Here is a 237,804-nt window from a genome sequence, read left to right as displayed (position 1 = left end):
TTCCCCTACTTGTGCTCTCTCTGTCTGAAATAAATAAATCTTTAAAATAAAATAAAAACAAAATTAAAAAATAAAATAGTGGTTACCCACCCCCTATATTCTCTCCATTCTACTCCCTTTCATTTTCTACCTCCTGGTGTGATTATCTACTGATTTCTCATCTAGTCATTGTCTATCTCTGCCCTCCACCCCACCACCAACTGCTCTATCCCTAGCAAGAGGACAGCGCTCTACCTCATATCTGGGGTCACTCTCCTCTCTGCTCTCTGTGCTTCTGCCACTTTGACCTTTTGCTGGCTCCGCAAATGCTCTACAAGAGAATGGACAAGGAATGTGCTGAAAAAGAAGAACAAACAAACAAACAGGATGTGGAAGAGGGGAAGAGAGAGGGAACTGGAGTTTTCTTCCAGACAGTGAAGGAGCATGCCATCCAAAAGCAGAGGCAACAGGCAGGAATCAGGGCAGCACTGGTGCATCTGGGTCACAGAGATAATCAGTTATGAGACATACTGTTTTGAAAGAGTTCTTAGTAGCTCAAGAAATGCTTCTAATTAAATGACAAGTTAAAAAAAAACTGAGATGCAAATCTCTGTCTTTAGTTCTATCTCTACTACATTTAAAAATGCAATGAGTAATATTCTGTTGTGTGTATATATATTGCTCAACCATCAAAAAGAATGAAATCCTGACACTTGCAATGAGGCGGATGGAGCCAAAGTTTATTATGCTAAGCGAAGTCAGCCAGAAAAGACAAATACCACATAATTTCACTCATATGAAAAAACAATTTCACTCATATGTGGACTTTATGAAATAAAACAGATGAACATAGGGGGGAAAAGAGAGGCAAACCATAAAAGAGCCTCTTATCTATAGAGAACAAACTGAGTGATGCTGGAGGTAGGTGGCTGGGGGATGGGCTAAATGGGTAATGGGTACTAAGGAGGCACCTGCTATGATGAGCACTGGGTGTTGTATGTAAGTGATGAATCACTAAATTCTACTACTGAAACTAATATTACACTCTATGTTAACTAACTAGAATTTAAATAAAAACTTAAAAATATAGATATTTGTTTAAAGAAAAGTGTAATGAAAGCAAAGGCTGAAAGACAATATGTCAATACATAGACAATAGGATACAGGTATTTTTATATCTTTTTCTCTGATTTTATTTTATTCAATTGTCTGAAAGAAGTATTACTTCAAAAAATCAAGAAAAATATGTATTGATAAATAAAAATTAAAAACAAAAAAAATACTAGGCACAGAAGTTGAATTGAAGGAGCTCCTTTCACCCATATATGGGACAATTAAAGCATCAAAATAAACAACAATATGGGGCACCTGGGTGGATCATTCAGTTAAACAACTGGCTCTTGACTTCATCTCAGGTCATGATCTCAGGGTCGGGGGGAGGAGCGGGGATTAAGCCTGGTATCGGGCTCTGCCACACTCAGTGTGGAGTCTGCTTGAGATTTTCTGTCCCTCTCCTTCTGTCCATCCTTCCACTCACTCATGTGCCCACTCTCTCTACATAAATAACATACATACATACATACATACATACATTAAAACAGTAACAGATGAGAATCTACAGAATAAAATAGGAATCCAGAAATCCATACTGATATAAATAAGCAAAAGGAAAATTTCTGCTTCACAGCAAAATACAAGCTAATAAATATATGAGGAATGATGATGGAATTAGAAAGTCGTCATTTGGAAACCATTGAGAGTAATAACTAATTCAATCAAGAATCATCAATGGTTGCTAACACAAGGAAGTTTGGTGGGAATAAATAATTGCCCAGTATTAATTAACGTATTCTCTCCCCCCCCCCAAAAAAACCAGAAAAACAGAACCTTTATCGTATTAGACACTACCTAAGCCAAGAAATGAAAGTCTACTGATACATGCACAGAAAAGAACACCATCATTTCAGTAACATTCCTGCAAAAAATGTACAACCAGAATCTAATCATGAGACAACACAAATTGAGGGACATTCTATAAAATAACTTGTATTCATTAAACTTGTATTCATTAAGAATGACAAAGTTGTGAAGAAAAGGAGAGATGGAAGAACTGCCAAGATTAAAATTACAATTGTAAGTCTGAACCTATGTGAAAATAAGAAGTTAATACTGGAACTTGAAAAACAGCTGGGTTGGACTTCCAGTTTCCAGTTCACATGCTAGGAGCTTGGAAGTCACCACTCCATCCTAATAAGTAAAAAGCTGAACAGACTGAAAAATCAACAACTCTTCTTGGATCCCTAAAGGAGGTAGGGGCAAACCACTGCCCTCAAGATTGACAGATGGCAAATCCAAAGACTCCAGAACAGACATACTCAGGAGGAAAAACCACCATGGAACCAGTGCCAGAGAAGGAAAAGCTCAGTTGTAACTAACAAATTGCTGGAGGCTCAGTGTGGACAATCTGAGAGTTAAAAACTTCAGGGAGACCCAGTCATGAGGATGGAGCACATTTTTGTTACCTCCAGGAGATTGACCAGTTTTTCACAGAATGATCAGATAAAAATCCCCTCATGCTTCCAGGAACCGTACTGAAACACTCCAGGGCACTCTGTTCCTAACAAGACTGAGATGTACTATGGAACACTTGCCCTCCTTATTACCACCACTTTACTAAAGGCCTATTTACAGCAGTTCCCTTACCCAATACATCATGTCCAGCTCTCAAGAAAAACTTACAAGACAAACCATAAGGGGAAAAAATGTAATTTGAAGGGACAGAGTGAGCATAAGAACCAGACATGGCACGAATGCTGGAAATATCAGACTGGAAATTTGAAAGAACTAGGATTAATGTGCTAAGGGCTCTAACAGATAAAGGAGACAGCATGCAAGAACAGATGGGCAATGCAAACAGAGATGGAAATCCTGAGAAAAAAACAAAAAGCCCTGAAAGATATTAAAAAAAAAAAAACCTGTAACAAAAACGAAGGATACATTTGATGGGCTTACTAGTAGACTGGACATGGAAAGAATCACTGAGGAAAATATTATTGAGTTTGAGGTATCTCAACAGAAACTTTCAAAATTAAAAAGCAAAGACAACAAAGGCTGAACATCACCAGGCAGAAAATCACTAAGGATGGAATGGAATTCAACAACTCCATCAATCAACTGAATATAACTGACATCTGCACTTTCATCCAGTAACAGCAGAACACACATCTTTCCCAAGACGGCATGCTGGGCCATAAAATACCTTAACAAACTCAAAAAACAAAAAGTCATACAAAGTCTGAGCCAGCCCACAATTGAATTAAACTAGAAATCTAACGGAAAGATAACTGGAAAATCCCAAAATATATGGAGATTAAACAACTCACTTCTAGGGGCGCTTGGGTGGCTCCGTCATTAACGTCTGCCTTCAGCTCAGGTCATGATCCCAGGTTACTCAGATTGAGCCTGCATTGGGCTCCCTGCTCAGTGGGGATCCTACTTCTCCCTCTGCTGCTCCCCCCTGTTTCTGTTCCCTCTCACTGTCTCTCTGTCAAATATTTTAAAATCTTTAAAAAAAAAAGAAAACAGGGGCACCTGGGTGGCTCAGTGTGTTAAAGCCTCTGCCTTCGGCTGGGGTCATGATCCCAGGGTCCTGGGATAGAGCCCCGCATGGGGCTCTCTGCTCATCAGGGAGCCTGCTTCCTCCTCTCTCTCTGCCTGCCTCTCTGCCTCCTTGTGATTTCTGTCTGTCAAATAATTAAATAAATCTTTAAAACAAACAAACAAACAAAAACTCACTTCTAAATAATACATAGGTCAAAGAAGAAATCTCAAGAGAAATCTGTAAATATTTTTAACTAAGTGAAAATGAAACAAGATTTACCAAAATTTGTGGGATGCAACACAGCAGGGCCTAAAAGGAAATTTATGGCACTGAATATATATATATATATATTTTTAAAGCTCTAAAATCAATAATCTAAGTTACTATTTTAGGAAACTTGAAAAATGGAAAACTAAACCCAGAAGAAAAGAAATAACAAGAATTAGAGCAAAAAGTGAAGACAGAGAGTCAATAAAGAAAAATCATTAAAATCAAAAGCTGGTTCTTTGAAAAGATCAATAGAATTGGTAAGCCTACACTCAGGCTGAGAAAAAAGAAAAAGGACACAAATTATCAATATCAGAATGAAAGAGGGGACATCACTATAGATCCTCACAAAGTCTCCATAATGGACACTGAAAGGATAATAAAGGGGTGCTGGTGGCTCAGTGGGTTAAGCGTCTGCCTTTGGCTCAGGTCATGATTCCAGGGTCCTAGAATCGAGCGAAGCCTGCTTCTCTCTCTCCCTCTGCATGCCACTCTCCCTGCTTGTTCTTGCTCTGTCAATTAAATAAATAAAATTTTTTATAAAACAAATAAATAAGAAAAGATAATGAAAATATACTATGAACAACTTTATGTCCATAAATTTGATAATTTAGATGAAGTGGAGCAATTCCTTGAAAGATAAAATCTCTGAAATTCACACAAGAAGAATTATGAATAGGCCTGTCTCTATTAAAGAAATTGAAAAAAAATAATTAATAACCTTCTAAAAAATAATAATTAATGACCTCCCAAAACAGAAAGCACCAGGCTCAGATGCATTCACTGGTGAATTCTATCAAATATTTAAGGAAAAAATTACCCCAATTCTCTATAATCTCTTGCAGAGGATAGAAGCAGAGGAACACTTCCTACTTTATTCTATGAGACAAGAGTTACCCCAATACCAAAACCAGATAAAGACATTACAGGAAAAGGAAACTACTGATCAATTATCTCTCATGAACACAGAAAGCAAAAATCCTCAACAAAATATTAACAAATCCAATCCAACAATGTATAAAAAGTATTACACAACATGACCAAGATCAGTGGGATTTATCCCAAATATGAAAGCCTGGTTCAACATGCAAAAATCAATTAATGTATTCCATCAGAACAACAAGGTAAAAATGAAAAATCACAGTTGTATCAAAGATGCAAAAAAAAATTGACAAAATCTAACACGATAAAAACTATCAGTAAACTAAGAATAGAGAGGCAACTCCCTCAATCTGGTAAAGAATACCTACAAAAAACCTACAGCTAACGTCATTCCTTTTTTAAAAGATTTTATTTATTTATTTATTTTGAAAGAGGAGGCAAGAGCAAACCTGTGCAAGTGCAGGGGTGGGAGAGGTGGGGCAGAGGGAGAGAAGAGGGAGAAAAGCAGACTTCCCACTAAGCAGTGAGCAGAGAGCCCGACGCGGGGACTCAATCCCAGGACCCTGAGATCATAACCTGAGCTGAAGGCAGAAGCTTAAACCACCGAGCCACCCATGAACCCCTCTAATGTCATTCTTAATGGTGAGAAACTAGGAACTTTCCCACTAAGAGCAGGAAGAAGCCACGGATGTCTGCTCTCACCACTCCTTTTCAACATGATTCTGCAAGTCCTAGCTAATGCAGTAAAACAAGAAAATGAAATAAAAGGCATATATATTTGGAAAGAAAAAGTGAAACTGTCTTTATTCACAGATGTTATGATCATCTGTGTAGAGAAATCAAAAGAACTGATATGTCTTGATACGGAAAGCAAACTTCTTGAAACTAAAATCCTGCTCTGTGAAAAATTCTATCAAAAGAATGAGAAGATAAGTCCCATACTAAGAAAATATTTGGAAAAGATACATCTGATAAAGGAGTGTTATCCAAAATGTGTAAAGAACTCTTAAAACTCAGCAGTAAGAAAACAACCTGATTAAAAATGGGCCAAAGATCTTAATAGATACCTCACCAAAGAAAATATTCAGATAGCAGTATGAAAAGATGCTCCACACAACATATGTCAGGGAAATATGCAAACTCAAACGAGATAGCACTATACACCTATTAGAATTACCAAACTCAAAACACTAATAACACCAAACACTGACAAAGATGTGAAGCAAAAGGAACTCGCATTCATTGCTGGTGGAAATGCAAAATGGTATAGCTACTCTGGAAGACAGTCTGGCAGTCTCTTACAAAACTAAACATATTCTTACCATATGGTCCAGAAATTGTGCTCCTTGGTATTTATCCTAGAAAGCTAAAACTAATGCCCACTCAAAAGCCTGCACATGAATATATAGAAGCTTTATACATAATTGCCAAAACCTGGAAGCAACCAAGATATCCTTCAGCATGTTGGATAAATATACCAAGTGGAATAATATTCCGCACTACAGAGAAGTGAGCTATCAAGCCTAAAGATAAGTAGAGGAACCTTAAATGTATATTACTAAGTGAAATAAGCCCAACCCATAAATGCTAAATATTGTGTGGTTCCAAATATATGACATTCTGGAAAATGAAAAAATACAGAGACAGTAAAAAGTTTAGTAATTTCTGGGGGTTTCTGAGGGAAGGATGAACAGGTGGAGCCCAGAGGATTTTTAAGGCAGTGAAAAGCTCTGTATGATACTATTACAGTAGATACATGTCACTGTGCATTTGTTTGAACACAGAATGAACAACACAAGCATGAACTCTAATGTAAATGATGGACTTTGAGTGATTATAATGTGCCAATGTAGCTCCATCAACTGTAACAAAAGTACCACTCTGATGGGGGGAGGTTCCTAATGGGGGAGAAACCTCCATGTGTAGGCACAGGGAGTGTTTCAGAACTTTCTGTGCCTGCCTCTCAGTTTTGCTGTGAAACTAATACTGCCCTTAAAAAATAAAGTCTTACATATGGAAAAAAAAAACTACTGGCAAGCTCCCTGCCAATCCTACCATTTACCATCAAAATGAAGTGCCTTCTAGGAGACCTGGTTACATGAACACCAATGTCCACACTTACCCACCATCTCCCCATTCCCCCCCCCCCCGGAAAAACAAGTAAATGATTTCAAAATATTGGGGGTGCCTGGGTGGCTGAGTCAGTTAGGTGTCTGCCTTCACCTCAGGTCATAATCCTAGGGTCCTGGGATGGAGCCCAGAGTCAGGCAGGGATCTGCTTCTGCCTCTGCCCCTCCCCCTGCTCATGTTCTCTTTCTCTCAAATAAATAAAATCTTTTTTTAAAATGGGGATATCTGCATCATTTCTAAAAACAGTTTCCATCTTCATGTCAAAAATGGAGAAAATTCTGCTACATATGCAATAGATAGAACCAAACTGTAGTCACTAAGGAATTAATTCACATCTATCCTTCCTGAAGTTGCTCAATGTTTTAAGAAGTAAGTTATAATTTTCCAGGCAGCTTGTGGGAGAAATAAAACAGAGCCTTTCTGCTCCAGGTAGCCAACAGCTTCCAGAAGCTGTTTCCTAGAGGGTGCAAAGATACGTGAGCCACTGCAAAGAAAAAGTGAAAGAGATAGTAAGTCTCTCCCTGAGACAAACTGTGCTGCTACAGCATTAGGAGATTAATTTGAACCACATTAATTTGAACCATAGTGTTCAGAGATGAAGAAAAAATTAGGTAAAGAAACCAATCTCTGGCACAGTATTTTTAGTTAAAAGGAAAAAAATTGGGAAACATTATAGAGATGAAGAGTTAAGTCTAGTCATGGTCCCACTCCCCCCTCCTCTCCATCAGGCACCTAAATTACTCAACAGTAATATAAATCTAGTTAGCAAGTCTTCAAGTTTGAGATCTGTAAAGAGCTAATTCTACACCAAGAATCAGATGATCAACAGCAATACAAAAAGAAATGTAATGCCACACCAATTTTAGACCAGAAGCAAAGTAGAACTAATCTGTCTTATCCAAAGACAAAAAGAAAGAAACATTTGGATCTTAATGTACATGCACTCTTCCTAAAAAAAAATCACAAAGTCAACTAAGATATCAAGCAAAATAATAATTAGGACATAAATGGCCTGGTGATAAGCACAGAAAAATACTAATAGAAATCATTTAGGGAATGTCTACTAAACTTTCTAGCAACAAATATAGTATTTTTAAAACCCTGAGTAGGGTTTTAAAGCTACAGCTTCCACCACAACCATGGCAGATGTGAGGGAGTTGCTCAGGCCCTGCATCGACGCCAGCACTCCAGCTCAGTTCATCAACTGGCCCACTGGAGTTTGGGAAAGATTCATCCACTGGGAAAAATAGAAACGCTGACTTGATAGAGCCCCAGGATGAAGAAATCTCTTGAATCACGGAATTAGCTGGAAGACTAACAGCCAAAGCAACTATCATGTGTGTGTCTTATATCCAGTTTAAAAAGAACATAACCAGGGGCACCTGGGTGGCTCAGTAGGTTAAAGCCTCTGTTTTGGCTCAGGTCATGGTCCCAGGGTCCTGGGATTGAGCCCCACATCCTGCTCTCTACTCGGCAGGGAGTCTGCTTCCTCCTCTTTCTCTCTGCCTGCCTCTCTGCCTACTTGTGATCTCTGTCTGTCAAATAAATAAATAAAATCTTTAAAAAAAAAAAAAGATAACCAGCCATCCTTTTGATCTTGAACTTTATAGTGAAACTGTGAAAATTACCCATGAGTTCCCTAAGCTTCTTCCTCTGGGGGTGGTACAATATGACTGATTTTGGTTTTGAATGAGCTATGTTGAAAATTATTTAAAAAGGACCCTGATTTTTGAGGGCGAGAGTTCTATAGTTTCTAATATTTAATTTGATCTTTTTTTAAGATGTTATTTATTTGACAGGGAGAGAGACAGTGGGAGAGGGAACACAAGCAGGGGGAGTAGGAGAGGGAGAAGTAGGCCACCCGCCAAGCAGGAAGCCCAACACAGGGCTCCATCCCAGGATCCTAGGATCATGACCTGAGCCGAAGACAGACTCTTAACAACTGAGCCACACAGGTACTCCTAATTTGCTTTTTTACAATTTCATTTACCTAATTTTAGATATTCCAGTCAACAACTTTTGATGGAACTGATGTACTGATAGTTCTCATGTAAGTTCTCTTATAAAGAATCCTTTCCCCTCTCTCTCTGCCTGCCTCTCTGCCTACTTGTGATCTCTATTTGTCGAATAAAAAAACATAAAAAATAAAAAGAATCCTTTCCCCCATATATGGTCAGACTAGATACAAGAACAAACCAAACTCTGAGTTTGGCTTTGTTTTATTAATAAAAATTAAATGGTACATACTATTGGTCATAGTCATTGCCTACTGGTCATTGCCATTAGTCAATGCCTATTCGTTTAGGCATATAATCAAGTTCGAACTTGGAATTTCAGAGCCATAAGGTCAGGTATTAAACCTACCAAATAAAACCTTGGGTCAATTATTAAAGATTTACTAGCTATCTCACAGTATGCCATATTAATTACTTTTTTGACACTCCCTACAAGAAACGATTTTGATAAAGGCCGCCTGGGTGGCTAAGTCAGTTGAGTGTCCTACTCTTGATCTCAATTCACATCCTGATCTCACAGTCATGAGTTCGAGCCCTGTTTTGGGCTCTGTGCTGGGTGCGGAGCCTACTTTAAAAATACATATATTCTGATGAATTAAAAGAGCAAACAGAGCCCAACATCTTCTGTAATTTAAGAAGTATCTCATTTGGGGGATTTTAAAACTAAGCATTTATTAACAGTAAACAAGGGATACATGATCATTAAAAGTTACTGGAATCATTAATTCTTTTCTCCCTTTGACAGTTATTTTCCTTACTGTGGAATTTCTGTTTACCCCAAAGTAATCTGGGGATTGATAGGGAGGTGGCAAGTGTAGACAGAGGGTGTTACAAAATAACTGTGATGAACTGTATAGCCAGTTAGGTTTTATGGCTTGACTCATTATCTTCAGTGAGGAGATCAACTAATTCTAAATACACTTAGATTGTAAATTATACCAAAATAATTTATTTTAAATTAATATGACCTTAAATTTCAACTTTCATCATCCCCAAATACTCTGAAAACTACTCAAGGGATATTGGCATAACCACTTATTGTAAAGGTTTTTATTTTAGGAGGTGACAACAATTCCTATTGAAGTCAGTTAAACTGAAATTCAACTGAAATTTAGGAGGGACATCAGCTAGCACCAATAACATACTATTACTATTGTCTTAAATGCCAAAGAAGGGATCAGTCCTCAGTTACACTGCAAACTCAATGTGATTAAATATTAAAAGTGCCTGCTTGAAACCTTCCACTGAGCTACCACGTTTAGTAAATTAGACCAAATGAATAGATTATCTTGCTTTCTGTTGAATGAATACTTTCTGTTAATGATTTATAGTGCCATATGTCTAGTCCCAACTCACTTCTCAGCTGCACAACATCTGTACCTGGATGTCCCACCAGTACTTCAATTTGAAAAAATGCAGTTTGAACTAGTGTAGCTCCCCTGCCATATGTTCCCTGATTTTTTGGTAATAATCTTACTGAGATACAGATCATATACTCAATCTACCTATTTCAACTATACAATCCAAGGGCCTTTATTATATTCACAGAGTTGGTCAACCACCATCACAATTCCAGAACATCTTTATCACCCCAAAAAAGAAATTCTGCACCATCTGCTCATCATGGCTTATTAGCTCCAGGACCACTGCTTACCCTCAAGCCCTAAGCAACCACTACTACTAATCTACTTTCTGCCTCTACAGATATGCCTATTCTGTACATTTCATACAAATGGAATCATGGTAATATGTGGTCTTTTGTGATTAGCTTTTTTCACTTAGCATATTTTCAAAATTCATTGATACTATAGGGTGTATCAATAGTTCATCCCTTTTTGTGTCCAAATAATATTCCACTAAGCCAAATGTTGTTCATCCATTCATCATCAGTCGGTAGACTGTTAGGTGGTCTCCACTGTTTGACTATAATGAATAATGTTATTATGAACATTCATGTATGTTTTTCTGTATGTATGTTTTCATTTCTATTGGGTATGTACCTAGAAATGGAATTGCAGTGTCAAATGATAAAAATGTTTAATTTGGGGTGCCTGGGTGGCATAGTGTGTTAAGCCTCTGCCTTTGGCTCGGGTCATGATCTCAGGGTCCTAGAATCAAGCCCCGCATCAGGCTCTCTGTTCAGCAGGGAGCCTGCTTCCCTCCCTCTCTCTGTCTACGTGTGATCTCTGTCAAATAATGTGCCCTGTTTCTTTTAAGGCTGCCATAAATAAATAAAATTTAAATAAAATCTTTAAAAAAAAATTTTAAAGGGTGCCTTGGTGGCTCAGTGGGTTAAAGCCTCTGCCTTCAGCTCAGGTCATGATCTCAGGGTCCTGGGATAGAGCCCTGTATCTGGCTCTCTGCTCAGCAGGGAACCTGCCTCCCCCTCTCTCTTTGCCTGCCTCTCTGCCTACTCGTGATTTCTGTCAAATAAATGAAATCTTTAAAAAAATTTTTTTAAGTTTAATTTTTTGAGGAACTGCTAAGCTGTTTTTCAAAGTGACTGCACCATTTCTAACCTCACCAGTAGTATATGAGTATTCTAATTTCTCCATATCCTCAGTAACACTTACTATCTGAATTTTTTATTAGAGTCATCATCATGGGTGTAAAGTAGTATTTCACTATGGCTTTCACGTGCCCTGTTTCTTTTAAGGCTACCATAAGCAACCCATTTGCCCAGAAATGCTTGAATGCATCCTTCCATTGCCAGTTCCATGCATCACTGCCATTGCCACTGTAAGTTCAGATGACTATCATCTCTCACCTGAACTACTACAAAAGCCATAGTAAGTAACTGGACCTCCCTGTTTCCAGTCTCTTCCCTTGACTCAGTCCAAACAGTTGCATTAAACATCAGTTGTAATCATTATACTGTAAAGCTGGAAAACCTGTGATATATATAAAAAGGGGGAAACTTCCTGCAAAGCATACAGTAGGGAAACAAGGAAAACACTCCCTAACTGATCAGTGTTAAGATCACCAGTGATGTCGTGTGGATATCATGAGTCTTTTTTTAATGGTTTATTTATTTATTTTCAGGGCCCCTGAGTGGCTCGGTTAAGTGTCTGCCTTCAGCTTGGGTAGTGATCTCAGGGTCCTAGGATAGAGCCCCGAGTCAGGGCTCTCTACTCAGTGTGGAGTCTGCATCTCCCTCTCCCTCAGCCTCTCCTCCTGCCCCCACTCTTGTGCTTGCTGGCTCTCTCTCTCAAATGAATAAATAATTTTTTTTTAATTTTTGAAGATCTATTTAGTGGGGTGCCTGGGCTGCTTGGTTGGTTAAGCATCCAACTCTTGATTTCGGCTCAGGTCAGGGGATTGAGTCCCACAATAGGCTCTGCACTCGGTGCAGAGTCTACTTGTCCCTCTCCCTCTGCCCCCCCCGACTTGTTCGTGCTCTCTCTCCCCCAAACAAATAAATATAAAAATAATAAATATTTATTTGGGAGAGAGAGGATAGGAGAGGGGGCAGAGGAAGAGAGAGAATCACGGTCTAATGTGATGTGATAAGAAGGGCACTTACTTCACTTTGGTGGTATTTTTCCAATACCCTTAACTCCAGTCTAATTATGACAAAACATCAGACAAACCCAAATTAAGGGACTCTGCCAATTATCTGATCAGTGCCCATCAAAACTTTGAAAGTCGAGGAAAACAAGGAAACTCTAAGAAACTCACAGAGCAGAAGAGACTAAGGAGATTTAACAACTAAATATGATGTAAGATCATTGATCGGCTCCTAGAACAGAAAGAAGGTATCAATGAAAGAACTGGCAAAGATAAAGAGAAAAATCTTGAGAGCAGAATAGAAAAAGAACAGATTACATACTGGGGAACAAGACCAAATACTGCATACTTGTCAACAGAAATTACAAAGACCAATGAACTTTGGGGAGGGTATGTGATATGGTGAATTCTGTAAAGTGTGTAAGCCTGATGATTCACAGACCTGTGTCCCTGGGCAAATAATACATTATATGTTAATAAAAATAATTAATTAAAAGAAAAGAAATTACAAGGGCACCTGGGTGGTTCAGTGGGTTAAAGCCTCTGTCTTTGGCTCAGGTCATGACCCCAGGGTCCTGGAATGGAGCCCTGCATCAAGCCCTGAAGCATCAAGCCCCCAATCGAATCGAGCTCTCTGCTCAGCAGGGACCCTGCTTCCCCCTCTTCTCTGCCTGCCTCTCTGCCTACTTCTGATCTCTCTCTCTGTCAAAAAATAAATAAAATCTTTAAAAAAAAAAAAAAGAAAAGAAAAGAAATTACAAAGGCCAAAAGAGAGATGAATAACTTCTTTAAAGAAAACAGAAATTCTATAATCAACAAAAATATCTTTCAAGAAAACAGGATGACGGGGCACCTGGATAGGTCAGTGGTTTAAAGCCTCTGCCTTCAGTTCAGGTCATGATCTCAGGGTCCTGGGATCAAGCCCCGAATCAGGCTCTCTGCTCAGCAGGGAGCCTGCTTCCTCCTCTCTCTCTCCGCCTGCCTCTCTGCCTGCTTGTGATCTCTGTCTGTCAAATAAATAATAAAACCTTTAAAAAAAAAAAAAGAAAGAAAAAAAAAAAGAAAACAGGATGAAATAAAAACTTAAGCCAATAAAGAAAAATGAAGAGAATTCATCACCAACAGACCTACCTTACAAAAAAAATGAAGAAAGAAGTTCTTGAGACTGAGGGAAATGACATCAGAGGGAAACTTGGATCTTTAGGAACAAAGAGTCAGAAATGGTATATATGTAGGTAAATATAAAAAACTATATTGTAAAAAAAAACTAGTCTTAATTTCTCTAAAACATGAATATTAAAACAAAAGTTATAAGTTGTAGGTTTTACACTAAACTTTAGAGGTAAGACATATTAAAAGCAGCAGGTGGCATAAATACTGGACTTACATGGTTGTAAAATGTCTACATTTGTATGTGAACTGATGAAATATTAATACCAAATAAACTATAAAAAGTCAATAACATGGGGGCACCTGGGTGGCTCAGTGGGTTAAAGCCTCTGCCTTCAGCTCAGGTCATGATCCCAGGGTCCTGGAATCGAGTCCCGCATCGGGTTCTCTGCTCAGCAGGGAGCCTGCTTCCTCCTCTCTCTCTGCCTCTCTGCCTACTTGTGATCTCTATCTGTCAAATGAATAAATAAAATCTTTTTTTAAAAAGTTAATAATATAAATTGTAATCCTTAGAAAAACTGCTAAATCTTGAAAAGAGTTATATCTACCAAGACAATAAATTAAAATGGATACTAAAAATTACTCAAGCTATCTAAAAAAAGATGAGTGAACTGGAACCAAAAAAATTAGCAGAAAACAAAACAAAAACTGGAGACCCAAATCCAATCATAACAATAATTACATGAAATGTTTTCAATTTAAGCATTCCAGTTAAAAGGCAAAGATTGTCAGCATGAATAAGAGAGACCCAATTATAAGCCTCTGGAGAGATGCACCTTAATTTTACACAGATAAATGAAATTAACTTAATAGGAAAAGATTTATCTTGCAAATTAAGCATAAGAAGGCTGTAGTGGCCTTATTAATGTAATATAAAATGGGCTTTGAGATAAGTATTACCAGATATAGAGAAGGATATTCACTAATGATAAAAAAAAAAGGTCCATTCATTATGAAGTCAATATTTACAAATGTATACAAACATAACATAACAAATCTCAGAATACATGAAGTAGGGGCGCCTGGGTGGCTCAGTGGGTTAATCCTCTGCCTTCGCCTCAGGTCATGATCTCAGGGTCCTAGGATCAAGCCCCCCATCAGGTTCTCTGCTCAACAGAGAGCCTGCTTCCCCCTATCTCCCTGCCTCTCTGCCTACTTGTGATCTCTGTCTGTCAAATAAATAAATAAAATCTTAAAAAAAAAAAAAAGTCAACCAAGTGGAGGAGGCTGGAGACATTTCTGTAAGAGTTGGCAGCCCACCTAAGCCCAAACGCCCACTGCTACGATACTCGGGCCACAGCTGAAATGTAACATACCTCAGAAATAACAAGGAGCAGGGGCGTCTGGGTGGCTCAGTTGTTCAGTGCCTGCTTTCGGCTCAGGTCGTGGTCTCGGGGTCCTGGGATCGAGCCCCGCATCGGGCTCTCTGCCCAGTGGGGAGCCTGCTTCCCCCTCTCCAGCTCCCCCTGCTTGTGTTCCCACTCTCGCTCTCTCTCTATCATAAATAAATTTAAAAAAAAAAGAAAAGAAAAGAAATAACAAGGAGCACTTGACTCTCCTCATCCCATGTTGACACCCAATCCCAATCTTCCTTCGTCCAGCTGCAGGGGAGGAAGGAAAATCTCATCCATGAAAAACTACAGCCACCTTTCTAGAACACACTCTGGAAGGGTCTTCCTTCAAACAAGTTTTCTGGCAAATGAGTAATAAATCAGACCCTTCCGTGAAAGCAGTGAGTTTTGGCAAACAGAGACACCGTGAACTGACCCCCACCCCCGCCCGCTGTGCCCCCTACTCAGCCCCAAGGACTGAGCAGACCCTCCGTCCCGGCTGAGCAGCGCTGGTGAGCCCCACACGTGACCCTGCATCACCGTTCCCAGCAAACACTCCCTCAGGCCCATGCCCTCTGGGAAGGGGGCCCTCGGTATACCTCCTTCCCTGGAACTACAACTTCCAGGAAGGAAACGAGGGAGCCGGGGTCAGGTTCAAGGAGCAGGGGAGAATTGTGCCTAATAGGCCGAGGGAAGATGGCTTCTGCCCGGGTTTCCACTGCCGGGACGCTTGACCAGCTGGGCCTCCTCAAGGGTGGAAACCCACAGCCAAGACCCCAAGGAAGATTCAGACAGTGGAGGGGCCGAAACCTGTACGCTGGGTCCTGGGGGAGAAAAAAAGCGGGGGTGGGTGGGGAGGCCTCTCGGGCCTCTTGGAGCCCTCGGCTCGGCAGATCCCAAGACGTCCAAGAACCCCAGCTCGGGAGCAACGCCCAGCATACCCCGTACCTGTGAATTTCCAGGCCTCCCTGGGCTGTCCCCCTCTTCCCAGCCTGGAGGCCCCGTGCTCTTATGTGTGTTCAGTTAGGATAAAAATGAACGTGAAGAAGCCTCAACTGAGAAACTTACCGAACCCTTCAAGCCTCGTCAAGTCAGCTCACAACTCGCTCGGCCTCAGGTGTAACCTTTCCCGCCTTTCCTCTGCGCATGCGCCACAGCCCTGGGCGCGCCCTCTACTGATCAAGCCGGGGATTCTGCCCCTCTGCTCCAGCACAACCTTCGACACTGTGCATGCGCGCTTTCCCCACTCAGTTTCCGGTGTGAGCGGCCTGGCCAGCCCACCTCCGACAGTTACCTGTTTAGACCTTGAGCCGAACACCCTTCCACCTAAGCGCGCTTCTGAGGTCAGGCTTTTAGCCTCATCCCTGGTCTGGAGCATGCACTTTGCTTCCATTGCCCTGGGTGAGGTGGAGATGAGGGGTGAGGTGGGAAGCTTGTTCTTCCCAGTTATTTTTCTTGTTATCAAACTTTTGGTATGTATTTAAGCTTCCCCTGCTACTACCCAGACCCCAAATATGTGTCCAAGAAGACAGACATGGACTTTGCCTACAGAGAGCTCAGAACCCCACTGGGATTGCAGATGTGTAATATTAATAAAGGGTAACCCCACTAAAATTGAGTCTGGAGGCCAGAAAGGGGAGCTCTCAAACCCTACTACCCCAGTCAATTGTAGACCCAACAGGAAGAAACATAACTTTCAGGTGGATACTACTTGACTACCCCTCCAAGAGAAGGAAAGAAAGAAAGGTTTTCTCCTACCCAGCAACACTCCAGCCAAAGAGAGACTGTCACAACTCAGCCAATGAAAAGTTACTACACTTCAAACTCCCACGTGGCTCCAATGGAGATCTGTGTTGACAAAAGACCCCCAACTCCTACCCCTCTTCTATAAAAAAGTAGTTTGGGGTGCCTGGGTGGCTCAGTGGGTTAAGCCTCTGCCTTCGGCTCAGGTCATGATCTCAGGGTCCTGGGATCGAGCCCCTCATCGGGCTCTCTGCTCCGCAAGGGAGCCTGCTTCTCCCTCTCTCTCTGCCTGCCTCTCTGCCTACTTGTGATCTCTGTCTGTCAAATAAATAAATAAAATCTTTAAAAAAAAAAAAAAGAAAAAATACTTGATGATCAGAAGTAGGATCCAGAGAAGACAACCCACCTCACCCCCAACAACTCCAAAGCTGGTGAGCAAACACATGCCAGTACCCACAGAGCCAGTTGAGTTCACTGCTTTCTTGAGGACCCTGGAGTTTGAGGGTAAGTTTTTCTCCTGGATTTCAAGCTCCACTCTCTGTGTTTTCAGCTCTCTAGGCATTACTTAGGGTCTGTTTTAAGACTTTGTTCTCTCTAAGACTATTTATTTGGACATTGTTCCAACTCTGGTTTGGAACTAGGCTTCTTCTTGTTGCAACTGTCTTGTCTAGGAATTTTTCTCTTTGCTCTAAATAGAAACCTCTAAGAAATGGGATTCCCAGTCATCCAAACACTTTGAGGCCGCTCTGCCCCTTCTGGGACCCTGGTCCGTATTTTGGCACACTTCTAACTAAATGGAATGACTTGACCAAAAGTGTTTCAGAACTACAATAGCAATGATGGGGAACTTCCAATCTCTCCAAAGTTGTTTTAGTCAAAATTAAATTAGAAAACTACAGCTCAAAAACACAAACAAAAACCCCAAAACAAACAAAAACCTGAATGCCTATTATAATAGGTACTTTGAGGCTTACAAATGTTTTCAGGATACTAAATATGCCTCTTTGCAAAATATGATTTCTAAATTAACTGAGACAAATGTTTTTGTTATTTTTTGTTTTTGTTTTTTTAAAGATTTTATTTATTTATTTGACAGAGAGAAATCACAAGTAGATGGAGAGGCAGGCGTGGGGGGGGGGAGCAGGCTCCCTGCTGAGCAGAGAGCCCGATGCGGGACTTGATCCCAGGACCCTGAGATCATGACCTGAGCCGAAGGCAGCGGCTTAACCCACTGAGCCACCCAGGCGCCCCTTGTTTTTGTTTTTTAAGATTTTATTTATTTATTTGACAGACGGAGATCACAAGTAGGCAGAGAGGCAGGTAGAGAGAGAGAGGAGGAAGCAGGCTCCCCACTGAGCAGAAGGCCCGATGCAGGGCTTGATCCCAGGACTCTGAGATCATGACCCAAGCCAAAGGCAGAGGCCCAACCCACTGAGCCACCCAGGCACCCCCATAAATTAACTGAGACAAATGAACAATTGAAAGAAGAATGTCTTCTCAGGCCTCTTTTTCCTCCTCCCTGCCCCCAACCTCTTTTTATCTCAAGACACTCAGAAACCTCTCATGCCTTTTTCCTCTGCACAGTCCCCACCTCCTCTATATCCACTGTTCCCTGGTTCTAATTCTTGCACTGAACTTCCCTTTTCCTGAAACTCTCTCCATCTCCCTCCTCTCCTGAATATATGAAAACCTGCCCCTTTTATTTTTTTATTATTCTTTGGGGCAGGAAACATCTTAAGAGAGAAGGAAAGAATCCCAACCAGGCTCTGAGCTGGGTTCGTAAGCAGGATGCAGGACTTGATCTCACAATCCAGAGATCATGACCTGAGCTGAAATCAAGAGTCAGACACTTAACCAACTGAGCCACCTAGGTGCCCCAAACCTGCCCCTTTTAAAGTTAAGTCCTCCGAGGAGCCAAATAAACTCCAAATTTCTTATGTTCCCTAGACCAAGGCCAAATTGTGAGCCATAGTCAAAGAGTTTCCTAAGATATGGTGCACCTGGGTGGCTCAGTCATTGTCTGCCTTGGGCTCAGGTGGTGGTCCCAGGGTCCTGGGATCAAGCCCCACATCAGGCTCCCCACTTGGCCAGGAAGCCTGCTTCTCCCTCTCCCATTCCCCCCATTTGTGTTCCCTCTCTCACTGTCTCTCTCTCTGTGTCAAATTTTTAAAAAATCTTTTTTAAAAAGTTTCCTAAAATAACTTGTGGCTGCATAATTTTAATCTGCCTCCTCCTTTGCCTGGCATTCTCTTTTCTCTGTGTCTTCTGTGTGTCCCTTACAATATTGGACACTCATTAAATTTAGGGCTCCCTCAGATAATGCAGTTTGATTTCATCTCCAGATCCTTCATTACATGTGAAAAGCCTTTTTTTCCCAAATAAGGTCACATTCACAGATTCTAGGACATGAACATATTTTTTTAATTCCAATAATTTAACATACAATGTTATATCAGTTTCAGGTGTACAATATATTCAACAATTATATACATTCAACAATTGTATACATTACTCAGTGTTCATCATAAGCATACTCTTAAACCCCCTCACCTATTTCACTCATCCCCCCACCCACCTACCCTCTGGTAACCATCAGTTTGTTCTCTATAGTTAAGAATCTGTTTTTAGGGTTGTCTCTTTTCCTCTTTGTTTGCTTTGTTCCTTAAATTCCACATATGAGACTTATTTCACTATGCTCTAGATCCTTCCATGTTGTTGTAAATGATAATATTTCATCATTTTTATTGGCTGCATAATATTCCCTTATATATCACATCTTTATCCATCATCTATTGATGGACACTTGGGTTCTTTCCATAATTTGGCTATTATAAATAATGCTGCATAAACATAGTGGTACATATCTCTTTGAATTAGTGTTTTAGTACTCTTTGGGTAAATACCTAGTAGTGGAATTACTGGATCATATGGTTTTTTGTTTGTTTTTTTTTTTTTTTTTTTTTGAGGAACATCCATACTTCTTTCCACAGTGGCTGCAACAGTCTGCATTCCCACCAACAGTACCTGAGAGTTCCTTTTTCTCCACATTCTCATCAACACTTGTTTCTTATGTTTTCAATTTTAGCCACTCTTACAGGTGTGAAGTGATATGACATTGTGGTCTTGATTTGCATTTTCCTGATGATTAGTGATGTTGGGCATCTTTTTCATATGTCTGTGGCCACCATCTGTCTGTCTTTTTTGGAGAAATATCTTTTCATGTCTTCTGCCCATTTTCAGTTGGGTTATTTTTTTGGGTGGGGTGTTGAGTTGTGTAAGTTCTTTATATATTTTGGATACTAAGCCTTTATTGGATATGTCATTTGCAAATATCTCTTCCCATTCAGTAGGTTGTCTTTTGGTTTTGTCAATTGTTTCCTTTGCTGTGCAGAAGCTTTTCATTTTGATGTAGTACCAAAGTTTATTTTTGCATATGGTATGAGAAAGCAGTCCAGTTTTTCCAACACCATTTATCTTTTTCCCCACTGAATATTCTTGCCTCCTTTGTCAAAGATTAATTGACAATATAATCATGGGTTTATTTCTGAGCTCTCTATTCTTTTTTTTTTTTAAGATTTATTTATTTATTTTAAGGGGTTTTTTGTGGGTTTTTTTGTTTGTTTGTTTTTGGACAGAGAGAGAGACAATGAGAAAGGGAACACAAACATGGGGAGTGGGAGAGGGAAAAGCAGGCTTTCCTCTGAGCAGGGAGCCCAATACAGGGCTCGATCCCAGGACTCTGGTATCATGACCTGAGCTGAAGGCCAATGCTTAACAACTGAGCCATCCAGGGACCATTTATTTATTTATTTGAGAGCGAGTGAGCATGAGGGAGGGGAGGAGCTGAGGGGGAGGAAGAGAATCCCAAGAAGACCTGCTGAGTACATAGCCCAGTGCAGGGCTCAGTCTCACAACCTTGAGATCATGTCCTGAGCCTACATCTAGAGTTGGATGCTTAACCGACTGAGCCACCCAGGCACCCCATGGGCTCTCTCTTCTGTTCCATTGGTCCATGTGTCTATTTTTGTGCCAGTACCATACCGTTTTGATTACTACAGCTTTGTGATGTATCTTGAAGTCTGAGATTTTTATACTTCTTTTTAAAGACTGCTTTAGCATGGACATAACTTTTGAGAGGGGAGGGGCAGGGTATCACCATTCAACCCACTACAATCAGTACAGAAGTAATGGTATTTATTTGTGTGGAAAATGATGAGAGCCTAGATTAGGATGGTGGCTAAGAGACAAGTGGATGGATCTGAAATGTGTGTTAGTAGTAGAACATAGAGGACTTAAATTTGGCTTAGAAGGGGAGCTGAGGGGTAAGGGATGAGGGACCAGTGTCCTGAGTGAGATTTGGACTTAGAGTTATAGAAACTGAGTCTAGGTTTCAAAAGACCCTTTCAGGCCATGTGGGGAATGGATGGAGGGGTGAGACTAAGACCAGGGAGGAGCATGAGGTTTGGGTCCAGGAGGGAGAGCACAAATCCTAAGCCAGCCCAACTCAATCATACAGAGAAAAGTGGAGAAAGTAGAGAAGCAAGAGGCAGAAAGGATTAGATTAGGGAATGATGTGCTGTATGGGAAAGAAGGAGAGAGAGAATGAGGGCAGCCACCCAGGGGTTGGCCCACCAAGGAAGGAAGAATCTGTGAACTTGAAGACAGATCTCTTGATATTTTCCAGTCAGAGGAGAAAAAAAAATAAGAAGGATACAAAAAAATACATACACACACACACACACATAGAGAGAGAGAGAGAATGAAATATTATTTAGCCATGAAAAAGAAGGAAATCCTCCCATTTGCAACATGGTTGAGACTGGAGGGCATTGTGCTAAGTGAAATTAGCCAGATACAGAAAGAGAAATACTGCACAGGATCATTTAAATGTAGAATCTCGGGGCGCCTGGGTGGCTCAGTGGGTTAAAGCCTCTGCCTTCAGCTCAGGTCATGATCTCAGGGTCCTGGGATCGAGCCCCACATCGGGCTCTCTGCCCAGCGGGGAGCCTGCTTCCTCCTCTCTCTCTCTCTCCCTGCCTTCTGTTTGCTTGTGATCTCTGTCTGTCAAATAAATAAATAAAATTTTTTAAAATTTTTTTAAATGTAGAATCTCAGGGGCACCTGGGTGGCTTAGTGGGTTAAGCTGCTGCCTTCGGCTCAGGTCATGATCTCAGGGTCCTGGGATCAAGTCCCACGTTGGCTCTCTGCTCAGCAGGGAGCCTGCTTCCCTCTCTCTCTCTCTCTGCCTGCCTCTCCGTCTACTTGTGATCTCTCTCTGTCAAATAAATAAATAAATACTTTTTAAAAAAAAGAATATAAATTTTAAATGTAGAATCTCAAAAACAAAAATTTTAAAAGCCAAGTTCATAGACTCAGTAGAATGGTGCCTGTCCAGGGATAGGGCATGGGGGAAATGGGGAGATGTGGGTCAAAGGGCACAGACTTTCAGTTAAAAGAAGAATACATTCTTAGGATCTAATGTGCAGCATGGTGACTATAGTTAATAATTCAGTATTGCACACTAGAAAGTTGCTGAGGATATCTGTTAAGGGTTCTCACCACCAAAAGAAGAAAAAAGTTAACTCTGTGCAATGATGAATGTGTTATCTTGAGCTTGGTAATCATTCCACAGTGTATATGTTATCAGATCTCCCTGTTGGGCACCTGGGTGGCTCAAGTAGTTAAGTGTCTCCCTTCAGTTCAGGTTATGATCCCAGGGTCCTGGGATCGAGCCCCACATCAGGGTCCCTTGCTCAGTGGGGAGCCTCCTTCTCCCTCTGCCTGCCACTCCCCCTGCTTGTGCTCTCTCTCTCTGATAAATAAATAAAATACTTTTAAAAAATCATCATGTTGTGGGCACCTGGGTGGCTCAGTGGGTTGGACCTCTGCCTTCGGCTCAGGCCATGATCTCAGGTTCCTGGGATGGAGCCCCACATCGGGCTCGCTGGTTGGCAGGGAGCCTGCTTACCCTTCTCCCTCTGCCTGCTTCTCTGCCTACTTGTGATCTCTCTCTGTCAAATAAGTAAATAAAATCTTAAAAGAAGAAAATCATCATGTTGTACACTTGAAATATGTACAATTAAAATCATCAATTATTCCTCAGTAATGGAAAAATAGAACGTCCAGTGCCAAACATCAGAAAACTATTAATATGAATTGATTTTTATGACATTAATAAGAAAATAAATTGCATTTGGAGCTTTTTTTTTTTAAGATTTTATTTATTTACTTGACAGACAGAGATCACGGGCAGGCAGAGGCAGGCAAAGAGAGAGGCAGAGAGAGGGAAAGGGAAACAGGCTCCCCGCTGAGCAGAGAGCAGAGAGCCCACTGAGCCACCCAGGCGCCCCTGGAGCTTTTTTTAAAAGATTTTATTTATTTGACAGAGAGAGAGACAGCCAGAGAGGGAACCCAGGCAAGAGGAGTGGGAGAGGGAAAAGCAGGCTTCCCACTGAGCAGGGAGCCCAATTCCAGACTTGATCCCGGAACCCCCAGATCACGACCCAAGCAAGCCAAAGGCAGACACTTAACAACTGAGTCACCCAGGCACCTCTGCATTTGAAGTCTTAAAAAAAAAGTGGAGGAGTAGCCTGGGTGGCTCAAGTCATGATCTCAGGGTCCTGGGATGGAGCAGGGAGCCTGCTTCCCTTTCTCTCTCTCTACATGCCTCTCTGACTACTTGTGATCTCTGTCAAATAAATAAATAAATAATTTTTTTTTAATAAAATCTTAAAAAAAAAAAAGTAGATGAGATCTCTCAGCAAGAGAGGGTGCTGAGTCTCTAAGAGGCACTGGTTTTCCAAGGCCTGGGTGGATGTCAGGATGACAGGAACATCCCCAAACATGGAAATCTGGCTTGACAAGAGTAGGCCATGGGGCAACAGGGGGCACTTTCAGAGGCTTCGGGGTGTGCGGCTCAGGTCTGGAGACAAGCAAGCAGGGGCAGACATAGATCTAACTGTCAAGGTCCCGGGTTCAATCCTAACTCCTCCCCAGCCTCCCCCTCTTGGGGCCCCAGTGCAGATGCAGGAAGTACTGCTAGAGGCTCAGCTTCCTCTCTGGGTGTTTAGGCACTGCCCAGCCACCACTCCCCCCTTACTCCCAGGGACCTTCCCACTGGGGGCACTGCAGCACTTTCACTTCCCCCAGGTGCCCAAGCCCTGCCCTAGCATGCGGGAGCACTGCGCTCTACACTTGTTGCCAAGAACAGGATGCAGACTCTGAGAGGGGGCCCATGACAAGGTGGGGGCACATAAGCAGAGAAAGGACTGGCCTGCAGAGAGAAGGGGCCAGAGAGAGGGAGGAGATAGATGCGGGGGGGCGGGTGCGGTTTGCGGGGAAGGGAGGGCAGGGAGGGACAGAGACCTAGACAGAAGGGAACAAAGACCCAGAAAAGGGAGGACGAGAGGCTGAGGGCTGGGAAGGGGTGGGGTGGGGGGGACAGAGAGAGATGCAGAGACGGCAGAGCTTAGCAGGCAGTGAGGTCAGAGTGTCTGTGAGGTCGGCTGCTGTCTAGGGCTGGCCTGGGGTCCTGGTGCCCAGAGTAGGTGGATGCAAGGAGCTCAGGGGTCCCCCAGCCTGAACCATGGAGACCTGGGAGGGAGTACCCAGCGTGTCCTTGGTGCCCAAAAATTCCAAGGCCCCTCCAGCACAGGTGTGTGTCCCAGTGGGGCAGGTGAGGGAGGCAGGGGGGGCGCAGAAACAGACCAGAAAGCCACCTCGCCTGTAGAGGGAGGGGGTGGGGCTCCACTGCTGGCGGGGGGTGGGGGGGGTGGGGGAGTGGGGGGGGTTGCCGCGGAGAGACTTCCTCTTTCTCTGTGTTCTTCCTTTCTCCCTCTCTGTCTCTCACAGCTTCTGTCTTTCTGCTCGTCTCCTCCGGGCCCAACACCTCTTCTCTTCTGTCCCTCCCACGGGCTGCTGACCCCTCTTAGGTGAAGATGTCGGCCCAGGACAGCTGCCTCAGCCTCATCAAATACCTCCTCTTCGTTTTCAACCTCTTCTTCTTCGTGAGTTGCCACATGGCTGCCCAACCCAGCCCCAGCCCCTGCCCCAGCCCCCTGACCTGATATACCTTCCCCAGTCCCCCTCGCCTTTGCCCACCGCCATATTCCCATCTCCTCTTGCCAGGTCCTAGGCAGCCTTATTTTCTGCTTTGGCATCTGGATACTCATTGACAAGACCAGCTTCGTGTCCTTTGTAGGTGAGGGGGCCAGGGCCATCGGGGAGGGCCTCCTGGAGCAAGCATGACCTGGTCTGCTCCCAGGTGACGTCCTAGGGGGTCTCCCTTGTCCCAGGTTCTGTTTCACAGCCTGCCACTGCTCTTAGCCCCTGCAGTCTTCCTCTGGCAAATGAATTGTGCATATGAATGATAATAAAAAATGGTAATAGCCATTTCTCAGGCACTTCCTAGGCGGTAGAGCTCATGCAGATGACTATCAGACCCTCCCACAAACCTTCCCCTCTCTTGAAGTTCAGAGAGGGGATGTCATTTGCTGGATGTTACACAGCAAAGAAGTAGAAAAGCAGAGAGAACACTAATAATAATAGGAGAGTCGTAATAGAATAATAGTCACGATCCTAATGGTTCAGATTTAATAAGTGTTTGCCCTGTATTGAGGACAGTGTTGAACGCGTGCCTCCCATGTGTCTCTTAAAATAACCCTAAGGAATAGAGATCTTTTCCTGGCCCTCAGGGAGGTTTTAGTGATCCAATGTCACAGATCAAGTGATGGGACTGAAACTGCTGGGGGTGAAGAGGCGCAGGTGGAGGAAAGAGACTGAGAGCAAGAGGAAGAAACGGCCTCCAGAGAGAAAGGGGACAGAGATCCAGAGCAGAAACAAAGAGCAGGGGGGTGGGGGGTGCAGAGACTCAGAAGGGACAGAGTCCCAGAGAGAAGAAGACAAAGAATCCCAGAAGGAGAGGAATAGAGACTCAACATGTGGCAGGGACAGACACCCAGAGAGTTCCCCAGAATACTGCTCCCCAGTTGAATGGCTGTGTGGGTGGGAAATGGGGCTTCCTGGAGCTGTGCGCCTGAGCACCATGTCACCGCCTCTCACCTCCCCCAGGCTTGTCCTTCGTGCCCCTGCAGATCTGGTCCAAGGCCCTGGCCATCTCAGGAATTCTCACCATGGGCCTTGCTCTCCTGGGCTGTGTGGGGTCCCTGAAGGAGCTCCGCTGCCTCCTGGGCCTGGTGAGTCCCCTGTCCACATCCCCCCTCAAACAGAGCCCTGGCAGCCTCTGTATCCTGGTGGGGGGGGCGCTCAGTCTGACCTCTCCACTCTGCCCACCAGTATTTTGGGATACTTCTGCTCCTGTTTGCCACGCAGATCACCCTGGGAATCCTCATCTCCACTCAGCGGATGCGGGTGAGCTTGGCTTCCCCTCCCACACTCCCCCCAAATGTATGGGGGTGGTGGAAAAAGAGAGAAACAAAAGCAGACACAACTGACAAGGACAAAGGGAAATAACAGTGACAGGCAGAGGAAGACAGAGAGAGACAGGGACACAGAGAAGACGCACAGGAAGATAGAGACAAGGAGATTCAAAGCAAGATCACGACGACGCGGATGGAGGAAAACAGACATAGCAAGACAGACAGAGATCCAAGGGGAAACAAACAGAAAAAAAAAAAAAATGGGGGGAAAAACGGGTGCCTCCCAGAGAGACAGAGACCTAATGAGAGACCGTGGGAGATAGCGGGGGAACAGAAGGACGGTAGAAACGGGCAGATTTTGAGGAACAGAGACCTAGCTAGCCATTCAGTGAGAAATCGAGAGCGCCTTCAAACCGCGCGGGGACCCCTTGGGACTGAGAAAGCCCGGGAGTAGCTGGACTGGGTAGGGGCAAACCCGGGTGGAAAGCCAGCCTCACAATCCAGCCTCACTCTCCGCCTCGTAGCTGGAGCGGAGGGTGAAGGAAATCGTGCTGGAGACCATCCAGAACTACCGCTCGCGTCCGGAGGAGTCGGCGGCGGAGGAGAGTTGGGACTACGTGCAGTTCCAGGTGCGTGAGGTCCCCGCTTGCCCAGATGCTTATCCCTCCTTCTAGCTCTGGGATTCTGACGTAGCTCTGCCCCCTGCCCCAACGAAGCGGGTGTGGGGTAGGGTTACCTTCTGGTAACCCTACCGCACCCCCAATGTCACCCCGCCCCCAGAAGTGGCCATTTCCCTCCAGCTCCCAGACCCTGGAGAGGCTCCGTTTTCTGCCCCGACAAGACTTCGCCCTCAGACCCAAGGCCCTAGCGTGACCCAACTCCCTGATCTTTAGTGACTCTGGCCCCAGGGGACCCGGCCCACGTGAGACTCCATTCCCTGGTTATTCACGTGGCCCTGCCTTCCCATCAAAATGTCCCCTACCTAGGCTGAATTGCACTGCCCACCAGTCTTCTGCAGCTCCTCCCACAGCCCCAGGTGGCCCGTGATTCGTCTCTCCCAACCCCATGTTCCCCTAATGCCCCCAAGCCTAGCCCGCCATCCCCCCCGCCGTGCCCACTATCTAGCCCTCTGCTCCCCAACACGACCTCATACACATCATCCAGTCCCCTGAAACCCCAAATCATCTTGAATCCCTCCAGTCCCTGTCCCTTTGACTCCCGTCCCTCTTCGCAGCTGCGCTGCTGCGGCTGGAACTCTCCTCGGGACTGGTTCAGTATCCCCAGCCTCATCAGCAACGAGTCGGAGGTGCATCGCGTGCCCTGCTCCTGCTATAATTCATCGGCGACCAATGACTCCGCAGTCTTCGATAAGCTCTCCTTCCCCCAGTTCAGCCGGCCCGGACCCCTGGCGCGGCCCCGGCACAGTACTGACCTTTGCGTGGTTCCTGCAAACAGCAATATCTACAGCGAGGTGGGGAGGGCTTGGAGCCCGCTAAAAAGGGGAGCGCCCTCTGCGGGGGTAGGGCTGCGGTCTGGGCTTGCTTCCCCCGGGAGACGGAGCCGCTGGACTAGGGAAGGGTCTGAAGGGTGGGGCTATGAGAAAGGGGCACATCAGGAGGGGTGGGGGGCCCTAGGAGGGACCCGGGTTGTAGGTGCGGGGCCTAAAAGAAAAGGCGAGGAGGGTGGGACCAGGCGAGTTGGAGACTAGAGAACCCTACTAACTAGGATGAGAGGCGTCGCTTGAAAGAGGGGTGAAGGCTAGGCTAAGGAGAACAGTGGGCACGGGCTTGAGGGCGAATCCCAGAAAGACCCTACTTTTAACTTTATCCCACATTCCCAGGGCTGCGCGCGGAGCCTCCAAAAATGGTTGCACAACAACCTCATCTCCATAGTGGGCATTTGTCTAGGTGTCGGTCTGCTTGAGGTAATTTGGTCCAGCCCCCACTCGCAATTGGCCCTACAATCCCTAGATGGCCCTACCCCAAACACCTGGGAAAGGGGCAAGCCTAGAGCATCAGCCCATTCATATTCTCCTGCCTCTCCGCCTGCACGCGGGAGACCTACCCCTTGCAAGCCCCGATTGGCTGCACGCAGGAAGTAGGCGTTCCCTCCCGCCCTTGCGAAGCTCTCATTGGCCCTCCTTAGCGATCCTGCCCCCTGCTCGTGGCCGCAATATCCCTCCCCTTTCCCTGCAGGTGAGTGTGGCGGGGCTGAGCCTGCTACTCTTGCGCAGGGCGCTCCGCGGGGAACGCCAGCGGCAGGTGCTGGGTGCCTGTGGTTCGAGCCCCGGGCCTGGACCTAGTGCTGATGGCGGCGGCGGGCGCTGTGGTGTACTGAGCAGCAGCGGGCGTAGCGGCGGTCTGTGGGGTGGCTGGGGCATGGCGGATGCCTGTCCCAACTGGGGGGACAAGTCCCCACAGGGCAAGCTGCCCGTGGCCCTGGGGCCCTGGCCGCTTTGGGATCAAGACGAGGAACAACCTGAGACCGGGAGCGCGGGCGAGGAGGTGGAGGTCGAGGTGGAATTAGCAGCCGAGGCAGTGAGAAAGACAAATGAGCCTCCAGAATAAAGTACCCTGGGCTAGCTCCGGATCTCACTCCTTCCCAAACTTTGAACCTGCGCTAGACGCAGCTGAATACTCCCTACCCCACCCTGTTCCCTTTCTTTCCATCCTCCCCACCCCCCGCATCTTTGGTAGTCTACCCCAAGCCCCCAAATTCCCATCCCTGACCCACCTTTCTCAACCTGGCTGAGCTCCCCCTCTAACCTCACCTTTCTCCGCCCCTCCCGAATCTCCACACTTAATTTTCTTCCCCTGGCACTACCCCCTTTTTCTCCCTCGGAACACCCACCATCCCTACCCCAGTACCCCTCGCCGGACCCTGTGGACCTCTCTGACCAGGTCTCCTTTCTCTATAGCTCAGCTTCATGACGCTCTCGATATTCCTGTGCAGAAACCTGGACCAAGTCTACGACCGGCTCGCTCGGTACCGCTAGGCCCCAGTCTCTTCCCAAAGCCCTGCCCCGTCCCCTTCAAGTGCCCTAGGGGCTTCCCTGTGGTCTGTAAATATTTGTTCAATCCCCAGTTTGCCCCAACCGCTGAATCCTCCACCTCCTCATTTCCCTGGGGGACTCAGATGTCTGCCTGCCCAGCTGCTGTCACCTCTCCCGCGGGACCTGGGGCTTCCGGCCACCAGCTTCCTGTCCCCAAAGATACCTCATTTCCTTGCCTCATCTTTTGGCTTACCACCTCCCACAGGATTATTTTCACCCAAACCCCAAATAAATCCCCTGCGCTTTGGTAAAATAGTTTTATCCTCTGTCAAAACACAAACCAACACACTTTGCGGGCGAGGGGAGGCAACACAGTATATAGCCTACATCTTGTTGAGAAGAGAGGATGAGATTTAAAAGCCTCACCCCACTGTTTGTCCAGCTGAGAAAAAGTCACGACCCTAATACCCACTTATAAATATCTCTTGTTATATTAAAAAAAAAATATTTTCAGGGCCCACCTGGCTCTGCTCCTGCACAAAGGGTTAACCTTCAATATTTGATCTCAAGGTCACAGGGTTAGGTTTGGTAAAGAGAGGCAGATTGGGAAAGGGGAGGGGGGTGCTGAAAAAACAGAGGGACAAACCAACATACTTTCTAAGACCATCCAAAAACATCCAGAACCAAGCTGCGGGAGGGCGCCTGTTAGAGACTGAGAAACCAGTGCTGTACTTCGGGGCTGTCTCACTTCTGTCCCCAGTCCCTGATGATCTGGAGCCATCTGTCCTTTTCAGACACCACCGTGAGGTCCCAATATCAGGATCCATCTTTTCAACTCACCCCCCAGCTTGTAAGGTCCTCTCTAACACAGAGCAGCCCCCTCCCCAAATGAGCATGAAGTAAGCTGGAGGTCTTTCCTGGGAGGAGGGTAATCTGGGGGGTGAGTCATTTTTGGGTCCCCTTTTAGTCTCTGACCAGGCGGTAAATGTGATGCTGGGCCCCCCGCTCACTGGTGGACACCTCAAAGACATAGGCGGTGCAGAGCAGCAGCTCCTGGGTGTCTCTGTTTGTCACCACCTGCCAAGGAGGCCAAGAGAAAGGGTTTGTGCACAAAAGGGAGAGCAGAGACTACTGTGCCCTTCCCGGGGTACCACAGGATACCTAGGAAAGAGGTCCCCACCATATCACATTCCCTAGGTCAAGGGGATGCATGACATGTCCAATTCCCCATCTGAGCGTCGGCAGTGAGGGGCCTCCCATTGGATGGCATAGCAAAGTTAACCAAAGTAGGGGTGCGTGCGTGACTCAGCTAAGCGTGCAACTCCTTGTTTCGGCTCTGGTAATGATCTCATGTTCTGAGATCGAGCCCCACATTGGGCTCTGTGCTCAGGGTGGAGTCTACTTCATATTCTCTCTCCCTTCTCCCTTCAACTCTCTCAAAATCTCCAAAGTTAACCAGAGTTCAGGGGGATCCCACCATATCATGTCCCCTGGGCTAAGGTTAGGTTCCCTGTGAAACGGGGGCTTGTCCCTTAAACCAAGAATCCACCGTGGGATGCCCTCTAAGTCCGTTTCCCCAGTGAGGGGGAATCCCCCTAAATGAGAGTGCTGTGGAATCCCCACCACATCAGTTTCCTGGGTAAAGGGGTCCCCTAAACAAAGGCTCAACTGTAGGCTCCCCCTGTGTCACGCCCCCGCCCCCATGCAAGGGTCCCTGGGCCAAGGGCCATTGTAGGCACTCCCCACCCCATTGCTTGCCCTGCTCGGCCCAGCCCCAGTGCCTCACCTGGAGGATGGTGAAGTTCTCCAGGACGCTGTTCATCATATAGCGCTCAGGCAGCTGTCGCAGCTTGTGCAAGAAATTCACCAGGTACTCACACATGGGTGAACGCAGCAGGCGGTACACAAACCTCCCGTCCTCCAGCTGGGCACGCTCCGTCTGAACCAGGGTGGGGGGCGCAGAGTGGGCAGGGCAGTGACCCAGAGACACAGGGCTTGCCCCAGGCACTCTGTGCCTCTCCAATGCCATGCCCACTCCCCACTACCGTCATCCCCACCATCACTCCAACTGTGGTATGGCAGAGATGGGACCTGGACCCATGGGTCCTCGATTTGGGATCCCTGAGCCTGCAAACGAGGGACCCCTCCAGCCTCTCAAAACTGTGCTCTGACCCTTTTGAGACCTCTGGACTGCTCTGACCCCCAGGCCCTAAGATACCCTCACACCCTCCAAAGACCCTCCCCTCCACTAGGTCTCCAAACTGTACTTGACCTCTGAGTTCAAGACCCCTCAGGCCCTCAGCGATCCCTCAGTGCGACCCCCGAACCTCCTTGCCCTACAGATTCCTCTATACCCATAAGACCCTTTTGAATCTTAGTGACTATAAATCTCCGTACCACACATCATCTCTGAACCCTGAAAATAACCCCTACATGTGACTTGGGGACACAATATCAGCTCTAAGCCCATGCATAAATGAAAACCCCAAAGATGATAGGACAACTCCCCACCCCAAGTGCAGGAGCTATTGTGGCTCTGATCCCTTCAGTCTGTACCCCAAAAGTGGCATGTGCCTGGGCGCTCACCTGCCCAGAGCTCCACCCCTCCAGCCTCACCTCCACCTTCTCCACCACTTGCTTGCCAAAGGAGCAGACCTTGGAGGAACAGGTGAGGGTCATGTGCTCCAGGCTCTCGTACTGGCTGCTCACTCCATAGAAGCCTCCACTGCTGCCGCCGGTCCCTACCTCCTCGCCACTCGGGCCCCAGTTCAGGTCCGCCTGGGGGGTGGGGAGGCACAGGTAGATTCCTTATAAATGATGGGGACTCTTCTCAAGTGGGAATTCTGCTCCATGGCCTGGTTTCCCCCACAGCCCTGCAGCTGCCTACCCCTCCTCTGCATTCAAAGCCCGGTGTATCCATGGGCCTGTTTCTGGAAAACACCCACCCTTCAATTGGTACTAGAGAAGCCTGGCTCCCTGAAATGGTCCTGACCCTCTCTCTCCAGTAATAGTCCTCCCAACAGAGGAGACCAAGAATTCAATTTTCTTCTCCTGAAGCCCCCAACTCGGGAGTTCAGCCCCTTCCAAGGCCCTGGTTATTAAGGAGGCAGGTTACTCACTAGTAACCTTCCCCTCCCCACCCCTTCATGACCCTGGTTGTTAAGGCAAGTGGCTACTCCCTAGCAAAGGGGCCTGGAGGCCCAAGTCCTATCCATCCCATCCTGGGGGTAAAACTGCTTGTTGTTCCCTGTTCCAAAGGGGGCTTACGCTCTGAGCATCCCCTTCCATGGGAGACCACGTGACTTGCAGGCACTTTGTTTCGGCAGCAGAACTCACCCAGAACTTGACCAGGAAGAAGGCATGAGGAGGCCCACGATCATACAACTCCCGCAGGCCACCCTTTTTCTCAGGGAATTTGTCATAGATCTGCCGGACGTCCACACTCTCGAGGGGGGGTGCTCCAGGGCTGGGGCAGTGCTGGCTGATGTGCACGAACAGGTGCCTCTGGTACTGAGAAGGGTGGGCCATGGGTGAGGAGTGGGAGATGGGCTGCACCCTGGGTGCTCACTGCCCCCAGCTCCCACGAGCAGATTCACACTGTCCACCCAGACACTGGGCCTGACTCCCAAGCACTGTCGCCCTTCCCTTCTGTCCCACGGCACCTTAGTCCCCAAGTCCTGTCCCCTGCTTTCCATCCCCACAGCCCCATCCTCTCCACTCTCTCCCCAGCCTCCACCCTGGCCTCCCAGGCTCCAATCTCCACTCTTCCGGTCATCCCTCACAGATCCCCACAGCTGACCGTGGACCTCCCCTGCTCACAATCTCCCTGTGGCTCCCCAGAGCACCTAGGACAAACCCCACACTCCTTCAACCTGGCCCTACACTGAATAGGTGGTCCCAAATGTTCAATCAATGGATGGGTAGATAGATGGATGGAATCCACTTAGCCCACAAGACCCCCGACCTGTCCCCATTCTTATCACTTTCTGTCCAGATTCTAAAATCCTCATACTTTCCCCATCTTCTTTTGCATTACAAATCTTCCCTCCATCCTCCAAGGCCCAAGTCTATGCAAATCTGCCTCTTCCTGGAAGCCTCACTTGATCACAATCAGATGAGACTTCTCATTTCTATAGTTGCCCATCACCCTCAGGACAAAGCCTAGATCCCTCAACTTGGCAATGCCAGCTCCTCCAGAACTGGCACCTGCCCACCTATCTGCAGCTGCACCAGCTCCCATACGTTATTGGACTATGTGTTTCCCTGAATACTTCATGCTGCTTTCATCTCTGTACCTGCAATATAAAGTTCAGCACATGGCAAACTCCTACATAACCCTCAAAGCCCAACTCAAATGTTGTCATTTCAGGGAAGCCTTGACTAACTTCCCAGGCAGAATGACTCCTCTGGGGAATGCTTGGGTGGCTCAGTTTAAGGTTAAGCGTCTGCCTTGGGCTCAGGTCATGATCCCAAGGTCCTGGGATGAGTCCCACAATGGACTCCTTGCCTGCTTCTCCCTTTGCCCACACTCCTGCTTATGCTCTGAAAATAAATAAACAGAAATTTAAAAACAAAAAAAAGTCTCCTCTCTACACCCACAAAAACTTGAGCTTCCCCTATCCCAGCACATACTCATTGTTCAATGGACATCTATTGGGAGACCTACTGTGTGCAAACACTATTTTGGGCCGTAGGGCTAGAAGACAAAGTCCCTAACATCATGGGGATGGGGTTCTCCTGGAGTCTACTCGCAAAGATAGGTAATTTTAATAAAAATCAACCCACAGATAATATAAATTTCAGAGTGATGAACGCTATGAAAAAAAATTCCCAATAAAGAATAGTAAAGCAGGGGCGCCTGGGTGACTCAGTGGGTTAAAGCCTCTGCCTTCGGCTCAGATCATGATCCCAGGGTCCTGGCATCAAGCCCCGCATTGGACTCTCTGCTCAGCAGGGAGCCTGCTTCCTCCTCTCTCTCTCTCTGCCTACTTCTGATCTCTCTCTGTCAAATAAATAAATAAAATCTTTAAAAAAAAAAAAGAATAGTAAAGAAGTAGAGCATGATGGCAGTGGGTATTTTCCATAAAACAGTCTGGGAAAGCCAATCTGAGAAGATAAGCAGAGGCCTGAATGAATGGAGAGAGACAGTGGCGGTATCTGTGAACACATATTCAAGGTGGCAAGAACAGCAGATGCAAAGGCCTTGATGTGTGTTTGAGAAAAAGCATGGAGTGTTTGAGAAAAAGCATGGAGGCCAGTGTGACCAGAGGAGAGTGGGCAAGGATATAAGGGCAGGAGGTGAGGACAGAGCAGGAATAGGAATCAGATCATGCAGAGCCTTGTGGGCAACTGAAAGGACTTTACCTTTGCTCCAAGTGAAATGAGAGGGTTTCAACTTGGGTTTTTTAGGACCACCATACACAGCAATTGGTGTTTATGTGGCTGTGGCAGAGCCTGCTAAGTGTTCACAAACTCCCCATTCCTTTTCCCACAGTTAAACTACACTTCCCAGACTCCTTTGCAGTGAGGTGTGGCCATATGACTAAATTCTGGCCAATGGGATGTGAGCAGAACCTGATAGTTGCCACTTACAACCCAGACCCATAAAAAGTCTGCAGGATTTTTTGGTCTCTCCCTTCCACCATCTGCTGGCCAGATGCAGGGAATCCAGCAGCAGATTCTGAAGCCCTAGAAAACGTCAGAACCACAAAACGGAAGGAGCCCGAATTCTCTGAATCACTGCATGGAAGGCTCCTACTTGAACACCTACACGGAAATGTTACATGAGTGAGAAACTGGTGTTACATTCATTTCCTGAAAGTTAAGGTTATTTCTGCGAACAGTCAACCCACCATGACTAATATGCTATCTAGCTCTATCCTAGCCCAGGAAACGCTCAAGTCTAGAAACAGGATCTACTCTTCCAGGTTCCCAGTCTCCACCACAATGCCTGGCACACGGCAGGCCCTCAAAAACGTTTACTGAATGAACAAGCAATGACCTGGCAAGTTTCTCTGACCTTCCCAACCGTGACCCCACGACCATCCAGTTCCTTCACGCTAGCAGTTCTCAAAGTGTGGTCCCCAGGCCAGCAGCATCAACATCGCCTGGGAGCACGTTAGAAACGCAAATTCTCAAGCCCCACGCCGACCTATCGAATCAGAATTTGAAGGTAGGGCCCAGCAATCTATGTTTCAACAAGCCCTCCATGCTATTCTGAGACATGCTAAAGTTTGAGAACCAATGCTTTACCCTTTCCCTTGCTATCACCCTCTGTATTCCAACCTCCAGCCCCTGCCCTCCCCGGCCAGTGATGATTCTAAAATTGCACTCACAGAATCAACTGCATCAGGAGGTTCCACAAAGGCTGAGAACTCCACCAGCTGCAACCGGGCAGTGCCCAGGGCCCGAGCCTGCCACGCTGGGGGTGATGGGGCAGGTGGGGGCAGGGCAGGGGGTGACAGGGCTTGGGGGGGCTCGTACCCTAGAAAGAGAGAAAAAAAAAGGACAAAAATCCTTAATGTGTATTGAATACATAGAGCACTCTTCTCTCTTGCCTGCCTCCGCTTAGAAGCTAAAAAAGCTAAATACTCACTTTCCCAGCCTCCCTTGCAACTAGAGATGGCCATGTGACACAGTCCTGGCCAATGAGACGTTAGGGGAAATCTGCTGAGGGGCTTCTGAGAAGGAGTTTCTTCCTGAATGAAAAAGACAGAACTTTGGGAGGAGAAAGCTTTTGGCCCTGGTCAAGTCCTGCTTGAGACATGATGCCTGGAATCACAACAGCCATCTTGGGACGTTAAGAAAGAGACCAAGGGACCTATACAAATGCCAGTCCCAATATCGCTGAGCTGCTGAGACAGCGTAAGAGCACCCCGCGTCCAGACTCTTTGTTATATGAAATTATTAAGGCCTTTATTAATTAAGGCACTATTACTTTGGGCATTCTGTTACTTGTAGCCAAAAGCACTGCGATTTGATGAAATCTGTGGAACCCTCAAGTTCTCTTTCACCAGTGTGTGTTCTTAGGACTACATCAGCCCCTGGATCCAGCCATGCCTGAAGCCGTCCAGCCACTCCTGAAATAGCAGTTACCTAAACCAGTAAATTCCTTTTTTTTTTTTTAAGTCATTGAGCTTGATTTGAGTTTCTGCACTTGCATCTGAAAGAATCTTGACAAATACACCTTCCCCATGTCTTCCAGGCTAGCACGCGGCAGAACACAAATCCAGTGTGTCTGAATTCAGAGGCCATGATCTTAACCACTACAAATTCTATCACTCATCTTTCCATACCCCCTGCAAGATTTGCCTCAGATCTGGACCTCTGTAGAAATGCGTGCCCTGATCAGTGGAAGGTGAAGAAAAAAGCAGTTGGGGTTGGGGAGAGAGGGGAGACAAGGCAGGTATAGAGCAGACTCTTACCTGGGAGGTCAGTAGATGGGGGGGTCAGTGACAAGGAGAACGGTGTCTGTGAGAATGGCTTCACGCTGAGGGAGAAAGGAAGCTGGGGGTCAGCAAGGTAGGAAGATAACTGTACCAGCTAAGGTTTACCAGGGACCATGCCAGATCCTTTGCTAGCACGTAATGTGCAAAAGTTCACAGAATCCTCACACCCTAGGAGGTTAGGTGCAATTATTCCTCTTCCCATTTTGCATAGGAGGAAACTGAGGCACACACCATCACAGAGCTGGGGCACAGAGGAGCCTGGGCTCAAATCCAAGTCAGTCCCTACTACAGAACCTGTGGTCTTGTTGACAGCATTTCAGTGCCTCTCACAAAATGGCAGAAAGAGAAGAGAAACAGGATCTCAGGAGGTGGGGAAAGAACACAAGGGAGAGCCCATGTGGAGAAAGAGGAGGGTAAGGAGAAAATGACCAAGGGTTACGAGATGGGACATCGGTCCAATGTCCAGGGTGGGGAAGCAGTGTAACAGAGTCTACATGTCCAATCTAGACTCTGTCCAATCCAACTTCCTTCAGTGATGGACATGTTCCGTATCTGCACTGTCCAGTACAGTAGCCATTAGCCACCTGTTGCCACCAAACACATGACACATGACTACTGAGCATGAATGTGGCTAGAGTGCCCAATGGACTGAATTTTTAAGTTAATTTTAATCGACTTAAAATTCAGTGACTGCATGAGGCTAGGGACCGTGGTATCTGACAGCCCGGCTCTAGAGGCCAATTAGCCATGGGTAGCTGAGGAGATGATTGAGACTGAAAGGTCGGAGGCCATGGAGACAACACTTGGGGTCGGAGGTCAGGAAGAGGTCAAGAATCAAAAGACAAGGGGCACCTGAGACTCTGGACCTCAGTGTTATGGATTCAAACCCCACATATGGTATAGAGATTACTTAAAAATAAAATCTTGGGGCATCTGGGTGGCTCAGTGGGTTAAGTGCCTGCCTTCAGCTTGGGTCATGATTCCAGGGTTCTGGGATCAAGCCCCACATCAGGCTCCTTGCTCAGCGGGGAGTCTGCTTCTCGTTCTTCCTCTGCCTACTGCTCCCCCTGCTTGTGTTCTCTCTCTGTCAAATAAATAAATAAAATCTTTAAAAAAATACTTAAAAAATAAAATCTTAAGGGACGCTGGGGTGGCTTAATCAGTTAAGCGTCTGACTCTTGATTTTGGCTCCAGTCATCATTTCATGGGTCATAGGATGGAGACCCATGTTGGGCTCCCTGCTCAGCATGGTGTCTGCCTGAGAGTCTCTCTCTCTCAAATAAATAAAAATAAGATAAAGCAAAATGAAATCTTAAAAAAAAAAAAAAAAAAACTAAAAATATTAAAAAAAAAAAAAAAAGAGTCAAAAGACCAGAATCAGAAAAAGACACAAATTCCAGGGACTTTCAGACCCCTCACTCCCAGGGGCCTTGCCCTCGTACTCAGCATCCCCATTCTGAAATCTAAATTCCAGGACCCTACCTACTGACTTAATCTCATATCATCAAGGCTGCTGGCCAAACACCACCTCCTCAGACAGGCCCTTCTTGACCCCTGACTAAAGAGGGCACAAACACCTTGTTTTATTTCCCACATTGATTCTTTTCTTATGAATGCTTATTTGTTTACATGTTTATTGTCGGTCTGCGCACCCACCCCCTTCCTGGACCCTGCTCCAAATATGGAAGATCCATGAAGGCAGGGATCCTGTCTAACTTGTTTAATCCTGTGTTCCAGTGTAAGCAGAGGACCAGGCACTTAATAGGTTCTCAATAAACATTCAACTGACTGGCCAGTGGCTGAATACATTTTCTCATTTCCTGGAACTCACCAAATTTTCCTACCTCAGGGCCTTGGCACATGCTGTGTTGACTGCCTAAAATATTACCAACCCCCATTCTTCACCTGGCCACGTCCTATTCTGCCTTCACCATTACTTCTGCACAGAAATCCCCAGGATTCTCTCCCTTAGCCCAGAACCTGTTGCAGTTCTTCAGAGCACATCACATTCTCTTTCATTTTGTGTTTAGGTGGGTGATGATTTAATTAACCTTCATCTCTCCCTTTTGGCTATCAGCTCCCCTACAGGTGGGACCCCAGTGCCCAGAGCAGTGCTCGCTGACCCACCCCTCCTTCCAGCTTAGCCCCCTCCTTGCAAGCCTCCAATTCCTTCTGCCTAGGGGACTTGTTCTGACCCTTTCCTGAGTCCCAGCACCTCACAGGGGAAATTTCTTCCCTCCCTGGAAGCTGGATCCCACAGCATGTCACTTCACTTGTCACCCCCAACACCACTCCTCACGGTCTTGTGGCCACATGGCCCCCCCAACGCCCCGCCTGGATCCCCTGGCTCCTCTCTGGACTGAAAACTGCCCTTCCCATGAGTCTCTGGGGCCTGTTTCTCTTCTTCCAGGCAACAAACACATTCTGTCACCCTCAGGGCTCTCTCAGGGCTGAAATGGACATTCCCATGTACCTCGGGGACCCATTTCCTTCCTTTTGAATCTGAGAGAAGACACCTGCTCTCCCCTCAGGCCTAAGAACATCCCTACAGGATGAGAACACGCCTTCCCATGAGCCTCTGGGACCACCAAATCTCACTGGAATGCCATTTTCCCCACGGACATCCTCCCGTCCCCGCACATTCACCCAGTCCCACACTAAGCTCCTTTCTTCTCCAAACCTGCTCCTCCCCCAGGTCACCCATCAACAGACTGTCACCAATCCCAGTCACCACCAGACCCTGGGCACTATCCTTGCCTCCCCACTCCTTCTCAGCCCGTGAAACCCCTTCTCTGGACTCTCTATGCCCTGCCCCCCCACCCCCTAGTATCCCAAGTCAAGCCTCGTCCTCCTCTCCAGACCCGCACCCCAGCCTCCTCTCCAGGATTCAAATCCAGATAGCTGGCTACAGAAGCAGGTGAAGAAATGTCTCTCTAGAGGGAATGGGGGAAATGGGGGTGATGAGCCAAAATAGAGAGTACTCACTCTGGAACATTCCAGGGAGGGCCAGAGCCCCCTGACCAAAACTGGAAAAGCTCTGAAGCCTGGAAAAGAGTCAAAGAAAGGGGGGGTGGGGGTCACTCAGTGCCTTGTTGAAACCACAGCCCACCCCCCTCCAGTTCTGAGCCCCACAATCTCTCAGCCACCTGAGGACCAGCAGGGCCCAGTTTGGCCTGCAGGGAAGGTGCTGAGATGAGCTGGGCTGAGGACATGGTGGCCATGGTCTGGAAAGCCTTGTCCTTGGAAACCTGGTCCTAGAGGAGAAGTTGAGGTCCATGTTAATGGGGAATCCCAGTCGACACAGCAGGGTGGGTCAACGCCAGGGAGGGCAAGCATGGGGAGATGCAGAGATGGGGAGTCCAGGCAAAGGATTGGGGGAGGGCGCAAATCTTTCTTCTGTGGCCCCCTGCCCCTCCTGGCCCCCTTAGGCATGTCTGGGGTAAAGCAGCGGGTGGGAGGAGGGGCAGGGGGACTTACCACATTCAAGGCCTGCCCGTGGGGGTGGGGGAGGGTGCCAGAGGAGGAAAGAAAACACGACTTAGGAAGTGAGGCCTGGATTCTCACCTTCCTGCCCTCCCAAACCCTATAGTTTCACCACCCTGGGCTGAAAAATGGGAGGAAGGAGAAGCAAGGATGAATATGGAACAGGAAGTAGAGGGGCCCAAGCCTAGAGGGGAAAAGGAGTTCCTATACCCAGAATAAAGGACAGTATACAGTATAAGGGTTTCTAGGTCCAAAAAAGAGCTGGAAGTGAAGGTTTCTGGATATGTAGGCAACAGGAAGTGAGAACTTCAGACCCAGAGGGATACACAGTGGACACTTCCTAGCCCACACAGGACAGAGATGGGACCATGAGGTCCAGAAAAGACCAGAAGTGAAGGTTTTTTGGATCTGGAGAGAAAGCAGAGGAAGGCTTCTGAGTATTAAAAAAAAGAGGGGGGGACAGGAAGTCATGGTCCCCATATCCAAAAGAAGAGAAGGAAGAGGCAGAGAAGACCCCACACCCTAGTGGGGAAGAAAATGAGGGTCTCGGGCCAAGAGGAAACCAGAAATCCAGCAGATGAAGAAAAAGGATGTGAAAATTGCCAAACAAAATGAAGATTTCTGGACACAGAAATGACAGGCAAGCCACGTGGGGACCAAAATTGGGAAGATGAGCCAGAAAGAGATGAAGAGGAGGTCCTCATTGTACAAGAGGGGAAAGGGAGGACACCAGGAGGAGGAGAGGAAAGGAGAGGGAGAAGGAAGACAGCAGTAGCCAGAGGAGAGGCCCAACACCCTATCCTTCTTGCCTGTCCTGAGCTAAATCTCTGTCCCCTTCTCTCTACAAATCTCTTCCTCTCCCAGGACCTCTATCCACCCAGCTTGCTGGGCCACTAACCACCGGCCCCCGACTGGGATCTCTACTTCTTCATTCTGTCTACATCTCCATGTGACTCTGTACCCATCTCTGGTTCTCTGCTACCCACTCTGGGCCTCTCTGTCCCCCTTTCTCTGGATTTCTGTTGACCTCTCCTCTGGATCTCTGTCCCCTTCTCTCTGGGTCTCTGTATCCCTCTCTCTGTCCCCCACTCTCAGGGTCTCTGCCCGCTCTCTCTGGGTGTGTCTGCCTCACTCCATACCTTGAGCTTGGACTGGATTTCCCTTGATTTCCTTCGAGCCAGAACCTGGATGTGACTAGAGACCTGGGGGTAGTGACAGAGAAGCAGACTCAGGACAGAGCCACTGGCCCCTTGAATTCCCTCTGCCTTCCCACCCTCCAGATGGCCCCCAGAGCTCCCAGAACATGAACGATGACGAACGCACAGAACAAGTTAGCTATCTCAGGCACATGCTAACACAGACGTGTCCACAGAGGCTAGTCTCTTCTAGCCACTTACACAACTGATCTCCCCCAGACCCAGCAAATCCAGGCCTCCTTTCCTTTCCTCATCTTCTCTCTTTGGATCTTTCAGTCTCTCTACCTTAGTCCCTGTTGCTAACACAGCTGCTAAGAGATCCAGACCGAAACAGGCACAGCAGAGCAAACTCACAGAGGTGCCAACAAGACAGACAAAAAAACATGAACCAGATCCTCCTTGAACCTGAACCTGCCCATCACAGGATGCTCACCCACCCTCACCCCAAGAAGACAAGCCCACCCCAGAGAGAGGCCCACAAGTCAGTCCTGACACCTGTTTGCGAGTTCGGGTCTTCCCTGTTCTCAGCTTGATGTAACGGGCAATCAGCTCATTCCGACCTGAAGAGTCAAAGACGGGACAGAGTTAGACTTTCATGGGACCTCTCAACACACACCACACCAGGGAAGGAGAAGTAACAGTTGCCAGAGGTCTGCAAGCAAGCCAGCCTACAGATCATCCCAGCTCTGTGGGAGATTTCCTGCCGCAGGCTTTGGAGCCGGGCTGCCAGGTTCAAATCCCAGCTCAAGCAAACCACTTTACCCTTCTGTGCCTCAGTTTCCTCATCTGTGCCAACAGCGATGCCAGCTGCTACCTGAGTCTTAATCAGCGGGGGCCAGGGAAAAAGAGAGGGGCTGACTCACCATACATCTTGCCTTCATCAGACAGGATGATTTTCCGACGGCCACATGGTGGGTAGATGGCCAGGGCCTCCTGGAAGCTCTGCTCTATGTCCGGACTCCACACTCCTTCTGCATCCGGGCCCCCATCACCCCCAGCCCCCTCGCTGCCGCCGGTGCCCTCCTCACTTCCTTCCTCACTTCCTGTCCAGCCACTGCCATCGTCCAGGGGGGCCCCAGCCCGGGGTTCCCCCATCTGGGCCTGGAGGAACACAGAGCTCAGCAAGGTGCCTCCCCCCACCCCGCCCTCGCCCCCCCCAAACCACAGAGAGATGCAGGGCAGTGAGGGCTCCAATTGCTGGGTCTGAGGGAGGAGAGGGTGAGGGGGCCTGGATTTCTGGGTCTGAGGGAAGCAGGAGGCTGAGGGCCGGGACTCCTAAATCCTGCAGAAGGGGGCTCGATTAGGGTTAGGGACAGCTGAGGGCGAGAGTGTCCTCTGTGTTTCCAGGGGAGCCTGGGGTGTGGTGAAGTCCTGAAGACCCCCAAGTAATGCCTGGGGCGCATGGCACATGAGGGCCGAAGCTTCGGGTATGGATTACTGGTTTGAAAGAAGACAGGAGTCGGGGCCTAGTTGCAGGGAAAGGAGCTGTGGATGAGATCTTCTCAGTCCCACCCCAAGAACAGGTGCTAGGATGTGAACAGCAGCTGCCAGAAAAGAAGGAGGAGGGGCCCCAGCCCTAGTAAGACTGAGGGGGAGGGGGCGTCCAGAGAGAGAGGGACAGAGACCCAGAGATCACGAGACAGACTTCCAGAGATGGGGAGACAGAGATCCAGTATCGGGGGACAGACACCCAGAGAGTGGAGGCAGAGAGACCCAGAGAAAGAGGGGGACAGAGGGCCAGAGAGAAGGGGACAGAGAGCCAGTGAGAGGAGGGACAGAGACTCAGGGCAAAAACTCAAGCCCAGACCAGGAAAGACCCACAGAACCACAAACTGGGGGGCAAGGGCGCCCTGCCATCAGGAGAGCCAGAACAAAGGGCCCAGGCGTCCCCTCCCCCAGTTTCGCACAACCCCCATCTGGGGAGGGGCTGGCCGGCAAGGGCGCCTCCCCTCTGGCCCTCGGCCCCGCCCCTTCCCTCCCCTCCCCCTGCGCCGTGGGCTCGGATCCAACTCAAGTTCCCAGTGACTTTCCGGAGGCCAGGAACAGGGGAAAACTTTTTCCAATACAGTCAGATCCCGCCTCCCGGGCGGCTCCACGTCTTCCACAGCTTTCCCAGGACCCCAGAGTCCAGGCTCCCATCCCCCTCCTCTCTCGGACCCTGGAGCCCAGGCCGAGACAGACAAAGACCCCAGGCCGAGTCCAGTGGCGCTGAGGCGTTCAGGACCCCCGTAGGCCCAAATCCCAGCCCAGCTCTCCCCCATGTGGCCAGACAAAGGGACGGAGGAGCCGGGTAAGAAAGATCCCTACTAATTTCCCGCCCCAGGCCCCAAACTTCCGAAGAGACAAGACTGAAGATCCAGAAAGCACTGTAGCCCGGCCCTATGCCACCCCGGAGGCCTCCTTTCTCCATTAGGAGGATCAGGCGTCCACAAATGACACACAGAAACCAACTCGGTCAGAAACACGCACGGGGTCCTTTCTCACTTCATACCCACACCGCCGCATACACTCGCACCCACCGGACACAGCCGCCCAAGTCCCCAGCCCTCACCCACTCCCGAGCGCACAATCCCAAACTCAGACCCAGCAAGAGACACCCCAACTCCGGCGAAAGTTCCAACACCTCACTAAGACTCGGTCCCAAGCGCCAACTCGGGCCCGCGGGCAAAAAGAGGGCGCCAAGCAATTCACAGACCCTCCCGCAAACACCTCAACTCATAACTCGTAGCTTCCCACCCCAACTCACACACCCCAAAGCTGGATCCCCGACTCCCGCCGGCGCCTTCCTACCTCCCGGCCTGGGGCTGGGGAGCCGCGGGCGGGCGGGGCTCTGCGAGGAGAAAGTTGCCCGGGAGCTTTGTTTGGGAAAAGTGGGAGGGACCGGAGGGGGGGGCGGGCCCGGGCGCCGGACACAGGGAAGGGGGATCCGAGGGTGACAGTTTGGAGGAGGATTTTTGCTTGGCAAAGGTGGAGTCTAGCTTAGGCTTGGTAGGAACTTCGGGATTCGGATGCTTGCGTCTCTGGAGTGGAGAGAGATGGGGGATCCGGACTCCCAGATTCCAGGGAGGAGGTTGATGGGGGCCAAGAAACGTGGGTCTGAAGGAGCAGGAGTCTGGGAGCCTGGACTTTTGACTGCTCTCTAGTGTGTTTGTATGTTGGGGATGTGAGAATGATAAGAACACAAAAGATCTTTTCTGTTCAGCCTCAAATATAGTTTTGAGGATTAAGGTATGTGAGGGTGGGCTTCCCGTGACTTTGCCAGAGTTGAGAGGCAGGCGAGAGGACCGGGAGTTTATTGGAGCGCCACGGGAGTGCAGATTCTTGCAAACAAACACACGCGTCAGTGGACTGGGGTGGCAGCTGTCCCAAACCAGGAGAGACCGTCGAAGCCCGAGCGGAGAGGAGCTAGGGCCCCGACTCCTGGGTCCCTTAAAGAGGAGGTGTTGGATGTTTAAACTCAGAGAAATAGAGGGGCCTGGGGTCCGGACTCTGGGACCCTAAGGCGAAGGGAGCCTAGATTCCGGGCTCCTTGGAAGGTGGAACACAGGGCTAAATTTAAGTTTCCAGGGAGGGTGGGCTTTTTAGTGGAACGGAAGAGGGCTCCCGTTCAGCGTCCCGACATGGCACTCTGTTGAATGCAGAAATCGTTTCAAATCCCAAAAATTCAGAGGAAAATACAAATCGAGGGTAGATGAACCACAGTGTTCAGACTTGGGTACTGGGAGCCGAAGAATGGAACTGAGGGGTCTGGCTGCGAGACCTGGGGCACAGAGGACTGGCCCACGTGTGGGGGCACGGCTCTAAATCAAAGGGCATTGCCATCTGAACTGGAGTGGGGCACAAGGGCCAAGATCCGAGAATACAGGCCACACTAAGTCTTCAGGCCCGGGTCACCCGGCAGGGGCATGGTCTGACGGTGGGTGTGGTTAACGGTTGGGGCGTGGTCATAGGGCGTGACCACCCAATAGAGGACCTGGCTCTTGAGTGAGGTCAGCAGATGGGGCGTGGTCAGATAATTGGGGCGAGGCTAAGGCTCGCGGAGCTCACCCAACGCTCCAGGTATCCCGCCTGGGCTCGAGGCCAGAACTGTTTGGATTTAACAGTCCGTGGACCGACGGCCGGAGTCTGAGTCCGGTGACCGGACTGTAGTCTAACATAAGGCGGGACCCAGGAGAAGGGGCGGGGCGTGGGAGAAGGTGAGGAATGAGATCTGGGTATGAATGTGGGCGAAGAAGAGGAATGAGATCCGTTTGTGAGGCAGCACCCTGAGGAGCGAGCCTGGGTGGAGGGGCGGGGCCTGACGCGATGGAGGCGGTAGGGGACAGAAGGACGGAAGAGGGGCTGTGGGCGGGGTGTGAGGAATTGCTGGGGCCAAGGATGATGGGAAAGCAATGCTTGTCTTGGGTGGGGGCGTGACCATTTAGGGGCGGGGACTCTGACCCCCTACCGCTGCCACAGCCTCCCGGCCCGCCCCGCAATGTGGCAACCTCTAGTCCTGCTGCTGCTGGTCCCTTCTGCCCTGGTGCCCCCCTCCACTGCAGCCCCGATCCGCGATGCTGATGCCCAGGAGAGCTCCTCAGGTTTTCTAGGCCTTCAGAGCCTAATCCAAGGCTTCACCCGGCTGTTCCTGAAAGTGAGCAATGGCAAGGGTTGGGGGTAAGAAGAGGTAAAGAGGAGAGGGACGGGGGCAGATGGGGACTGAGGGATGGAAGGGGTCCGGAGAGACCGAATGGAAGACGGGTTGAGTCCAGGCGGGAAGAGAAGGAGTCAAAGGGACCAAGAGAGATCAATAGAGAGTGACAGGAAGACCGAGGGATAGGAAAAGAGGGAGGAAATCAAACAGAGAGGGAGATGGGACAGAGACAAAGACTGATGGAGAGAGAGACTCAGAAGGGGATGGGGCCACAGAGACAGTGGGCTGAGGGCGGGGAGGAGGGAGCAAAAATAGGAAGGTAATGAGACAGAGCCCAGGACAGGTGGGTGATGGGGCAGAAGGTGACCTAGTTAGGCGCTAAGGGTCAGAGGACAGAGAGAGAAGGAGCTGGGTGGTGTGTGGGGCAAGGTCTCAAGGACATCCTGGTAGGGCTGCAGCTTTACTGGGGAGTCTTGAGGCCCAGCAGATCAATGGTCCCTCCTCTGGCCCAAGGATGACTTGTTGCGGGGCATGGACAGCTTCTTCTCTGCCCCCATGGACTTCCGGGGCCTCCCCAGGAACTACCACCAAGAAGAGAACCAGGAGCACCGGCTGGGGAACAACACGCTCTCTAGCCACCTCCAGATTGACAAGGTGCCTGCGCCAGGAAGTCCCTCCTGGAGTCTCCCCACAATCCCTCATGCTGCAGTATCAGTGGGGAGGAGGGCAGAGGCAGGAAGCGGTTTTGCTCTCACTCTCTCCTCCTGTTCTCACAGGTGACAGACAACAAGACAGGAGAGGTGCTGATCTCTGAGCAGGTGGTGGCATCCATCGAGCCAGGAGAGGGGAGTTTGGAGGGTGACTGGAAGGTTAGGACATGCCCCTTACAAAAACGTCCAAGCCCAAACATTTTCTGCAGTCTAGGAGAAGATGACACTCCCATTCCAACTGCTCAGCATCTTCTCTCCCTGAGCCTCAGTTTTATCATCTGTCAAAGGGACCAACGAGCTCTCAGAAATGAGGTTTACAACCTCAGTATATTTTCCACTCACTTTGTAAACCCCAGAGAGTTCTGTAAACCAAGAAGTGCCTTTAATTCTGCATGCCGGGTAATCTTCACCCTTGTAAACCCCAAAGTGTGTTTTTATCTCAAAGTACTCTGCAAACCTCCAAGATTTTTTAATCTGTCCCAAAGGGCTAGGCAGATCTCTCTCTCATAAACTTCAAAATGTGATCTTTCATTCCAGAGTGTTTGATGAACCCCAAATGCTTTGCGTTGCTCACCTTTATAAACTTCTTAAGGGAGATTCTAGCCACAAAGTGCTTATTTTCTTATCCTAAAACGTTTTAAGAACCCCCAAGCACTTGGCAAACCCAAGTTTGCCAAACTACACTACCCCCCAGGTCTATATTTTTAAATTTCCGAATCAACAGAAGAGTTGAAAAAAGACATAATGCAGTAAACCTGTATTCCCTTTTCCATAGAGCAAGATTTCTTAACCTTGGCACCATTGGCATTTGGGGCTGGATATTCTTTGGTTGTAGGGGCTGTCCTATGCCCAGCAGGATGTTTATAAGCAACACTACCTCTACCCACCAGATGGAAGTCGCGCCCCCTCCCCCACCAGTTGTGACAACCAAAACCATCTCCAGACTTCCGTTGAGAACGACCGGCCTAGATACACCATTTGTGAACATTTTACCACATTTACTTTTTCTTTACTTTTTCACTTTTGAACTCTGTGACAGTAAATTACGGACATCACGACACTCCACCCTTAAATCCTTCAGTGGGTATCTCCAAAGAATAATGCATTCTCCCACATGACCACGGTACCATTTTTTTTAAAAGATTGTATTTATTTATTTGACAGACAGAGGTCACAAGTAGGCAGAGAGGCAGGCAGAGAGAGAGGAAGGGAAGCAGGCTCCCTGCTGAGGAGAGAGCCCGATGCAGGATCTCAGGACCCTGGGATCATGACCTGAGCTAAAGGCAGAGGCTTTAACCCACTGAGCCACCCAGGTGCCCCACCATGGTACCATTTTTTTTTTTAAGATTTTATTTATTTGACAGAGAAATCACAAGTAGATGGAGAGGCAGGTAGAGAGAGAGGAAGGGAAGCAGGCTCCCTGCTGAGCAGATAGCCGGATGCGGGACTCGATCCCAGGACCCTGAGATCATGACCTGAGCCAAAGGCAGCGGCTCAACCCACTGAGCCACCCAGGCGCCCCATGGTACCATTTTTAAACCCGAGAAATTTAACATTGAAAATCACACCATTATCTCTATCAGTTTGCTAGGGCTGCCTAGCAAACTAATAGAGAACAAAGTAGAACAGTAGAATAGATTGGGCGGCTGAAACAACAGAAATGCTTCTTCCCAGTTCTGGAGGCATTCAAGGTATTAAAGGTCAAGGTGTCACGAGGGTTCCTTCTTTCTGAGGCTGTGACGAAGAATCCGTTCCACGCCTCTCCCCTAGCCTCTGGTGGTCTGCAGAAAATCTTTGACATTCCTTGAAATGCAGAAGCGTTCCCCACACCCCCAACCCTGCCTTCATCTTTCATGGCCTTGTCTCCTCTATGTCCAAATTTTGGACATGTGCACCTCTATGTCCAAATTTTGCCCTTGACATAAGGATACTGGTTGCATTAGATTTGGCTCATCCTAATGACCTTGTCCTAACGAAGTCTGCAGTGACCCTGTTTCCAAGTAAGATCACGTTCTAAGGTACTGGGAATTAGGAGTTCACCATACGAATGAGGGTGGGGGCGTGGAGACAAAATTCAGCTCGTAACAATCTTCTACAGGACTCAGAAAAATGCTGCCTCTCATTCAGTAGTTCTGGATGTATAATTTGCTAATTTTTATATTCTAACAAGCTCTCAAATGTTGCTAATGCTGCTGGCCCACAGCCAACACTTTTGAGTAGCAAGGACCAAACAGACATTCAGTCCATACTCAAATGTCCCAAAAGAAGGACCAAAAGCTGTCCCTAAGAGCTGATTTGGTTTTTGATCCAGGATTTGACTGAGGATCCCATGTTGCAACTGTAGTCATGCATTAGGAAAGCCAGGAGCTTTTAATCCCAAAGTGATTTGCACATTTCCAATTGCTTTCTAAACCTCAGAGTATGTTTAATCCTAAAATGCTTTGAAACCTCAGAAATGTGCTTTCAATCCCAGAGTATTCTATAAATCTCAGTATTTTTTATTCTAATACACTTGTAAGCCCCGTGCTTTGTAAACCACAAAATGAGCTTTAAACTCCAAAACTGCCCTGTCAGCGGCAAATTGGGCAGAGTATGCCAGTGAGGAGGTAGCATCTTGGGATTGTCATTTGGAGTTTGAGACCTCTCTGTCCCTCCTCCCCAGGTACCCAAGATAGAGGAGAAGGAGGCCTTGGTGCCACTCCCAAAAGCCGTCGACAGCTTCCACCCAGAACCCCATCCCCGAGTGGCATTCTGGATCATGAAGCTGCCAAGGCGGAGGTCCCACCAGGATGTTCAGGAGGGCACCCACTGGCTCAGCGAGAAGCGACACCGCTTGCAGGCCATCCGGGACGGGCTCCGAGAGGGGACCCACGAGGACAGCCTCGAAGAGGGGACCCAGGGCTCCTCCCACTCAAGGCTGCCTGCCCGGAAGACCCACTTCCTGTACATCCTCAGGCCCTCCCAGCAGCTATAGGGGTGGGATCAAGGGAACACCCGCATGTACCCTCCACCAGACCCCACCCCAAGCACCATATAGAAATAAAGTTCTTACATCTAGCAGCACTTTCTCCTTTCAGGATCTGTCCCCAGGCCTCAGCTGACTGGGTCATGGCAAGTCCCCCCTTCAATCCCAGCCTTAAGAATAACATCTGATTGTGCTACTGGCTCTTGCCAAGGTCTCCAGGTTCAGTTTTCTCACTCAGACATCTGCCTGCTCATTGACCAACTTTTGTCACCTCCAGCCCCACCCATCCCCTCAGTTGCTGACCTCATCACCTCCAGTCCTATCTGTCCTCCTGTTCCCAATGTCTGTATTTGTTTCCTATCCCTGCCCCAACGAGTGATCACAAACCAGCAGAGAATGCGTATGTATTCTCCTGGCAGATCTACAAGTCAGAAATCCAGAATGCCTCAGCTGGTCCTCTGCACAGGGTCTCCAAGGTCAAAATCAAGGGGTTGGCCTGCTGGGTTCTTAGCTGAAAGATGCAGGAAGAATCTGCCTTTTTTTTTTTTTTTTTTTGTCAGTGAAAAAGCATAACCAGGGGGAGACACAGGCTTCCCCCTGAGCAAGGATGCTGATGTGGGACTTGATCCCAGCACTCTGGGATCAATGCCCTGAATCCAAGGTGGGCGCATAACCAACTGAGCCCCCAGGGCATCTCTGCACACTCTTATTTTTATCTTTTCATTCCCTGACTTTTTTTTCTTAAAAGATTTTATTTATTTGACAGACAGAGATCTCAAGTAGGCAGAGAGGCAGGCAGAGAGAGGGGGGAAGCAGGCTCCCCCCGAGCAGAGAGTCCGATTCGGGGCTCAATCCCAGGACCCTGGAATCACAATGTGAGCCAAAGACAGAAGTTTAACCCAGTGAGCCACCCAGGTGCCCCAACATTCCCTTTACAAGCTGACTCCATCTTCAACTTGCTGTTTGTCTCTCCCTTTGTCCCTCTGTCTGTCCATGCCCAACTCCTGACACACCAACTTTGTCAGCCAGGCCTGATGCCTCAGCCAAACCTGGAAGTTCACAGACCCTGTCTTGGGTGCCCTGTCCACTTTGTCCCCATGCCCACTTTGTCCCCATGCCCACCATGTCTCCTGTTCCCTCTGAGACAAGACCTCTCATGAAGTAGATACATCAGGGGATGCCTGGGTGGCTCAGTCGGTTAAGCATCTGCCTTTGGCTCAGGTCATGATCCCAGCATCTTGGGATCGAGTCCCACTTCGGGCTCCTTGCTCCTCGGGGAGCCTGCTTCTCCCTCTGCCTCTGCCTGCCACTCTGCCTGCCTGTATTCTCTCTGTCACTCTGACAAAAATCTTTAAAAAAAAAAAAAAAAAAAGAAGAAGACACATCAGGATCCTCTTGGTGCTGAGTCCTCTGAGGGATATAGACATGACATGAGTTTTCTCCCTTGAAGCCCAGGCTCAGGGTCAGATCACCCCACCGACAGACCCAATGCACTCAAGAACTTAGAAATGCATGGGCATAAATAAAAGTGAACTTTCTTTTGAAAATTTAGGTTTGGGGATGCCTGGGTGGCTCAGTTGGTTAAGCATCTGCCTTCAGCTCAGGTCATGATCCCAGGGTCCTGGGATTGAGGCCTGTGTCAGGCTCCCTGCTCAACGGGAAGCCTGCTTCTCCCCCTCCCATCTCCCCTGCTTGTGCTCCCTCTCTCACTGTCTCTCTCTCTCTGTTAAATAAAATCTTTTTTAAAAAAATCAATTATACCCCTAAACATTTAGAACAAGAAAGTCCAAATGAAATTTTTAAAAATATGATTCATGTTGGCATAAAAAAAATAAAATACCTAGAAATAAGCCTAACAAAAGATTTGCCAGGTCTCCCAACAGAAGACTATGAAACATTACTGAAACTGATTAAAGAAGATCTAAATAAATAATTCAAAGCAACAATACTCATAATCACCAGGGGGCAGGAACAACCCAATGCCCACCAAGCGAAATGGTAAAATTGTGGCATATTCATCACTGGAATATTATATAGCAGTGAAAAGAATAGCCCACTGCTATTCGATGAATCTCATAAATATAATGTTCAGCAAAAGAAACCATAACCCAGGGCACCTAGGTGGCTCAGTGGGTTAAGCCGCTGCCTTCAGCTCAGGTCATGATCTCGGGACCCCGGGATCGAGTCCCGCATCGGGCTCTCTGCTCAGCAGGGAGCCTGTTTCCTCCTCTTTCTCTCTCTCTGCCTGCCTCTCTGCCTACTTGTGATCTCTGTCAGTCAAATAAATAAATAAAATCTTTAAAAAAAAAAAAAAAAAACCATAATCCAAAGTGGTTACCTTTGGAAGGTAATGCTTAGGGGAAAATGTGACTAAGGTTTCTGGGTTGTGGACAGTGCTCTCTTGTTTTATGTGGGTGGTTCCATTAATGTACTGCACTATACAAATTTTTTTTTAATATTTATCTATTTAAGAGAAGGAGAAAGCACACATGCAGTGAGAAGGACAGAGGGAGAAGGAGAAACAGACTCCCTGCTGAGCATGGAGCCTATCGTAGGGCTCATCCCAGGACCCTGAGATCATGACATGAGCAGAAGTCAGATGCTTAACCGACTGAGCCACCCAAGCGCCCTACTCTATACAGATTTAATTGAGCTATAACTTAAGATTTAGCACTTTATGTATGTTACAACTATAATTTTTTTAAAGATTTTATTTATTTATTTGACAGAGAGAGATCACAAGTAGGCAGAGAGAGAGAGAGGAGGAAGCAGTCTCCCTGCTGAGCAGAGAGCCCGATGCGGGGATCCCAGGACCCTTGAGATCATGACCCGAGCCGAAGGCATCGGCTTAACCCACTGAGCCACCCAGGCGCCCCTATAATTTTTTTTTTATTTTTAGGTCTTACAAAATTATCCACACAAAAAAGGAAGAAAGGGAGGGAAAGGGGAAGGGATAAATACTGAAGAAATAAACACAATGAACCTATACTAATAAAGTCAAGGAGTCCACCACTAGATAGCCTGTGCTTAAAGAACACTTGGCAAACATTCTTATTGAACTCTCAAGACCCCTTTAGATGGGTACTATTTGTTCCCATTTTAGAGAAGCTGAGGTTCAGAGAGGTGAGGTCACTTGCCAAAGTCATACAGCAATGGCACTGGTTTTGTCTGATTCTATATCTCACACTTTCAACCACTGATCACATCACCTGTCAAACAGGTTCTTTCCCAGGCCTTATGACAAGTCACCATCTAATAGCCATAATAATAACAATTAGCAAATGATTACCACCTTAAGTCCTCAAGGTAACCTAAGAAGCAATTACTAGCTCCATTTCTGGGAAGAAACCGGAGGCTCAGACTAGGTAAGCCATTGTGCCAAGGAAGAGATGGAACCAAAATTCAAACCCAAAAACGTTTGCCTCCAGGCCAGGCCCATAGCCTTGTCATAAAGTCTGTACTGCCCAGGAGTTAAGCAGTTTGGATTCCATCCATTGGTTCACTCATTCATTCAACTTTTTTTTTTTTTTTTTTTTTTTTTTTTGAGCACTCACACTGAGCCAGACATGTTCTAGCCCCAAAGCAGCTTCTTACTGCATATAGCTCACATTCCAGTGGGGGTGTTGGTACACAGATATACAATATATCACGTTGTGAGACACCCCATCAGGACCACTAAGAAACAGTAAGTGTGGTTAGTGAGATGGGGGCCTAATGCAGTGTGGCAGGGGAAGGTCTCTCTGAGGAAGTGAAAACTGAATGAATGATGGTGGCGTGAACGGGAAGATGCAGGACTCCTTTTCTGTGTCTCCGCTAGCAGAAAGGTGTAGATGGGACATCTTGTGCCCCAAATCCTTAGTTTATTTTTATTTATTTATTTATTTATTTTAGATTTTATTTATTTGACAGAGATCACAAGTAGGCGGGGGGGGGGGGTAAATAGGCTCCCTGCTGAGCAGGGAGCCCAATGAGGGGCTCCCATGAGGGTCTCCCATAAGGGTCTCCGATACCAGGACCCTGATATCATGACCTGAGCAGAAGGCAGAGACTTTAACCCACTGAGCCACCCAGGCGCCCCCCAAATCCCTATTCTTGGGAATCGATTTTGGATTAATTCTCTCCTCTAGCCTGGAAAACTGGGAATATTTTACCCCCACACTCTCTTATAAGGAATGATTGAAACGGTTTGAGAAAGAATCCTTCCAGGACCAGAGCCACAGAGCGCGTAAGAGTAATAGAGCAAGAGAGTAGGACATCATTGTGACGGTGAGCTGGCACAGAACAAACTGCAGAAAGGGCATGACTTAGTAGCTAATAAGAAGTGGGAGGATGGACAAGGGTCCCTCAATCCAAATCTCCCTTGCTGGGGCCCACTGCACCCAAGCTTGAGGCGGGAGAGAAGACCCCAGCACACCGGACGCGGACACCCCTAGCTTCCCCCACCAGCACAGATTTCCTCCAGCGTTGGCGCGCTCGGCCAATACGCATGCGCCCACTCCACTAGGCGAGGTGCGCGACCTCGTTGCCCTACGCATGCGCAGCCTCGTGGTGGCAGGTAACCGACCAGACTAGAGCGAGCCTTCCCCCGGGTCGCGCCTGCGTCGCGGGGAGGAGCCCAGGTGGGGCGGGGTTTAGAGGCCGTGCGCGCTCTTGGTTCCGCCCCACGCTCTCTCGCGTTTTCCCGGCGGGGACGGCGCACGTGCGTCTTCTTTCCTTGCAACTGCCGTTGGTCAGTCGTGGTTCCCCGCGGTGTCCCGGGACTGGGACGCGAACCCAGGTACGCCCTGGCTGTGGCGAGGTTCCCCAGAGAAACCCTTTCAGAGCCCCCATCCTGGGGGAGCGTCCCCAATATCAAGGCCTTCCAAATCTTGGTAAAATTTTCCTGAAATCCTGACCAGATACCCTCAGAAATACTGAAAAGGACTCAGCAAAAAGTCCGTAGATGACCCCTGAAATCTTGTCAGAACCTTGTCAGACTTCTCCCTCAGAGCCTACCAGACTACCCCCCCAAATCCTGTTACGCTCCCTTCTCTCCCCCGAAGTCCTCTCAGAGGGCCCCAGAAATCTCGTCAAACCCACCAAAACTCCTGTCATAGTCCCTTCCTGGATCCTCTCAAGAGTCCTCTGAAATCCAGCCAGACACCCCAGAAATCCAAAAACACCCCAGAAATCCAGAAACCTGGTCAGAGACCCTTTAAGATCCAGGCCCCCTTAAAACCTCCCTCTAGCCCCCTCCTGCTCCAACCTGCCTGTCAAAGACCCTCCCTCACTCCCTCACCAGGAGTTTACCCTCCCGTCCCTGTCCAGGGCTCCCAGTGCCAGACCCTCCCTCACTGGTGCCCCACAGCCATCACCCATTGTCCAAACCCTGGACCCGTCTCCCTTTAAAGGCCACTTTTTCTAGGACATTCTAAAAGCTGCCAAGAAGTGTGGACCCAGCAGGTGCCAGGGAGATCAGAGTCGGGGGAGGACTTGGTGAGGGAAGGGGTGACGAGCAGGTGGGGTGAGGACAGACAGGCCCCAGGCGATCCTGTGTTGACCATGTGCCACAGGGTGCCCAGTTAATTGTCCAGTGTAATTATTAATAACACCCTTCTCACCCTTAAAAGTGCCCTGGACTTGGGACAATGAGTCATAGTGGACAACCAGTCAACCTGGTTATGAGGGGAGCAGGACAGGTCATTGTCAGGGCACAGAGGAAGAAGTCCCTAACTGGTCCATGGGCTCAGGGAAGCGGCCACAGGTGAGGGTGGTGTGTGTGATGTGATTTGGGCCTGGGAAGACCGTGGAAAGATGCAGAGTTCCTATGGCTGTGATGAGTGTGAGGGACCTGGAGGTCAGCCAATGGGGAGCATAGTGACAAAATGAGTCAAGGAATTGCAGGGAGCACTTTGTCCCACACCAGCCAGAGGGGCTGGGACTTAGTCCCGAGGGCCCCAGGGATCCATGGCAGGAGTTGGAGTAGGAGAAAGATGGGGTCAAACTCACAAAAGAGGGCAACAGTTCCAAATACAGGCTGATAGGGCAGAATGTCTGTCACCCAGGGTGGTGTGGGAGCCCAGGGACAGTAGCTCATTCAGAAACATTTTCCCAGAGGAGAGGACGTGTGAGCCAAGACTGGAAGGGCTAAAAGGAGGATCCCAGGCAGAGACCTAGAGGTGGGAACAGCCAGGCCAGTTTGGGAGAGAGCATGTAGTTCAGAGCTCCTGGAACTGCAAGAGTGATTTCGGGCACAGAGGCAGGCAGGGCCAGGCCATCCACGGCCTTCGATGCCGGATCCAGGGTCTAGGCTCAGTCCCTGGGGTGCTGGGGAGCCAAGGGAGAACACTCTGGGACCCAGCACGGATGGACTGGAGGGGAGATCCTTGAGACTGGGAGGTGAGGGAGGAGGGATGGGATGAGGGTCCAGGGGGAGAGGATGGGGCCTGGCCCAGAACTGTAGGAAACGAGAGGAGGGGATGGGTAGAGTCATAGGGCAGGAAGGACAAGGTTGGGGACTTGACGGGCTGTGGGGAGAAAGGGTGGAAGGGGGGAAGCAAGGAAGCAATGACCCCCATTCACTAGCCCCCCTCTTTGATCTCTGCTGCCCGCTCCTCGGCCCCCCATTTTCCCAGCCCACACCTCCAGTCCATAAAACAGGTCTGAGCGGGAGCTGCTCTGGTCGCAGTAGGGGTGGGCAAACAGGTTCTGAGAACCCAGAGCGGCCTGGGGCACAGGTGGGGCAGGGTGGCTGGTCTGAGGAGGCCATTCCCTTTTGTCCTTCCAGGAGCTCTCAGAGTCGGTGAGCCTTTGTCAGCCCCTCCCGGTGATGGAGGCAGGCTGTTAGCCTCTCCAGCAGCTGCAGAACAACCAGGGTGGCCCATGGATGTGCCAGAGAGTCGCGCGGGTGGCCCCACTGCAAAAAGTAGGTGGCTTGGCCCTCTGTTTGCCCCGTGGGAGAATGAGGAGGGAGCAGTGGGGGAGCAGGTGCCAGCTTGTGCTTCGGGGACCTGGGAGAGGTGGCTTGGATGTCTGAGCCTCCACCTTGGCACAAGGTGGGAGTCGGGGAGCGAGCTGTCATTGAGGGACCTGCTGTTTGGACACTGTGAATCTCACTGGCTCTGGGGCAGCTAGAGCAGAAACCTCTGCTCAGAACACCCTTCCCTGACAACCTGCCAGCTCGGTCCTCACTTCATTCAGATCTCTGCTTCCTTCGAAATGCTTACTTTCACATTCTCTCCCCTCTCCTGCCTCTCTTCATAGCACGGACATCTGTTTGTCTGTTTCATCTCCGTCTCTCGCACTAGAACTTGAGTTCCATGAGGTGGGGTCTGTTTTATTCACTCTGGTATTCCTGGTCCCTAGAGCAGCTCTGTCCAACATGCCAGCCGTAAATGTAATTTTAAATTTTGTTAGTAATTACATTTAGGGTTTTTTTTTATTTTAAAAAATTACATGTTTATTTGAGAGAGGAAAAGAGTGGAGGGGTTGGGGCAGAGGGAGAGAGACCCGCAAACAGACTCCCCACTGAGTGCAGAGCACAACACGGGGCTTGATCCCAGGACCCTGAGATCATGACGGGAGCTGAAATCAAGACCTGGCCGCCCAACCAACTGAGCCACCCAGGCGCCCCGAGTAGCCACATTTAGAAGAAAAAAGAAACAGGCAAAACAATAGATTTTTATTTAAAGAAAAAGAAACAGGCAAAACAATAGATTTTTATTTAACTTACTCTATCCAAAATGGTATCCTTTCAGCATGTAATTAATATAAGAATGTATTGGAGATAGTCTTTTGATTTTCATACCAGGGCTTTAAGACCTGGTGTGTAGTTTACAGTAAAAGAGCATCTCAATTCACACACACCACAATTCAAATACTCAAGAACCGCTTGTGGCAAGTGGCTGCCCTAAAACAATATCCTAACTGGTAGGTGCTCAGTTATAATCCCTGATTATTTGGATGGATGCAAACCAAAGCCGCGTGAAAACCAGCTTCAAGAGGAAGCGGCAGGGAGACAAGACACTGGGTGGCCTTCTCTGAAATTCACCTGCTAGGTGGGAGAGCTCATTGTGATGGGGGAGGAGGCTCCCACCCTAGGGCAGAGGCAGGGCCGCTTTTTCGAGGCTCCCAGTGTCCAGCAGTAGAGCCTGCATCTTTTCTCAAGACCACAGGCCTGGACTCTGGCCTCAGGAGGCTTTCCAGAGGGGAAGGCAGGAGGGCAGACACCTGGTTGTCAGGACCCAAGGGCAGGTGGATAGAGTGACTAACATGGCAACTTCGTGGGCACCAGCAGAGGGCGTGCGGCCACCGCTCCCGTGGGTGCGGACTGAGCCAGCTCTGGGTGGCTCCTGAAGGAAAAGGAAGGACATACCGGGGAAAGATGAAGACAGAGGAGGGCTGGGGGTGGGAGGGAGAGAAGCGGAGGGAGTGGCGGAAGGAGACAGAGGCTTGGGAAGGGAGAGTCACCAAGATATGGGAAGAGAACCTGGAGATGGAGAAATGAGGAGGAAGAAAATAGAGAGGCAGGGATCTGGAAAGAGAGGTATGGGGAGCAAGATGGAGAGGAGGAGTCAGAGAGAAAACTAGAGAAGGGCAGAGACATACAGAGAGAGGGACAGACACTGAGAATGGAAATGAAGGAAAGAGAATAGGAGAAGCAGTGACATGTTCCTGAGGGGCCCCAGGAAGGGACCGTAGACCCATGTAAAGCCCGTGCACCAGACAGTCCAGGGCTGACTCTGGCTCCGCTCTCCCTGGCTGAGCAGCCCTGGGGAGTGAGCTTACTGGGCTCCCGGTCCTCCTGGGTAACATGGGGAGCACAGCAAGAAGAGATAAAGCCCCAGGAGGGACCCTGGTGTCCCCTAACTGGGTCCCCTCCCCCCTTCCCTAAGAGCATGGGTTCAAACGTTCAGACCTGAGGGGCTGAATTTTAGCTCTCTACAAAGAACCCCAGAGAGCAGAAGGAATTAGAGGGCCTATGGGCTCCTGCATGGTTCAGTTGGTAGACTGTGTGACTCTTGATCTTAGGGTCGTGAGTTCAAGTCCCACATTGGGCACGGAGCCTATATTTAAAATAAAAAAAAAAGCATTCATATGTTGAACAGGTGACCTGGGGCAAGTTCCTGACTTCTCTGTGCCTTGAGTCTCCTCATCTGTAACGTGTGGCTAATAATAGCAGCTACTATGGTTCATAGAAAAGCCCCAGAAGAGGAAGGATATCTACTAACTGCTAGATAAATATTCAGCTCTGTGACTGAGCCTCCACCACCTGCCAGGCCTTACGCCCAGGGCCTTTCTAGATTTTATCTCAGTTGTCCCCTAGGAGGGAGGGAACACCCCCATTTTCCAGAGGAAGAAACTGGCTCAGAGAGTCTATGCTCCTTGCTCAGGCCTCCCCTTGGGTCTGTCAGACCCTGCAACCTGTGCCGGGCCTGCTGTTATACCCAGTTGTTCAAGGGCAGGGCAGGGAGTCTAGAAGGTCACTTCCAGTCCCAGCGACTCCTGGGATCTCCTGTATCTTGGAGCATTTATTGAGTGCTTACTATATACAGACGCTGTGGATACAGCAATAAACCAACTGCTGTGGGGTTCATGTTAATGTCAGGAGGGCCGTTCCCATATACAAACCCAGCCCTCCCAGCCCTGGTAAGGTAGGAAAGGATCACTACCTGCCCATTTTACCAGTGGGGAAACTGAGGCTCCTGTGGCTGGGCTAGATCACCCACCCCCTCTCATCTCAGGCCCCTGGCTGTGGGCGCCAATGATGCTAGCCTGGCCTGGGGATTCAGGTAGGAGAGACCTGCCTCCCCTCCCCCGCCCCATGTAGGCGGGGAGACGGGAGATGTGGCTGGCAGAATCGATCCAGGCTGCCCGCGCCTTATTGGATTGTTCCTGGCTCCTGAGCCCCTCTTCACCCTCAGCTCCTCCCAGAATCCTCTCTTCTTTGCCTTCCTCTGCTCCTAGCCCCCCGCAGAGCAGAGCCGGGCGACAGGGGAAGAGAAGAGGAAAGGGTGATCTCAGAGCCTTTGTCCTCTGGGCTCCTGAGTGGCTTGGACACAAAGGATTAGACAGCAGGGGGGACTTCCTGGCATGAAAAATGGGGCTCACATCCTCAGGGCGAGGAAGCCACTCAGAGACCCTTAAGTTGCTGTCCCTGTGCGCCCGAAGCTTCCTGCTATTCCCCATCAGCCCCAACTCCCAAGTAACTCAGAATAAATTCCCTCCCCTCTGCAGGAGCAGGGGGCCTAGGGTCACTCTTTCTTGGCCCTCTTTTCACGGGTGGGCTGACCCTCTTGTCTCCCCAGTGTACCTCTGGGACCAGTTGGAGGAGGGGAGCCTCGGGACGCTGCTGAGCTTGGAGGAGCAAATACTCAACTCTACGTTCGAAGCTTGTGACACCCAGAAGACAGGTTGGGGGGGGCAGGATGGGGGCCAGGCAGCAGGGGCCTGGGAGACACGAGGAGTAATAAGAAACAGAGGGGGCTGCTGGGAACTGGGGAACCGTAGAAAAGGGGCTCTTCTTGGGGTGCCTGCAGGGTGAGGTGGGTGATTGTGGGAAGCTTCGGTAAGGAAGTAGATAGTGATGGAGGCCGTTCAGGGTGAGGACATTAATGGAAGAGTGTATGGCCTGGGGAGAGGGAGGGAGAGCAGCCACTGTGGGCCTGATGGGGTACAGCAGGTCCTCGTGCTCCACCCTATGAGTGACGATGGCCGGGCTCCATTTCCAGGTGAAAAGGTTGACTCAGAGGAGGGGAAGGACTTGCCCAAACTGTCTGGATTAAGCTGTGGTACAGTGGTGCCACCAGCCCAGCCACTGGTGTCCTACTTTCAAGCCATCACCTGCCTCTGCCCCAGACTCCCTCAAGGCATGTTCTGTCCCCAGGCCTTGTGGCTGTGACCCACGTACTAGCGTACCTGGAGGCTGTGACAGGACAGGACCCCCAGGATGCACGCCTCCAAACACTGGCCTGCAACCTGGACCCCAATGGGGAAGGCCCTCAGGCCACTGTGGACTTGGACACCTTTCTGACCGTCATGAGGGACTGGATCGCTGCCTGTCAGTTGGATGGGTGGGTCTTTGCACCTCTAACCCTCCCCCGGAAAGTCCTTCCTAAGATCTAACCTCACACCTGCCTACTGCAGCCAGCATCCTTTGGGCACAGGGACCCACTGTGTTTGAAGGAGGATGAGAGAAAAGTGAAGAGATAGGGTTGGGGGATGGGGTGGAGGGTCTGAAGACAAATTTCCTAGGATGGGGAGGCAGAAGTAAAAAGGAAAGGGAAGATGTGGGGGAGTTGGGGGGCTGATAAAGGCCCTTCCCCATCCCTTCTCCAAACCCAGTCCTTGCCCCTCCTGCTTTTCCATCTGGCTCAGGGCTCTTGCCATCTGGCCTTACCTTCCTCCCCACCGCAGTGCTGCCAGCACTCCTGCTCTCACCTGACCTGGCCCCTCCTCCCGTCATCAGCAATCCCCCTGCATGGCTGGTTGGGATTGGGGGTGGCTGCAGGGGGCTCTAAGCCTCATCCCTTTGATACAGGGGATTAGAGCTGGAAGAGGAGACAGCCTTCAAGGGGGCCCTGACCTCCCAGCAACCGCCATCTGGTGAGACTACTATATATAGAACGAAGCAGGCAGGCCCAGGGTCAGACAGTGGGAGGGACTTCCCACCTGGGGATGGGAGCCAGGGACATTGGGTGGGACCCCTGGAACATTTGCTCTCTCCTGGAGCTGTGAGTTTGGCTTTCTAGGCACCTCGATGGCTCCCTCCCCACCTTCCCTGAGCTTTGGGGTTTTTTTTTTCTTCAGGGGCTGGTTCCAAGTCCTCTTCCTAACTGCAGCCCTATCATAGAGGCCTGCAAGGCCCTGCCTACTTCTTGTCAGCATCACTGGGCTCCTGCCTACTCTCTAGTCTCTGCTCCCTCTGGCCTCCTGGCTCAGCCTGGAATGCACCAGGTGCCTGCCCACCACGCTCTTCAGAACCCTAAACCTCCCACACCTGGGGAAGCCAGAGAATGCCCCGGGCCGTGGTCCCTGGCTGTCCGGGCTCGCTCACAAACCCGCATTCCTCTCCTGGAGAAATCTGACCATCTGATTCAGTTCCCTGTCCTGCTGTTTGGTTAGTTGATCCTTTCCCCCATTTTATCCCCAGGACCTCACACATACGAGGTGCTCCATAAAAAAGTGTTCCTGTTGTACCTTACAAAAACAAAACAAAAGCAAAATAATAATAATCACAGCTTTCTTGATGTTCCCTTGGACCTCTTTCAGCAAGGTCAAGGGACAAGGGAAACACCCCTCTGGGTCAGGGAAGGGACAGGACGAGGAGGCTGGAGGCCAGGAGGTTGGGGATGAGGTTGTGGTATGGGTCCAGGAGGAGAGGGAGAAGCCTGAGCTAGGACTGGCAGAGACAGCAAGGAGCGTGGAGAAGATTCAGGGAGGAAGATGAGGGTCTGGAATCGGGGGGGCTGTGGAGATGAGGAGGAACAAGGGAGCCAGGACAGCCCAGTGACCAGGTGAGTGGGTGGGAAGGAAATCGGGGAGGGGAACAGGTTTGGGGGTAGCTAAGGTGCTGCTGCCCAGTGCTGTGATGAATTCAGGGCTTCAAGAGAGTTCCAACCTGAGCTCAGGGTATCAGTGAGCAAGAGGCCTTTCAGACAATGGATATAATCATAGCCCCAGGAGCAGATGAGATGACCCAGGGCAAATGCGAGGGAGAGGCTAATGGAGGCCAAGCCCAAGTCCTGGGGCTCCCCGACACCCAAGGTCACCGAGGAGCCCACCACCCTCTGTCTGTCTCCCTCCAGGATGCCCAGAAGCGGAAGAGCCAGCCAACCTAGAGAGCTTTGGAGGCGAAGACCCCAGAGCTGAGCTGTACCTATGCCCCCCCACACCTCCCCACAGCCCATGTCCTCCAGCCTCCCTGCCATAGGGCTCTAGTGGGGTCCTTCAGAGGGAGTGAGGGACGGGTTGTGGGGGCGGCTGTGCTGCTAGGCCTGGGAGAGCAGGGCAGTCTCTCTCCTGTTCCTCATTCTCCAGAAGAGCCTCGTTTCCCCCCCCACCGCCACCCCCACCTGGGAAGGGAAGTGGGTGGGAGCTGTGACCGGTGACCAGCCCCTCCCTGACCCCAGGCCCACCACCGCTGACCTGCTGAGCAGCCTGGAGGACCTGGAGCTCAGCAACCGCAGGCTGGCCGGGGAGAACTCCAAGCTCCAGCGCAGCCTGGAGACCGCCGAGGAGGGGTCCACGCGCCTCGGAGAGGAGATCACGACCCTGCGCAAGCAGCTTCGCAGGTGGGCTCTCCACGTGCTCTCCCTGCACCTTCTGCCCTGTCTTCCACCCTGCACTGTCCCATCCGCTCTCTTCCTCTTTCTCTTTTGTGTTTCCCTGGCTCTTGTCTCTCAGCCTCTTGGGTTCAGACTCCCCTCTCTACTCTTCTCTGTGTCTCCATATCTGCAACCTATGCCTGCCCTGTGGTCTTTCTCGTATCTGTCACATTCCCTTTATTTTAATCTCCTGCTCTTTCCAGGTTTCTGTCCCACCCCCTTGAGTTTTTTAGGGAGAAACGGGGTCTCTGTGTCCTGTACTAGGTTCTTTCCCCGCTTTTCCCTCTGGGTTTCCGTGCCCCACCCCCCTACCCCCCAGGTCCCTGTCAGGATTTCTCTGTTGCTTCTGACTCCCTGAGTGGCTCTGTCTCTCTGGTCTCTGTTTCCCTCGCGTGCGGCCCCCCTCAGCACCCAGCAGGCCCTGCAGTGTGCCAAGGCCGTGGACGAGGAGCTGGAGGACCTGAAGACGCTGGCCAAGGGCCTGGAGGATCAGAATCGCAGCCTCCTGGCCCAGGCCCGGCAGACGGTGGGTTCCAGGCAAGGGGTACAAAGGTGTCATCTTCCTTCCCCCTTTCTTAGAGTCCGAGCAACAGAGCCTGACAGTCGAATGGGAACGGGTAGAGGTTACCCCAGCTTCCTCCCTGACTCCAGGTCCTGCTTTCCCCAGACTCAGGATCCAGATCTATTTGCCACCCCTCTCATGACAGAGGGGACAACAGGAGCCATCAGGGCTGTCAGACCCATCCTCCCAGCCTTGCTCCTCCTTGACCCAGACCCAGGATGGGTTCCCAGGTGTGGGAGAAGGGAGAAGGCTAGGAGGCCCAAATAGAAGCCTTTGTCCTCTGGGGTCTTTCAGGAAAAGGAACAGCAGCATCTGGTGGCCGAGATGGAGACTCTGCAGGAGGAGGTGAGCTGAGGCCCAGTGCCCACCTCTACACCTAGCCCAGTCCCAGGGATCTCCCGCCCTACCCCTGCTGCCCCAGACACCTCCAGCGGCCTGCACCCAAATACCCTGACAGTCTGTAGAGGGAGATTCCAGAATCCCAGTAATGTACAAGTGTCTCTGAAAGTCACAGCGCTGCGTGCCCTGGTTGGTAAGACTGTGGGGCATGGGACAGACTGCCTGGGCTTGTGCTGGGTTTGCTTACGTAAGCATGGGTCGGTCCATCTCTCTGTACTTGTAGCAGTGGCCAAAATAATCTCCCTCGTTGGGTGGTGAGGGATTTAAACACGGAGATGCTTGTAGTCTTAGGCACGAGGCAGGACCCATGGGCAGTGCTCGCTGGAAGTTTACCCCTGTTGCTCATATGTTAGCATTTTTTATGGTAGAAAGAACACAGGCTTTGAAGTCAGCCCTGAGTTCACATCCCATCTCTGCCATCTTTAGGCATGTGACTCCCCCTTCCCGAGCCTTTGTTTTATTCTCTGAGAAGGGGAGGAGACTATCTGTTCGGCAGGATTGTCTTAGAAACAAATGACAGTGCTCAGCCAGGGGACTAGCGCAGTGTCCGCAATGGCCCAGTTCAACCACGTGTCTCAGTTCAACCACGTGTCTGATTCGAGCCCTGTTCTTCTGACACAGAGGACATGATCTTAGTACATCTGGACCCACCTAGTCCTTTTTAGGTGGAAACTGAAACTCATCTGTCGATGAAATTCATCACCACCCCTCTGCGAGGTGCCATCTAAGTGGCTGAAGACCCACACGGCATCTCAGTGCTCCAGGAGGCTGCCGTCCTCCCTCAACGTCTGTTCTCTCTGCTGGTCACAAGATTGACGCTCATCATCCCATCTGGTCCTCAGCCTTAGTCACCACCACACGCTGGCGTCCCCTGGGAGGCTGGCATTGCCCTGGTCTCTGGACATCCAGTTCTCACTGCATCTGCTGCCGGTGGCCCTCTGGAGCCACCAAGACACAAGGGCCTCTGGGGTACTCCCTCAGCCCCTCCCACACCCTTCCAGGGCCATAGAAGAGGCTTAGCTGATTTCCTGAGACTTTGTGGCCACAAGGGGGCTTGTTGGGCCTCTCTGCCTCCAGTCCTCACAGAGCCATCTCCATTCTGTTACACAGGCCTTGCTGGTTCTGAGACTGAGCTGAGAAATGCTCCCTCTTGGATTCCCAGACATCCCAGCAGAAGTGTGGTTCAACTGCAACCTTCCTCTCCATCCCTCGCAGCTAACCTGGGGCTTGGGGCTGGCGCAGGGCCTGTTTTCCCTCTACTCTCTTCTTTGACCCTCCTCCACCCCTCCCCTGCCCTAAGGATCTCTGCCCAGTCCAGACAATGATACTGATTCTGCCCGATCCCCCCAAATCTCTTTGTCCTACATCTGTATTATGGCTTTTACTATTTTTTTTTAAGATTTTATTTGATAGTGAAAGAGAGCACAAGCAGGGGGATTGGCAGGCAGAGGTAGAGGGAGAGGGAGAAGCAGGCTCTCCGCAGAGCAAGGAGCCCAGTGTGGGACTAGATCCCAGAACCCCAGGACCGTGACCCAAGCCAAAGGCAGATGCCCAACAAACTGAGGCACCCAGGCATCCCTGGGTTTTACATTTAAATCCAAAATTTTCCACTATTGTTCTCTGGCTCTTCCATGAAAATTCCGTCCACTGGGATGATGGGAATCTCACCATGGGATGGCTGCCACAGTGCGAGGCATGGGGTTCAGGCAGGATGTGACTGTTTTCTTCCAGAACATCTCTCTTTAAGAACAAGGAGATGGGACATCTGGGTGGCTCAGTTGGTTAAGCTGTTGCCTTTTGCTCAGGTCATAACCCCACCCAGGGGCCTGGGATCAAGTCTCACATTGGGTTCCTTGCTCAGCAGGGAGCCTGCCTCTCTCTCTGCCTCTGCCTGCCGCTTTCCCTGCTTGTGTTCTCTTTCTGACAAATAAATAAATAAATCTTAAAGAAAAAGAAAGAACAAGAAGAAATTTTCCCTAAAGCCCCAGAGCAGAACCTCCCTCGTATATCTTATTGGCCAAAGTGACATTATATGATTATAGCCAAACCGCTCCCTGGTATGGGCACTCCAATCCTGGATGGGCCAAAACACTTTCAGCTCCAAGGAAGAGAACACTGAGGAAATGGTGGCTTCAATCCGAAGGACACTCACTTCCTTAACAAGAGACTTTGAAGTTCTCCATGTTGGTTTGGTGACTCGGGCTTGTTCATTGGCCTATGGCCTCATGATCTCAGATGGCTGCAACAGCTCCACCCTCGTGGTCTTATTCAAAGCAGGACAAAGAGGGGCAAGCGGGCCCAGCTAATGCTCCTCCCATGGCTCTCCTTTCGTCAGAGGGAAAAGCACCCCTACTATACCCACCATCCCAGCATACCTCTCTTCCATCACGCTGGCAGGAATTGGATCACATGACATCCCCAGCTGCAAGGGATGTTGGGAGAATATTTGACCTTTCTCTGCCTCTGGAGTGGGAGATGAGCAAGTGAGAGAGGGGGCGAGAATGGCTGCTGGATTAGCTAACCAGTCAGTTCTCCTGAATCTGCCGAGATCTCCCGAATCTTCCTCTTATTCACCCCTCCAGAGTGGGGCTAGGACCCACTTGCCCACCTGGAGAGTGCACCCCCAACGAAAGCGGAAGGACTCGGAAGGGTGAATTGCAGCCAGCAATCTCTGCCTCCTCCCAGTGCAGAAGGCCTGCTGCCAGGTCAAGTGCCTTGAGCAGCGACTGGTACATCCTAGGCGCTCGATAAACCGGAGCTATTCTTGGTTGCCTCCCTCCCTACCTTTCCCCTGCCCACAGCAGCCTACAGAGCATCTATAGATCGAGTTCTCAAGTTACAGGAGAATAATGCTGGTGTAAGGGACACTCGGGATACTCGGCTTTCCTACAGAGAATCTTCAGAGCAGGGCTCGGGTTACTGCAGAAGAAGGCAGGAGAGGCTGAGTAACCAGGTTCCCTGCTGGGCAGCCCAGAATCCAGCCTCCAAATCCCCACCAGGTGGACAGATGTTGACACAGCATTCCTGGCCTGTCCTTCCTCTGCCCTTCACCTGGCAGCCCAGGCCTGAGGAGACCAAGGAGGAGGGATGGCTGATGGAAGACTTGGAGCCCAGCCAGCCAGCTGGAGAGAGGGCGGAACTGGCCCTGGTGTCCCCAGGGGCCTGGGGAGGAGGGGCGTGGCAAGGGAACTCCAACTGCCTCCCAGCCCTGAAATGCTTTTGCCCATGGCTGCTACACATCGAAGTCAGCACAAGTTGCTAAGTTTTTGGTGCCTGGAAACTCTCAACTGGATTGGGGGCCATTTTATTTTCAGATCCCATTTCACAGCTGGCATGGGCTGCCCCTTTCCTGGCCCCCTTGTTTTCTCTGATAATTCTCCCCCTGGAGGACTCAGGGTGGCCCAGCCCTGCCACTTCTGAAAGCCCCTCATCCAGGCTGCACAGGGCCCAGGCCCTAGGCCTCATCAGAGTTTGCCTCCTGAGTTATCATCTGCTTAGGCACCAGTCCCCACCTCTAGCGATGAGCTCCCTGAGGCCAGAGATGAAGCTGTGCCCCATTCTCACCCGGGGCTGCATCTCCCCCCAGAGAGAGTCAGATTTGGTGAGTCCACTCTCTCACCAGGTGACCTTGGCCAAGTTTCTTAGCCTCTCCGCTTATCAATTTCCTCTGTAAAAACAGAAGGTGAAGCCAATGAAAACATTAACACCCAGACATGACATTCTTCCCAAACGGCACAACGTGACCAGCAGCACCTGGGAAATCTTCCTCCCCCCAAAAATTGAACAGGAGCCTGGACAGGGTCCTGGATCTACCCACCAGTTTCAAGGAAATGAAGAGGTTGGACAAATATGATGAACGTCCTATGGAGGGAATGAGAACTCCGGAAGCGAAATCTGAATGCACAAATTATACAGGACAAATAACTTGATTTATTCCCCAAAAGACGTGCCCCCAAAAGTACCTGGATTAGGACAGGTGGGCGACCATTGTCAGAGGAAAAGAAATGAGACATTTCAACCAAAAGCCACAGTCAACCTTGTTTGGATCCTCCTACGAACAAGCTAAATGTGACAAGACCTTTGCGAGACAATCAAAATGGAAAAAAAGAAAAGCAAAGAAAAATCCACAAGTTTGATAAAAGATTATAGAAATTATTATATAGGAATTATATAGGAAAGATTAAGGAATTATTACTTTTGTTAAGCGTGATCATGGTGATGTGAGTTTGGTAAAGTAAACAATTACTTAAATAGGAAGCTAAAATGCCAGAGTTGTTCTAGGCAGAAATCACAGGCTACCTGGCGTTTGGTTTAGAGTCATGTTAAACAACAACAACAACAAAAACTTGGAGAATAGGGAAGAAACTAGGAAAATATATAAATAATTATTGAAGCTAGCTGGTGGGCAGTGGGAGTCCATTATACTGGTATTTTTACTCACATGTGTGTGAAAATATTTAGAATGTGAAGTTTTGAAAGTATCTTTAAAATATATATTTTGTATTTTCTGAACATTTTTGTGTGTGCCAGGCACTGTTCTAAATGCTCTGTGCTTATTAACATACAGTAGTGTGTGTTTGCAATTAATTATCTCCTGTACAGCCTGGGGGCGCGGGGCTCAACCTTTCTGTGCCCCACTTGCCTTTATCTGCACGATGGGAGAGGAGACAGGAGGTAACACGGGCAGGGTGCTCAGACGTGCTCGCAGATACTGTTATGAGCTCCGTGAAGTGGGTCCTGTCTCCTCAGACCAGCACCCGTGACACACAGAGAAATCCCGGCTGAGAACTCATAGGGGGCGTGGAGGGATTCAATGGACCCAAATACAGAACGTGCTCAGCACTAGGCTCGTTGTTGCCGGTCAGGTGATCAGGAAATGTCAGCTGCGGGCGCTAACATTGCTGTTGGCCTAACTGGTCCTTCCTTCTTCCAGAACGGGAAGCTGCTGGCGGAGCGGGATGGAGTCAAAAGGAGGAGTGAGGAGCTGGCCACGGAGAAGGAGGTTTTGAAGGTGCCACCCCTTCCTTCATTGAGCCATCAGGCTCCCAGGGCTCCAGGCAGCTCGGCTGAAATCCCTCTCTGGGTGGCTGATGTCCAGAGACATCACGGGAGGTTGAGGAGTGGGGCTCGGGAGAGCTGGGTGGACTGGGGAGGGCAGCACCCGCTGAGGCCAGTCCTGGGAGGCCGGACAGATGGACGGACTCCTTCCTCGGCAGCGGCAGCTCTATGAGTGTGAACGCCTCATTTGCCAACGAGATGCCGTCCTCTCAGAGGTGAGGGGCCCGGGGGTGGCAAGGGGACATTTGCCTTCCATGTGCTCCTGCCCTAAGGTGTGGGAGTCCTGCCTGGGTCTTATCCCTGGATAAGCAGCCCAGAGAGGTCAGAGGGTTCCCCTGGCCTGGCAAGCCTGTCCCTGCAGGGCCTAGAAACCTGATGCTCTCCCTCAGGCCATAGCTCCTCCCCCAAGCTCACCCTGCCCATCTCCCCTACCCCTGCCTCTGCGTCTTGGCGGAGCTGGGCCTCCTCTTACTGGGCTTTGGGCTTCCTCAGCGCACTCGCCATGCAGAGAGTCTGGCCAAGACGTTGGAGGAGTACAGAACGACCACCCAGGTAGCCTGCTGCCTTCTCGCCCTCGGCCCGCTGCCTGGCCCTGCTCTTCTGCTATCTCTGCATTCGCTGCCTCTTTCTGCCCCTGTCTTGTGGAGTGTGTGTGTGTCTGGCCTTTTCACTTGTCTTCTGTTCCTTTCTCTCTCTCTCTCTCTGTCTCTCACCCTGTGTATCTCCACCTCCGGTCCGTTTTCATTCTCTGTGGGGGTCTTGTCAATGCATTTCCCCTGCCCATCTCTCTGTGTGTCTGCCTTTCCTTGATTTAGTCTGTCTGTCTCCAGGGGTGACTCTGCCCTCCATTGGTCCCTGATCATTAGGTGTCTCCTGCCCCTCGCATGTCTTTGCCTCTCTGTTGAGTCTGTGTCCGTCCATGTTTCTTGTTCTTAGTTTCCCAGGCTGCTGGCTTATGTTCTCTGCTCCTGCTGCTCTCTGTCTCTCTTTGGCTCCCTAAGTTTCTGTCACTGCTTTCTTCCCCTTGTCCCTTGGTAATATATGTCTGGAGGAGCCCAAAGAAGTCAGGGGAGTGGAATTGACTGTAAGAGGAGCCCAAGGCCAGGAGATAGAGAAGAATGGAAAGACAGGGGTCCCCCACTCCCTCCTTTGCAGGAACTGAGGCTGGAAATCTCACATCTGGAGGAGCAGCTGAGTCAGACCCATGAGGGGCCGGATGAGTGAGTGGAACATCAGGAACATCAGTAAAGGAGGCAGGAGGGGAGCCCAAAGGCAGGGAGCCCCCAACCTCCAGCCACAGGGTGGGCAGAGCAGCCACCCTAGAGTGGGTGGACTGACCCGTAGGGGCAGGCGCAGAGAGAGCCATCCCTTCTTGACCATGTGGCCAGGCTACTGGAAGGGGCCCAGGCAAGAAGAGTGGGCTGGACCAGGCTGCTGCCCCCGTCACTGGGCGTGGAGATCGAGGCCATTCGGCAGGTAGGCCTGGCTCCTCGGGAACATCCCAACCCACTGCCGGCCACAGCTATGACGCAGCCCTAATTCTCACCCACCTCATCTCCCCCGAGGACCATCTCAGTACTTTACCTCATTCCTACCCCAATCCTTGGTCCTGCTGCCAAACCCTTCCCAGATCTTGCCTCCACCTGCTCCCCAGCCCAGCCTCACCCCCGCCACACAGCCCCCAACCTGGCTTCTCCTACCCCTGCCTCAGCACGTGTCCATCCCCATCTCTGACCCATTTTCTGCCTTCACCTGGCCCTCCTGACTTCAGAAACAGCTTCTCCTCTCCCAGAAACAAGAAGTGGCAGCCGCTGCTCTCTCCAGCCCTCTGTGTGGAGTGTGGCAGTGGGAGGAGGTCATCACTGAGACAGATGAGGAAGTGGAGTTTCTGCCTGAAGCCCCAGCTGGTACACTGGTGAGCATGGGTTGGGGGCGGGGGTGGTCCGAAACCGCCAGAGTCCAGGAGCTGGGAGAGGGCCCTGGGACTCCCATGTGCCATGAGCTTGCTGCCCATTCCATGGGCAAACATTGACCGAGGGCCTTCTGGACACAGGTCCGAGCCAGGCAGGACACCATCCCTGCCCTCTAGGGACTGGCCCTCCAGGGGAGTAGACAAGAGCAAACAAAGCGAATGCAAACTGCACAGTGGTAGTTTTGTCGTTGAGAAAGCAGTCAGGAAGCCCTGCGTTTACAATGGTCCTGCGGGGGGAAGTCACAAAGTGAATCATTCCTCCGGACACCATAAAGATACATTAAGCTTTTACTTTGGGGATAGAAGGCACCATAAGAACAGCTTAGAAAGCCCATGTGGAAATCTTGAACTCAGCCATGGCAGTTGTTTTATGACTTCTGTAATTACCTGAGCAGTATTTCCACATCCTTCAAAACAACCAAGACAACTCATCTTCAGTGTCCACAACAGAAAAGTGAGGTTTTAATCTTTTAGTGCCAGAAGCCTCTCTGTCTGTCTAGTTTGGTTTTTTTTTAAAGGAAATATTGTTAACAGTTCTGTAACTGCATTGTCTTAAAAATAAGACTGCTTCAGAATTATACTGTTCACCGTTCTTAAAGGAGAAACTTATTTCTTTGCTCACCTTCTCCCTGGGTTGAGAGAAGCTTTTGCATTTCCCTTCAATGCCTGTGCTGTTTGGTTTCTTTTTTTAAGATTTGTTTATTTATTGGAGAGAACGAGAGAGCTCGTGTGAGCACAAGTTGGGGGAGAAGCAGAGGGAGAGGGAGAAACAGTCTCAAGCAGGCTCCACCCTGAGCACGGAGCCAACAGGGGGCTTCATCTCACCACCCTGAGATCATAACCTGAGGAGAAACCAAGAGTCAGATGCTTAGCAGCTTAACCAACTGAGCCACCCAGGCGCCCCTGATTTTTCATTTACCTCCCCCAGTATCTCTGCAAGGTAGGCATTCTCACTCCTCATCCTGTTACCCATGGGAAACTGAGGCTCAGAGAGGTCACACGTTCCCAGTCACATAGCCTATGGGTGGCAGAGTCACATCCTTCTGAAGAAGTGTGAGTCAGAGTGAATTCCTCTGGGAGCGCTCGACACCCCATCCAAAGGAGCACTGAACCAGGCCTCAGGGTGCTACCAGCTCTGGGTCCTAGAACTAAGGTGTAAAGCTTCTCGGGGCCTGGTGGGGAGATCGTGCGAATGGGCCATCCCCATGCAGGGTGATGGGTGTGCAGAGGTGGGGGCCAGGCCCTGAGGGAGCCCAGCAAAGGGAAGACCTGGGTCAGGTGGGAGACTGGGAGAGGTGTCACTTGGGAAACCGACACTTGAGTTTATTTCGGAGAAGAGAGAGAAGTTGAGCGGTGTCAGGAGAGAGAAGCCTTCCTGGCAGGGGAAAGCACGCACACGATGATGTGGAGCATGAAAGCATACAACACGGTTGGGCAGCAGAGCGAGTGGCCGGTGGCTGGGGAGCCATGGGGCCCGATCACAACAGGAATTACCTATAAATCAAGCAGGGAGATTGTACTTTTCTCCATCGAGTCCCAGGATGACTGAGGGCAGGGAGGGGGTATGGTCAGCTCTCAATATAGAAAGATCCCTGGTGTGGGCGGGGGAGTGGGAAGCCTATATGGAGAGCATGGGGACTGACTAGAGGCAGGGAGGCCAGGAAGGAGGCTGGGGCAAGAGTCCAGAGGAATAAAGCCTGAGGCAGGCCAGGGCCTTGGGACAGAGGAGGAGGGATGGGCAGAGAGAAGTGGGGTAGGAGAGATGGGTGCTAGGAAGGGAGAAGACAGAGAGACATCAAACTTAACTTGCAGGGACACCTGGGTGGCTTAGTGGGTTGGGCATCTGCATTCAGCTCAGGTCATGATCCCAGCATCCTGCGATTGAGTCCCACATCAGGCTCCCTGCTCAGCGGGGAGTCTGCTTCTCCCTCTTCCCCTCCTCCTGCTTGCGCTCATTCTCTCTCTCTGACAAATAAATAAAATCTTAAAAACAACAACAACAACTTGCCTTGCAGCCTAGTGAGATGGGATCCTGAGGGACAGCCAGGGAGCTACCTGGGGTCAGTGGGTGCACAAGCCTGGAGCTCAGGGATGTATGTAGGAAACAGTGTCAGGTTGGCGACTGAGGCTGCAGGGAAGGAGGAGAAACTAGGACCTGGGTCCTGAGAGAGAACAGCTGGGCGGCGGGGGGCGGAGGGGAGGGCTGCCCCCAGACCAGGAACCTGGGAGGAGAAGGGGATGCAGGAAAGAAATGCCGGGCTTCCTTTCGGTCCACATGAGTAAGAGAAGCTCGTGGGAGTGTGAGAGGTTTGGGGGACCTGGAGTCCTGGGTGCTGAGGAAATAGGAGTCTGGCTTCTACGCCTGAGGGGATGTAGAGCCAGGCCCCCCCCACCCAGGGAGGGAGCCCAAGACGAGGGCAGGTTTTAGCAGCAGGTGGGTAATTCTTGCAGGGGTCACAGCCCAGGAGACTTACCCTCGCCTTTTCCCACAGAGACACTTGCAGGGAGAGATAGAGCACCTTCAGGGAGGAAGGAAGGAGCGATCAATGTGGTAAGAAGCTTGTTCCTTCCAGAGCCATCCCCCTGGCTTGGGGTGACACCACATTCTTGGACATTGTGCAAAGACTGGAAAAGCCCTGGGAGGGCGGGGGAGTTGCACCTCATTCCCTCCTTCATTCATTCATTCCCTCCCCTTGAAGTGATCCTTGGCCTGTGAACCAGGATGAGCCACCCCCAGCCCTGCCTTCAGCATCTCCTGGTCTAGAGGGAGACAGATTCTGACCCAGGCTATTCTGGGAGGACATCTGGCACTTCGAGCCAACTGGGGGAAGGCTTTCTGGGGACATGATGCCTTGAATGGGGCCCCATAGGAGCAGTACTCATATAGGAGACTCTTAGACAAGAAGACAGTTGTCTGGCTGATGGGACAGCTCAGTCACTGGGTCACTGTCACTGAACACACCTCTCCCAAAGCCCCCAAGGAATCCTGGGATGAAGGAAGCCCAGACTGGCCCAGGGAGAACACCCAGGTAGTTAGGAGACAGTCGGCAACTCCGGAATCAGCCTGGGTTCAAATCCCGTGATGGGGTGCTGTAAGCATTACTGTCCAGAGACCCAGCCCTGTGATTGTTAGGAAGCTCAGCGGCAGGCCTCTGGGGAGAGAGAAAGCATGAGATGTCTGGGCCTATCCTCCTCAGGCCTGGCCTTGGGGCCTGTGGTTTCCTGTAATGCCTCCCACTGCACCCCCTTCAAGCTCTCGGCTGTAACAACTAATGAGCCGCCTGCCACTGGCCTCTAATTGGACTTGTCTGAGAAAGCTGAGATTGGGCAGGACCCCCCCCCACCCTGCGTCACTGGGGAAGGGAAGGGAGAAGGGGGTTAGCAGCAGCGGGGGTGGGGGCTGGACATTTGAATTTCCCAGGAGCAGGGCAGTATGACCCACAGACTGGGAAGCTGGAAGCAAAGGAGGAGGTGAAACCCATGACCCCTAAACCTGACCAGGGTGAGGGCTTGGACCTTGAGAGGCGCTGGGCGCTGTGTCCTGAGGGTATCAGGTGGCAGCAGCTGGAGGGCTGGACCCCTGGTCCCCAGTGATGGTGGTAGCCTGTGGTATGGACATCCAGGTCTCCAAGGGGCATCTGGGTTGGGCAGCTTGAGGTCTGAGTCGGGGATGGGCCAGAGAGGTATTTCAGGGGCTCGGGCAGCTGCAACCCTCAGAGGGTTAGAAGCTGAAGGCTTGCCCACCCAAGAGAAATGATTTGTAGGGCAACTTGCTCACACAGTTGGCTTCTGGAATCTCGGTCCTAAAGGAAGTCCCAGTAAGACTGACACTCAATGAAAGTGGCACAACCCCACAGGCACGAAGTGGGGGGCAGGTCTACACCTGCCCTGAGTCTCTGCTCTGAGACTCTGGTGTTTGGGAGAGTAAGAGAGCAGAAGCCTCAGCTCCCAGTTGTAGCATCAGATAGCGGAAGAGAAAATCAAAAGAGCCTCTTACCCTTTTTGGGGGTCACACACTCTTTTGAGAGTTTGTTGACAATTCCCCTGCCAAATATGCACAACAGCTTGCTCATGGGGCTCCAGGACACCCCCAGGCCCATCCGTGATGCCCACTCCCCACTAAGACCCCTGCTTTAAAGGCTCATCCAGCCCCACAGTGGGCGAACGGGAGCCAGGCCGAAGCAAGATGCTTGCAGTGACTCTGTTATCCCCCCCAGGTTGCCCAGAAGAGAGGAAGAGGAGGAAGCAGTGCCCCAGATCATGGTAGGCAGTCCCCAGCACCCCCTCCCAGTCCCCACCCACTCTGGGGTCTTGAGAAGGGTGACACAGTGGCAGCTCTTCCCAGCCCTTACCCATACCCCCTCTTCTCCCCAGCAGACAGAAAAATCATTTGGCCGAGAGATAACAAGGCCCTTGCTATAGCTAATGAGAGCGGACAGCGCCGTGTGGGGAGGCCTTCGGGCCAGTGGGCGGCCAGAATGTTCCCAGGGGACCCCCCAAGCACACACAAAGGGCCGCAACAGCTAAGCCCCAGGCCTCACAGACGTGGCTACACCCCCGGAATGCGAAAATGCACACGCACATGCGCCCACGCACAGGAAGGGGGTGGGCCCGCCCCAGCCAGCCCCAGCCAGCCCCAGCCAGCCCCAGAACTCCCTGGGGCACAGCGCCTGTCACAGCTCCCCCACCTGGCACCACTCACACCAGCTGCTGTGCTCCTCAAAGCCCCAAGGTGTGGTTGCGGGTGCCCATCCCCATTCTCAGGCAGGGGAAGTGAGGGAAGCTCGGGGAGGAGAGGCAGGGAGCCCGGGGTCCTCAGGGTAGGAATATGAGAGCCTGAATGTGTGCCAGGCATCTGGGCCCCTTTGGGGTCCAAACCCTCCAAGATGGTCTCTCTGAGCAGCCTGACCCCAAAGCCTACCTCCCCCTTCCCTCCAAGGAGATGGGACCCACCTCAGTTTCCTCACAGCTGACTTGATGGATGATCTCTCTCCTGAGCTGTAGGCATCAGAGCTGGGAACCCAACCCTGTGGGGTGTCACACTGCACTCCACCCCCTTCCATGTGGTCACTTCTGTCCAGTGGCTTGAACCAAGGGCCTCTCCCAATCCAGGACCTAGTCTCAAGTTTGTTTCCTTTGTCCCTCCAGGCCAATCTCCCCAGCCCTCTGGCGGACCCGCATCGTGGAGATGTTCTGGGAAGCCCTCCTGAGAGGTAACAGGACTCACCTGGACTGGAAGGGGCCTGGAGGCAGAGGAAAAGGTCAGCGTGATTGCCTCGCCCTCCTTTCTGTCCAGCAGCCCCACCGAGCCCCAGCCGCAGCAAGCATTGGTGCCTGTGCCCAGAGAGCTGGTCCCAATCAGGAGCCCCAGATGGGGCCAGCTCTGCCTGCCCTCCCTGCAGCCTGAGCCACTCAGGTGCGCCCCGAGGCATCTCCAGAATGAGGGTGGCCGGCACACGCTGGGGTACTGCCCCCTGTTGAGACAGCCCCAGCAGCCCCCCGCCCTGGGGCCTTCCCTGAGCGCTGGGCTGCCTCCCACCAGGATCACTCGGCCCCCACTGATCCCGGCCCCCGTCCTGGGCCTGCTGCTGCTGCTGCTGCTGTCCGTCCTGCTGCTGGGCCAGTCCCCGCCACCCACCTGGCCCCACCTCCAGCTCTGCTACCTCCAGCCCCCGCCAGTGTGAGCCACTCAGAGCAAGGTCTAGTCAGAGAATTCCCGGGGAATCCTACTGTTATTACCATTGTTGTGCCGTTAGCTGGGAGGGCTCCGGTTCAGGGACGCTAGATACAGTGCTCCAGGATCCACAGCCCTGTGTTGAGTTTTTATGTGAAGTTTTTTGGTTTTGTAACACTGGTAACTACATTTCTGAGCAATAGCAAAACACACCCAACAATGGGTTAAATACTAGGGGTTTATCCTTCTCCTAAAACAAGTCTGGAGGAGGGCAGCTATGAGCCCACAGCTCAGAGTCTCCACAGCCTGGGGAATGAGGGAACGATGATTCTCTGTGATCCTCTCAGCCCTTCCGTCTTGCTCAGGAGCTGGCAGGTGTGGCTTCATACATCACATCTGTTGGAAGAAGGGGACTTGTCCCTTCCTTTCTTTATAAAGAAAAGACGTGGCCTTCCCAGAGCCAGCAGCAGACCTGTGTTCATGTCTCATTGGCCAGAAGTGTTTATGATCCCTCCTAGCTGCAAGAGAGGCTGGGAGACTGAGCTCCTCTCTGCTCTCCTGGCAGAAAGAGGGAAAGAGACACATGGGCCAGGCATACATCACAGATGTCCCCTGCAGGGTAAACAGCCAGCAGGAAGTGGACCCGTGTGCCAGTAGCTTACTCGTCACTTACTGTTCATTCATGTGCCGTGATTAGACCTTAGAAGATAAAGCTGTGGGGGTGTCTGGGTGGCTCAGTCCATTAAGCGTCTGACTTGGGCTCAGGTTATGATCTCAGGGTCCTGGGATGGAGCCCTGCAAGGTCTCCCCACTCAGGAGGGAGTCTCCTTGTCCCTCTCCCCTCACCCACTCATGCTTGTATGCTCTCTCTCTTTCAAATAAAATCTTTCAAAAATTTATTATTTGTTAAAGAAAGGAAGATAAATCTGTAGAAAAATAGGCTCTCCAATGCCGGGCTGAAGAGCCCGGGTTTTCTCCTGAGGATGATGGGAGACTTCAGAGATTTTATTGCTTTTTGTTGTTGTTGTTGTTATTTATGCTTTAATTGAGACACAACTTTTATACAGATAAATGGATATGCTCGCTTCAGTAGTGCATACACTAAAAATGGAACCATACAGATAAATGGACAAATCAAAGTATCAGGTGCATGAGTTTTCACATATGCAAACAACCACAAAACCAAAACCCGGGTCAAGATACGAACAATTTCAGCACCATAAGAGGGTTCCTTGGGAGAGTTTTGAGCAAGGGAGGGTCAGAGTCACCCCTATTTAAAGGCAGATGGTGGGAGCACCTGGGTAGCTCAGTGGGTTGAGTCTCTGCCTCCGGCTCAGGTCATGATCTCATGATCTCAGGGTCCTGGGATTGAGCCCTGCATGGGGCTCTCTGCTCAGCAGGGAGCCTGCTTCCCCCCCCCCCCCCCCCCCCCGCCTGCCTCTCTACCTACATGTGATCTCTTTCTCTCTGTCAAATAAATAAAATAAAATCTTTAAAAAAAATAAAGGCAGATAGTGATAGAGGTAACTGTAGGTTCCATAGGAACCCAGAAAATGCACTTAACCTGTCCTGGAAGGATAGGGATTTTGTCCCTATTAGGTAACATCTGTGTGCAGTCTTTAAATATGAGTAAAGTTTGTTACATTGAGCAGAGACTAAAGGAGGGTGTCATGGGCAGAGATAATAGTGTGTGTGTGTGAGTGTGAAGACCAGGTGGTGGGAAAGCACCTCTGTGGGCCGAGAGCCATAGAAACCACCATGCTGCTGGGATTAAAAGAGGAGGATTTGGGCAAGGAGGATTGGGAAGAGAGCTTCTGAGCCTGCATGGGGGATGAATATGAAAGGAGGGAGAAGGCTGGGGCTTGGTCCAGCTGGGAGAGGATGAGGCCTGAGCTGAGCTGGGCATGTGGCTGGGAAGAAGAGGAAGGGCAGAGAGAGGCAGGGCAGGAAGGACAGAGCCAGAGATTGATGGCTGTGAAGGAGGATGCTGAAGGAAGGGGCAAGGACAGCACATCGATCTGACCCAGTGACTGGTTCCAAAATGGGAACCCATGAGAAGGAGTAGGTTTGGGGGAACACCAAGCTCAAATGAGATGGGGTGAATGTCAGTGTTCTAATAAGTGGCTAGAGCCCTGAGGCTTGAGCCCACAGTCTGGAGATGGGGTTCTGCCTGTTGGGAATTGCTGAAATTTCCTTGGGGAGACGTGAGAAGAGTGGAGTAGGAAGGGCTTCCAGGCACCATTTTATGAAAAGCCTCGAACATAACAGAAGACATCTAGGGAGGAAATATGGGAGGAGTTCAGGCAAAGACCCAGCTAGCAGGCCCTCCAGCCAAAAGCCGTGAAGCTCCTCACGGGGTTGTCGTGAGGCTGGCTCAGAGAGCCAGGAGGAGTGCAAGATTTAGACGGGGGCCTGGCCATGGTAACTGCTCATAACCTTACTCCCATTTCTCCAGGAGAGTAATGGCAAGGTCTAGACTAGAAGTCACACAGATCTGCGTTCCAATTACCCTTTTGTCCTTTACTGGCGCCGGCAACTTGGGGAAATTACTCTTGACTTTCAGAGTCTTACTTATGAAGTTTGGCCAACTCTAGATGGTGTTGAGGAATACAGTTATTACTACATGATTCAGTATTTCTGAGTGAGAAGCAGGCCCACCCCTACAGCCTAAGGGCCAATTAGGGCGCGGTCCGCCTCCAAGTCAGACAACCCACACGACGGCTTGCCACTCACCCGGCGCCAGCCCCGCCCCCTTCCCGCGAGCCCACGCGCCCAGCCCCGCCCTCTTCTCTAGACGAATCAGCGCGCGATCCGCACGAGCCGCGTCCAGGGCGCGCTCTTTGGAGCCCTCTGCGTACCCCTCAGAGTGGGTTGCCATGGTCACCATTGAGCTTTGGGACTGAAGGGCTGACGGGAGCAGCCAGGGAGCGAGACAGAGAGAAAAGGAGACGGATTCTGATTGGCTGCTGCTTCGCTTCACCAGCGCCTCAGCCCTGTGCCTCCGGGAGCCTGACGCCTGGTCCCCTCTGTCCTGTCCTCCCGCCCCAGCGGTCTCCTGGGACGGGCGCAGTCAAAACCCTGAACAAACTTCTGGAGGCTGCTGCTAAAGGTGCAGAAACCCTTTTCTAACAAACGCGTTTTGCTTCGCGGGCGCTGGGTTGAAGTTGTCTCATGGTGTATCGGTTAATCCTCGGATGAGGGAAAAAAGGCTCAGAGGTTAAGCAGCCCTTCCCAATACCACACAGAGAGGTCTGGGGGAACCTGGTCTTGAATTGTAGGTTCATCTCGCCCCAGAAGCAACCCCCGCCCCATCTTTCCACTGCGCCCAGGGCGAAGTCGGGAAGTGAGGAGAGAGCGGAAAAGGTGACATTCGAGGAAAGAGCTGGAAGAGGGAGAGAGGGAAACGACAGAAGAAAGAAAAGATCTGAGGGAATCAGGCAGAGAAAAAAGAAAGCGATTAGGAATGAAAGGAAGAGTTTAAGAGGCAGAAAGAAGAGGACAGAGAGGAGGCAGAGGATTAGGAAGCCGGGAGGGTGAAAAGAGACAGAAGTGCAGAGACTCAGAGAGATGGCGAACCGACACCCAGAGAGGGACAGAGACCTAGAGAAGGGGACTGGGACTCAGGGAAATCAGAGACCTGGTAGGTTGCAGGGAACAAGAGAAGGGGAAAGAAACCCAGAGAAGAGGACGGAGACCCGCAAGTGGGGTGGGAGCAGAGACGCGGGTGGGGAGGGACAGAAGCCCAGAGCGAGAGGAGGGGACAGAGCTGGGGCATGGAGGGAGACCAGAGCAGGGGGCAGACAGAGAATAGGGGTGGAGGGAGGGAAAGATGATTGGGGAAGGGGGAGGTGGGAAGAAAAGAGAGAGGGGACTGAGGAGATGAGGTACACCGGAGTAGCGACGCAAGCCCCGCCCGCGTATCCCGCACGCACACCGCGGGCGCAGGAAGGAGACGCAGACCAGAGCACACTGCAGGATCTTTATTCAAGTGGGGCGGGCGCGGCGCTCAGGGCGCATCCAGCACCAGCAGCTTGTGCATGTACGAGTTCAGCCAGTGGCGGCGCTCGAGGGCGGCCAGCAGCCGCGCGCGCTCCCGGAAGGCCGCGTCGTCCGCCAGGGCCAGGCTCCGCCGCGACAGCTGGGTGGCGGTTCCCGCCCAGGCCCGGCCGGGGGAACGGAGGCTGCGAGGAGACCAAAAGAGTCGGTTACCGCGGGTCCCGGACCCCCGCCCGCCGCCACCTGTACCTCCCGCGGTCTAATTCGAAGCCCTGTCCCCGCACTGTCTGTGGAGTGGCTCGGCGTCTGTCCTCTGTCCCCCTGCCTCCGGCTCGAAGCTCCCCGAGTACAGAGTCGGAGTCGATGCCTGTGTCCACCCCCAGCGCTCAGCGCCCGGCCTGATGCACACTAAGAACCCAGTAAACTTCGCTCAAGGAACAAATCGCTGCTGCTTCGGCTCCTCTCAAATCTCTCAACGCTTTCCTCAGAATCTTCTTGTACCTCTTCTCGCGCTGATTCTCTGTCCACACTCCACCTCTCTCCACCCCTGGTCTTCGTCCTCCTTTCCGTCCTCCTCCTCTCCATCCTCCTCTGCTCTGTGCCCCTTTCTCCTTGGGTCTGGTCCCACCTGTCTGAATCCCCGCCCCTCCCTGGGTGTCCCGGGCGCCGCGTGTACCTGAGAACCCCAGCTGGGGGCAGGGCGACTCCTGAGGCTGTGCGGTCGCCCCAGGGCAAAAGCAGCAGGAGCAGCAACAGCAGCAGCCGCACCCGGGGGCTCCTGGACACCTGGTGGGTCTCCATCACCTGTGGAGAGACAGGAAAGAGCTCAGTGAGGCCCACGTCCTCGCCCAGAACCCCGGATCCCACCACCCACCCACCTCCTGCGCCCGTTTGCAGGGCCCGCTACCGCGCAGTGGGCTCGGACAGCCAGGCAGCAGCCCCCTTATATCGCCTCCACAGCCCCCGCAGCGGGCAGTGACGCAGACCAGGGGGCTGGGGGCGCTGGGTCAACTCCCCCCACCAGGCTCATTAGGAGCCGCCAGCGGTAATGAGGAGCCAGGAGTGGGGGCCCTGCCTCTGCCTTGGCAGCCACCAACTAATTGGGACCAGGAGCTGGGACCTGAGGGGAAGCAGGAGGGGGAGAGACAGACAGACAGAGAAGTGGACACAGGAGGTGTGTCAGAGGGATAAAAATAGAGACCGGCAGAGGGACCATCAGAGCAGAAGCCAGAGACACAGAGAAAGAGACAGGGAAAGCAACAGAGGGACTGATAGGGAGAAGCAGAGACACATAGATGAAGTAACCATAAGAGGGAAGGACAAAGACAGAGTGACAGAGGGGAAGAAAGGGAGCAACAGAGGAGGAAGGAAAGAAGAAGTGGGGGAGGGGAGAGAAAGAGCCAGTTGGAGATGGAGGGAAGGGGCTCCGAGAAAGCCCTGAGATAGAAAGGCAGCCAGCTAGCACAAGGATGCCCAGAGAGAAATCCAGGCAGCAGAGAACCAAAAAAACAGAGTGCGAGATGGAGGGGGAGAAAGGCAGAAGAAGGCAAAATGTAATGGGGGCTGGGGGTGGGGCTGAAGGCAGGTGAAGTGACAGGCAAATCTGCAAAGAGGGGAAAGACAGGCCAGGGCCCCTAGGCTACCCTGTGCGTGAGGCTAAGCCTTCCTGGGGAGGAGTTTGGGGGCTTTGTGAAGGCCCAGTCCCCTCACACTGGCTCTTAAGAGGGTGCTCTCTACACACTGGGGGGAGGTGGACCAAGGTTCAGAAGTCCTAAAGGGCAGTAACAATCTGGGTACATGACTGGCAAGACATGGGACCCTGGACTCTTATTTCCCCAGAGAGGAGAGGCCTGGGAACCCGGATTCCTGAATCTACAGGGAGACAGCTGGAGGCCCAGACTCCTGGGTCTTCAAGTAAGAACCCATGGTTCTAGACTTGGGTTTGCATGTAGGAGATGGCAGATGTCCTGGATCCCTGGTTTCTTTTCTTCTTCTTCTTCTTCTTCTTCTTCTTCTTCTTCTTCTTCTTCTTCTTCCTCTTCCTCTTCCTCTTCTTCTTCTTCTTCTTCATTTTATTTTTAAGATTTTATTTATTTGATAGCACAAGCAAGACTCAGAGCTCAATTCCAGGGCCCTTGGATCCTGACCCGAGCCAAAGGCAGACACTTAACCAACTGAGCTACCCAGGCACCCCTGGATGCCTGGTTTCAAAGAGAAGATAGTTTAGTTGGCCCATATCCCTCCACCAGATAGATGATCCAATCCCAACTCCCTTCCCTGTTCCAGAGATAATGTTCTTTATCTCTGTCCCTTTAAGAACACAAGGCTGTAGCCAGGTTCCCAGGATCCCCAGAGACAGGGTCAGGTGCGTCACCCACGCCCCTGGGACCCTACCTCCTGCTGCCCCTCCCGGAGCCATTCTGCAGCATTCACCGATCTCTGCGTCCAGCTCTGCTCATCTGCTGTTATCTTGGACCTCACTAAGCAGGTAAGAGACCCCAGGCCCCATTGGGGATGGCACCCCCACCCACCCAGGTATCTGGCACCCCCACCTCCACCTGAGCACAAACCTAGGTGTCTGCCCCAGACCAATCCTGGGAGTCTGGGATCTCAGCACCATCCTCAGTAAACAGAGTGACCAGAGTCCTGCCCCATCCAGAACCCTACACCCCTGTCTGCTGAGGGCCAAAGACTCGGAGTTTCCAGTCTCCTTTCTTTTTCTTTTCTTTTCTTTTTTTTTTTTTTTAAGATTTTATTTATTTATCAGAGAGAGAGTGGGCGAGAGAGCAAGCACAGGCAGACAGAATGGCAGGCAGAGGCAGAGGGAGAAGCAGGCTCCCGGCCGAGCAAGGAGCCCGATGCGGGACTCGATCCCAGGACGCTGGGATCATGACCTGAGCCAAAGGCAGCTGCTTAACCAACTGAGCTACCCAGGCGTCCCTCCAGTCTCCTTTCTACCCTGTAATCCAGGTCCCCTAATCTTAATCCCTCAAAATTCTAGGCATCTGAACCTTCAGGGCTCTCCTAAGGACCTAGGAATTTAGACCCACAATGCCCATCCACCCTCTGGAAACTGGGGTGAACCCCCAGCAGTCTTCTCTCCCAGGTCCCAGGAGTCTCCCTCCTCCCTCAGATCCATGCCTGTCGGGCCCGCAGCCCACAGCCATTCCCTTCTGAGCCTCCTCTGGTGTAAACAACTGTGTGGTGAAGGTGTCCGCAGCCATGGGAGAGGAAGGGATCCTATGTCCCCTTGGAGGTCTACACCGTCCGAAATAGAAGTAGAGGAAGTCTGAGGCCGGTGAGGTCTGAGGTCCTTCCCAATTTTTCTGCGACCCCCTCGGGGAAACAGATAAGGAAATTAACTACGACTCCCAAGAAGCCCCGCGCCTCTGTCTCCCTTAGCTACGGCAGATTTGGCCCCATAGCCTTCAGGGAGTTGCAGCTGGGTTCCTCTCCTTTCCTGGGCGCGGAGCTCTGAGGGATATCCGCCCACCTGGGGAACGGGGCGTGGTCTCATCGGTGGGCGTGGCCTCTGGGAGTGGGCCGGGGTTCCCGGCAGGCTTCCAATCTTAACCCTTTTCTTCTCCCTCCCCCGCAGCCATAGGCGTCTCCCAGAACTATGAAATCCCTCAGACCGATCCTCTTCTTCCTCGTCTTCCTCCTCGCCCGGCTGGGTTCCAAGGCCGACCCTTCGGCCTCGCCGCTTACAGGCTTCGACTTCCCTGAGATGGGCCACCCCTCTCAGACCTCCCCTCCTGCTTCTGAGAATGCCACTAGAGACTTGCCTAACCCAGACTCCCCTGCGACTGCTTACCCCGAATCCTCCAAATCACCTCATGCAGTTTCCCCTGAGCCCTCCCGCCTTGACTTCACTGAGACTACCAACCATGACCTCCGAGAAACCCCACACCCAGAGTCTTTTGAGAACCCTAAATTTAACTCACTCAATACCTCAATAGCAGATTCCCTGGAGACTCCCAAAATTAACCACTCCGAAATGACAGATCCAGAACCTTCTGAGACCCCCAAACCTGACGCGACTGACCGTCCACACCCAGAATCCCCTGAGACCCTCAAACCTAATCCCTCCAAAACCTCATATCCAGAATTTCCTGAGACCCCAAGCCCTGACCCTACCCAAACTCCACACCAAGAATCCCCAGAGATTCCCAAACTTAACTCCACCGAAGTCTCACTTGCAGAAGTCCCTGAGACCCCACATCCTGGCCCCACCAAGATTCTTCACCCCAAATCTCCAGAAACCCATAACCCTGACACCACCCAAACCCCAAACTCTGAATTCCTCCAGACCCTCCATCCCAACTCTACTGAGATCCCCCACCAAGAATCCCATGGAACTCACAACCTCGGCCCCACTGAAATGCCCCAAACAGAATCCCCCACACCCCAGTACCAAGATGCCACAGAGAACCCCATGACCTCTGACCCTGAGATCTCCGCCAGTCCTCACCCAGAATCGACTACACCTTTCAAGGTCAAAGCTACTGACCCAAATGAGCTGCCCCTGAGTCCCAAACCAGAAACCCCTGCAGTGACCCAGCCTGAGTCCCTTAAATTGCCCGCCTCAGTTTCTCCTGGGACAGTTGAGCTGAAGGCCTCCCAGAACGCTAGCCTGAAAGGGCATGATGCCCTTCTTCCCTCAGCCCGGATTGCGGGCCCCCCTGCTCCTCTGGGTTCCCCCAGTCAGCCGGCCCCTGCCACTCCGCGGGCCCCCCAGCGGCGTAGCCGAGGTGAGAGAGTCAGCACTATCATCGTGGTGGAACGAGTGGAGGAGACCGGTGAGGGGCCAGGACCTGGACTTCTGCGTCGGCGGGAGGAGGGGGCTGGGCGTTGGGACTCCTGGTCTGAGGGAAGGCGGCCTAGGGAACACCTCCCTCCCTCCCCCACCGCCTCCCACTCCTGAGTGCCAGGCCGGAGGCCACTGAGGGGTCGTCTGGGGATGTGAGGGTGAAGGGAGGCCGGGGCTCCTGGGTCCCTGGACGTAGGGGCTAGGAGTTTAGATTGCTCAATCCTTGAACCCTGGTCCTTCAGGCGTGACTCTGGTGGGGCGCCCCCGGGGTGCGACGGGCGGGGCCCTCTGCCTCTTCCTCGCGGGGACCGGACTGCTGATCGGCATTTTCCTGCTGCTCTGGTGTCTCTACCGCCGGGCGGCTCGACACCGGCCCTTCACACACCACCGGCTTCCAAACGACGGAGATGAACCTGGTGAGCGACCCCTCACAGCGCCCTTCTCCTTGAATGACTGCATGTTTCTTTAACGCGGTTTTGCCTGGCACTTTAGGGCGCCCTGCCAAAACTCAGGTCCCCCAACCAAGGTCAATAGAAGTCCCGACCCTTCCATGATTCTGCCCCCCAATTCTCCGCAATTCCCGGCGACACGTCCAGCGCCGCTCCCAGTCCAGCTGGGAATTGCAACAGGCTGGGATCCCTGGATCCCCACAAGCCCTGCCCCTTCCCCCCTCCCAGAGGAGCCCTGTATACCCCGCCCTCTCCACTGCAGGCCCCGCCCTGCTGCTCCGACGCCACGCACCCCTCTTCGATTCTGGGGGGCATCGCCCTTTAATTTGAAAACCCAAGCCCAGAAAACAATCGGAATCCTCTTTCCCGCCTCCTCCTTGGCCAGCGGCGCAGCAGAGGGGACAGGACCCCTGTCTGCCTAGTGATGCCCTCTCCCCTTTGCTTCCACAGTTATGCATTTGGAAGCCCCGAAGGACCCCTACGACCTTTACTTTTATGCCCCGGATGCTTGGGTCCCTTCACACATCGCCACTAAACAGCCACCGCCCACCCCCCCGCTGCCGCCCAAGCTGCCCCCGCCGCCCCGCGGGAACCGCCCCCAGAGCCTGGAGCCGCTCTCCCCCGCCACGCTCCCCAACAATTTCGTGTGAGCCCCACTCGCGTCCTGCCAGACCCGCGCCACCCCGCACGGAGATAGGACCCAGAGGTCCTTTCCTCCCGGCACGCTTTGCTGCATAGTAGTCCTCTCGGATAGGACGTTCAACACACTGAGATGCTTTCGCTGTGACCGGAGAACACATTCTGAGGCCGAATAAATCAAGTGTTCCTCTGACTAGACCCCTACTCTGGCCTGCTTCCTGGGAGAGGACGGGACTGGGGCCCCGGGACTCTCGGTCTGACTGGATGAGGGAGCTGGGGGCCCAGGCTTCTCTGACCGCCAAGGCCGATGACGGCTGAGTGTGTACACCAAAGCATTTTATTGGGAGTGAGGCAGGGTTTACAGTCACAGAGACGGAGACACAAAGACACAACCCTGCTCCAGGGGAAAACACCCCTCTCTCCCAGCCCCATTCCCTTTCTGGGATTCCATGACTCCTCCTGCATATGGTCCCCAAATTCTAAGCCGAAAGAGGGGAGTCTGAGAAGGGACGGATCCCAGATTTTGAGTCGTTTAGCCCCTGAGGGACACAACAAATGGCCACTGAGAAAACAAGAGTAGTTCGAAACCACCCAGGAGAATAAAGTGCAAGGAATTAAGGGGAAGAGGGGCATCTGGAAACCACCACAGGGAAGTTCAATGATGGTGGCTTCACACCATTGAGTTGATGGTCTTGAGCAGCCACTATTCAGACCTGAAAACATGTCAGAAAAAGTGCGTGGGGGTGGAGAGAGGCATAGTGTTAAAACCGTCATCTTGCTTCCCTAGACATTGTGCTAAGCTAGGGAGAAGGTCTTGGGGAATTTGGTGCTTCAGCAGAACCTGCTGGTGAAGGGAGAGGGTTGCGGGGAGGGGGGAGGGGGCTTGAAACCGCCATTCTCCCTCAGAAACGCTGGTGAGAATCGATCCCTAGAATGGCGGGGATGGGCGGTTGGTTAATCCAACCTGGAAAATGCAAAATGGAATGGGGAGAGGTTTGTAACTTCTAGAGGAAGACCTTGAATGTTTCTGAAAGGCGAGGAAGGCTGAGTAGTCTGGGGGTGGGGGTGGGGGTTAGCCCGAGAGTTGGGGGGGTGGTTAAAGGAAAGGGCCGGGATAGGGTGCCTCAAAACCACAAGAGAGAGTAAAAGATTGAACTGTCCATTCAAATAGAGCCCTGAAAGGAGAGATTTGAAACCACTGAGGCAGAACAAGTGGAGAAGGAAAACCTTTGAAGGGAACTTGGGTATCCTTGAAACTGCCAGTCTGCAGCTTCACTACCCCTGAGAGGCGCGATTGGGAGGGGAAGAGGACTTGACCGCACTGGGGAAGAGGGCAAATGCTTCTTAGGCCTGCAGCAGGACAGAGAGAACTGGGGTTCCTTGACAGTCAGTCAGGCCAGTGATGTGTGGAATGGAGGTCCTGGAAACTGCCATTCAGTGGGAGGCACATGGTCAGTAGTCCCGGACAGGGGGTGGGGGTCTTGGGGGCTGAAATGTGCTGTGTGTGGCCCCATAGGAAGGAGGGGGGGCGGGAGGAGCCCCAGGGGGCTCAGCGTCATCCTCCATTTCGCTTTCGTCGCTGCCAGCCAGCTGGTCATGGCCAACGAAGCCACACTTCTCTTCGCTCATCTCCTCAGGCTCCGCCCATGGCTGCTTCTCCCCGGAAGCGAAGACCCCGTAGAAGATGACACCCCCGTAGTGCACCAGGGAGGCAATTAGGAATACATACTGCCACTCCTCCCGAGTCTGTGGGGGGACAAAGGGGAGGTGAGGTCAGAGGACAGAGAAACAACCCAGTGCACAGAGAGGGAGGCAGGGATCCAGAGGGAAGCAGAGAGACCAGGAGAGGGCAGGGATGGAGGCCAGCGACGGTGAAGCCGGTCAGGGAGGTCCCATACACAAACTGGGAGGGCGAGTGGGTCAGGACTGGCGCACGGACCTTGTGCTTAGTCATGGCACCCACGATGATGGGGCACACCATGCCTGACAACGTGCCCACGCCGTTGGAGATGCCCATGAGGATGCTGGCATAGCGCGGGGCGATGTCCAGGTGGTTCACGTTGAACCCTGGGGAGGCAGCCAGAAGGCGTCACTCCAGATCACTCCCCATTGAACCACACTCGGGAGACTCCCGCCGCCAAGCCGCACCTCCTCCCATCGCAACCTCCCCCGTCCCTCCTGCTCTTTCCAGGCTGCCTTTTGCCAGGCTGGGAGGTCCCCTTCCTGAGCCAGGAAGTTCCCTGCAGAACTGTCCCGAGTCCGCCAAGCTGCGGACTCGCGGTTCTCACCAGAGATGGCGAAGCCGCTGAAGCCCACCGCGAGGACCAGGAAGGAGATGGCCACGCCCTTGGAGTGCGAGTAGCCGACCACCAGCAGCAGCGTGGCTTCCATGCCGAAGCCTAGAGGGCCGGAGGGCCGTGTCCTCTGAGCGTCGGCGGCCTCACACCGCCCTTCCAGCCCCAGGCCGGCCACCTCCCTGCCTGTCCCGTTCAGCCTTCTTTGTGTAGCATTCCGCCTGCGCCCGTCCTAACCAAAACCTCACCTCCCTAACGTCCGCGACCACGCGCCCCAGAGCCACCACGGCCCCGGCTAGGCCCTCCATGGCCCCACTGCCTACCTAGGCCGCGCGCTGAAGACGCAGGGTCCAAACCCCACCCGTGCACCTCCCCACCTTTCTTCGGTTCTCACTGATTGGGCAGCACGCCCCGCAGAACTCTCCAGGTCCCCCATTCATAACCCCTCTAGATAGCCCAGTTCCCGTCCTGCTCCGCCCGTGTAGGCCCCGCCCTGCCAGACCGAACTTGGTCTCCTCCGGGCTCCACCCGATGGTCACACCCGCCTTGTCCTTCCACCTGGTGGGCCTCGAGAGGGCCGCTGGAGATTCTGTTCATCCAAGATGGGCCTCACCCGGTCTACGCCTTCTTGGACACGCCCCTGACCCCACCTCCGACCTCCGAGGGATCCCGCCCCGCCCCGACTGTCCCAGACGGTGCGCAGGGCCCCGTCCCACTCACCTCCACAGTTCATCAACTTGCGCACGTTAGTGGTGGACATGATTCGGCGGCTCCTCAGGAAGTCCGCGATCTGGCCGCCGATGGGCACGATGATGGTCATGACCAAGTGGGGCAACGCTGACACCAAGCCCACCTGCGCCAGAAAGCATACAGAGCGAGGGCTCAGGGGCGGCTGGCCCGCATCTCCACCCGATTCCTGTACCTTTGGCTCCTCCCTGCCCCTCGTTCCAACCTCTTGGGATCCAGGCCCGCTGCTCCATCTCCCCCCGCTGCGCCCCCTGCCTTTCCTTCCTGGGCCAAACCTTGCTGATCTCGAAGCCGAACACCTCTTCGAAGTAGGCGGGCTGGGAGATAAGGAGCAAGTAGAACGTCCAGCTGCGGCAGAAGTTGGCCACGATGATGGCATAGACTGGCATGGACGTGAAGAAGCGCCGCCAAGGTGTGTTAAATTTCTGTGGAGGGTCGGGGAGGTGGAGAGGAGAGGTCGCTAAGATAGAGACCTGGGCTGGGCTATCTCCGTGTCTCTTCAGGTACCCAATCATAGTCCCACAGAGACTCAGGTTTCCCGACCTCACCAAAACCTCCACGGGCGCAGGGGCGCCAACCTGACCATGTCCCTGTGGGGACCTCGGCATCCTAGCTTCACAGTGACACTTCACAGTGACCCTTCATGAAGATCCCTTCATGCAGGTGTCCCGCCTCTGCAGTGCCCCACAGGTGCATAGGTGTCCGGACCCCACGATGACCCTCAGGGACGCGTAAATGTGAGCCCGGGAATCTATTTCCATTCCATTATACCGCCTAATTCTAGCCTCACTCATCCCAAGGTCTGAGTGAATCCTCCACATTCAAGCCCGCTTCTGCTCGCTTAACCACGCCCCACATGGGTTCTGTCCTCAGCACCTGCTAATCCTTTCTTCTCCGCGCTTTAGCTCCGCCTCCTAGGTTCTAGCCCCGCCCACCGCACCTCCCAGTTTGGTCTCCTCTGAGAGTCTAGGGAAACCCACCACGGTCTACACACTGTGGAGGTTCGAAGCCTCCTCTTCTCCTGCCTCCCTGCCTGAATATCTCTCCTTGCCCCATGGCGCCTCCGCCCCCGCAGGCTTGGGCCCTGACCGTGACCGGGTTCATGAGTTTGGCGCTCTCGCCGATGGCGTCCTCGATGTACTTGCGCTCCTCTTCCGAAATGCTGGGGTGCAGAGCCGGGGACTCATAGGAGACGAGCAGCCAGAACAGGTACCAAAAGATCCCGAAGCTGCCTGGGGAGGGTCAGGAGAGGGATGGAAGCGAGGTGACGACCGGCCTCGCTCCACCCCTGTGCCACCCAGACCAAGGCGTTCGGGGCCCCTCACCGTAGACGTAGAACACAGAACTCCATCCTGAGTACTGCACCAGGACCCCAGCGAGAGGCATCGCGACCACCGCCCCAGCATAGGAACCTGAGGGGGAGGACGCAATGTGTAGACCAGGCTCATCTATTCTCAGATCTGGGAATGGGGCCTCCCAGGCCCTGCCTTCCGGGGACAGAGAAGTACAGGCCACAGTCCCTCTTCCCACAGAAGTCCATCCTTCCCGCATGTCCAGATCCCAGCCCCTTCTGCTCACCGCAAAAGGCTGTTGTTGCCAAGCGACTCCGCTCTAAGGGAGGGGCCCATTTGCTCCAGATGCCGTGGCAGGCAGGGTACGTGACCCCCTAGGAAGGAGAAAGCTAAAGTCAACGAGAAGAGGCGGAGTGAGAACAGGCACAGGGCAGTATGGAGCAGGGCTTTACCTCTACCAACCCCTGCAGGATCCTCACGAAGATGACACAGCCATAATGGACTCGGGCAGCAGAGGGGATCAGCATGTTTAGAGTGGATGTAGCGACAATGGCAAAGCCGAAAACCCTGGTGGGAAGAGTCCATAGTACAAGAATGGGGTCCAGCGATCCCACCAAAGCTAGGATTCTATTCTTTCTAACCGCGGAGGGCCAGGCCTTGTGATCCCCCAGAACCTCCGCCCCCACCTTCGTTGCAAATCTTACCTCCCACAACCACAAACCCCGCCTTTCTCTAAGACCCCGCCCCCAACCCAGGCCCCTCCTATCCCCCTCCCGCCCGGAAATGCCAGGCCACACCTTCGAAGTAGTTCCCGCCCACCTTGAGAACCCAGCCATGTACCTGTTGGCTGCGAATTTTTGGCAGATAAATCCTCCGGGAATCTGGGTGACAATGTAGCCCCAGAAAAAGGAGCCGTGTATGAGGCCAACAGTCTCTGGATCCCAGTTAAATTGAGCTTTCTGCGGGCCAAAAGGCATGTCAAACCAGTGGCCCAGGCTCTGACCTTCCACCAATCAGCACAGATAGATTTACTCCCTCAGCCAATCAGCAACAAGGACCCAGAGGGATCCTTGCACTACAGTTAGCAGCCAGGCCTGTCCCTGCCTGGAACCCTCGCTCTGCCTGCTTCCCGGGACCAGGGCCCCTTCTCTGAATGTCTGGGGGCCCGTCAATGGGGTGGGGACTGTGTCTCCACTTACTTCTCTTAACCAACCTACGAACTGTTTGCGGAGTGACTGGGGCGAGGGTGGGGGTCTAGTCAGGGATGAGAAGCAGCTGAAGGTGTGAAGGTGCGAGGTAGACCCGTGCCTAAGTCGGGAATTTTTCCTAAGGTAGGGGCACGGCCTACACCGGAGTTAAAATAGGGAGAAAGTGGGGCGCCTGGCTGGCTCCGTAGAGCATGCAACTCTTGATCTTGGGGTTCCAAGTTCGAGCCTCCGGTTGAGTGTAAAGGTTACATTAAAAAAAAAAAATAGGGAGAAAGTCTGAGATGAGGCGGCCTTCAGGTAAAGGTCAGAGCAGATGAAGCAGGATGTAGCGGAGACAGAACTTCAGAAAAGCCAGGATCAAACTTCAGTGTGGGGCCCGCGATGGGACTGGGATTAGGTTGTGACGCTGGGACAGGCGTGGGTGGCAGGTGGAGCAAAGTTGCTAGGAGCTTTACAAGGGAGCAGGGGCAACATGCAGGAACCCCAATACCGGCGCTGAGTCTGCATTTGTAAATCATGGGCCTGAACTAAATAGGGGCTGGGCTTCATTTAGGTCTGGGGCAAGGCTTAGGAAGGGGAGAGCCCTGAGGCAGAAGGGAGCCAGCCATAGGGGGACGCGCAGATGGGCGGGGCTGCTCAGGCTGGGGTTAGAAGGGGCTTGGCCAGGGCTTCGTCCGGGGGAGCGTGACGTCATCAGAGGGCGTGGGCAGAGCTAGGTGGGCCCGCGTGCCAGGCCACGCCCTTTAACTACCTGCACCACCACGTGGCCTCCGCGGTGGGTCGTGCTGTTGTTGACCATGGAGACGATGGCCACGCCCAGGTTGCAGCGGATACCAAAGCTGATGCAGAAGCCCAGACCGCTCATGATGGCGATAATGTAGCGACGAGGGAGACCGAAACAGGTGCAGTCCACTACAGGCGGGTCCCGGGTCTGCGTCGTCACTGGGCGCCCATCGGCACTCAGCTCTAGCGTCTCTGCACCTTCCTGTCGCTTCTCCAGAAGGCTGAGGGGCAGCAAGAGTCCAACACTCTCGTAAGTCCAGGTGGCCGCTGGCCACCTCCTCCCCACGACACGGGAGTCCAGGGCAAAACCTGCTGCTTTTCAAGATCCTAAAGATCCTAAGCCCGCAGTCCCTCCTTCCCCAGGAGTCCAGGAACTTCTCTAGCTTCCTTTCCCCCCACCCCCGGGATCCAGGAAGCTGGACCCCCTCTCTCCATCCCCTTCAGACCAGAAACTCACGCTGCCAGCCCCCTTCTCCTGCAGACTCAGGTGTGGAGGTCCTCAATCCCCCTTTCCCCCAGTCCCATTATCTCTGGACTCCGGAGTTTTAGACCCCAAACTACACTTGGTAATCCAAGAGTCTGTGCCCCCAGCCCCCACCATGAGGCCCAGAGACTCTTTCCAGCCCCCTCTCCCAGATATGAGTCTATTTGAGGAAGCAAAAGGCGCTAAGGAGATGCTTCAGCAAAGGTGTCAAAAGAACAGATGCTTCTCAGCCACGTCTGCTATATATACCGCCCGCCCTCCTCCCCTGCCCCCAGTGGCGTGCCCTTCCCGGCTTCCAGGCCCCAGGTGTGGGGCTGACTTCCAGCTGATGCCCTTCAGACACCAGAAGCCCATTCCTTGGGGCGGGGGAGAAGTCAGGGTCCCTAGAATCCAGCAGCCCAGCCAGTCATCCCTGGGGAACCTTGAGTTCAGGCTGTCAGCTAGGGGATAGGAAGAGGGGGGGTGGCGGGTGGTGTCCTGGCAAGGGACAGATGGCCCTGGTAGGGGGATTGGCTCAGTCCCCAGCGTGGCTCTCGCCCCCGCCCGTTCTGGAACGGGGATTGAGTCTGTGATGATGGATAGCGTATTTGGAGAGCCACCTCACACCCAGAGAGAGGTTGCCGGGAAAGAGAGGTGCCCTGAGACAGGTGTGCAAAGACCCAAAAGGAGGGCGACAGAGATGGGAGGGGGACAGAGGCAGAAACAAAAGGATCAGAGATACAGATGGAGGGACAGAGACCAGAGAGAAAAGAGGGAACAGAACAGGGACCCTAGGAGGGAAGGGGACAGAAACTCAGAGATGGAGGGGGAACAGAGACCCAAACATAGGTGGGGACAGAAACCCAAAAGAGAGGCTACAGTTGCAGAGACCAGAACGTTGAGAGAAAGATGGAGAGACTGGGAGACCGAGGAGAGACGTGATTTGTGAGATTCGGCCCATCTCTGAGGCGGGTACGCAGCCAGGGGATCGGGCTGGATCCCAGGAAGGGGCTAGAACAGATGGAGGCGAGGGAGACTGGGACGGGGGAGGAAAGAACAGCCAGACGGTCTGGGGGGAGGCGGGTGGAAGAGATGAGAGAACACAGCCACCCTCCCCATCCTAGAACTTAAGGAGGTGGGGGGGAGCTAAGAAACGGGGGTGGTAGAAAGAGCCTCGGGGAGTGGACAGAACCCAGGAGGGTAGAGGAATGAGAGCCAGAGAGAGGGGGAATAAATGCCCCAGAAGGACAGTGCAGGGTGGTGGGCGGTCCCCACCCCGCGGTGGGTGGGGACCGCCCACCACCCCAAGTCAGAACTCAGAACGTGCCAGCCAATGCGATTAGACTTTGACCCAGAACCCTGTGGTTGCTATTTGACCCTGACACTCAGGAGGTGCTCATAGCCCCTGAAATTTGATACTCAGTCTAATACTCCATTGTGTCCGGATCTCTGACCGAGGCTTTCTATTTTTTAAATTTTATTTTATCTATTTATTTGTCAGAGAGAGAAAGAGGGAGAGAGAGGGAATCCAAGCAGGGAGAGCGGCTGGCAGAGAAGCAGGCTCCCCGCCGAGCAAGGAGTCCAATGCGGGACTCAATCCCAGGACCCTGAGATCACAACGGAGCAGAAGACAGACGCTCAACTGACTGAGCCACCCACGCACCCCATGACCAAGGCTTTCTAAATGGGATGTGGTGGGGGCTCCCACACCTAGAAAATGGGAGCAGGGGTAGAATGTGAGGTTACGGAGAGGGAACCTCCAAGTGATACTGATCATCTCAGGATAGGAGAACCAGGGGCTCAGAGATGACATGACCCAAGTGCTTCCCCTCCCCACCAGAGAGAGGGGAGAGCCTGGAGGGAGATCCTCCTCCCTTTTCTGGGAGCCTGGAACTCAGGTCTGAGGACTTGAGGAGGAGGAAGAAGCTGCCCTTAGGAAGCAGTTCACCAAAATGAAGACGATGTCGCAGTCTCCCTCTCTGTGTCTCTGTCTTTGCTTCTCTGGGGTTCTCTGTCTGCTCCCCTGCTGCCCCAAGCCTCTATTCCCTTATATCCCTTGGTACTGTCTTCCCATTGCACAGCTAAGGAAAAACTGAGGTTCAGAAAGCAGAAATAGCATGTCCAAGGTCACACACCAGAGTAGTTATGGGTCCTGATCATCTCCTGGCCCCCGGGATCGCCCCAGTCAAGGCCTGGCTCTCAAGAAAGAGAAACCTTGGTGCCTGTCTCTCCTGTATTCCCCTTCCTCCTGCATCCTTGCCCCAAGTCACTCTGGGTTACTGCCTGTTTCCTGGGCTGAGGGAGTTCCCCACCCACTCTAGGATCACTCATCTCATCTCGAGGAAACTGTAGCCTCCATCCCCAGCTTGGGAGGGGCTGCCCTGGGTTCAAATGATAGCACTTGTACTTATCTGTGGATTTCTCCCCTTGTTGAACTGAGCCTCAGTTTCCCCAGTTTTGTCTAAAGGATTGAATGGAATCAGGGAGTTATGCCCGATATGGGGCAACCCCAGGGTTCAGATGCAGTGATCTTCTCAAACTCCACCTCCTTGGTGAGTGTCCTGGTGGGAGCTCTGAGCTCTGGGGTCTGTGGGTTGGGGGGGGTGGTGCTCAGGAGGCAGCTCAGAGAGGTGAGAGTTAGGCACAGACAGACTGAGAAAAACCCAGACACAGATGAGAAGCAGGGACCGAGGGAGGGGGCCTGCGGAGCACATCCCTCCTGCCACCCCCCCCTTCCAGCCCCCTCCATCAGCACGTCTCTCTCCCTCTCCTGACTTCGCACTGATGTATTTTGAGAAACTCGTGAAAGGAGGCGAGAAAAAGGGTGGGGAGGGGCTGGAAGATTGGGAAAAGAAGGGGTGAGGTTATCTCAGCTCCTCCTCCCCCCACTGCACCATCTTCCTGCCCCCTCCCTTCTGTCCAGCCTTATTCCCATCTCTCCAGTTCCTAGAGGGTGAGAGACCTTTGGGGCTAGGAGGTGACCTGCGGCGAGCAGGACTAGTGTTCGTCTTAGAAAAGGACTTGCACAGCCTAAGGAGATGGACTGAGGGTCAACTAAAGATAGGGTCAGGACTAAGGGGACAGTGTTGGAGGGAACGGCAGCAGGGGCATGGTGCTGATGGGGCCCTCTCCTCCCCGCACTATGGCCAGATATTTTTAGGCTTCTCCGCAGCTGAGTAATTTCTCTGATTTGAAGCCAGGGCTGGGGTTGGGGGTGAGAGGCTGGGGGGAGGTGTCCAGACTGCCCTGGAGACACTCAGGTCACTGGAGTCATCTCCCTGGATGAAAGGAAGTCCTTCCTAGCTCTAGTCTATATCCTTTGGGAAGTCTACGATCGCCCAGGAGCCTCATTTTTGGCCTGCAACTTCTTTCTCCCCCAGAAACCCAGGATACCTTGGCTTCTCCTCCCAGCTTAGCTCTCCTCAAGGACAAGGACCAATGGGCCCCAATCCGCTTTAGCTTCAGATTAAACTCTCTGAGAGATGGAAACTGAGAAGACACATTGAGATGGAAACACCCAAGATGGGTGATTAAAAACCCAAAGCAAGGGGGACAGACACCCAAAAGGAAAGAGTCGGAGACCTAGAGAGAGGGCAGCAGAGACTTGGGGGGGTGGGGGACAGAGACCCAAAAGGGGGCAGAGATTCGAAGAAAGGAGGCAGAGTGAAGATAAGTAAACGGAGAGCAAAAGTGGGGAGGAGGGTCAGAGACCCAAGAGAGGAAAAAAGGATAAAGTCTGGGGTGGGGTGGGGCACGGAAAAATGAACGAGGTGATGGATGAGACTGGACCAAGGAGAGGGGACCACGAAAAAAGGAGGGAGAAAACCGGACAGATGGGTGGAACCCCCACCCACGGGTATCGCCCGTCCATCTGTCTGTCCAGGCCCGGGTGGGAATGTGCGTCCTCCGCGGACCCTCGGGCTCTTTCCCGCCCAGGACCCTCACCACGCTCACCGGTGCAGCCTCCCGAGGGCACGACCCGCTAGCTTCCGAAACTCCTCCTGACGGAACTCCATGGTGGCTGCCCCTGCCGCCGGTCCCCCCGCCGGTCCCCCCGCCGATCCCCCCGCCCGCGGGCCCGGGCAGCCGCGTCCGGGTTCCCGGGGTCCGCCCCGGCCCGGCCGGCCCCGCAGCTCCGCTCGGGGGGAAGGAGGCTGCGTGTGCTGGCTGCCTAGGGGCAGTAGCTGGACTCAGCGTCGGGGGCGGGGCGGGCGGTGGCGATGCCCCGCCCATCCCCGATAGACCACGCCTCTTGAGTTCTAGTCCCGCCCCCTTTCGTAGCCCTCCTGCTCGGTTCTGCCCCTGCCCTTTCATTCCAAGACCACGCCTCTGGGCTCTGAACCCGCTCCTTTGAGTTGCATCGCCCCAGTTCTATCGCTTCCCAGAGTTACTTCCCCGTTCCATCCCCCCAGCTCCTTTTCTTTGCTCTCTTCCCGAGTTCTCTTTGCTCACCTGAGGTTTCCCTCTCCTTTTTAGTTCGCCCTAATTTCGTCCTTGCTTTTCGTCCCCTACGGTTCCATCTTCTGCGTTTTCATCCTCCCAGCCCATCCCTGCGAGTTTCTGTGCCCTCCAGTTCTACATCCCGCCCCCCCGATTTCCATCCCCATCCCTCGCCATCCTCAGTTCTAACTTCCTCATTCAGAGGGTGCTTTTCCCATTCAGGGAATTCTTTCCCCCTGAATTCCGACCCCCATTTCGATCCACCCATTGTCCCCTCCAGTTCTTCCCCCAACCGATTTCTTCCCTCTTGGTTTCCATCCACTGTTTCCATCTTTCCTTTTTTTAATTCTATCCCCTTCCAATTCTATTTCCTCTCGGGGCGCATGCCCCTCCTGATTCTTTCATCTATTTCCTTCCCCTCTGAGTTCCATCTCTCAGTTACACGCCCGTCCCCATTAGCGACCCCCTTAATTCCCAACCAGCTTGGAATCTATCCCACCCTTTGAGTTCCGTGCCTACACCCTCCGAGTTCTCTTCCCGCCCCTTGAGTTCGGTCCCCTCCCCTGAGATCTGTCCCTGCCCTAATTTTTGCCCCCTCCCCCTGGAATCGCTCCGTCGGAGTTCTGTCCCCACCCACTGACTTCTTTCCCCGCCCCCTGAGTTGTGCCCCTCCTGCTGGAGTCTGTCTCCGCCTTCTTACTCCATCTCTGCCAGCCCTGCCCCTTTGGGGTTGAACCCGGACTGTTTCTCCCGCCCAGGTCCTGCCCCTGCTCCTTTCGCCAGACCAGCCCTTCTCCCCGACGCTGAGTCCACCTCCAGATCCAAGCCCCGGGAGGGTGCTCCTTTCCTCACAGCCTCCCTGAGTCGGGCCGCAAATGCATTTGGGATTAAATTTTCATGATGTGGCACAAGCTCTCACGGGGGTAGGGAGGGAGCAGCCGGCGCGGCGGACGGGCGCCACGGACCCGGTGGCCCAGCAGCCACTGCCCGCCACGGCCTCCCGTTTCTCGCCTTGTCCCGCTGGGTCTCTGGGTCTCCGTTTTGCCTATGTTTGCGAAACCCCCGGACTCCCGGGTAGAGGGAGGTTGGGGGCTGGGACCACAGGGTCTGAGGGAGGAGGGGCTGGAGACCCGGACTCCTGGGTCTGAGGAAGAGTAGCCCGCGGAGCCGTCTACTAGCACCACCCTGTGGCAGCAGAATTCCCGACCCGGGTGCGGAGGCGGCGGCCGCGGCTCCGGGCCAGGTGTGAAGGTGGAGCAGATGGTGAAGAGGAGGGAGTAGGAGGGGGGCGCCGGCCGCTGCCAAATCTCGGGCCTTCGCCGGAATCATCACCATGGAGACCAAAGAAGGCTGAAAGGACCCAGCTCCACACTTTTCTGGGACCTGGGAATGAGTTCCTCGGCCGCCCACGGAGGGTCCCCGTGCGAACTACAAGTCCCAGTGGCCACTGGAGCTCACCGTTTGCTTCGGAAGAGCCGCGCTCTCCGAGGGCCGCTGGGAGTTGTAGTTTTCTGAGACACCAGGCCGAGACTGCGAGACGCCCTCTGGTGGACGAAGCGCCGCGTTCGGTACTTCATAGGTCCAAAGACCCCACATTGGAGGTTATCCCCCTACCTTTCCACCTCTTCACCATCTATCTGTTCCTATTTCCCTACCCAGTTCAGTCCTTTCTAACGACACAAATCTCGCTGTTCTTCCAACATTTACCACTGAGGTTCCTCCGCTTACCTATCCTCCTAGGACTCATGGAAGGAGAGAGGTGTCAATCATGCATTAACTCAACATTCTTGAGTTCCTTCTAATTCTAAAGCATTATCACACCACAGGGGCATACATTCAACGAGGTAACCCTGGATGCCAGACACGGCCAGATTCTAACTCAGCCAGAGTAGATCAGAGAAAGCTTGAAGTTTGAAAAGCTTCCCAGAGAAAGCTCAATGAAAGGGATGACTTGGGAGGGGGCGGAGGGAGGGCCCACAGGAGAGGAAACAGTACTTGCAGAGTCAGGAAATGAAACATAGTTTGGTGGGATTGTGAATTGAAGCACCATTCCAGGAACAGGAAGCTTGTCAGGATGAGAGGTAAGAGAGGCTAGAGATGATGGCACACATCAGATGACCAGCGGACTCAGGAAAGGTCCCCTGGGAGGGCAAGACAATTAGACACTTCCTGGGTTTTACTGGAGGAAACAGACTGAGAGTAAGGACGGGAATAAAATGAGGCATAGGGGCATCTGCCTTTGGCTCAGGTCATGATTGTGGGGTCTTGGGACAGAGCCTCACATTGGGTTCCCTGCTCAGCAGGGAGTCCCTCTAGTCCTCCTTCTGCTTGTGCTCTAATAAAAAAGAAAAAAGAAGCGACAAGGGGGCCACACCAAACATGCCTGGGGTGCTAGGCTGAGGGTCTGGGACCTTCTCCTGGGGCACTAGGGAGCCAAGGAGGGGATCTGAAAAAGAGAAGGGAGGGTCAGCTATGGGACCTTGTGGGATAAGAGGGGAGAGACTGGAGACCAGGAGCCCGGGGAGAGGATCTGGAGAGGGAGAGGCTGAGGCCACAGCTGGGGCAGTGACTTCTCTGTGACTCTAGGACCCAGTCCAATGTCCCTCTTCCCTCCCATTCCTCATGTACTCCTAGCCAGACACAGAACAAAGGCAAAAATCTTTTATTTCAATTTCAGAGAAGCCCCCCACCAGCCTCTTCCTCCACTTGGAAGCACAGAAAGAAGAAATCCAATCAAGAAGCCACTGACAGAAGGGGCATCGCCACCATCAGTTGCTGAGGAGAGACAGGAAAAAACAGAATAAGTATTCAGGACAAAGAGTTCTGGCCCCCCAGAGTGCCCCAACTCCCTGCACACTTCCCCCATATCCCCAGGTACCTTTCTTTTCCGATGGAAGGCTGCCTTGCTCTCCTCGGAGTTGATCTGCAGGGGGATATAGGCATCCAGATGGTACAGCTGCTGGGGGCCCCCCATCACCAGGCGGTTCTCCCCAATCTCCAGTGACAGCCCCAGAGCTCCGTCCTGGGAATAGAGAGAAATAAGCTCACCCTTCCCTTCCCAGCAACAGGGCAATAATCACGGGGACCAGGGAGAAAAGGTTCCTGTGTTGGGATACCATATGAAAAGGGTCTTGCCTTCCAGGAAAAAGATGAGAGACCATAATTACAAGTCCCCGTGACTGAGCACTTACAATGACCAGAGCACCCTCAGGATGGCTCCCAAAGTGGGCCTGAAGGACCCACGGCAGGCAGCTATACTCAGGGGGCAGTGCTAACCAGGCTCCCACAGGTCTGGCAACGAGCCCCGCTCAGTCCCCCTCAGAGATCCTAACCCTTCCAGACCTTTCTCTGGTTCTGGTCAAGCGTGCACTCACCAGTCGGGGGAGGTCAATTTCAGCCAAGAGGAGGTCAGGGGCTTCCAGCCAAAGGCTCAGGTGTGGCTTCTCCGGGCTGGGAAAGAACAAAACCCCAAACTGAGGAGCACCTACCAGGTCCTCGCCAGGGCTCATCCTTCCCTTTCTCCCGCCTCTGAGCCCTACTGCCTCAGGGAGCCTTCTGGGTGGGAGTGCTGCTTCTCCCCTCTCTGGGTTCCTAGAGCCCCCAGGACACTGCTTCCTATGGGGAGGGAGAGACGTGACAGAAAGAACCCATCGAAGGCCCACCCTTCCTCGGGTCTCAGGGAGTCAGGGGTGTACGGGTTTCCCAGCTCCTGGATCCGAGGACGCTGCTGGGAGCGGATATTTTGCTGGGAGATGGAGCCCAGGAAAGGCCGATTCTTCAGCATGCGCCACTCTGCGGGTAGGAAGCTCGGGGTCAAAGGTGGTAGGGTTGGGATTCCCGTTGCTTCCTTAGGAGTCATGACAGCAAGAGCCTCAGGGGAAAGGTTCCGCCCCTCGGAGGAAGCCGGGGATCCAGCCACACCCCCAAGCTTGGCTTTAGGAAATAGGCCCACTTTAGCCAACCTGTTTTGCAATCTGTCGCCCAGAGATGCAACTGGCTCCACCCCTTGGCTATCCAGACTCCCGCCCTTCATCTGGTTTCTTGATACGACCCGCCCCTGCCCCGCCCCCAACCTCGGGAAGCCCCGCCTTCTCCTTGTAATCAACAGCCTAGGGACCAAGGAAATCCCTGCCCACACTAGCTCCACCATTCCCAAGGGCTGTCCCCAAGCTGCTGCCGCCCCTCTAGTCCCAGCTGGCCCAGGCCCCGCCCCTCACCTGGATTCAGTTGCAGACTGTATTTGTCCTCAAGGCCCTCCCTGGCGATGGTGACTACAAGCTCTCGCAAGAAATCGCTGTTCTAGGAGTAAGAGAGGGAGACTGCGGAAGGGCTCCGGGTGGAGGGAGAGGCCCCGGCCCAGGCCTCACCCGCAGCCCCGCCCCCAACCTGCATCCTCCGGTAGAAGTCGCTGTTGACGGCTACGTCGTAGGCGGTACAACCCTGGCCTTCTGTGGGGACAAGGCAAAACCAATAAAGGCCAGCAGCCGCAAGAACCAGAGAGACCCGGAGACAATTAGAAAGTAATGGCTCAAGACTCGCACCACCCTCGTCTCTTTCCCTCGTGTCTTTTCCCACCACATCCCAGCGTTGACCTTGCCCCTTCCCTGCACACAGCCCTTGCAAAGCTCCCCAGCCCCAAGACGAAGGTACGTGTCCTTCCGCGTGGCACTGGAGACCCTGTATGGTCTGCTCCTCCCACCTGGAGAGAAGCTCACTTCTCTGTTGGGGACCTGATCCGTTTAAATTTCTTCCAGTCTCTCCTGATGACTGACCGAACCAATCAATCCAATTCAATCACTCTCCAGCTTCTGGACTCCTCTCTCCCCTCTGCCTAGAACCCTCTTCTCTGTCTTGGCCCGATGAACTCCTCCAGTTCCTTGACATCTTAGATCTGACACCTCCTCCTCCAAGAAGGTTTCCCCCCCACCCCCCCACCCCTGCCAGAGCAGCACAAATCATACCATATTGCAATCGCATCTGTCTCTACCACCGTCGCCTAAGACTAGTAGTGTCTCAAGGGCAAGTTCTGGGTTATCAGTCCCTCCTCCCCAGGGCACTGCCCAAAACGTGGTCCAGGAGGCTTCAGGGGAACATATGTGATTTGAAAGACAAGCATATAGAGAAAGAAACTCAACAGAGACAGGTGAGACAAGGCTGAGAGATAGAGACACAGGGAGAAGGGTGAGGAAGGAAACAGGAACAAGAGTGAGAGCTGGTCCGGCCAGCTAATGAGGACACCTGCCCAGCTCCCTCACCATGGGGTAGGGCAGGGAGAAGGGCCAGCCTAGCCAGGCGGGCAGGATCAGGACCACCCCGTGTAGCAAGTAGTGGAGGCCCAGGAGGCTAGGCATATATCACAGAGAAAAGGATAAGGTCAGGAGAGCCAGATTTCTGGGTCCTAAGGGAGGAGGGTCCCAAGCCCTGGATCTTGGATCCTTGGGAAGAAAGGACCCAGGGAGCTAGATCCCTGGGTCCTCCAAGAGCACTGACTTGCATCCAGTTCAGCATGAGGCTCTCCCAGACTCATGGGGATGCGAAACCCAGCTTGGTCTTCCTCCAGCATTTGAAGCAGCTCATCCTCTGTCATGTCGGCCGGAGGAGGGATGGAAGGGGAGTGACAGATGTTGATGAACACCTTCCCTTCGGAGGAGTTGGTCTTTATGCAGAAACCTGGTGGAAGTAGGTTTGTCCTGAGGTGTGTGCCTCTGCATACATCTGGGTTTCCATTCATTCCCTCCTCAGTCTCTGTTGATCTGTCCCCTCTTTGTCCCCTTCTCTTGATCAGTCCTCTGCTTTCTGAATCTGCTCCCCGCCCCACCCATGGGATCTGTAACTCTCTATCTTCATTTATTATTTGAGGGAACACAAGCAGGGGGAGTGGGAGAGGGAGAAGCAGGCTTCCCACTGAGCAGGGAGCCCGATGCGGGGCCCGCTCACAGGACCCCGGAACCATCACCCTAGCAGAAGACAGGTGCCTAACAACTGAGCCACCCAGGCGCCCCCTCTGTAACTCTCTATCTTTGAGTCTCTCTCCCCCTAGTCATGCCTGTCCTCCTCCTCTCTTTAGATCTTAGTCCCTTCCCTGCTCTCTCTGGATCTCTGTCACAACCCCCGCCAAGGCCTGTGTACTCCCATTATTGTGCCTCTCTCCTGCCTCCTATCTCTGTGTCCCATACCCCTAGCCCCTGTCCACTCTCTTTGCAACTCTATCCCCCTCTCTCTGGGTTTCTGCCTTTCTCACCAGGTTGTGGTTGGATCTGTGTAGATTCTGGTCTGTTTGTCTGGGCCTGCTGGAGCTCCTTGGAGGCCTGTGTGAAGGAAAACAACCACCTTCATGCTGGCGTCTGGGCCATCAGACCCTCCTTTGTTCTTCAAAGGTTTGTCGAGAAATTTTATGCATATGAGATGTACACAGAATAGGACATACTATGTCCCGCTCCTCCTTTGAGGACCGCTAAAAACAACCCCAACCCCACTTGCATTTCTTCCAGAGCCTGGAAAACTTGGGAGTTAAGCAACTACAATTCCATGTAGTGCGTTCTGGGAATGTAGTCCCATCCCTGAGCACCCTCGGGTGTGCACATACACGTGTGCGTGAACACGCGCGTACACACACACACACACAAATCCCCCGAATACCCAGGAACCATGGAGTCGGTCAGTCCTCACCTGCAGCAGCAGCTTCTCGAAACGCGCGGTCTCAGCGCCCATCTTCTCTGCCTCGCTTAGCTCCGGCACCAGCAGCTTCGAGTCCGCCATGGCCCTGAAGAAGAGACCTAGGCGTCCTCAGCAACACCGACGTGCGCGGGGCGGGGGCGGGGAGGGACCCTGGCCAGGATCAGAACTCCGTGGCCTGCTGCCCGACACCCACTATTCTGTATGAAATCTAAGAATCTGGGCTTGAGACAATTCCACTCATGCCAGACACGGCTGTCCAATCTGCTGGAGACAACAGTTCTAGATGCTCTCTAAGCCCTATGTGCCGAACGTGTATACGACAGCCACACTCCCAGCCTCTGTAACTAAGAACTTCAGCCGACCAGGCTTCCGTCCCCCTCAAACGCTCAGACACCAATCCCGGAAGCCCACTACGTTCCGGCCAATCATAGTCTAAGGCTGGAGCCACGCCTCTCACTCCAACCAATCAAAACTTTAAACCCTGAACCTAATTTCTGAATGCTACACTTCCTGGGTCGATTAAAGCGGTAACTCTCCTCTTTCCCGACTACATCTGGCCAAGCTTCTGGGTGGGCAGTCCAGACCGGCACACTCAAAACCTTAATTTAAACGTCCATCCTAAAAGACTCCCTTCTGACCTCTAAACTATCGCTTCGTCCCAGAGTCGATTCTCTAGTAAATTTACTTCGGACTAAAAGCTGAACTCCTTGCCCTCAGAATGAACAGGGTGGAAAGGAGATACACAAATACGGCCACGCTTCTAAATCTGGAGCCTTCCTATTTGCAAGACACACATTTTTTGTCCTGTCCCCGTCCCCAACCCCGCCTCGCTGAGGATTGCGCATGCTCCAAACCACTTTGCCAGCTGGAGCGTGTGGGCGGGGCCACTGGGTCTAAGGCGGGGTTACGCTCTATCTCCCGTAGTCCCGCCCCCTGGACTAGAGGGGGCGGTGCCGCCCTTCGACCTCAAGGTTCCTCTGGGTAGAGCGCCCGGCACTTCTTGGTGGAAAGCGGCCCGGGAGGGTGATGGCTGCTACGCGTGCAAGGCCCAGCGCCCGAGAGATCTTCGCCACGCTGGAGTACGGACCGGCGCCTGAGAGCCACGCATGCGCACTGGTGAGGGCCTGCCGTTCGTTGTTGCCCATCCCCCTCCCCAGGCCTCCAGGTCTTGTTTGGCGCGCGGACTCCCGTGATCCACCGCGGCAGGTCCGCCCTTCTCGGTTCCCGTGACTCTGGCTACTCCTTAGGACCCACCCTTGAAGGGCATTCCCTTGAGCCTTTGCGGCTGCTGCCTCTTAACCCTTGAGTCTTTTCTCTTGTTTTGGAGCCGGTCTCGTACCTCCGCTCTGCGGCAGTGTTTCCCCGATGCGTCAGAGCCCCCAAAGGGCCTCCTGTGATTCTTCAGCCTCCCCTTCCCGGACCTCCGTTGAATCCCAGGGACTCGGAATTCCTGTAGGGCACCCCTGATCTTTCAAGGACCCCCAGAATCTCCATGGACTTCCCGTGATTCCTCAGAACATCCTGTGGCTTGCGTGGCTCTCTGAGCCCCACCCCGCCGACCTCCTGTGGGTCCCCCGTAATTTCTCAGGGACCCCATCAATCACTGCGGAGCTCCTAGTATCCTGGGAACCCCAGGATACCTCAGAACTTAACTGTAATCTCTTACAGCCCCTCAGAATACCCTCGTGGGGCTCCCATGATTCTAAAGCGTCCCTTCAAGTCCTCCTGGGATCCCTCGGGGTCCCCCAGAACCTCTTGTGGTTCCTGTGGGTGCCTCGCATATTCTATAATTATCCAGGCTCCTCAGAACTCCTCTCATGGGCTCTCCTCATCCCACAGGGTCTCTAGCACCCCGGAATGCGAAGCTTAGGCTGAGACAGTGGTCCAAGTGGAAGATGAGGCCAGAGCCTGGAGCGGGTTGTGGAAGTGGATAGATAGATAGGAGGGGATGAGGCAGAGATACAGGAGGACCAGTGTCAGGAGTTAAGAGGGCAAGGCAGTGTCTCGGGTTTGGCTGTCTCTGTCGTCGTGTCTCCCCCATCCCTCACCACCACCACCACTAGTGGTGAACCCAGGAGGACTGGGGCTTCGCGGATAGGCCTGAGCTTGGTTATCACATGGTGAGGGTGTGAGGGACCCTGGACAGCCTTGGCCTTGTGAAGGCATCAAATGCTACTTGGGCCCAAGCCTTCAGGTCTGGAGACAGGGACCTGGGAGTCATCAATGTGGAAAGATAGTTGAACTGAGGGAGTGAGGATCTGGATCAGAGGACAGAGCATTCCCACACTTGGAGCTTGGCTAGAGATGGAATATACTGAAATAGCAATAATAGCTAATAGTAATCATAGCAATAATAGTAATCATAGTTTATATTCACTGGGAGCTCTCTGTGCCAGCCTCTGTGCTTAGTGTGATCTAATTTAATCCCCAGAACAGCTGTGAGAGGGGATTATTGTCATTATTTTAGCCATAGCACAGGGAGGCATAAAGGGTATGTAATTTGCCCACTGTTAACACAGTTTAAAAGAGGCGAAGCTGAGATTTGAACCTAAGCCCTAGGATTGCACAGCCCATGGTTCCCCCACCGCCTCCCAAGCAAAAGTCTCAACCTTCCAATGTGTGAGCCAGAGTCAACCAACAAACTGTTTTTTTGGCCCGCATTTTATTTTTGAAAATGTGAATTAGTGGTCAACTCATTCCCTGTAAACATCCAGGAGGAGTCCAGCTTCTTTTGAAAATAAAAACCCAAATTTGGCAATGTTTGGCTCACATTCCCTGACAAAAATCATCTGGATTCAATAGTGACTTTCTCTTTAGACAAGTTATGAGTTCCCTATCTCCACCAGCCCCTCACACTAACATGACTTCCCAGGGCCCTGTGGACATTCTTTTATGGTTTTGTTTTTCTTGGGCGGGGAACGGTGGTTGGTGGGGTGGGGTGGAGATTGCAAACTTCCACAGAATACTTAATACTGCTACTTACCTATCCCTCAGCTTCAGGAATTGCCAGACATGTAGTCCAGTGTTGCATTCTTTTGTTTTCTCTTTTTTCTGGAACGATTTAAATCCCCGATGTCCTGTTAGCTTCCAAGAAATATTTGAATTCTCATTTCTAACAGATAAAGACTAGTTTTGTAACATAATCACCTAGCCATTTTAAGTTTTTTTTTTTTTTTTTTTTTTTTTAAAGAGAGAGAGCAAGAGCACTCCAGCAAGCGTGCAAGCAGGGGGAGGGGCAGCAGAATCTTAAGCAGTCTCCACGCCCAGCACAGAGCCCAAGAAGGGGGCTCAATCTCACAACCCTGAGCCAAAATCAAGAGTCAGACACTTCAGCGACTGAGCTACCCAGGCAACCCCACCTAGCCATTTTTCACACTTCACATTAGCAGTCACTTTTTTTTTTTTCCTTTTAAGATTGTATTTATTTGTCAGAAAAGAGAGAGCACAAGCAGGGGGAGCAGCAGGCTCAACTTCGAGAAAGGAGCCTGAGGTGGGACTTGACCCCGGGACCCTGAGATCATGACCTGAGCCTCCCAGGCATCCCAGCGCTCATTGCTTAATATCATCCAATGCCCAGCTCATGTTCGTGCACCTCCAACTATTTCCAAAATGTGTCTTTCCCTGGGGGTATTTGAGTGGGAAACTTCTGACTCACCCTTTGACTTCAGAGAAAAAGCAGAAGGGCCAGTTGGCAGGGTAAGAGGAAAATCGGGAGAATGTGGCTTTGGGATGCTAAGAAGAAGAGAGCAGTTGTAGAAGGAAAGAGTGGAAAGCAGGTCTGGGATTTCGCCAGGATCTAGGGAAGGCAGGACCAGGGAGAGAAACATGGTGCAGATATGGAAGGCGAGGTGCAGTGAGATTAAGAGGAAATCCTACCTAGCACTGCTCTGAGTGTCTGATGTGCATTGATGCATTTAATTAATCCTTGCCACAGCCCCTTGAAGTAGCAAGGGGCTGTGCTTATCCCCATTTTCCAGATGGCCAAAGTACTATTACACCCCGGCTGACGTTGAACAATAAATACTAGAGCCAAGATTCAGTCTCCTAGCCCCAGAGACTCCACACCACACTGTACCGTTTGTAGTGCCTCTCCGCTCTGCCCTGGGCTCAGGTAGACACATCGCAGCCAAATAAATTGCACCTGGTAAGCCTGTGTCTACAGCGGGGGTCTGAGCTGCCCCTTGAAGTGATGGCCGCTGGGTGCAGGAGCCACCTGGCTTAGCCACCCCGCCTTCCAAATAGAACCCGTTACTGCCTGATAACAGTGCCACGGGCATTGCCTCCAGGGTTGTGACAAGGTTTGTGCCCAATCTCAGGAACGTAGGGTGCTCCAGAAAGCCCCAGTGCTCGGGCCTCCTGTTGGATTTCTATGGAGTGTTCCCAGTTTTCCCAGGCAGGTGTGGTGGATCCTTCAGGAGTCATTGTTGCCTGGTGATGCTGTGGAATTATCTTAGGATTCCTGAGAAACAGGAAGCTCGCCCAGGTCGTTTCTCCATGGAGGAGAAAGGGTTTTATTAAGCCACATTTCAAAGTCAATAGGACAGGGGCGGCTGGGTGGCTCAGTGGCTTAAGCGACTGCCTTCAGCTCAGGTCGATCCCAGGGTCCTGGGATCGAGCCCCAGTTATGGGTCCCTGCTCAACAGAGAGTCTGCTTCTCCCTCTTCCTCTGCTCTTCCCTCCTCTTTCCAGCTTTCACACCTGTGCTGGCTCGCATGCTCTCTCTCTCTGTCCAGTGAATTTTAAAAAAGAAAAATCTTTAAAAAAAAAAAAAAAAGCAAAGTCAGTAGGCCAGCCCTCGTATATCTCTGGTGAGAACATGAAACAGCTTGCTGGGCTCCTCCATAAGTTACTCGTGGAGTTGACCTGTGATCCTCCTGGGTCCACATGCCTAGAAGAAGTAAAGTCAGGTGATGGAACAAAAACTCGTGTGTGCATGTTCCAAGCAGCGCTATTCACAATAACTAGAAGGCAGAGACAGATCGAACCCGCATCCACTGGTGATAAATGGAGAAACAAAATGTGGCTTATCCAGACAATGGAATATTGTATAGGCGTGTAAAAAAAAAAATAAGTTTGTTGTTGTTGTTGTTGTTAAAAAGGGAGAGAAGATGGGGAGAGACTGAGGGAGAGAATCTCAAGCAGGCTCCATGTCCAGCACGAAGCCCAGTGCAGGGCTCGATCTCATGATGCTGAGATCATGACCTGAGCCAAAATCAAGAGTCTGATGCTTAATGGACCAAGCAGCCAGATGCCCCTAAAAACAGGGTGTTGGATGAAAAAAGCCAGGCAAAAAAAGTCACAGATTGTAAGGTTCCTTTTCTGTGAGATATCCAGAGTCGGCAAATCCACAGAAACAGGAAGCAGATCAGTGGTAGCCAGAAGCTAGGGACAGGGGGAGGGAAGAGTGACTGCCCAGTGTGAACAAAGTTTCCTTGCAAGGGGTTGGAAGTATTCTAGAAGGAGATCCTGGTGATGGTGGCATGTCCTAAATGCTGCTGAACTGTATCCTTTACAATTCTTAACATGATGAGTTTTTGGTTATAATGTATCTTATGTTTAGGGATTATTTTCCTTCTACACAGGAAAAGAATGAGCAGGGGGGCAGAGGGGTGCAGGTGTCCTCTCCCAGAGGATTCTAGGCAGGGATGGAGCTCCCCCAGCTGCCTCCAGACCCCATTCCAAACTGTCTTCATCTCCCACAGGCCTGGCTGGACACCCAGGACCGACACTTGGGTCACTATGTAAACGGGAAGTGGTTGAAGCCAGAACACAGGAACTCAGTGCCTTGCCAGGATCCCATCACAGGTATGAGGTGTCCCCCAGCTGCTATGGGAGGGAGAGGCATCTACACCCCCAGCTGGACCGACAACAATGCCCCATTCCCTTTGCTCAGGGCTCTGAGGGCAGGGTATAGCCAGTGGGGGAAAGCCAAGATTTCTGGCTCTTTCTGGTCATGGTCATCCTAATTACTGCTCCAAGCCCGTGTGGATGCTTCTTGAAGTCACTCTCTACTAAGATCCCTTCCTTGATTACTGGAGACAGTCAGAGCAATGACCAACAGAGTCATCACAGAACTGGGGACTAGATTTCCTGCCTTGGGGTGCGCCCGGGCTCTGGAAATCTCAGCCCCCTCCAGCTCTACACGGGCTCCCCCACTCTTCCCATCTGAGATCCCTCCATTCATCTCCCTAGGAGAGAGCTTGGCCAGTTGCCTCCAGGCACAGGCTGAAGATGTGGTGGCAGCTGTGGAGGCAGCAGGGACTGCGTTTGATACCTGGAGCGGACTCCCTGGAGCCTCTCGGGCCCAGCACCTAGTCAGGTGACGCAGCTGAGGCGTGGGTCTCGGGACGTGGGGAAGGACTCCATCCCCCAGCATCTACCTGAGACTGTGGGAACAGAGACTCTCTTTCCCGAGAGCTCTAGCTTGCTGAATTACTTGCATGCTAAGGCTCCTGTGGGCTCCACGCCCTCAAGCCTCTAGCAGCTAAAACATCCCATACACCAGGGCTAATATGAGAAAGCTCTGTTCTCCAGAATAGCCCCAGGGCTCACTGAGCCTCCCATTTTCCCCACCCCAATGCCCATTTTCCATTTTCTCTTATTTGGGGCAACTAGAGACAAAGTTTGCACTTTCTAAGAGAACAATTGCTCAGACTACATTTCCACCCCTGGCAAATGATAGGGATGCCCCCAGGAGATCATAGGGATTATAGTCCAAGTACACAGGGGGTGTTCCAGGACTGTGTGACTGAGGGGCAGAGGGAAATGACTGTCCCCGGCTTTCTCTGCAGGCTGGCCAAAATGATCCAGAAACACCAGAGGCTGCTATGGACCCTGGAGTCCCTGGTTTCTGGGCGAGCCATTCGAGAGGTTCGAGACGGGGATGTCCCACTGGCCCAGCAGCTGCTCCAGTACCATGCCATCCAGGCGTCCACCCAGGAGGAGGTGCTGGCAGGCTGGGAACCCATGGGTGAGAAGCAGGAGTCCTGGCCCCCAGCCCCTTTCTCCCCCATGACCTAGCAGTACCTGCCCCAGTCCCCTTATTTATTCTTACAGGAGTGATTGGTCTCATCTTGCCACCTACATTCTCCTTCCTTGAGATGATGTGGAGGATTTGCCCAGCCCTGGCTGTGGGTAATTAATGGGCTGGATCTGAAGGAGGAGGGGCTGGGGGCCTGGACCCCTGGGTCTGAGGGAGCAGGGGACTGAGGGCCTGGACTGCTGGGTCTGAGGGAGGAGGGCTGGTGGCCCAGACTCCTGGGTCTGAGCTGGGGGCCCAGACTCCAGGGTCTGAGGGAAGAGGGGCTGGAGCCCCAGACTCTAGGGTCTGAGGAAGGAGGCACTGGGGGCCCAGACTCCAGGGTTTTTGAGCTACCCACCTTTTCCAGGTTGTACTGTAGTGGTCCTCGTGCCACCAGCCTCCCCGACACCCCTCCTCCTGGCCCAGCTGGCAGGGGAGCTAGACTCATTCCCAGGAATCCTCAATGTGGTCAGTGGCCCTGCCTCCCTGGGCCCCGTCCTAGCCTCCCAGCCTAGAGTCCAGAAGGTGACCTTCTGTGGAACCGTCGAGGTATCTTCGGTGCTGGGAGGGGGACAGGACGTGGCTGGGAGGCCGGAAGGCCCCTCCCTCAGCTGAATTCGGTGGGGATCCTGCAGGAAGGACGTGCCCTTCGGCGGAGCCTGGCAGGCAGGGGTGCTGAGCTGGGCCTGGCCCTGGGGGCCGAGTCGCTGCTGGTGCTGACGGAGGCGGCAGATGTGGACTCGGCTGTGGAGGGTGTCGTGGATGCGGCCTGGTCCGACCGCAATGCAGTAAGGCCCATGTGCTCAGGTTCCCCTGAGTCCTGGGGGTCATGCCTGTCCATCTCCAGACCTCAGGGGCTCTTGTCTCTCCACCAGTTGTAATTTTCAGTGTTTTGGGTCGCACGTTCTCTCTCTGTGTCAGCACAAGAGGAACACAGGGCTCCTCTTCGCCTCAGATTCCTGGATCTCCCTGTCCCGGCCCTCCTGTTTCTGCAGGGGCTCATGTCTCTTGTTCTTAGAGGTTCTCTGCACTTTTCTGAGTGTGCATGTCCCTAGTTTTCCAACCTTTGTCTTCACTCTGAGTCACCCTCTTCTGTAACTTGCCCCCCTCCCTGACTGTGGCGCCTTGGTGAGTGTCTAGGCTCCCCAGTCACTCCTCCCTGACACTCCTCTGTGGGGGGAGCAAGGCTCGACCCTCTGTGGGGGACTGTCCCCTAAAGGTGGGCCCTGCTTTGCCCTCCCTGACATCCCTTTCCCTCGCAGGGGGGACTCAGGCTCCTCATCCAGGAGTCTGTGTGGGACGAGACGATGAGGCGGCTCCAGGAGCGGATGGCCCGGCTTCGGGGTGGTCGAGGACTGGATGGGGCCGTGGACATGGGGGCTCGAGGGGTGGCTGCACATGACCTGGCCCAGCGCTATGTGCATGAGGCCCAAAGTCAGGGCGCACAGGTGAGCAAGGGGCACAGACTCCAGGATGCCAGGGGAGGAGGGACCTGGAGACCTGACCCCTGGGTCTGAGGGAGGAGGGGCTGGGACGAGGACTCCCAGGTCTAAGGGAAGAGTGGCAAGGGGCAAGGACTCCTGGGTCTGAGGGAGGAGGGGCTAGAGGTCTGGACTCCCAGATCTGAGGGAGGAGGCGCCAGAAGTGAACTTGTTGATCTGCTTCTCTTCAGGTGTTCCAGGCTGGAGATGTGCCTTCAGACAGCCCGTTCTTCCCCCCGACTTTGGTCTCTGACCTACCCCCAGCTTCCCCGTGTACACAGGCAGAGGTGAGCCCTCCAAGGCCCCACCTGCGGCCAGACCTGAGCAGCAAGACTCCGCCTGCCGAGGCCCCCGTGGGGTGACCCCTGGGTCTGGGTCCGAGGGCTGCTTACGGTTGGAAGCTGCTCCCCTAATGGATGTTGGGGAGAGAAGCTGGCCGGGCCCCCTGAGCTCCATCCTCAACCCTTCCAGGTGCCCTGGCCCGTGGTCGTGGCCTCCCCATTCCGCACAGCTAAGGAGGCCCTGGCTGTGGCCAACGGGACGCCCCGAGGAGCCAGTGCCAGTGTGTGGAGCGAGAGACTAGGGCAGGCCCTGGAGCTGGGCTGGGGGTCAGTCGGCACCTGTGGGGGCCACAGGGGGCAGCCTGTTGGGGGGCGCCCAGCTTCTGCTTTTTTTTCTCAGTCTTGAGGTCTCTATCCCCTCTCTCTGGAGTTCTGCCCGCCCCTCCTCCCTGACTCCAGGCCCCCCGCCACCTTCCACTCTTGCTCCCATCCCCCTCTCTCCCCACAGGCTCCAGATGGGCACCGTCTGGATCAATGCCCACGGCCTGCGAAACACTCAGGTGCCCGCAGGCGGCTGCAAGGAGAGTGGGTCTTCCTGGCACGGGGGCCCCGACGTGAGTGCGCCCCTCCTCCGCCCCATCGTCACCCCCTTCAGCCACTGCACGCCCTCTCCTGCATCCTTCTGACACTGCCTCTCCCCCAGGGTCTGTATGAGTATCTGCGGCCCTCAGGAACCCCCGCCCGGCTGTCTTACTTTTCTGAGAATCTGAACTATGACACCTTTGGCCTCTCTGTCCCCTCCACCCTGCCAGCAGGGACTGAAACAGGACCCAGGTGAGCTGTCTCAGGGGCTGCAACTCCCAGAATCCCCCCGGGGTGGGGAAGGGGAGACGGGAGGTTGGGGCTGGCTCCTCGTGGGCTGGAGCCGGGGGTTCATTAGAGCTGTCTTGAGGGGTCCCCGTGTGTGGCTCCACTCTGACTCCCTCTTCTAAGGAGAGTCCCCATTCTGCTGAATGAAGGACTGTGCTCTCCCAGAGGCACAGCGGGGTGGAGCATGGGATCTGAGGAGACGTGACCCCAGGACCCACACCCACGCCTCACCCTCCTCCAGCCCGGCAGCCCCCTATGGGCTCTTCATTGGCGGCCGTTTCCAAGCTCCGGGGTCCCGGAGCTCCAGACCCATCCAGGATTTGCAAGGCAATCTCCATAGCTACGTGGCTGAGGGCGGAGCCAAGGATGTCCGAGGGGCTGTGGAGGCTGCTCACCAGGCTGCCCCTGGGTAAGGAAGTCACGTGGGAGAACCCAGAGGTAATGGGGCGTTAGAAAGAGTGGTTTGAGACCCCCAAGGGCTGCGGGCGTATGGGGTCTGGAACTGGTGGGCTGTGAGGTCCAAGCTCCCAAGGCTGACAGGATACGGGTCATGGCCCTCACTCCCCTCCGCAGGCAGATGAGGCTATGGGGCCTGGAGCCCCATCATCAGGACTGTGGACAGAGGAGGGATATCTGGAAGGATCCAGGACCAGAAAGCTGACCCTAATTTGCACTGTGTCCCCTTCCCCCCAGCTGGGTAGGCCAGTCGCCAGGGACCCAGGCGACCCTGCTGTGGGCCCTCGCAGCTGCCCTGGAGCGCCGGGAGTCTGCCCTCACCTCGAGGCTGGAGAGGCATGGCGTGACGCTCAAGGACGCCCAGGCGGAGGTGAAGCTGAGCGCCAGGCAGCTCCGGGCCTGGGGCGCCCGTGCCCAGGCCCAGGGCCATGTGTTGCAGGTGAGAGGGTCGTGTGAGCCGGCAGACAGCGAGGGCAGCTTGGGGTGGGAGTCAGAGCAAGGATCTGGGAGTGAGCTGGACTTGCGGGAAGACAGCGAGAGAGCACGAGCGGGAGGGCAGAGGGAGGGAGACCCTCAAGCAGGCTCTGCACTGAGCGAGGAGCCCAACAGGAGGCTCGATCTCACGACCCTGAGGTCATGATTTGAGCCGAAACCAAGAGTTGAAAGCCCAACAGAGCCACCCAGGTACCCCTAACTCCTAGGTTTTAATCTGAGAACAGTGAAAACATGTATCCATATGGGATTTATGCCCCAATTTTATAATGACATTATTCCTAATAGCTGAGGACTGGAAACGGTCTCATGCCCAGCCCGTCCATACCGCACGTGACTCTTGATCTCAGGGGGAGTGAGTTTGAGCCACTCTTTGGGCATGGGGTTTATTTTTATTTATTTATTTTTATTTTTATTTCTTTTAAAGATTTTATTTATTTATTTGACAGACAGAGATCACAAATAGGCAGAGAGGCAGGCAGAGAGAGAGGAAGGGAAGCAGGCTCCCCGCTGAGCAGAGAGCCGGATACGGGACTCGATCCCAGGACCCTGGGATCGTGATCTGGGCTGAAGGCAGAGGCCTCAACACACTGAGCCACCCAGGCACCTGGAGTTTATTTTTAAAACAAATAAATAAATATAATAAATAAAACAAAAAGTGGGAGTAATCCAAACGTCCCTTGGGAGGTTAACGAACAAAGCGTGTCTCACCCGTAACAGCGGGACCCTGCTCAGCGTCCTGTGGGTGAATCTCAAAGGGACCCTGAGGAGTGAAAGAAGCCAAATTAGAAACAGTGCAGCCTATATAATTCTGTATCTAGAAAATTCTAGAAAAGACAAACTGTAGTGAGCAGAAGCAGAGGGGTGGTTGAGGAGGGAGAGGGTTCAGGTGGAGTCAGGTGAAAAGGATCACTAAGGGGCACAGGGAGGTTTGGGGGAGTGAAGTCCATTATCTTGATTGTAGTGATGGTTTCAAGCGATTTGAGGGCATCTGGCAGGCTCAGTTGGTAGAGTATAAAACTTGATCTCAGGGTCATGAGCTCAAGCCCCATGTTGGGCATAAAGTTACTCAAAAAAAAAAAAGAAAAGAAAAAATAACAAATTATGACCTTTAAAATGCATGCAGTTTAGTGAATGTCAATTATATTCAATAAAGTTTTAAAAAAATTATACACATGCACATAGAAACAAACCCACGGGCCAGGTTCTGAGCTCTCTGCACACAATTTATTTCATTTCAACAACAAACCTCTGAGGGAAGTACCATTTGGCTCATTTGAAAGATGGGGCACTGAGGCCAGGAGAGGTTAAGTAACTCCCCCGAGATCACACAGCTGGTGAGTGGTAGAGCCCACAGCCTGGCTCCAGTCGGCTCTGCACTTTTACCCAATGAATCATCACAGGCGTTGTTACAGAAAAGGAAAGGTGGGGAGAGGAGGAATGGGGCAGACGATGAGGCTCCTGTGCCCAGCCCTTGACCTCCTGCATGTCCCCGCAGGTGGCAGAGCTGAAAGGCCCGGTGCTCCGGCTGCGGGAGCCACTGGGCGTGCTGGCCATTGTTTGCCCTGACGAGTGGCCCCTGCTTGCCTTCGTGTCCCTGCTGGCTGCTGCCCTGGCCCATGGCAACACTGTGGTCCTGGTGCCCAGCGGGGCCTGTCCCATCCCCGCCCTGGAGGTCTGTCAGGTACAGTTTCCCGATTTCCTGCTGCAGCTCCCAGCAGCCCCTGGGGCAGCAGGTGAATGGGAGGTGCCCCGGTCTTGCACTCACCCCACCCCCTTGGTAACCATGGTAACCCCCACCCCACCCCCATCCAAGCCTACATCCAAGCCTGCATTGCTCATCCACCCCGGGACCGTTCTGTCCAGGCCTCAAGCGTTCGCCACTCATGACCTGCGTCCCGTTCCTTCCAGGAGCCCCAAGGGCTCTCCCCGATGCTCACTCCTCACCCAGTCTATTGCCTCCCGGTCTCTGACTCCCTTCCCGCCCAATCCTCTCTACTGTCCCCTAGGATATGGCCGCCTTATTGCCAGCAGGCCTCGTAAATGTGGTGACTGGCGACCGGGACCACCTGACCCGCTGCCTGGCCTTGCACCAGGATGTCCAGGCCCTGTGGTACTTTGGATCTGCCAAGGTACCCTTTGCTTTGCTGTCTTTTTGCCATCTCGAACCTCACCGACAGCCTCTCCCTTTTCTGGAATCAGGGCATTGCCACCTTAGAGTTCCAGTTACTAGGGAGCACAGACTCCTCGGCAACCGGGTTAGGAGGTCCTGCCTGCCCTTTTAGAGTCCAGGTTGCTAAGTAAGAGAATCTCCTTAGCATAGCAACAAGGGCCCAAAAACTTCATCTCATTGGACGACCCGTTGCTAAGGACCACACCCTAGTAGCAGAACCAGAGGCCCACTGTCCACCCTCCTGATGATAACAGGGGAACTCCTTGTCACCAAGAACCCAGGCCCCATTCCTTTCAATGTGGGCTGTTAATGGGGAGGAAATGCCCTAGCCGCAAAGGTCAGCCTTGTTTCCCTCAGCATCTGGAAGGTCTGTGGACTACAGACCGAGCATTGTTGAAACAGAGCCTAGGTCAAGCCGTCAGGCCCCTCAGTAATAAGACACAGCTGCTTGGCATCCCAGCTGGCAGAAGTCCTGATCCCCCTCTTCTCGTGCCAGGGCTCCCAGTTTGTGGAGTGGGCCTCAGCTGGAAACCTGAAGCCGGTGTGGGTGAACCGGGGCTGCCCTCGCGCCTGGGATCAGGAGGCCCAGGGGGCAGGCCAAGAGCTGGGGCTGCGGGCAGCACGGACCAAGGCCCTGTGGCTGCCCATGGGAGACTGATGCCCGAGTGCCTCCCGCTCCACCTTGGACAGAGGAGAGATGGACTCTGACAGACACCAGAAGCCTGGAACTTTCTTTTATTAGGACTTCCATGTCCTCCAATAAACTCTAACCAACCTTGGCTGTGCTTCTGAGGGGAGGAAGTGGGGGAGTAACAACTTCTGGTCTGTTCGAGGCCATCTGAGTTCAGAGACTCAGCAGCCGAGTGGGCTGGCTCTGGTACAACACAGTGTTTGTCAAACAGATAAAGGGAACTCTGAGAAGCCCTGGACAGGACCCCAGGGCCTCTTGTTTTCCCCCGGGTCTTCGCCATCCTAAGGCTCTCACTCTTTGACTTGCTCTGCCAATGCATCGTTTCAGGATCCGTGGGGTGCTGGTACAGAGTAAAAGCACAGTGGCTCTCAGGAGTAGGATAAAGGCCTGGTAAGTAACACTCGCAGGTTCCCGTTGGAACTGGGACATGCTCCCACCATGTCAGATTTCCCGTGCAGATGACTGAACAACAAACAGGCTGACAAAATTCCTGAATTTTTAACCATCCATTCCCATGAACCCACCTGAGTGGCTCCGGCACAGTGCCCATTTCAGAATTCTTTGGGATGCCAGGACCCCATTCATGCTAGCTTAGGATAAGAGGGAATTTTCAGGAAGGCTGCAGAGACCTCCCACAGAAAACAGGGCAAGACATGCATCTGAGGGGCCCCAGGTCCTGGAGAAACCAAAAGTACGCAGGAACCAGGACCGGTCCTTTCTTGGAGGCACATGATTTCTGGGGTCTTTTTTCCCTTCTTCCTTTTCTTTTTCCTTCTTTCTCTTTGATCTCTGGGGCTTTTCTTTCTTTCTTTTTCTTTTTAATAGTATTTTTTTTTTAAGAAAAGATTTTATTCATTTATTTGAGGGAGAGCATGAGAGGGGGAGGTTCAGAGGGAGAAACAGATTCCCTGCTGAGCAGGGAGCCGGATGTGGGACTCGATCCTGGAACTCCAGGATCATGACCTGAACCAAAGGCAGTCGGTTAACCATGTGCCACCCAGGTACCCTGTCTGGGGTTTTTCTTTTCTTTAACTTTCTTTTCTTTTCTTTTCTTTTCTTTTTTTTTTTTTTTAAGATTTTATTTATTTATTTATTTGACACAGAGAGAGATCACAAGCAGGCAGAGGGGCAGGCAGAGAGAGAGGACGAAGCAGGCTCCCTGCTGAGCAGAGAGTCTGATGCGCGGCTTGGTCCCAAGACCCTGAGATCATGACCTGAGCTGAAGGCAGAGGTTAACCCACTGAGTCACGCCTGTGCCCCTAGCTTCATTTTCTTTTATATTTTTTTTTAAGATTTTTTATTTATTTATTTGACAGACAGAGATCACAAGTAGGCAGAGAGGCAGGCAGAGAGAGAGAGAGGGAAGCAGGCTCCCTGCGGAGCAGAGAGCCTGATGCGGGACTCGATCCCAGATCCCTGAGATCATGACCAGAGCAGAAGGCAGCGGCTTAAGCCACTGAGCCACCCAGGCGCCCCTCATTTTATTTTATAATCTCTATACCCAACATGGGGCTTGAACCCATGACCCTGACATTCAGAGTCCAATGCTCCACTGACTGAGCCAGCCAGGCGTCCCATCTCTGGAGTTTTCTGTCCCTACCTGTCTTCTTCTGTCACCTCTTACAGCGATGTGACTTTAGGAAAGCTTCTTCACTGCTCTGCGCCTGTTTCCTCATCTGCAAAATGGGACTAATAGTTCCAACCAGACTGATTGACCTGGTGGGTACACGGGACATGCTTTGTGAATGCTTGCTGCTTGTTAGAGGTTAATTCTGTCATGAGGCAAATGGGAATAGGCAGCCAGCCTCCTGTCAGGTTCTGACTAAGGCTGGGCAGAATAATTACCTCTCCCAGGATCTGGACGTCTGGAAAAGAAAGGAATGAGAGAGCTGGAGGGAAGTCCCTGGAAGGCTCTTGTTCCCATCTGTGGTTTGACAGTTCCCCCCAGGATCCCATGGGCTGCCTCAGTGTCCTTCCTAGTAATCCTGTTGATTTAACCAGCAGAAGGTGACCGCCAGCCAGGTCCACAACCCCCCAGCCCAGATCCCAGGCAAGTGTCCGCGCTGTTTCCAGGGGGAGAAAATCTGATTGGCCAGCTTGGGTCAGGCCTCGGCTTCTGAGCCAATCATCTCTGTCCGGGGGGGTGGGCAGGAGGACCCAGTCTGTGCAGACTCCAATCAGGCAGCAAATACCCAGTGAGCGCTCGCTGTGAGTGAGGCGCTGTTCTAGGTGCTGGCGAGACCACCGGCCGCAGGAGCCCATGTGCTAGCAGGGGACAGGTGTATTAGGCTCCTGTCACTGCTGTAACAAAGTTCGTGGCTTAAGTAAAACAACACAAATGTATTATCTTAGGGTCCTAGACGTCAGACGTCTGAAGTGGGTCTCATTGAGAGAAAATCAAGGTGTCAGCAGGACTGCATTGCTAGCTAGAGCCCAAGGGGAGGGAGAATCACTTTCCCTGGTGCATGACCGCCTAACACTTTTTTTTTTTTTTTTTAGGAATTTATTTATTTATTTATTTATTTGAGAGCACGAGCGGGATGGAGAGTAACAGGGACAGAGGGAGAAGCAGGGGCTCCCCACTGAGCAAGGACCCCACTGTGGGCCTTGATCCCAGCACTCTAGGATCATGACCTGAGGCAAAGGCAGACGCTTAACTGAGCTGCCCAGGCACCCCCTGCATCACTTCTCATTGCCAACAGTGGCCACTAGAGTCTTTCTCTCATGGCATCACTCTGACTGTGATCTTCTCGCCTCCCTCCTTCCCTTCCAAATCCGTCTGTGGTGACACTCAACCTACTCAACCCGTGATAATCTCCCCATCTCAAGATAATTAACAAAGTCATATCTGCAGAGGCCCTTTGGCCATGCAAGGGAACAATCAGAGGTTCCAGTGGACCTCTCCGGGGCCAGGTATCCTGCCCACCCCAAGAGGAGATAGACTGAAAGCACATGAATAATCGAGAAGCATCTGTTCAGTGCAACAAGGGAGCTAAGCCAGGCTGAACGTGAAGTGAAGAGGGCAGGGAGCAGAGATGGCAGGTGTAACAGGACAGGCGAGGCTTTGCTGCAGTAACAACCCCCAGACCTCTGTGGTCGTCAACCACAAGTTCATTGGTTGCTCACACTAGCTGTCCATTGTGGGTGGCAGGGGCCCTCTGTTCATCAGAGCCACGCAGGCTCTGCTGACGTGATTCACGTGAATTGGGCTGACGGAGGCCGGATTCAATGTGGTTTCTGCCATTAAAGATCCACTCCCTGCCCCGTTAATCTCATGCAGAAGTGACGCTTGTCACTGTCCTCACTCTCACTCTCACTGAGCAAAATGAGTCACGTGACCGTGCCTGAGGTTCTCCGCCCCCCCCAGCAGGGTGCAAGGAAGGACAAGGAAGGACAGCCAAGTAAGAGATTCCCAGACGCACAGATGTGGAGGGGACTTCATATTTTCTTTTACCACCTCAGCCCTCGGTTTAGAGTTGAAGAAATTGAGGCTTAGCGAGGATAAGGGGCTGGCCAAGCTCCCGCAATGACCCAGCCAGGGTTGGAAGCGACTCTTGCCAGGCCGGACGTGATGAGACCTATCTCCTGGGTCTTCTTGTGTGCCTGGCCCTGGCAGGGCAAAGCTGTAAACCCAAAGAAAAGTCAGACCCAGCAATCCAACAAGCTCCCAGCCTGTGCTGGGAACCCATAATCTGTACATCTGTGGAGGGGACGCAGGACACTGGGGGACCCAGAGGAGCCCTCGCGCCAGGCTGGATTTGGAGCTAAGGACTGAGGATCTTATACGGGGCCGGGGGTGAAGGGAAGAGATGAAGGGAAAGTGGGCCCTGTGGCAGAAGGGCTGGAAATTTGTCCTAAGGGCAATAGGGAGCCACAGAAGGTGTGTGAGCAGAGGAGAGGTAGGCTCAGCTCTGGCTGGAAGACAGAAGGTAAAGTGACATGTACTATAATAACAGAGGAAACTCAGGGCACGTGGAGTGCTTGGAGATGGCACCCTGCCCAAACTACGTGAGCGTGTGTGTGTGTGTGTGTATGAGGGAGGGAAAGATGTGTGTTGGCTACCTTCCAGAGGAAGTTGCCATGAGTGTTGAAGCTTTTTTCCAGCTTTATTAAGGTATGATTGACAAGGAAAGATTATATATGTTTTAGATATACAACATGGTTTTTAAGTGTATGGAACATGGTAACTTAATATACCCATACATTGTAAAATGGTTATGGTGATCAAGTTAATGGACACACCCATCGCTTCACAAAGTTACCTTTTTGTGCCTGATGAAAACACTGTCTTAATCAAACTGGAAACAAAATTCAGATATACCCAAAAGCAAAGCAAAAACCAACCTCTAGAAAATTTCAGATAGACAATACAGTATTGATTTTTTGGTTTTGTTTAGAGTTTATTATTTTTTGAGAGAGAGAGGGAGCAGGGGCAGAGGGAGAGAGAGAATCCCAAGCAGGCTCCACGCCCAGTGCAGAGCCTGATGCAGGGCTCGATCCCACGACCCTGAGATCGTAACCTGAGCCGAAATTAAGAGCTGGATGCTTAAGCAACCGAGCCAGCCAGGCGCCCCAATAGAGTATTGTTATTTATCATCACCATGCTGTACATTGGATCCTCAGAACTTCGTGAATTTTGACCAACATCTCCCCATCTCCCCTGCACACACACACTCCAGCCCCAGGCTGGGACTACTCGCACTCTGAATTGCCTTTTTTAGATTCCACATATAAGTGATACCCTACAAGATTCATCTTTCTCTAGCTTATTTCACTTAGCATCACATCCTACAGATGTATCCACGTCGTTGCAAACAGCAGGATTTCCTTCTTGTTATGGCCGAAAGAGATTCCATTGTGTGTGTATACCACATTTTCTTTTTCCATTCACCCATCCATCAGTGGACCCTTAGGTCTTATCTTGCTATTGTGAATGAGGCTGCAGTGAACAAAGAGATACCTCTTGAGAGACTGATTTCATTTCCTTGGAACAAATACCCAGATGTGGGATTTTTGCATCATGGGGTAGTTCTATTATTTTCACAGTATTTTTTTGAGAAAGCGTCATACCAGTTTCCATAGTGGCTGCATCCACTTACATTGCCACCAGACCTTAATCGACTGAGCCACCCAGGCCCCCTAACACTTCCATCTTTTTGATGGTGATCGTCCTAACTGGTGTGTGGTGATCTCATTGTGGGTGTGATTTGGTTCTCCCTGATGATGAGTGCGTGCACTGTATCCAGAAGGACCATGAGGATCTGATGTGGCTAGAGAGCAGTCCAGGCAGAGGAGAGCATGTGCAAAGGCCCAGAGGTGGGAAACAGCCTGGTGAGAACTTAGTGGTTTGAATGGTCAACCAAAAGATATGTCCACATTCTTACCCCTGGAACCTATGGATGTGACTTTATTTGGAAAAACAGTTCTTGCAGATATAATAAAGTTGGGGATCTTGAGCAAAGATCATCCTGGGTTATCCAAGTGGGCCCTACATCTCATGACAAGTGTCCTTACAAGGGACACCCAGAGGAGAGACACTTCTAGAGAAGAAGGCCAGGTGAAGACAGAGTTGGGGATGGAGTTATGCAGATACAAGCCAAGGATCCCTGGAGCCCCCCAGAAACTACCCTTAGCCCACACATCCAAGATGGTGGTGAGGCTATGTCACAAGGGGCAATCCCGGAGGCCAGGGCAGGACAGCAACAACAGGGAGGTCTGTGGGCTCGGGGTGGGGATGCCCTGTTGGCCCCGCACGCACCCTTCACCTGCCATCCCCCCACCCCGCCTGGACCCCCTTCTGTCTCTCTCTTTCCAGGTTCCAATCCACTCCGTCCAGTGCCCGGCCCTCCTCCTCCTGGCGCCTCTGTCCATCTCCGACCAGTCTTCCCTATACAAGGCAAGAATGAAGGCCCCAGGCTGGCCGCCTCCTTGCCCTGCAGGCATTGCTTCCGGCTGGGGGCAGCTCCCCCTTTGTCATGTGTCACAGCCAAGCTTCCACCCAGCTCAGGACTCTGGGGGCGCGAGTCGGCCGCCACCTGTCACCACCAGGTGGCGCCCCTCGCCTCAGCCAGATCCACCCCAGCTCACTGTCGCCCCCCAAAATTTCCTTTCGCTTTCGATCTCTGGCTGTCACCCGGTCTGGCCCCTTCCACGCCCAGCCGGGGCAAGCCTGGTGCGTGAGGAGAAATGGACTCTGGGTCCCCGAGGGGCGGGGCTGGGGTCCCTCTCCTGGATGAGGGAGGAGGGATGGGGGTCAGGTCGCTGGGTCCCTGGCCTGGGAAGGGTTCCGAGGACCGGACGTCGGGGTTCTTAGAAGGGGAGATGAGTTTTCACCATAACTGGGGCTCACGCAGGAAGCCCGAGGGAGTAGGAGGCGGAAACTTAGCCACATCAAGGAGCCAAGGGAGGGGTGGGGAGGTGAAGGGGCGGGTGAGGAAGGGGCTGGGGTGTGAGGGTCTGAGACTCCCTCTTCTGTCCCCTCCAAGATCCGGCCATAGGCATGAGGGGCCTCCGGCCGAGATGATAGTGCTGGCGCCAGCCGGGAGCCCAACAGTGCGTATACCTGGGGGACAAGGCGGGGGAAAGGCAGAGCAGTACCAAGGTGGGCGGAGTTGAGAGAGCAGATGCACAGAGGAGGGGGACAAGGACAGGGGTAAGGGAGAGAAAGAAGGGGTGGGGCACATGCACAGGGCAGGGGAACATGCACGGGGTGAGGACATGGTCGAGGGTGGGGGATATGGGCAGGGGTGTGACATGGGTGGGGCAGGGTACGTGCACAGGGGTGGGGAACACGGGCAGGGGAGAGGGACATGGACAGAGGAGGGGGGACATGGGCAGGGGTGGGAACATGGACGGGGTGGGACACGGACAGGGCAGGGTATGTGCACAGCACAGGAGTGGGGGACATGGGCAGGGGTGGGGGACATGGACAGAGGAGAGGGGCATGGACAGAGGGGGACATGGGCAGGGGTGGGGGAAAGAAATGGAGGGAGGTGGACACTAACGGGAAGGCAGGACACAGGCGGAGAGAGAAACGGGAGAGAGGAGCAGAGAGGGAAAGCCTGGGGCTGAGGCAAGGAGAGATGGGAGCCTCGGGCACAGCTGGCAGATGGGGAGAGGAGCCAGAAGGGCCAGCCTAGAGGCAGAGAGGAGACTCGGGAAGGCTGCTCTCAGAGGGACACGGAAGCCAGAAGGAGGAGGGCCGAGCCCTGGACGGGAAGGAATGAGACCTGGAAAAGGAGAAAGACGGCAGAGAGACAGATGGGGGCTGGGGGGGCGCAGGCGAGGGGTGCGTGTAGAGCCAACAGAGGGCGCCCCCGCCCCGTGTCGCGCCCCCAGACCTCGCTGCTGCTGCTGCTGCTGCTCAGCCCTGGCCTCCGCGGGACCCCTGACTGCTCCTTCAGCCACAGCCCCATCTCCTCCACCTTCTCGGCCACCATCCACAAGCTGGTGAGGGGCATGTCCCGGCCTCCCCGGGCGCCTGCCTGAGGCCCCGGCTCCGTCACTGGGACCGACCTCCCCGTCTAGGTGTCCTTCTTTAGGGTTCCCTGTCCCCTTTCTCTGGTTCATTGTCCCCCTCTCTGGGTCCCTGTCTTCCCCCTCTCTCTGTGGGTCCCTGTCCCGCACTCTCTGTGTCCTTGGCCTTGTGTCCTGTGTCTGTGTCCCTCTGGCTTGCTGTCCTGCTTTCTCTGGGTCATTGTCCCATACTCTCTTCATTGGTTCCCTCTCTGTGGGTCTCTGTGCCCCTCAGCTCACTATCCCGCACTTTCTCTGGCTCGCTGTCCCCCTCTCTCTGGGTCCCTGTCCTCCACCCTCTGGCCCACTGTCCCCCTCTCTGTGTGTCCCTGTACCTGGCTCTCTTCATTTGTCCCCTCTGTGTGTGGGTCTCTGTCCCCTTCGGCTCACTGTCCCCCTCTTTCTCTGCCTCTGCATCCCCATAGTTCTATTTTCTCCCGTCCTCAGCCCGGCCTGACCCTGTTTTCTCCCGCAGTCTGATTACCTGCTTCAGGACTATCCGGTCACCGTCGCCTCCAACCTGCAGGACGTGAGTCACCGATGGGCGGGGCTAGGGCTGAGGTGGGAAGGAGAGACTTGAGAAGCACCGCCCCTCGGGGGAAGAGTAGGCCGACCGGCTGCCGTCCCCTCCTCCTCCTCCTCCTCCTCCTCCTCTCCCTCCCCCACCACCCATCCCGGGGATGCAGGACTCCCAGCCCCAGCCCCTCACCCTTCCTGCCCCACCAGTCCAAGCCCCCAGCCACCTCTGCCGGGCGGACCCGAGCTGGAGCTGTCTCTCCCAGGACGAGCTCTGCGGGGCCTTCTGGCGCCTGGTCCTGGCCCAGCACTGGATAGGACGGCTCAAGGCTGTGGCCGGGACCCACATGCAAATTCTACTGGAGAACGTCAACACGGAAATACACTTTGTCACTTTATGTGCTTTCCAGGTAAGCCCTGAACTTGGGGGACAAGCTAGGGGAGCGAGTTGCCTTCCTGGGGATTGGAAGCCAAGCTATGCTAGACCTTGCTGAAGATTTCCTTTGACTAGCAACCCAGGGGAGGTGGGGCTTGAACCCCCGGCCCCCTGGGAATCCCCTTGCTGGAAAGAGCACTTTTCCAGAGACTAAATGAGGGCGGGAGTCCTGGGCCCAGTGCACCGATTCCGAGTTTATTTCTCAGGTTCTATTGCTGGGCGCTGCAGAGGGGTTCTCTCCCCCTAGCAACCCCGGGGGGCAGTGGTCCGAACTCCCTCTGTGACCCAGGCCTCCAAGGGAGGGCCCCTGGTAGGCATTGCCAGGCAGGGAAGGCCCTTGGCCTGAGCAGACTGTGGGGGCGAAGCCCTGGTGACGTCTCCCTCCCCTGCCCCCAGCCCCTCCCCAGCTGTCTTCGCTTCGTCCAGACCAACATCTCCCACCTCCTGCAGGACACCTCCCAGCAGCTGGCAGCCTTGAAACCCTGGATCACCCGCAGGAATTTCTCTGGGTGTCTGGAGCTGCAGTGTCAGCCGGGTAAAAGCCCCCCCAGCATCCCCCAGCCCCCCTCCCCTCCCCCATCCCACAGCCCCTCACATACCCTGTCCTGGTCAGCCCAGACCCCACTCTGCTCCCACTGGCTGTGTGACTTTGGGCGTGTTCCCCCAAGTTCGGTCCTTTAGCTGGGTCTCAGTTTCCTCACCTCTGACAAGGGAACCATAACCCCTGCCTATTTCTCCAAGGCAGCCCTGTCCTGTAGAAACATTGCAACCGCTTATGTAAGTGCAGATTCTCTAGCAGCCAAGGTTTTTTGGTTTTTATAAAGATTATTTATTTATTTATTTGACACAGAGAGAGATCACAAGTAGGGAGAGAGGCAGGCAGGGGTGGGGGTGGGGGGGGAAGCAGGCTCCCCACGGAGCAGAAAGCCCGATGTGGAGCTCTATCCCAAGACCCTCAGACCATGACCTGAGCTGAAGGCAGAGGCTTAACCAACGAGCCATCCATGGGTCCCTCTAACGACCAAGGTTTTTAAAGGTTTTGGGGGGTTTTTTTGTTGTTTTTTTTTTTTAAGTGAATTCACTCCCCCACCCTCCCCAATTGAATGTTCACGGTCGTTACTTTTGTAGAAAATGAATGGTGGTCTTGTTTTTAAAACGTTTTCTTTTGGAATCATTCCAGATTCAAAGGAGGGTACAAAGAAATTGTACAGGGGGTGGGGTGGGGGGCTGGTCCTGGACGCCCTTTACCCATGCTTCCCATTCCTGATAGCACGATAGCCACACCAGAAATACGGCAGGGTACAGTCCCGCCCTATAGTCCAGAGTTGATGCCCAGTTTACGAGTCACGCATGCGCACTTGTGTGCCCGCGCGTGTTGGTACCTTAGGGCTGGCGGGACTAAGTAGCGCGAACTGGGTGATCGAAACAACAGACCTACATTATGTCAGATTCTGGAGGTCAGAGGTCTGAAATCAAAGCGTCGGTAGGATTGGCTCCTTCCCAAGGCTCAGAGGGAAGGTTCTGCTCCAGGCTTCTCTCCTTGGGCTTTGCTGATGGCCATTTTCACGTTCACTTGGCTTTCTCCCTCTGTGCACGCCTCCGTGTCCAGATTTCCCCTTTTTATAAGGACACCTGTCATATGGGCTGAGGGGCCCGCCCTGATGACCTCATTATAACTTGATTATCGGTGTAAAGACCGTCTCCAAATGAGGTCGCGTTAGGATTCCAATGTATGAATTTTGAGGGACACAATTTACTCCTTAAAAGCATAGATGTCTTTGCAATTTTATCATACGTGTGCCTTCTTGTGATCCCCACTGCAATCCCACGACTTAACTTGACCCCCTTTGAATAATTCCCACCCTTAGCCTTGGACAGCAGCAAATCAGTCCTTTAGAACGATGCTATTGGCTTCATAATTTTAAAATTATTATTCTTTTTTAAAAAGATTTATTTATTTATTTATTTGACAGAGAGACACACAGCAAGAGGGGGAACACAAGCAGGGGGGAGTGGGAGAGAGAGAAGCAGGCTTCCCGCGGAGCCCAATGCAGGACTTGATCCCAGGACCATGGATCATGACCTGAGCCAAAGGCAGATACTTAACCGACTGAGCCACCCAGATGCCCCTTTAAAATTATTCTTAATAATTCATCATTGAGGGGTGCCTGGGTGGCTCAGTGGGTTAAAGCCTCTGCCTTCGGCTCAAGTCATGATCTCTGGGTTCTGGGATCGAGCCCCGCATCGGGCTCTCTGCTCAGCAGGGAGTCTGCTTCCTCCTCTCTGCCTGCCTGTCTGCCCACTTGTGATCTCTATCTGTCAAATAAATAAATAAAATCTTTAAAAAATAATAAATAAATAAATAAATAAACAATTCATCACAGGGGCGCCTGGGTGGCTCAGTGGGTTAAAGCCTCTGCCTTCAGCTCAGGTCATGATCCCAGAGTCCTGGGATCAAGCCCTGAATCTGGCTTTCTGCTCAGTAGGGAGCCTGCTCCCCGCCCCCCTCTGTCTGCCTCCCTGCCTACTTGTGATCTCTCTCCCTGTTAAATAAATAAATAAAACCTTTAAAAAAAATTCATCATTGAAATCACAAATCATATTTAACCAAATGTCTCCAAAGCAGTACTATTTGAACACATACCTGATACTGTGTTTTCGATTCTATTTTGTTTTGTTTTGTTTTAAAGATTTAAAGTATTTTTTTTTAATTAGTAAGATATTTTACATCCTCTATCCCCTACTAAGTCTCTCTCACAGGTGTGTATTTAACAAGGATGGCACGTGGGAATTCAGAGTCAACAGAGACCACGGCTCTAAGGGATCAATGAGAAATGATGTCATCAGAGTGTGTGAGAGACTATGCGCTGTGGATACTTGACTTGGCCCAGCATATTGAGGTTTACTTTGGGGCTCCCGGGTGGTTCAGTTGGTTAAGCTTCTGCCTTTGGCTCAGGTCATGATCCCGGGGTCCTGGGATCGAGTCCTGCGTTGGGTTCCCTGCTCAGTGGGGAGCCTGCTTTTCCCTCTCCTGGACCCCCATTCGTGTGTTCGCGCGCACTCTCTCTCTCTCTCTCCAATAAGTACCTAAAATCTTAAAAAAAAAAAAAAAGTTTACTTTTGTGGCCAAGTCCATAACAAGTTCTATAACTGACCCTGTCTTAGGAGGAAAAGAAAAAATGAGATTAATTTTCTTGGCAGGATCAGGGTTGAGTCTGTGTGAACGTATTCTCCCCACCTTACCCTGGTATTATTCGGAAGCTTTCTGTCCTTGTGTTTGGTACTGCATCTGTCGAGTTCTCATCTTTATTTTTATTTTTCGTAATCTCTACACCCAAGGTGGGGCTCAAACTCGCAACCGTGAGGTGAAGAGTCGCATGCTCTGCCGACTGAGCTTCCAGGCATCCCTGAGAAAGATATTTAAAAACCTTCCCCTCTAATTTTCTTACTGTCTCCCCATAATTCCGATCATCTTGCCCTCTATATTAAGCTTCATTGCTCATTTGTACTTGCATTTATGACTGTTTGTTCATTCGACCACATTTTCTTAGGCACCTCCTGGGTACCCAGTGACACAGCTCAGAATGAGACCCAGGCGCTTGCACTTGTAGGGTTGACATGCTAATTGAGGCAACAGGCAACAAACATGCAACCAAGTAATTAACAGGAAAAGATCTGAGTGTACTGAGCCCCATGCAGGCAAATTACAGCAGGGTGATCGAATCATGGCGTGAGGTGGTTGGCTAGAACGTAGCTGAGGGTTGGGAAAATGAGAACAGCCAGTGCAAAGGCCCTGAGGCAGAAACCTGCCTTCATGTTTAGGGAACAGTGAAGAGGCACATGTGCCTGGAGTCTGGCAAGTGAGGGGAAGAGAGAGTAGCAGGGTGGGGGTATAGAGGGCACAAAGACCCCAGAGCCCACAGGGAGCTCACAGCCCACTGAAGGAAAAAGGAGTAAACTAATCAATACATAAGCACTAGAAATACATATGTCAAATTGTAAAAGAAAATGCAAACTGACTGGTGCCACACTGTTCTAAGAACTTCCTGTGTGGCTACTCGTTTAATTTTTGTGACCACCTTACCCAGTGGGTATAATGAACATCCCCATTTTACAGGTGAGGAGACTGAGGCACAGAGAGGCAGGTGGCCCACCTCAGGTCACACAGCCAGCACCAAGCCTGCTTTTATTTCCTTCCTTTGTCTGGCCCAGACCTTCTCCTCAGTCACCCAGCCTCTTTTTCTTGCCTCAGACTCTTCCACACTGCTGCCCCCAAGGAGTCCCGGGGCCTTGGAGGCCACAGCCCTGCCAGCCCCTCAGGCCCCCCTGCTGCTGCTCTTGCTGCTGCTGCCCGTGGCTCTCCTGCTGATGGCTGCTGCCTGGTGCCTGCACTGGCAGAGAAGGAGGCAGAGGACAGCCTACCCTGGGGAGCAGGTGAGTCTGCAGGTGGACAGAGGGCATGGGGAAGTCTGGGGGCTGGCAGCTACAGGTGACCTGTGCCTCCAGTCTCCAGGATATCCTGCCCCTGTGGCTCGTGGAGTGTGGACTCGTGTTGGTGAACCCTTCAGCAGGCTGAGAACCCTGGACTTCGTTGGGGGTGAGGGTTGCTGGGGCCAGGAGGGAGGACAGACTGGAGGCTGGCTAAGGGTCCAGGGTGAGAGGACAAGGCCTGAGTCAGGGCTAGGACCAGCATCATGTGGATGGAGAGGACGGTCAGGCAGAGTCAGGGGTCAGGGATCAAGAAGGACAGAGCTGGAGGATCCACAGCTGGTTCAGTCAGTGGGGTATAGGACTCTTATTTTTTTTTTTAAGATTTTATTTTATTTATTTATTTGACAGAGAGATATCACAAGTAGGCAGAGAGGCAGGCAAGGGGGCAGGGAGCAGGCTCCCTGCTGAGCAGAGAGCCCAACACAGGGCTTGATCCCAGGCTTGATGGAACCCTGCATCTGGCTCTCCGCTCTGCAGGGAACCTGCTTCCCCACCCCCTCACCTGCCTCTCTGCGTACTTGTGATCTCTGTCAAATAAGTAAAATCTTAAAAAAAAAATAAAAATGAAAAATAAAATCTTAGGGCACCTGGGTGGCTCAGTGAGTTAAAGCCTCTGCCTTCGGCTGAGGTCATGGTCTTAAGATCCTGGGATTGAGCCCTGCATCAGGCTCTCTGCTCTGTGGGGAGCCTGGTTCCCCCCCCCCCCACCTCCCCGCCTCTCTGCCTACTTGTGATCTCTGTCTATCAAATAAAGAAATAAAGCCTTTAAAAATAAATAAATAAAATAAAATCTTAAAAAAAAAAAAAAGGACAGGGCTGGAGACTGATAGGCTTGGGCAGGTGGCACAGATGACCCTGGGTCTGGCCCAGTGGGAAATGGGGGGGAGCAGAGAGATTAGGGAAAGAGGGTGAGCTCAGTGGGGATGGGGAAGGTTGTGAGGGTCCCCAGGGGAGCTATTTGGCTACAGGAGTCTGCAGGCCTGAAGAGAGTGGCCTCCTGAAGCAGGCGGAGAGAACCACCTCTGCAAAGCCCTCCAGGTGTGATAAAGCTCTGGGTGTTCCAGTAACTTCAGCCCGGGGTGGGTGTGAGTGTGGGTGTGAAAAGTCTAGGCCTCAAACATCAAGCAGGGGAGCTGGGACTTCCTGCCCAGGGCAGCAGGGAGGTAGGGGAGGTGAGTGATGGAAGACAGGTGTGGAGGCAGGAGGCAGGTGGGCCAGGAAGGAGGAAGTTGGAGAGGCCCTAGTGGGCTCTTGATGGGCCCAGAAGGTTCTAACAAGAAACATTTTGCAATAATTGTTGGCACATACAATGCCTCAGTGATACAGCCCTTACGCTGGGGCTTTCTACAAATTAATTTAAATGAGAAGCTGGTGCCATGATTATCCTGTTTCACAGAGGCTGAAACCAAGGCACAGAGAGGTAAACAATTTGCCAAAAGTCACTGAGCACATGAGTGACAGAACCAGGATTTGACTCTGGGCATTCTGGAAATCTAAGCTTTTCATTCTTCTGCCTCAGTTTCCTTATCTATACAAAAGACTCTAATAATAGTCTTTCTATCATAGAGCCATCTGGAAGTTTAAGTGCATGCAAAGCCCTTAAAGAGAACACAACGGAAATAATCACAAGCCATATATGTTGTTGAAAACTTTAGAATAATTGGGGCACCTGGCTCTCTCAGTCAGTAAAGCATGTGACTCTGGATCTCAGGGTTGTGAGTTCAAGCCCCACGTTAGGCATAGAGATTACTTTAAAAAAAAAAAAAATTCCCCAGGGGCACCTGGGTGGCTCCATCAGTTGGCGTCTTGACTCTTGGTCTCAGCTTGGGTCTTGACTTCAGGGTCATGGGTTTGGCCTGCCTTGGGCTCTACAGTGGATGTGGAGCCTACTTAAACAAACAAACAAAGAAAACAAATAACTTCCCCTCTACTTAGAGTTCTTGAAATTTACATTTGCAAAAGTAGACTGACCTGCTCAAGTTTTGAAACAAAAGTTTTCAAAAAAAAGGAGAAAGAAACAAGTTTTCCAAGTACCCAAGATCAGTTTCTTTTTTCCTTTGGGGGATTGAGGGGATAGAGAGAGAGAGAGAGAGAATCTTAAGCAGGCTCCACACCTGTGGGACTCAGTCCCCCAACACTGAGATCATGACCTGAGCCAAAAAATCAAGAGTCGGATGCTTAACTGACTGAGACACCCAGGGACCCCCAGGATCAGTTTCTAAGTTGAAGTGATTTTTCATTTCAGCACTTGTTTCTGTACAGTAATTTTTATTACAATTTTTTTGGGAAAGGGTAGCCAGTTGGGAAGTTTTCCTCATATCCTTGCTCCTGTCCACTCTGCTTCCCTGCTCTTCTAATAAGCACACTACCAGTTTAAGTTTAAATTAGGTAAATGTAAAACTCAGCTCCTTAGTTACCGTGGGCACATTTGGAGTGCTCAGTATTCCCACATGGCTGCTGGGTGGCTGTGTGGGAGAGCGTGGATCTCACAGGTTCCATCTTTGCAGAACTCTGCAAAGTTCTCTTGGACAGTGATGCCACGACACATAGTGGGCACTCACTGGAAATGGAATTGTTTGTAGTACTGAGTCTGTGCAGAGCACTGAGCTTGGTGCTCTCCTCTGTCCACGGATCCCCAGAGGGCCCAATGAGATGGACACATCTATCATCCCATTTTACAGAGGAGGACACTGAGGCCCAGCGAGACGAGTCACCTGCCAGAGGACACAGAGCTGGAACTCCAAGGAAGTCAGCTAGAGACTGGTCCCTTCCTCGACAGCGCTGCCCCGCTCACTCTCTCCCCAGGATGGAGGCAACGCCAGCCCACAGCCCCAGCCCCAACTATCCCCATCTGTACAAAGTCCTTGTCCCCAGGAAACTGTATATAAATCATCCTTTTCTACCAGCTCTGGCCAGGTACTGTCTGTAGATGGGACAGGGGGTGTGAGTCCTGGTTTTTCTGTTAATGCAAAGTTTCATCCGGTACCGAGAGACCCCCGACAGGGGCCTGAGCCAGTGCGTTGCAGCGCTGACCCTGACCGCGTCAGAAGCTGGCCTGTCGGGGCTCCTGATCTATGCGGGAGAAGACTCGCAACCCAGGGAGCTGCGGTTGAGCAGGACACACGTTCTAATGTCAGCAGTCCAGGCACTCCGGGAGCCCGCGGTGGGTGACCTGACCCAGCCCGAGATCTCAGGACGCGCTTTGGAGGAAAGGACTCTTGAGCCAAAAAGTCCTGGGACTGTGAGAGGTCAGATCTGAGAAGGTAGGGCTGGAGGGGGGCCATCCGAGGCAAGGGGTACAGTCGAAGAGAAGATCCAGCAGTCATCTGGAAGTCACTCCCTCGCACACTCTTAGATCTCATAGGAAAACCTACTTCCACCTGTTTTACAGGTGGGGATACTGAGCCCCACACAGGGCCGGGGTTCGCCCAGGTCAGGAGGAGGCAGCGCAGGCACCAGAATCCAGACGTTTAAGCCCAGACTGAGCGCTGAAGGGAGAGCCCACTTGCCCCCTGCGGGCCACCACGAGCCCTGCAGCCTGCTGTCGCTTTAGCGAGTGACGGCGCATCCCTCCACCGCAGACACCCCGGCAACCCCCGAGAGATTAGCGGCCCCTCAAAAATATGGCGGCCAAGGCGGGCCAGCCCCGCCTCAGTAGAGCCGCTTCCTACCCCACGTGATCTCTCGCCCGGCACACCAATGGACACCTAAGAGCCGACGAGAAGGATTGAGCCCGGATTGGACAATTAGAAGACGAACCGCCTTCTAGCGGGGCCCCTCTGCGCACGCGCGAGACACTTGGGCCAATGAGAAGACGGAAAGCTGCCCGTACAGCCCCTACGGCGTCACTTCCTCCGCCCCTGTTTCAAGGGATAAGAAACCCTGCGCCGAACCTTCCTCCTTTCCCAGGCGGCTGCCGAAGATGGCGGAGGGGCAGGTGCGGGCTCCGCGCGGGCCGGGGAGGCGTGGGGCGGGGTGGGTTCCAGGCCGGAGCAAGGTTGGGCCCTCTTTTCCCTCGTAGGTGCGTTCTGAAACCTAAACTCGATAATTGAGCGAAAAGTGAGGCTTTGGGCCTAAAAGAAGTCTGTAGCAGTGGAATAGGAAAATATCGCGACGTTTTCTTTGACCCGGGGCTGGCTAAAACGCGGCATCATTTCTTCCTCGGGCGACTGTGGGGGTTCCCAAGACGAGGAGAGTTACTTTAAAATTAGGCCTCGTTTGCCTTTTTCTCAGCCAAGCCTTGGTTGAATCGGGCCCGTGTGTCCACAGCAGCGAGGAAGCGCGCGGGAAGCGCCTGGGCCGCCTTGAGGTGATAAAGTAGACCGAGGATCGGCCAAAATGGAGGCCGCTCCCGCCCTGCCCCAGGCCCGCGGAGTGTTGGTCCGTGCCCTGCAGCTCTGGTCGCTGTGGTGGGAGATCTTACCCGGTGGTTTCCGAGTTCCTGCCTACAGGACGACCAGGAACGCGTTGCTAGTCTTCCCTTGTTCGTTGGGGCTGACGGATGCTTTAAAGGCGAGAGAGCTGATAAAAGGCTGCACTGCCCGTAATTACTTGGGGGCCCTCGAGGTGGGTAATTACCCCAAGCTGCTTCTGCAAGCAGCAGAAGCTTGGCTCCGAGTTCCTGGACTCCTCGTCTGATTTCTTCCATGCAGGGGAAGGGATGGCTGGGGAAAAGGGTATCCGTGGGAATTGGGTGTAATGAGGCCCAGCGGTAGAGGAAGGAAGAGGCACGACAGTGGAGTCGGGAAGGTGGTAGAGTTCTCGGAACACGTGTTCTGTGCCCTCACTGAGTACCTGGTACAGTTGGCTTTGTTTGGTGTCATTCGGTTGTCTTAGCAGAATGTTCCTGAGGCAGATACTGTTATCCTCATCTTCCAGGTGAGGAGGCTGGAGATTTTTAGCCAAAGTCACATTGTCAGGAATTCTGGCTTTAGATTCTGTACCCTTCTGCCTTCCAACAATCACAAGTGTTTAACAAGCGCTGGGTAAGAGTGGGGACATGACTCGTGAAGAAGCTGAGGATTTGGTTTTGAGCAGTTCGTCAGGGATCCAGAGCTGAATACAGCGTAAGGTAGAGGAGATGCTCTGAGCTATTCTGCAGGGCCTCGCCTATGCTGAACCTGTTCCTTTACTGATCTTTCTGTGCTGGAAACTAATACTCTTGAGAGAATTAGCCTGTTGGGATTCCACAAATTGGATCAGGGATTACACATTCTAGCTGGATCGAAGGACAGAGTGTTGCCAACCTTTGTTCAAATTCCAGCGCATCCTCTCACCCTTGAATATAATTGGGGCTTAAGAATTCCGGCCCTTCAGGCAGCTGAGATGTGCGGAAAGGCCCTTGTTTTATTCCGTTCACTAAAATTGTGAGTCAGCCATTTACTTTCTTGGCCACATCTGTACAGTGGACCTTGAGTCCTAGTTTCCAGGGCTGTTCATGGGTAAGAGGTACATTGAGGGATATGGTGAAAGAAACAAGTAAAAAGCCATGCTTGGTTTGGGTTGGGGGGGAGTAAAACCTGAGGTTGCATCTAAGCAGTTTACTTTATTTCCACCAGGTCCTGGTGCTCGATGGCCGAGGCCATCTCCTGGGCCGCCTGGCGGCCATCGTGGCTAAACAGGTGCTTCTAGGTAAGTCTGCTCTGTCCTCAGCTCCCCTGGTCATGAGTCCCAACCAGCGGTCAGTGATGAGCAACAATCACCATCTTTCGTTTGAGTCTCACGACTGTGAGATCAATCCCATGCACCGCTCTGAGACCTGGCAGCTACCCCCTCTCCTGGGATCTAGGGCTCTGAGATGGAAAATTATTTTCTTTTTTTTTTTTTTTAAAGATTTTATTTATTTGACAGAGATCACAAGTAGGCAGAGAGGCAGGCAGAGAGAGAGAGAGGGGAGGAAGCAGGCTCCCTGCTGAGCAGAGAGCCCGATGCGGGACTCGATCCCAAGACCCTGAGATCATGACCTGAGCCGAAGGCAGCGGCTTAACCCACTGAGCCACCCAGGCGCCCGGAAAATTATTTTCCATCACGCTGTTAATTTAAGCACAAATCGAGCTCTGCTGGGGTCTTGGGTTTCTTGTGCATGTGGTCAGCTCCACACGGGCAGAACCCTGTTTGTGGTTCACAGCAGTAGTTGGGCAGATGGATGGTGGCCAGTTTGTAGGTAGAGCCCTTGGGTGGCTTCCGAGTCTGTCCTTATTTGCCTCACTTTCCTTTTCCTCTAGGCCGGAAGGTTGTAGTTGTGCGCTGTGAGGGCATCAACATTTCTGGCAATTTCTACAGAAACAAGTGTAAGTTAGGTCCTGGGAGAAGGGCTGGAGAGGGTGGACCTGGGAGATTTTTGGCCTTCATTGGCTCCAAAAGTGAGCCCACTAGTGGTGGGAAGTGCTCATTTGCGTTCCCTAACAGGCCCTTGGGAGTATGGATGTGTGTGTTGAAGAAGTTAGCATGTGGCTGGGGGCTGAGGCCTCGCACGCTCTCTCTCCCCAGTGAAGTACCTGGCCTTTCTCCGCAAGCGCATGAACACCAACCCATCCCGCGGCCCCTACCACTTCCGAGCACCCAGCCGCATCTTCTGGCGGACCGTGCGAGGTGAGCTGGGCCTGAGGACTGCAAGGGGCGGTGGGATGGGTGGCCAGTGATGAGGACTTCTCCCACCTGTGTTCGAGTTCCCAGACCATGAGATGACTCCACATGCACTACCATCTGAGGCCACCCCTCTACCTGTTTGGGGGGTGAGGTGGGGTCCTTGTGAGCCCCGCAGAGCGAGCCTGCTGTGCCTCCCACCAACAGGCATGCTGCCGCACAAGACCAAGCGAGGCCAGGCTGCCCTGGACCGCCTCAAGGTGTTCGATGGGATCCCGCCGCCCTACGACAAGGTGAGCTCGACGGCCGGCTGCGCAGCATTCGTGTGTCTGGCGTCCGTGATGTTGCAGTTGTACCTACATTGTTTGACCCTCATGAGAACAGCCCTGGCTGAGACGCTGCTCCAGCCAGCCTTCTGCCTTGCCTGTCCCTTACTCCAGGGCTCTTAAGCCCCTCTCCTTCTCCAACAGAAAAAGCGGATGGTGGTTCCTGCTGCCCTCAAGGTGGTACGCCTGAAGCCTACACGGAAGGTGAGTTCCAGGTTTCACCACGTTGTCTTGCTAGGGGGCAGCCTTGAGGCCCGAGACTGGCAGATGATGGCTCTTTCTCACGATGGTCTGCGGATGCCACTGTGGGCGGTGCCGATAATGCCTATGGCTCAGCTGATGCCAGCAGGGGCACTGTCTCTGCGGGTGGGTGTGTCTCTGCTGGGGAAAGTTGGGTCCTATAGGACAGCTTTTCTGCTCCCTCTCCCATAGCCGCCCTGGCCCCCCTTGCTCAGGACTTCTTTCTTCTCCCTCCCCCATAGTTTGCTTACCTGGGGCGCTTGGCTCATGAGGTTGGCTGGAAGTACCAGGCAGTAACAGCCACCCTGGAGGAGAAGAGAAAGGAGAAGGCCAAGATGCATTATCGGAAGAAGAAGCAGCTCATGGTAAGGATGGGCCAGAACCTGAGGGCACCACACTCCTGGGCAGGGCCTTGAGGGTGAACTCTTTGGACACAGTGTCTTTGGTCCAAGGGGCCTCCGCTTGAGGCCCAGCTTGGGGCAGAGAGCACAAGTGGGTTCCCGGGCAGCAGCAATTGACCGCCATCTGTCCTTTTCACCCCACAGAGGCTACGGAAACAGGCCGAAAAGAATGTGGAGAAGAAAATTGACAAATACACAGAGGTTCTCAAGACCCATGGACTCCTGGTCTGAGCCCAATAAAATTGACTGTTTGTTCCTCATGCTTGGCCTGGCCTGCCCTTCCTCCATCGCCGCCCTAGGATATGGGGAACTCCCCAGGGCTGCTGTCCTCAAGCCACAGGCAGCCTGGGGCTTAGAGTGCTGGGAACACAGAAAGGGTTTTAGTCATTTCTGTTAAGAAAAGCTTTCTTAAAAGGTGGAGGAAAAAAAAACCTCTTTAAGAGCTTTGAGGCATAATTGCCTGTGACCTACTCCTTCCTGACAGTTCAATGAAATTGATAGTCAACTATTTCAGTGTTTGCTTAGAGAGATTGGAAAATGATTGGAGGGGAGCCCTGCATTGTGAATGTGGGTGTGTTTGAACTTGCCGCAGGCTTGGGTGCTAATACTCTGCAGCTGTTAGGGTGTGAGGGCGCTGGGGCCAAGCCTAGGGTTGTACAGCGGTGGTTCCAGACGCGTAGCCTGGGAAGTACAGCCAAGGGCTCACAGGCACTGCCCTTGTGCTTTCCCTGTATTTTGTGATCCAAAACTAATAAATTATTTTTAAAGAAATTTGGCGTCTTTGCTGTGTGTGTCTGCTGTGGAGGCAGGCCTTTGGCAACAAGCAAAGGGAACCCTGCTCGGGTCACTTTCTGCAGTGGTTGGATTATGACCTGTCTGTGGAGTTTTTATCTACCACATAAGGAATTTCCTTCAGAATCCTGTATAGGTTTGTTTCTCAAAACCGTCATGGCCTGAGGTTGCCCAGTGGACCTTTAACTCTCACTAATTCAGCTGCAAAGTATGGAATTGTCATCTCAAAACCAGTCCCATCCTTGAAGGGTAGGTGGGCTGTTCTGGTCTTGTGCCACATCCAGTGGTCTGGGCATTGTGTGAAGAAACAGGGAGGTGTGAGTAGCATTAGGCAGTGGGGATGGGAATGGGAAATCTACTGCTTCAGAAGAGGAAAGCTAGACTTTAGAGACCTGGTGGCGGGGGAGACAGAATCAAGCAGGCTCCATGCCCAGCACAGAACCCAAGGCAGGGCTCAGTCCACCCTGGGATGACCTAAGCTGAAACGGAGTCCAAAGCTTCCCTGCCTCAGGTGACCCTGAAACTAGACTTCCATCTGGAAGAGTAAAGGGAGCATTGAGTAGGTACCAAGCTCTCTGCCATCACCTGTTTCATACTGCCCTTGTAGATTAGAGATTAGTAGGCAAGAATAAATCTCTTTTTGGACTTTATTTGACAGCAACAGAGAGAACAGAAGCAGGGGTGAGCTGGAGGGGAAGAAACAGTCTCCCTGCCAAGCAGGGAACCAGAGGTGGGGCTCCATCCCAGGGCAGACACTTACTCCCCACCCCCACCCCAGGCACCTCCCACTTGGAAGTTTATAATTTAGAATTTCAATATTCAAATGCCTAACAACACAGAGAAACTAGATGAATGTAATACACATTTTACTATAACAGGGATTTTTTTTTTTTAAGATTTTATTTATTTGACAGATCACAAGTAGGCAAAGAGGCAGGCAGAGAGAGGGGAGAAAGCATGCTCCCTGCTCAGCAGGGAGCCCAATGTAGGGCTCCATCCCAGAACCCTGGGATCATGACCTGAGCTGAAGGCAGAGGCTTTAACCCACTGAGCCACCCAGGTGCCCCAGGGCATTTTTCTTAAATGATTTTATTTATTTGACAGATTACAAGTAGGCAGAGAGGCAGGCAGAGAGAGGAGGAAGCATGCTCCCTGCTGAGCAGAGCCCAATGCGGGGCTTGATCCCAGGACTCTGAGATCAGGACCTGGGCTGAAGGCAGAGGCTTACCCCACTGAGCCACCCAGGCTCCCCAGGGCATTTTACTTTTAATTTAGGGGGCAGATGACAACTCACATATCTGTCACGATTAGTCTTCCCAAAATGCCCAAGATGCCACAGCGACTTGTTTTCTCAGAATCATTTAACAAATGGGTGCTGTGTTTACCCGTCCTGGGGCTCCCCCTCACCACAGGAGCTGCCTCCAGAAGTGGCCAAAATCAAGTATTAAGTTTAGCAAAACTGCTTGTTAAAGCAGCACTAATATAGTCCCCTGAAAACATGATCCCTTGAAAAGATAAATTTCACTGTATAAACTTAAAAACTTTCCACTTCAAAAACAAGCCACGGTGGGGCGCCTGGGTGGCTCAGTGGGTTAAGCCACTGCCTTCGGCTCAGGTCATGATCTCAGGGTCCTGGGATCGAGTCCCGCATCAGGCTCTCTGCTCAGCAGGGAACCTGCTTCCTCCTCTCTCTCTCTGCCTGCCTCTCGGCCTACTTGTGATCTCTGTCTATCAAATAAATAAATAAAATCTTTAAAAAAAAAAAAAAAAACAAGCCACGGACTGGAAGGAAATATTTGCCAACCCCACCCCTTTTGAAGAACTTGTTTCCTGGATATATTAAAAAACAAAACAGCGGTGCCTGGGTGGCTCAGTGGGTTAAAACCTCTGCCTTCAGCTCAGGTCATGATCCCAGTGTCCTGGGATCAAGCCCCTTATCGGGCTCTCTGCTCAGCAGGGAGCCTGCTTCCTCATTTCTCTCTACCTGCCTCTCTGCCTGCTTGTGATCTCTGTCAAATAAATAAATAAAATCTTAAGAAACAAAAACAAAAAATGGGAACCTAGGTGGCTCAGTGGGTTAAGCCTCTGCCTTCAGGTCATGGTCTCAGGGTCCTGGGATCAAGCCCGACATGGGGCTCTCTGCTCAGCAGGGAGCCTGCTTCCACCTCTCTCTGCCTGCCTCTCTGCGTACTTGTGATTTCTCTGTCGAATAAATAAATAAAATCTTAAACACACACACACATACACAGAAAAACGGGCACCTGGGTGGTTCAGTAGCTAAACATCTGCCTTTGGCTCAGGTCATGATACTGGAATCCCAGGATGGAGCACCTCATCAGGCTCCATGCTCAGTGGGGAGTCTGCTTCTCCCTCTGCTCCTGCCCCCATTTGTGTTCTCCCTCTCTTTCAAATTCAAAACAAAACAAAAACCTCCAAACTCCATAATAAGGGAAACCAACTACAAATTGGGGAAGAATTTGAAGAAATATTTCATCAAGGATACACAAATGGCCCATAAGCATGTTAGAAGGTGCTCAACATTGTTCATCATCAGCCAGTCATCCCCCCTTCGGGGGCAGACACTGAGGCTCAGAACCTCCCGGTCAGTCGCAGGAACATTTTCGAAGCTCTGTCTCGCGCCCCGCCCACAGCACGTGGGCGGGCCTAGCCCATCTCCAACTCCTCCCTAGGAGCTCTAGCACACCTTCCCATCCTGGTCCATAGCAGGGCCCAAGGGAGGGTCTTAACCTTGCTAAGCATTGGGCGCACATGGCAACGTGAGCTTCCCCAGGTCAACCATCATTTGCATTTCGGTCGTGAAACCCTGGTTCAGTACGTCTGAAATCCCGCAGAGGCCAGAAACACTGTCAAGTGGTCATCCCTGGAACTGGCTGGAGTTCATTATTGGGCGTCAAGGCCATCTGACCCTGTGGGGCAGAAAGTCGATGTGGTAGGTTGTAACCAGCCTCAAAATGATAACAAACCTGAATAGAAACAGAAAGGAGAAAAATCAGTATATTGCAGGAAGGAAAGGAGAAAGTTGAGTTAGAAAGCAAGAGGAAGGAGGCAACTGGCTTGTTCAGCTGGGAAAGCATACAGCTCCTGATCTCAGGGTCATGAGTTCAAGCCCCATGTTGGGTGTAAAGATTACTTAAATAAGTAAACTTAATAAAAAGAAGAGAGAGAAACAGGTGTTTGGTCACGATGCAACCATATTTCCTACTGTGGGTTGTGGTCATTAAAAGCTGTGGGCCCAAATATCTCCAAACTGCCCCCATATCCCCCTTCACTGTGAAGCAATATATATTTTTTTGCTTTCCCTTATCATCAAAATCTCACCAGCTATTCTGAGCCATTTGCAACATACCGTGCATTTTAAAAACCAGAGAGGAAATCACACCTAATCTCACCACCTGGAGATGCAAACCACGGAGGCAAAGTCATGCATTTCCTTCCAGGCTTTTTTCTAAGTCACTTTTGTTAGCTTAGCACACGCTGCAAATAACAGCTATAGGCCCTGCCTTTTTTTTTTTTTTTTAAACTAAATATCATAAATCCTTATCAAGTCGTTCAAAAACTCCAGAAATTACTTATGTCTTCAAAAAATAAAGCTACTGGGTGCCTGGGTGGCTCAGTGGGTTAAGGCCCGCTACCTTCTGTTCAGGTCATGAGCCCAGCGTCCTGCTCAGCAGGGAGCCTGCTTTCTTCTCTTTCTTTGCCTGCCTCTCTGCCTACTTGTGATCTCTGCCTGTCAAATAAATAAAGAAAATATTAATTTAAAAAAAAATAAATAAAGCTACAACAAGGTCGGGGGTGGGGGAGACATAGAAGGTTTTAAAACAGAAAAATGAAAAGTCGGGGCGCCCGGATGGCTCAGTGGGTTAAAGTGTCTGCCTTTGGCTCAGGTCATGATCCCAGGGTCCTGGGATGGAGCCCCACATTGGGCTCTCTGCTCCGCAGGGAGCCTGCTTCCTCTCTCTCTGCCTGCCTCTTTGCCTACCTGTGATCTCTGTCTGTCAAAAAAAAAAAAAAAAAAAACTAACTAAAAAAAAAGAAAAATGAAAAGTCCTTCCCTCTGAATGGTACCCCCAAAGGGACTGAAGCAATTACAGTTAAAAATGTTTCATTCAGGGTTAAGCTTCTGCCTTCGGCTTAGATCATGATCTCAGGGTCCTGGAATCGAGCCTCGAGTCAGGCTCTCTCTGCTTAGCAGAAAGCCTGCTTCTCCCCCTCTTTCTGCCTGCCTCTCTGCCTACTTGTGATCTCTTTGTCAAATAAATACAAATAAATAAATAAAATCTTTTTTTAAAATGTTTCATTCAGGGGAGGCTGGCAGACTCAGTCACCAGAGCAAGAGAGACTCTTGATCTTGGGGTTGTGGGTTCGAGCCCCACAGTAGGTGTAGAGAATGCTGACACAATAATACAATGTTTCAGAATTCACAAGCTTAAAAAAAAAGAATTCACAAAGCTATTAAGTGTGAAAGAAATTTAAGCAATTCAACTTTCGAATTATTTTTGTAAGTTAGTAGCATTTACATCTTCGAAGTTAGTACAACTTAAAAGACACCATATACAGGGGTGCCTGGGTGGCTCAGTGGGTTAAAGTTTCTGCCTTGGGCTCAGGTCCTGGTCCCAGGGTCCTGGGATCAAGCCCCTCGGATCAAGCCCCGCATCGGGCTCTCTGCTCAGCAGGGAGCCTGCTTCCTCCTCTCTCTCTGCCTGCCTCTCTGCCTGCTTGTGATCTCGCTCTGTCAAATAAGTAAATAAAATCTTTAAAAAATAAATAAATAAAAATAAAAGACACCATATACATATGAACAGTCTACTCTATAGCTACATTGTCCAAGAGAACTTTCTGTGTTGATAAAAATGTTCTGAGTCAGGGTGCCGGGTGACTCAATCAGTTAAATGTCTGCCTTCAGCTCAGGTCATGATCCTGGGGTTCTGGGACGGAGCCCCGTGTTGGGCTCCCTGCTCAGCAGTGAGCCTGCTTCTCCCTCTCCCTGTGCTCCTCCCCCTGCTCAGGTTTCTCTCTCTCTCTCTCTCTCTTTCTCTCTCAAATAAATAAAATCTTAAAAAAAAATACTCTGAATGTTTTCTAATATGGAAGCCACATCTGGCTTCTGGGCATTTGATCTTTGAATAAGGTGACTGAAGAACTGAGTTTTAAATTGTATTCAATTTAATTGAATTTTAATTTAATTTAATTCAATTTTAAATTGTATTCAATTTAAATTTAATTTAAAATCAATTTAAATTTAATGTATCTCTTAAAGAATGAAAAGCCAGTGGTTGGAGGTGCCAGGGCTCAAAGCCAGGGTTTCATAGTGCAAAGCATGGGCTCTCTCACTGAGCTACACCCTGTCACTCAATTTAAATAACCACATATAGGGTCCCATGGGTGGCTCAGTGGGTGAAGCCTCTGCCTTAAGCTCAGGTCATGATCTCAGGGTCCTGGAATCGAGCCCCACATTGGGCTCTCTCCTCCACAGGGAGCCTGCTTCCCACTCTCTCACTCTGCCTACTTGTGTTCTCTCTCTCTGTCAAATAAAATATTTTTAAAAATCACATATAACTACTGGCTAAGTTACTGAACAACACAGTGTTTGAAATCTATAAAGTCCACATTTATATCACATAAGGAGATTTAAAAGAAAAGGCAGTCATCCCACAGACTATCAATAAATATTAAAAATAGATGGGTCATAGTATGCCTTCTGTTCTGCAATTTACTTTGTCCATGTACAAATTCAACCCAAGGTAAAACAGCCTGAAGACCCATTGGAAGCTAACAGGATGACAGTGGTTGTGTCTGGAGAGGGAAACTAGGCATCAGTGTCTGGGGAGAAGAGTGGGAGAAAGATTCATTCATTCATTTTTGTACTTTTTGAATTTTGCACCGTGGGCATGAAATACCTATTCAGAACCAACTGCACATTTAAAACAATGAAATACGGCTTGGCAATCTTTTCATTTCCCCATCAATCGAGCTCCCTCCCCTTTATTAACTGCCTGCAGAGTATCCCGTGGTGGAGACATGCCTTGATTTATAGAGCTGCCTATAAGGGTGGGCGTTTTGGCATATCCCAATCCAAACTTCATTCATTTGACGATTTAGTCAACAAGTATGAATCGAGCACTGAACCACATGACAGCTGCCAGAAAGCCCTGGAGAGCAAAGCAGGTAAAAATTCCTGCCTTCCTTCTAGTGGAGAAAGGGAAACGGGATAAATGTAAAATCCAGCCTGAGAGCAGAGCTATGGACACCGGACACTCTTTTAAAAGATTTTATGTATTTATTTGGGGAGAGCATGGGGGGGGGTGTCGGTGAACCAAGTGGAAGAGTGGAAGGCAGACGATCAACTGACTGAGCCACCAATCGCCCCAGATATCTCACCCTCTTCATAGTGGGTCACCAGTGTGGAATCTGGGGGGAGGGGCGGGTTAGTTTCCTCGGGAACCTGCCTGAGAGGTGAGGTGCTGAACAAAGAGTTCAGTTGAAGGGGCGCCTGGGTGGTTCAGTCAGTTGAGCTGCTACCTTCAGCTCAGGTCATGATCCTGGGGTCCTGGGATCGAGTCCCGCATGGGCTCCCTGCTCAGTGGGGAGCCTGCATTTCCCTCTCCCTCTGCCTGCCACTCTGTCTACCTGTGCTTTGTCTCTATCCATTTGTCAAATAAATAAATAAATCTTAAAAAAACAAGATTTTATTTATTTATTTGACAGGCAGAGATCACAAGCAGGCAGAGAGGCAGGCAGAGAGAGGAAGAGAAGCAGGCCTCCTGTTGAGCAGAGAGCTCGATGCGGGGCTCGATGTGGGGCTCGATCCCAGGACCCTGGGACCATGACCCGAGCTGAAGGTAGCAGCTCAACTGACTGAGCCACTCAGGCGCCCCTAAATAAATAAAATCTTAAAAAATAAAAAAAAAATAAAATAAATAAAAAGAATTCAGTTGAAGAAACAGCAAGTTGAAAAGTCCCAAGGCCCAGATGGATCTACAAGTTTTAGAAGCAGCAAGGAGAGGAGGAGCGTTCTGCAGTTAAGAAAAAAAATGGAAGCGCCTCATCACTAAATGTGGCCTGTGCACCAGTGCCTCATGCTACAGGATAAGTACACAAATTGAGACGAGCCTTCAGACCCTGGGAGATCAATTTTTTGTCAGCCGAATCGAAAAGAATAAAAAATATTAAAACCTGTGCTTCGTTAAGACTTTGCTTTCTAACAAGTGACAAAATAACAAATTTGTATCCAGTTATAGACCTGCACCGCCCAATGCTATAGATGTTAGTTAGCTCCATGTAGCTGTGTAAATTTAAGTTAAATAATATGAAACTAAGTTAAAAATTCAGGTCCTTGGGGCGCCTGGGTGGCTTAGTGTGTTAAAGCCTCTGCTTTCGGCTCAGGTCATGATCCCAGGGTCCTGGGACCGAGCCCCACATCAGGATCTCTGCTCCGCGGAGAGTCTGCTTCCTCCTCTCTCTCCATGCCTACCTCTCTTGCCTACTTATAATCTCTCTCTGTCAAATAAATAAATGAAATCTTAAAAAAAAAAAAATTCAGGTCCTCAGTCTCATATACATTTGAAATGAAAGCAGCTACCGTGTTGGATAGTCCGGATAATAGAACATTTTCATCACTGCGGAATGTTCAAATGGACAGTGCTGTTACAGACAGAAAATCAGCACGGGGGTGTTTGTTTTGTTTTTCACTAAACCACCACGGTCTGGGGATGAAACAGGGTATAAAAGCACAACTTCATTACTCGGGGGAAAAAAAATCATGGTCCACCCCCGCCCCTCACAAAAATGGCAGCGCCGGCGGCTCATGCTCTTAAGACCGCCGACCGCCCCGCAAAAAGATGGCCGCCACCGCATCCCGTTTGAATTCTGCAGGCGCACAGCCACGAGGTCTCCATACTCCACGTGATCTTAGCCCCGTCGAAACATGCCCGCCTCCCTATAACTCTCGCGATAACGTTAGGGGGCTAGAAGCTGGCCTCGCCTTGCCAACGTGAACTAGCAGGACCAGAGCATTCCTGGCGTGAATTTGGCGAGACCGCTTCCGCCGCTTTCCGACCCCCAGCCTTTCATCCTGTGGGGCGTCCGTGCTGGCTTTGGGACGCCCGTCAATCACAGTCGCGCCCGAAGCCCCGCCCCAAACCGTGTTCCCGCCCCCTTTCATCACTTCCTCCTTTGCCCCTGTGCAGTCGATAAGGAAACCCGGACGCCTTTCCGGCTTTCCTTTTTTGAGGCGGCCGGGAAGATGGCGGACATTCAGGTGCGGGCTCGGGGCTGGCATGGATGCTGCGGGGCCCACCCTCGGCCTCAGGGGCGCGTCCCGGAGAGAAAGACCCCGCGCCCCAGTTTGAGGATTGATACCAGGCGACCTCGATTTCCCAGGCTTTACCTCGGGGGCTCGTGTCTTTGAATTAATCTAGATAAGCGCCTCCTAAGTCCCGGGGGCTCCCCGCGTGGGGTTTAGTGGCGGCTCAGGCCTTTTTGGAGTTATCTTCTTAAAACTCAGGGTTTACTGGGTGGTTTTTCCGGAGGCCTTGGGCCGTCGGGTTAATCCTGTGAGAACTGAGCCCTAAGGGCTAATCCAGGAAGCCCGTGGTTTTGGTATTTATTTCTGAAATCGCATGTGTTATATATACGGAGAGAATCCTGGGTGGGTGTCCTTGTGGCTTGGAGAGTAGTTGCTGAAAGATGTTCACGTTGTTGGAGAAATGATTTTGTGCGCCTGGGTTTTAAGGAATGAGTGCTGCAGGTGACGGGAGGTGTTTTAGAGCATAAATGCTGAAGTAAACGCTGGTTCAGAGTTGAATCTCAACTCAAGAGACTCGGGGTGAGTGTTTTCAGTGGTAGTGATCGAGGCTTGGGAGTCTGTCGTTTGGGGAGTAAATGCTAGGAAGGATGGGTTCTGGGGTTTCTGGGAGGGCTTCCAGGCCGAGTTGCAGTCTCCAGGCTCACCAGCTGCCTCCTCGTCCATCTAGACTGAGCGTGCCTACCAAAAGCAGCCAACCATCTTTCAAAATAAGAAGAGGGTCCTGCTTGGAGAAACTGGCAAGGAGAAGCTTCCCCGATACTACAAAAATATCGGTCTGGGCTTCAAGACGCCCAAGGAGGTATGGGGGCTATCCTCAGAAGGAAGGAGACCCCGGGTTCCTGCACGTGTGTGTGCAAACCAGTTACCTTGGCCACAGCTGGGTGGCTGGTCCCTGGGCTGGTGGGAAATGTAGTTCCCGACCCGGGGCCACACCCCCTGGTTATTTCAGGAAGTCCTTGTTTAAGGCTCGTTTCTTTCCCTTATTCAGGCCATTGAGGGCACCTACATTGACAAAAAGTGCCCCTTTACTGGTAATGTCTCCATCCGAGGGAGGATTCTGTCTGGTGAGTGAGGGCACCTAGGTGCTTGGGTTTAGATTTCTGGATCTGAGGGATGATGGGCCCGGGGTTGCTCAGATTCCTGGGTGAGGAGGGGATGGGCGGACTCCTGGTTCCACGGGGGCACTGGCAGATGTCTTTTCAAGATGGTCTTCAGACACCCACCATGGGCATGTTGAGAAGGTCATTTGGCACAGCCGATGTCAGCAATAGGGCTTGGGATCCTACCTAGGTAGCTCCCAGTTCCCAGCACACTCTGGGCTGCCCAAAGCCCCCGTTCCTCGTGGGGCCGACCTACAGTTTGTCCCCTCCCCCCAGGTGTGGTGACCAAGATGAAGATGCAGAGGACCATTGTCATCCGCCGAGACTACCTCCACTACATCCGGAAGTACAACCGCTTTGAGAAGCGCCACAAGAACATGTCCGTCCACCTTTCGCCCTGCTTCAGGTGAACACAGTGGGCCCTCAGGTTCCCAGGCAGAGAGGCGGGCGCGGTGTGCCCCCGAGGCTGAGTGACAGGACCTGGCCGCTGTGTGGGTACTAAATTGTTGGCGATGGTGTGAGAACACTGGTGCAGCCAAGCACATGTCCTCAGGAGCCTCCAGTCTGGGTATAGTGGAGGGGATCGATGGAGGTCTTCTGCCCCGAGACACCTCTGAAAGGTTTGGAGTGCCCTCTGTCCAGTTTGGGTTTGGTACCTTGGACACAGTTTGTGTTCAATAAATAATGACCGGGGACAGGTGAAACTGGAACTTGGGTAGGGTGGGGGGTGGGGAGCAAAGCAGAGAGGCCCAGCCTCCAGTGGCCTGCATGGGACAGGCCAGCCTCTGACACAGCCCCTGCCCACCTCCACAGAGATGTTCAGATCGGCGACATCGTCACAGTGGGCGAGTGCCGGCCCTTGAGCAAGACAGTGCGTTTCAACGTGCTCAAAGTCACAAAGGCTGCTGGCACCAAGAAGCAGTTCCAGAAATTCTGAGACTAGACACCTGTCCACACCCTTGAAGAAAATAAAGTTATTTTCCCAGTCGGGAACCTGGCCTAGGGTATCTGCTCCTTTGCCAGAGGGGTTGTTCATGGGAGTGGAATGGGGTTGATGGCAAAAAATGGGGTTCTCTCATTCTCTGGACCCCAGTATAAAGGAGGGACTGGGAGCCACATCCTTCCTGTCCTCACATCTCTGGGTGAAGATAGGAACCTGTATTGAGACACTGCTCCCCTTTTTGCGTCTCCTTTTGGTCCATGCTACCTCTTGTTGTCAGTAAGCCCTTCTACCTGGCGGTGGGGTGTGCCCCCCACCCCCCAGTCTCTTGGGAGGAAGTGAGTGAGGGTGGAGGGCCCTCTGGACCTGGCTAAGGTTGGGGAAGTGGGGGAGGGGGAGGCAGGGGGCTGGTGGATGGGCTTGCGGAGTCCTGTGCTACCTGGTTCTGAGCTGCAGGGGTCTTGACTTCAGCCTGGGCTACTCTGTCTCCCCCCTGACAGTAGAGGAGTGGAGCATGGAGGCCAGGCAGCTCCCCCCTCCAGCCCCAGGCCACGCTGCCCCTTCCTGAGTGAGCACCATGCCCCTTTGCAGATGAGCAAACTCATCTGTCGCAACAGGTTCTCCCCTGGGTGAGCAGCTCAGCTCCAGGTCTCACTCAGGTTCTAGAAACTTACTTTGCCTGAAAGTCCAAGGAAACTGGCTTTGAAGGTCCCTACCCTAGCGAGGCAAGCTGGAGCCAGCCTGGGACCCACCTTAGCAGCACCCGCTTGCAGGCTGCTAGACGTGGGTTAGGAAAGGCCCTGGAAGGGAGACTGACCAGGTCGGGGTGGCCTTGTGGGAGGAGAGAAATGGGGACAGGGTCAGGGAAATAGCCTTCTGACATGGCCAGATGGTGATGTGGAGTGTCAGGAAAATGTGGGAAAGGGAGAGAGTTTGATCCTAACAGTGAAAGGCAGTCTTGTAGGGAAAAAGGATCAGTTAGAGACCCAGAAAGGGACTCAGCTGGGTTCTGAGCAAGGTCGGAGACCACAGGTAGTGACAGACTCAGATTTCAGAACAAGACCAGACAGATCTTGAGCAAGAAATCAAGTTCAAGATGATAGACCTGGGGGGCAACAAGGTGGCAGGATTGAGGAGGGGGGAGTGGCTTTTAGAAGCTGTAGAAAGACCCTCACCGTCATTGAAGCTGGCAGCCAGGGGAGAAGGAGGCACCTGATGGCTTCAGCCCTCGGGGCCTGGTGCTGCTGGGATCCCCAGGTCCCTGCCCCCCATACCTGTACCAGGGACTGAGGCACAGCACTGGTACAAGGGTTGGGAGACAGGGCCGAGAGGAGAGAGGAGCTGCTACCTCCAGGGACACTGCTTCTGGACCGGCTCTGCGGCTCCTTTTTTACCCAGACCCAGTGAGGGCGGGGGTTCCTGCCAGAGGAAGTGGGGCCGCATCAAAGGGGGCAGGAAGGGGCAGGGACAGGTCAGAAGGGGGCACCGCCCCGGAGTTTCAGCCTGTAAGCCTGCCCCACCCCACCCGTGCTGGAGGGCAGAGACCCCGAGGGAGGGGCCTGGGACCCAGAAGGGCTCTGAGGTGGCCCTAGGAGCCCCCCCACCACAGGTGTTTCCGTTTGGGGTGGGGCTGCGCTGTTGACAGCAGCCCAGCTACCTTGTTCCCTCCCAGTGGTCTTGGGGTGTCTCCTTGGCACCCCACTGTGTTAGGGTACATAGTCGCAGGTGGGGTGCCTGACTGGTGTGTGCTGGGTCTGGTGGGTCATGTGGCAAAGACCAAGGAGAGACGCCCTGGGGCCACGCCACTTGTGCCTGGAGGGAGGTGACCACCGTGTCTACCCTTTTTTAGAGTCAGGAGACAGCCAGAGACCACTCCTAGGTCCAGACTGTCACAGCCTCAGCGCTTGCCCTCCGCCCTCCGCACTGCTTAGCAGGCAGCGCCCAGCAGACTTGCTCCCTCCCTCTGAGTTTTCGCACTGGCTGTGCCCACTGCCTGGCAGCTCTCCGTTCAGGTGTCCACCTGGCTCCCTCCTTCTTTGCCTCGGCTGTAGTGCTCCCCAGCCTCTTGCCATCCAGCTAAACCCCCAAGCTGCCCAACCGCCCTTCCTGGCTTGATTGCCCTGCAGAGACAGATGAAGCCCCATTTCTTGTGTATTTGTATGTTTATTGCACAAACCCCTGTGATGGAGCGTGTTTGTTTACCCGCTAACCGCTGGAAGGTGAGCTCCGCATCCCCAGCACGTGGACAAGTTGGAAGCACCCGTACGTGTTCAGGGGAGTAAACAGTTAAATCCTGCATCCCACAAGGCAGGCCTGTCCTTGGAGCTCAGCGGAAGCGGGGACCATGAAGAGATACCTCCAAGTGACAGCATGGTGACCACAGGCTCTGTGCTGATTTCCAGCTCTGCTGCTCATTAGCAGGTGACGATGGCCCCCTCCCCTGGCAATCATTGTTGCAGCCTCTGTGGTATTCTACTGTAGCAGGACTTGTGGGAGCAGGCACCTGAAATCATTTGGTCTGGTCTGGTCCCGAGGTCTGTGAGTGGAGTCTGGGGAACTTGAAGTAGCTTTTGTATGTGTCTGAGCCATCCTGCTGCCCCATTTGGGGGCATTTTACCCAACATCCCAGAGTCTATCATGGCAAATCCCTGGGAGTCTAACATTCTGGTAGATCCCAGCTCTGTTATACATTATCACAGAGGGCTCCAGCAGAGATTCTGCTAGAATGTTCTAGCAGGACATCAAAGCTATTCTAGAAGAGGTTTAGGTGCTTATCAAACCAGCCCAAGGTCCTTCGTGGTTGCCATCATTCATTCTACCAATATTTACTGTGCTGGCCCCTGCAGATGCAAGAGGGAGCCAAGACATCTGGGACATGGCGTCTCAGATCCCTGGGACCCTAACAGCAGCTGGGAGTCGGGGGTAGGGAGGGGTGCACATTAAAGGAAACATGTTACTGTTATGCCCTACATTTGCCCCATGCCCAGTCCTTGACTCCCTGAAGCCTCTCTCCTGAGGTTGGCAGAATCGTTATCCCCACTTGATAGATAAAAAACAGGGCTCGGAAAAACCAACGTGGAAGAAGAATTTGGTTTTGAACTCAGGCGAGATTACCTCTCAGGATCAGTAGGGGGCACTACTGGTGCAGGTGCAGAGGGCGCGATTCTAGTGCACAGTCCCCAGGGCCAAGGCGGCTTCAGACCTCATTCAGAAGGGACCCACCCTGGGTTCAATGGTTCAGTGCTCTGCTAGAACCGTCTTGAAGTTGGAACGAGGGGCCCCACATTTTCGTTTGCCCCAAGCCCTGGTCCTGCCATGGGCTTCATCTTCTTTATAGTGGGCCCCTGGAGAACAGCAGGAGCCCAGGGGCTCTGGAGGGCACAGTTAGGATCGTTAGAGACGGACTCTGGGAAGATGAGAAGGGATACCCAGGAGTTGCTATAAACAAACAGGACCCCAGAACACCTAGAAGGGAGTCCCAGTGTGTCCTAAGTGACCCTGAAGGCTTTCTCTGTTGTAGCAGGAAGGAGGGATGTTATGGGGAATGTTCTGGCTGACTGAGAGCCCTCACTGCCCAACCCTGGCAGAGGAGGTCAAGGACAAAGAAGGGCATCCTTCCTGACTGTAGTAGGCTGACATTCCCCCAAATACCCAAATATGAATGCCGTAATCCCCTGAAACCTGGGAATCTGTTACTTCATATGATAAGCCGGACTTTGCAGATGCAATTAAATTCAGGGTTTTGAGATGGGGAGGTGATCTGGGATTATCCAGGGGACCAATGTAATCCCTAGAATACCTGTAAGAGGAAGATGGGGGCCGAGTGGCTGGCTGGTTAGTTCAGCTGGGTAGAATATGACACAATACCACCGTTGTGGGCTTGCTCCCCACACAGGCTGAGAAACATAGTCGTTCTTAACGCTTAATAAAAATTAACTTAAAAAAATAAGAGGGAGGTGGGAAGATCAGAGTCAGAGAGAGATTTGAGGCTGGATGGCCGCACGCACACAGAGGTCAGAAGGGAGAGAAGCAGCTGTGTTGCTGGCTTTGAAGCTGGAGGAAGGGGCCATGACACTGCACGCAGCTTCCAGAAGCCAGAAAAGTCAGGAGAACGGATTCTCCCCTCGAGCCTTAAGAAAGAACCAGAGCTGTGGACCATTTTAGATGTCTGACTTCCAGAAGTGTAAGATCAAAAATCTGTGTGGTTTCGAGCTGCTGAGTTCATGGTTGAATTACAGCAGCAGGGGGAAATGAATGATCCAGGGCCGTGGGCGGCGGCCACCGAAGCAGGACCCTGGGACACGTGGGGAAAACCCTGCGGGAATTTCCCCAGAGTCCGGAGGACACAGACTAGCTGGACCTTGGAGTGTTTAAGCAGGACTTCATGGTAGAGCTAGGAGACACTCTTATTTTTTCTTTTTTAAGATTTTTATCTATTCATTAGAGAGAGAGAGAGACAGAAAGAGCACAGGCAGGGGGAGAGGGAGAGGGAGAAGCATACTCCCCGCTGAGCTGGGAGCCCAGTGTGGGTCTTGATCTCAAGACCCTGAGATCATGACCTGAGCTAAAGGCAGATGCTTAACCAAATGAGCCACCCAGCAACCCCTGGCCCCCGCCACCATCAAAGACTTTTCGGTAGGACCCAGTGAATATTAGAGCAGTGTTCTGACAGGTGTGGCAGTGACAGTTGATGGGACATTGTACCAGGACTGAAGACACCCAGAGGAGACAGATACCCGGAGAGGGGTAAAGAAGGAGCTGAAGGAAAGGCAGGCAAAACGTGAGTGTTATGGAAGCCCCAGGGACAATGTCCTAGCGTCCCGGGAGCACTGTGGCAGGAACCCAGGGCATGTCCCTTATGGCATTATTTAGGGATATAGACTATAGAGAAGATCCCTTGTGTGGGGTGGGTGGAGGTTTCTTAACCAGTAGAGTAGGACTCAGGGACCTAAAGAGGACACACATAGCAAGACCTCAGAGCCCCTTTTCAGTGGGGTCCCCAGGCCCTTGAGGGTGGTTCCCTCTTGGGTGAGGGAGCAACAATCTAGCTGATGAGGAGGTATGGGAAAGGCCTGATGGCAAGTCCCTGAGAAATGTGGAGGGCTGCTGCTGGTAGGAACGTTGTAGCAGGGGACAAGGGCCTGGGGCTGAGGCCCCTCTGGGGTCACACCAGGGAGAACGTTCAGGACTGGCTTAGCAGGATCCCAGGGGTGGGGTGGCCAATTCCAAGAATGAGATTAGCAGAAGCTGTTGCAGACATTATGTCTGGGCCTCAGGATTCTATCAGGGGACCCAAAGGGCATGGGGGTGGGGACCTGAGATATCAGAGTCCCGGGGCCAAGGAGAGGCCTCTGGCCAGGGTCCTACAGGACATGTGGGCGATGGTTTCCAGGCTCCAAGGGAAAGTAAAGCAGGGTCCTAGGGCGCACTGTCACAAGACATTGGCCCTTTTATACCAGGGTTCAAGGAACATCACAAGAAGGACCTGAGCCTTTATTTTATTATTCACTTTGCTTGTTTTTGGTCTTGAGGTCTCTAAAATGAGAGCCCCAGGGCTGCTGGAACGGTCCCCTAGAGACATAGCCAGATCCCTAGGGACGCAGGGGGACAGCTGGGGCTGGCAGTTTCCTTGGAGGCTTTGAGGAGAAAACAGAGGGTGCTGTAACAGGATTTGTGGGGGCATGAACACAGGATCCTTCAGCACCATTAGAGGCCCCGAGGGTGGATCTTAGTGGACCTTCTAACAGGACCAAGGAGAGGAACGAAAAGAAATCCAGAGCTAAGCTGAATACAGATGGACCATGTGTCACGGTAAACTTCGTGTGTCAACTTGGCAGGGTCTGGGCCCCAGCTGTTGGGTCAAACATTACTCTGGAGGTTTCTATGAGGATGTTTTGGGATGAGACTTCCACTAAAGTCCGGGCATTTGGAGGAAAGCAGACTGCCCTTCCAGAATGTGGGTGGGCTGCAGCCCATCGACTGGAGGCCTGAAGAGAAGGACAAAACGGAGCTCCCCCAGGCGGGCAGACTGCCTTCAGACTTTCCCGAGTAAGATCCACTCTCCCTGCTTCTCCAGCCTCCTGCTGTGGGACCCGCAACTCCTTCCCGAGTCCCCAGGCTGCCAGTCACCCCCTATCATATTTTAGACTTGCTAAGCCAGCATTGTCACAAGAGCTAATCCCTTAAAATAAGTCTCTTTCTATGTATGCACAACATTCCAATGTAATGAAGGCAGAGCGGCCGCGGTGTGGGCAGGGGGCGGGGGACTGGAGGGGCCTCGACAGACAACAATGTATCTTGGGACTATGTTATTGACGCTGAATCCAGAAGATACTAAAGAAGTGTAAAGGCATTTTAAGGGGACACTTAGGGGACGGGTTCCAAGGAGGAAATTTAGAAGGGGTCTGGGGAACATTCACGGAAGCAAGAGCTGGTGAAGGGGTGGGAGGTGGGGGTGGTTGGACAAGGAGGTAAGAAGAGGACCCCCTGAAACTCCCAAGTCTGGACAGTGTCAGTCTCTCAACTGTGTCATGCATTTGCTGGGTGGCTCCCACCACAAAATAACAAACAGGGAGCAACCGAGAAAGACCAAAAGGAAAAGAAACAAAGAAAAAAAGTTTTCAAGAGCGAGGCAGAGACAATACTCAGAGGCTGGGCGCCTGGCCTGGGGTGTGCCCTGCAGCTGGGGGGCGGGGTTGGATATTCCCGAAGTCAGGGAGCAGTCTCCGGACAGGATGTGAGAGAGGAACTGGGGTCTCCAGTCACGGGAGCCAGCTCGGGCTGCAGGCTGGAAGGGAACTTCGCTTGCTGTGAGCAGAGCTGGGGCCCAGGCCGAGGAAGGACGGGCTGCGGTGGGGACTCATGGATCTGAGGAAGGAGTGGTTTGGGGTCCTTCACTCCGGGTCTGAGGGAGGAGGGTGCCAGGGGCTGGAGTGGGCGGTGGGAGGGGGCCTGGACACCTCGGTCTGAGAGAGGAGAGGACTGGGGACTTGGACTTCCGGGTCTGGGGAAGCAGTGGCTGGGGGGCCTGGACTCCTGGGTCTGGGGAAGGAGGCGGCTGGGGGTCTGGACTCCCGGATCCGGATCCGAGGGAAGAGAGGCTGGGGGGCCTGGACTCCCAGGTCTGAGGGAGGAGGGGCTGGAGGCCCTGGACTCCTTGGCCTGAAGGAGGAGGGGGCTGGGGGTTTGGACTCCTGGGTCTGGGGAAGGAGGGGCCCTGGGACAGGGGCTCTTGGGTCTGAGGGAAGAGTGGCGCGGGAGTGGAGGCACCCTGGACCCCTGGGTCTGAAGGAGGAGGGGGCTGGGGACTCCTGGGTCTGGGGAAGGAGAGGCTGGAGGCCCGGACCCCTGGGTCTCAGAAAGGAGGGATCTGGGGGTGAGGACTCCTGGCTCTGAGGGAGGAGGCGGCTGGAGGCGCTGGACCCCTGGGTCTGAGTGAGGAGGGGCTGGGGGCTCGGACCCCTGGGTCTCCGAAAGGAAGGAGCTGGGGGGCCTGAACTCCCAGGTCTGAGGGAGGAGGGGCCGAGGGCCCGCGCTCTCGGTCTGAGGAGGAGGAGCTGGGGCTCGGATTCCAGGGTCTGAGGGAGGAGGAAGAGGCGGAGCCGAGCGCTGAGACAGAACTCTCAGCCTATCCAAGCTCTGTAATTAATTAACCCAAAAAGATCAAATGAAGGGGTGAAAGTTCGCCGGGGTGGAGGGCAGGGTGGCCAGCCGCGGTCGCGGAGCCCCGGGGCCCCCAGGCGCGGGTGCGCGGGTGCGCGGGTGCCGAGCCCCTCGGGAGCTGGGGGAGGAGGGGGCGGGGCGGGGGTCGGAGCAGTCACGCGCCCCCTCCCGCCCCAGGTCTCCCGCTCAGGATGTGGGTCCCCCGGCCTCGGTCCTGGGGGCTCGGTTTCCTGCTGTTCCTGCTGCCGACGGTGCGCGCAGGTGAGGGGAGGCGGCTGCGGGGTAGGAGGGAGGCGCCGGCGGCCGGGAAGGGACTAGGGAAGCGAAGCGAAATCTGAGGTTTCACTCGGACTGGCCCGACCTTCACCGAGAGTCACTCTATCGCTGTTCTTCCTCCGTGGCTGCGTCTGCGGGCCACCTGGTCGCTTCTCTCTGAGTCTGTCCCCCCCTCTCTGGGTCTGTTCCTGTCCTTTTTGCGTCTTCCGCTTCCACTCTGTCCCCTCCGCCCCAAGTCTGTCCTCCTCGTGGATCTGTTCTTCTCCTCTGGGAGTCTGTCCCCCACCAAGCTTGTCCCCTCTCTCTGAATGTGGCCCCGGCCCCTCTCTCTGGGTCTGTCCCTCCCCAGTCTGCCCCTTTCCTCTCTGCGTCTGTCCCATGTCCCTGTCGCCCCCAGGCTGTCTCCCACTGTCTGGTCTGTCCTTCCTCTTTGGGGTTGAGTCTTTTCTCTTTTAGGGTATTGGTCCTGTTCCCAGTCTAGGTCCTCCCCACATCTGCTCTCTTGGCCTCTGTCTCCCTCCTGCAGAGAGCAATCTCTCGCTCCTGTACCACCTCACCGCCGTGTCCTCTCCTGCTCCTGGGGCCCCTGCCTTCTGGGTGTCCGGCTGGCTGGGTCCCCAGCAGTACCTGAGCTACAATAACCTGCGTGCCGAGGCCGAGCCATGTGGGGCTTGGGTCTGGGAAAACCAGGTCTCCTGGTATTGGGAGAAAGAGACGACCGACCTGCGGAGCAAGCAGGAGCTATTTCTTGAAGGTCTCAAAGCCTTGGGGAAAGGAGGTAAGAACCGGACCCCCGGGGTCAGAGCGTGGAGGGGCCAGGCCCCCTGCTCTTGGGTCCTGCTTACCTGTATGTGGGCACCCCAGGACCCTACACCCTGCAGGGCCTGCTGGGCTGTGAGTTGGGCCCCGACAACGCCTCGGTGCCCGTGGCCAAGTTTGCTCTGAACGGCGAGGATTTCATGACTTTCGACCCTAAGCTGGGCACCTGGGATGGGGACTGGCCTGAGACTGAGACCATTCAGAAGACGTGGATGCAGCACGCGGGGGCGGTCAGCAAGGAGAGGACCTTCCTGCTCAACTCCTGCCCCCAGCGGCTGCTGGGCCATCTGGAGAGGGGCCGTGGGAACCTGGAGTGGAAGGGTGAGCAACCTCCAGAGGGATCCCTGGTCCCCATGGAGCTCTCCGCCCCCACACCCCCAGCCTTGGCCTCCTCCTCTTCCCCCAGCCTCTTTCCTGGCCTCCTGGCCTCCACTCTCCCCACTGCAGCCCTCTCTGACATGTCTCAGAGGGTCTTTCCACACCCAGAGTTGTCCCTTCTGCTCTCCCACACACAGCCCTCCCCTGGAGCTCAGAGATTTCTGGACAGAGCCGAATCCCTCAGCCTGGCCTGGAGTCCCCAAGGGGCAGTGGCCTCTGTCCCTCCCCTCAGCCTGCACCTGCTTGGCTCAGGCAGACACAATCACCCAGAGTTTTTTGAGCCTACATCAGCCCTCCCCTTTCTCCACTTCTGCCCTTGTCTATCTGCTCCTCTGGTGTCACAGCCGGGGAGGTTTTCCTGTGGCCCGAGAGGCTTTATGCTTGCCTCTTTTGGATCCCCATGATGCCTTGCCTGACCCTCGAGCACACACACCCCCCCCCAAACCCCCCCGCTTAAACACAGAAACGTCCCAGCTGTACTTCCGAGCATGGCCGGGGGATTCTTGGGGGCTCTTTTGTCCTCATTGTCCCCATCTTGCAATCCCAACTTCCATCCAGAGACCATGCTCTGCCTAGCAGCCAGAGGAATGCTCTCAAACATAAATGAGTTCCTAGCCCACCACTACCTAAAACTATTAGCTTTTCTCTATTCTCACTCTACTATGCTGCCTCTACTCTGTGGCCCACCCATCCCCGCCAGTGGCTGGGCCTGGCTGTTTTCCATCACTATAATTCCACAACACCCCAGCCATGCTGGCTTTCTCTTTTCCCTTTCTCCAACTGTCAGGTTCTTGCCCTCCTCAGGCCCTTTGCACCCGTTGTCCTGTCTGCTTACAGTTCTCTTCCTTGGAGTCCTGCCATGACTGGGTCCTCTATGATCACCCTGGTTAAAGTGTGTCCCCATACCACCCCCATTACTGTCTCCCATGCCACTGTTTTTTGTTTTTTTTTTAAAAAAAAAGATTTATTTATTTATCTATCTATTTATTTATTTATTTGACAGACAGAGATCACAAGTAGGCAGAGAAGCAGGCAGAGAGAGGCGGGGGGTGGGGGAAGCAGGTTCCCTGCTGAGCAGAGAGCCCGATGTGGGGCTCGATACCAGGACCCTGGGATCATGACCTGAGCTGAAGGCAGAGGCTTTAACTCACTGAGCCATCCAGGCACCCTGTCCCATGCCACTGTTTTGTCCATTTATTCACTACAGTGTCTGTTTTTTCTTTTTCATTGAGGTATAACTCACCTACCTAAAGTTCATTGATTATGTTTAATGGATGCCTGTGTACCAAGATCTAGAACATTTTTGGCACCTTACAAGACTTCCTTGTGTCCCCTCCCATTCCATACCTCCCAAGGGCAACAGCTGACCCAATTTTTATCACCATGGTGTTGACTGATTTTGAACTTCAGATGACCTTAAGCATGAGCCCATTTGTGTATAGGCCCCAGATTAGCTATAGCAGGTAGAGCTAAACACTTTGCTCAAAGGGGTTAAGCCCATTTCAGAATCCCACCTGCTGTGTTTGAGAACTCCAGTTGCTCCACAGGCTTGCCAAACTTTGATATCGTCTGTCTTGAGTTTGAAGCATTCCGGTTGGTATATGATGGTGTCTTACTGTGAAGCATTTTACATTTCTCTGATGATAAATGAGCATCATATACATGATTTGGCAAAATCGGACAAAATCAGAACAGTGAGGGGCACCTGGGTGGCTCAGTTGGTGAAGCCTCTGGCTCTCGGTTTCAGCTTGGGTTGTGATCTCGGGGTCATGGGATCGAGCCCTGCACTGGGCTCTGTGCTCAGCAGGGAGTCTGCTTGGGATTCTCTCTCTCCCTCCCTCTCTCCCTTCCCTCTTCAAATAAATAAATCTTTTAAAAAATTCAAGTCAGCAAGTTGATGACTAGTGACGGGGAACTTCTTCATGTTATTGACAATGGAGTGTCCACTCTTTTGGAGTGGCTGTGTGAGAGTTTTTGCCCATTGTTTAATTGGAATTTTTTTTTAATTGGAATTTTTATCTCTTTTTCTTATTAGAGTTCCTGATATATTCTGGATATGAATCTTTTGGCTAGGTCAGATGGTTCTATTGGAAATAACTTCTCCTGCTGTGCAGCTTGTCTTTTCACCCTCTTGATGAAACCTTTTTTTTTTTTTTAAGATTTTATTTATTTATTTGACAGAGAGAAATCACAAGTAGATGGAGAGGCAGGCAGAGAGAGAGAGAGAGAGAGAGAGGGAAGCAGGCTCCCTGCCGAGCAGAGAGCCTGATACGGGGACTCGATCCCAGGACCCTGAGATCATGACCTGAGCTGAAGGCAGCGGCTTAACCCACTGAGCCACCCAGGTGCCCTTGATGAAACAATTTTAATGAAGAGCAACCCATCCATCTTTTCTCTATAGCTTTTGTGTGTGTTCTCTTCAGGAAATCTTTCCTCTCCCAAAGCTATGAAGGTTCTAGGTCTTTTAGAAGCTTGGTTGATAAGTAACTTTTACATGTAACTGTGATCCATCTTGAGGTAATTGCATGTGAGGGTGTGAGGTAAGGGTTCTAGGTTCATTTGTCCATCGAGGATCTCCAGTTGACCCAGCATCATTTGTTGCAAGACCACCTTCCTGTCTCCTCCATGGAATTACAGGGATGCCTTTTTCCTAAATTAGGTGTAGATATGCTACTTGTTTTTGTTTGTTTATTTGTTTGTTTGTTTTAAGAATTCACCAATGAGGGGCGCCTGGGTGGGTCAGTGGGTTAAAGCCTCTGCCTTTGGCTCCAGTGATGATCCTAGGGTCCTGGGATCAAGCCCTGCATCAGGCTCTCTGCTTGGCAGGGAGCCTGCTTCCTCCTCTCTCTCTGCCTGCCTGTCTGCCTACTTGTGATCACTGTCTTTCAAATAAATAAATAAAATCTTAAAAAAAAAAAAAAAGAATTCACCAATGATGTCACCTGGGCCTGGACTTTTATTGTTGGAAAGTTTTTAAGTTATGGGTTAAAATTATTCAATCATTATAGGACTACTCAAGTTTTTTATTTCTTCTGTGTCAGTTTTGGAAGGTTGCATTTCCTAGGAATTTGTCCAGTTCATTTCAATTTCAAATGCACTGGTATGACGGTAACGTCTACTTACTATCCTTTTTTTTTTTTTTAAGATTTTATTTGTTTATTTGACAGAGAGAAATCACAAGTACACTCAGAGGCAGGCAGAGAGAGAGAGAAGGAAGCAGGCTCCCTGCTGAGCAGAGAGCCCGATGTGGGACTCGATCCCAGGACCCTGAGATCATGACCTGAGCCGAAGGCAGCGGCTTAACCCACTGAGCCACCCAGGCGCCCTACTTACTATCCTTTAACGACCGTAGGATGTCTTATTTTCTCTCATCACAACACTTTCATGGTTTGTTTCCTTTTCATTTATTTGGACACAAATATTTATCTCTCTTCCCTCATTAGAACATGAGCTCCACGAAGACAGGGACTTTTGCTTAAAAAGATTTTATTTATTTTTTTGAGACAGACACAGAAGGAGAAAGAGAGAGAGCACTAATGGGGGAGAGAGGGAGAAGCAGATTGCCTGCCAAACAGGGAGCTGGACACAGGACTCAATCCCAGGACCCTGGGATCATGACCTGAGCTGAAGGCAGATGCTAAACTGACTGAGCCACTCAGGCACCCCAAGACAGGAACCTTTGTCCGTCTTTACTGCTGTGTCCTGGGTGCCTAGAAGAGTGTCTGGCACTGAACATGGTTGATATTCATTGTGTGTCTGTTGTAGGAAGGAATGGATCAGCGGTGGATATCCTCACTGTGGATAGGTGGGGGTCCCATCCCCTCAGGAATGTCCCTTCACCTTTGCCACTCTGTCCTCCAGGCTCAGCACAGTGTGGGGGACAGGGCGGGGCCTGCTGGCTATGGTGGAAGGAATGGAGGCTTCTGTACGTCCTCCCCCGGCCCTCACCAGGTCTGGCGCTAGGGGTTCATGGGCTCAGGGCTTAGGTCTATCTGCCTGTTTGTCTGCAGAGCCACCCTCCATGCGCCTGAAGGCCCGACCTGGGAGCCCTGGCTTTTCTGTGCTCACCTGCAGTGCCTTCTCCTTCTATCCCCCGGAGCTACAACTGCGGTTCCTCCGGAACGGGCTGGCTGTGGGCTCCGGAGAAGGTGACTTTGGCCCCAATGGTGACGGCTCCTTCCATGCCTGGTCTTCATTGACGGTCAAAAGTGGTGACGAGCACCACTACCGCTGCGTGGTGCAGCATGCTGGGCTGCCGCAGCCCCTCACCGTGGAGCTGGGTAAGGTCCCGGGGAGGCCTGATACTCTCTGTCTCTGGCTGCCTTGCAACCGCCTTCTGCCCCACTGTTGCCAGTCTGCCTTCCCTGCTGCTGCTGCTAGTCTGACCACTCATTGTCTGCTGCTGCCAGTTGTCCCTCAGCCATAGCCGGTCCTCTGTGAATCTGATGGGCTACTGCTCTGTGACCACCCTTCCTCTATCCTAGTCAGAATACCATGCACCCTGCTGCTCTGGGTCCCTTGGCCAGTGGGGCTGGGACCCATCTTGACTCTTCTATGCAAAGCGGGGGCGTTCTGCACAGATCTAGAACATCAGCTGACCAGCGTTCCCTCTGTCCACACCCTCTCCCCAAAAACCTGATGCTGTGATCTGTGTGGTTGGGAGGGACTGAGAATCCCCAGGCTCTGGCCCTGGCTCAGAAGGGCCGGAGGGTTCCCTCTGCATCTCACATCATTCTCTGGCTGCAGAATCACCAGCCAGATCCTCCGTGCCCGTGATCGGAATCGTTGTTGGCTTCTTACTGCTCATGGCAGTGGCCGCAGGAGGAGCTCTGCTGTGGAGGAGGATGAGAAAGGGGCTTCCAGGTGTGGAGCAGGAAGAGGGAAAGAACTCAGAGAGGGACAGATCTGGAGTGGGGGCGGGGGGGGGCCCACGGATCTAGACAGAAAGGAACAGGGACACGGGAGGTAGTGGGATGGGAGGGAGGAAACAGAGGCTCTGAGGGGGGACAGAAGCCTGTGGAGTAGGACAGAGACTGGGAAAGACAGACAGACACACGTGGGGGAGGGGCAGTCAGGAACCCCAGGGGATTTCAGAGATTCTCATGACCTCCCCCACCCACTTCCTCTTCCCTCAGCCCCTTGGATGTCTCTCCGTGGGGACGATGATGTTGGGGCCCTCCTGCCCGCTCCCGGCGTGCCCAAGGATGCCGATTCGTAGCACGTAAATGCATTCTCAGCCGCTGATATCACCCTCCATCCTGGCTACCACCAGCTAATGTAGTCAGGCCCCCATCATGCTGTGAGACCTCCTGGAATCCTGGTATTTCTGAGCCTCCAGAAAGAGTTCTGGGCCCAATGATCTTCTGGATTTCGCCTCTTGTGTGATCTGCCTCAGTTTCCCCTCCTGATGATCATGGCTCTTTTCCACCTCCACATATAAACACGAGTTTGGGCCCGAATTATTGTGTTCTTATCATTTCGACTTTTGGGGTGGGGGTGAGGTTAGGAGAACACGTGTATGTGTCGTAAGGGGGTAGGGATAAAGAACATAAGCCCTGGGCTTCATATCTCTCCGGAGGCAATTGCCAGTTGTGGAATATGCCAATTTTATATACCAAGTCACATCTTTTCACTCATAAGTTTCACCAATATTTACCAAATGCCGACACTGTGCCACACATTTTGAGGAATTCTTGGCTGGAGTTGGACCTGTCACCTTGGGTGGAGCGGATGAGAAGCATTGTTCCCTCTTTGAGGGAAGGGGATGCCTCCTCCGGCCCCTTGGTTCCCTTCTTTCTTAAACCGTGCTCACAAAGGAAAAGATAAAAATACACCTCCGGGGCGCCTGGCTTCAGTCGGAAGAGGATGCGACTCTTGATCTTGGGGTGGTGAGCTCCAGCTTCGCCCTCAGTGTAGAGAGTACTTAAATAAATAAATAAATAAACAAAACAACCCCAACCTCCAAAAAACCCCAAACCACCTCCCAAGAGGCTTGGGGAAATAGTACCGCTGGACGTGGTCGGTGGTCTGGCTGGGCGCTGCGACGCCTGCCGGGAGTTGTAGTTCTGGGCATCCGCGTCTCTCCCGGGCCGCCCACCCGCCTGCCCTGGGAAGCCGGGCGGAACCTCTGGGGCCGCGCTCTTCTCTGTGGACGTGGCGTCGGGGCCCGCGGCCTTCGCGGAGCTCATCGGCCCCGCCCCTTGGGGGTCCTTCTGAGCGCTCATTGGTAGGAGGGCGGGGTCTCTGCGCTGCTGGAGGTGGGGCCTCGCTAGAGAGCCGCTAAATTGGGCATCTTTTCAGAGAAAGCTGAGCCCACTGTGTAGAGCGAAGTGAAGCTGGCTAAACTGGTAAAGGGAGGTGAGGGCGGGTGGCTTGCCCAGGGAGGACGGTCCGGGTTCTTTCGAGCCGGGAAAGTGGGTCCGGGCTGCAAATAAGGCCTGGGGGCCTGCATGATTGCTCTCTGGACACGACCCCGCCCCGCAGTGTGCGTGGGAAGTGCGCCACGTCTAGCGCTTGGAAACCCCCCACCAGCAGCTCCGGGACCCGACTGGGACTCCCTCAGAAGATTCAGTCACTACCTCTGCTTTTACCTCTGAGAACCCTGCCCCCCTTTTTCCCACCCCCGGCCCTTCTTGAGCCCTAAATTTTGTGGCCATTTACCATCTCTCTGTCTTGTCTTCAGTCTCTCCGCCCCAACCCCCATTCTCCTGTCCTGTCTCTATTGTTTTTCCTGTGACCCCTGACTTTTAGCCTCCACTGCTCCCTAGGGACTGATGATGTGGCAACCATCACTTCTGCTGTTGCTGCTGCTGCTGAGGCGCGGTGCCCAGGGCAAGCCATCCCCTGATGCAGGCCCTCATGGCCAGGGGAGGGTACACCAGGCGGCCCCCCTAAGCGAGGCTCCTCATGATGACGCCCACGGGAATTTCCAGTACGACCATGAGGCTTTCCTGGGACGAGAAGTGGCCAAGGAATTCGACCAGCTCAGCCCAGAGGAAAGCCAAGCGCGTCTGGGGTAGGAGAGAGACAGAGGGGAGGATTCAGGGTTGTAATTTTTAACAGGGAAGTGAAGGGAGGCTTCAGTGAGAAGGTAATATTTGAGCCGTGTGGATATACGGGGGAATAGCACTCCAAGCAGAGGGAACTGTAAGTGCAAAGGCCCTGAGGCAGGAACAGGCCTGATATTTGCAGAACAGTGATGCCCACGTGGCTGGAACCCAGTGATCGAAGAGGAGAATGTGGAAGGTGATGGCAGAGAAGGGAAAAAGAGGTCAGGGCCTTCAGGCCACAGTGAAGATTTCAGCGTTTCTCTGAGGGAGATGAGAGCCATGGGAGGACTCTAAGCAGAGGGAGGGTGTGAGCTGACTTAGGTTTCAACAGAATCCTTCTGGTTGCATTTTGGGGAACAGACTAGGTGAGGAAGCATCTGCAGCGGTGCAGTTGGAAGACAGGAGGGGATGATGACTAGATCAGGATGGAGAGAGTGGTGCTGACTGCTGGCTGGGAGACTGCGTGGATGGGACTGGGTGAAGGAGGGAGGAAGAAAGGCAGCATAACAGGCTTCACTATTGGCGTAGCATTGCTGCAATGCATGGTGCTGTTCTAAGTGCTTTACAAGGGTTAATTTCTTTAATCCCCACAACCAGACTTAAGGGTAGGTTCTATCATTTATCTGCCTTTTACAGAGGGGTAGACTGAGGCACAGAGAGGTTTCAGTGGCTTGCCCACGGTCACACAGCCAGCAAGATGAGGCGATAGGATTTGAACCTAAAATATCTTGCCGTGGAGCCCACGGTCTTAACAACAGCTTGAACCTCAGGACAGCATGGGAATCCCGGGACTCCAGCTCCAGACTGATCAGAGCAGACACAGCCTGTCGCGCGGGGGTTGCAGGGGCTGGCGATCTGGGCACAGCCATGTGGGAGTTGACCCTGGGAACTGGGTTGCGGGGTTTAAGGACGGTGACCAAGAGGAGCGCTCCTTGTGGGCTCTGTGAGCGGTTGGGTAAGGACCCAAACCGGTGGCGGGAGTGGCCAGGGGACGGGGGAGGAGGCCTGGGAGCAGATCGGAGCGGCCCGAGAGAAGGTGCGCGAGGAACGGCCTTCAGCGGCTTCATAGACCGCATGGTGCCCATGATCCGGCCGAAGCAGGAGGAAGGAACTGATGGTGGTGTTGCGGGTGATGGTCCTCGGGCGAAGCCTGAGACTGTCTGGAGGAAGTGGGGGAAGAGGCGGGACACAGCACGGGGTCGGACCGGAGGTAGAGGGGCCTGAAATAGGCCCGCGCAGCCAGGCGGGCTGGGCAGCGGTGGGGTGGGGGGGTTGGAAGGGATGACCTGAAGACCCAACGCGCCTGAAAGGGCGAGGGGTCGGGTGTGCGCGTGGCCGTGGCCATCAAGAGTTCAGAGAGAGGGGCGCCTGGGTGGCTCAGTGGGTTAAAGCCTCTGCCTTCGACTCAGGTCATGATCCCAGGGTCCCGGGATCGAGCCCCACATCGGGCTCTCTGCTCTGCGGAGAGCCTGCTTCCTCCTCGCTCTCTGCCTGCCTACCTGCCTATTTGTGATCTCTCTCTCTGTCAAATAAATAAATAGAATCTTTAAAAAAAAAAAAAAAAAGAGTTCAGAGAGAGTCTTGGCCTAGGGGACCGGCGGGCGAGGGGTGCGATGTGGCACCTCCTCCTTGCCCCCACCCCAACTCGGACAAATGAGAGAGGGGAGCAAGTGAGGGCCCAGGCGCGGAGGCGGGGTGACGGGTGTGGCTCTGGATTGCTTTAGGTCCTTCCCCCAACCAGGGCGTGTGGAGGACCGCAGCGCCTGGACTGAGGGAGCGGAGCTCTGTCCTGGGCGTGGCCCGGGATTGACCGGTGTCTCCCCTCGGTGCGCGGGCAGCTCTGGGACCATTTTATCAACCCTATATTGGGGGCGGAGGGGTGTTGGTGTTCCGATGGGGGCGTGGCTCCGTGTGCGGGGCGGAGCCTGGCGAAGGCGTGTCTCCTGGTGGGCGGAGTCTGCGACTGACGTGTGCCCCGCCCCGACTCGCAGGCGCATAGTGGACCGCATGGATCGTGCAGGGGACGGGGACGGCTGGGTGTCGCTGGCCGAGCTCCGTGCTTGGATCGCTCACACGCAGCAGCGGCACATACGGGACTCGGTGACCGCGGCCTGGAACACGTACGACACGGACCGCGACGGGCGCGTGGGTTGGGAGGAGCTGCGCAACGCCACCTATGGCCACTACGCGCCGGGTATGCGGCGAGATCCCGACTCTTGCTCCCCCCGAAAACACACACACTGTGACCTTGACCTTTTTGACAGCCTCATTCTGAGAACCTTTAGCCTACGAAACAGAATCCCTTACCTTTGCTTCTAACCCTTGATCAAGTTCTACCCACTTCCAGTACTCCATCACCGGAAACTCCCAATCGCTGATCTCTGGCTTCTCATTCGTGATGGCATCCACGACCTCTGTTACCGTGACTGGGGGATCCTTGCCAGGGACATCTACCTCCCATGCCCTGTCATCCTGACCGCTGATCTCTTGACAGAACCCCAAATCCTGGGGCTCCTGGGTGGCTCAGTAGGTTAAGCATCTGCCTTCAGCTCAGGTTATAATTCTGGGGTCCTGGGATCGAGTCCTGCATCACGCTCATTGCTCATCAGGGAGGCTGTTTCTCCTTTTTCATCTGCTGCTCCTCCTGCTTATGCTTTATTGCTCTCTATCAAATGAATAATATCTTTAAAAAAAAAAAAAAACCTCAAATCCATTTACCCCATGCCCCGACTGCGTTCCCTCTTGTCTGTCCCTATGCCCCAGCCCGGCTACCCCCACTGCTCTTGTTTTCTTCCTTGTGAACCCTCCCTCCCCACTCCTCTTCCAGTCTGTCCCTCATATATCACAGAGGGGTCTTCCCACCCATGGAGTTGATCCTAATTCTCCCCTGCTCGCTGCTCTTCATGGCTCCCCCCCGGGGTCTCCAGAAGAGACACCCAGCTCCTCAGCCCAGCCTGGCCCACCCCTCTGGCTGTGTTTTTCTGCATTTTCTGGCCAGCAAAGTGGACCTTCTGTAGTTTCCCTGAACTCAGGAGCTCTTCAAACCTCCACATTATGCTCATACCCTTTCCTTTCTTGAAAAACCCCTTCTCCTATTCTCTGTCCTATAACCCGAGTCTGTATACCTTAAAGCACCAGAGGGTGACCTTGGGGCCCAAAGGGCCAGTGTCAGCTCAGAGCTCCTTTCCTGGCTGCATGACTTCGGGCTGGTTATTTCTTCTCTGTGGGAATCCATTTTCTCCTTCATAAAGTGAGAATAGATGAAAAGACTCTTGACTTACTTTTTGTGAGAATTAAATGCAATTTTGTAGGGAAAGAGCTTTGCATATAATAAGCTTTCATGACAACGTTGCTAATATAAGTAAACAATGAATATATATTAATTATTACAAGTTCTGTGGGGGCCTTCCTGCCCTGATTCTACTGAGCTGAATCCTTTGTCTTTTCCCTCAACCTGACTGGTATTCTTTCCAGTAAAACACAGCTGAAAGAGATTGTCCCCTTCCCCAGGTGAGGAATTTCATGACGTGGAGGACGCGGAGACCTACAAGAAAATGCTGGCTCGGGACGAGCGGCGTTTCCGGGTGGCGGACCAGGATGGGGACTCGATGGCCACGAGGGAGGAGCTGACAGCCTTCTTGCATCCCGAGGAGTTCCCTCACATGCGGGACATCGTGATTGCTGTGAGTTGGGGCCCAAGGAGATGGCTCTCCACTTCCCACCCACCTTCTGGGACCCAGGCTTCTGAGGTCAGGCCCAGCCCACCAGTGTTTTCCTGGTTTTCAAGCACCTTCCCCAGGGAACCTAGCCTGCAAACAGATCCGTGGAGGGCAACCTCTCCCCTGCCCATCGCCTGACCTCCTCATGTCTGATCTCTCCTGGGTCTGCCTTCCCCTTCCTTTCCTCACGTTTGGAGTCCAGGCCCCCGGCCTGAAAACACATTCCCCAGAAGTGCCTCGGGGAGCCCCAATCCTGGCCAAACCCCTGAAAAACCCCAACCCCTCACATGGAGTGTCTGCTCTGGGGCCATTTCTGCTGACCCCTTTTATCTTCTTATTCCTTTATAATTTTTGTGCCAACCCCAATTCCTTCTCCGTTTTATAGTGGCAGGTTATGTTTTTGTTTTTTTTTTTTTAGAGAGAAAGGGGGGAGGTGCAGAGAGAATCTTAAGCAGGCTCCATGCCCAATGTGGATCCTGACTTGGGGCTCGATCTCATGACCTGGAGATCATAACCTGAGCCAAAATCAAGAGCTGTACACATAGCTAACTGAGCCACCCAACTTCCCCAGTAGTGGAAGGATTTTTTTCTCCTTCATTTTTTCCCCCAACAGACTTTAAGTTTTTAATTTTAATTTAAAAGGTTTTATTTTATTTTATATTTATTTAAAGATTTTATTTACTTATTTGAGAGAGAGTGAGAGAGTACACACAGAGGGAGAGAGAAAAGCAGGCACCCTGCTGAGCCGGGGGGGCCTGACTCGGGACTTGATCCCAGGACCTTGGGACCATGACCTGAGCTGAAGGCAGACTCTTTTTTTTTTTTTTTTTAAGGGGGTCCCATGCTCCACCGACTGAGCTGGACAGGTGTACTTATTTATTTATTTATTTTAAGATTTTATTTATTTATTTATTTGACAGACAGAAATCACAAGTAGGCAAAGAAGCAGGCAGAGAGAGAGGAGGAGGGGCGCCTGAGTGGCTCAGGGAGTTAAGCCTCTGTCTTCAGTTCAGGTCATGATCTCAGGGTCTTGGAATTAAGCCCCATATTAGACTCTCTGCTCAGCAGGGAGCCTGCTGCCTCCTCTCTCTCTGCCTGCCTCTCTGTCTCCTTGTGATCTCTATCAAATAAATAAATAAAATCTTTAAAAAAAAAAGAGAGAGAGAGAGAGAGGAGGAAGCAGGCTCCCTGCTGAGCAGAGAGCCCGATGTTGTGCTTGATCCCAGGACTCTGGGATCATGACCTGAGCCGAAGGCAGAGGCTTTAAACCACTGAGCCACCCAGGCACCCCAGATTTTATTTTTAAATAATCTCCAGATCTGATCTGGAGCTCAAATCCATAACCCCAAGATCAAGAGTCACATTTTCCACCAACTGAGCCGGCCACATGCCCCAGGCCTTAATTTTTAGAGCAGGTTTAGGTCCAGGAGACCATATTAGCAAGGGGTCCACAGATTTCCCACACCGCCCCTGCCCCCACATGCCCACCCTCCCCCCATCAACATCGTGCACCAGAGTGGGACTCTCGATACAGTGGACAGACCAAAACCCACACGTCACCACCCAAAGTCCATAGTTCACATGAGGGTTCACTCTCTGTGGAAGGATTTACACCCATTTCTACCATGCCTAAATTCTCACTGACTGTTATTATTATTATTATTTTAAATTTTATTTATTTACTTGACAGAGAGCAAGAGAGCACTTAAGCAGGGGGAATGGCGAGCAGAGGGAGAGGGAGAAGCAGGCTTCCCACTGAGCAGGGAGCCTGAGGCACGACTCAATCCATGACCTGAGCTGAAGACAGACATTTAACCAACTGAGCCACCCAGGCTCAGTGGATTAGGCCGCTGCCTTCGGCTCAGGTCATGATCTCAGTGTCCTGGGATCGAGCCCCGCATCGGGCTCTTTGCTCAGCGGGAGCCTGCTTCTCTCTCTCTCTCTGCCTGACTCTCCGCCTACTTGTGATTTCTCTCTCTGTCAAATAAATAATAAATAAAATCTTTAAAAAAAAATTATTTTTAAAATGTAGTTTTGGGGCACCTGGGTGGCTCAATTGGTTAAGCATCTGCATTTGGCTCTGATCATGACCCCGGGGGTCCTGGGATCAAGCCCTCGTCAGGCTCCCTGCTCAGCAGAGAGTCTGCTTCTCCCTCTGCTCTCTCTCTCTCTCTCAAATAAATAAATAAAATCTTTTAAAAAAATAAAAAAATAAAAAATGAGGGCGCCTGGGTGGCCTAGTGGGTTAAAACCTCTGCCTTTGGCTCAGGTCATGATCTCAGGGTCTTGGGATCAAGCCCCACATCAGGCTCTCTGCTCAGCAGGGAGCCTGCTTCCCCCTCTCTCTCTGCCTGCCTCTCTGCCTACTTGTGATCTGTCTGTCAAATAAATAATAAATAAAATCTTAAAAAAAAAATAATGGGGCGCCTGGGTGGCTCAGTGGGTTAAGCCGCTGCCTTTGGCTCAGGTCATGATCTCAGGGTCCTGGGATCGAGTCCCACATCGGGCTCTCTGCTCAGCAGGGAGCCTGCTTCCTCCTCTCTCTCTGCCTGCCTCTCTGCCTACTTGTGATCTCTCTCTGTCAAATAAATAAATAAATTCTTAAAAAAAAATAATGTAGTTGAATGTCTAAAATAGCTAACATACTGGATGTGAGGGCGATCTGGCTACGACATCTGTCACCCCACTGATCGCCAGGGTTGATTCGGCTGATCTGGCTGGCTAGGCGGGTGTCCCCTTCCTCCCTCACCGCTCCATGTGCGTCTCTCCCGAAGCTGCGCGCTCGGTCAAAGAGGACGACCTTCCCCGATAGAGAGGACCGTTCTTCGGTCAAGGGTATACGAGTAGCTGCGCTCCCCTGCTAGAACCTCCAAACAAGCTCTCAAGGTTCATAAAATAGCTAACATACTAATGTATTTAAATGCCCAAAGGACCCCAGAAAACTGGATAACCCTCTACCTTTCCCATCTCCTCGGCCTTATCCCTAAACCCCTCTCTTGTGGCTCCATTTCCACAGCTGGTGTGAGGGTCTGTGGCAAGCCTGTTAGAATCAAGGGCTCTGGGGCTAGGAGGCCTGGGTTCAAGTCCCAGCCCTGCAGCTTCCTGGCTGTGTGACCTTGGTCAAGTTACTTAACTTCTCTGGGCCTGTTCTTCATCTGTAAAATTGTGGTACTGATAACTATTCCTACATCAGGGCTGGTTGTAGGGACTAGATGAGTTAATACACATAAACCTACAAAACTGGTGATAAATGCTCCTTACTTCACCTTGCATACATGTGTCAGTATAGCTATGGGAGAAAACTTCCAGCAGTAGAATCCCTGCTCCCACTGGGATGTGTGTTTGCAGTTGCTTCCGATATTTCTCAGGCATTTTACTGACCCAATGTGTGCACCATTGAGGTGGGCCTTCCGGCCCATTCCAGAGGTGACTACAATCCAGAGAGGAGAGAGGTCATTAACCCAGCCTTTTCGAACCCACTAGACTCCCCACCCTCCAAGACCCAAAGTCCTTTTTTTATAGCAGATAATGTTGAAATACCTTTTACGCCCCTGAGTCGAGGTTTTTTTCTTTTAAGATTTTGTTTTTTAAGTAATCTTTACCTCCAACGTGGAACTTGAACTTACAACCCCAAGACCAAGAGCCACGTGCTCTACTGACTGAGTCAGCCAGGGGCCCCCTGAGTTGAGATTATTTAACAGACCCTGACAGCATGTGCTGTGTACCAGGAGCACCGTGGTAACACCTTGACCTAAGTATTAGCCTGAGTGAATCCTCATGGCAACCATATGGGGGTGGGCTAACATCTTCATTTTATTTATTATTTTTTTAAGATCTCATTTATTAGAGAGAGAGAGAGAGAGCGCACTGCACGCGCACGCATGAGTTGGGGAGGAGCAGAGGGAGAGGAAGAAGCAGAATCCTGGCTGAGCGGGGAGCCTGATGTGGGGGCTCCCAGGACCCCAGGGTCATGACCTGAGCCAAAGGCAGACGCCTAACCAACTGAGCCGCCCAGGCACCCTCCCATCTTCATTTTATTTTTTTAATTTATTTATTTTTTTAACCTGAGCCAAACCCGATTTGGAGGCTCAACCAGCTGAGCCCCCCAGGCACCCAGGCTTTTGGATTTTTTTTTTTTTAAGATTTTATTTATTTATTTGACAGAGAGAAATTACAAGTACACTGAGAGGCAGGCAGAGAGAGAGAGGAGGAAGCAGGCTCCCTGCCGAGCAGAGAGCCCGATGCGGGACTCGATCCCAGGACCCTGAGATCATGACCTGAGCCGAAGGCAGCGGCCCAACCCACTGAGCCACCCAGGCGCCCCTCCCATCTTCATTTTATAGATGAGGACACCTAGGCACAGAGAGATGGGGAGACTTGCCTGAGATCACCCAGACCAGAAGTACCCCAGCTCGGATTTGAACCCTGGCAATTGAATCCATGATCCACACCAACAGTCAACAAACTATCTAACCCATAGCAGAATCCAGCCCACAACTTGTTTTTGCTAATAAAGTTTTATTGGAACATGGCCACGATCCTAGGCTTCCATGTGCCACAACCAGAGAGCTGATGTGTCATTTCAACAGAGACCATACAGCACACAAACTCAGAACTATTTCCTCTCCGGCCCTTTTTGGGAAAAGTTTGCTGAGCCCTTGTCTAAACTCTGCTGTCCTCTTTTACATTCGTTTATATCGAGGGTCACTTAGAGGGCCCTCTGGCTGGCTCAGTCAGACCATGTGACTCCTGATCTCAGAGGCAGGAGTTCAAGAGGCACACTGGGCATGGAGCCTACTTAAAAAAAGTAATAATAAACAACAAAAATCACTTATAAGAAATAACAAGAATTTCAATATATAAGTGCTACAGAGTTACCAGCTTTACCAAATAACAAAGGGCATTCAATTATACTTGAATATGTAACAAGTAATGTAAACAATTTTTTTAGTATAAGTATGTCCCACACAACATTTGGGATATACTTATGTTTTAAAAAAATACCTGAAATTCAAATTAACTGTACCCAGTAGTATAAGTATGTTCTGGATATTGTGTGGAGCGTCCTTATTCTAAAGAATTATTGGGGCACCTGGGTGGCTCAGTGGGTTGAGCCTCTGCCTTCAGCTCGGGTCATGACCCCGGGGTCCTGGGATCAAGCCCCACATCAGGCTCTTCACTCGGGGGGAGCCTGCTTCCCCCCCTCTCTCTGCCTGCCTCTCCGCCTACTTGTGATCTCAGTCTGTCAAATAAATAAATAAAAGCTTTAAAAAAAGATAAAGAATTTTTAGTTGTTCCTCTGAAAGTTGGACATAAGTGAGCATCCTGCATTTTTTTCTGACAACCCTAAAATGTTGGATCTTTCTTTGTGAGGAAGGCATAGTGGCATGTTAGACCCTACCCCATCCTACAGTGAGTTTGAATATAAAAGTGGGGGAACAGGGGCGCCTGGGTGGCTCAGTCAGTTAAGCATCTGACTCTTGATTGTGGCTCTGGTCAAGGTCTCAGGGTCATAAGATCGGCCCCTCCCTCAGGCCCAGCTCAGTGGGTAGTCTGCTTCCCCTCTCCCTCTGTCCTTTACTCCCTCTCCCAAATAATAAACAAACACATCTTAAAAAGTGGGGAACAGAAGCTGTTTGCTCAAGAAGTGGAGAGAAAACTGAGAGCAGAGAGGTACTGAGCCTGGGTCACAGTGGGCCACCAAGTGTGTCTCCCTCTGACGTAAAATGGAGCTGGGGTCTGGGCTCTGCTAAACAGGAAGGGGCTCCTGCCCTTGGAGAGCGTTTGCTGTTGGGTGTGAGGAAAGCATGAGGGAGGCAGGACAGGTCTTCTTGGGTGGAAGCAAGGATATCTGGGTTCTCTGACCCTCACCCACTAAGGGCAGGTAGAACCCATGTCATTATATGCCCTAGAAAGCCACCCAACCTCTACCCCTACTCGGGACAGGTAGACCCCACTGAGACTGCTCTGACGCCTGCCCATACAGCCAAGCCGGAGCCAGATTCCCTGAGAGAACTTCACATCCCAGCCCCAGGGGCCCAGCCCTGCTCAGGAGCCAGCCCCAATGCCTTTCTTTCCCCCAGGAAACCCTGGAGGATCTGGACAAGAACAAGGATGGCTACGTCCAAGTGGATGAGTATATCGGTGAGTGGAAGCCGATCCCTCCCTGAGGACGCGTGTCTTCCCCCAGGCAGCCCAGAGTATACCACCCATAGGAGAGCAGCAGCCCTCTGAAGTGGGAGCAGGGACGCTGCTTTAGTTCTGGTAGCCACCAAACATTAATTGAGCACCTCCTGTGTGCTGGGCCCTAAAAGTATTTATCGATCACCCACTGTGTGGGGGGCCCTGCTAACTTAAGATTGGTTGAGTATGTATATTTTTCAGGCCCAGCAAATCTTTACCAAGCACCTACTCTGTGCCAGGCCCAGGAAACATTTATCCAGGACCTTCTGTGGGTCAGACCAAAAAAAAACACTATTAAGCGCCCACTGTGTGCCAGGTCCAGGAAACATGTATTGAGCAAATACTGCATGTTTGTGGTTGAGGACACAGCAGAGAATGTCACAGACCGGCTTCCTTTCTGGGAGAGTCTGGATTATCTGCAGCATTAGGCCTCAGAGGCTACATTGGCTGGGGATGAGGAGATTGTCTTGAGTCTGGCATTTGCACAGCAAAGAATGTGTCTCCTGTTAGGACTGGGAGGCCCCTCACAACACCCCCAGATTTCCCCTGAGCCCTGCCTCTACCCCTGCCCTCTGGGGGCAAAGAATTTGGTTGAGGGGAAAGCTGTTAAACATGGATATTTGTACGAGCTGGAAAACACTTTTCTATGGCCTGTTTTTATGGAACAAACCCTCAGGCAGAACATTTTTATTTAAGCATAATTTATCTTCCTTACATCTGTGAGAAAGATAGAAGTCTTTTTTTTTTTTTTTTGGTCAGAAAAAATTCAGGGATCATCACTGAGTCACACACCTTGTTGCCACAGGCGAGGCTCTGTCCTAAGTGGCGAGCAGCTTGAAAATTGGTTTCATCCCCGTGGCAACCGACAAGAGGGGTATCACCCCTTTTCACAGATGAGGAAGCTGAGGCCTGAGGGGTAGATACTTGGCTGAGGTGGAGCAGGATGGCAGTCCCAGCAGGCAGAGACGGAGGTCCCACCCTTGCCCCCTGGGCCTCTCCTTTCCCTGTGGGGTTCTGGGGAGACAGACATAGGCCGCACCTCAGAACTCCCCAGAGTAATGTAATTGCACAACCGTTGGATGATAGAGGGAAGGATATGAGCCAGGAGGATGGAGGGGGCGACCTGGGCTCTGACCCCAGCTGGGAGAGCAGGTGGGTGGTGTGTCCGGGAAGGTGGGAGAGGTGGGGGTGCACCGTGCTCAAGGGTGTAGGTTCTAGAACAAGTGTGCTGTGTCTCCCACCTGCCACCTCCCAGCCATGGGTCCGGAAATGAGTTCCTCAACCTGTACTTACCTGTAGAGGCCGCAGTAGAGGGGGCACCCGGGCGGCTCAGTAGGTTAAGCATGTGCCTTTGACTCAGGTCATGATCCCACTGTCCTGGGAGAGCCCCGCATCAGGCTCCCTGCTTGGTGGGGAGTCTGCTGTTCCCCCTGTTTGTGCTCTTTCTCTCTCTCTGACAAATAAATAAATAAAAATTTTAAAAATGGGGGGAGTAGAGTACCCAGCTCCTATAATGACTTCTGGTCAACCCAGATGCCCCTGGGGGATGAATGCTAAGTGGAAGGCAGGAGAGCTGTACAATGGGATGTTATTCAGCCATAAAAGGGGAGGAAGTACTCATCGGCTACAGTGTGGGTAAGTCTAGTCAACTAGTTCTCACACCCCAAACCTATGACACCCCAAACTAATGTAACACTGTGGTCAGCTACACTTGAATACAAAATAAAAACACTGTGCCAAGTGAAAGAAGCCAGACACAGAGGGCCACACTCTTATTGTATGGAGACAGGAATTAGATTATTCATGGACTGGGGCTGGGGTGGGGGTGGCGGTGTAGGGGGGGTCCCTTCTCAGTGGGAAAGGGGTCTCCTTTGGGAGGATGAAAATGTTCTGGATGGATGTGCTCTCTCTTTCTCTCTCTTTCTCTGTCAAATAAGTCTTTTTAAATAAAGATTTTATTTATTTGAGAGAGAGCACAAGCAGGGGGAAGAGCAGAGGGAGAGGGACAGGGAGAGAGATAAGCAGGCTCCTGTAGAACAGGGAGCCAGATGTGGGCCTTGATCCCAGGACTCTGGGATCATGACCTGAGCAGAAGGCAGCCGCCTTTTTTTTTTTTTTTTTTTTTTAAGATTTTATTTATTTATTTGACAGGGAGAGAGAGCAAGGTAGGCAGAGGGGCAGGCAGAGGGAGAGGGAGAAGCAGGTTCTCCGCAGAGCAGGGAGCCCAATGCAGGACTCCATCACAGGACCCTGAGATCATGACCCCACATGACCCCAGCCCAAGGCAGCCGCTTAACTGACTGAGCCACCCAGGTGTCCCAAGGGAGCTTCTTAAAGTGGAGTGAGCGGTTCGAAAGGTGGCTTTTTAGTATCTCCTCACCAGGCCCAGGCCCCTGTCCCAGGCAAACAGATTGACAGCCGGTCAAGGAAATGATCAACCCGTCCAGTCCCTTTCACCCTACCCCTGCTGGTCCGGCAGAGGAGGAGCCTGAGGCCGGAGAGCAGGGGCACTGGGCTGCGGGGGGTACCTGCGGTCGGGAGGCGGCGGGGCAGGGACCGAGCCCGGGGGTGCCCGCTGGCCCCGAACCCAGCCTGACATCGCCCCTGTCGCCCCGCCGCAGCGGATCTGTACTCGGCCGAGCCCGGGGAGGAGGAGCCCGCCTGGGTGCAGACGGAGCGGGAGCAGTTCCGGGACTTCCGCGATCTGAACAAGGACGGGAGGCTGGATGGCAGTGAGGTGGGCCACTGGGTGTTGCCCCCCGCCCAGGACCAGCCGCTGGTGGAGGCCAACCACCTGCTGCATGAGAGTGACACGGACAAGGTGCGCATAGGGAGCTGCTGTGCGGGCGTGGCCGGACTGACCTGGAGTTGCCCTGAGGTCCTGCTGGACCAGGGACGAATGAGGAAAGGGGTGGTGGGGGGGAAGGGGTGGTGGACAGAGACCCCCCACCACCACCCCCCGCGGATGGGGGGCAGACTAAGGCTCAGAGATGAGTTTTCCAGGCAGGGCCCCTGCTCACTCCTGCTGCCCTCTGACCCTCCAGGATGGGCGTTTGAGCAAGGCCGAGATCCTCAGTAACTGGAACATGTTTGTGGGCAGCCAGGCCACCAACTACGGCGAGGACCTGACACGCCACCACGATGAGCTGTGAGCCCACCCCCCCATGTGTGTGCTACAGCCTTGTAGCCCCAGGGGATGACTTGAGGAGGGGCCCCCTGTGACCAGGCCCCCCCTCCCTGTCTGGACCTGCGGGGTGTGGACGCCCGCACCCGTGTCCCTCTGCCATTGAGCTCTCAGGGACCCACCAGGTCAACGTCTCCAAGACACTGCAGCCCCTCCCAGCCCTTCCCACCCTGCCCCCAGGGGTCTCGTAGACCCCAAGGGTGAGTGAACAATCCGTTTCTCACTGGTAAAATCACCCAGCCCAGACCAGGGAGGGGCTCCCAAACCAAGCTCAGCCTCCAGGAGCCGCCACCCACCACCTCAATGCCCCATCCCAGCCTCATACCACACCGCAGAGAAATCCACCCCAACCCCCCCACCCCTGCCCTTGACTCACCTGAGGGCACTGGCCCCAGAATGCCTCCTCTCTGCCATGGAGGCAATAAACTCCAGTGCTGGGGTCTTGTCTGTGTGTGTCTTAGGGGGGACAGGGGCCTCCGGGAGGAATCGGGGGCTCTGGCTGGGCATTGTGGGGACTGTGGTGCTGAAGGAGAGATTGGGCATTTGGAAAGGGGACTCGGGGTGTTAGCAGGCTTTGAGGGCACTCCTGGAGACGGAAAGTAAAACTAGCAGGCTGGACCCAGCCATGAGCAAGCCAGACACAAGGTTCTAGATGGCGCAGGAAGGCAATGCTCTGTTGAGTGCCCTGGAGGGGCTGTGCTGGTGAGCAGAGGTGGAAGCCCCGGGGAGATCTGGAGGGAGAGCCAGCGGGGCAGAGGGAACAGAAGGGGCCCTGAAGCCAGAGTGTGTTGTGTGTGTGTGTGTGTGTGTGTGTGTGTGTGTGTGTGTGAGCCAGCAGGCCAGTGTGGCTGGAATGGAGTCAGCAAGTGGGACTGGTGGGGAGGTGACTGGGAGTGGGTCATACAAGGTCTTGGGGATAGGTATTCAGGTCCCTTTGTGGTGGGACAAGATCGCTAGAGGCAGAGACCCAGAGAGACATGGACAGAGTTTACTCTCAGGGAGCTGGGAGTTCCTGGAGGGTCCTGGGGAGAGGAGTAGATGTGAGCCATGAGGCGTCTTGGATTATAACAGAGTCTCCTTGCTGCTGAGTTGAGGTGGGGGCAGAAGGACGGATATTCTTCCTCCTGCAGTCCCATGGGAACCACTTGTCAAATTGTCCTCTAGAGGGGCGTCCGATGGCTCAGTTGGTTTTATGTCTGACTCTTGATTTTGCTCAGGTCATGATCTCAGGGTTGTGAGATCGAGACCGGTGTCAGGCTCCACGCTCAGTGGGGAATCAGCTTGAGATTCTCTCCCTCCCCCCGCCCCTCCCCCACTTGCATGTGCTTGTGTGTTCTCTCTTGCTCTCTCTTTTTCTCAAATAAATAAGGGGCATCTGGATAGCTCAGTGGGTTAAGAGTATGACTCTTGATTTTGGCTCAGGTCATGATTTGGGGGTCATGAGCTGGAACCCCAGGTCCGGCTGTGTGCTGGGCATGGAGCCTGCTTGAGATTCTCTCCCTCTCTCTCTCCCTCTCCCCTGCCCCACCTCTCTCCCTCTCTCTGGAGGGGGGGAAGTATCAATGTTGGCTGACCAGTTATAGCAAAGTACCACACTAAAGCACTATGCTAATAAGAGGAGAAACTGGGGTGGGGTGTAGGGGCTACACCTGGGAACTCTCTGTTCTTTTCTCTCATTTTCTGTAAACCCCAAGCTGCTCTTAAAAATAAAGCCTATTTGGGTCCCTGAGTGGCTCAGTTGGTTAAGCGTCTGCCTTCTGCTCAGGTCATGGTCCCGAGGTCTTGGGGATCAAGTCCCACATCGGGCTCCCTGCTCTGTGGGAAGCCTGCTTCTCCCTATTCCTGCTACTCCCCCTGCTTGTGCTCTCTCCCTGTCAAATAAATGAATAAAATCTTTTTTTAAAAAAAGCCTATTTGGGATGCCTGAGTGGCTCAGTCAGATAAGGATCTGCCTTCGGCTCAGGTCATGACCCCAGTCCTGGGATTGAGTCCCATATCGGCTCTCTGCTCAGTGAGGAGTCTGCTTCTCCCCCTGCCTGCCACTCCCTCTGCTTGTGCTCTCTCTCTGACAAATAAATTAAAATTAAAAAAAAAAAGCCTAGGGGCGCCTGGGTGGCTCAGTGGGTTAAGCCGCTGCCTTTGGCTCAGGTCATGATCTCAGAGTCCTGGGATCGAGTCCCGCATCGGGCTCTCTGCTCAGCAGAGAGCCTGCTTCCCTCTCTCTCTCTGCCTGCCTCTCTGCCTACTTGTGATTTCTCTCTGTCAAATAAATAAAAATAAAAAATCTTAAAAAAAAAAAGCCTATTGGTTTAAAAAAATCATAAGTGGGATGCCTGGGTGGCTCAGTTGGTTAAGCAGCTGCCTTCAGCTCAGATCGAGTCCCACATCGGGCTCCTTTCTCGGCAGGGAGCCTGCTTCTCCCTCTGCCTCTGCCTGCCATTCTGTCTGCCTGTGCTCACTCTCTCCCCCACCTCTCTCTCTGATAAATAAATAAAATCTTAAAAAAAAAATCATAAGTAACTAAAATAGAAAATATAAGTCAAATAATAAATCTCCCTTATTTGATGTTTTTTGTTTTTCTTCTTGGGGAAAGAGATGGAAACAAGCCAGGATGAGACTGTAAACATATAGACCAACGTGGGGAGAATTGGCATCTTAACAGTATTATGTTTTCCAATCCATGAACATAGTATATTTTTCTGGAGATACAAATGTTGGCATTCTCTCAGCAGTGTTTTGTAGTTGTTAGAGTAAAGGTGTTAAATCTTTTATTAAATTTATTCCTAAGTATTTTCTGGGCTTTAGGGTATGGCAAATGAAGTTATTTTTAAATTTCATGTTCCGATTTCTTGCCTCTACAATATACAATATACAATACCATTATTTTTGTATAAAAACTTTGTAACCTGTGAACTTGCCAAAATCATTCATTCATAACTTGCCATTATTCATTCTAGAATTTCTATTCTATTTTTAAAAATATTTTATTTATTTATTTATTTGACAGAGAGAGAGAGCACAAGCAGGGGGAGCAGCAAAGGGAGAGGGAGAAGCAAGTTCCCTGCTTGGGGCTCGATTCTAGAACCCTGGGATCATGACCTGAGCTGAAGGCAGACGTTTAACCGACTGAGCCAGCCAGGTGCCCTTATTCTGTTCTTTTTCATTTTTTTATTTCTTTTTTCTTTTCTTTTCTTTTTTTTTTTAAAGATTATTTATTTATTTATTTGACAGAGAGAAATCACAAGTAGGCAGAGAGGCAGGCAGAGAGAGGAGAGGAGGAAGCAGGCTCCCTGCTGAGCAGAGAGCCCAATGTGGGACTCGATCCCAGGACCCTGAGATCATGACCTGAGCCGAAGGCAGCGGCTTAACCCACTGAGCCACCCAGGCACCCTTTCTTTTAGGTTCTTGAGCATAGATATAACAACTATTTTTTACATCTATTTTTTTTTTCTTGTTCCAATATATGGGTCATTTTGGTGTTGGTCTCAGTTAACTGATTTCCTTTTCTCCTGAGAATGGGTCATATTTTCCTGTTTTTTTTTTTTAGTTTTTTTTTTTTTAGTAATGTTAGAGTGTATCCTGGATACACTGTAAAAAACTGGAGTCTGTTATGTTCCTCTGAAGAGCATCAATTATTTTTTTTTTCTTGAGTAACACATTAAGTTGGTAAATTCCAACTGTAGTCTCTATAAAACTCCCTCCTTTAAAATTTGTGCCTAGGGGCGCCTGGGTGGCTCAGTGGGTTAAGCCTCTGCCTTCGGCTCAGGTCATGATCCCAGAGTCCTGGGATCGAGCCCCGCATTGGGCTCTCTGCTCAGCAGGGAGCCTGCTCCCCCCCCCCCCCTCTCTCTCTCTGCCTGCCTCTTTGCTTACTTGTGATCTCTGTCTGTCAAATAAATAAACAAAATTTAAAAAAAAAAAAAGATCTTTATCTATAAAAAAAATAAATAAATAAAATAAAATTTGTGCCTCAAATTTTAGTTGACATTTTTTAAGCTTAGCTGGGCTGTTTGGAGGGTACCCCATGTGGGTGTGGCTCTGGAGGTCGGCCGGATACTTGAGCAGAGTTTATATAAAAATACTTGGAGTGAGGGGCGCCTGGGTTGCTCAGTGGATTAAGCCGCTGCCTTCGGCTCAGGTCATGATCTCAGGGTCCTGGGATCGAGTCCTGCATCGGGCTCTCTGCTCAGCAAGGAGCTTGCTTCCCTCTCTCTCTCTCTGCCTGCCTCTCTGTCTACTTGTGATTTCTCTCTGTCAAATAAATAAATAAAATCTAAAAAAAAAAAAAAAAAACTTGGGAGTGCCCCCATGCTGGATCTCTTTTCTAGATTTATACCTTTCCTGTCGCTCTGCTATTTCACGCCAGGAAGACTGGATCTTCCTCTGGTGTTTTAGTTTTAGCTGCCCTTCTCAGCAGGGGCTAGAACCTGCCCCCTCTTTCTTCTTAAGCAGGCTCCACTCCCAGCCCTATGCCCCGCTAGATCTCAAGAACCTGAAATCATGGCCTGAGCTGAAATCAAGAGTAAGCTGCTCAATGGACTGAGCCGCACTAACTACCCATTTCTATTTTATCGAGTGTCAGTTTCTCTCCAGATTCTCGTTGCTTCCCCGCCCCCCTCAACTTTCCAGTGCCTTTAGGTAATTGTTTTCTGTTTTATCCAGAGTTTATAATTGCTATCTCCGATAGGGTTGGAATGTGAATCCCTGTGGCTGAATCCAAGCTTCTAACTATGGTAATGTACTGCCCCCTAGTGGCTGGAGGTGGAGACCTGGTTTATGAAAGCCTAGGATAAATTTGTAGATCTTTGGGGGCCGTATGTTTGAAAACATTTTAGATTTTAATTTTTTTTTCCTTTTAAATTTTCATTTAAATTCTAGTTAAAAACATTTTTCTGAATTCAAAATAATCAACAAATGACTTGTGCGGAACAGCTTATGACAGAAAGCTGAACAGCACCCTGTCACCATTAGTGCCTCTCCCCAGTTTTTTTTTTTTTTTTTTTTTTTTTGTCTTTTACACATTTTACTTATTTTTAAGTTTTGGCAATATACCTATAGGATACAAAATTCTAAATGTACAAGATGTTATATGCTAAACATGAGTCTTTCTTCCACCAAGTTCGCCTCCTCACAGGCAGCCTGTACTTCTTTCCAGGGAGAAATTTACATAGATTTAGGCAAATATGTACAAACTGTTTTTCTTTTTAATAGAAAGGATAGCAGATGACTAACAATATTTTTTTAACCTTTCTTGTTTCACATAACAATTTTTTTTTTAAGATTTTTTTTTTTTTTTTTTTTTTTTTTGACAGACAGAGATCACAAGCAGGCAGAGAGGCAGGCAGAGAGAGAGGAGGAAGCAGGCTCCCTGCTGAGCAGAGAGCCCAATGCGGGGCTCGATCCCAGGACCCTGGGACCATGACCTGAGCCGAAAGCAAAGGCTTTAACCCACTGAGCCACCCAGGTGCCCCTCACATAACAATTCTTTAAAAAATCAGAATCCTCTGATTTTTAACTTTCATAATTTATTTTTTATTGAGATAATAAAGACTATATATTTAAATGTATTTATTTAAGTAATCTCTACACCCAACGTGGGACTCAAAGTTATTAGCCACGAGGTCAAGAGTCACATGTTTTCGGGGCGCCTGGGTGGCTCAGTGGGTTAAGCCGCTGCCTTCAGCTCAGGTCATGATCTCAGGGTCCTGGGATCGAGTCCCACATCGGGCTCTCTGGCTCTTCTGCTCTCTCTCTCTCTGCCTGCCTCTCCATCTACTTGTGATTTCTCTCTGTCAAATAAATAAATAAATCTTTAAAAAAAAAAAAAAAAAAAAAAAAAAAAGAGTCACATCGGGGCGCCTGGGTGGCTCAGTGGGTTAAGCCGCTGCCTTCAGCTCAGGTCATGATCTCAGGGTCCTGGGATCGAGTCCCACATCGGGCTCTCTGCTCAGCCTCTCTGCCTGCCTCTCTGCCTGCCCCTCCTCTCTCTCTCTCTGCCTGCCTCTCTGCCTACTTGTGATCTTTCTCTGTCAAATAAATAAATAAAATCTTTAAAAAAAAAAAAAAAGAGTCACATGTTTTCCTAACTGAACCAGTCGTCGGGGTGGAGGGTGCCCTGGGTATATATTTTGAAGACTATTTCAATTCAACTCATAAAAATCTAACTAGTTCTCCAATGACCACCAAAGAGGCTGTTTCCAGTCTTCTAAATTTTGTTTAAAGATTTTACTTATTTATTTGACAGAGAGGGACAGAGCAAGAGAGGGAACACAAGCAGGGGGAGAGGGAGAGGGAGAAGCAGGCTCCCCCCTGAGCAGGGAGCCCGATGCAGGACTCCTCCCAGGACCCCAGGATCATGACCTGAGCCAAAGGCAGACACCTAACTGAGCCACCCAGGTGTCCTGTTTCCAGTCTTTTCTAAACGATGTTGCACAAAAGGCTCTAGCATATCTGGAATTTTCCACGAGTTTAATTGCAGGTAAGTTCCTAGAAGTGGAGTTTATGAATTTGGTAGACGTTGCCAAATTGCCAAGCACATTTCTTTGTTTCTGTGAATTTCAGTAAGTTTTTTAACATACATGATGTCTGCAACTCAAGTGTTTGGTGAAATGAATTTTTACAAACCGTGCACACACGCTTGTAGCTAGTGTTCAGGTCAAGAAGCAGAATATCAGGGCGCCTGGGTGGCTCAGTGGGTTAAAGCCTCTGCCTTCAGCTCAGGTCATGATCCCAGGCTCCTGGGATAAAGCCCCGCATCGGGCTCTCTGCTCAGCAGGGAGCCTGCTTCCTCCTCTCTCTCTGCCTGCCTCTTTGCCTACTTGTGATCTCTGGCTGTCAAATAAATAAATCTTAAAAAAAAAAAAAAAAAAAAGCAGCAGCAGAATATCATCTCTCAGTCCCTAGCAGGGCCCAGACCTTAATAAACAGCACAGTTTTGCTTACTTACTTTAGAGGAGTGGAATCACGCTGTCTGGACTCATACTAGGGAGATGATTCCTTCCTTTTCACTCCACTATATGTGGCCCACAATTCATCTAGTCTGTTCATAAGCTTTTTAGTTATTCCCAGACACAGGGATTGCAAACAGAGCTGCTGTGAACTTTCTTTTTTCCTTCCTTCCTTTCCTCCTTTTTCTTTTCTTTCTTTCTCTTTCCTTCCTTCCCTCCCTCCCTCTCTTTTTCTCTCTTTCCTTCCTTTCCACCTACCTTTCTTTCTCTTTCTTCCTTTTCTTCCTTCTTTTTCTTTCTTTTCTTAGGAAAGTGAAGCTACCAAACCCAGGGGGGGGGGTTAATTATTTTTTTATTTTTTAAAGATTTTATTTATTGGGCGCCTGGGTGGCTCAGTGGGTTCAAGCCTCTGCCTTCAGTTCAGGTCATGATCCCAGGATCTTGGGATCAAGCCCCTGCACCCGGTTCTCTGCTCAGCGGGGAGCCTGCTTCCCCTCTCTCTCCGCCTGCTTGTATGCACACTCTGTGTCAAATAAATAAAATTAAAAAAAAAAAAAAAAAGATTTTACCTTTAAGTAATCTCTAAAACCCAACATGGGGCTCAAATTCAAGAGGTCAAGAGTCACACACTCCTCTGACTTGAGCCAGCTGGGCGCCTCGTACAGTGAACATTCTAGTTCATGTTTTCTTGGGCATGTGTGTGCGTCTGTTGAGTGAGTATGTCAGCAGAGTGAGATTGTGGGGCACGGGATCCACGTATGTTAAGCTTTGACTGGGTTTGGCCAAATTGCTGCTCCAGTTTCCATGCCTGCCAGTGGGGTAAAAAAAAAAAAAAAAAAAGAAACCTGTTTTCTCCAGAAGGAACTTCTGAACTGTTCCTGTTTTCAGTTCTTTCTTCTGTGGCCCCCCACATGTCTAGATGAGGGTGGTTTGAATCCGCGTGATTTTGAAAAGCAGCCGGGGAGAAGCAACGTGTTGGGCCTCTAATGATGTCAGATCATCTTCTTCTTCTTCTTTTTTTTTTAAGATTTTATTTATTTGACAGAGAGAGATCACAAGTAGGCAGAGCAGAAGGCAGAGAGAGGGGAAGCAGGCTCCCCACTGAGCAGAGAGCCTGATGCAGGGCTCCATCCCAGGACCCTGAAATCATGACCTGAGCCAAAGGCAGAGGCTTAACCCACTGAGCCACCCAGGCGCCCCCCCCTTTTAAAGATTTTATGTATTTATTTGACAGAGAGAGAGATCACAAGTAGGCGGAGCGGCATGTGGCAGAGGGAGAGGGAGAAGCAGGCTCCCCACTGAGTAAGGCAGTGAGACAGGGGCTCGATCCCAAGACCCAGGATCATGACCTGATGTGAAGGCAGATGCTTAACCAACAGAGCTTCCCAGGCACCCCAGATCTTCTGATATTTAAAAAAAAAAAAAAAAATTGTAGCGGCGCTTCAGTGGTTCCTTGTTTAAGCGTCTGATTCTTGATTTCGGCTCAGGTCATGATCTCAGGATTGTGAGATCGAGCCCCAAATGGTGCCCCGAGTTGGAACTTAAAATTCTTTCTCTCCCTTCCCCTCTGCTCTTACCCCCGTCACCCATCTCTTCCTCTCAAAAAAAAAAAAAAAAAAGAAGAAGAAAAGAAAGAAAAGAAAAAAGGAGAAGAATTTCCGCTTTCTGTGCCCTCCATGAGCCAGTTGAGGCTGGAGCCCCTGTAGGAAGGCGCTGCCAGGGGTAAGCTCTGCCTCCCCTTTCTTGTTCTCAGCTTTAGACCAGTATCTCTGGAACCTCTGCTGAGAGGCATCCTCTTTTTCCACTTCTCTCCCTCCTGCTGATGTAGCTGAAGCTGTGGTCAGACTCTTGCTTCCTCTCCTTATCACCTTCAAAACCTCAAAGGAAACTACTTTCTTGGAGTGAGGACTTGGCCACATACCCCATCGCCTCCTCCCCACAGAGGGTGTCTCAAAGGGCCTATGAATCAGTGGGATTTGGGTTCCTTGTGGAAACAAAGGTGCAAGACTGGAAATCCTTTAAGTTTTTACTTTTTTAATTTTTTTAAAGATTTTATTTATTTGACACAGAGAGAGAGAGACCACAAGTAGGCAGAGAGGCAGGCAGAGAGAGAAGGGGAAACCGGCTTCCTGCTGAGCAGAGAGCCCAATTCAGGGCTCGATCCCAGGACCCTGGGATCATGAACTGAGCCGAAAGCAGAGGCTTAACCCACTGAGCCACCCAGGTGCCCCAATCACTCCTTGAAGCTTTTATTTGGGGTATGGTCTGAATACACATGAGCAAGACTGGAGTCCCTGAGGGGGCTGAGAGAGAACTGGAAGGACCTAGGGGTGGTTGTGGCTCTTAAGAGGTTGAGGATGGGGGCATTTAGGGACCAAGGGGGTGACTTTAAATACTCTGGGTAGAAACTGTTAGGTGGGAGTTTGTTAAGGGGCAGAGGTTTCTGGGGTACCAGTGTGGGATTACCTAGGGGAGGAAGGGCTGAGGTGGGGAGGTCTCCGCAGGTGGATGACTTCTAAGTGAACTTGGCTTCTGTTACAGCTTTGGGCAGACTGCTGACTCTGTGAGCTCTTCTGTGAAATGGGTACAAACGTCCCTCTTCCAGGACTGTGGCCAGGACTCAAGAGAACCGTAGATTGACAGGCCCTTGAATGGGCTCCTTGAATGGCAGCTGCAACATTTCCAGGGATTGGGGTCCCAAGAGTAGGGTATGAGGCCTTAGGGACAAAGGAAGGTTCTAGAAGTGTTTAAGAGAGCAAATTCTGGGTGTGTGGGGCTCCCCAGGGTGCAAGGACGACACTGCCCACCCTCCTGCTACAGCCTTCCTCTACAGCCAGAGGAGCTTCAGCAAAGGGCAGTGAAGGATACTTCCTGGTCCCCTGAATTGGGTCTGGGCATTAGATGAGACCTTTTACTTTTACAGAAGTGAAAAGGTCGAGCTTGTTCACTGAACAGAATGGTATGTGCACTGAGAGGTCACGTTGGTTGAAAACACTGAGGTGTGTACCTACGTGAAGAAAGATCTGGAAGGATCTGCTCAGGGAGACAGGAATGTGAAGGCTTGATCTTTCTGATCTCTGCCCGACTCTATGCTCTGGCTCACACACTGCCCGGGGTTGCTTTTGGGAGCCAATGGTCATTAAAAGCAAAGCTCTGAGCACCACCCCTGTGCTCCCCCCGAAGCCAACTGCAGGCCGGCCAGGCCCCACACTCTGCAGCTTCCTCACCCTTGCAGGCTGCGTTCCTCACCCCTGCCAGGTCCGTGCCCCCCACAGCCTATGCAAGGCTCCGCAGGAGGGCCTTCTTCCTGCTCTTGGCCTCTGCAGTGGTGTCAGAGTGCAGGGCTCCCAACTGCCTTCTCTAGGCTGGGTCCCAGGGGTTTGCTCTCAGCACACGGCTTTCAGAGAGGCTATCGGAGAGATCTCACCGGCTTCCAGTGTGGCTAAGGCAGAACGATGCAGGGGGATTTCTATTTAGCCTGTTCACGTGACGCCTTCGGGTGCTCACGCTTTGCACTGGGACTTCGGGCCACTCTTACTCAATATTGATGCTGTGCGTGTGCATTCACTCCAGGTTTTACTCCTAACGTCAGACCACCTTTAACATAATTAGCCCGCGCCTTCAGATTCTGGTCTTGCAGCAGGCACAGGGTGGAGGGCTGCCCAGGGGGGGCCCTAGGGCTCCAGCGCGGCCAAGGAAGGCACCACGAGGCCAGTGAGTCCCAGCCCGTTTATTTGGTCTCCCGTGCACTCAGGCCTGCATCACCGGCCTCGACTTCTCAGCCTGCAGCTTCACTCCAGAGCCCGCGAAGCCTGTACCGCCCTGGGGAGGTGGGGACAAGGCCAAGTTGGGGGCAGGTCGGGCTGCAGCGGGGTGGGAGAGTCCTAAACCGTATAAGGTAAGGCAGGACCCGGGTGGAAGATCGCGGGCGGGGCTGTGGAGGACGCTGGCCTCCCGGGAGGGGCGTGGCCCCGGGGAGGTGAGGGAGGAGGGGGCGGAGCCTCGGCGAGCGAGGCCGCAGCTCACCCGTTGCAGCACAATGATGTCGCGGTCTGTCAGCTTCTCCCCATTCACGGGGTCTACCATGTCTTTCCGAATCAGCTTCTCCACGCACTCCAGGGTGACCACAGCCCCACTACGGTGAGCGTGAGGGTCGGGGGCACTGATCAGAGGCCCCGCCCCCAAGAAGGAGCGCCACACCCCCGAGCCCCGCCCCGCACCCAGTCCCGGGATCCTCCCCCGGGTGACTCGCGGGACTCACGAGGGCCGCAGCACAGCGCAAGGCGTGGCGTTGCTCAGGCTGTCGCGGGTCACAGCGCACACGTAGCGCTCACTGCGTGTGATGAGCCCCACGCGGTCCACGGAGCTGTCGAGCGGCGTGAAGCGCACGGGGGTCAGGTCCGACATGCGCAGTGGCTTCCCGGACATAGGGCAGGTCACGATGCGCGACTGCGCAGGACAGAAGGGAGGCAGGGTCAGCGGGCAGGGCTGGGGCCAGGTGTAGTTAAGGACTGCGGGGGGTGGGGTGGGGGGTGTGCCAGCAGGGAAGGGACCCTGGGGTCTTCTGGCCCTCTGGGCCCAAGTGGGCACAGGGCGCTGGGAATGCTCACAGGCTTCTCCAGCTTGGTGGCCTTGGCCTCGGGGGTCAGCGACGGGATCCAGAAGCTGGGCAGCGCTTTGTCCTTGTCCTTGTCCTTGCTTGTGGGGCCTGCACTGGACCCAGGTCGGGCATCATCTGCCGGGGGGAAACGGGTTGAGCTGCCATACCTGGGGAGGCACCCGGCCCCGAAGGACCCCCACTCACTTGCAAGTCTGCTCCCCCTCACCTGGGCTGTTCCCAGAGGCTGCCTTGGGCGTGAAGGGGTTGAGGGGCCGGCTTACGATGGCTGCCTCCTTCTCCAGGAAGCCCCGCACCTGGTCCTGGGCCGCAGCCCGCTGCAGCTCTTTCTGCTCCTCCCGCCGGGCCCCCCGCTGCTTCTCGTAGGCCTGTGGACAGCCAGAAAAAAGTGGACTGTGCATCTCCCTGTGGGTTGTGAGTCTGCCGGTGGCTCTTCCCATTTCACAGGTGGATAAACTGAGGCCAACAAAGGGGACAATCCTGGTACTGTTCTGAGGCTGGTGACTGCCAGAGTGTGAACCTTTATTATGCTGTGATTAGAGCCAGGGTGTGGCTCTGCTGCCCTTACTTGTCCTTTCCCCTCCTGCAGGGCACAGAGGTCATCTCCCATTTAGCTGGTTTGGGACTCAGTGGCTTCTCTATTCCTGGGCAGCAGAGCAGTCAGCCGGAGACAGATGCCCAGACTTAAACCTTGCCTCTGTCACTGATGAGCTCTGTGGCTTCCAGTTAGCGCTGTGACTTCTGGTCTGTTTCGTCTGTAAAACGGGCTAACAACCACGACCTACCTCGCAGGCTCACCGGGTTATGCAGGATGATTTTTGGAAACGCTTAAAACCTTGCCTGGCACATAGCAAGCGCTCCATAAATGTACCTGTGGGCCACGTTTTTTTTAGAGTGTAGGTACTACAGAACCCGTTCTTCCCTGGAGGTGAGTTCCAGGAGAGTGAGGAGCACTTAACATTCGCGCAGCCTGGGATGCGCAGGTGGTGTGGATGTGCGCGTGCGCAGACGCAGGACGCGGGGCTGAGATCTGAGATTGGCCACCCCGGGTGGGGGAGGAGAGCACTGCAGGTGACTGCTGTTGTGGGGTAGGGGTATCTGGTGTGGTCACCGTGATGAGGGAGAACCCAGGCAGCCACTAGACCATGCCGGGGCTCACGGGTGCCGTGGAAGCCACTTGGTCAAGACAGATGGCTCAACAAGAATCAGCCCTTGGTGTTCGGGAAACCTGGCCGGGAAAGGAGGGCGGCAGGGCAGCTGTGCCGCAAACATGGTGATAAACGGGGTCCTTCCTGTCCATGAAAATAGTTCACCCATGGGAAGTGGTCGTGGCTCCAAGTAAAGGCCCTTTAAATTCTGATCTGTGCATATCTCCCGCTTGCCCTGCGCTGCCTGATTTGGCCCCATCAGCCCATTTTGGAGCCATTGAAATGAAGGCCCAGAGATGAGGTGACATCAATTCTCTCAACAAGCATTGGCGGAGAACCTAGGGCCAGGGGGCGGGCAAGAGATCTGTGGGGGAAGTGGGCATGTGTTGGCCTCAGACAGAATCACAACCCAACACGTGTCAAGAGAAGCTGTGGCAAGGGCAGACCCCGGGGGGCTCTGCACTAGCAGGTCAGAGGAGTCAACTCCTGGGCTGATACCTGCGGCAGAAGGATTTAAGCATAAGTGGGAGGGGGTCGTGCACCGGGCAGCGGGAAGATCGAGGGAAGGCTCAGAGGGAAAAGGAACTCAGAAAGGAAGCCCAGGGTGGTTCTGCTTGTGAGCTCAGCATCAGATCCGCCTGCCCCTCCCCTGTCCCACCCCCACCCCTCCCCATCACCTTCATCTGCCTGGCGATCTCCTTCTTCTGGTGCAAAATGTACTCCAGGATTGCCTCCCGCTCATATAGGTAGCCATCCGGGCTGTGAGGACAGACAGGACAGGGTGATAAGTGTCGGCTCCCTACCTTGGGCACCCATTAACACCTCTTAGAGGGAGCAGGTCACTGGGTGCTCGTCGCGGCTCCCTAACCCTAAGATATTCATTTCCACATCCCGTGGAACACGTTAGGATCACGCCCGTGTCTTGGATGAGCACACTGAGGCTCTGAGAGGTGAAGGGGCTTGCCCAGGGTGTCCCGGCTATGCGGGTGGCCAGACCCCTGCATGCGGCCCCCTCCATGCAGGTCCCCAGCTCACGTGACAACAGGGTCATGACAGGGCTGCAGAGAGAGGCAGCAGCAGTCAAAGTCCTTGACAGCATCCCGGCTCAGTCGAATGTTCTGGGTCCCGTAGCCCGAGGCCGCTGGAGACAGAGACAGAGGGATGGGGTGCCAGGAGATATGGCCTTTGCCAAACCCCAAGAGAAAGGCACAGAGAAATCTTGGAGGCAGCAGCGGGTAGGGGGGAAGGGGGAGGAGGGGGGTGGGGTGGAACCTCTAAGAAACAGGCAGTCTGTGTGTCTCTATGCTGGGGACAGGGGCACAACCCACAGGAAGGTGTTCATCCGGAGGGTAAGTGACAGACAGGCAGGCCCTGTCACTGAGGTAGCCAGGTAGAGAGGCTCACGGATGACTCCCCTCACCCCTCTGCCCCTCTGCTCCAACTCAAGGGCCTCTATCTCTCTGTGCCTCATTTCTGCCGCTGGAACACAGCCATGACAACGGCGATTCGATTCCTTCCTCAGTGGGTGGTCGGGAATCTTAGGTGAGGTCACGTACAGAAGTGCCCATTACAGGGGTGGGGGGAAGGGAGTAGAGGATCACGCAGGCTGTTCCTCATAAGTCATGACCATCTGTGGAGAGCAGGGGCAGACATGCCCTGAAGGTACAACCAGAGAGGTAGAGCAGGGATGGTGACTTCAAGAGACATTTGTCCCCCTTCCAGACCCCGTACCTGTGTCCTTCTTCTTCTCGTGGTAGGTGTAGACGGCTCCTGCTGTGCAGTTCTTGCCATGCCGTGTCATCCTGAGGGACGGAGGGGACAGTTGCGAGGCTGTGGTGGAAGGAGGAGGAGGCCCTCATAGCTGATCTGCCCCTGCCCCCGCCAGATGGGAAAACTGGGCGTGGGTCAGGGGAGGACATTATTTATTTATTTATTTTAAACAAACTGCTGGAGGGGCCGCAGAACAAGATTTAATGGGCTGTTTCTTCTCTGATCTGCATTTTATTTAATTATTTTTAAAGATTTTATTTAATTATTTGATGGAGAGCGAGCGCACGAGTGGGGGTAGGAGCAGAGGGAGAAGTGGGCTTCCTGCCTGCCGCAGGGTTCAATCCCAGCACCCTGAGATCATGTCCTGAGCTGAAAGCAGACATGTGACTGACTGAGCCAGTCAGGCGCCCCCAGGAGAGGACAGTGCTTACGAGGTATCTAAACACCTCAGAAAGGAAGTCTGGCATTTGACTTTGAAAAAGACCCACATTCCGCTTGAGGAAGCAGGCATTGGAGGGGGTGCGCGTGTGAGTTACTCCGAGGCAGTAGAAGATCTGAAATCCAAAAAAAGTTCTAGCTGCAGATGAGGCTGAGTGTGTCTCCTGACACACATGGGGGAAGCGAGGGGCCTCGGAGAAGCTCCGTTTCGGGGGTGAGGAGCGTGTGTGTGCTTTGTGGGTTCCCACAGGCTCACACAACTGAGTGCTGTCCTCTTTCTCCGGGGTGGGTGAGAGCATCTGTAAGCAGAGGTGAAATCCGCATTCTGCTTGAACTGTTGCCTAATGTTACCAACTGCACCGGAAAAAATCCACATCATTGAAATGACCCTCCTAGCGGGGCTGACTGCACACTGTGGCGGGGACCATGGACAGGGTCCGCCACCCAGAACACAGGCTGGTGTTCGGAACGTTAGCAAAGAAAGCATACGAGACTGCACTTGGGTGACATGCCTCAAAGACATCATCAGAGACATCTGTGTGGGAGCATGCCCACAGACGTCCACAGCAGTGTCATTTGCACCAGAGGGGACTCAAAGGCAAATGGACCTCCCTCCCTGGGAGAATGGATGCTGATGGGCCCCGCCTGGAGACCACCCAGCTAGTGGGATGCAACCCGCTGGACGTGTGCGAGGCATCGTGGGTGGATGTTAGGGCAATACTGGGTATGAAAAGTAAGGGGGGAAAAGTAAGAAATGAAATAGGATCGCTGCTAGTCTACACGTGCCCAAGGTGGTACTTTTTTTTTTTTTTTAAGATTTTATTTATTCATTTGACACACACAGAGAGAATGAGAGAACAAGCGGGGGAAACTGCAGAAGGAGAGGGAGAAGCAGACTCCCTGAGCAGGGAGCCCAACGAGGGGCTCGATCCCAGGACCCTGGGATCATGACCTGAGCTGAAGGCAGATGTTAACTGACTGGGCCATCCAGGCGCCCCAAGGACAGTACATTTTAAAGAAGACTAGGGTCTTCTTTAAAATGTCCTCCAGGACCCCAAGGAGGGTACACACTGTGCAGACGGGGTAGGGACCGACCAGGGGCTTCAGGTTATAGGGATCAAGAATTGGGCAAGACGACCTTGAGTCCAGGGTTGGCCATTTCCTTTCCCTGAGCCTTGGCTTAATTTGGCAAAAAGTGGGGATAACCGCGGGATCTAGATGACAGGACCAGACTGCCATGAGAACTGCAAGAATTGCTCAGAACCGGGCACACAGCGGGTGTTGGGGAAATATTCTCTCCAGCTCTCTGGCTGTAAGAAAGATCCAGAAGGCTGGTGTGGGGGTGGGGGTGGGGGCGTAACCGAGGGCTCCCAGAATGCAAAAAGCAGCTCTGTCTTTATGCCCCTCTTCTGGTTGCCTTCGGAAACTTGGCTTTCACATTCAGAACTTGAACCGCAAACCTCTCTTTGAGCCGTGGATCTCGCTCTCCCCCTACCGGCTGGCGTCAGCCCTCAGGACTAATTTCTGGTCTTCGGTATAGGGACAGAATAGACGCATTGACCTTAGGGATGCAGTCTGATGTATTCTGACAAATGTATCTGCCCTTGTGGCCACCACCCCAGCGGCAGTCACAGTGCTGCCTGCAGGAGTTAACCTTGGTGAAATACGCCAAATGTGACCCACAGACCCTCCTCCTCTGACCTTCCCTCTTCCCCCAAGCTTTTGAGCAAGTGTCCAGCACCTGCTGTCTCCCCTGGCTCACAAGCCACCTGCTCCTCCCCGGGGCCCTCCGGCTTCTGCCCCAGCCCTCTACTCCCCCACTGCCACTCCCGAAGGTCGCGCTGACCTTCTCCTGGACAAATTCTCCGCTCTATTCTTAGTCATCAACTGCCTTGACCCGCTGCGGTATTTGGCACTGGGATGCTTGTCTTGTGGCCAAACAACTGGGGTTTCTACGCTCTTCGGCTTCATGGCCGGGGACACTTTCCCTCCAAGAGTGAGAGAAGCAGCTACGGAGGGAGCATCTCTATTTTTTTTTTAATTGGCCAGGCAATGATAGCAACAGTATCTGACTGTTGGTCCGGGGACCCTTGTGGGGGGTTCCCTAAGATGCTTTCAGGGCATCCACAAACTATATCCATAATAATACTAAAATGTGTTTGCCTTTGTGACTCTTATTCTCTCACAAGGGTACTATGGAGTTTTCTGGAGACTGTGTGACATGAGGATGTCACTGCTCTGACCACTAACTGAATATGTGCTTTCGTGTCCTTGGGTTTAAAAAATTTTTTAAAAGATTTTATTTATTTATTTGACAGAGAGACAGAGAGAGGGAACACAAGCAGGGGGAGTGGGAGAAGGAGAAGCAGGCTTCTCATGGAGCAGGGAGCCTGATGCAGGGCTGGATCCCAGGACCCTGGGATCATGACCTGAGCTGAAGGCAGGGGCTTAACCGACTGAGCCACCCAGGCGCCTCCTAAAAGATTTTTATTTTTTATTTTTTTAAATATTTTATTTATTTATTTGACAGACAGAGATCACAACTAGGCAGAGAGGCAGACAGAGAGAGAGGAAGGGAAGCAGGCTCCCCGCTGAGCGGAGAGCCCGATGCGGGGCTTGATCCCAGGACCCCAGGACCAGGACCAGGACCTGAGCCGAAGGCAGAGGCTTCAACCCACTGAACCACCCAGGCGCCCCTAAAAGATTTTTATTTTTAAGGACTCTTAATGTGGGGCTTAGACCCACAACCCTGAGATCAAGAGTCGCATGCTCTAAAAAAAAAAAAAGAGTCACACGCTCTACTGTCTGAACAAGCCAGTCACCCCATGAATATACTACTTTCAATGGATGAATTTTGTGTTATGGGAATTATAACTCAAAAACAAAAAATTTTTTAGCATCAGTTTTAATTTCTGATACAGCAAATATTGATAGGTAGAGCTCACAAAAATGGAAGTTCTCGGGAGTCCTCAATGACTTTTAAGACATTGAGACCAAAGAGTTTAAGAACCGCTGGCCAAGGGTTGAAGGGCTGCCAGGTGACAGGGCCAGGATTTCTCTGGAAGTTGAGCTCTCCACCCACTGCTCTGTACTGTCTCCTCATTAAGGCCAATTCCAAAATAGAAAATGGAACTACTGCCATCTGCTGTCACTGGTGTTTCAGAGAGGAACTATCCAAAACGACAGCCACTCATCAGCGTGCCCACTTTCCTGGGCAGAAGACAGGCTCCCGGGATCCCTCAGCTAGGAACCCATGGAGCCAGGATTCGAACGCAGGCAAGCAGGCTGTGGGGCCACCTTCTTGACCACGTGGCAGCTGTCAGTCCTCCCAGGAAGGGAGTATGGGCCAACCCGTTCCCCTTCTGTATGGAGGCTTCACACTCCAGAGTGCATTTTCATCTTTCAGGCCGTTTCAATGCAGACACGAAATTTTCACCAGAAACCCGTGACCTCCATTTAGGTTTTGGGATTTCCCGCTGCAAAGGTACATTCGTATATCCCCTTTGTTCCAAGCACACTTAAAAGCTTTCCAATAACTGAATCAAATGTTGGTGCTACAATTTAAATGAATGAAAATGAGGAGTCCCTGGGTGGCTCAGTCGGTTGGGCTCTGGTCATGATCCCATGGATCCTGGGATGGATGCCCTGTCAGGCTTCCTGCTCGGCAGGGAGTCTGCTCCTCCCTCTTCCTGCCCCACCCCAGCCCTCAGATGAATAAATAAAATCTTAAAAAACCTAAACTGAAATTAAAGAACTAGAAAATCCAGTCCCTCAGTCAAACTAGCTACTGATCCAAGTGCTTTCCAGGCTCCTGCTCGAATAGCACCATGCTGAGATGGGATTTTAAAAAACCGTGGCCATAGTACCACTGACTCACTGATGATTCCGTAACATCTACTACCTATCTGGTGTTCAAATCACTGCTTCTCTCCCAGCTATCTTTTTCTGCAGTTGATCTGCTTGAATCCTGAGCCAGGGGTCCTTAACCTTTTTGGTGGGGCCGGTGATCCCTTCGAGAACGTAGAGAATGCTCCACACCCGCTCCCGAAAATGGCATGTGTCTGGCCATTCCAGTGGTGTGGAGGCTTCTGTGTTAAAAGGAAAACCAAGGGCGCCTGGGTGGCTCAGTGGGTTAAGCCACTGCCTTCTTCAGCTTGGATCATGATCTCAGGGTCCTGGGATCGAGTCCCACATCAGGTTCTCTGCTCAGCAGGGAGCCTGATTCTCCCTCTCTCTCTGCCTGCCTCTCTGCCTATTTGTGATCTCTGTCAGTGTCAAATAAAGAAAATCTTAAGAATAAATAAATAAATAAATAAAGGAAAACCAAGAGGCTAATTACTCTCAAGGAAATTGAAGACAGAAATAGGACACGATGTAAGCAGTACAGAGAGAGTTCCCTAAGTGCAAAAGTTAGCATGTGAGACTCTCTATTAATAATGGCTAATGTTTAGGGGCACCTGGTGGGGGGGCTCAGTCCGTTAAGCATCTGCCTTGGGCTTGGGTCTTGATCCCAGGGTCCTGGAATCAAGCCCCACATTGGACCCCCCTGCTCAGCAAGGAGCCTGCTTCTCCCTCTTCCCCCCTGCTTGTGCTCTGTCTCTCTCTCTAACAAATAAAATCTTTTTTAAAAATAATGGCTGATGTTTAAAAAAACAAACAAGGCTGATGTTTATTTAAGAGGTTCAGTGAACCTGGCCCTGTTCTAAGCATTTTACGCGTATTAACTTCACCGAATCCCACAACCACACAAATGGCTGCTGAAAACAAGGACAAGGCTCAGAGAAGGTGCTCAACTGCACCTGATGTTTGACCCAGGCATCTGAGTCTGTGGCCTTGACCATCAGCCTGAGGCACTGGGCCTGACTCTCAGTGTGGAGCGGGACAGCTAGCTTATGCCTTGTTGCCCCCCTGGAAATTCTGTCCCCTTTTTCCTCCTAGACTCCATTGAGCAGCCCAGTCCTGTGGGAAGCTTGTCTCTCCAGGCTGAACTAGGTGATCCCTGTGCTCTGATAATACCCGAAGTTACCTCCAATAGAGCGGCTATCTCTTGGTATTTCTCCCTCCAGACTAGGAGCCCCTGGAAAGGATGGGCCTGGAAAGGACTCTCATCTGGGACCCAGCACTGCCTGGCACCTGGGAGGGCTCTCACAGATTGTGATAGGATCCGTTAGCTGCTGCCAACTCTTGATCTCAGGGTGTGGGTTTGGACCCTGTGTTGGGCTCTGTGCTGGGCATGAAGCCTACTTAAAAAAAAAAGAGGGGCAAATGGGTGGCCCCTCAGTTGGTTAAGTGTCTGCCTTTGGCTCAGGTCATGATCCCAGGATCCCTTGCTCAGTGGGGAGCCTGCTTCTCCCTCCTCCTCTGCCGTTCCCCCTGCTTGTGCTCACTTTCTCTCCCTGTCTGTCTGTCAAATAAATAAATAATTTTTTTAAATTATTTATTTATTTGAGAGAGAGAGAGCAGAAGGAGGAGGAGGAGTGGAGGGAGAGGGAGAAGCAGACTCCCTGCACAGCAGGGAGCCCGATGCAGGCGGGGCTCTATCCCAGGAATCTGGGATCATGGCCTGAGCCAAAGGCAGACACTCAACTGACTGACTCTGAGCCACCCAGGCGTCCCTAGAAAGAAAATCTTTAAAAATAAATAAATAAGGGACATCTGGGTGGCTCAGTCAGTAAGTGGCTGCCTTCGGCTCAGGACATGATCCCAGCATCCTGGGATGGAGCCCCGCATCGGGGTTCTTGCTGGGGGGGGGGTGCTGGTAGGGAGCCTGCTTCTCCCTCTGCCTGCCTCTCTGCCTGCTTGTGCTCTTGCTATCTCACTCTCTCTCTGAAAAATAAAGAAAATATTAAAATAAAATAAAATAAAAACAAATAAGTAAGTAAATAAAATAAAACTGGGTAAAGGATCAGAATAAACATTTTCTCCAAGGAAGACAGACAAATGGCCAATAAGCACATGAAAAAAACATTCCACCTCATTAGTTATTAAGGGAACACAACAGAAAAACCATGAGATACCAGTTCATGCCCAGTAGCATAATTTCAAACAAAATGTCAGAGAACCACAAGTATAGAGAAACTAGAACCCTCATGCACCAGTAGTGGGAATGGAAGCTGGGGCAGCCACTTTGGAAAAGTCTGGAGGTTCCTCAAAAGCTTAAACATAGAGTTACCGTTTCATGCAGAATTTCCATTTCCAAGGGAAATGAAAACATGTCCACCCCAAAACTTGAACACAGATGTTTATAGTATTCAGAAGAGCCAAAAAGTGGAAACAACGCAGGTGTCCATCAACCGATGAATGAATGAACTATGGTATACCTTAGACTAAGGAATAGTATTCAGCCATAAAAAGAAAGTATAGATACACGCTACAGAATTAACCTTGAATTTAACCTTGAACCTGCATTAACCTTGAAAACATGATGCTGAATGAAGTAAAAAAAGAAAGAAAGAAAGAAGTAAAAAAAAGAAAAAAAAAGAAAAAATCCATTTATGTAACCTGTCCAGATTGGGTATATCCACAGCGAGAGGAAATAGAGTAGGAGATATTAGTGCTGGGTGGAGGGGAGAGTGGGGGGTATGACAGATCATGGGTATCGGGTTTCTTTTTGGAGTGATGAAAATGTTCTACAACTGACTACGGTGATGGCTGCACAGCTCTCTGTATATACTAAAGACCACTGAGGGTCACCTGGCTGGCTTAGTCAGTAGAGCATGGCAACTCTTGATGCCTGCATCATGAGTTCAAACCCTACCTCAGATGCGGAATTTACTTAAAAAGCAAATGACCAACCAAACAAAAACCACCAAAAAAACCCAAAACAAAACACCACCCCACTGAATTGTATACTTTTTTTTAAAACTTTTTTTTAAGATTTTATTTTAAAGTAATCTCTACACCCAAGGTGGGGCTAGAACTTACAGCCTCGAGATCAGGAGTTGCAATCTCCTCCAACTGAGCCAGCCAGGCACCCCTGAATTGTAGACTTTAAATGGGTGAACTATATAAATAAATCTGATTTTTGTTTAAAAAAAAAAAAAAAGGTAAGTCAGCAGAATTTGGGTTTGCCCTGTTGACCCCTGGCATGGAGATCATAAGTAAAATGAGATTACAAGGAAAAAGACAAATTCATATCCAGAAGGTGTGATCAAGAGAGTAAGGGATCCAGTTTCTTTTATAAATCAATTATGCCAATAAGAAAAAAGGGTGGGATGGAGGGGGCTGTTCTAAATTAAGAGGAATTTGAGAAACATAACAGCAATAATTTGACTAGATTCTGATTCAAACAAATGAAACTTTTTAAAAAGGCATTTTTGGCCCACAAGATTTGATTATCAACCAAGTAATAGGTAATATTCTAGAATTTTTGCTTTTGGAAATGTGATGATGGTATCGCGGTCATGTCAATGTCCCCTGTTTTTACACATGCATCCTTAAAGTTTAAGGGATGATATGTCACGATGGGTAGGATTTGATTTACATATTTAATCAAAACAGTACGTTAAACCAATATGGCAAAAAGATTACTAATCGGTAAATCCGGGTGGTACGGATACTTATATCATTCCTTCACTTTTATGTAAGTTTGAAGAGTTTCTTTTTTTTAATTTTATTTAACAGAAAGGGGGGGGGCGCACAAGCAGGTGCAGTCGCAGGCAGAGGGAGAGGGAGACGCAGACTCCTCGCTAAGTGGGGAGCACTACCCGGAGCTCCATCCCAGGACCCTGAGATCACGACCTGAGCCAAAGACAGAGGCTTAAACGACTGATCCACTCAGGCGCCCCAAGTGTGAACATTTTCATAACAGAACGTTAAAGTAAAACGCTTTGAGGTCCAAGTTCACACCGACTCAACAGCACCGTCGTGATGAGAGCCCAGGTCGGCCGGACCCCAGAACTCCAGGGACGAAAAGGTTAAACCCTACACCAAGTAAGAGAAGGCAGGGGCTGTCCAAAAGGTGCAAAGGCGGCGGCCCGCGGGGGCACAAATTCTCGCTCTCCCTGTCACAGTCTGGGAAATTGAGGCAGGTACGGGATCCGTCTTCCTCAACTCCCATCTCCTTAGGAACCCCCCTCCCATACAACCAAGAGTCCCAGTCTCCCCTTCCCCTGAGACTCCCGGCCCACCGCCGTCTACCGTGGAATACCAACTCTCAGCGGAACTGGCGGATGGAGGCTCGGCTACCTCCAGAGGTTCCTGGGAGATGTAGTTCAGCTTCAAACTTGGGAGGCCTGGAGGGCTCTATCCATGATTGACAGGGAGTCGGGAATTCGAAATCCTATCGCTGTCTCCCTCAGGACCCCAGAAGTCCAGCCCGCGGGAAGGCGATCGCAGCAACACTATCCCACTACCGCCTGGAACTCACCTTACAAACGACTCCTCGTTCCTTCGTTGCTTCTTCAACTGTGCCCCTACACCGGAAAGGAGGGCTGTTTTCCCCGCTCCGCTTCGCCCACTTCCTCCCGGAAAAAAAAAGACCGGAAGTACAGATGCCCCGAGTTACCTCGTCTGACTTGGTAAATCCTCCGTTCTTCTTTCCCTCCCTCCGGAAACGGGAGTAGCAACCTGAAGGTTCCGGTTAGTGCAACTGGAGTGAATATGGGGCGCGTTTAGTATACAGTAGGCATTTCCCCGGGCGGGCGGTTATCCTGCTTAGACCCAGGCTTTGCGTCTCTCCAAGTCCGAATTTAAGGATTAACCACTTCGTCCAGAGATTGGGAAATTCATTCCCCCAAGTGCATCAAACACTTGTGACATGTTGAGAGACAATTGAGAAGGGACAATTCTTCTGTTCCCAGTTTATAAGGAGAGCTGTTGAGAAATCAGAGGTCAAATCCTTCAGATCACCTCAGGAAATAGGAACTGACTACAGCATCGCCCACCTACCCCCAGGAACCAAGGCATACTTACATTTCCCGCCAGTTTTTAGCTATCTAGCTATCTGGAGACCTCGATATTTATTTCCTAGCTCACCCACGGAAACTTCCATCTCAGAGAGACCAAAAAGGGAAGAGGTACATATCCAATCCCTTAAGTGCCTCCCTTAAGTGCCTCCATGGTGTCGGAGACCCTGGCTTCCCTCAGGACTCTCTGGACCTTGGGCCCTTCCTCCTAAGGTCCCTTTAAATACTTTGTCCCTTACCTGAGTCCCGCCCAGGGCAGGTAATCACAAACCCCGCCCCTCTGCCAGAAACCGGGATCGTGTGGATTCCCCGGAGAGGGGCACCCCTCCTACCTCTCCCCTCCCCTCTCCCCTTTCCCTCATTCACAGCTGGCCGCAGCTGGCGGGAGGAAGCCCCGATTAAAAAGGAAGGGAAAGCGCTCACAAGTCTGGGCAGGTAAGTGAATGTCCCCTGGAGGCAGAGCCTGGCTTGGGGACTCTGGCCTCTTGGCTCCCTGCCCAGCTGGGACTCAGAAGTTCCCGTCCCCCAGCCCCAGGAGTCCAGGACCTCCACTCCCTTCTCCCCCTGGACCCAAGAATATAGGCTCTTTGCCTCTCCTGCTCTTGTCTCTCCTGTAATGTTTCATCTTTTGGGGGTGGATGTGGCAATGGGCACAGGGAGAGGCAAGTGTAGGTGGAAATTACTAGGAAGAAAGGAATCCTGATCACCGATGGACGTGTTTATGGGCACCTACTATGTGCCAAGATTCGTGCTGGGTGCTGCAGACTTGGTAGAGGAAAAATACGGGCTCCCTGCCCCAGTCTCAGGAGGCACGCTTCTTTCACTCAAATCCTGCTTCTGAATCTGGCAAAATCATATGACCTTGGGCAATTCTTTTACCTCTCTGTGCCTCATGTTCCTCATCTGTAAAATGGGGATAATAATAGCATGGCTGTGAAAATTAAATCGAGTTGCTACAGGGAAACTACCTTGAACAGTAGCTCAGTGACCTGGCCCAGAAATCAAGCTACATGAGTGTCTGCTATGATTATTATCACGGACCATAGCATCCAGTCGGGGGGACCGTGCCTCAGCCCCAAGTGCCATTCCCCAGGGGCTGAGGCACTTGATACTGCTCCTGGTTTCAGGTGTTCATAAAATATGAGGGGCTACCCCTCTCTGCTACTGCTGTACCTGGGACTGACCACCTGCTCAGACACCACACCTGGTGGGGAGCAAGACCAAGGTGAGTGTTTGTGGGATGAGCTGGTGTCCAGGCACAGACACCCCCCCCTCCCCGCCCATCCACCTTCCCTGGACTCAGGAACCCTTGCCTCTAGTCCTCTTCTCTCCCAGGACTCCACAGTTCTCAGTCCCCTTAGGCCCGGGTTCCTCCATGTCCCCAGTCTTAGGAACTCTCCATTTTTCTGTCCTTCGTGTCCTTTAGGTCCAGGAGTCTTCCTGGACTCCCCAGAGGCCCAGAACTTTCTAGGAAGCCATAGACGGATTCCACGAGCCAATCACTGGGACCTGGAGCTGCTCACGCCAGGGAACCTAGAACGAGAGTGTTATGAGGAGCGATGTTCCTGGGAGGAGGCGAGGGAGTGTTTTGAGGACAATACTCTGACGGTGAGAGCCTCTCTAGGCCCTGGGATATTCTGGCCCACAATTCCCTCTACCCGGGATCTCAGAAATCAGGGTGGGCTGGTGTGGGGGGTACGGAAGCTCCCATTGACATGCTGTCTTTCCATCTGCTCGACTTCCATCCTTTCAAGGAGCGCTTTTGGGAGAGCTACATCTACAATGGCAAAGGAGGTGAGTGAAAGGGAGGGAGGTGGGGGGGTGGCTCTCGTTCTGGACAGCTAAGGCAGCCCTTTCTCCTGGAGGTTGATCCAACATCCCCTACCCCAAATTTGCCTCCTCCAAATCCCATGCTCCCTGAGTATGCTGGAGGTGGTTATTAGAAGAGTCCCCTCCTTTGAGACTAGAGTCCCTGCCCAAAGAGCCCACCACACCTCATTTGGAGGGAGTTTCCTGTCTCTAGGAAGAAGGAAGTACAGGTGGAGAGGGGTTACAGCCCTGGGGCCTGTGAGGCCTCAGGCTCAGAGGCGCCGACCCACCTGAGCCCCACTTTGGAATCCAGAGCCCCAGCCCCTTCTGCAGCTTGGTTGCTGGGGGACTGCTCCCTAGCAACGGGGCCTGGCCAGGCCAGGCCAGGTGGTAGAAGCCTGTGCTTCCTCACCTGCCCAGGCTGTCCACCCCCACCCCTTCCTGTGAGTTCTAAGGACCCACTGTGGCCGCAGTCTTGTTGCTAAGGGGGGACTGCTCCTTAGCAACCAGGCCTGGTCAGGCCAGACCAAAGAAGCCTGCAGCACTCACTACCTGGCTGGCTTCCCCTCCCCCACAGCCCCATCCCAGCCTTGGCCTGGTTACCAAAGAGGCCTCCCTAGCAACCACCCCTAGCCAGGCTCAGGACCCAAGACCCACTGCCCAGGGAGGAACCCCCTGCCTGTACCAGACGCACCCGCCCCACCCATTCTGGTGGCCTGGTTGCTAGGGGTGGATGCCCCTTAGCAACAAGCCCTAGGTCTGGGCGGGAGTCCTCACACTGGAGCCTGGTTGCTAGGGGAGGTGACTACCTCACTGCAGGCCTAGTGAGGCCTGGTGGCTCCTTGAATCCACCTGGAACCTGTCAGAATCCGGAAGGCCTGCCTTCTCAGTGTAGCTCTTTGCTAAGGGGCCTAAAGTCCTGGGGTTTACCATTTGACCAAAGCTCCTGACCCAGTGCTAGAGGAAGTGTCCCCAGCTGCAAGACCCCAGAGGGCCTCACCAAGCTGGAGTTATCCCTGTGTCTCCTTCCCTTCAGACATGTGGCCTGGGATGGCTAAAGGCCTAGGGTCCTAGCAAAAGGTTCACCCCCAAATCTATTATTGGGGTGGGGGAAGGTCCCAAAATTCCTGCACTAATAAATGAATTTTTCATAGCTTCTGGTCAGTTCAGAAACCTTCCTGTGATTCCGCCCTTTCTTTGGTGTTGAGGTCTTGGCCCCCTGTGGCCTGGGTGTGGTAAAGGGACTATGTTCCTGAGGGGAGAGGGGTGCCAGATAAAACACAGGACCCCCCCCCATCGGTTAAATTTGAATTTCAAATACACACGAATAAATTTTTTAGTATAAATATATTCTAAATACTCCAAGGGACATACACTAAAAAAAATTCATTTTGTATCTAAAATGAATGTTTAATTGGGTATCATGTATTATTATTTGCTAAATCTGGTGATGCTCAGAGTGGGCATTTGCTAAATCTCGTAATCTCCAGTTGCCTGCCTGAGCTCCCCACCCCCACCTTCAGTGTGTCCATTGCCCTCTTAGCAGATGGATTTTGTTTGGGGGGATTTCAGCCATGCTGTGTCAGGGAGGGGCCTCTGTCACCATGGGGATCCCACTGCCATAATTTTTTAGCCCTAGATGGAGTTATCCTAGATCCTTTATGTGTTTGAGCTCAATGAATTTCCACAATGCATGGGGGAGGAGTTATTGTTCCCATTTTACAGAGCAGCAAACCGAGGCTTAGAGAACCAAATGTGTTGAGTTGCTTGGAGTCACACACCTAGGAAGAGGCCCTGGTTCTGTGTTGCTTCTTGATCTGTACTCCTGACACAGGGGAAAGTATTGGGTTATTGTGGTAAGTGATAGCCCTTGACACAGTGTCCCCCCCCTCCACTGCAGGGCGTGGACGAGTAGACGTAGCAGGCCTGGTGGTTGGGCTGACGTCTGGGATCCTGCTCATTGTCCTGGCCAGCTTGGGAGCCTTTTGGTATCTGCATTGCCGACCGGGCAGAGGCCAGCAGCCCTGTCCCCAAGAGTAAGGGGCATTCAGAGAGAAGGGGCCCAAGGGCTGGAAAGCAGGGTGAACAGGAAGGAGGAAGGGTGGACCTCAGGAGACGAGTCAGGGATTGGGACAGGTGGGTGCTGAGGAAGGATCTGAGGAGACCATCAGGTGGAGAGTCAGACCGTGAGGCTGTGCGTGGACGGGTATTGTCGTTTGTCTGACTATATCCTCAGTACCTAGTACACAGTAGGAGCTCGATCAGTATTTGCTGCCTGTTTCCATGATACTGGGTTTTGCGTGATTATTACTGTGTGTATTGTATCTGGTGAGGCTGCATCGTGGGGTCTCTGGGTGTCCGTGACCTGTCAGTTTCTGTAGTGACAGGCTGTAGCACGTGTGTGTGTGTAGGTGTGTGTGTGTGTGTGTGTGTGTGTGCACCTTATGATTGTCTAGGTATGTGGTTCTCAGTGGCAGGGTCCAAGAAAGTGCTCGAGTGTCAGTCTGGAAAGTATGGCTGGTCTGGGGGTTTTTCAGAAGAGTTTATTGTTAAGAGCGGCACTGGGAAATTTGTGAGTGGGTGTCTCTCTGTGTTGTGTTGGCTTGTGTGTGTGTCTGCCTGTCTTTCTGAGGGGCTGTCTTTTTCTCCATTGCTCTCGCTGTAGCTGTAACGCATGTGTGTCTGTGAATAAGAGTGTGTCTCAACAGTTGATTTGTGTCTCTGCCTGTCTCTGTTCGTCTGCTTGTCATTCTGAGTGGAGGGTCAGGCTGAAGGTGACCCTCTTTCTCCCTGCTATTGCTCCTTTCCTCTTGTGTCCCCCTGCCACCCTCAGATTCTCTATGTCTCTAGGTCTTCCCCACCTGCCCTCTCCCAAGTCCATCCTGTAGGTTTCCCCTGCTAACGGTGTACTTTCTGTCCACAGAGCTGAGCTCATTAATCCCTTGAGTCCCCTGGGCGACCTAGGCCCGCCGACGCCCCTGCCTCCACCCCCACCCCCAGGCCTCCCCACCTACGAGCAGGCGCTGGCGGCCTCTGGGGTGCATGATGCACCTCCGCCCCCCTACACCAGGTACTGGGCTGGGCTTGGGCTGGGCTTCTACCCGGGGGTGGGGCGCGGATGGGAGGATGCTGAGGGAGGAGGGGCGTGGTCTCAGGGGCGGGACTTGGAATTTCTAGCTTATTATCCCGGGCGAGGCTTGGAGCGTGGGGGCGGGGTCCTAGGCAATTGTCTGGGGGCGTGGTCCAGTGTTGTCTGTGTGGAGCTTTACGGGAGGGTGGGTCTTGTGCCCAGAGGGTCTGCGATTGGCTGAGACGCCCGCGGGCGGGTCGGAGTGGTCTTGATTCAGGGGGGAAAAACAGCCGGGTCTTTGACTCCCTGTTGTGCCCCTCCTCTTGCAGCCTCAGGAGGCCTCGGTGAGGAGCTGCTTCGGAGCCGAAGTTCCCCAGATTCACAGCGGATTTCAGAGCCCCCATGCCTCTTAAACTACGTAGCTGAGATCCGGGAGTGGTGGGAGTAGGGGTCGTCCGGCCCGAGGCCTACCCTGGCACACGTGTTTCCGCCGAGTACGGATACGCGCACATCCCTGGCCAACGTGTTCCCTCGCCCCGGCTACTCGCGGGTCCCCAGGCTTTTCTGACGGGGGGGGGGGTACCGCCAGTCCTATCCCCCCGGGTAGGCGTCCGTGGAAACTCGGACCCCGGTGCGTAGGCCGGGTATTACCCACTCGCGTGAGTGAGCAGGTGTGACAAGACCATCGCCTTACAGTGCTATGGGCCACGCACACGCAGGGCCCTGCTTATGCACATGCATGTTTTCGTGTGCTCCCCTTGCACGCTCGCGGGCGCTCTGCAACTCAGGGTAAGGGTGGAGGCATATATGCAAGAGTGCTTATGGGGGAAGGGCTCGCATTGCACCGGGAGACTGGAGTTGAGCTCCACTCTTAAATGAAGAACCTTTGTAAAAGATACAAAAAGTGAAACAAGGCAAAAAAAAAAAAATAAACTAAATAAACTGAAATGCATTCAGGGGCGCGTGTGCGCGCGGCGGAGTTGGCTTTCTGTACAAACGCTGCGCCCTACACCCCCAGGCCCTGCTAGCGCTTAGTATCTAGCGCTCTCTCTCTCTCTCTCTCTCTCTCTCTTTTTTTTTTTTTTTTTGCATTTGCACGGGATTGTGGGAGGAAGCGGAGCGCAGCCAGACACCCCGCCGCCCGCCCCCCCTTCCCCTCCCCCCTCCCCCAGCCGCCTTGTGCAAAGATGGCTGCACCGTGAGCGCAGAGGAGGAGGAGGCGGCGGCGGCGGCGGCGAGAGAGCGAGCACCCAGCGCCCGCACCCACCCCGGGGCCGCCCGGGACGCCCCCTCCTGAGCGCGCGCCCTCCCTTCTCTCTTGCAAGCGCCGGGGCAAAGGCGGAGACAGCGGGGTCCCTCCTACCCCCCTTTCCCTCCAGGGGGAACCCCCCTTCCCCCTCCTTGGCTCGGCGGCTGCACCCCCCTCCCTTGCCCGCCCCTCCGCCCCTGCCCCCTCCCTCCCCAGCCCGGGGCCTTCCCGGGCCTTCGGCGGCTGCAAAGAAAAAGAGAGAGAGAGAGAGAGAGAGAGAGAGGAAAAAAAAGCAGCAGCGGAGGGAGCGGCGGCGGAGGAGAGCGCGCGCGCGCCCCCTCCCTCCCTCCCTCCCTCCCCCTCCCCCCAATTTCCACCGCGGCCAATTCATGGACAGGAACTACCCCAGCGCCGGCTTCGGGGACCCGCTCGGCGCCGGGGCGGGATGGAGTTACGAGAGGTCAGCGAAAGCTAGGTAAGGAGCCGAGGGTGGCCTGGAGGAAGGGGCCAAGGGGTGGGGGCCCAGCCGGGCCGGGCCTGGCCCGCCTGGCGACGCGTGCATCGCAAACTCCCCTCCGGCTTGCAAGGGAGCGGCCTTCCTCGGTTTGCAACAACGCCGCCGCCCCAGTTTGCAAATTGCAAACTCCGCCAAGCCAGCTCCGGCATGCAAAGGGAGAGATGCAGCGGGAAAATGGGGGTGCAAAACAATTTCGGACGGAAAGGCCCCGGGAAGGTGGGAGGGACTCGCGAAGCAAGGCCTGGATTTCCCCCCATCCTTGGATTCCCGGCTTGCTGATTCCTACCCCCTGCGCCCCAGGCTCTGCTCTTGCTAAGGTGGGATGGAAAGGAGAATTAGAACGCAGACCTGGGGGGCGCCCCCCCTCCCGTCCTATTGTTCCGGGACTGCGCGAGGCCGCGCCACTCGGCCTCCCCCCACCGAAATTCCGCGCGCAGAGTGGGCACAGGGCCCCGCCCCCTTTCCAAGCTGGGGTTCTGTGTGTGTAAGGGGGGCTCCTGGAATCTGAGACACGCCCCCTTTAGCTCCCCCACCCCCAAAGGCAGAGAATCCTAGTAGATGGCGAGGAGTGGAGTATTTGACCTCTCGAGTCTGAGCCATGAATCGGGGCCGTAGCATGGGAAGATTCAGATGTTTCCGTGGTGTGTGGTTGTGTGTGTGAGCGTGGGCCCTGTTCGTGCTTAGTTGGTAGCCTGCTCACCTGCGAATCAGCCCCTTTCCTGATGTGTATGTTCTGCCCTCACTCTTCACTTGTCCCCAGCCCCCCGCCCCCTGGGTTACCCAGCGTGGTTGGGCAAGATCCCGCATGTGTTAGGATTTTCCATTTGGGACTTAGCGCTCTGTATGTTTCCTTCCCCACGAGTGAGCTGGATCGTCGTTTGCACACATACCTGGGTTTGCAAGGGGCCATACATTTGAACCTCAACCCCTGGGGATGGACGTTGTTCTTGTTCGCACTTGTACCTGGTACTTTCCCCTAGTCCTATCCCTTCCCCACCCCGCATCCCAGCCGTTTGGAGAACAATCTACCTTCTCCCAACTCTGTTTGCATCACCCCATGAAGTTCAGGGCCATGTGTTCCCACGTGTGTGCAGTAGAGTGGGCGTCCTCATGCACCTCTCAGGTTGGCCCCAGGGCCTCGTGTCATCCAGGGGGTGGTGGGCTCGGTAGGAGGTCCATGCCTTTCACATTCTTAACTTGAGGTGCTTCCTCTGACTCTTCACCCTTTTCTGTTTGTCTCGTCTCTGTGCATGGCTGTGTTTGTAAACGTGAGACTATCTGGGCTTTATTTATTGGGGAATGTTTCATGGCTCTTTTCGTTGGGTACCCCGATTCCCTTGTCTTTTCTCCTTTAGGGCCCAAGGTTCCTTAGGATAACCCCCAGTCAGCTGGAAGATTTCCCCCCTCACCCCGGGGGATTTGCTGAGTTCCCTTCTAGGGCAGCTTTGGAGGACACCCTAACATCTCTCCCTTCCTCCCAGCTTGGTCTATGGCAGCTCCAGGACCTCGCACCCCGAGACCGACATCTTACACCGCCAGGCCTACGCGGCCCCCCACCCACTGCAAAGCTATGCCACCAACCACCACCCGGCAGGTACGGCCCCCGTCCTGCCCCGCCTGGGCTGGCCCTCCCTCCGAGGCAGCTGGTTGGCTGCTGAAAGTTCCACCCCTCCTAATTGGCCGTGCCCTGTGTCCCGGCCCGCCCCTTGCTACCTTTCCTCTGATTGGTTGCCTCTGAGGCTGCTGGTCCCTGCTCAATATCACGCTGGATTCGTCCACCCTTGTCTCTGGCCCCGCCTCTTTCGCTCCAATTGGCCCCGTCCCCTCAGCCCCCAAATCCCACCTTCTCTTCCAGGCTTTTCCTCCTCTCTATCCCACCCTCAGTCCTTTCCCTCTGGGTTTGCCCGTGTTTTGACTCCTTGATCCTGTGAATTCGTTCTTCCTGATTCCTTCTCTTCTTGAATGGCTCTAAGTCTTTGGACCTTCCCTTTTTTTCCTGGGTTTGCCCACCACCTTATTCTTCCCTGTGTAGACCTACCTCTAGGGCTTCTGATTGGTTCCCTCCTTCCTAGCTGAACCAACAAGGAGATTATATTGTCCGATTTGATCCTTAACTTTCCTGGTTGGTTCCTTCCCTTTATTCTTGCCCCTTTTTTTCTGGGATCCTTCCACTTTTAATCAACTCCTTTTGGCCTGTCCTCCCAGTGCTTCTAAGTGGCCTTGGTTACCCCATACCTTCCCCTTCCTTGCTAGAATTGCCCAAATCCTTTTGTGTCTCCCCTGCCCCCGTCCTTTGCCTACCTTTCCTCTCCTGGGCTCCCTGCCCTAATGACTGGGGTATACTTCATCCTGCTGATTGGCTCCCTTTTCCTCTTTGTTGTCCTCAGCCCTGTCTCCTTAGTTTGGCTGTGTTCACTTGATTCTCTTTGAATCTCCCTCTTTGCTTTCTCCAGTCCTTTTCCCTAACCCAACTTGCTTTTGGCCTTTTCCTTTTCCCTTTCAACTCTGCCACTTAGCTGACTCTGCCCCCTTGTCCTTGGCCAGGCCTCTCTGGACTCTTCGACACTGGCCTCCACCACGCGGGCTCAGCAGGGCCCGACGCCTCCGTCATGAACCTCATCTCGGCCCTGGAGTCCCGGGGCCCCCAGCCTGGCCCCTCTGCCTCCTCTCTCCTCTCCCAGTTCCGCAGTCCTTCCTGGCAAACAGGTAAGCCTAGCGCCGGCCCAGGAGTGCTAGGGTGGGGCTGGCATGTGGTCTGCCCTGACCTGTGGTCTTCTCCATCGTCCCCAGCCATGCACACGCCGGGCCCCACGGAGCTCTTCATTTCAGGCGCCCTGCCGGGTTCCAGCACCTTTCCATCCTCCTCTGCCCTGTCGGCCTACCAGCACCCGGCTTCCTTCGGCAGCCGCCCCTTCCCAGTGCCCTCATCCCTCAGCCTCCAAGACCCCCCATTCAGCCCCCCAGCTAATGGGCTCCTGTCCCCTCATGACGTGTTGCACCTGAAGCCCTCGCAGGCACCCACAGTGCCATCCTCGCTGGGCTTCGAGCGCCTGGCGGGGGGCGGTGTCCTGGGGCCCGCTGGTCTTGGCCCGGCCCAGACCCCTCCGTACCGTCCCGGCCCCCCAGACCCCCCACCACCTCCCCGCCACCTCCCGACTCAGTTCAACCTGCTGGCTTCCTCTTCTGCTGCCGCCGCCGCCGCCGCCGAACAGTCCTCCCCACAGCTGTACAACTTCTCGGGTGCTGCCCCAGGCCCCCCGCCACCCGAGCGGGCCCTGCCCCGCCAGGACACCGTCATCAAGCACTACCAGCGGCCGGCCAGTGCCCAGCCCCCGCCACCCCCGCCCCCAGCACATGCCCTCCAGCACTATCTGAGCTGTGGAGGCAGCTATCCCTCCATGGGCCACAGGGCTAACCTGGCCTGCAGCCCCCTGGGCGGTGGGGAGCCCTCTCCTGGTGCTGGGGAGCCTAGCAAGGCCGGGCCCAGTGGAGCGGCGGCTGGAGCATCCGGCCGGGCTGCGGGCCCGGAGGCAGCTGGAGGAGGTGGGGCAGGGGGTGGCGGTGGAGGTTACCGCCCCATCATTCAGTCGCCCGGTTACAAGACGGGCAAAGGTGGCTATGGAGCGGCTGCGGGCGGTGCCAACAGACCCCCACCACCCCGTTCGACGGCCACACCCAAATGCCAGAGTCTGGGTGGGCCAGCAGCCGCCTATGCCACCGGGAAGGCCTCTGGGGCTGCTGGGGCAGGTGGCCAAGCCTATTCTCCTGGTCAGCCCCAAGGGCTGTTAGGACCCCAGGCCTATGGGCAAGGGTTTGGAGGGGGTCAAGCCCAGGACTTGAGCAAAGGCCCGAGCTACTCAGGGGGGCCCCCGCAGCCTCCCAGTGGCCCCCCACCTCCTGGCCTAGCCACGTGCCAGAGCTACTCCCCAGATCAGCTGCAGGGGCAGCTCTATGGTGTTCAGGGTGAGCCATACCCAGGGCCAGCTGCCCACTCCCAGGGGCTGCCCACGGCCAGCCCCTCGCTCAGCTACAGCACTGGCCATTCCCCTGCGCTCTCGGGTCACGGAGGTGGCTGGGGGCCCAGCTCTCTGGGGGGTGGTGGGGAGGCCAGCCCTTCTCACATCATCCGCCCGCTGCAGTCGCCGCCGGCCCCTGGCCGCCCGCCCGGAGTCGGCTCTCCGGGGGCCCCCGGCAAATACCTGAGTTCCGTCCTGGCGTCAGCCCCGTTCCTGGCACCCCCAGGAGCCGGCAGCTATGCAGCTGGAGCAGGGGGCTACAAAGGCAAGGGGGATGGCTCGGAGCTGCTGGCAGGGCCCGGCGGCCCTCCTGCCGAGCGCACGGAAGATGAGGAATTCCTCATCCAGCATCTCCTGCAGGCTCCTAGCCCCCCGCGGACCTCAGGGGCAGACGGCTTGGTGGGGGAAGATGGGGCGGCAGATGCCTCCAAGGGACTTGGGGGTAGTGGTGGGGCCGGGGGCCCACCGGGCACACCCTACGAGCTGGCTAAGGAAGACCCCCAGAGGTATCATCTACAGAGCGTTATCCGCAGCAGTGGCAGCCTTGATGAGGGTACCACGGCAGCCCTGGAGCTGGGCCTGGGGAGGCTGAAGGAGAAGAAGAAAGGGCCAGAACGGGGCGGCGAGACCCCAGAGGGGCTGGCCACCTCAGTTGTCCACTATGGGGCAGGTGCCAAGGAGCTGGGGGCCTTCCTCCAAAAGAGCCCACCACCCCCACCTCCCACAGCTCAGTCTGCCCAGCCCACACCCCATGGCCTCCTCCTGGAGGCTGGGGGCCCTGACCTCCCACTGGTGCTGCCCCCACCTCCGCCCCCACAGCTGCTCCCCTCAGTCCTCAGCCATGCCCCCAGCCCCTCTCCCAGCGCCCCCAAAGTTGGTGTTCATCTCCTGGAGTCAGCCACCCGCGACGGAGCACCCCAGCCGCCCCCGCCGCCGCCCCCGCCTCCTCCACCCATGCCCCTCCAGCTCGAGGCCCATCTCCGCAGCCACGGCCTGGAGCCTGGTGCCCCCAGCCCCCGCCTGCGACCCGAGGAGAGTCTGGAGCCACCGGGCACCATGCAGGAATTGCTTGGGGCCCTGGAGCCACTGCCCCCGGGGCCTGGTGACACTGGTGTGGGCCCACCTAATACCGAGGGCAAGGATCCCTCTGGTGCCTACCGCAGCCCCAGCCCGCAGGGCACCAAGGCCCCCCGCTTTGTGCCACTCACGTCCATCTGTTTTCCTGACTCCTTGCTCCAAGATGAGGAGCGCAGCTTCTTCCCCACCATGGAAGAGATGTTCGGCGGAGGGGCAGCGGATGACTATGGCAAGGCTGGGCCACCCGAGGACGAGGGCGATCCCAAGGCGGGAACTGGGCAGCCTCCAGGCCCCCCAGCCTATGATCCTTATGGGCCCTACTGCCCTGGTCGGGCGTCTGGAGCTGGGCCCGAGACGCCAGGCCTGGGCCTGGACCCCAGCAAGCCACCTGAGTTGCCCTCCACGGTCAACGCCGAGCCTCTGGGCCTGATCCAGAGCGGGCCCCACCAGGCGGCCCCGCCGCCACCACCGCCACCGCCACCGCCGCCACCTGCCTCGGAGCCCAAGGGAGGCCTCACCTCGCCCATCTTCTGCTCTACCAAGCCAAAGAAGCTGCTCAAGACATCCTCCTTCCACCTGCTGCGGCGCCGTGACCCGCCCTTCCAGACACCCAAGAAGCTGTACGCCCAGGAGTATGAGTTTGAGGCGGATGAGGACAAGGCCGATGTGCCTGCTGACATCCGTCTGAACCCTCGACGCCTGCCCGACCTGGTGTCCAGCTGCCGCTCCCGCCCAGCCCTCTCACCCCTGGGCGACATCGACTTCTGTCCACCCAACCCAGGCCCGGATGGCCCCAGGCGCCGTGGCCGCAAGCCCACAAAGGCTAAGCGTGATGGCCCACCCCGGCCCCGGGGGAGGCCCCGGATCCGCCCACTGGAGGTCCCCGCCACTGCTGGGCCAGCCTCAGTCTCCACGCCCACTGATGGGGCCAAGAAACCTCGGGGCCGGGGCCGTGGTCGGGGCAGGAAGGCTGAGGAGGCGGGGGGCACGCGGCTGGAGCCCCTAAAGCCACTTAAGGTGAGAAGGACTGGGGTTCAGATGGCTAAGGTTGGAGAAGGCAAAGGCTTGGGACTGCAGTTGGGTGTGGTGGGGGCTGGGGTTTATATTCCTGAGCCTCGGAGGCAATGAATCTGAGGGTTTGGATTCTAGGCTTCCACCATCAGAGAAATCTGAGAATTGAGACTTCAGGGTCTAAAGGGAAACATAGGGGATTGAAGCTTGGGTTCTTAGGTTCTGGGTCTTGAAGGAGCCATGATAGGGGGTTTCTGGATTCCTGGGTCTCGTGGGAGGAGGGTCTCGAGACTGGATTCCTGGGGTGGAGGCTAAGAGGGGTCAGTGAATGCTGAGGGAGGAATGCCAGTCCTGTCATTCTGGAACCTGAGAGAAGGGGTCTGGGGGCTTTGATTATAGGGTTTTACAGGCTGAAAGTGGGAAAGTGATCTAGGCCTTAAGGAAGTGTTGGGGGCCTGCACCTCAGCCTCTGAGCAGGGAGGGGACTTGGGGCCCCAGACTTGTGGACCCTGACTCCCCACTGCCCTGATACCTAGATCAAGCTGTCTGTGCCGAAGGCCGGCGAGGGTCTGGGAGCCTCCTCAGGCGACGCTATATCCGGCGCTGACCACAACAGCCTGGATTCCAGCCTGACCCGGGAGAAGATTGAGGCCAAGATCAAGGAGGTGGAGGAGAAGCAGCCAGAGATGAAGTCCGGATTCATGGCCTCCTTCCTGGACTTCCTCAAGTCCGGCAAGCGTCATCCGCCACTCTACCAGGCTGGCCTGACACCCCCGCTCAGCCCCCCCAAGAGCGTGCCGCCCTCCGTGCCCACCCGTGGCCTGCAGCCTCAGCCTCCTACCGCCCCCACTGTGCCACACCCCCCGCCCTCCGGCGCCTTCGGGCTGGGGGGCGCGCTGGAGGCGGCCGAGAGCGAGGGGCTGGGGCTGGGCTGCCCTTCACCCTGTAAGCGGCTAGATGAGGAGCTGAAGCGGAACCTGGAGACGCTGCCCTCCTTCTCCTCCGATGAAGAAGACTCGGTGGCCAAGAACCGGGACCTGCAGGAGAGCATCTCCTCGGCCATCTCTGCGCTCGATGACCCACCCCTCGCTGGGCCTAAGGACACTTCCACCCCAGATGTGCCCTCCTTGGCAGCTGAGGCTGCGGTGCCAGGGCCTCCCCCACTCCCGGGGCTCCCTAGTGCCAGCAGCAATGGCACACCCGGTGAGCTCTGGGAAGATGGTTTGGGGGTGGGTTGTGCAGGTCGCGCACTGTGTAAGAGGCATCAGTTACGCTGTAGATGAAGTAGATTTGCGAGTTCACAAATTGAGGGCATACAGTTGGTGCAAGAAAGGACTAATTTTCTGACCTGTCCATGATGCTAAGTGGGCTTTAGGTGCCCCAAGGTGGGCATTGGAGAATGCTGGGAGACAGCAGGTTTTAAGTGATGGGGACAGGGAGGTGTAAGGGTACTGAGAGGTTCTGAAGACAGCCAGGGGATATGGGGCCTGAGAAGGAGCTAGGATTTAGAGACGCATGGTAAAAGACAGAAGAATGTCTGTGGGAGTGGTAGGGGGAGACTGGAACGTTGATTAATTGGGTCTTGGGGGGCGGTGAGAGGAAAAGGCTGGAGGTGTGTGCAAGGTCTGGATGGTGGTCTATCCTGAGAGAGGCTTTGGACAAATTTTAAGGTGCTTTGGATGGGGGGAAATGGAGGCATTGATTCGGAGAAGGATGTTTAGGACAGTGAGGAGGCTTGAGGGCTCAGAGGCATGAGGGGACTTCTCCGGGGTTGTAGGAAGGTGGGAAACGGGGAGCAAGGGAACAAGATGATGGGAGGCCGAAGTGTAGATAACTACCGGGGCCTTCTGAGCAGTGTCAGAATTTGCTGAAATGGAAGTGAGCCCTGGGGGGTGAGAACCTTGGAAGGGTCAGGAAGTCTTTTGGCTAAGGACACAGTGACGGAGAAGAAGCAGTTTTAGGGATTTTAAGGCGTCAGAGGGTGACATTAGAAAAACCCATGGGGAGTCAGGGCTATAATGGGCAGTAATGATCCCTAGTAGAGAGCAGTTCAAGGAAAGGGCAAGGAAAATTTTGGATGGAGGAAGGACAAGACTCCTGAGCAGAGGCACAGAAGGAATGATTGGAGAATTGGGAGGGAAGGTAAAAAAATGGGAGGTGAGAGCCAGCAAGGGCTTTGAGGCAACTAAGAGGTGTTTCAGGACTAAAAGAGGCAACAGGGTGAAAATTCAGGGACTCTGAATTAGCGTGGGAGCTGGGAAGGGGTCCTCAGGGAGGGACTTCGGCAGAGTGGAAAAGCTTTGGGGGAGTTGAGGAGCTGTTGGCATAGGGAGGGACATTCAGGGACAAGAGGAGAGGTGCTGCAGATGGTGAATGGCATTCAGGAACTAGGAGCTGTGTCAGGGCAGGGCAAGGAGTTTGTAGGGACTAGGGGAGACAAGGGGTAGATAGACTGGGGTAGGAGACAGTTGAGGGATGAGGAAGGGTTGGTGGTCCGACAAAGGATGACTGATTTTGATGGAGGGACATGGGGTAATGGTATTAACTACCCAAAGGGACAGAAGTGGGGGAGTATGTGGAAGCCAGGAAAAGATGGGGAGGGACAGATGTTCATTTCCAGGTGGGAAGGCTTAGTAGGAAGTTGGAGAAAGAAGGGAACCTGGGCTTTCTCTGGCTATCTGGGGGCAGAAGTGGGTATGAAAAGTCGGGGAGGGGAGGGCCTTGGTGCCCTGCTGGCTCAGTCAGTGAAGCATGCTGTTCTTGATCTTGGGGTCTTTCGTTCGAGTCCATGTTGGGTGTACAGATTTAAAAGCAAAGTCTTCAAAGAAAGGGAGAGACAGATACAGGCTTTGACTGGACAAAGAGCAACAGCAGAAGAGTAAGAAGTGGAGATGAGTGGGATTTGGAGCAGCGATGGGTGTTCGGGTGTTAGGTGAAGAACTTGGGTTGATCAGAAGGGGTATGGGAGCACACAGCAGGAAGAGGGTTGCTGGGACCCTGGGGAAGAGAGGAGCCTGAAAGAGCTGACAGCAGGCACTGATTGACATTGACTGACACTGACTGCAGACCTGAGGGACCCGCGCATGCACTGGAGGTGGAGAGGGTCTCCCCGCGCCCGGGGGTTTGTCCTGATGCCCCTTTCGCCCACAGAGCCCCCGCTGCTGGAGGAGAAGCCCCCGCCCTCGCCGCCTCCTGCCCCGACACCGCAGCCGCCTCCGCCGCCCCCACCACCCCCGCCGCCAGCCCTGCCCTCGCCGCCCCCTCTGGTGGCCCCAGTACCCAGCTCGCCGCCCCCGCCGCCCCTGCCATCGCCGCCCGCCCCACCGCCGCCCCCGCGGGCCGTCGCGCCGGAGGAGCCCGCTGCCCCGTCCCCCGAGGAGCCCGAGCCTCCCGATGCACGGCCCCTGCACTTAGCCAAGAAGCAGGAGACGGCGGCAGTGTGTGGGGAGACTGACGAGGAGGCCGGCGAGAGCGGTGGGGAGGGCATCTTCCGGGAGCGCGACGAGTTCGTCATCCGCGCCGAGGACATCCCGTCTCTCAAGGTGAGTGCATCTGAAAGCTAGGCCCGTGGGATTTGGCCCCAGAGCGGTGACGGAGCGCCTGCTAGATGACAGGCTCAGGAGCGCCTGCTAGATGACAGGCTTAGCGGGGGCCGTCCTGAATTCCCAGGCTGATGGGGTCTGGAGCTTGCAGCCGCTGCGTGGGGCTTTGAGATTGGGGAGGAGAGGTCTTGGAAATGGGAAAAAGTAATTGTTAATGTTTATTGCAGACATTCTGGGCGCTGGGGTACCAATCAGGAAGAATGCAGACAGGTGCTGGTCTCAGTGAAGGTTCTAATTTAATTGTACAAGCCAAGAGAGCCAGGCTGCTTTGCAACGTATAGCATAATGGTGGCAACGTGAGGCAGTAACAAAGTGTTCCTGTGAATACACACACACATAGCCAATGATTTGGGACTGTGAGGCCACATCTTAAGACACTCTTTGCAGATTGGCCCATTTCCTGCTTCCATTGACTCTACTTCAGGGCTTGGCCAACTGTGGACTCCAGGAGCCAAATCCAGGTCCCTGCCTGTTGTTATGAATAAAGTTTTATTGGCATACAACCTATGCCCATGCATTTAAAATCCCCTAGGGCTGCTTTCCCCATACAATGGCAAATTGAGATAGCTGAGGCAGAGTTTAGTTGACCCACCACACCAAAAATCTTTCTTATCTGCTCCGTTATGGAAAAAGTTTGCTGACCACTGCTATACTCGGTTCATTGGACAGGGAGATTTTGGATCAGAGGATTCATAGCATAGGTGCTTGACTAGGGTGGGTGACATGAGATGCTCATGTAAGGCTTCTCTTGGGACATGAGGCTGAACAAGTCCTTGGTGGGTCAGCAAGCCATCATCACCTTGATGGTAACCCGAGAGACCACGGGCTTTCTTCCCGTTAGTGTCACAGACTGAGTATTGACAACGGGGGCCAGGAATATGTTTGGCCCTTAAGGTACATTATCAAGTTTAATTTACTCTCTGGTGTAGCTTCTTAAGATGGAGGTATTGTGGGACGAATTCATTATCAGGTTAACAGTTGTTATGCTTTGCTGCTTCCTATGTTCTATGAGGTGAACTTAATATGTCTTCTGCTGTATGATTTTTACACCATCTTATTGTAGAAGAAGTAGAGCCACTAGGGTAACGGGACTGTATGTACCCATCCCTCAGCTTCCAGCATCGTCCCCTCCTGGCTAGTCCTTCTCTCTCTCTGTTCTGGCACATTCTGTCCCCTGCCTTATCCCACCAATTCCCACCAATTCCAGATGTCATGTTCTGTCTTCCGTACCTTGTCTTTTTTTTTTTTTTTTTTTTTTTTTTTTTTTAGCATGGTGGTTGCTTCACCCAAAAGAACATTGATGAAAGGTATATTAGGGAATTACAAAGCCAAATGCCAGAGTGATTGGTCACGTTCCTCAAACCAGCCAGCAATTCCAGAATTCCCTGCTCCTTCCTTTTTTTATCTCTCCCAGTCCTTCTCAATGCCGTTATGTCTTGTGTACATTATTTCATTTTGGGGGGAAACAATGTATTTATTAGTTTTTTTTTAAGATTTGTATTTATTTATTTATTTTTTAAAGATTTTATTTATTTATTTGACAGAGAGAGATCACAAGTAGATGAAGAGGCAGGCAGAGAGAGAGAGGAGGAAGCAGGCTCCCTGCCGAGCAGAGAGCCCGATGCGGGACTCGATCCCAGGACCCTGAGATCATGACCTGAGCTGAAGGCAGCGGCTTAACCCACTGAGCCACCCAGGCGCCCCTGTATTTATTTATTTGACAGAGATCACAAGTAGGCAGAGAGGCAGGCAGAGAGAGAGGGGGAAGCAGGTCTCCCCACTGAGCAGAGAGCCTGATGTGGGACTTGATACCAGGACCCTGAGATCATGACCCAAGCTGAAGGCAGAGGTTTAACCCACTGAGCCACCCAGGCACCCCTATTTATTTGTTTTAGAGACAGAAGGAGAGAGAGGGCACAGAGGGAGAGGTAGACAGAAAAAGAGAATCTCAAGCAGACTCTGTTCTGAGCGTAGAACCCTATGCTGTCCTCATGCTTTCCACCCTGAGATTGTCTTGACCTGAGACAAAACCAAGAGTCAGACGCTCAACCAGCTGAGCCACCCAGGCGCCCCACATTGCTTCACATTAACTTCATGACTTCTGAAGCTGATTTGATCTTCGGCTGGGATAAGCAAGGAAGATACTGAATGAACAGCAGTGAGAGGGACAGTTGCCAACTCCTTAGGACAGGGTTTGAGACAGATCACAGTCAGAACTAGGAATTTTGTTCTTAATTTTTCTTTTAAGACATTTTATGTACTTATTTGACAGAGTGCACAAGCAGAGGGAGAGGGAGAGGCAGGCTCCCCACTGAGCAGGGTGCCTGAGGCTGGGCTTGATCCTAGGACTCCAGGACCGTGACCTGAGCTGAAGGCAGAGGCTTAACCCACTGAGCCACCCAGGTGCCTCTTGTTCTTCATATTTTTAACTTAGTTAAAAAAAATTTTTTTTAAAGATTTTATTTATTCTCGAGACAGAGAGAGATCACAAGTAGACAGAGAGGCAGGCTTCCTGCTGTGCAGAAAGCCCAATGTGGGGCTCGATCCCAGGACCCTGAGATCATGACCCGAGCCGAAGGCAGAGGGTTAACCTACTGAGCCACCCAGGCGCTTCAACTTAGTTAAAATTTTTTTAAAAACCGAGCTTAATGCCCAAAGTGGGGCTAGAACTCATGACCCTTAGTCAAGAGTCACGTGCCCTGAGCCTGGGTTCTCCGCTTGGTGGGGAGCCTGCTTCCCTCTCTCTCTGCCTGCCTCTCTGCCTACTTATGGTCTGTCAAGTAAATAAGTAAAATCTTTAAAAAAAAAAAAAAGAGTCATGTGCCATAAGGACTGAGCCAGCCAGGTACCCCTCCTTTTTTTTACTGTAATTGTGGTAACCTTTACATATCATGAAATTTATCATTCTAACCATTGTTTAAGTGGTACCATTCAGTGCCATAAAGTGTATTCACATTGTTGTGTGATGTTCACTGCTGTCTCTGGGTTTTCTCTTTATTTACTTATTATTATTTTTTAAGATTTTATTTATTTGTTTGGGAGAGAGGGCGCAAGCATGAGCAGGGGGAGGGGCAGAGGGAGAGGGAGAAGCAGACTTCCCACTGAGGAGGGAGCCTGATGTGGGGCTCGATCCCAAGACTCTGGGATCATCACCTGGGCAGAAGGCAGATGCCTAACCCCAAGGCACCCTCAAGTTTTATCTTTATAATCATCTCCCATGATAGGGATTACTCTTCCCATTTTATAGGGAAGGAAACTGAGGCGCAGAGTGCCACAGTAGCCTTCCTAGACATTCATGGCCCGGGATCCACACTGGTTCTGTTGGCCCCAGGAGCCTGGGCTCTCAGCACCAGACTCAACCTTTCTCTGTGTACATTCTGGCCAACATTGACAATGGCAGTGGCACATGTGACAGGGAGTCCAGCACTGGGCCGAAAGAGCAGGGCTTTTACAGATGAGGAAGTTCACATTTGGAGAGGGACTCAGTCAGCTGGCGGGTGCCGAGCTGGGATTGGAGCCACAGCCATCTGACACCACCTCCCAGCTGGCATGAGGCCGGGCAAGGACTCAGATGCTTAAAATACAACATGAGTGTGCTTTACAATGGGGGGACACACAGCCCCAGGACTGAATCACTTCTGCAGACATTGGAGACCCGTTGGTGTGCTTGGAGTCAGGGCAGGCTGGCGGCATCGTTGCTGAGAGCCCAGCTTTGGCCTTAACCTGACTGGTTCATTCTCTGCCACTTTTGGGCTAGGCTGGTGTCGACCCTCCCTGACTGGATTTGGTGATAGAGGTGATCTCGTTAGTACCTCCTTCAGGTAACTGGAGAATCCAGGCCTTAAAGCTCCATGGAACCCTGGGTGGCACCCAGTAGGTGTCCCTTTGCTTAGTTCCCTCTGCAAAGCTGGGCACATTTTTTTCTATAAAGGGCCAGCTAGTAAATATTTTAGGTTTTGCAGGGTGCAGGGTCTCTGCTATGTCTTCTTTTTTTTTTTTTTTTTTTTTTTTAAGATTTTATTTATTTATTGACGGAGAGAAATCACAAGTAGATGGAGAGGCAGGCAGAGAGAGGGAGGGAAGCAGGCTCCCTGCTGAGCAGAGAGCCCGATGCAGGACTCGATCCCAGGACCCTGAGATCATGACCCGAGCCGAAGGCAGCGGCTTAACCCACCGAGCCACCCCGGCGCCCCACTGCTATGTCTTCTTGTTCTGTTTTTATGATCCTTTATTTTTTTTTAAAGATTATTTATTTATTTATTTGAGAGAGAGAGAGAGAGAGAGAGAGAATGAGAGGAGAGAGGTCAGCTGGAGAAGCAGACTCCCTGCTGAGCTGGGAGCCTGATGTGGGGCTTGATCCCAGGACTCCAGGATCATAACCTGAGCTGAAGGCAGTTCCTTAACCAACTCAGCCACCCAGGCGCCCCGATCTTTTAAAAATTAGGAAGCATTCTTATTTTAAAGATCTCTGAAAATGAACAAGGGGCCGTAGTTTTTTCCAGAACCCGGTAGTCTACTAGAAATGTCATGGGCTGTATACATCATTTTATTTTTATTTTTTATGTCTTTTATTTTTTTAATAAGATTTTACTTATTTGACACAGAAAGAGAGATCACAAGTAGGCAGAGAGGCAGATGGAGAGAGAGGGGGAAGCAGGCTCCCTGCTGAGCAGAGAGCCCAATTCGGGGCTCGATCCCAGGACCCTGAGATCATGACCTGAGCCAAAGGCAGGGGCCTAACCCATTGAGCCACCCAGGCGCCCCTTATTTTTATTTCTTTTTTAAAAGATTTTCTTTATTTATTTGAAAGAGAGCACAAGCACGGTAAGGAGCAGAGGGAGAAGGAGGTGCCCCACTGAGCAGGGACCCCAACTCAGGGCTCGATCCTGGGACTGACTCTAAGATCATGACCTGAGCTGAAGGCAGACGCCCAACTGACCAAGTCGCCCAAGCGCCCGTGAATACGTCATTTTAAATTTTCTTGTATCCTGCTTTAAAAAAAGGGAGGGATGCATGGCTGGCTCAGTCGGTAGAGCATGTGACTCTTGATCTCAGGGTCCTGTGTTCAAACCCCACTTTGGGCGTGGAGCCTTCCTAAAAGAAAAAGAATTTAAAAAAAGTTTAAAAATCGGCGAGATTAGCCACAGGAGTGTATTATCTCTAACACAGCTTATTTAGAACAATCATTTTAGCATGTAATCAACGCAGAAAAAGCTAACGAGATGTTTTACATTTTTTTCATATCAATCCTTTGAAATCTTGGGTATATTTTTTACTCATGGAACATATTTGGGGCAGCCAAATTAGCACAAGGCTAGCCCTCATCTCTGCTTCAGCTTCCCCAGCTATAAAGTGGGACTGATAACATTAACTTCCAGTTCTTGTTCAAGATTTAAGAGGGTGTAAACGCTGAGCTTGTAAGAGTTTGTTGGATGGAGAAAAGTAGGGGGCAGGTGGTCCTGATGGAGGGAGCAGGGTGCAAAGGTTGTGTCGTGAGCAAAAACACGGCGTTCAAGGGGTTGAGTGGCTGCGTTGTGAGTGCTGAACGCTGAACCTGGGAAGGTCATGCCGGAGTGAGATCAATGGGCACCTGCTGGGAAGTCCACTTTTGGGTTTTCCAGCAGCTGCTAGGGCCCCTGGCTAGCAGGGTGGTGGCTGGGGAGGTGTATAGGCCTGATGGTAGTCTGTCTGCCACCTCAGTCCTGTGACACCGATTCCCTTGTTCATGGAGCATGAAGCTTTTCTTTCTTCCTTCCTTCCTTTCTCTCTCTCTCTTTTCTTTTAAGTAGGCTCCACACCTGGCATGGAGCCCACTGTGAGGCTTGAACTCACAACCCTGAGATCATAAGCTGAGATGAAGAGTCAGATGCTTAATGACTGAGCCACCAAGGCGCCCCAAAGCTTTCTTACTATCATCCTGTTAGGTACTTCTGGCTCATTCCGGTCCTGCTGCTTACTGTCCTTGTCTTTGCTTCTTAAGAGTTCACATTCCCAGAAGAGAATCTGATTGGTCCAGCCCAGCATTTGGGACCAAGATAGGATTAGTGATTTGCCTGTTGATTGGCTGCCTGGTCTGGTCTCTTCCAATCAGCTGTGGCTTCTGTGGGGGTGGGGCAGGAGAAGTGGGTGTGGTCAGTGATAGGATCGACGCCAGGAGAGGTGGGAAGGAGGGCCTGGCTCTGGTTGGAGATCAGGCAAGGCTGATGCCAGGGGTTGAGTGTGATGACCACAGAGAGGAATAGTGGTTCTGAGAAAGCCACCAAGCTCAGTTGGGATGTGGTGAGCCAAGGGGCCTGAGTCCAGGTAGAGAATCAGTGCCTTTGAGGAGGCCAATTGGGGAGGGGGAAGAGACGGGGTGGTCTTCCCTGGCTGGGAGGGATGCTCTGATGGCTTTCTCGCCGGCTTCTGAGAACTAGAATGGGGACGATGATGTTAACACTGAGAGGCAAAAGGCACCCGTTTGTGGGGGTCGGAGAGCACTGCATATGCAAAAACCTGGAGAATCCAACAATCTGGGGTTCATCTGCTGAATTTGGAGGGATCTGGATGGCCTGTGGGGCAGGGGCAAGAGAAGAGAAAGAGAACTGAGGCAAAGCCTCACTGTGCCAGACTGTGGAGCCTGCACTAGGGGTCCTAGAAGGTTTTGGAGCACAGCAGCATGTGGCCCAACCCTTGGGCCTCTGACCTGACTCTCCAAGGTGACCAGGAGGGAGGACTGTGAACCATAGGGTAGCTGGAGAAAAGGACTTGGGACCAGGGCATCTGCATTCCTGTCTCATCCTGCCTCTTGTGACTTAAGCCAAGAACCCTTCTATCTATCTACCTGTTTATTTATTTGAGAAGTTTTGGTGTATTTTTTTCTTTAAGATTTTATTTGACACAGAGAGACACAGCGAGAGAGGGAACACAAACAGGGGGAGTGAGAGAGGGAGAAGCAGGCTTCCCGCCGAGCAGGGAGCCTGATGTGGGGCTCGATCCCAGGAGCCTGGAATCATGACCTAAGCTGAAGGCAGATGCTTAACGACTGAGCCACCCAGGCGCCCCCAAGAGCCCTTTTAGACCTCATTCTCATCAGGTTATTGTCATCTCTTCTTGGCACTACCCAAGTTGATCTGAGGGGCACACAAAATTATGGACACACACACAAAAATGGATGTGAAAACCACTGACCCGAACTAGGAGTGGGCAGTGGATAGCTGACAAACAGACCCCAGTGTTACAGCTCCTGCCCGGGGCAGACATCATCAATTCATTGCAGCACTTATGCTGGAGCTGGTTCTGAGCCATGACCAATCAATTGATATTATCATCTGAATCCTGTTATCACTTGAGTGTGATTTCTTTGAATACAGGGACTAACTTCCGTTCATCTGTGGGCTATCACAATACCCAGTGCGTGTTTCCCACTGCATCTTTTTTTTTTTTTTAAGGTTGTATTTATTTATGAGAGAGAGAGAGAGAAAGTGAGCAGGGGGAGGAGCAGAGGGAAAAGGAGAAGCAGACCTGCACTAAGTGTGGATTCCCCATGCAGGGCTGGATCCCACAACCCTGAGATCATGACCTGAGCTGAAACCAAGAGTCAGTCACTCAGCAAACTGAGCTATGAGGCGTCCCGTCCCACACTTTTCCACACTGTCCCGTGTCATTGCTCAGCCTGCTCACAGAAGACATTGTCCTTCCAGGACTCACTTAGGTGTCACCTTTTCCAGGAAGCATTATTGGATTCAGATTGCATTTGAGGTCCTTCCTTTAGGCTTCCACAGTGTCTGGAGGGGCAGGGGCATCTGCCATTCATGTGCTTATTGTGCTGTCATTTTTTGGTGCCATGTCTGGCTCTCCTGCTATGCCACTTACTCTCCCCAGATTATACACGCTGGGTCTGACCCATAGCCTTCAGTTTCCAGCACCCAGCTGGGGGGTCACAAAAGTTTCGGGGTGGGGAATTCATCTGAGTGTAGGTGGAGTGGAGATGGGGGAGCCTCATATCACTGTGTCTTGCCCTGTCGTGGAGAGGGGGATGAATTAAGTGGCCGCAGGTCACCTGTCACCTGTCACCTGTCTCTTCTTGGCACAAGCCGCAACCTTACCCTGTTTTATTTGCTTGTCTGTCTTGTTGTCTCTGTGAAGAAGATCTCGGTCAAAGACGCAGTCAGTCTCATTCCCCACTGTACCCCAGGGCCAGCATGGCGTCTGGAAGATGGTGGCTGGGTGCACAGGCATTGACATTACTTTAAGTCCCTTTATAAAAGCCATCTTTCTGTAACGTTGTAACAGTTAAAACTTTGTAGCACAAGAAGGAGCACCTTGTTTGAGGGTAAGCAGCAGTGTGGGGTGTGGGGGAGGACGTGGTCAGCCTCGAGCTGCCTCCCCAGGGCTGAGACCATCCTAGGGCCAAGACAGGTGCTGGCCAGTGTGTGGCGATACCTGTTGACGATGGTGCCTTTTCTCGAAGGGGTTATCGAGGGAGAATGTAGGGCCCAGGAATTGGGGGCAGGGAGGGCTGACCTAGCTGGCCTCTTGGCACCCCTCCTCAGCTGGCGTTGCAGACGGGGCGGGAGCCCCCCCCCATCTGGCGAGTGCAGAAGGCCCTGCTGCAGAAATTCACTCCAGAGATCAAGGACGGGCAGCGGCAGTTTTGTGCCACCAGTAATGTAAGCCTGGAGGGGGCAGTGAGGACTCGGAGAGGCCCGGGAGGTGGGGGGGGCAGCCCCACCGTCATGCATGTCTGGGATTCACCACTTCTCTAGGGGGTGGCCCAAAGGGAGGCCCCACCTCCAGGAGGCTGAAGGGCTGTTATGGTGGGGCGGAAGGGGTGGAAGTCTCAGGGATTGGGTTGCCAGGCTGTCTGGCTGCTATGGATGAAGGATTTCCTCACGTGCCTCTTTCCCTCCATAGTATTTGGGATATTTTGGGGACGCAAAAAACCGGTATCAGCGCCTTTATGTCAAGTTCCTGGAAAATGTCAACAAGAAGGATTATGTGAGGGTCTGTGCCCGAAAACCCTGGCACCGGCCCCCAGTGCCCGTCAGGTACCCTGGTGGGCGGTGGCGATGGGCATGGGGATGGAACGTTCAAGAAGAGGTAGAGACAGGGAGAGTGGACACAGGCCCAGAGAGAGAAAGGCACCCAGGTCTGGGGTTGGGGGGCAGACAGAGGCAGGAGGAGAAGCTGGTTCTGTGCTCACTGTGATGGGGATCTCAAGAGAAGCATTGGGGTCTCTTAGGGTCTGCGGACTACAACCATTCCCTCCCGTGTTCCCTTCCAGACGCTCAGGGCAGGCCAAGGGCCCCGCGTCTGCTGGGGGCAGCTCGGCACCGCCTCCCAAGGCCCCAGCACCACCTCCTAAGCCTGAGACTGCTGATAAGACAGTATGTGAGAAGCCCCCGGAGCAGACGCCTGAGACACCCATGCCCGAGCCCCCTGCTCCTGAGAAGCCCTCCCCGCCGCGGCCCCTCGAGAAGGAAAAGGAGAAGGAGCGGGTGACACGCGGGGAGCGGCCGGCCCGGGGAGAGCGGAGCGCAGGCGGACGGCAGACTCGGCCTGAGCGGAGCCTCACTGCGGGACAGCCCGCCACCTCCCGGCTGCCCAAGGCCCGGCCCACCAAGGTGAAGGCCGAGCCGCCCCCCAAGAAGAGGAAGAAGTGGCTGAAGGAGGCGGCGGGCAATGCCTCTGCGGGCGGGGGTCCACCAGGCAGCTCCTCGGACTCGGAGTCATCCCCGGGAGCACCCAGCGAGGACGGTGAGGCCCTCGGGAGCCACGAGGCAGGTGGGGAGGCCTGAGGAAGTGAATCCACAGCCTCTGGAGGAGGTGTGGACGAGTTCGGGCCACAGGGTTCCAGCAGCAAGAATTTGTAAATTAAAATAATAGCGGTATTTGTCAGTTACATGACGCCTAACTGGAATGGGTGTCTTTTCTAAATTCTGTACACGGATTAATTTGTGCAATGATCATAGCAGGACTACAAAGTAAATACTGTAATTTTTAAACCTTTTAATTTTTATTTTTTTTAGATTTTGTTTGTTTATTTGAGGGGGGAGAGAGCACGAGCAGGGGAAGGGGCAGAGGGAGAGAGAGAAGCAGGCTCCCCGCTGAGCTGGGGCTTTGATCTCATGCCCTGAGATCACCACCCCAGCCAAACCTTGCCCAACCGACTAAGCCACCCAGGTGCTCCAAGAGTAGCTGTTGTAACAGACTAAAGCGTTCGGGCAGTCAAATGAGTGAGGTCTCTTTCCGTCAAAGCCCGACTTAGGTGTTGGTTTCTTGGAAAATAAGAGGCTCTTAAGTTGTCCAGGGTCTTTCTTTTCCTCTTGTTGCTCTGCCTCCCGCCTGCCTCCTGTCCTCAAGCACGTGATCAGAGGCACTCCAGCAGCCCCAAAGCTGTAGGCCTATCAGTGGGAAGTGAGTCAGGGGTCAGGGAATGGGGTGGGGGGGTGGGGGTGGGGGGGATGGTGGGGGCGGTGGGGGACCTTTCTTTTAAGTTGCCAGATCTGGGCATGGCACATATGCTGTCTCTCATGTCCCATTGGGCAGATCCGGGTCATATGGCCATACCTAGCTGCAAGGGAGTCTGGGAAATGTAGTCTTTTAATTGGGCATGGCGATGCCAGATCATGCCAGGTGGAAGCAGTTAAAGGGGATGTCGTGAGGGTGCCGCAAGGGGGAGCATTTAGCAAAGGCCCAGATTTGCAGATCTGTCTTTCTCTGGCCTTCAATTTCCCTTTCCTATTTCTTCAGCGATTTACAAATTTAAGTTGAATTGACACATCATATAGTTTGCCTACTTAAAAACATAAAATGTGGTGGTTTTTTTTTTTTTTTAAGATTTTATTTGTTTATTTGACACAGAGAGAGATCACAAGTAGGCAGAGAAGCAGGTGGGGGCGGGGGGAGCAGGTTCCCTACTGAGCAGAGAGCCTGATGAGATGATGTGGGGCTTGATCCTAGGACCCTGAGGTCACGACCCGAGCTGAAGGCAGAGGCTCAACCCACCCAGGGGCCCCAATGCGGTGGGTTTTAGCACAGTCCTAGGCATCCATCTTGGCAGTCAATTTTAGAACACTTTCAGTACCCCACAAAGAACCCCTGTATCGATGGGTTCTCACTCCCTTTCTGGACATTATGCATAAGGAAATCCTATAACGTGTAGGTTTTTTGATTGGCATCTTTCAATTGGTGTTAATATTTGGGGTTCATCCGCATGGTAGGTGTGTCAGGACCTTATTCCTTTTGTGACTGAGTACGATCCCACTGTGTGGATGGATAGACCACCCTGTATCGCCAGGCACTAGTTGATGGACTTCTGGGTTGTTTCTACTCCTTAGCGGTTGTGAGTAATCCCAGTATGGAGATGCATGGACAGCTCTGAGTTTCCTGAGCGCTGGAAAGGGGAGGAGCTGAACTCCACCCTCTTATGGGAGCAGCTCCCCTGCCAAGGGTCACTATGGGTCTGGGTCTGGGTCTGTCTCACCTCAGCCCATTGGACCAGGAGCAAGTGAGTGTGACTCATGCTTCACTCAGCCCAGAAGCCCGCAGAACTAACCTCCTTGCTTGTCTGAGAGCAGGGATCCTCCGTGTGTCCCAGACTGACACTCTTTCCTTCCTTAAACTCATCATAGATGTTCTAGAAGGACTTTGCAGTGACTGTCTTCTCTCACCTCCTCTAGTCCGCTCCCATTTGGCTTCCCGAGCCCTGTTCTACACATCTTTATCGAGTACCTACTTCATGCCATGGAGGAGGTTCCAGCAGTGAACAGAATAAGCAAAAACATGTATCCTCATGGGAGTTTGCAGTCTTAGCTGGGGGAGGCCATCAGAGAAACACGTTATGTAACAGAGCACAAAACAATGAGAAAAATGGTCAGGGTAAGACTGGCCAGGCTTAAAGGCAGTTCAGAAAAGCATTTCTGGTCCAGAAGATCCAGGTGGTATAGCGGGGGCTGTTTTCAGGGGGATGAGGGAGTTGGGGAAGGCTTCTGGAAATGACACTGGAGCAGAGATCCGAGTGCAGCAGGGCTGGGGTTGGGTGACTGGGAGAGCGAACATCCCAGGCTGGGCGTGTCTGGGGATCAGGAAGGAGGCCAGTGGCTGGAGCGAGTGAGTAAGAGGAGAGGGTGAGAAGTGAGGGCAGAGAAGGAACAGGACCAGATCTTGGAGGGACAGTAGTCATGGAGCCTGGTGCTCCCATTGGAAGGACTTTACCCGGAGTGACACAAGAGCCATAGGAGGGTTTGGGCTAAGGCCTGGTGGAGTTTGACAGCCACTGCCAGGGTTTCACTCTGGCTCCTGAAATGACTGTCACCAAGGACCCTCCGCGTGGATGAGTCAAATGGACATTTCTCACGCCTCTTCCTAAGGGACATTTTAGGGCCATTCAGGGCCATCTGCTTCTCTTTTTTCCCCGATGTTCCTTCTTGGGTTTCATGTAAGTGTCCCTCACTCCTGACCTTGGCCTTGTTGCTTCACCTCTCACTTGGCAGGCTCAGCTTCCCAGTGAGCCTTGCTAGTTTCTTCCCACTGGCCCCCCTCCAGGCCTCCCCCAAACCTCCTCTCTCCGGATCCCACTGAGTTCTTGTCCCAATTTCTCTATCTCAGCCCCACTGGCTACTCAGCAGGCCAGATCTCCCGGCACACAAGCCTTTGCTCCCTCACCTCCACAGCTGGGAAGTCCTCAGCTCTGGCCCTCCAGTCCTCCTGTGCTCCATCTCTGGATTTTGTCCTTACGACCCTGCTACGTCTTCATCCTTTTTTATGTCCATTATCCTGGCCTCTGGTCTCTGGTCTCATCCCTTTGATCCATCCCCTACATGGCCTCGAGGGGTCTTTCTACACTTAACCCTTGCGTCTCCCCTGCTCACAACTTTCCCATGGCTCCCTAGCACCCACTACGAAAAGCCCCTATTCTCTTCACTTCCAACCTCCTCCCACAGTCTTGCCCTTTGTGATCTGATCTCTGAGTGGCTTCGCTGGTTTGGAAACCAATTATGCTGCTTCTTTAGACTTTATTGAAGCCACACGGAACTAGTCAAACATTAAGTTCACTGGTCTGGAATGCTTTTTTCCCCATCAGTCAAGATTTGGCTCCTGTCTGACCTTGAACTGACCTTCCCTGGCTGGCCAGGCCGAACTGGTTACTATCCATGCCTGTGATGCCCATCCTTAGAGCGTGTCGCTCTGGGACTCAGGGCTCCCTGAAAACAGGGGTTTTTCTCTGGCCCTGGTACGTAGAACATTGCTACCCAGGTGGCCTCCGATGAAGGCCAATCATGAGCTCGGATCTCATTCTCACCCCCCTCTCCCCCAGAGCGGGCAGTCCCTGGGCGTCTGCTGAAGACGCGAGCAATGCGGGAGATGTACCGCAGCTATGTGGAGATGTTGGTGAGCACAGCCCTCGACCCAGACATGATCCAGGCCCTGGAGGACACGCACGGTGAGCCGAGGCCTGGGGAAGAAGGTTCTGGCACTCCCGCTCTGCCCCACCCCCTCCCTGTGCGCCATGGGGCTTCAGATCCCCTGAAGCCACCTCCTGATCTTGCAGACGAGCTGTACTTGCCGCCCATGCGGAAGATTGATGGTCTCCTCAATGAGCACAAGAAGAAAGTCCTGAAGCGGCTGTCACTGAGCCCAGCCCTGCAGGTGCCTGTGGGGCCTGGGTGGGAGGGGTCTGGAGCCCAGCTGTGGGAATCGTGAGAGATGGGTATGAGTGAGCCACGGGGTCTGCAGAGCGTCAGGCCCTGGAGGGAGCAGCCGCTAAGCTGAGGGTGGGGCTCCAGCTGGAGGTGGTCTCTGTCCACCAAGATGGAGGGGCCTTGGTGGGGGCTTGGTTGGGGCTTGGTTGTTGGGGAGAGATCCAGAGACTTGCAAAGGTTGGGGGTGCGCAGCTGGGAAAGCCCAGCAGAGTTTATGGAGGGAAGGTTTGGGGACAGCAGGTGGCCAAGGCCTTGCTGGGAGACAGTAGTAAGCAGATTCTGATGGCTTCTCTTCTCATGTGGAATTCTTAGCATCTCAGGCCTCACTGTTAAGTCACCTGTATGATTTCCTTTCTGGAACGGCCTCAGATTCAGGGGTACAATATTCGGGCCACTCTGAAAATTCTGATGGGGAGCGTTGTGTGGGACTGAGAACTTGGGTATACAGTGTTAGCACAACAGAATTCTGGGATGGAGTGTTAGTCTGGCCTTAAAATGTCCGGATGGGTCCCGGTCTGGATCTGGGAATTCTGGGGTGGATTCTCCATTGGTTCAGAAAATTCTTGGTGGCATGTTAGTCTCCCCGATGATACGGGATAAAAATAATGAATCTGATTCTGGCAGTCCGGGTGGGATGTCAGGGTAACCAAGAGTTCTGGGATGTAGAGTTAGTCCAGCTCTGACAGGTCTGGGTAGGGTGTTATCCCAGGGTTAACATTTCTGTGGTGGAATATTAGGATAAGTCTGGGAATGGTGGGATGGAGTCTTCCTCTGGTTTTAACATTCTGGGATGGAATGTCCGCTTGGCACTGGGGATTCTGGATTTTGGGCCGTGTCTCGAAATTCTGAGTAGGATGTGAGGCTGGGGCTGAGAATCCTGAGTAGAATTTTTTTTTTTTTTTTTTAAGATTTTATTTATTTACTTGACAGAGATCACAAGTAGGCAGAGAGGCAGGCAGAGAGAGGAGAGGAAGCAGGCTCCCCGCCGAGCAGAGAGGCCAACGAGGGGCTCGATCCCAGGACCCTGGGATCATGACCTGAGCTGAAGGCAGAGGCTTTAACCCACTGAGCCACCCAGGCACCCCCCTGAGTGGACTACTAGAGGTCTCCGAGAAGCTGGGCTCGGCCCCAAAGCACAGTACATGGTCACCAGATAGGCCTAAGCTCCTCTGTCCTTTGAGATGAGAGACCCAGGATTCCTGAGGGTCTTCTGATCTGCAGCCTGAGAGAAATGGAGGCAGCTGAAAACTGAGTGGAATTGAGTGGGGCATTTGGAGAGTGTGGGTCCGGGGGATGTCCCACTAACCACTTGACTTCCCACAGGACGCCCTGCACACGTTCCCCCAACTGCAAGTGGAGCAGAGTGGGGAGGGCTCCCCGGAGGAGGGGGCCGTGCGGCTGCGGCCGGCGGGGGAGCCGTACAACCGCAAGACGCTCAGCAAACTCAAGAGGAGCGTGGTCCGAGCCCAGGTGTGGCTGGGGGTGGGTGGGCGGCGCGGGCGCCTGGTGACAGGAGCTGCCCCGCCCTGGGCAGTGGCGTGAAGCTTCTCCGCTCCGTCTGTCCAGGAGTTCAAGGTGGAGCTGGACAAGTCGGGATACTACACGCTCTACCACTCCCTCCACCACTATAAGTACCATACTTTCCTGCGCTGCCGGGACCAGGTAAGCCCACCCGCTGTACACGACGCCCTGGGGTTCAGCCCCACAGGCTCTGCTCTGAACCCAGGGGTCTGGACCCCAGCCCCCTCCTCCCTCAGACCCAGGAATCCAGACCTCCAGCGTGTCCTCCCTCAGACCTAGGAGTCCAGGCTCCCAGACTCCTCTCTCTGCAAACCCAGGAGGCTAGATCTCCAGCGCCTCCTCCCTCAGACCCAGGAGTCCAGGCCCCCAGCCCCCTCCTCCTCCCTCAGACCCAGGAGTCCAGGTTCCCAGCCCATCCTCCCTGAGACCCAACCGTCCTGGCCCCCACCCCTCCTCCTTCCGACCCAGCCAGGGGTCTTGCTCCCAGCCCCCGTTTCCCTGGAACAGCTAGACCTCCAGGCCCCAATGGCTGCCCGCCGCAGCTCCCTGTCTAACGCCCTGCAGACCCTGGCCATCGAGGGCGGTGCTGAGGACCTGGGCCAGGAGGAGGTGGTCCAGCAGTGCATGCGGAACCAGCCGTGGCTGGAACAGCTCTTCGACTCCTTCAGCGACCTGCTGGCCCAAGCACAGGCCCACAGCCGCTGTGGGTGACCCCCGCCCAGCCTGGGGGAGCCACCTCTTCCACGAACGGAGAATTGGGACAGAACTGTGTCCTCAGGAGCTAACCCCCTGGGCCCTGTCGCCAGGGAAGGGGGGGGTCATCGGTCAGGGTGTGTCCATGCTGCCCCCACAGGGCAGGGTTCAAAGTTCGACTCCTCCCCTCTCCCACACCCCCTCCACTCCCCCCCCAACCCTCCCACTGTCCGGTGTACAGAGAAATTATTTATATATATGTATAAATGTCTATTTAGTAACGGTTTCCCTCCCCACCTTGCCCCAATCCTCTCTCCATGGCCACAGCCCTGCCCCCACCACCTTGTACATAATGTATAGGAAAAGTCTATGTATGGTTGAGGGGGGCGGGGTGGCTTCAGAGAGCTGGGGGACCCCCCTTCCCCCCAATCCTCCCCTCATAGGCCAAGATCTTTGCTAAAGGCCATAGCCTCCCCAGGGCATTCGGCATTGGGTGGGAGGGGGAAATCGCATCTTGTTAATTATTTTTAATCTTATTTATTGTACATACCTGGGGCGGAGGGCTGGGGAGGTGGAGGGGGGAGAAGGGTCCCCTCCCTTTGGCCCTCCTGCTCCTTTTCTACTGCGATTGTCTGTGTCTGCCCCTCCCCCACCATCCCATCCCCTTGTTGTCTGGATGTGGTTCTATTTTTTATCCGTCTCCTCTCCCCTCCCCTCCCCCCAACCCCTCTGCTCCTACCTCCCGACCACCCTTTGTCTCTTGCTCTTTCTTGGGCTTCTGTACAACTCAACTTGTATACACTGTGTACACACAACCAGCCAAACGAAAACCCAACAGCAAACACTTTATCAGCCGGCTGGAGTGCCTCTGTCCTGCGGCGTCTGGGTGGGCCCAGGGGTGGCGGAAAGAGAAAGGATCTGGAGTTGCAATGTGGCTTCTCTGGAAGCCCCCGGAAGTGGCTAGGCTGGGGTTGTTGTATGCCTTAGATCTCGCTGTGTAAAATCAGCCACCACAGCCCCACCCCGAAATTTAGTGACCTAAAACAAGAAATGTGCAGGTCCACTGGGTGGTCCCCTCCCAGGGTCTGCTGTAAGGGTCCGGTCAAGTCAGCCAGAACAGCGGTCCTCCGGGGAGTGACTGGGGTCATAGGATCCGCTTTCAAGGTGGCTCACTTTGAGGTTTTTTTATTTTTTTAAAGATTTTATTTATTTATTTGACAGAGATCCCAAGTAGGCAGAGAGGCAGGCAGAGAGAGAGGAAGGGAAGCAGGCTCCCCGCTAAGCAGAGAGCCTGATGTGGGGCTCGATCCCAGGACTCTGGGATCATGACCTGAGCCAAAGGCAGAGGCTTTAACCCAGTGAGCCACCCAGGCGCCCCTCACTTTGAGTTTTTTAAATATTCATTTGAGAGAGAGCGAGCACAAGAGGGGAGTGGGGCAGAGGGAGAAGCAGACTCCAGAGCAGGGAACCGGATGCGGGACTCAATTCCAGGAGTCCAGGATCATGACCCTAGATGAAGGCAGAGGCTCAACTGCTCAACCGACTGAGCCACCCAGGTGCCTCAAGGTGGCTCCCTTTTAAGGTGTGTGGATCGGTTGCCAGCTGGAGACTGCATTTCTGTGCTGTGGGGACCTCGCCACGGGCACCTTGAGTGTCCCCACAACATGGCAACTGGCTTCCCCCAGAGCAGGGGATCCCAGAGAGAGAGCAGGAGAGAAGCCAGCAGAGTTTTTTGTCCTAACAGCATTGGCTCCTGCATACTGCTCGTGGACAAGGGGTCCTTGAACCCAGTACCCACTTGAAGGGAGTTTCAGCTTTGCTTCGAGCAGGGAAAAGCGTAGGTACTTTTCGATACGTTTTCAGACCAGTGTAGGCTGTGGCAGGTGTCAGGAGTTGGCCAGCTTTTTTCTTGGCTGCCTAGTGTGGACTCAAGGGTGGATCTCTTGTATTCTTGAACCCTGGAACTGCAGGGTCACCAGCAGACTGGCAGTTGAGATGTGGATGGATTCCTGTGTTCTGGAGACTTGCTGCTTGAAGTGTGATTTGCCGCCCTTGGGAGTTCTGTCCATCCATCCCCATCCCCAGTAGTCCCCCACCCCCTGCAAGAACTTGTAGAAATGTAGACTCTGGGGCTGATTCTCAGATCGGCTGAGTCAGGACCCACTTTTCAGTAATATCCTGGGAGGATTCTAATGCTTAAGTTTGAGGAGCAGCGTTCTAGAGTAAGAGTTAACAATTTGGAAGTCAGCTGGAACCCAGCAGGGAGCAGTGAGTAAGTCGTTGGCATTTGAGAGCTGGGACCGTTTAAAGAAGGGACTCTTGGTATTCTAGAACTCTGGCTTCAGCACCAATGATGTCTGGTCAATGAGTTCTGACCTGGTGTAAGATTTAAGGGTAGACCATCTGCATTCTAGATAGATTCCCTTCTTGGTGAAATTGAGAAGGAGCCCCGAGTGTTCTGTGACCTTGGATATTGTCTAGACTATCACCAAGGTGAATGACTCCAGAGCCCTGGTTTTACAGTAATATTTAAGGGTCTTAATGGGAGAGTCAGTGATGGACTGTGGGCTTTTTAGAATTAATGAAGTTGGGAGAGGTGAGGATGGATCTTGGTGTCCTTGAACCATGGCCTGTAGCATGAGGCTCTGGGCTAGTACCTCCGATTGGAGCCAGATATTTCCACGATCAGCATTGCCTTGGATCAGAGCTCTCTATCAAAAGTGGGTGGGTTTTTCAGAAGGCAGGTGGCAGGGCCCTATCATCCCCTTGGTGGCAGGATAACCTTGTGGTTGGATTTTGGAATCCAGCTGCCCAGACTCAAATCGCAGCTCCAGCACTAACCAGGTGAATTGGATACTGGCCTGTATCCCCAGCTTCGTTGTTTATAAAATGGGCATTTGTCAAGGTGAAGGAAACCCAAATGTTTGAAGCACTTGATGCCCATTAAACTGTAACAAGAGGCCCCAAGAGGTTTGTTGGAGGTCCAAGAGATGGCAGAAGGAGAGGGTGGCAAAGATGTTTAAAGAGGGACGTCAGAACCCTGAGAGGCTTTGAATCATGGGCAGGGCCTGCCGGAGCACTGGGGAGGGCAGGATGGGGAAAGGCATGCGCACACTTAAGGAGATGC

General features: G+C 52.6%; 17 protein-coding genes and 5 non-coding genes across 52 annotated transcripts; 17 read left to right on the top strand and 5 right to left on the bottom strand.

The window, feature by feature from the left end:
* The first annotated feature begins 23,732 nt into the window (after positions 1-23,732).
* On the top strand, positions 23,733-29,307 carry CD37 (CD37 molecule). Of its 6 annotated transcripts, none has more exons than XM_004767330.3 (9): positions 23,733-23,867; positions 24,557-24,631; positions 24,753-24,825; positions 25,695-25,819; positions 25,920-25,994; positions 26,527-26,631; positions 27,237-27,473; positions 27,843-27,926; positions 28,920-29,307. In XM_004767330.3, exons 2-9 carry the CDS (start codon positions 24,563-24,565, stop codon positions 28,995-28,997), a joined length of 846 nt encoding a protein of 281 aa, XP_004767387.1. In that variant the 5' UTR covers positions 23,733-23,867; positions 24,557-24,562; the 3' UTR covers positions 28,998-29,307. The 6 variants fall into 6 exon arrangements, with proteins under 6 accessions (XP_004767387.1, XP_004767385.1, XP_044932973.1 ...); XM_004767328.3 differs by having other exon boundaries at positions 23,756-23,867; positions 24,477-24,631; XM_045077038.1 differs by lacking the exon at positions 23,733-23,867 and adding an exon at positions 24,142-24,279.
* On the bottom strand, positions 29,298-44,013 carry TEAD2 (TEA domain transcription factor 2). 4 transcript variants are annotated; one of them, XM_004767334.3, is made up of 13 exons: positions 43,912-44,013; positions 41,985-42,222; positions 41,617-41,681; positions 41,065-41,127; positions 39,920-39,931; positions 39,589-39,696; positions 39,428-39,486; positions 36,419-36,483; positions 35,330-35,478; positions 32,331-32,504; positions 31,611-31,772; positions 30,781-30,933; positions 29,298-30,071 (listed from the first exon to the last, which is right to left on the bottom strand). In XM_004767334.3, exons 2-13 carry the CDS (start codon positions 42,214-42,216, stop codon positions 29,958-29,960), a joined length of 1,356 nt encoding a protein of 451 aa, XP_004767391.1. In that variant the 5' UTR covers positions 42,217-42,222; positions 43,912-44,013; the 3' UTR covers positions 29,298-29,957. The 4 variants fall into 4 exon arrangements, with proteins under 4 accessions (XP_004767391.1, XP_012919486.1, XP_004767392.1 ...); XM_013064032.2 differs by having other exon boundaries at positions 31,650-31,772; XM_004767335.3 differs by having other exon boundaries at positions 43,872-43,958.
* Positions 44,014-45,143: 1,130 nt separating this feature from the next.
* Positions 45,144-49,527, top strand: DKKL1 (dickkopf like acrosomal protein 1). Its single transcript, XM_004767324.3, has 5 exons — positions 45,144-45,317; positions 45,580-45,754; positions 46,268-46,408; positions 46,531-46,623; positions 49,127-49,527. The coding sequence occupies exons 2-5, from the start codon at positions 45,599-45,601 to the stop codon at positions 49,436-49,438; spliced, it is 702 nt and encodes a 233-aa protein (XP_004767381.1). The 5' UTR covers positions 45,144-45,317; positions 45,580-45,598; the 3' UTR covers positions 49,439-49,527.
* A 4,207-nt stretch (positions 49,528-53,734) lies between these two features.
* KASH5 (KASH domain containing 5) lies at positions 53,735-76,531 on the top strand. 11 transcript variants are annotated; one of them, XM_004767319.3, is made up of 20 exons: positions 53,735-53,984; positions 56,196-56,333; positions 59,716-59,820; positions 60,294-60,480; positions 60,948-61,012; positions 62,215-62,281; positions 62,539-62,700; positions 63,142-63,259; positions 63,590-63,640; positions 68,628-68,705; positions 68,911-68,967; positions 69,245-69,304; positions 69,908-69,972; positions 70,141-70,228; positions 70,545-70,667; positions 73,217-73,275; positions 74,942-74,987; positions 75,873-75,937; positions 76,024-76,140; positions 76,267-76,531. In XM_004767319.3, exons 1-20 carry the CDS (start codon positions 53,963-53,965, stop codon positions 76,406-76,408), a joined length of 1,815 nt encoding a protein of 604 aa, XP_004767376.1. In that variant the 5' UTR covers positions 53,735-53,962; the 3' UTR covers positions 76,409-76,531. The 11 variants fall into 11 exon arrangements, with proteins under 11 accessions (XP_004767376.1, XP_044932966.1, XP_012919613.1 ...); XM_045077031.1 differs by having other exon boundaries at positions 70,524-70,667; positions 76,021-76,140; XM_013064159.2 differs by having other exon boundaries at positions 76,021-76,531.
* Positions 76,532-79,273: 2,742 nt separating this feature from the next.
* On the top strand, positions 79,274-86,480 carry GFY (golgi associated olfactory signaling regulator). Its single transcript, XM_004767317.3, has 5 exons — positions 79,274-79,507; positions 82,712-82,882; positions 83,993-85,193; positions 85,447-85,620; positions 86,104-86,480. The coding sequence occupies exons 3-5, from the start codon at positions 84,014-84,016 to the stop codon at positions 86,301-86,303; spliced, it is 1,554 nt and encodes a 517-aa protein (XP_004767374.1). The 5' UTR covers positions 79,274-79,507; positions 82,712-82,882; positions 83,993-84,013; the 3' UTR covers positions 86,304-86,480.
* Positions 80,376-81,195, bottom strand: PTH2 (parathyroid hormone 2). Its single transcript, XM_004767316.3, has 2 exons — positions 81,071-81,195; positions 80,376-80,579 (listed from the first exon to the last, which is right to left on the bottom strand). The coding sequence occupies exons 1-2, from the start codon at positions 81,193-81,195 to the stop codon at positions 80,405-80,407; spliced, it is 300 nt and encodes a 99-aa protein (XP_004767373.1). The 3' UTR covers positions 80,376-80,404.
* Positions 86,481-86,607: 127 nt separating the features above from the next.
* Positions 86,608-97,251, bottom strand: SLC17A7 (solute carrier family 17 member 7). The gene is made up of 12 exons (XM_004767315.2): positions 97,034-97,251; positions 92,585-92,837; positions 91,466-91,584; positions 91,078-91,192; positions 90,912-90,999; positions 90,659-90,745; positions 90,423-90,565; positions 89,609-89,758; positions 89,307-89,439; positions 88,581-88,691; positions 88,232-88,359; positions 86,608-88,038 (listed from the first exon to the last, which is right to left on the bottom strand). The coding sequence occupies exons 1-12, from the start codon at positions 97,093-97,095 to the stop codon at positions 87,745-87,747; spliced, it is 1,683 nt and encodes a 560-aa protein (XP_004767372.1). The 5' UTR covers positions 97,096-97,251; the 3' UTR covers positions 86,608-87,744.
* A 2,915-nt stretch (positions 97,252-100,166) lies between these two features.
* Positions 100,167-105,299, bottom strand: PIH1D1 (PIH1 domain containing 1). Its single transcript, XM_004767308.3, has 10 exons — positions 105,163-105,299; positions 104,189-104,282; positions 103,761-103,827; positions 103,010-103,189; positions 101,906-101,967; positions 101,737-101,818; positions 101,182-101,311; positions 100,894-100,969; positions 100,398-100,541; positions 100,167-100,294 (listed from the first exon to the last, which is right to left on the bottom strand). Exons 2-10 carry the CDS (start codon positions 104,276-104,278, stop codon positions 100,253-100,255), a joined length of 873 nt encoding a protein of 290 aa, XP_004767365.1. The 5' UTR covers positions 104,279-104,282; positions 105,163-105,299; the 3' UTR covers positions 100,167-100,252.
* Positions 105,182-117,750, top strand: ALDH16A1 (aldehyde dehydrogenase 16 family member A1). The gene is made up of 17 exons (XM_013063952.2): positions 105,182-105,313; positions 109,900-110,002; positions 110,390-110,516; positions 110,989-111,167; positions 111,254-111,331; positions 111,586-111,767; positions 111,854-112,006; positions 112,481-112,666; positions 112,891-112,986; positions 113,171-113,307; positions 113,489-113,594; positions 113,684-113,814; positions 114,092-114,259; positions 114,544-114,745; positions 116,297-116,482; positions 116,808-116,930; positions 117,468-117,750. Exons 1-17 carry the CDS (start codon positions 105,224-105,226, stop codon positions 117,627-117,629), a joined length of 2,409 nt encoding a protein of 802 aa, XP_012919406.1. The 5' UTR covers positions 105,182-105,223; the 3' UTR covers positions 117,630-117,750.
* FLT3LG (fms related receptor tyrosine kinase 3 ligand) lies at positions 116,810-134,312 on the top strand. Of its 8 annotated transcripts, XM_013063954.2 has the most exons (10): positions 116,810-116,930; positions 117,990-118,052; positions 123,478-123,558; positions 124,148-124,214; positions 125,001-125,111; positions 125,653-125,706; positions 125,960-126,103; positions 126,526-126,664; positions 130,382-130,563; positions 133,302-133,525. In XM_013063954.2, exons 1-10 carry the CDS (start codon positions 116,896-116,898, stop codon positions 133,506-133,508), a joined length of 1,083 nt encoding a protein of 360 aa, XP_012919408.2. In that variant the 5' UTR covers positions 116,810-116,895; the 3' UTR covers positions 133,509-133,525. The 8 variants fall into 8 exon arrangements, 7 of the variants coding, with proteins under 7 accessions (XP_012919408.2, XP_012919409.1, XP_044932964.1 ...); XM_013063955.2 differs by lacking the exons at positions 116,810-116,930; positions 117,990-118,052; positions 123,478-123,558 and adding an exon at positions 123,602-123,834; XR_001182010.2 differs by lacking the exons at positions 116,810-116,930; positions 117,990-118,052; positions 123,478-123,558; positions 133,302-133,525 and adding an exon at positions 128,878-129,029 and having other exon boundaries at positions 123,842-124,214; positions 130,382-130,502.
* A 124-nt stretch (positions 134,313-134,436) lies between these two features.
* Positions 134,437-138,432, top strand: RPL13A (ribosomal protein L13a). Its single transcript, XM_004767313.3, has 8 exons — positions 134,437-134,557; positions 136,179-136,251; positions 136,845-136,910; positions 137,110-137,211; positions 137,413-137,498; positions 137,676-137,735; positions 138,014-138,136; positions 138,317-138,432. The coding sequence occupies exons 1-8, from the start codon at positions 134,543-134,545 to the stop codon at positions 138,401-138,403; spliced, it is 612 nt and encodes a 203-aa protein (XP_004767370.1). The 5' UTR covers positions 134,437-134,542; the 3' UTR covers positions 138,404-138,432.
* Positions 136,298-136,381, top strand: LOC123391297. Its single transcript, XR_006605920.1, has one exon. It is a non-coding gene; the product is annotated as a small nucleolar RNA Z195/SNORD33/SNORD32 family (small nucleolar RNA).
* Positions 137,251-137,335, top strand: LOC123391296. The gene has a single exon (XR_006605919.1). It is a non-coding gene; the product is annotated as a small nucleolar RNA Z195/SNORD33/SNORD32 family (small nucleolar RNA).
* LOC123391298 lies at positions 137,536-137,606 on the top strand. Its single transcript, XR_006605921.1, has one exon. It is a non-coding gene; the product is annotated as a small nucleolar RNA SNORD34 (small nucleolar RNA).
* On the top strand, positions 137,794-137,880 carry LOC123391299. The gene has a single exon (XR_006605922.1). It is a non-coding gene; the product is annotated as a small nucleolar RNA SNORD35 (small nucleolar RNA).
* An 8,654-nt stretch (positions 138,433-147,086) lies between the features above and the next one.
* On the top strand, positions 147,087-149,389 carry RPS11 (ribosomal protein S11). The gene is made up of 5 exons (XM_004767307.3): positions 147,087-147,242; positions 147,958-148,089; positions 148,279-148,354; positions 148,667-148,796; positions 149,204-149,389. Exons 1-5 carry the CDS (start codon positions 147,228-147,230, stop codon positions 149,325-149,327), a joined length of 477 nt encoding a protein of 158 aa, XP_004767364.1. The 5' UTR covers positions 147,087-147,227; the 3' UTR covers positions 149,328-149,389.
* LOC123391300 lies at positions 148,477-148,558 on the top strand. The gene has a single exon (XR_006605923.1). It is a non-coding gene; the product is annotated as a small nucleolar RNA SNORD35 (small nucleolar RNA).
* A 6,602-nt stretch (positions 149,390-155,991) lies between the features above and the next one.
* Positions 155,992-163,924, top strand: FCGRT (Fc fragment of IgG receptor and transporter). 3 transcript variants are annotated; one of them, XM_013064043.2, is made up of 7 exons: positions 155,992-156,139; positions 157,170-157,253; positions 157,795-158,046; positions 158,133-158,408; positions 162,476-162,745; positions 163,212-163,328; positions 163,601-163,924. In XM_013064043.2, exons 2-7 carry the CDS (start codon positions 157,184-157,186, stop codon positions 163,681-163,683), a joined length of 1,068 nt encoding a protein of 355 aa, XP_012919497.1. In that variant the 5' UTR covers positions 155,992-156,139; positions 157,170-157,183; the 3' UTR covers positions 163,684-163,924. The 3 variants fall into 3 exon arrangements, with proteins under 3 accessions (XP_012919497.1, XP_012919499.1, XP_012919500.1); XM_013064045.2 differs by having other exon boundaries at positions 156,049-156,181; XM_013064046.2 differs by lacking the exon at positions 155,992-156,139 and adding an exon at positions 157,007-157,075.
* A 780-nt stretch (positions 163,925-164,704) lies between these two features.
* On the top strand, positions 164,705-179,041 carry RCN3 (reticulocalbin 3). 2 transcript variants are annotated; one of them, XM_004767305.3, is made up of 7 exons: positions 164,705-164,822; positions 165,233-165,480; positions 167,506-167,708; positions 169,025-169,197; positions 175,317-175,377; positions 178,038-178,237; positions 178,461-179,041. In XM_004767305.3, exons 2-7 carry the CDS (start codon positions 165,239-165,241, stop codon positions 178,566-178,568), a joined length of 987 nt encoding a protein of 328 aa, XP_004767362.1. In that variant the 5' UTR covers positions 164,705-164,822; positions 165,233-165,238; the 3' UTR covers positions 178,569-179,041. The 2 variants fall into 2 exon arrangements, with proteins under 2 accessions (XP_004767362.1, XP_004767361.1); XM_004767304.3 differs by having other exon boundaries at positions 164,706-164,812.
* A 10,221-nt stretch (positions 179,042-189,262) lies between these two features.
* On the bottom strand, positions 189,263-202,313 carry LOC101670393 (nitric oxide synthase interacting protein). 3 transcript variants are annotated; one of them, XM_004767300.3, is made up of 9 exons: positions 202,028-202,313; positions 193,045-193,115; positions 192,349-192,454; positions 191,991-192,072; positions 190,374-190,533; positions 190,158-190,282; positions 189,809-189,996; positions 189,574-189,682; positions 189,263-189,369 (listed from the first exon to the last, which is right to left on the bottom strand). In XM_004767300.3, exons 2-9 carry the CDS (start codon positions 193,112-193,114, stop codon positions 189,298-189,300), a joined length of 912 nt encoding a protein of 303 aa, XP_004767357.1. In that variant the 5' UTR covers position 193,115; positions 202,028-202,313; the 3' UTR covers positions 189,263-189,297. The 3 variants fall into 3 exon arrangements, with proteins under 3 accessions (XP_004767357.1, XP_004767354.1, XP_004767355.1); XM_004767297.3 differs by lacking the exon at positions 202,028-202,313 and adding an exon at positions 201,890-202,001; XM_004767298.3 differs by lacking the exon at positions 202,028-202,313 and adding an exon at positions 201,890-201,997 and having other exon boundaries at positions 193,045-193,143.
* A 370-nt stretch (positions 202,314-202,683) lies between these two features.
* PRRG2 (proline rich and Gla domain 2) lies at positions 202,684-208,258 on the top strand. Its single transcript, XM_004767302.3, has 7 exons — positions 202,684-202,862; positions 203,555-203,652; positions 203,854-204,035; positions 204,182-204,221; positions 206,137-206,272; positions 207,160-207,306; positions 207,636-208,258. The coding sequence occupies exons 2-7, from the start codon at positions 203,568-203,570 to the stop codon at positions 207,652-207,654; spliced, it is 609 nt and encodes a 202-aa protein (XP_004767359.1). The 5' UTR covers positions 202,684-202,862; positions 203,555-203,567; the 3' UTR covers positions 207,655-208,258.
* A 196-nt stretch (positions 208,259-208,454) lies between these two features.
* On the top strand, positions 208,455-235,526 carry PRR12 (proline rich 12). The gene is made up of 14 exons (XM_045077027.1): positions 208,455-209,030; positions 210,554-210,666; positions 211,617-211,778; positions 211,863-215,182; positions 215,713-216,379; positions 218,327-218,718; positions 227,313-227,429; positions 227,674-227,807; positions 228,044-228,516; positions 232,079-232,204; positions 232,313-232,410; positions 233,787-233,933; positions 234,030-234,125; positions 234,549-235,526. The coding sequence occupies exons 1-14, from the start codon at positions 208,945-208,947 to the stop codon at positions 234,693-234,695; spliced, it is 6,078 nt and encodes a 2,025-aa protein (XP_044932962.1). The 5' UTR covers positions 208,455-208,944; the 3' UTR covers positions 234,696-235,526.
* The last annotated feature ends 2,278 nt before the right edge of the window (positions 235,527-237,804 follow it).

Source organism: Mustela putorius, unplaced genomic scaffold (genome assembly GCF_011764305.1).
Source record: "Mustela putorius furo isolate JIRA1106 unplaced genomic scaffold, ASM1176430v1.1 tig00000196_pilon_pilon_pilon, whole genome shotgun sequence".
NCBI lineage: Eukaryota > Metazoa > Chordata > Mammalia > Carnivora > Mustelidae > Mustela > Mustela putorius.
This window is presented reverse-complemented; position numbering and strand designations above follow the sequence as displayed.

What these genes read in the sequence shown, in the direction of transcription:
- PIH1D1 (XM_004767308.3), bottom strand. Translation starts at nt 104,278, where the DNA reads ATGGCGGACTCGAAGCTGCTGGTGCCGGAGCTAAGCGAGGCAGAGAAG. An exon ending in TCATGCTGAACTGGATGCAA is followed by an intron (nt 101,968 to 103,009) that starts GTCAGTGCTCTT and finishes TTGTCCCCACAG; the next exon opens with AAGGCCAGGGTTGTACCGCC. An exon ending in TCCCTGAGACCCGAGGAAGG is followed by an intron (nt 100,970 to 101,181) that starts GTGGGCCTTCGA and finishes GTTCTTTCCCAG; the next exon opens with CCCGGAGAAGCCACACCTGA.
- SLC17A7 (XM_004767315.2), bottom strand. Translation starts at nt 97,095, where the DNA reads ATGGAGTTCCGTCAGGAGGAGTTTCGGAAGCTAGCGGGTCGTGCCCTC. An exon ending in GCCCTCGGGAGGCTGCACCG is followed by an intron (nt 92,838 to 97,033) that starts GTGAGCGTGGTG and finishes GCTGCCCCTCAG; the next exon opens with CCTTCTGGAGAAGCGACAGG. An exon ending in CAGCGGCTTCGCCATCTCTG is followed by an intron (nt 88,360 to 88,580) that starts GTGAGAACCGCG and finishes CTGCCTCCCCAG; the next exon opens with GGTTCAACGTGAACCACCTG.
- PRRG2 (XM_004767302.3), top strand. Translation starts at nt 203,568, where the DNA reads ATGAGGGGCTACCCCTCTCTGCTACTGCTGTACCTGGGACTGACCACC. An exon ending in TGGTGGGGAGCAAGACCAAG is followed by an intron (nt 203,653 to 203,853) that starts GTGAGTGTTTGT and finishes CGTGTCCTTTAG; the next exon opens with GTCCAGGAGTCTTCCTGGAC. An exon ending in CATCTACAATGGCAAAGGAG is followed by an intron (nt 204,222 to 206,136) that starts GTGAGTGAAAGG and finishes CCTCCACTGCAG; the next exon opens with GGCGTGGACGAGTAGACGTA.
- FLT3LG (XM_004767311.3), top strand. Translation starts at nt 123,849, where the DNA reads ATGGACTCTGGGTCCCCGAGGGGCGGGGCTGGGGTCCCTCTCCTGGAT. An exon ending in CGCCAGCCGGGAGCCCAACA is followed by an intron (nt 124,215 to 125,000) that starts GTGCGTATACCT and finishes TCGCGCCCCCAG; the next exon opens with ACCTCGCTGCTGCTGCTGCT. An exon ending in TCACTTTATGTGCTTTCCAG is followed by an intron (nt 126,104 to 126,525) that starts GTAAGCCCTGAA and finishes CCCTGCCCCCAG; the next exon opens with CCCCTCCCCAGCTGTCTTCG.
- ALDH16A1 (XM_013063952.2), top strand. Translation starts at nt 105,224, where the DNA reads ATGGCTGCTACGCGTGCAAGGCCCAGCGCCCGAGAGATCTTCGCCACG. An exon ending in CCTGGCACGGGGGCCCCGAC is followed by an intron (nt 113,595 to 113,683) that starts GTGAGTGCGCCC and finishes CCTCTCCCCCAG; the next exon opens with GGTCTGTATGAGTATCTGCG. An exon ending in CCGCCCTGGAGGTCTGTCAG is followed by an intron (nt 116,483 to 116,807) that starts GTACAGTTTCCC and finishes ACTGTCCCCTAG; the next exon opens with GATATGGCCGCCTTATTGCC.
- CD37 (XM_045077038.1), top strand. Translation starts at nt 24,211, where the DNA reads ATGGAGACCTGGGAGGGAGTACCCAGCGTGTCCTTGGTGCCCAAAAAT. An exon ending in TCCGCTGCCTCCTGGGCCTG is followed by an intron (nt 25,820 to 25,919) that starts GTGAGTCCCCTG and finishes TCTGCCCACCAG; the next exon opens with TATTTTGGGATACTTCTGCT. An exon ending in TCTCCACTCAGCGGATGCGG is followed by an intron (nt 25,995 to 26,526) that starts GTGAGCTTGGCT and finishes TCCGCCTCGTAG; the next exon opens with CTGGAGCGGAGGGTGAAGGA.
- GFY (XM_004767317.3), top strand. Translation starts at nt 84,014, where the DNA reads ATGAAATCCCTCAGACCGATCCTCTTCTTCCTCGTCTTCCTCCTCGCC. An exon ending in GGAACGAGTGGAGGAGACCG is followed by an intron (nt 85,194 to 85,446) that starts GTGAGGGGCCAG and finishes CTGGTCCTTCAG; the next exon opens with GCGTGACTCTGGTGGGGCGC. An exon ending in AAACGACGGAGATGAACCTG is followed by an intron (nt 85,621 to 86,103) that starts GTGAGCGACCCC and finishes TTGCTTCCACAG; the next exon opens with TTATGCATTTGGAAGCCCCG.
- KASH5 (XM_004767322.3), top strand. Translation starts at nt 53,963, where the DNA reads ATGCGCAGCCTCGTGGTGGCAG. An exon ending in AGATCGAGGCCATTCGGCAG is followed by an intron (nt 70,229 to 70,523) that starts GTAGGCCTGGCT and finishes TCCTGACTTCAG; the next exon opens with AAACAGCTTCTCCTCTCCCA. An exon ending in CTGGGAAGCCCTCCTGAGAG is followed by an intron (nt 75,938 to 76,020) that starts GTAACAGGACTC and finishes CTTTCTGTCCAG; the next exon opens with CAGCCCCACCGAGCCCCAGC.
- RPL13A (XM_004767313.3), top strand. An exon ending in CTTCTGGCGGACCGTGCGAG is followed by an intron (nt 137,212 to 137,412) that starts GTGAGCTGGGCC and finishes TCCCACCAACAG; the next exon opens with GCATGCTGCCGCACAAGACC. An exon ending in TCCCGCCGCCCTACGACAAG is followed by an intron (nt 137,499 to 137,675) that starts GTGAGCTCGACG and finishes CTTCTCCAACAG; the next exon opens with AAAAAGCGGATGGTGGTTCC.
- FCGRT (XM_013064043.2), top strand. Translation starts at nt 157,184, where the DNA reads ATGTGGGTCCCCCGGCCTCGGTCCTGGGGGCTCGGTTTCCTGCTGTTC. An exon ending in GCTGCCGACGGTGCGCGCAG is followed by an intron (nt 157,254 to 157,794) that starts GTGAGGGGAGGC and finishes TCCCTCCTGCAG; the next exon opens with AGAGCAATCTCTCGCTCCTG. An exon ending in GATGAGAAAGGGGCTTCCAG is followed by an intron (nt 163,329 to 163,600) that starts GTGTGGAGCAGG and finishes CTCTTCCCTCAG; the next exon opens with CCCCTTGGATGTCTCTCCGT.
- PTH2 (XM_004767316.3), bottom strand. Translation starts at nt 81,195, where the DNA reads ATGGAGACCCACCAGGTGTCCAGGAGCCCCCGGGTGCGGCTGCTGCTG. An exon ending in CCCCCAGCTGGGGTTCTCAG is followed by an intron (nt 80,580 to 81,070) that starts GTACACGCGGCG and finishes GTCTCCTCGCAG; the next exon opens with CCTCCGTTCCCCCGGCCGGG.
- DKKL1 (XM_004767324.3), top strand. Translation starts at nt 45,599, where the DNA reads ATGTGGCAACCTCTAGTCCTGCTGCTGCTGGTCCCTTCTGCCCTGGTG. An exon ending in GCCACCTCCAGATTGACAAG is followed by an intron (nt 46,409 to 46,530) that starts GTGCCTGCGCCA and finishes CTGTTCTCACAG; the next exon opens with GTGACAGACAACAAGACAGG. An exon ending in GTTTGGAGGGTGACTGGAAG is followed by an intron (nt 46,624 to 49,126) that starts GTTAGGACATGC and finishes CCTCCTCCCCAG; the next exon opens with GTACCCAAGATAGAGGAGAA.
- RCN3 (XM_004767305.3), top strand. Translation starts at nt 165,239, where the DNA reads ATGATGTGGCAACCATCACTTCTGCTGTTGCTGCTGCTGCTGAGGCGC. An exon ending in GAAAGCCAAGCGCGTCTGGG is followed by an intron (nt 165,481 to 167,505) that starts GTAGGAGAGAGA and finishes CCCGACTCGCAG; the next exon opens with GCGCATAGTGGACCGCATGG. An exon ending in TGCGGGACATCGTGATTGCT is followed by an intron (nt 169,198 to 175,316) that starts GTGAGTTGGGGC and finishes TCTTTCCCCCAG; the next exon opens with GAAACCCTGGAGGATCTGGA.
- TEAD2 (XM_004767334.3), bottom strand. Translation starts at nt 42,216, where the DNA reads ATGGGGGAACCCCGGGCTGGGGCCCCCCTGGACGATGGCAGTGGCTGG. An exon ending in TGATGAAGGCAAGATGTATG is followed by an intron (nt 41,682 to 41,984) that starts GTGAGTCAGCCC and finishes TTGACTCTTCAG; the next exon opens with GTCGGAATGAGCTGATTGCC. An exon ending in AGACCCGAACTCGCAAACAG is followed by an intron (nt 41,128 to 41,616) that starts GTGTCAGGACTG and finishes CACTACCCCCAG; the next exon opens with GTCTCTAGTCACATCCAGGT.
- PRR12 (XM_045077027.1), top strand. Translation starts at nt 208,945, where the DNA reads ATGGACAGGAACTACCCCAGCGCCGGCTTCGGGGACCCGCTCGGCGCC. An exon ending in CAGTCCTTCCTGGCAAACAG is followed by an intron (nt 211,779 to 211,862) that starts GTAAGCCTAGCG and finishes CATCGTCCCCAG; the next exon opens with CCATGCACACGCCGGGCCCC. An exon ending in CACTGAGCCCAGCCCTGCAG is followed by an intron (nt 232,411 to 233,786) that starts GTGCCTGTGGGG and finishes GACTTCCCACAG; the next exon opens with GACGCCCTGCACACGTTCCC.
- LOC101670393 (XM_004767300.3), bottom strand. Translation starts at nt 193,114, where the DNA reads ATGACACGGCATGGCAAGAACTGCACAGCAGGAGCCGTCTACACCTAC. An exon ending in AGATCGCCAGGCAGATGAAG is followed by an intron (nt 190,534 to 191,990) that starts GTGATGGGGAGG and finishes GGCTGTCCACAG; the next exon opens with GCCTACGAGAAGCAGCGGGG. An exon ending in CCACCAAGCTGGAGAAGCCT is followed by an intron (nt 189,997 to 190,157) that starts GTGAGCATTCCC and finishes TGTCCTGCGCAG; the next exon opens with TCGCGCATCGTGACCTGCCC.
- RPS11 (XM_004767307.3), top strand. An exon ending in GCTTCAAGACGCCCAAGGAG is followed by an intron (nt 148,090 to 148,278) that starts GTATGGGGGCTA and finishes TCCCTTATTCAG; the next exon opens with GCCATTGAGGGCACCTACAT. An exon ending in CCGAGGGAGGATTCTGTCTG is followed by an intron (nt 148,355 to 148,666) that starts GTGAGTGAGGGC and finishes CCCTCCCCCCAG; the next exon opens with GTGTGGTGACCAAGATGAAG.